General features: G+C 32.1%; 1 protein-coding gene across 1 annotated transcript; it reads left to right on the plus strand.

The window, feature by feature from the left end:
* Positions 1–26046: 26046 nt before the first annotated feature.
* Positions 26047–172891, plus strand: LOC124370227 (uncharacterized protein DDB_G0290685-like). The gene is made up of 15 exons (XM_046828517.1): positions 26047–26125; positions 29501–29650; positions 32830–32979; positions 36164–36313; positions 42830–42979; positions 46166–46222; positions 49497–49553; positions 52835–52984; positions 54580–54729; positions 56327–56476; positions 58071–58220; positions 59822–59971; positions 63134–63283; positions 171809–171915; positions 172832–172891. The coding sequence occupies exons 1-15, from the start codon at positions 26047–26049 to the stop codon at positions 172889–172891; spliced, it is 1860 nt and encodes a 619-aa protein (XP_046684473.1).
* The last annotated feature ends 63397 nt before the right edge of the window (positions 172892–236288 follow it).

Consider the following 236288-nt stretch of genomic DNA (forward strand, 5'->3'; position numbering starts at 1 on the left):
TTAACACCTAATATGCTAATACACAGTTAGTTTATAAATTTATTTACTCTGTTATTTTATCATTTGCCATCATGGTTTCCATAAAACCACATCAGATATCTTCGCTACAGCTCAGGAAAATCCAAACTGAAGATAAAGAATGTTTTTTGTTGATTGTAGATATCTAAACATTACGTGTTAATATTTCTTGCATCATTGCACGGTTACATATGATAAAAAGTCCTGTCTAACTTCATTATTAAGTGGATTTACAATATATCTAAATGCTGAAAATGGAAAACGTACTTATTAATGTTAAGCCGTTGAAAGGTAGAGAAGAATTTGTCTGCATTCAATTCAATCGGTGACAGCAGTGCAGTAGAAGGGTATTAAATGAAGTTGCTGAACTCCTCTCAGAGACGTCTCTTTTAATATCTTTGATGTTCAAACTGTCAAGTTAGAGTTCGTTGCAATGAATTTATAGTGCTGAATTCTTTTAGTACTCGTCACAGTGTTAGGAATATTTGCACTTGAAAAGTATACCGATAAGAACAACATAAAAAGTTTTTCTCACACACTTTTAAGCAGTAATATGTGGTCGTAGGTTATGGGAAAAGTTTCAGTTCAGAGATATAACAAATTCGCATATAAAAATACTTTTATTGCAAATGTTATGCTGTTTAAATATGTAGACAGTCAATTACAACATTTTAAAAATTTATTTGATTTTCTGAACAATTAATATTAAAATGTAGAAACTAAAAAGCATTTTAATACCTTAAAAATTTGACATTATCCGTCTTTCTAACGGTTGAAAATAAGGGCATAAAGGTGTTGAAGGTTTAATGTTGTTTTTATGGGGTTAAAAACCAAGATGACTGCCAGTAAATGACAGCTCTTAAATAGAAAGACCTGATTTTGCTAAAGTATTTTACACTCAAGACACTTTTAACACTCACTCTCACATGAGTATTGTGGGTCAGGATAATTATGCTTGCTGCATATTTGTACCGTTAATTAAATTTTATATAATGTAAAATTCACAACCTAGTCAGCCAGTATAATTTAATATTATTTTTATCCAATGTTCCGGAACTAAATTACCGGCGTAGTAACTACCTAATTGGCACGCGTATTGAATATCTTCTTCTAACCCTTTGTAGCAGCCCCAACTATGTGACCGAGCTGACCTCTGCGCGCTTTGTCCGCGGGTTTACGTGTCCCACGTGGTCTCATGGCTCACAAGGCACATATTATTTGAGTAGATGGCTACCAGTTTCTTAACTTCCTACTCATCGTCTAGTAACCACCAACTAGAAATAACCCTTCTTAGACTACAGCTTCATTGTCTCGTGCCAAGACGCCGACACCCGGGTTGTGAGTCTAACACATTAATCTTAATGGAAGTAAAATCTTAATGTCTTATAAAGTAAAAGCATCGTAGGCATAATTCCAGAGAACATTGGATATTTTACGCCCACCTATAAGATATACATTTTTAGTTCTTATATTCTAATTGGCAGCAAACGTATATATTTAATTTACCATCTAAGAGTGGTGCTTGTAAGTTTTAGAAAATTAAATTGAACTTATGAGTAAACTTTGCAATTCGAGTATTTATTACTACGACCTCAGAAGTCACCACCCCCGTGTGTTATCGTCATTTCGGTACAATATTAATATTAATAATTGGTCGTGAAAATCTTATGGATTCTAAACATGTAACCAAAATTAAGGTGCTATAATAACATTTTTGTTTCTTTTTATGCCATCTTATTCATACGATAGTGGTTAAACATCTCGAACTATAAGTTATGTAAGGATGGCACTTGACAAATTTTCAGTCTTATAAATTCTAAGAAAATGTCATCGCTTGGGATAACATATATTAAAATCATGTTACAAGCTGAATGTAAAAATTTCGAGGTAGTTGTTGTCCATTCGATGGTAGGCTTCTTCTTTTTCTATGGGCCTATTGCCATGCACTTAAGCCTTAGGGGTCCTTTGCGCACACGGAAGCACACCATGAGACCGTCCAGTGTATGGTTCCAGCAGTTCTACAAACCGCCGAAAACAACCATCAGGCCCTTCTGGGGAAATCCGCCACGCCTCTTCAGGCTACCAAAGATGGCGTACCGTTCCCTAGCTATTGCAGGACGGTCACAGAGCAGATTGTCCGCAGTTGTTTCCAGCTCGTCACGCATTCTACAGAAGCGTATCCTCCCGAAGTATACCGACTCTATAAAGATGCTTCCTCACGTGACCATGTCCCGCTGTCTTCATGCCCTCAGAATACTGATATAAAGGCAGAGATCCATTTTTAGGTAAAGATTCTCAATGTTTTTATTGTATAGATATGAATCTTTCTATCTACCGTTCACCCATAGGCAGTCCCAACAGATATTGCGCGGGGGAATCCTAATATTGTTTTACTCCATAAAGATTATATAAACTATGCTGTATTGGAGTTTAAATGGAAAACATTACTTACTTTTCAGTGGACACTTAAAAAATGTTCCTGATAAAAATATAGAGTTTTACCATCATGTTCCAATACAGTGGTTAACTTTAAGATTCCGTACGTGAACATACGCACTAATTTTCCTGCAATTCCAATGGAAAAATGTTCAGAAATTTTGCATTGTTTACTAAAATATTGTAAAAAAAAAACATCGTCCAACCCTTCCTGAATAATTCCATGAAATTAAATACAAATGTACAAGTCGCATAATGTGGTAGCGTGTATTTGATGAGCAAAGATTTGCTTCTAGAAGTCGAGCAATTAAAAAAAGTTTTCATAAAACCTTTTCAGTAGAATAACCAATCTAGACCAAATTAAAAAAAAAAAAATAGAATATTTTGTATCAATAATTATAAATTAAACCTCTATGCAACTGGTGAAAGTGTTAAAGACACTATATATGAAACAGCAATTGCTATGTTTGGAAAATTTTATTTTGTAAAATATAATATAATGTTATGTTTGATATGGAAAATTGTGAAAGATATAAATTAGCTAAAAATAGACTAACTTTTGTTAAAAAAAAAAAAAACAATTACACACTTTCAAGAAAATTTAATTATAATTATTTTGTGAATAATATATATACACTTTATATAAGGCTTTATTATACTTTACATATTTTCACTTTTATTGAAATACATTTTTAGCAAAACTATAAAATAGTAAAATTATTTGTAGTACAAACCATAAAATAGTCCGAAAAATTTTCGTATAAGCTTCTCGATGTAGAGTGATTGATTTCGCGTTTTAATTATTAGTCAGAATATTAATCTGCAGCCCCAAAAGAAAAATCAAATAACTCAAGAAAATATTCTTATTTGTAAAAAAAACTAAGTTGTTCTTAAAATATTTTCTTTATCTTTTACAATAAATGTAGTTTTATCCATTTGTACTCTTTAAAAAAAAAATTGTGAATATGAACATATAATAAAGTTAGTTTTGTTATATATAATTACATGTATTTAGTATATTTACGATAATTAGGAGGATGTTGAGTAAGTTAATCTAAATTTCACACTTACCACAGCATTAACGACTGAGAAGCAAGATACAATGCAGTCCTAGAAAAATTTCGTGGTCAGTGTCAGTCTCAACCTGTCATTAAAATACCGCCAACTTGTCATGCTGTTGTATGTAATGTAATACAGACTTGTAATTTCAAACATAATTTATCATTGTGGCGTGACATTTACATTATGAAAATATTTTAAACTCCCAATAACTGTACACGTCCTCCGATGGATTAGGTCTGGTTAGATTAAATAGTTTCGTTTATCATTTCAATTAGACAATTCTGGCGTAACCTCAACATTATCAGAATATCAAAGCTCTTATTAACACTACACATCTCTGATGGATGAAATCGGGTGAGATCAAAACCGGTCGTTGAACATTGCAATTCGACACTTGTGGCATAAACTTTACATTTTGAGAATATTCACTTCTTGAGAAAACTCTATGGTTGTTACACGTCTCATCTGATGAGAGGCCCGGTCAGGTCAAAAACGGTCGTTGAACATTGCAATTCGACACTTCTGGCATAAACTTTATAACATTTGAGAATATTCTCTTCTTGAGAAACACTTGACTATGGTTGTACACGTCCCCTCATCTGATGAGAGGCCCGGTCAGGTCAAAAACGGTCGTTGAACATTGAAAATCGACACTTCTGGCATAAACTTTACATTTTGAGAATATTCCCTTCTTGAGACACACTCTATGGTTGTACACTTCTTATCTGATGAGAGGCCCGACCGGTCAGGTCAACAAAAAAACGGTCGTTTGAACATTGCAATTCGACACTTCTGGCATAAACTTTACATTTTGAGAATATTCTCTTCTTGAGAAAACACTCTATGGTTGTTACACGTCTCATCTGATGAGAGGCCCGGGTCAGGTCAAAACCGGTCGTTGAACATTACAATTCGACACTTCTGGTATAAACTTTACATTTTGAGATATATTCTCTTCTTGAGACACACTCTATGGTTTGTACACGTCTCATCTGATGAGAGGCCCGGTCAGGTCAAAACCGGTCGTTGTATATTGTAATTGCGCAGTGCTTGGTCGTAAATTCTCAAATATTTTTAAGGTTGTTTTATTTGTCACCAATCATTTAATTGCGAAGCGGTGGTTAAATTCTGTACTATTTAATAAAACTAAAATGAGTCACTTGTTTCAGTATTTTTTTCGATTAAATTCGGTTTACTATCATTGTCCTAGGACGGGATTAGAATTTATATGTTTACACGCCAAAGTTTGTTTATATTAATCTAAAATATGTAAACAACATCCCTTTTACAAAGTTTTCATATTGTTAATTTGTGATATTTATTGAATTTTGTATAATTATTAAAGTAAAAATTGTAATTACAAGCGCAAGTATGTTTCATCAATTAATTCAGTTATCATCTCAGTGATCTTGTACCTAATTAGTCATCCACCTCAACTATGCCCCACTCCCATCGCCTCTTGTCCACACCCTTCTCTACGTCTTGGATATTAATTAGCTAATTTTCAGGCTAATGTATTTTCAAAGTTAAGGCTATTTACAAAAGGTGGGAGGTAAGAGATTTTATGGAACATAGTTTGTTTGACATTTTATTTTATTTCGTCACATTTTGTTCACATTATGCGATTTTAGCTCAAGGAAATATATGACGTGTCTATGTGTTATTTAGTCTAACATTAAACAATCATAATAAATAAAAATATTGTATATAATAAAAAATATAAGTTCCAATAAAAACCTCTCCAAAGTCTTAGATAATAAGACTTTTATATAGTCAAGGTTAAGTTGAAGTATAGGGTAAGTTATTCTAAACTGGTCCCTAGATCCGCAGCCATGGATACTTGGTATCCAATGCAGAGAAAAGGAAGTGAACTTCTTCGGTATCGGGCGATAACCTTGAATCTTTCACTTAATACGGGATTTGGAAAGCAGTTACTGATAAGTAGTCCGTTTTAAAGTACAATTTAAGTACTGTTCAGGTTATTGACATTGTGACCCGTACTTATCTGACCACTCGCTCTTCGAACACGCTGGAAAGAAATGTGGAAGTAATTTTATGTAGAAAATGTATTTAATAATAGAGTTCTTTAATCTTTTTACAAAAAGTTTACTCATAATTCTAGTAAAACTATACATTTTATTCATACAACCTTCTACACATTAGCGAATGATTCGTTCAGTTTTAGATAATGATAACCTAAGTGTTGTTTGCTGTGTTGTACTCTGTAAGGTAGGGTAAACAATGTTGTAAAATATAGTAAAACAGGTCAGTATTATACTAGGCCACCATGACATGAAGGTAGTTTAGAGATACTTAAACTGACAAGGAGACTTCACCTTTATATCATCCGTCGAGTTATTGTCAAGACTATGGTAAGTGTAGATTAAGAGTAACAGCATCCAAACATCCTCCTTATTATCGAAAGTTATACTAATTATACCTGAAAAATTACCGTAATTGTATGTTTACATTCAGCATTTAAAAAACAGTAAAACTGAATAAACTTTCATTGATTATAACATATCTTTTATGATATTAAGTGAATATTTTACAAATAGGATTTTATTTTTTATGGTTGCAAAATATTAATATTCTGACTAATAATTAAACATAAAATAAAGCACTCTATATAGAATAGGTTGAAAGGAATTTTTTCTAAACACTATACGTATCCTGTATAAACTATGATTATTTTATTTATTGCCAATGTTTTTCAGTTAAACAATATGCATAAGTTCACCTCAATAATATTCACACTCGTATAACATTAAAATGTGTAAGCTTTGAATGTAATAAATTTGCAACGAATGCGTTGTCTTGTGTGTAACATTGTATTGAATCAGTAATCTCATATAAAGATACATAAAAGAGATATTCTTACAACAAAATTTTAATTTATTTAATTTAAGACAGAAAAAACATGACAAGATAAGCAACGTAAGAGTTTCAAGTCTGGGCAGACCACAATTGGATTAACTCATAGCATTAAGCGGAGCTTATGCGAGTTCCCGGCTTAGTGGTGGTTACCAGGATCGTCAGCATTGCCTTCCTACATTAGTCCTTGCTCTATGGTTTTTATGTCAGTTTCATGCAGACCCCCAGGACCCCTTAAAGCCAATAACCAAGAATGTGACTTATCCTATGAATAATAGAAAATATAATATTATCAGCCAATAAACCTTCCTACAAAATAACAGCTACACAATATATATGTGGGAAAATATTTTAAGATGATCACCAGAATCGAATAAATAAAGTCCAGAAAATTTAATTATTTTAAGTACTCAAGACAGTTTCTCCGCATTAAAAGTCAAAATGAAACCTAATCTGTTATTTACAAATACAATTATCATTTGACTGTAACGTGAATAAAAAAAATATTGAACGTGAATATGAAAGATTTTGCAATTATTATTTTGATCGGTAGGTGTTTTAATTTTTCAGATTGATTTTTTAATTCAGCACATTTGAAAGAGAATCTTTCCTTTCATTAAAAACCTAGTAAGGAACTAAAGTTATCTTGTCTATGAAAGACTTTATGTATGTCTATATAGACTTTATGACTTTATAGACAAGATCTTATGCATAAAATCCGGAAAAAAGTTTAAGAATAATTTGTGAAACTGAGAGGATTAGATGGTTAGGGGATTTTGCCAGCCTTCACTAATTACCAATGAGTGCTAGATTATATTATGTTTTAAAATGGTTCAATAATTTACACTGGTGACTGAAATGTGCTTGTATTGTTGATCTCATATTGGGGATCTGAACATTCTCGGACTCTCTGACTACAGAGATAGATGATGTAATTACTCAGGTTAAAACAGAAGATTTAAATATAATTGAAATAGTTTAAATAAGCTATAAAAACTTCCACAAAGAGATAAGGACAATGATTTCCAGGTCATAAATTGAAAGTGCTAACTTTGGGACAAGTGAAAATTTCTCATGAAGCCTTAGTTTATAGGTAAGACGAAATGTTTTATAGTGCTTTATAAGTTTTCTTCTACTATACTTATTATTTATAATGAGCAAATATATTCAAATATCGTTTATATGTAATATCTGTATTTCATCACTATATTTGTGTTCAATTATAAATAGGAATTTATATACATGGTCTTCCTCTCTAATAATTCCGTATTTTATTTAATTTTTTATTCCACATTTAATTAATATTCAGTCAGGAATGTAAAGATTAGAAATATATGAGATTTCTAAGTTCCGATGCATACTTCAACCAAAGGAGGGGCTGTGAATAGGCCGTGAAGACGAGGAATGTGCACTCGTGTTGAAAGGAAACACGTCTCCAATAACGGATTGACAAAAGGCTGCAATAGCCTGACCCTTTCTCTGAATTCTACGCGTACCTGAGCTAGACTCAGGACAATGGCTTTCTTCCAATATGCATTAGAACGATGGTTTTGGCCAACTCCTTTTATTGCGAAATTATGTCGTTTGTTAATGAGATTATGCGTTTTTCTTATCAAATGTTTCTTTGTAATAATCCATATAAAACATTCGTCTGTAATCCTTTTACTTGGTAACGGTGTATACTAAAAAAGTACAGTGTAAAATATTTCATCGTCAACTCAAACATCATTGAAGAATTAATTTTATCATGGAAAATAATTGACGAGATCAAGGGATAAAAAAAAAGCAGCTCGCTTCATCTATCGAGCCATGACGTTTTCGGCGCTTGACAAGTTGCAGCAAGCACGCTCACACGCGGAATCACACAATGCACTGTAGTTTTGCTTAACAGTTATACCAAGTGACAGAATGAAAAAAAAGATACAATAATAGTGAAATACTTTTTAATGATAATAAACTAACAGTTTTTTGAGCGAATACAAAACAAATACTGGGTACTTCTATCAACGCAGAGCGTGATAATTCTACCCAAAGAAATACCTGGCACCACTGGTATTAAAAATTTAAATCTTTTAAGAAGATACGATAGACATAAGTACGAGATACTAAAGTTGGAAAATAAGGCCGAAGATTTTGAAGTAAAATGGCCTCTGTCTCTTGTAAATGAAATATTGGGTATCATAATTTCAACTAGAGGTAGGTATAAAACTAAACGACTGAAAAGAAACAAGTCTGTTACGACCCTCAAGCGATAGGAGAATCCATGAACCAATAGTAGTCGCTGAGATATTGAACAGCATTCAAAGAATTAAAATAGGTGTAAACCCCTAAGCTTTATATCTAATCAAATTCTGTAATACAAACATAAAGAGACATTATAATGTGTTTTAAACCGGTTAAAAGTAAGACTCCGTTCTGAAAATGACAACCCTAAAGAATAACAAAAGTGAGTATTATAGTGAAAAATACAGTTTTATTGTTGAAAAAATTTGAATTGTTTTCAATATAATTGGCTTGGGTTGTATATTCACTTAAAACACGGATTTTATACAGTAGTTAGATTTCAATTATTACTTAGTACAAATTTATTACGTATAACCTGTCAACGTGATTGTCTGCATCGCTTTTGGACACTTGTCCAATATTCCATTTAACCTCTGCTCAACAAAGGTTACACCAAAGTAAGCAAAATAAACAATACTTTGAAAAAAACATCCTTATTTCTTTTATTATTACGCTGGTTGCCATGCATTTAAAGTGTATTTCCTACACTACACTTTACACTATCCTTTGACGCCAGGAGAACGAAGCAGAAATTGTTTGATTCTGTGGTTATACAAAATCTCTGTATGAACCATTAAAATAAATCATTATTTTCAACAATGCATATGATATATGTAGGTTATTTGTAGAAAAGATACATTTTAAATTTAATAGTACCTTTCCGTAACGGATAACCCTACAACCAAATAACTAGAATAAATATGCAATAAATATCCAATAATGGTTAAAAAATACAGTGTAGTATAGTAACTGCATTATAATACGTGATATCATCTTACTATATACTGTACAGTATAACTTATTAAACATTATAATACCTGCGAAAGTGCATGTCTTTTTAACACTAGTCTAGAGCAATACTCACACTGCCAACACATTTCCAAAACTTAGCCAAATGTCATTTAATTATATGCCACAAAGTTTTGCCTGTATTGGAATAAAACTTAAAGCAAAATCTGAAGTCTTTATTTCAGTTCGCTTTCCAGATGTCATGCGGACAGACTGAAATGAAATTTTTCGAGCCTCTCGTGTGATAGGTTTTATTCAAGTTCATAAATTTATAATCTATCCTAACGTTGTAATAATGTAATATCTTACAATGTACAGTACAAGTTTGAATCCTTACAGGACAGTTTTCAGTTTATGTTACCTATTTCTGGTCTGCAGTATTCCTGACCTTTTTATTGTTTGAACTATACCCAACACCAGAGGTGCAAAACGTGTAAAAATCACTTTAAACAAACTGTTTCATTTATATCAGTAGTAGATAATAATTCAGAATAATGTATAGCATACTTTTATTTGCAGCTGTTGTAGAAATTTTACCGTTTCAATCCTATTTCACCAAAATCTAGCCATTTTTCATTTTAGGACTTTTAAAGAATCCGGGAAATAAATAATAGTTAAAAAATTTAAATTTACTAGAGAAGTATACATGTAGTAGTGGCAGTATATAGTGAGTTAGTAACAAAATGCTACTTTCCACAGTCAAGATGATGTATATAAATAGATTCTTGCTATTAAAGTGGTAACCATTACTAGTGCTAGCTAGTTTAACTATCTAAGAATTAGTCACATATTGATATATTCATAACTAACATTCCTTTATATTAATGTAAAAAACTGTATTCTTTTATGAGAACCAGACTCGTGATTAGAACGAGATATTTTGATATCTTATAAGTGCATTGCACTATATAGATGAAGTAGGAGCTTTATATGTGAAAGGCTTAAACTTTATTTTAAGATTTTATTATTAGTTACATTACTTACGGGTGGCGCTTAGCAATAAATAAGTTTCAGTTTCCAACATTTGACACTGTAGTGCGTGACTAAGAACTCGCGATGTACAGTTGTATCAGTAAATAGCAACTTTGTTCGTAGTGCCAATGCCACCTGGAATGGAAAAGTTATGTAGCCAAGTTGAGAATATTGGAAAGCGATATAGTAGAAGTGCAGTGGAGGCGAGCAGCTGTTGCTGGAGACATGCTGCTGTTGGTCATTCACACCCAGAGTTCTGTACTTCGGAACTGATCTTATTTCTCAGAAGGCTTAACTCTTCTATACTTTGTTGAATTTTTGTACTCAAGTTTCGGATGTTTCTAATATTAAATTCTAACAACTCATTACTTTTTCTCAATACAATGTTGAAGATTCGTACGGACCAAATCTACGTATTTAGTTTTACAGTGAATTTTGAGGTACAAATATTCTAATGCAGTCATTGGAAATTCTTAAGTTTCGCAACAAGTTGTAATGATTCAATGCTCTAATGTTATAAGGAAATAAAGCTAGAAATACTTCACATAAACACTATCTGAAGGTGCACGTAATCTGCAGTCGTTGAAGAATCAGATATTTCATGGTTAACAAGATAAAGTTTCTAATAAAAAAAAAACTCTTTTAGTAGTTTTAATATGTGTCTTCCATTATTTATTAAAAACTGCTTTTATGTTTGAATATGCATTATTAGATCTGAGCTAAGCTTTTCTGTACAATTATGCACTGTGCATGAACAATAATACTAAGGGATTATGAGTTAGAAACACTAAAGCATTACATTTTAAATCATTACCTGATCTATCTTTAGTTTTAAAAATCCTATGGTTTCATACTAGAGATCTCATGGAAAAGTATTTTTAATGAATAAGCCGTAAAATGCAACCTTGGTAATTAAAATTATTGTCAATCGTAGCGCTCAAAAATATGCCTGATAGTCTTAACATCTTTAAATCTGTGTACCTGAATCAATTAAAATTAATTGGATTTCAACATAGAAATTATGGCCATTATGAGGATTAGAGATGAGTTCGTAATGAAAGAATATGAAACTTCCTATATCATTTATTGCACTAATTAAACTGATATTCCTAGTCTATGTAGTGTATAATATGGATTACAAAAACAAATCTTGTCATGAGTTTTAAGTATAGGATATAGTAGTTATATACTTTATTTACCTACTACTTCGTTTCACAGCTTCTATTCAACTGCAAGGGAAGCGTTTAGGAAGGTGAGATGCACTAAACAACCGAGTGCTTTAAATGAGGTGGAAATATAACTTGGATTGCTTGAATTAGTTCAGTCCTATATTTTTATCTGTGCATTACAAATTTTAAGGGTGCTCAACAAACGATAAACATGAGAAATCTCATTGCTCGTTTTATTGACAGAGTATGCCACACCATTCGCGAATCAGGTTTCTCTGAGGCTGCGGAAAAACATTTTAGTTTATAGCTACATGTATAAATATGTTACATGTTAAAATTTCATATCATGATTACTGAAAAGACCAAATGTAACAAGGTCACTAACGCTCAGCCAATAACCCAACAGTGATCACTTCTGGCTGGTTTATACCTTCCAGTTGAACCCACCACTGGCTACAGAAAAACCGATTTGTCATTTTAAATCTGGGAAACCCTATGGATGTCCAGGAGCGGCACATCACTAACCCCAAAATTCGAGATTCTGGGGGCTCATGGGCAATTCGATAGGTCTAGTCTACTGTGGAAGATGACTGTTGGAGATGGTGAGGTTTGTTCCCGAACCTCAGAGGTTCTTGCTAACCTCAAAAAGGGTGTGCCACCCCCTGGTTTACTTTCACTGGAGAGGCTGGTTCAGAGCTGGCCTCCCCTTCTTCCGGGGAGACATGACTTTGAGATGTAGTGCCTTAATTCTTCCTCATGGATCTCGATAAAAGGCGGTCCCTACTCTCTAAAACCTTGCCCATCCTGAATATCCTGTCACTCCGGAAGCAGCGCAAAGGTTCTTACAGGACTAAGTGCAATTTATAAGCGTCTTGTTCTAAGAGAACAAAAACACGCTTAGCTAAAACCAATTCAGTTTGTTCTCAAGGTAAAGCAAGGAAAGATGAACAGTCACATTGACAGACTGTCGTATTGACATTTTTCTTGCAACATAGATAAGCTTCGCAAACTCTAAGCCAAACGCACGCTAGTAAAAATGATCAATATTAAAAACAACTAAACATGTTTTAGTTGATAGCTTATTGACCAACAAACATTTGAATTTCTCATTTTGCTTTGACAGATCATTTAAATATATTTTATAACCAGCACGTTATATCGATACTCTCTTTAACAACGAAACCATTTATTTATTCACTAAAATTTTTTATAATTAACCAACAGTTACCCGCCTCTCCACAGGCATTTTTAAAACTTAAAGGCCATATACAAAAATCAGAATTTCTCATTTTGCTTTTACAGATGTCTTTTTAAGATATAACCTGCACATTATATCGATGCTCCTCTCAACAATGAAAACACTAGTTTATAAAGTAAATATTTTTGATAATTAACTGGCAGATACTCGCGGCTATTTTTAAAATGAAAGGCTATAGCTTTATTAGTAAAAGCATTTATGATGTAATATGATGGAGCCCTACAATTTTTGAAACATAATTAGACACATCGGATACATGATGTTTAAATATCCATATTTGAGAGATATCCACACACACAACACACACACACACACACACACACACACACACACACACACACACACACACACACACACACACACACACACACACACACACACACACACACACACACACACACACACACACACACACACACACACACACACACACACACACACACACACACACACACACACACACACACACACACACACACACACACACACACACACACACACACACACACACACACAAACACACACACACACACACACAATTTAATGATAGGAATATGGGATTTTTTAGGGCAAATTTGTTTTTGTTTTTCAACTTATGTGACTTATTCTCTTTACATGTTCGTGGTTCTAGTCAAAGTTGTTGCATTGTTCGAGTTGTTCACTTTGCCCTTGTTATTTGTTATGCTGTTATTTATTATAGATATATTTATGGAGTATATAATATTTATTTTTGTGTAGGCTACTTGAGGAAGTTTATTGTTGTTGTTGTTATTTGTTGCACTGTTGATAAATATATATTTGTTGTTAAACCTTATTGTTATTTGTTATCGATTATGAAGTTTTATAAAATTGCTGTTACCATGTTATATATCATATAATAATTATTTGTATATCTTGCTATAGCTGTTATAAATCACGTAATTACTGTCGTAAGGACATTGTATAAAATTATTAGTTTATATAGTACATGTATAATAATTACTTCAATCCCACGCGCAACCTATGAGTTGCATGGGAACAATAGAAAAATGTATTGCATGTTATTCCTGAATAAAGATGATTTGAACTTGAACTTGAACTTGAACACACACACACACACACACCTAGCAAACTTAGTTTTGGTCAATATATATATATATATATATATATATATATATATATATACATTTGTATATACATACATATGAGTGAGATAGACGATGTTTAGTATATATTTAGCCAAATTAAGTCTTTGTAGAGTCTGGAGAAATTGTAACAGCAGCAAAAGAAGCCTTATTTGTGAATATCTTTTGATGCCATAACCACATATCTCGTGTTCGTTTACATGACACCTACAGTATACGCTTCAGGCCTTTTTGTCTCTGTAATGTCTGAACTAATTAATTAACACTTCACGTTGTTTTAAATTTAATTATTGGGGGTTGAGGCAAATATGATAACTGAATTGACCCAATGCCAGGCCTGCAATCACTGCTCGAGAAAGGTAACAGTCCAGATTGTGGTTTACATTCTCACTTACCACTATGACCACTACGGGGAGTGATCAGTTTAAAACTGCCCCTGCTTGTTTCCGGAGTAAAAATAACGCAAATTAGATTGGAGATATAAGTATTAACTTCAGTAGAGTTATGTTTCCAATGTCATGTAAGGGTCGTAGATGACGAAGCGTTCTGTAACAAGTTAAGTACTTTATAAACTATCGTAAACATTTACCCCTGATATCATACTTTTACACGTTACGTACATAGATATGTCTACCATAGTGAAACTTAATTTTGTTATAGTACAACACAAAAAGTTTAATTCTTTAAACCTGACATTTTTGTTGGGATGCTGCTGTAGAAATGCACATTTAAGTGTAGTAAACTTGACAGATAAATTATCAATTTACTGGACAAGATATGAGGATCTGCTCAATACCAATCTTAAGATATATATCCCGTGCAAATTTTGAATGTGATTTACGGTTAGCAAGAAGTCGGTTGTTCATGTTTCTTCTCAGGGGTGACCAACCTTGTAAGACATATGTATTATTAGTAAAATAAAATTCATAGAATAGATGTACAGATAGTTGCTGGAAAGGAAGTCTCGTATTGCAATTCGAGACAAACATCCTCCGGATGTAAGTAGATACACACATCCGCCCAGACGCCGATGGTGAACAAACAGGAAATGCTTATTTGTAAAAACCGTGCGACAATGTAAGGGACAGCCATGCTGATATGGAAAATTGTTACTCACCAATTATGATGGAGAGATTTGGCAGAGGCGTGGTCAATGAGCTGGCGGGAGAAGAACATCAAAACTGAAGAACAAGGAGGAGAGGTGGAAGTGGAGGCCGGGAATTCGAAAAGTGAAGTTCGGGAGTGTTTGTGTTCGTGTGCGGAAAAATATCTCTAGGCGTAATAAGTGTGATGTGAAATAAAAATGTAAGTAATTTTAAGAACTTAGTATATTTTAGGGTTCATTAATCATTTTCAATTCCATATCTATTTAAATGTTCACAATTTCGAAAATATAAATTCATGTAAATGTTTAGCTATTTTAAAGAAAGTTTCTCATGTTAGTCCATGAACTCATTATTATTGCAACACTACAAAATTACTAGTAAATGTTATAATGAATTAAATTCAAAATAAATTGTAATGAATAATTTAATATTAAATATGTCTTCAAAGTATTAAGACATTAAGTTTTGTGCTTAATATGTCGATTGACGCAATCAATTAATCAATTTAATGAAATGTTGTCACAAATAAATGTGTTGGTTCATTTGAGGGTATTTGTACTGCCAATCTAACCTATTATTAAATCCTCTCACAGCAACCCTTGCTCAAAATATGTCACAACCTTAATCTTAAACTAAACCAACCCTACAAAACCTTACATGGTGGAGGCGCTAAAACTCGATTGGCATTCAAATTCCTCACATGGGCGAGCACATAGTTTCATAGGCTAGGTATAAATTAGAACTAAATAATATTTATAAGAAAGTATTTAACTAAAATAGCCTACTTCAGTGACAAACCACTCATTTACCTAAAAGATAAATTAAATTTCCAATAACTCAAAAATATTTTCAAACCCGTAATTAGAGTAACGCCAAGTAAACTAACGAGGTACGTCAATGGACATGTATAATTAAATGGAAACCATACTACATGAAGATTTAATACCATTAGACACATATAGGACTTCCAAAAGTGACATAATAAAAATATTAAATGAAAATGGAATTCTATCTAGAGACACAGACACTGTAGCAGACCTCAGACCTATCCTAGCGGCACTTAAGAACTTAACACGTATAAGCGCAAGTCACCCTAATATTAAAACCATATTTAATTATTTAACTACACGAAAAACTCACCTAAGTGAAGAGGACAGGGAAAACTATAAGGATCTAGCTACAATCGAGGATTTTCTAGTGCAGAGAACAAATTTATACGACATAGTACATAACCCTGAGGCGGACATCAAGACACAAGCACCCCCAACCTTAGCACAACATTACGAGCCACTCACACTACCTGACAGAACGAACACAGCAACCATGGGGGAAAACATACCGCTAATATCAGCTGGGACTTACACAGGTCTCCAGAGCGAAAATCCACAAGATTTTTTAGACAAATTCTTAGTTGCAGCAACTTCAAACAGATGGACAGATAACACTAAAGTTAATTTATTCCCAGCGCATTTATCAGGCACAGCACTAACTTGGTTCAAACACTACAGGCAAAAACAACGAGGGGAAGCCATACAATGGGATCAACTTGCTAAAAGTTTCATAGAGGCTTTCACTCCATTAGCACAAACCCAGAGTCTACAAATGATTTTAGAACACAAAATACAGGGAGAGAACGAGCCAACACTAAACTATTTTTTAGATATATTAACAACATGCCGAAGATATGACCCTACAATACAGGACAAGCAAATTATACATTTTATCATACAGGGACTAAAACCAGAAATCTGTGAACGAGTTATAGGACTGAAAAACGACACCTTAAGTGATCTAGAGACTAATTTAAAAATTACAGAACAGCTAGTTCTAACACAAATGAAAAACAAAGAAAGATACAATAGGGTTGCAGCAAACAGACCCTATAGTACACCCTTATATGAACAAAACATCATCCATAAACTACAAGCAGAAGTTAACACCCTAACCAATTTAGTAGCTACCCTAACTACAAACCAAATTTCAAATCATAACCACAGGTACGAAAGGTCTCCATCCCCGTATGAAAACTCAAAATATAAGCCAAGATATGATAGAACACCTAGTCCTCACCAGAATAGACATATGGAAAGCCCAAACTACCCCAAACAAACCCAAAGGCCACCTATGATTAAACACGTTACTTTCAGTGATAGGAGAAGACAAAACCATTCCCAAATACAACCTGCTAGACAAAATAGGTATTGCACTATTTGCCGTAAAGACAACCATAATACTGAACAATGTTGGTTCAAGCAACGTTCATTAACTTCTCAACCCCAAAGTAACCGCTTAGCACCTAAAACCAACAATACACAAGAGCTGTTCTGCAGGTACTGCAAGCGAACAAACCACAATATCGAATCATGTTACAAGTCTAATTATTATAAACAGAATCAACAAAAAAACGGGAAATAGGGGGAGGTTATACTAACCCTTACCGAACTTCCCCCTTACTAAAAGCGAAAACATATAACACTATAGATTTTAACCAAAGGAATCGACAAACTTACAAATGTATAAAGTCTATGACATTTACTCCAACTAACCCCAAAGTAATACCACTATCAACCCCTGGAAAGACCAGTTCAGAAGTGATATTTAAAGCCATAGATTATAATCAAGAATTCCCACCCTTAAAGAAGATGGAAGAAATTGAACAACCTATTATGCAAAAGCCTATACACACCATAAAACTTCAATCTGTCTTCAATCCAACACCAACCCTAAGCGAACCAAACCCCTCGGGGACAACAAATATAAATAAACCCAGCTTTACAAGAAACCTTGCAGTCTCAGAAAATTTCACACGACAGATAAAACCTAGTGTATTAAAGGGGGTAGCGCACGTAAAACAGGACCCAGATTGTAGTATGGGGGAGGTAAACACACATACTGGATTGGAAGAAACCATTGAGATAGACACTATACAGATTTTAAATCACATAGAGCAACAGAAGAAACAGAATATGATAGATTGTACTAACTTGCAAGAAATAACGCAAGACAGGATACACAGACCGAGGAAAAATAAAACATTATTATTAGAGGATATTTATGAACTCATATTTAATTGCGAAAATAAAACCAAGAAGAAGATACCTGTCCTAACAATAGACGTAGCCTTGACCACAAACCCTCGACATCCAGTACCCTGCATTATAGATACAGGATGTAACATAAACATTATTAGAGCAGACCTAGTTTTGTGCAACAAAATTAAATACTAGCAACATACCCTCGTTGATATCGGCTAACGGTATACCATTAACAGTTTTGGGTTCAACAAAGATCGCCATAAAAATTGGCAAAGTAATACTTGAAGACACGTTTTATGTGACACCTGATCTAAACAGCCCTATATTGGTAGGAAACATATTCCTATTTCAGAACTGCGTGGAGTTAAACTATAAAAATAAAACAATAAAAATTACCAAATATCAGATTGAACATATAATACCTATGAATGAACAGTGGCAGTTAGACATCAAGAATTTTAAAAACACACAGGAATTAGAAGAACAGCAAATAACAGATGTAACAGCCCCACAAGACATAATTATAGCACCACATCAGCATATTAGGATTAGCTCCTTAAAAGGCATAGAGTCTCGAACAGCCATCGAAACAGATAGGAATCTAAGAATAAAAAAGAAATGTCATGCATATCTTTCAGAAGGGGAAGATGGTACAGATACAATTGTAAATATTTATAATGCATCAAATTTCCCAAAAAGGATACCCGCACATACTACGATAGGACATATACATTACCCAACTCTTGAAGCACAGCCTACCCTGGAACACCATCTCACTACAAGTGACACAGGAAAAACAATATTGACAGATAAGGACGGCATAGTATTTGATATCTCACCACATTTAACCCTCCAAGAACACAAAAAAGTCCTTGACGTTTTACAGAAATACAGACACATATTTACAACAAAGGTAATCGATTTAACTCCTGCAAACATACCTCCTGTTAAACTCGAATTAAAAACCGAATACGAAACCTGTAAACTCACCACCGTATAGGCAGAGTAAAACAGAAAGGGAAAAATTAAACATATTATTGGACGATTTAGTACAAGCAAAAATATTAGAGGAATGTCAGGATTACACAGAATATGCAAGCCCAGTATTTTTAGTGAAAAATAAAGATGGAAGCGACAGAATGGTAGCTGATCTCAGGAAGGTTAATGCACAGTTGAAAACAGATGCCCACCCCATTCCTTCAGTAAACCTGGTTTTAAGCTCTTTGAACAAAGCGCACACATTTACAAAATTAGACCTTAAAAATGCATTTTATTCCATGGAGGTTAGGAAAGAAGATAGGCACATCCTAGCCATAAAAACACCTGATAGACTTCTACAGTTTTGCCGACTGCCGATGGGACTTTCAACTTCAACCACATTATTTAGTAAAGCCTTGAATGCGATATTAAACCGTCACCTTTATAATAAAGTCATCTGTTACGTGGATGACCTAATTTGTTATGGTGACTCATTTGAAAATGACTTACATAATCTAGAAACTATATTAGAAGAACTAGAAAAAGCTAATTTGAAACTAAATACAAAAAAGTGTAAATTTCTCTACAAAAGTGTAAACATTTTAGGACACGAGGTATCACGGGAAGGCATTTTACCCCAAAAACAGTCAGTAGAAGCTATCACCGAATTTAAAAGACCAACTTGTGTAAGGCAAGTGAGACAATTTTTAGGATGCTCAGGATTCTTCCGCAGATTCATCCAAAATTATGCCAAAATAGCACAACCCCTTACTGAGATAATAAAAGATTCAAATAAAAACATGGCATTTAAATGGACGGATCTATGTGAACAGGCTTTTATAAAAATCAAACAAATTTTGACAAACCCACCATTACTATCACATTGGAAGGACAACAGGGAAGCACACATTTATGTAGATAGCAGTTTGATTGGATGCGGAGCAGCGTTAGTACAGTTAGATGAAGAAAATAATAGAATGTACCCAATTTATTACATGTCAAAAAAATATTCAAATACCCAAATGCGTTACAGTAATGCTGAACGTGAAATGCTAGCACTAACCTATGCTGTGAACTACTTCAGAGAATTCACGCTTGGTAGACAAACAACAGTTTATACGGACTGTGCCGCATTACAGTTTTATAAAAATTTTAAGCACACTTCCACTAGATTAAACAGATTAGCACTGTCATTAACAGACTACGACATTGTAGTAAAACATAAACGTGGCGCTACAAACGTGTTAGCAGACGCCTTAAGCAGAAATCCTTTAGAACAACCTTTGGATGAAGAATTTACGGACGTGTGTTTAACTGTCAATACTTTAATACAGACAAATCTACCCCTACTACAAGCTCAAGACAGTTATTTAAAACAAATACGCCTTGCGATGACCTCACCTGAGGCGGTAAATAAAAAAATCAGACGGGCTTCAAGACATTACGAAGAAATAGATGGATTGTTATATTTCAAAACCTTCAAACGGACAAGAAACTAGAAACTTATTGGCTATACCCCAAAAACAAACACAAGAAATATTAAAAATATTCCATGACAACCCCTACACGGGTGGACACTTATCACATTACAAAACAGCTTCAAAAATAAAATTACGATATCACTGGCCGAATATGTACCGTGATATCCTCCAATATACAAAATCTTGTGAAGAATGTCAACTACGTAGGCCAAAAACGAACAAAAATTACGGCCTACTACAACCTATTCCACCCTCCATAAAACCCTTTGACAGAATAACAATAGACTTTGTAGGTAATATTACACAAAGTAATGGTTACAAATATATCCTAGTTGCAACCGATGCCTGCACTAGAATGGCATTTGCAACCCCTTGTAGAAATGCAGATGCGAACACAGTAGCGCAAAAATTATTAAATCTATTCTGCACATTTGGATTTCCTAGAATTATTAATCATGACAGAGGAACGCACTTTATGAATTCTGTAATTTCACAGTTACTAAATGCACTCGGGATTGAACAAAGGCCAGGCGCTGCTTATATGTCACAAGTACAAGGTGCGGTTTGAAAAATACAACCACACACTAATCAAGGCAATATCTCATTACGTTGTGGAAAAACCCCAAACTTGGTCAAAATACGTACAAATAGTTACCTTTGCCTACAACACGTCTGTAAACATTTCAACAGGCTACACACCGCACTACCTCATGTTTGGTTACGAAGCTAACTTACCGTCTGATTGTATATATTTACAGGTTAATCCCGAAAAAATGGTGTTGGAAAATATAGAAATTTTAGAGCAAATACGCAAAGATATGCCGAAAATCATGAAAAAAGCCCAGGAAGCGCAAAAGAAATACTTTGACCGTGACAAAACTCATTTGGATTTAAACCCCGGCGATGAAGTCTTGGTCCATTTCCCGAAAGACCACACAAAAAAAATATAGTAAATTTCAAACACCATTTAGAGGTCCTTTCGTTGTCAAGAAAAAAGTTAACGAAGTGACATATGCAGTAGAAATTTACCACAGGGGAAGGTTAACAGAACAACCAATACATGTTGCTAGAATGAAATTATTCTATAAGAGAATATAAAACAAATATGAAGGGACTTGAGCAATAATAAAATATTCAAGAATAATATATGCAATATTTCTCATGAACATCACTATGCACTCACTGCCTTGTAGAAAAATTTGAAGAGAGTGAAAAGTATGTTCGCAATAATTTCATAATATATGAGGTTAAAAAGCTACCACATAGTCACGCAAGAATCGCTTTAAAGAATAGGTATTATACTCCAGGAGTTGAGAGACCGGTTAACTTGATTACGGTTTGAATGATTCACTATAACGTTATATAACCTTGAGAGTCACTGAAGTAAGTCTAACAGAAATAAAAATGTATATTAAAATCTCGATGTTGTGTCGGAAAACGATAGAGAATAAAGACATAAAAGTTTTAGAAAATTAAAACGCCTAACTTTGTATTTTAATGTGAGGTTTACTGTAATTTAGTGATTAAGTGATAGGTTACACGTACCAAAGATATTGGTATAGATAATCCCAATACACAGGACACTAACACAGCACACACGACACGACACGAGCAGAGCCTGTAACCCACGGTAACCGTACTTAGACTGGCTAGTAAGACTTGACCGTGACTCTGGTATGTCTCCCAGGCAGATAAGTTTTCTGCTAACTCAACTAACTTCCCACGCTATACTACACCGACTATGTTGTGACTATGACTAGGGGGCATTGCCTTGTACCAGCGGTCTGGGTCGCCAAGGGCCCTGGTGGTTCAGACAGCTTAGTATGCAAGTAATGTTTCCCACGTACTCGTTTACTACAATAACATAGCGTACTCTAACTTGACACAACGTACATATTATACTTACCTGAGGGATACGTGTATACATAGCCTAGTAATAAAGAATATAAAATATGATAAAAGTGTACTACATATATCATATTTATTTAAGTTAGTAGATAGCAGTGTTAACATAATATACCCTACAAGGACTCAATTTTCCTGAGATGCATCTCAAAGAAAGAGACATACATGTTTTATATTAGATAATCCTAGGATAAACAAATACTTCAATATATGACATGTAAATGACTTATATAACATGTTTAATTATTACATAGCTAATCTAACATTGAAGGAAAGTAACATATATCTAAATAGCATGTATTAGCATGGCAATATTGCTCATAAACAGACTATACAGCCTTCATTTGGCAACATATATTATGATCATAATAATGACTATGGACAATAAGCACAAAGAAGGGACATTACATATTCCTCAAAAACAAAAGTGCGTAGTATCGTTAAAATTAACATAATATCGAACCTTATTTAAGAACACTAGAGACCAAGATGCTTAGTAAATATTATTAAATAGACCTATGGAAATACGACACACCATCGAGAGGTCATTAAAAGATTTCTGTAAATAAAAACCTTAGGCATAAATGTGTATTAATTATAAAATATTAACCTGAAATGTATATGTAACCTGTAGATATTTAGTTTTAGAATTTCGACACGACACCAAAAAGCCAACTACAACCTGAGACACCAGTCTACAAGACACCAATCTACAAGACACCAGTCTACAGCACTCTAACCGATCCCGACCACCCACGAGACAAATGAAGTCTTCACAGCACTTCCTTCTACTACTCACAGCACTTGCCATGCCCCTCTCGACCACCTCTGCCAGCACATCAACCCCCAACATAGGAGAACCCAATAAGCCTCTAGTACAAATCTTCACAGGAGCGTACTTTACTCCAATGCCTCAGACACTACCTTATATCAGTTCCATACCTATCATATACAAAATTCCTTTCAACACACAGCAAAATTTACCTAAAAACGAACCCTCTTTAAATTTCTGCCCTAAAAACCTCAACAACTCACAAACCTATTGCAAGATACAGAATAACCTTTCCACATTACAAACCCTCATACATCAACAAATGGTAGCAGAACACCTCCCATTCATCCAAAGACAACAACCTGATAGAAACAGAAGATCGCTCACGTTCGTCGGAGATTTCTTCGAATGGTGTTGTGACATTGCGACAGAACACCAAATACATGACTTGGTAGACAACGAGAAAGAGATTACACAGCACACGAATGCACTTATAGATACAGTGGACACCGACCATCAAGACCTCCTACTTACTACAAACAATATAAAGAATTTCAGTGACGGAGTATCTATCCTAGCAGACAAGGTTCATAGCAGTTTAAAAATCATGGAAGAACAGATAGAGCTAATATCAAAAAACTCCACACCAAACAATCTCAAACAAACCTACGCCTTAGCACAGCAAACATGGAGTTATATATATTACAACTATTATCACGACAATATGAGGGAAATTCGCAGAAGTTGCCTTGCTAACACATTACCAGAATTCCTAATACCCAAAAGTAACCTCACTAGTGACCTAAAAAACTTAACCATCCTCACACAACCACGAAACCTAACCCTAGCTATTCCAATTACAAAGTTATCCTTATACTACACCTTAAAAATCACTACCTGCACTATCACGCAACAATATATCCTTATAAAAATCAAAGTTCCCTTAAAACAGTCCACCCTCACATATAAGGTATTTCAGAACATACCCATCCCTCTCCATTGGCAAGACAAACTATGTTACATCACACATGAAAAATCCATCGTAATACGCACACAAGAATTCACCACAGCCATCCATCCAGAAGACAAGGGTTGTAACCAAAATACACTCCCACTTTGCTTGATTCCCAGGGCAACAGTCAACGGTGATCAGTCCTTAAGATGTCTACACAGCATTCTCAACACATCAACACTACCTACTCTCCGAGCTACCTGCGTATTCACCTGCTTCAACGAAACCCCGATGCCTTTAGTAACACAAGTCTCACCGAACAAATTTCTGGTAACAAACATCCAAACAAACCTGAAAGTAGTATGCTCACATCAGAAGACCCATCACTACATCCAAAAACCGAATAACACAGGAACTCTAGAAATCATCCTACCCTGTGAATGTTCTCTATACCAAGAAAATTTAACACTTATAAACACTGTAATACCATGTGGTTCCAAAAACCCTGACAACTATAAAATAACACATCTTCTTCCCATTTCTTGGTCAAAATTTCAATCTATAACTATATTACCACCCCTCGAATCAGAAACAAGACAAGAATTCCAACACCTGCATGAAATCTTAGATGAAAACTGGACCTTATCGACACCCACCTACTTCGTTCACAATCTACAAAGACAACACCACTTCCAGCTAAAACACGACGACAAAAACATAGTAAACAACACGGAACTCATTTTGTACATTTTATTAGCCTGGACTTCTATAATAACACTACTTTTTTTTATAGCCCTCTACTTCATCCACATTAATAACATCAAAATAAAATTTCTGAAGCCTACAGTACATGAACGTGACTACCCAATGGATAACCTTAATTAGACTATAAGTACGATTCGTAGGTAGAATCGTCATTAAGCCAGGGGAATGTAAGACATATGTATTATTAGTAAAATAAAATTCATAGAATAGATGTACAGATAGTTGCTGGAAAGGAAGTCTCGTATTGCAATTCGAGACAAACATCCTCCGGATGTAAGTAGATACACACATCCGCCCAGACGCCGATGGTGAACAAACAGGAAATGCTTATTTGTAAAAAACCGTGCGACAATGTAAGGGACAGCCATGCTGATATGGAAAATTGTTTACTCACCAATTATGATGGAGAGATTTGGCAGAGGCGTGGTCAATGAGCTGGCGGGAGAAGAACATCAAAACTGAAGAACAAGGAGGAGAGGTGGAAGTGGAGGCCGGGAATTCGAAAAGTGAAGTTCGGGAGTGTTTGTGTTCGTGTGCGGAAAAATATCTCTAGGCGTAATAAGTGTGATGTGAAATAAAATGTAAGTAATTTTAAGAACTTAGTATATTTTAGGGTTCATTAATCATTTTCAATTCCATATCTATTTAAATGTTTCACAATTTCGAAAATATAAATTCATGTAAATGTTTAGCTATTTTAAAGAAAGTTTCTCATGTTAGTCCATGAACTCATTATTATTGCAACACTACAAAATTACTAGTAAATGTTATAATGAATTAAATTCAAAATAAATTGTAATGAATAATTTAATATTAAATATGTCTTCAAAGTATTAAGACATTAAGTTTTGTGCTTAATATGTCGATTGACGCAATCAATTAATCAATTTAATGAAATGTTGTCACAAATAAATGTGTTGGTTCATTTGAGGGTATTTGTACTGCCAATCTAACCTATTATTAAATCCTCTCACAGCAACCCTTGCTCAAAATATGTCACAACCTTAATCTTAAACTAAACCAACCCTACAAAACCTTACAACCTGCATGAAGAGATAAAATGAGGGATGAGGACCTCGTTGCACCCTGAGGAAGAGTTGAGGGAGCCTTTGTATGGGGCGTTGTGGAGCGGTAGTCTTGAGGATAGTAAAATAAACATAAAATAACTATAATATATATTAAAGAAAATTTCACCGGGACAGTGAATGTGCCAAAATCCGGGTTAGGCGAAGGACTTTTCAAAATGTAAAAGAAGCCAAAATTCGGTATTATGTTTACATGGCATTAAAAGTTTCGCGTCTGGCATGGTTTGTGAGGTATCAGATTACGGATTTGACTGTACATTCTGGCCCCACGTACAAGTAAAACAGAGTCGTCGTGAGTTTATAACCAATCAGATATCAGTGTTTCAATCAGTAAAATTCCTTCCTCGACTCAAATGCAACACGATTATGTAAAACTGTTGAAAACCCGTTCTCCAGACAGTGAGACATTCACAGTATAAATTCTGCACTAAACACTCATCTTCCGCAAAGATTTAAAAGTTATAGATTCCGGAAGTATTATATTTTAGGAAATTTCTTACATAGAACTTTTCATTCTTCTAACAAACAGACAGACTAGAGATCAGCTTTGTGTACAAAATATTAAGACTTTTATCTCCGTCACTCGGGAGTCTTGTCTGTAACTATACTTGTTCTGATAGTTTCAAATTAAGAATCGGATGCAATTTAAGTATTTTCTAGTGGAGGGATGTTTTTTGTTTCTAAAACGTTACTCTTCACAAACTGACAGGTTAAGTAAACGTTTCATATAGTTTTGTAAGTTTAAACTAAATAAAGTCAGTCTTGAGTAAAAAGTTTTAGGTTTATATTATGAAATTCTGTAATCCGTTTTCTTAATCTACTTCCCGTAAGGAAGTTGCATTTGAAAGACAGAAAAGGTTTTACTTCATCTATATATATATATATATATATATATATATATATATATATATATATATATATATATGTAGAAAAAAGGCCAACATATTAATATTAATTAACTATATTTAGCTTTTCGCGTCTTCAGGTCAAAACAACATAACAAAAACACATAAAATAATTAAAAACATACATGTAAACAGATAAATAAATGAATAAGCATAATATTCTTGAAATGATAAACATATGTTCAAACTGTGGGTGTAAAGATGTGATGAGTGTTCAGATGATTTAAATTTATCGAAGATTTAATCCATAGGGAAATTTAGATTTTGTGACAATTTGACATGCTTGTTCTAAATTTCTAAATTTTGATGTATTTGAATTATTTTTTATTGATCGTATTGGTTTTACTGTATATAAATTTTCAAAAGATTCTTTGTGTATTTTACTATGAATGACTAATGGTTTTGATTCATCATTATGCTTAAAATCATAACGGTGACCTGTCATTCTTATTCTTAAATTATTTGTTGTAGAGCCAATGCAGTCTTTAGGACATTTTTTACACTGAATTTGGTATACTACATTTTTTGTATCACATGTCAAATTTCCAATAATTTTGTATACTTTTTTAGTTGAACTACTTTCGAATTTTGATGACTCTTGTATTTGATTGCACACCATGCATCTTGATTTATTACATGGATGTGCTCCTTTTAAATTTATTTTCATTTTCCACATCAGAATCAGCTGGTAATTTTGGTTTAGATATAATGTCCTTTAAGATAGGAGGTCTTTTAAAAACAATACGTGGAATACATTTTAGAAATGAGTCTCTCAGTGGAGAATTTTGAAGAATTTTGTAAGCTACTTTAAAAATGTTATTAATTTTGTAAAGACCAGGATGATATTGTGTTATTAATTTAGGCTCATCATAATATTTCTTTTTGACATAATTGTTATTAAGATTACTTTCATTGAGCTGTAGCTTCTCATTCAATAGCTTCTCAGGATATCCTCGTTTTAAAAAAGCATCATATATGTTACTAAAATAATTTTTAAGATCTTCACTCTCACTGCATAATTTAGTTGCTCGTGTAGCCAAGCTTTTGGGAATTGATCTTTTTACATATACAGGGTGACAACTGTTGTAGTTTAGATATTGAAAAGTGTTGGTAGGTTTTACATTAATTTTGTGTTTCAAGTAACCTTTCTTGATGTAAACGTCAATATCCAGAAATGTAACTGACTCTGTTGAAATTTTCCAAGTAAATTTTAAATTGTTATCGAAGGAGTTCAATGCGTTTAAGAAATCTAAAAGTTTTTCATTACTCTCTGTCCATAACATAAAAATGTCATCTATGTATCTAGTCCAGAATAAAGGTTTAAATGTTTGAGAATGTAGAAACTCTTGTTCAAATTTTGCCATAAAAAGATTTGCGTATGATGGGGCCATTCGGGTACCCATGGCTGTTCCTTTCTTTTGTAAATAAAATTTGTTTTGAAATCGAAAACAATTGGAAGATAATATAAAATTTATGAGAGTAATGATGAAGTTAGTGCTTGGTTTTGAATTTCCAGGTCTTTTTATTTAGAAAGTGTTTCACAGCTTCTATACCTTTATTGTGGTCAATATTAGTATATAAGGAAGTTACATCAATCGTAACTAACGTCACATTTGTTGCAATAGGTTGGGGTATTTCTTTTAATCTTTCAATAAAATGATCAGTGTTTTTCAAGTAGGATGGTAAATTTTTGACAAACTCCTGTAGGTGTACATCTACAAACCCTGATATTCTTTCTGTGGGAGATGATATTGAGGCGACTATGGGACGGCCAGGTGGTGATATCTTTGTTTTGTGTACTTTCGGTAACAGGTAGAAAAACGGGTGTTTGAGGATTTGTGTTTATTAAAATATCAATTAGCTCTTTTGGCAATCCCTCTTTAATATAATTTTCTTTCAAATATTTCGTTATTTCTTTATTAAAGTGGTTTGTCATATCAGATTTTAATAACTGATAAGTGTCTTCATGTTCTAATTGACGGTTGGCTTCTCTAATATAGTCTGAAATGTTCATGATTACTGTTACATCACCTTTGTCAGCAGGCAAAATTACAATATTTTTGTTATTTTTCAGTGAAGAAATGGCTTTAGATTCTTCCTTAGAGAGATTTGATGACGTTGGCAAATCATCAGAAAAATTTGGGTTAGCAATGTTAGATAAAATAACGTTCAAAAAATTGTTCGATAGGGTGGTCTGGACTTAATGGTGGTGGTTCCCAACTTGATGTATCTTTAAAGTGTTCAGTGAACGTTTTCATTTCAACAGTCATGCAATGTAAATTGTTAATATTTTTTTGTGTTCATTTGAGAGTCATTGTTGTTATCAAAAAAATATTTTAATCTCACATTTCGGGCAAATTGAATAGTATCCATCACTAATTGAATGTGGTCAAAAATTGGAGTTGGAGCAAAGTTAAGTCCCTTAGACAACAGAGAAATTTCATTTAGTTGCAGATTATAATCTGATAAGTTAATTAAATTCATCTCGTCACATTGCATTGAAAATTGTGTAAGGTTATTGTTTTGTCGAGATGGGGAAGTTAGCGATGAGAATGGGGTGGGAGATGAAGACGGAGGTGGTGGTGGAGGTAATCTGAAGCTATTCAATAGAGACGAGTCTATGGATATGGTTTTGGTGTTTGAAGTGGGCTGTAATTCACATGTTACTGAGGATTGCAAGGGTAAAGGAGTTTCTTCTTGTTGTTGCGTATGCAATATATTTTGTGTCACTACTGAGTAATTTTGGAACTGTGGTATAAATTCTCTCGAACATAGAATATTATTCATATAATCAGAGTGTTGTATGTACACATTTTGGGCAATGTTAAAACCATATGTTTGATAATAAAGATTGGTAAACTTTCGCTGATGAATTTTGCATTTTGTAGAAATTAAATTCATGGCATGTTGTCTAATTTCATCAATAAATGGTAGCGTGCATGGAAAGCTATAATACAAAAACTGTTGAAATCTGTATGCTTGATGATAGTGGAATGACAGTTGTCTTCTGTACAGATCATAAACTGTATTTCTAAGAATTGTGCTAGTGTTAACTGCTAAACTGTTAATATTTTGGTGCATAAAAACTGGTAAACCAGATATAGGAAATTTCACAGTAAGACCTTTTGGTAAAAGCCCAAATTGTATGCAAGCCGAAAGAAATATAACGTGACAATAACATTTTACTGATTTAACCATGTGAAATTCAAAGTAGCTTTTGAGTTCATTCCTGTTATTCATTAGTGTATTTATGTTGGAATAAGTAAAAAGAAAAGTATATAACAAAAATCGGAAAGGGCCAAACGTCAAGAGACTTACTTGGATAATCAATTGAATGTCATTCGACTAATACATGTAGAAAAAGGCCAACATATTAATATTAATTAACTATATTTAGCTTTTCGCGTCTTCAGGTCAAAACAACATAACAAAACACATAAAATAATTAAAAACATACATGTAAACAGATAAATAAATGAATAAGCATAATATTCTTGAAATGATAAACATATGTTCAAACTGTGGGTGTAAAGATGTGATGAGTGTTCAGATGATTTAAATTTATCGAAGATTTAATCCATAGGGAAATTTAGATTTTGTGACAATTTGACATGCTTGTTCTAAATTTCTTAATTTTGATGTATTTGAATTATTTTTTTATTGATCGTATTGGTTTTACTGTATATAAATTTTCAAAAGATTCTTTGTGTATTTTACTATGAATGACTAATGGTTTTGATTCATCATTATGCTTAAAATCATAACGGTGACCTGTCATTCTTATTCTTAAATTATTTGTTGTAGAGCCAATGCAGTCTTTAGGACATTTTTTACACTGAATTTGGTATACTACATTTTTTGTATCACATGTCAAATTTCCAATAATTTTGTATACTTTTTTAGTTGAACTACTTTCGAATTTTGATGACTCTTGTATTTGATTGCACACCATGCATCTTGATTTATTACATGGATGTGCTCCTTTAAATTTATTTTCATTTTCCACATCAGAATCAGCTGGTAATTTTGGTTTAGATATAATGTCCTTTAAGATAGGAGGTCTTTTAAAAACAATACGTGGAATACATTTTAGAAATGAGTCTCTCAGTGGAGAATTTTGAAGAATTTTGTAAGCTACTTTAAAAATGTTATTAATTTTGTAAAGACCAGGATGATATTGTGTTATTAATTTAGGCTCATCATAATATTTCTTTTTGACATAATTGTTATTAAGATTACTTTCATTGAGCTGTAGCTTCTCATTCAATAGCTTCTCAGGATATCCTCGTTTTAAAAAAGCATCATATATGTTACTAAAATAATTTTTAAGATCTTCACTCTCACTGCATAATTTAGTTGCTCGTGTAGCCAAGCTTTTGGGAATTGATCTTTTTACATATACAGGGTGACAACTGTTGTAGTTTAGATATTGAAAAGTGTTGGTAGGTTTTACATTAATTTTGTGTTTCAAGTAACCTTTCTTGATGTAAACGTCAATATCCAGAAATGTAACTGACTCTGTTGAAATTTTCCAAGTAAATTTTAAATTGTTATCGAAGGAGTTCAATGCGTTTAAGAAATCTAAAAGTTTTTCATTACTCTCTGTCCATAACATAAAAATGTCATCTATGTATCTAGTCCAGAATAAAGGTTTAAATGTTTGAGAATGTAGAAACTCTTGTTCAAATTTTGCCATAAAAAGATTTGCGTATGATGGGGCCATTCGGGTACCCATGGCTGTTTCCTTTCTTTTGTAAATAAAATTTGTTTTGAAATCGAAAACAATTGGAAGATAATATAAAATTTATGAGAGTAATGATGAAGTTAGTGCTTGGTTTTGAATTTCCAGGTCTTTTATTTAGAAAGTGTTTCACAGCTTCTATACCTTTATTGTGGTCAATATTAGTATATAAGGAAGTTACATCAATCGTAACTAACGTCACATTTGTTGCAATAGGTTGGGGTATTTCTTTTAATCTTTCAATAAAATGATCAGTGTTTTTCAAGTAGGATGGTAAATTTTTGACAAACTCCTGTAGGTGTACATCTACAAACCCTGATATTCTTTCTGTGGGAGATGATATTGAGGCGACTATGGGACGGCCAGGTGGTGATATCTTTGTTTTGTGTACTTTCGGTAACAGGTAGAAAACGGGTGTTTGAGGATTTGTGTTTATTAAAATATCAATTAGCTCTTTTGGCAATCCCTCTTTAATATAATTTTCTTTCAAATATTTCGTTATTTCTTTATTAAAGTGGTTTGTCATATCAGATTTTAATAACTGATAAGTGTCTTCATGTTCTAATTGACGGTTGGCTTCTCTAATATAGTCTGAAATGTTCATGATTACTGTTACATCACCTTTGTCAGCAGGCAAAATTACAATATTTTTGTTATTTTTCAGTGAAGAAATGGCTTTAGATTCTTCCTTAGAGAGATTTGATGACGTTGGCAAATCATCAGAAAAATTTGGGTTAGCAATGTTAGATAAAATAACGTTCAAAAATTGTTCGATAGGGTGGTCTGGACTTAATGGTGGTGGTTCCCAACTTGATGTATCTTTAAAGTGTTCAGTGAACGTTTTCATTTCAACAGTCATGCAATGTAAATTGTTAATATTTTTTGTGTTCATTTGAGAGTCATTGTTGTTATCAAAAAAATATTTTAATCTCACATTTCGGGCAAATTGAATAGTATCCATCACTAATTGAATGTGGTCAAAAATTGGAGTTGGAGCAAAGTTAAGTCCCTTAGACAACAGAGAAATTTCATTTAGTTGCAGATTATAATCTGATAAGTTAATTAAATTCATCTCGTCACATTGCATTGAAAATTGTGTAAGGTTATTGTTTTGTCGAGATGGGGAAGTTAGCGATGAGAATGGGGTGGGAGATGAAGACGGAGGTGGTGGTGGAGGTAATCTGAAGCTATTCAATAGAGACGAGTCTATGGATATGGTTTTGGTGTTTGAAGTGGGCTGTAATTCACATGTTACTGAGGATTGCAAGGGTAAAGGAGTTTCTTCTTGTTGTTGCGTATGCAATATATTTTGTGTCACTACTGAGTAATTTTGGAACTGTGGTATATAAATTCTCTCGAACATAGAATATTATTCATATAATCAGAGTGTTGTATGTACACATTTTGGGCAATGTTTAAAACCATATGTTTGATAATAAAGATTGGTAAACTTTCGCTGATGAATTTTGCATTTTGTAGAAATTAAATTCATGGCATGTTGTCTAATTTCATCAATAAATGGTAGCGTGCATGGAAAGCTATAATACAAAAACTGTTGAAATCTGTATGCTTGATGATAGTGGAATGACAGTTGTCTTCTGTACAGATCATAAACTGTATTTCTAAGAATTGTGCTAGTGTTAACTGCTAAACTGTTAATATTTTGGTGCATAAAAACTGGTAAACCAGATATAGGAAATTTCACAGTAAGACCTTTTGGTAAAAGCCCAAATTGTATGCAAGCCGAAAGAAATATAACGTGACAATAACATTTTACTGATTTAACCATGTGAAATTCAAAGTAGCTTTTGAGTTCATTCCTGTTATTCATTAGTGTATTTATGTTGGAATAAGTAAAAAGAAAAGTATATAACAAAAATCGGAAAGGGCCAAACGTCAAGAGACTTACTTGGATAATCAATTGAATGTCATTCGACTAATACATGTAGAAAAAGGCCAACATATTAATATTAATTAACTATATTTAGCTTTTCGCGTCTTCAGGTCAAAACAACATAACAAAACACATAAAATAATTAAAAACATACATGTAAACAGATAAATAAATGAATAAGCATAATATTCTTGAAATGATAAACATATGTTCAAACTGTGGGTGTAAAGATGTGATGAGTGTTCAGATGATTTAAATTTATCGAAGATTTAATCCATAGGGAAATTTAGATTTTGTGACAATTTGACATGCTTGTTCTAAATTTCTAAATTTTGATGTATTTGAATTATTTTTTATTGATCGTATTGGTTTTACTGTATATAAATTTTCAAAAGATTCTTTGTGTATTTTACTATGAATGACTAATGGTTTTGATTCATCATTATGCTTAAAATCATAACGGTGACCTGTCATTCTTATTCTTAAATTATTTGTTGTAGAGCCAATGTAGTCTTTAGGACATTTTTTTACACTGAATTTGGTATACTACATTTTTTGTATCACATGTCAAATTTCCAATAATTTTGTATACTTTTTTAGTTGAACTACTTTCGAATTTTGATGACTCTTGTATTTGATTGCACACCATGCATCTTGATTTATTACATGGATGTGCTCCTTTAAATTTATTTTCATTTTCCACATCAGAATCAGCTGGTAATTTTGGTTTCGATATAATGTCCTTTAAGATAGGAGGTCTTTTAAAAACAATACGTGGAATACATTTTAGAAATGAGTCTCTCAGTGGAGAATTTTGAAGAATTTTGTAAGCTACTTTAAAAATGTTATTAATTTTGTAAAGACCAGGATGATATTGTGTTATTAATTTAGGCTCATCATAATATTTCTTTTTGACATAATTGTTATTAAGGTTACTTTCATTGAGCTGTAGCTTCTCATTCAATAGCTTCTCAGGATATCCTCGTTTTAAAAAAGCATCATATATGTTACTAAAATAAACTTTTAAGATCTTCACTCTCACTGCATAATTTAGTTGCTCGTGTAGCCAAGCTTTTTGGGAATTGATCTTTTTACATATACAGGGTGACAACTGTTGTAGTTTAGATATTGAAAAGTGTTGGTAGGTTTTACATTAATTTTGTGTTTCAAGTAACCTTTCTTGATGTAAACGTCAATATCCAGAAATGTAACTGACTCTGTTGAAATTTTCCAAGTAAATTTTAAATTGTTATCGAAGGAGTTCAATGCGTTTAAGAAATCTAAAAGTTTTTCATTACTCTCTGTCCATAACATAAAAATGTCATCTATGTATCTAGTCCAGAATAAAGGTTTAAATGTTTGAGAATGTAGAAACTCTTGTTCAAATTTTGCCATAAAAAGATTTGCGTATGATGGGGCCATTCGGGTACCCATGGCTGTTCCTTTCTTTTGTAAATAAAATTTGTTTTGAAATCGAAAACAATTGGAAGATAATATAAAATTTATGAGAGTAATGATGAAGTTAGTGCTTGGTTTTGAATTTCCAGGTCTTTTATTTAGAAAGTGTTTCACAGCTTCTATACCTTTATTGTGGTCAATATTAGTATATAAGGAAGTTACATCAATCGTAACTAACGTCACATTTGTTGCAATAGGTTGGGGTATTTCTTTTAATCTTTCAATAAAATGATCAGTGTTTTTCAAGTAGGATGGTAAATTTTTGACAAACTCCTGTAGGTGTACATCTACAAACCCTGATATTCTTTCTGTGGGAGATGATATTGAGGCGACTATGGGACGGCCAGGTGGTGATATCTTTGTTTTGTGTACTTTCGGTAACAGGTAGAAAACGGGTGTTTGAGGATTTGTGTTTATTAAAATATCAATTAGCTCTTTTGGCAATCCCTCTTTAATATAATTTTTCTTTCAAATATTTCGTTATTTCTTTATTAAAGTGGTTTGTCATATCAGATTTTAATAACTGATAAGTGTCTTCATGTTCTAATTGACGGTTGGCTTCTCTAATATAGTCTGAAATGTTCATGATTACTGTTACATCACCTTTGTCAGCAGGCAAAATTACAATATTTTTGTTATTTTTCAGTGAAGAAATGGCTTTAGATTCTTCCTTAGAGAGATTTGATGACGTTGGCAAATCATCAGAAAAATTTGGGTTAGCAATGTTAGATAAAATAACGTTCAAAAATTGTTCGATAGGGTGGTCTGGACTTAATGGTGGTGGTTCCCAACTTGATGTATCTTTAAAGTGTTCAGTGAACGTTTTCATTTCAACAGTCATGCAATGTAAATTGTTAATATTTTTTGTGTTCATTTGAGAGTCATTGTTGTTATCAAAAAAATATTTTAATCTCACATTTCGGGCAAATTGAATAGTATCCATCACTAATTGAATGTGGTCAAAAATTGGAGTTGGAGCAAAGTTAAGTCCCTTAGACAACAGAGAAATTTCATTTAGTTGCAGATTATAATCTGATAAGTTAATTAAATTCATCTCGTCACATTGCATTGAAAATTGTGTAAGGTTATTGTTTTGTCGAGATGGGGAAGTTAGCGATGAGAATGGGGTGGGAGATGAAGACGGAGGTGGTGGTGGAGGTAATCTGAAGCTATTCAATAGAGACGAGTCTATGGATATGGTTTTGGTGTTTGAAGTGGGCTGTAATTCACATGTTACTGAGGATTGCAAGGGTAAAGGAGTTTCTTCTTGTTGTTGCGTATGCAATATATTTTGTGTCACTACTGAGTAATTTTGGAACTGTGGTATAAATTCTCTCGAACATAGAATATTATTCATATAATCAGAGTGTTGTATGTACACATTTTGGGCAATGTTTAAAACCATATGTTTGATAATAAAGATTGGTAAACTTTCGCTGATGAATTTTGCATTTTGTAGAAATTAAATTCATGGCATGTTGTCTAATTTCATCAATAAATGGTAGCGTGCATGGAAAGCTATAATACAAAAACTGTTGAAATCTGTATGCTTGATGATAGTGGAATGACAGTTGTCTTCTGTACAGATCATAAACTGTATTTCTAAGAATTGTGCTAGTGTTAACTGCTAAACTGTTAATATTTTGGTGCATAAAAACTGGTAAACCAGATATAGGAAATTTCACAGTAAGACCTTTTGGTAAAAGCCCAAATTGTATGCAAGCCGAAAGAAATATAACGTGACAATAACATTTTACTGATTTAACCATGTGAAATTCAAAGTAGCTTTTGAGTTCATTCCTGTTATTCATTAGTGTATTTATGTTGGAATAAGTAAAAAGAAAAGTATATAACAAAAATCGGAAAGGGCCAAACGTCAAGAGACTTACTTGGATAATCAATTGAATGTCATTCGACTAATACATGTAGAAAAAGGCCAACATATTAATATTAATTAACTATATTTAGCTTTTCGCGTCTTCAGGTCAAAACAACATAACAAAACACATAAAATAATTAAAAACATACATGTAAACAGATAAATAAATGAATAAGCATAATATTCTTGAAATGATAAACATATGTTCAAACTGTGGGTGTAAAGATGTGATGAGTGTTCAGATGATTTAAATTTATCGAAGATTTAATCCATAGGGAAATTTAGATTTTGTGACAATTTGACATGCTTGTTCTAAATTTCTAAATTTTGATGTATTTGAATTATTTTTTATTGATCGTATTGGTTTTACTGTATATAAATTTTCAAAAGATTCTTTGTGTATTTTACTATGAATGACTAATGGTTTTGATTCATCATTATGCTTAAAATCATAACGGTGACCTGTCATTCTTATTCTTAAATTATTTGTTGTAGAGCCAATGCAGTCTTTAGGACATTTTTTACACTGAATTTGGTATACTACATTTTTTGTATCACATGTCAAATTTCCAATAATTTTGTATACTTTTTTAGTTGAACTACTTTCGAATTTTGATGACTCTTGTATTTGATTGCACACCATGCATCTTGATTTATTACATGGATGTGCTCCTTTAAATTTATTTTCATTTTCCACATCAGAATCAGCTGGTAATTTTGGTTTAGATATAATGTCCTTTAAGATAGGAGGTCTTTTAAAAACAATACGTGGAATACATTTTAGAAATGAGTCTCTCAGTGGAGAATTTTGAAGAATTTTGTAAGCTACTTTAAAAATGTTATTAATTTTGTAAAGACCAGGATGATATTGTGTTATTAATTTAGGCTCATCATAATATTTCTTTTTGACATAATTGTTATTAAGGTTACTTTCATTGAGCTGTAGCTTCTCATTCAATAGCTTCTCAGGATATCCTCGTTTTAAAAAAGCATCATATATGTTACTAAAATAATTTTTAAGATCTTCACTCTCACTGCATAATTTAGTTGCTCGTGTAGCCAAGCTTTTGGGAATTGATCTTTTTACATATACAGGGTGACAACTGTTGTAGTGTAGATATTGAAAAGTGTTGGTAGGTTTTACATTAATTTTGTGTTTCAAGTAACCTTTCTTGATGTAAACGTCAATATCCAGAAATGTAACTGACTCTGTTGAAATTTTCCAAGTAAATTTTAAATTGTTATCGAAGGAGTTCAATGCGTTTAAGAAATCTAAAAGTTTTTCATTACTCTCTGTCCATAACATAAAAATGTCATCTATGTATCTAGTCCAGAATAAAGGTTTAAATGTTTGAGAATGTAGAAACTCTTGTTCAAATTTTGCCATAAAAAGATTTGCGTATGATGGGGCCATTCGGGTACCCATGGCTGTTCCTTTCTTTTGTAAATAAAATTTGTTTTGAAATCGAAAACAATTGGAAGATAATATAAAATTTATGAGAGTAATGATGAAGTTAGTGCTTGGTTTTGAATTTCCAGGTCTTTTATTTAGAAAGTGTTTCACAGCTTCTATACCTTTATTGTGGTCAATATTAGTATATAAGGAAGTTACATCAATCGTAACTAACGTCACATTTGTTGCAATAGGTTGGGGTATTTCTTTTAATCTTTCAATAAAATGATCAGTGTTTTTCAAGTAGGATGGTAAATTTTTGACAAACTCCTGTAGGTGTACATCTACAAACCCTGATATTCTTTCTGTGGGAGATGATATTGAGGCGACTATGGGACGGCCAGGTGGTGATATCTTTGTTTTGTGTACTTTCGGTAACAGGTAGAAAACGGGTGTTTGAGGATTTGTGTTTATTAAAATATCAATTAGCTCTTTTGGCAATCCCTCTTTAATATAATTTTCTTTCAAATATTTCGTTATTTCTTTATTAAAGTGGTTTGTCATATCAGATTTTAATAACTGATAAGTGTCTTCATGTTCTAATTGACGGTTGGCTTCTCTAATATAGTCTGAAATGTTCATGATTACTGTTACATCACCTTTGTCAGCAGGCAAAATTACAATATTTTTGTTATTTTTTCAGTGAAGAAATGGCTTTAGATTCTTCCTTAGAGAGATTTGATGACGTTGGCAAATCATCAGAAAAATTTGGGTTAGCAATGTTAGATAAAATAACGTTCAAAAATTGTTCGATAGGGTGGTCTGGACTTAATGGTGGTGGTTCCCAACTTGATGTATCTTTAAAGTGTTCAGTGAACGTTTTCATTTCAACAGTCATGCAATGTAAATTGTTAATATTTTTTGTGTTCATTTGAGAGTCATTGTTGTTATCAAAAAAATATTTTAATCTCACATTTCGGGCAAATTGAATAGTATCCATCACTAATTGAATGTGGTCAAAAATTGGAGTTGGAGCAAAGTTAAGTCCCTTAGACAACAGAGAAATTTCATTTAGTTGCAGATTATAATCTGATAAGTTAATTAAATTCATCTCGTCACATTGCATTGAAAATTGTGTAAGGTTATTGTTTTGTCGAGATGGGGAAGTTAGCGATGAGAATGGGTGGGAGATGAAGACGGAGGTGGTGGTGGAGGTAATCTGAAGCTATTCAATAGAGACGAGTCTATGGATATGGTTTTGGTGTTTGAAGTGGGCTGTAATTCACATGTTACTGAGGATTGCAAGGGTAAAGGAGTTTCTTCTTGTTGTTGCGTATGCAATATATTTTGTGTCACTACTGAGTAATTTTGGAACTGTGGTATAAATTCTCTCGAACATAGAATATTATTCATATAATCAGAGTGTTGTATGTACACATTTTGGGCAATGTTTAAAAACCATATGTTTGATAATAAAGATTGGTAAACTTTCGCTGATGAATTTTGCATTTTGTAGAAATTAAATTCATGGCATGTTGTCTAATTTCATCAATAAATGGTAGCGTGCATGGAAAGCTATAATACAAAAACTGTTGAAATCTGTATGCTTGATGATAGTGGAATGACAGTTGTCTTCTGTACAGATCATAAACTGTATTTCTAAGAATTGTGCTAGTGTTAACTGCTAAACTGTTAATATTTTGGTGCATAAAAACTGGTAAACCAGATATAGGAAATTTCACAGTAAGACCTTTTTGGTAAAAAGCCCAAATTGTATGCAAGCCGAAAGAAATATAACGTGACAATAACATTTTACTGATTTAAACCATGTGAAATTCAAAGTAGCTTTTGAGTTCATTCCTGTTATTCATTAGTGTATTTATGTTGGAATAAGTAAAAAGAAAAGTATATAACAAAAATCGGAAAGGGCCAAACGTCAAGAGACTTACTTGGATAATCAATTGAATGTCATTCGACTAATACATGTAGAAAAAGGCCAACATATTAATATTAATTAACTATATTTCGCTTTTCGCGTCTTCAGGTCAAAACAACATAACAAAACACATAAAATAATTAAAAACATACATGTAAACAGATAAATAAATGAATAAGCATAATATTCTTGAAATGATAAACATATGTTCAAACTGTGGGTGTAAAGATGTGATGAGTGTTCAGATGATTTAAATTTATCGAAGATTTAATCCATAGGGAAATTTAGATTTTGTGACAATTTGACATGCTTGTTCTAAATTTCTAAATTTTGATGTATTTGAATTATTTTTTATTGATCGTATTGGTTTTACTGTATATAAATTTTCAAAAGATTCTTTGTGTATTTTACTATGAATGACTAATGGTTTTGATTCATCATTATGCTTAAAATCATAACGGTGACCTGTCATTCTTATTCTTAAATTATTTGTTGTAGAGCCAATGCAGTCTTTAGGACATTTTTTACACTGAATTTGGTATACTACATTTTTTGTATCACATGTCAAATTTCCAATAATTTTGTATACTTTTTTAGTTGAACTACTTTCGAATTTTGATGACTCTTGTATTTGATTGCACACCATGCATCTTGATTTATTACATGGATGTGCTCCTTTAAATTTATTTTCATTTTCCACATCAGAATCAGCTGGTAATTTTGGTTTAGATATAATGTCCTTTAAGATAGGAGGTCTTTTAAAAACAATACGTGGAATACATTTTAGAAATGAGTCTCTCAGTGGAGAATTTTGAAGAATTTTGTAAGCTACTTTAAAAATGTTATTAATTTTGTAAAGACCAGGATGATATTGTGTTATTAATTTAGGCTCATCATAATATTTCTTTTTGACATAATTGTTATTAAGGTTACTTTCATTGAGCTGTAGCTTCTCATTCAATAGCTTCTCAGGATATCCTCGTTTTAAAAAAAAAAGCATCATATATGTTACTAAAATAATTTTTAAGATCTTCACTCTCACTGCATAATTTAGTTGCTCGTGTAGCCAAGCTTTTTGGGAATTGATCTTTTTACATATACAGGGTGACAACTGTTGTAGTTTAGATATTGAAAAGTGTTGGTAGGTTTTACATTAATTTTGTGTTTCAAGTAACCTTTCTTGATGTAAACGTCAATATCCAGAAATGTAACTGACTCTGTTGAAATTTTCCAAGTAAATTTTAAATTGTTATCGAAGGAGTTCAATGCGTTTAAGAAATCTAAAAGTTTTTCATTACTCTCTGTCCATAACATAAAAATGTCATCTATGTATCTAGTCCAGAATAAAGGTTTAAATGTTTGAGAATGTAGAAACTCTTGTTCAAATTTTGCCATAAAAAGATTTGCGTATGATGGGGCCATTCGGGTACCCATGGCTGTTCCTTTCTTTTGTAAATAAAATTTGTTTTGAAATCGAAAACAATTGGAAGATAATATAAAATTTATGAGAGTAATGATGAAGTTAGTGCTTGGTTTTGAATTTCCAGGTCTTTTATTTAGAAAGTGTTTCACAGCTTCTATACCTTTATTGTGGTCAATATTAGTATATAAGGAAGTTACATCAATCGTAACTAACGTCACATTTGTTGCAATAGGTTGGGGTATTTCTTTTAATCTTTCAATAAAATGATCAGTGTTTTTCAAGTAGGATGGTAAATTTTTGACAAACTCCTGTAGGTGTACATCTACAAACCCTGATATTCTTTCTGTGGGAGATGATATTGAGGCGACTATGGGACGGCCAGGTGGTGATATCTTTGTTTTGTGTACTTTCGGTAACAGGTAGAAAACGGGTGTTTGAGGATTTGTGTTTATTAAAATATCAATTAGCTCTTTTGGCAATCCCTCTTTAATATAATTTTCTTTCAAATATTTCGTTATTTCTTTATTAAAGTGGTTTGTCATATCAGATTTTAATAACTGATAAGTGTCTTCATGTTCTAATTGACGGTTGGCTTCTCTAATATAGTCTGAAATGTTCATGATTACTGTTACATCACCTTTGTCAGCAGGCAAAATTACAATATTTTTGTTATTTTTCAGTGAAGAAATGGCTTTTAGATTCTTCCTTAGAGAGATTTGATGACGTTGGCAAATCATCAGAAAAATTTGGGTTAGCAATGTTAGATAAAATAACGTTCAAAAATTGTTCGATAGGGTGGTCTGGACTTAATGGTGGTGGTTCCCAACTTGATGTATCTTTAAAGTGTTCAGTGAACGTTTTCATTTCAACAGTCATGCAATGTAAATTGTTAATATTTTTTGTGTTCATTTGAGAGTCATTGTTGTTATCAAAAAAATATTTTAATCTCACATTTCGGGCAAATTGAATAGTATCCATCACTAATTGAATGTGGTCAAAAATTGGAGTTGGAGCAAAGTTAAGTCCCTTAGACAACAGAGAAATTTCATTTAGTTGCAGATTATAATCTGATAAGTTAATTAAATTCATCTCGTCACATTGCATTGAAAATTGTGTAAGGTTATTGTTTTGTCGAGATGGGGAAGTTAGCGATGAGAATGGGGTGGGAGATGAAGACGGAGGTGGTGGTGGAGGTAATCTGAAGCTATTCAATAGAGACGAGTCTATGGATATGGTTTTGGTGTTTGAAGTGGGCTGTAATTCACATGTTACTGAGGATTGCAAGGGTAAAGGAGTTTCTTCTTGTTGTTGCGTATGCAATATATTTTGTGTCACTACTGAGTAATTTTGGAACTGTGGTATAAATTCTCTCGAACATAGAATATTATTCATATAATCAGAGTGTTGTATGTACACATTTTTGGGCAATGTTAAAACCATATGTTTGATAATAAAGATTGGTAAACTTTCGCTGATGAATTTTGCATTTTGTAGAAAATTAAATTCATGGCATGTTGTCTAATTTCATCAATAAATGGTAGCGTGCATGGAAAGCTATAATACAAAAACTGTTGAAATCTGTATGCTTGATGATAGTGGAATGACAGTTGTCTTCTGTACAGATCATAAACTGTATTTCTAAGAATTGTGCTAGTGTTAACTGCTAAACTGTTAATATTTTGGTGCATAAAAACTGGTAAACCAGATATAGGAAAATTTCACAGTAAGACCTTTTGGTAAAAGCCCAAATTGTATGCAAGCCGAAAGAAAATATAACGTGACAATAACATTTTACTGATTTAAACCATGTGAAATTCAAAGTAGCTTTTGAGTTCATTCCTGTTATTCATTAGTGTATTTATGTTGGAATAAGTAAAAAGAAAAGTATATAACAAAAATCGGAAAGGGCCAAACGTCAAGAGACTTACTTGGATAATCAATTGAATGTCATTCGACTAATACATGTAGAAAAAGGCCAACATATTAATATTAATTAACTATATTTCGCTTTTCGCGTCTTCAGGTCAAAACAACATAACAAAACACATAAAATAATTAAAAACATACATGTAAACAGATAAATAAATGAATAAGCATAATATTCTTGAAATGATAAACATATGTTCAAACTGTGGGTGTAAAGATGTGATGAGTGTTCAGATGATTTAAATTTATCGAAGATTTAATCCATAGGGAAATTTAGATTTTGTGACAATTTGACATGCTTGTTCTAAATTTCTAAATTTTGATGTATTTGAATTATTTTTTATTGATCGTATTGGTTTTACTGTATATAAATTTTCAAAAGATTCTTTGTGTATTTTACTATGAATGACTAATGGTTTTGATTCATCATTATGCTTAAAATCATAACGGTGACCTGTCATTCTTATTCTTAAATTATTTGTTGTAGAGCCAATGTAGTCTTTAGGACATTTTTTTACACTGAATTTGGTATACTACATTTTTTGTATCACATGTCAAATTTCCAATAATTTTGTATACTTTTTTAGTTGAACTACTTTCGAATTTTGATGACTCTTGTATTTGATTGCACACCATGCATCTTGATTTATTACATGGATGTGCTCCTTTAAATTTATTTTCATTTTCCACATCAGAATCAGCTGGTAATTTTGGTTTAGATATAATGTCCTTTAAGATAGGAGGTCTTTTAAAAACAATACGTGGAATACATTTTAGAAATGAGTCTCTCAGTGGAGAATTTTGAAGAATTTTGTAAGCTACTTTAAAAATGTTATTAATTTTGTAAAGACCAGGATGATATTGTGTTATTAATTTAGGCTCATCATAATATTTCTTTTTGACATAATTGTTATTAAGGTTACTTTCATTGAGCTGTAGCTTCTCATTCAATAGCTTCTCAGGATATCCTCGTTTTAAAAAAGCATCATATATGTTACTAAAATAATTTTTAAGATCTTCACTCTCACTGCATAATTTAGTTGCTCGTGTAGCCAAGCTTTTGGGAATTGATCTTTTTACATATACAGGGTGACAACTGTTGTAGTTTAGATATTGAAAAGTGTTGGTAGGTTTTACATTAATTTTGTGTTTCAAGTAACCTTTCTTGATGTAAACGTCAATATCCAGAAATGTAACTGACTCTGTTGAAATTTTCCAAGTAAATTTTAAATTGTTATCGAAGGAGTTCAATGCGTTTAAGAAATCTAAAAGTTTTTCATTACTCTCTGTCCATAACATAAAAATGTCATCTATGTATCTAGTCCAGAATAAAGGTTTAAATGTTTGAGAATGTAGAAACTCTTGTTCAAATTTTGCCATAAAAAGATTTGCGTATGATGGGGCCATTCGGGTACCCATGGCTGTTCCTTTCTTTTGTAAATAAAATTTGTTTTGAAATCGAAAACAATTGGAAGATAATATAAAATTTATGAGAGTAATGATGAAGTTAGTGCTTGGTTTTGAATTTCCAGGTCTTTTATTTAGAAAGTGTTTCACAGCTTCTATACCTTTATTGTGGTCAATATTAGTATATAAGGAAGTTACATCAATCGTAACTAACGTCACATTTGTTGCAATAGGTTGGGGTATTTCTTTTAATCTTTCAATAAAATGATCAGTGTTTTTCAAGTAGGATGGTAAATTTTTGACAAACTCCTGTAGGTGTACATCTACAAAACCCTGATATTCTTTCTGTGGGAGATGATATTGAGGCGACTATGGGACGGCCAGGTGGTGATATCTTTGTTTTGTGTACTTTCGGTAACAGGTAGAAAACGGGTGTTTGAGGATTTGTGTTTATTAAAATATCAATTAGCTCTTTTGGCAATCCCTCTTTAATATAATTTTCTTTCAAATATTTCGTTATTTCTTTATTAAAGTGGTTTTGTCATATCAGATTTTAATAACTGATAAGTGTCTTCATGTTCTAATTGACGGTTGGCTTCTCTAATATAGTCTGAAATGTTCATGATTACTGTTACATCACCTTTGTCAGCAGGCAAAATTACAATATTTTTGTTATTTTTCAGTGAAGAAATGGCTTTAGATTCTTCCTTAGAGAGATTTGATGACGTTGGCAAATCATCAGAAAAATTTGGGTTAGCAATGTTAGATAAAATAACGTTCAAAAATTGTTCGATAGGGTGGTCTGGACTTAATGGTGGTGGTTCCCAACTTGATGTATCTTTAAAGTGTTCAGTGAACGTTTTCATTTCAACAGTCATGCAATGTAAATTGTTAATATTTTTTGTGTTCATTTGAGAGTCATTGTTGTTATCAAAAAATTATTTTAATCTCACATTTCGGGCAAATTGAATAGTATCCATCACTAATTGAATGTGGTCAAAAATTGGAGTTGGAGCAAAGTTAAGTCCCTTAGACAACAGAGAAATTTCATTTAGTTGCAGATTATAATCTGATAAGTTAATTAAATTCATCTCGTCCACATTGCATTGAAAATTGTGTAAGGTTATTGTTTTGTCGAGATGGGGAAGTTAGCGATGAGAATGGGGTGGGAGATGAAGACGGAGGTGGTGGTGGAGGTAATCTGAAGCTATTCAATAGAGACGAGTCTATGGATATGGTTTTTGGTGTTTGAAGTGGGCTGTAATTCACATGTTACTGAGGATTGCAAGGGTAAAGGAGTTTCTTCTTGTTGTTGCGTATGCAATATACTTTGTGTCACTACTGAGTAATTTTGGAACTGTGGTATAAATTCTCTCGAACATAGAATATTATTCATATAATCAGAGTGTTGTATGTACACATTTTGGGCAATGTTAAAACCATATGTTTGATAATAAAGATTAGTAAACTTTCGCTGATGAATTTTGCATTTTGTAGAAATTAAATTCATGGCATGTTGTCTAATTTCATCAATAAATGGTAGCGTGCATGGAAAGCTATAATACAAAAACTGTTGAAATCTGTATGCTTGATGATAGTGCAATGACAGTTGTCTTCTGTACAGATCATAAACTGTATTTCTAAGAATTGTGCTAGTGTTAACTGCTAAACTGTTAATATTTTGGTGCATAAAAACTGGTAAACCAGATATAGGAAATTTCACAGTAAGACCTTTTGGTAAAAGCCCAAATTGTATGCAAGCCGAAAGAAATATAACGCGACAATAACATTTTACTGATTTAACCATGTGAAATTCAAAGTAGCTTTTGAGTTCATTCCTGTTATTCATTAGTGTATTTATGTTGGAATAAGTAAAAAGAAAAGTATATAACAAAAATCGGAAAGGGCCAAACGTCAAGAGACTTACTTGGATAATCAATTGAATGTCATTCGACTAATACATGTAGAAAAAGGCCAACATATTAATATTAATTAACTATATTTCGCTTTTCGCGTCTTCAGGTCAAAACAACATAACAAAACACATAAAATAATTAAAAACATACATGTAAACAGATAAATAAATGAATAAGCATAATATTCTTGAAATGATAAACATATGTTCAAACTGTGGGTGTAAAGATGTGATGAGTGTTCAGATGATTTAAATTTATCGAAGATTTAATCCATAGGGAAATTTAGATTTTGTGACAATTTGACATGCTTGTTCTAAATTTCTAAATTTTGATGTATTTGAATTATTTTTTATTGATCGTATTGGTTTTACTGTATATAAATTTTCAAAAGATTCTTTGTGTATTTTACTATGAATGACTAATGGTTTTGATTCATCATTATGCTTAAAATCATAACGGTGACCTGTCATTCTTATTCTTAAATTATTTGTTGTAGAGCCAATGTAGTCTTTAGGACATTTTTTTACACTGAATTTGGTATACTACATTTTTTGTATCACATGTCAAATTTCCAATAATTTTGTATACTTTTTTAGTTGAACTACTTTCGAATTTTGATGACTCTTGTATTTGATTGCACACCATGCATCTTGATTTATTACATGGATGTGCTCCTTTAAATTTATTTTCATTTTCCACATCAGAATCAGCTGGTAATTTTGGTTTAGATATAATGTCCTTTAAGATAGGAGGTCTTTTAAAAACAATACGTGGAATACATTTTAGAAATGAGTCTCTCAGTGGAGAATTTTGAAGAATTTTGTAAGCTACTTTAAAAATGTTATTAATTTTGTAAAGACCAGGATGATATTGTGTTATTAATTTAGGCTCATCATAATATTTCTTTTTGACATAATTGTTATTAAGGTTACTTTCATTGAGCTGTAGCTTCTCATTCAATAGCTTCTCAGGATATCCTCGTTTTAAAAAAGCATCATATATGTTACTAAAATAATTTTTAAGATCTTCACTCTCACTGCATAATTTAGTTGCTCGTGTAGCCAAGCTTTTGGGAATTGATCTTTTTACATATACAGGGTGACAACTGTTGTAGTGTAGATATTGAAAAGTGTTGGTAGGTTTTACATTAATTTTGTGTTTCAAGTAACCTTTCTTGATGTAAACGTCAATATCCAGAAATGTAACTGACTCTGTTGAAATTTTCCAAGTAAATTTTAAATTGTTATCGAAGGAGTTCAATGCGTTTAAGAAATCTAAAAGTTTTTCATTACTCTCTGTCCATAACATAAAAATGTCATCTATGTATCTAGTCCAGAATAAAGGTTTAAATGTTTGAGAATGTAGAAACTCTTGTTCAAATTTTGCCATAAAAAGATTTGCGTATGATGGGGCCATTCGGGTACCCATGGCTGTTCCTTTCTTTTGTAAATAAAATTTGTTTTGAAATCGAAAACAATTGGAAGATAATATAAAATTTATGAGAGTAATGATGAAGTTAGTGCTTGGTTTTGAATTTCCAGGTCTTTTATTTAGAAAGTGTTTCACAGCTTCTATACCTTTATTGTGGTCAATATTAGTATATAAGGAAGTTACATCAATCGTAACTAACGTCACATTTGTTGCAATAGGTTGGGGTATTTCTTTTAATCTTTCAATAAAATGATCAGTGTTTTTCAAGTAGGATGGTAAATTTTTGACAAACTCCTGTAGGTGTACATCTACAAACCCTGATATTCTTTCTGTGGGAGATGATATTGAGGCGACTATGGGACGGCCAGGTGGTGATATCTTTGTTTTGTGTACTTTCGGTAACAGGTAGAAAACGGGTGTTTGAGGATTTTGTGTTTATTAAAATATCAATTAGCTCTTTTGGCAATCCCTCTTTAATATAATTTTCTTTCAAAATATTTCGTTATTTCTTTATTAAAGTGGTTTGTCATATCAGATTTTAATAACTGATAAGTGTCTTCATGTTCTAATTGACGGTTGGCTTCTCTAATATAGTCTGAAATGTTCATGATTACTGTTACATCACCTTTGTCAGCAGGCAAAATTACAATATTTTTGTTATTTTTCAGTGAAGAAATGGCTTTAGATTCTTCCTTAGAGAGATTTGATGACGTTGGCAAATCATCAGAAAAATTTGGGTTAGCAATGTTAGATAAAATAACGTTCAAAAATTGTTCGATAGGGTGGTCTGGACTTAATGGTGGTGGTTCCCAACTTGATGTATCTTTAAAGTGTTCAGTGAACGTTTTCATTTCAACAGTCATGCAATGTAAATTGTTAATATTTTTTGTGTTCATTTGAGAGTCATTGTTGTTATCAAAAAAATATTTTAATCTCACATTTCGGGCAAATTGAATAGTATCCATCACTAATTGAATGTGGTCAAAAATTGGAGTTGGAGCAAAGTTAAGTCCCTTAGACAACAGAGAAATTTCATTTAGTTGCAGATTATAATCTGATAAGTTAATTAAATTCATCTCGTCACATTGCATTGAAAATTGTGTAAGGTTATTGTTTTGTCGAGATGGGGAAGTTAGCGATGAGAATGGGGTGGGAGATGAAGACGGAGGTGGTGGTGGAGGTAATCTGAAAGCTATTCAATAGAGACGAGTCTATGGATATGGTTTTGGTGTTTGAAGTGGGCTGTAATTCACATGTTACTGAGGATTGCAAGGGTAAAGGAGTTTCTTCTTGTTGTTGCGTATGCAATATATTTTGTGTCACTACTGAGTAATTTTGGAACTGTGGTATAAATTCTCTCGAACATAGAATATTATTCATATAATCAGAGTGTTGTATGTACACATTTTGGGCAATGTTAAAACCATATGTTTTGATAATAAAGATTGGTAAACTTTCGCTGATGAATTTTGCATTTTGTAGAAATTAAATTCATGGCATGTTGTCTAATTTCATCAATAAATGGTAGCGTGCATGGAAAGCTATAATACAAAAACTGTTGAAATCTGTATGCTTGATGATAGTGGAATGACAGTTGTCTTCTGTACAGATCATAAACTGTATTTCTAAGAATTGTGCTAGTGTTAACTGCTAAACTGTTAATATTTTGGTGCATAAAAACTGGTAAACCAGATATAGGAAATTTCACAGTAAGACCTTTTGGTAAAAGCCCAAATTGTATGCAAGCCGAAAGAAATATTACGTGACAATAACATTTTACTGATTTAACCATGTGAAATTCAAAGTAGCTTTTGAGTTCATTCCTGTTATTCATTAGTGTATTTATGTTGGAATAAGTAAAAAGAAAAGTATATAACAAAAATCGGAAAGGGCCAAACGTCAAGAGACTTACTTGGATAATCAATTGAATGTCATTCGACTAATACATGTAGAAAAAGGCCAACATATTAATATTAATTAACTATATTTCGCTTTTTCGCGTCTTCAGGTCAAAACAACATAACAAAACACATAAAATAATTAAAAACATACATGTAAACAGATAAATAAATGAATAAGCATAATATTCTTGAAATGATAAACATATGTTCAAACTGTGGGTGTAAAGATGTGATGAGTGTTCAGATGATTTAAATTTATCGAAGATTTAATCCATAGGGAAATTTAGATTTTGTGACAATTTGACATGCTTGTTCTAAATTTCTAAATTTTGATGTATTTGAATTATTTTTTATTGATCGTATTGGTTTTACTGTATATAAATTTTCAAAAGATTCTTTGTGTATTTTACTATGAATGACTAATGGTTTTGATTCATCATTATGCTTAAAATCATAACGGTGACCTGTCATTCTTATTCTTAAATTATTTGTTGTAGAGCCAATGTAGTCTTTAGGACATTTTTTACACTGAATTTGGTATACTACATTTTTTGTATCACATGTCAAATTTCCAATAATTTTGTATACTTTTTTAGTTGAACTACTTTCGAATTTTGATGACTCTTGTATTTGATTGCACACCATGCATCTTGATTTATTACATGGATGTGCTCCTTTAAATTTATTTTCATTTTCCACATCAGAATCAGCTGGTAATTTTGGTTTAGATATAATGTCCTTTAAGATAGGAGGTCTTTTAAAAACAATACGTGGAATACATTTTAGAAATGAGTCTCTCAGTGGAGAATTTTGAAGAATTTTGTAAGCTACTTTAAAAATGTTATTAATTTTGTAAAGACCAGGATGATATTGTGTTATTAATTTAGGCTCATCATAAATATTTCTTTTTGACATAATTGTTATTAAGGTTACTTTCATTGAGCTGTAGCTTCTCATTTCAATAGCTTCTCAGGATATCCTCGTTTTAAAAGAGCATCATATATGTTACTAAAATAATTTTTAAGATCTTCACTCTCACTGCATAATTTAGTTGCTCGTGTAGCCAAGCTTTTGGGAATTGATCTTTTTACATATACAGGGTGACAACTGTTGTAGTTTAGATATTGAAAAGTGTTGGTAGGTTTTACATTAATTTTGTGTTTCAAGTAACCTTTCTTGATGTAAACGTCAATATCCAGAAATGTAACTGACTCTGTTGAAATTTTCCAAGTAAATTTTAAATTGTTATCGAAGGGGTTCAATGCGTTTAAGAAATCTAAAAGTTTTTCATTACTCTCTGTCCATAACATAAAAATGTCATCTATGTATCTAGTCCAGAATAAAGGTTTAAATGTTTGAGAATGTAGAAACTCTTGTTCAAATTTTGCCATAAAAAGATTTGCGTATGATGGGGCCATTCGGGTACCCATGGCTGTTCCTTTCTTTTGTAAATAAAAATTTGTTTTGAAATCGAAAACAATTGGAAGATAATATAAAATTTATGAGAGTAATGATGAAGTTAGTGCTTGGTTTTGAATTTCCAGGTCTTTTATTTAGAAAGTGCTTCACAGCTTCTATACCTTTATTGTGGTCAATATTAGTATATAAGGAAGTTACATCAATCGTAACTAACGTCACATTTGTTGCAATAGGTTGGGGTATTTCTTTTAATCTTTCAATAAAATGATCAGTGTTTTTCAAGTAGGATGGTAAATTTTTGACAAACTCCTGTAGGTGTACATCTACAAACCCTGATATTCTTTCTGTGGGAGATGATATTGAGGCGGACTATGGGACGCGGCCAGGTGGTGATATCTTTGTTTTGTGTACTTTCGGTAACAGGTAGAAAACGGGTGTTTGAGGATTTGTGTTTATTAAAATATCAATTAGCTCTTTTGGCAATCCCTCTTTAATATAATTTTCTTTCAAATATTTCGTTATTTCTTTATTAAAGTGGTTTGTCATATCAGATTTTAATAACTGATAAGTGTCTTCATGTTCTAATTGACGGTTGGCTTCTCTAATATAGTCTGAAATGTTCATGATTACTGTTACATCACCTTTGTCAGCAGGCAAAATTACAATATTTTTGTTATTTTTCAGTGAAGAAATGGCTTTAGATTCTTCCTTAGAGAGATTTGATGACGTTGGCAAATCATCAGAAAAATTTGGGTTAGCAATGTTAGATAAAATAACGTTCAAAAATTGTTCGATAGGGTGGTCTGGACTTAATGGTGGTGGTTCCCAACTTGATGTATCTTTAAAGTGTTCAGTGAACGTTTTCATTTCAACAGTCATGCAATGTAAATTGTTAATATTTTTTGTGTTCATTTGAGAGTCATTGTTTGTTATCAAAAAAATATTTTAATCTCACATTTCGGGCAAATTGAATAGTATCCATCACTAATTGAATGTGGTCAAAAAATTGGAGTTGGAGCAAAGTTAAGTCCCTTAGACAACAGAGAAATTTCATTTAGTTGCAGATTATAATCTGATAAGTTAATTAAATTCATCTCGTCACATTGCATTGAAAATTGTGTAAGGTTATTGTTTTGTCGAGATGGGGAAGTTAGCGATGAGAATGGGGTGGGAGATGAAGACGGAGGTGGTGGTGGAGGTAATCTGAAGCTATTCAATAGAGACGAGTCTATGGATATGGTTTTGGTGTTTGAAGTGGGCTGTAATTCACATGTTACTGAGGATTGCAAGGGTAAAGGAGTTTCTTCTTGTTGTTGCGTATGCAATATATTTTGTGTCACTACTGAGTAATTTTGGAACTGTGGTATAAATTCTCTCGAACATAGAATATTATTCATATAATCAGAGTGTTGTATGTACACATTTTGGGCAATGTTAAAACCATATGTTTGATAATAAAGATTGGTAAACTTTCGCTGATGAATTTTGCATTTTGTAGAAATTAAATTCATGGCATGTTGTCTAATTTCATCAATAAATGGTAGCGTGCATGGAAAGCTATAATACAAAAACTGTTTGAAATCTGTATGCTTGATGATAGTGGAATGACAGTTGTCTTCTGTACAGATCATAAACTGTATTTCTAAGAATTGTGCTAGTGTTAACTGCTAAACTGTTAATATTTTGGTGCATAAAAACTGGTAAACCAGATATAGGAAATTTCACAGTAAGACCTTTTGGTAAAAGCCCAAATTGTATGCAAGCCGAAAGAAATATAACGTGACAATAACATTTTACTGATTTAACCATGTGAAATTCAAAGTAGCTTTTGAGTTCATTCCTGTTATTCATTAGTGTATTTATGTTGGAATAAGTAAAAAAGAAAAGTATATAACAAAAATCGGAAAGGGCCAAACGTCAAGAGACTTACTTGGATAATCAATTGAATGTCATTCGACTAATACATGTAGAAAAAGGCCAACATATTAATATTAATTAACTATATTTCGCTTTTCGCGTCTTCAGTCAAAACAACATAACAAAACACATAAAATAATTAAAAACATACATGTAAACAGATAAATAAATGAATAAGCATAATATTCTTGAAATGATAAACATATGTTCAAACTGTGGGTGTAAAGATGTGATGAGTGTTCAGATGATTTAAATTTATCGAAGATTTAATCCATAGGGAAATTTAGATTTTGTGACAATTTGACATGCTTGTTCTAAATTTCTAAATTTTGATGTATTTGAATTATTTTTTATTGATCGTATTGGTTTTACTGTATATAAATTTTCAAAAGATTCTTTGTGTATTTTACTATGAATGACTAATGGTTTTGATTCATCATTATGCTTAAAATCATAACGGTGACCTGTCATTCTTATTCTTAAATTATTTGTTGTAGAGCCAATGTAGTCTTTAGGACATTTTTTACACTGAATTTGGTATACTACATTTTTTGTATCACATGTCAAATTTCCAATAATTTTGTATACTTTTTTTAGTTGAACTACTTTCGAATTTTGATGACTCTTGTATTTGATTGCACACCATGCATCTTGATTTATTACATGGATGTGCTCCTTTAAATTTATTTTCATTTTCCACATCAGAATCAGCTGGTAATTTTGGTTTCGATATAATGTCCTTTAAGATAGGAGGTCTTTTAAAAACAATACGTGGAATACATTTTAGAAATGAGTCTCTCAGTGGAGAATTTTGAAGAATTTTGTAAGCTACTTTAAAAATGTTATTAATTTTGTAAAGACCAGATGATATTGTGTTATTAATTTATAATTATTTATAATCTGATAAGTTAATTAAATTCATCTCGTCACATTGCATTGAAAATTGTGTAAGGTTATTGTTTTGTCGAGATGGGGAAGTTAGCGATGAGAATGGGGTGGGAGATGAAGACGGAGGTGGTGGTGGAGGTAATCTGAAGCTATTCAATAGAGACGAGTCTATGGATATGGTTTTGGTGTTTGAAGTGGGCTGTAATTCACATGTTACTGAGGATTGCAAGGGTAAAGGAGTTTCTTCTTGTTGTTGCGTATGCAATATATTTTGTGTCACTACTGAGTAATTTTGGAACTGTGGTATAAATTCTCTCGAACATAGAATATTATTCATATAATCAGAGTGTTGTATGTACACATTTTGGGCAATGTTAAAACCATATGTTTGATAATAAAGATTGGTAAACTTTCGCTGATGAATTTTGCATTTTGTAGAAATTAAATTCATGGCATGTTGTCTAATTTCATCAATAAATGGTAGCGTGCATGGAAAGCTATAATACAAAAACTGTTGAAATCTGTATGCTTGATGATAGTGGAATGACAGTTGTCTTCTGTACAGATCATAAACTGTATTTCTAAGAATTGTGCTAGTGTTAACTGCTAAAACTGTTAATATTTTGGTGCATAAAAACTGGTAAACCAGATATAGGAAATTTCACAGTAAGACCTTTTGGTAAAAGCCCAAATTGTATGCAAGCCGAAAGAAATATTACGTGACAATAACATTTTACTGATTTAACCATGTGAAATTCAAAGTAGCTTTTGAGTTCATTCCTGTTATTCATTAGTGTATTTATGTTGGAATAAGTAAAAAGAAAAGTATATAACAAAAATCGGAAAGGGCCAAACGTCAAGAGACTTACTTGGATAATCAATTGAATGTCATTCGACTAATACATGTAGAAAAAGGCCAACATATTAATATTAATTAACTATATTTCGCTTTTCGCGTCTTCAGGTCAAAACAACATAACAAAACACATAAAATAATTAAAAACATACATGTAAACAGATAAATAAATGAATAAGCATAATATTCTTGAAATGATAAACATATGTTCAAACTGTGGGTGTAAAGATGTGATGAGTGTTCAGATGATTTAAATTTATCGAAGATTTAATCCATAGGGAAATTTAGATTTTGTGACAATTTGACATGCTTGTTCTAAATTTCTAAATTTTGATGTATTTGAATTATTTTTTATTGATCGTATTGGTTTTACTGTATATAAATTTTCAAAAGATTCTTTGTGTATTTTACTATGAATGACTAATGGTTTTGATTCATCATTATGCTTAAAATCATAACGGTGACCTGTCATTCTTATTTCTTAAATTATTTGTTGTAGAGCCAATGTAGTCTTTAGGACATTTTTTACACTGAATTTGGTATACTACATTTTTTGTATCACATGTCAAATTTCCAATAATTTTGTATACTTTTTTAGTTGAACTACTTTCGAATTTTGATGACTCTTGTATTTGATTGCACACCATGCATCTTGATTTATTACATGGATGTGCTCCTTTAAATTTATTTTCATTTTCCACATCAGAATCAGCTGGTAATTTTGGTTTCGATATAATGTCCTTTAAGATAGGAGGTCTTTTTAAAAACAATACGTGGAATACATTTTAGAAATGAGTCTCTCAGTGGAGAATTTTGAAGAATTTTGTAAGCTACTTTAAAAATGTTATTAATTTTGTAAAGACCAGGATGATATTGTGTTATTAATTTATAATTATTTATAATCTGATAAGTTAATTAAATTCATCTCGTCACATTGCATTGAAAATTGTGTAAGGTTATTGTTTTGTCGAGATGGGGAAGTTAGCGATGAGAATGGGGTGGGAGATGAAGACGGAGGTGGTGGTGGAGGTAATCTGAAGCTATTCAATAGAGACGAGTCTATGGATATGGTTTTGGTGTTTGAAGTGGGCTGTAATTCACATGTTACTGAGGATTGCAAGGGTAAAGGAGTTTCTTCTTGTTGTTGCGTATGCAATATATTTTGTGTCACTACTGAGTAATTTTGGAACTGTGGTATAAATTCTCTCGAACATAGAATATTATTCATATAATCAGAGTGTTGTATGTACACATTTTGGGCAATGTTAAAACCATATGTTTGATAATAAAGATTGGTAAACTTTCGCTGATGAATTTTGCATTTTGTAGAAATTAAATTCATGGCATGTTGTCTAATTTCATCAATAAATGGTAGCGTGCATGGAAAGCTATAATACAAAAACTGTTGAAATCTGTATGCTTGATGATAGTGGAATGACAGTTGTCTTCTGTACAGATCATAAACTGTATTTCTAAGAATTGTGCTAGTGTTAACTGCTAAACTGTTAATATTTTGGTGCATAAAAACTGGTAAACCAGATATAGGAAATTTCACAGTAAGACCTTTTGGTAAAAGCCCAAATTGTATGCAAGCCGAAAGAAATATAACGTGACAATAACATTTTACTGATTTAACCATGTGAAATTCAAAGTAGCTTTTGAGTTCATTCCTGTTATTCATTAGTGTATTTATGTTGGAATAAGTAAAAAGAAAAGTATATAACAAAAATCGGAAAGGGCCAAACGTCAAGAGACTTACTTGGATAATCAATTGAATGTCATTCGACTAATACATGTAGAAAAAGGCCAACATATTAATATTAATTAACTATATTTCGCTTTTCGCGTCTTCAGGTCAAAACAACATAACAAAACACATAAAATAATTAAAAACATACATGTAAACAGATAAATAAATGAATAAGCATAATATTCTTGAAATGATAAACATATGTTCAAACTGTGGGTGTAAAGATGTGATGAGTGTTCAGATGATTTAAATTTATCGAAGATTTAATCCATAGGGAAATTTAGATTTTGTGACAATTTGACATGCTTGTTCTAAATTTCTAAATTTTGATGTATTTGAATTATTTTTTATTGATCGTATTGGTTTTACTGTATATAAATTTTCAAAAGATTCTTTGTGTATTTTACTATGAATGACTAATGGTTTTGATTCATCATTATGCTTAAAATCATAACGGTGACCTGTCATTCTTATTCTTAAATTATTTGTTGTAGAGCCAATGTAGTCTTTAGGACATTTTTTACACTGAATTTGGTATACTACATTTTTTGTATCACATGTCAAATTTCCAATAATTTTGTATACTTTTTTAGTTGAACTACTTTCGAATTTTGATGACTCTTGTATTTGATTGCACACCATGCATCTTGATTTATTACATGGATGTGCTCCTTTAAATTTATTTTCATTTTCCACATCAGAATCAGCTGGTAATTTTGGTTTCGATATAATGTCCTTTAAGATAGGAGGTCTTTTAAAAACAATACGTGGAATACATTTTAGAAATGAGTCTCTCAGTGGAGAATTTTGAAGAATTTTGTAAGCTACTTTAAAAATGTTATTAATTTTGTAAAGACCAGGATGATATTGTGTTATTAATTTATAATTATTTATAATCTGATAAGTTAATTAAATTCATCTCGTCACATTGCATTGAAAATTGTGTAAGGTTATTGTTTTGTCGAGATGGGGAAGTTAGCGATGAGAATGGGGTGGGAGATGAAGACGGAGGTGGTGGTGGAGGTAATCTGAAGCTATTCAATAGAGACGAGTCTATGGATATGGTTTTGGTGTTTGAAGTGGGCTGTAATTCACATGTTACTGAGGATTGCAAGGGTAAAGGAGTTTCTTCTTGTTGTTGCGTATGCAATATATTTTGTGTCACTACTGAGTAATTTTGGAACTGTGGTATAAATTCTCTCGAACATAGAATATTATTCATATAATCAGAGTGTTGTATGTACACATTTTGGGCAATGTTAAAACCATATGTTTGATAATAAAGATTGGTAAACTTTCGCTGATGAATTTTGCATTTTGTAGAAATTAAATTCATGGCATGTTGTCTAATTTCATCAATAAATGGTAGCGTGCATGGAAAGCTATAATACAAAAAACTGTTGAAATCTGTATGCTTGATGATAGTGGAATGACAGTTGTCTTCTGTACAGATCATAAACTGTATTTCTAAGAATTGTGCTAGTGTTAACTGCTAAAAACTGTTAATATTTTGGTGCATAAAAACTGGTAAACCAGATATAGGAAATTTCACAGTAAGACCTTTTGGTAAAAGCCCAAATTGTATGCAAGCCGAAAGAAATATAACGTGACAATAACATTTTACTGATTTAACCATGTGAAATTCAAAGTAGCTTTTGAGTTCATTCCTGTTATTCATTAGTGTATTTATGTTGGAATAAGTAAAAAGAAAAGTATATAACAAAAATCGGAAAGGGCCAAACGTGAAGAGACTTATTTGGATAATCAATTGAATGTCATTCGAATAATACATGTAGAAAAAGGCCAACATATTAATATTAATTAACTATATTTCGCTTTTCGCGTCTTCACGTCAAAACAACATAACAAAACACATAAAATAATTAAAAACATACATGTAAACAGATAAATAAATGAATAAGCATAATATTCTTGAAATGATAAACATATGTTCAAACTGTGGGTGTAAAGATGTGATGAGTGTTCAGATGATTTAAATTTATCGAAGATTTAATCCATAGGGAAATTTAGATTTTGTGACAATTTGACATGCTTGTTCTAAATTTCTTAATTTTGATGTATTTGAATTATTTTTTATTGATCGTATTGGTTTTACTGTATATAAATTTTCAAAAGATTCTTTGTGTATTTTACTATGAATGACTAATGGTTTTGATTCATCATTATGCTTAAAATCATAACGGTGACCTGTCATTCTTATTCTTAAATTATTTGTTGTAGAGCCAATGTAGTCTTTAGGACATTTTTTACACTGAATTTGGTATACTACATTTTTTGTATCACATGTCAAATTTCCAATAATTTTGTATACTTTTTTAGTTGAACTACTTTCGAATTTTGATGACTCTTGTATTTGATTGCACACCATGCATCTTGATTTATTACATGGATGTGCTCCTTTAAATTTATTTTCATTTTCCACATCAGAATCAGCTGGTAATTTTGGTTTCGATATAATGTCCTTTAAGATAGGAGGTCTTTTAAAAACAATACGTGGAATACATTATTTTTAGAAATGAGTCTCTCAGTGGAGAATTTTGAAGAATTTTGTAAGCTACTTTAAAAATGTTATTAATTTTGTAAAGACCAGGATGATATTGTGTTATTAATTTATAATTATTTATAATCTGATAAGTTAATTAAATTCATCTCGTCACATTGCATTGAAAATTGTGTAAGGTTATTGTTTTGTCGAGATGGGGAAGTTAGCGATGAGAATGGGGTGGGAGATGAAGACGGAGGTGGTGGTGGAGGTAATCTGAAGCTATTCAATAGAGACGAGTCTATGGATATGGTTTTGGTGTTTGAAGTGGGCTGTAATTCACATGTTACTGAGGATTGCAAGGGTAAAGGAGTTTCTTCTTGTTGTTGCGTATGCAATATATTTTGTGTCACTACTGAGTAATTTTGGAACTGTGGTATAAATTCTCTCGAACATAGAATATTATTCATATAATCAGAGTGTTGTATGTACACATTTTGGGCAATGTTAAAACCATATGTTTGATAATAAAGATTGGTAAACTTTCGCTGATGAATTTTGCATTTTGTAGAAATTAAATTCATGGCATGTTGTCTAATTTCATCAATAAATGGTAGCGTGCATGGAAAGCTATAATACAAAAACTGTTGAAATCTGTATGCTTGATGATAGTGGAATGACAGTTGTCTTCTGTACAGATCATAAACTGTATTTCTAAGAATTGTGCTAGTGTTAACTGCTAAAAACTGTTAATATTTTGGTGCATAAAAACTGGTAAACCAGATATAGGAAATTTCACAGTAAGACCTTTTGGTAAAAGCCCAAATTGTATGCAAGCCGAAAGAAATATAACGTGACAATAACATTTTACTGATTTAACCATGTGAAATTCAAAGTAGCTTTTGAGTTCATTCCTGTTATTCATTAGTGTATTTATGTTGGAATAAGTAAAAAGAAAAGTATATAACAAAAATCGGAAAGGGCCAAACGTGAAGAGACTTATTTGGATAATCAATTGAATGTCATTCGAATAATACATGTAGAAAAAGGCCAACATATTAATATTAATTAACTATATTTCGCTTTTCGCGTCTTCACGTCAAAACAACATAACAAAACACATAAAATAATTAAAAACATACATGTAAACAGATAAATAAATGAATAAGCATAATATTCTTGAAATGATAAACATATGTTCAAACTGTGGGTGTAAAGATGTGATGAGTGTTCAGATGATTTAAATTTATCGAAGATTTAATCCATAGGGAAATTTAGATTTTGTGACAATTTGACATGCTTGTTCTAAATTTCTTAATTTTGATGTATTTGAATTATTTTTTATTGATCGTATTGGTTTTACTGTATATAAATTTTCAAAAGATTCTTTGTGTATTTTACTATGAATGACTAATGGTTTTGATTCATCATTATGCTTAAAATCATAACGGTGACCTGTCATTCTTATTCTTAAATTATTTGTTGTAGAGCCAATGTAGTCTTTAGGACATTTTTTACACTGAATTTGGTATACTACATTTTTTGTATCACATGTCAAATTTCCAATAATTTTGTATACTTTTTTAGTTGAACTACTTTCGAATTTTGATGACTCTTGTATTTGATTGCACACCATGCATCTTGATTTATTACATGGATGTGCTCCTTTAAATTTATTTTCATTTTCCACATCAGAATCAGCTGGTAATTTTGGTTTAGATATAATGTCCTTTAAGATAGGAGGTCTTTTAAAAACAATACGTGGAATACATTTTAGAAATGAGTCTCTCAGTGGAGAATTTTGAAGAATTTTTGTAAGCTACTTTAAAAATGTTATTAATTTTGTAAAGACCAGGATGATATTGTGTTATTAATTTAGGCTCATCATAATATTTCTTTTTGACATAATTGTTATTAAGGTTACTTTCATTGAGCTGTAGCTTCTCATTCAATAGCTTCTCAGGATATCCTCGTTTTAAAAAAGCATCATATATGTTACTAAAATAATTTTTAAGATCTTCACTCTCACTGCATAATTTAGTTGCTCGTGTAGCCAAGCTTTTGGGAATTGATCTTTTTACATATACAGGGTGACAACTGTTGTAGTGTAGATATTGAAAAGTGTTGGTAGGTTTTACATTAATTTTGTGTTTCAAGTAAACCTTTCTTGATGTAAACGTCAATATCCAGAAATGTAACTGACTCTGTTGAAATTTTCCAAGTAAATTTTAAATTGTTATCGAAGGAGTTCAATGCGTTTAAGAAATCTAAAAGTTTTTCATTACTCTCTGTCCATAACATAAAAATGTCATCTATGTATCTAGTCCAGAATAAAGGTTTAAATGTTTGAGAATGTAGAAACTCTTGTTCAAATTTTGCCATAAAAAGATTTGCGTATGATGGGGCCATTCGGGTACCCATGGCTGTTCCTTTCTTTTGTAAATAAAATTTGTTTTGAAATCGAAAACAATTGGAAGATAATATAAAATTTATGAGAGTAATGATGAAGTTAGTGCTTGGTTTTGAATTTCCAGGTCTTTTATTTAGAAAGTGTTTCACAGCTTCTATACCTTTATTGTGGTCAATATTAGTATATAAGGAAGTTACATCAATCGTAACTAACGTCACATTTGTTGCAATAGGTTGGGGTATTTCTTTTAATCTTTCAATAAAATGATCAGTGTTTTTCAAGTAGGATGGTAAATTTTTGACAAACTCCTGTAGGTGTACATCTACAAACCCTGATATTCTTTCTGTGGGAGATGATATTGAGGCGACTATGGGACGGCCAGGTGGTGATATCTTTGTTTTGTGTACTTTCGGTAACAGGTAGAAAACGGGTGTTTGAGGATTTGTGTTTATTAAAATATCAATTAGCTCTTTTGGCAATCCCTCTTTAATATAATTTTCTTTCAAATATTTCGTTATTTCTTTATTAAAGTGGTTTGTCATATCAGATTTTAATAACTGATAAGTGTCTTCATGTTCTAATTGAAGGTTGGGTTCTCTAATATAGTCTGAAATGTTCATGATTACTGTTACATCACCTTTGTCAGCAGGCAAAATTACAATATTTTTGTTATTTTTCAGTGAAGAAATGGCTTTAGATTCTTCCTTAGAGAGATTTGATGACGTTGGCAAATCATCAGAAAAATTTGGGTTAGCAATGTTAGATAAAATAACGTTCAAAAATTGTTCGATAGGGTGGTCTGGACTTAATGGTGGTGGTTCCCAACTTGATGTATCTTTAAAGTGTTCAGTGAACGTTTTCATTTCAACAGTCATGCAATGTAAATTGTTAATATTTTTTGTGTTCATTTGAGAGTCATTGTTGTTATCAAAAAAATATTTTAATCTCACATTTCGGGCAAATTGAATAGTATCCATCACTAATTGAATGGAGCAAAGTTAAGTCCCTTAGACAACAGAGAAATTTCATTTAGTTGCAGATTATAATCTGATAAGTTAATTAAATTCATCTCGTCACATTGCATTGAAAATTGTGTAAGGTTATTGTTTTGTCGAGATGGGGAAGTTAGCGATGAGAATGGGGTGGGAGATGAAGACGGAGGTGGTGGTGGAGGTAATCTGAAGCTATTCAATAGAGACGAGTCTATGGATATGGTTTTGGTGTTTGAAGTGGGCTGTAATTCACATGTTACTGAGGATTGCAAGGGTAAAGGAGTTTCTTCTTGTTGTTGCGTATGCAATATATTTTGTGTCACTACTGAGTAATTTTGGAACTGTGGTATAAATTCTCTCGAACATAGAATATTATTCATATAATCAGAGTGTTGTATGTACACATTTTGGGCAATGTTAAAACCATATGTTTGATAATAAAGATTGGTAAACTTTCGCTGATGAATTTTGCATTTTGTAGAAATTAAATTCATGGCATGTTGTCTAATTTCATCAATAAATGGTAGCGTGCATGGAAAGCTATAATACAAAAACTGTTGAAATCTGTATGCTTGATGATAGTGGAATGACAGTTGTCTTCTGTACAGATCATAAACTGTATTTCTAAGAATTGTGCTAGTGTTAACTGCTAAACTGTTAATATTTTGGTGCATAAAAACTGGTAAACCAGATATAGGAAATTTCACAGTAAGACCTTTTGGTAAAAGCCCAAATTGTATGCAAGCCGAAAGAAATATAACGTGACAATAACATTTTACTGATTTAACCATGTGAAATTCAAAGTAGCTTTTGAGTTCATTCCTGTTATTCATTAGTGTATTTATGTTGAAATAAGTAAAAAGAAAAGTATATAACAAAAATCGGAAAGGGCCAAACGTCAAGAGACTTACTTGGATAATCAATTGAATGTCATTCGACTAATACATGTAGAAAAAGGCCAACATATTAATATTAATTAACTATATTTCGCTTTTCGCGTCTTCAGGTCAAAACAACATAACAAAACACATAAAATAATTAAAAACATACATGTAAACAGATAAATAAATGAATAAGCATAATATTCTTGAAATGATAAACATATGTTCAAACTGTGGGTGTAAAGATGTGATGAGTGTTCAGATGATTTAAATTTATCGAAGATTTAATCCATAGGGAAATTTAGATTTTGTGACAATTTGACATGCTTGTTCTAAATTTCTTAATTTTGATGTATTTGAATTATTTTTTATTGATCGTATTGGTCATTTATATATATATAAATGAATGTTTTTTGTGTTTGTCCTTTGTGGAATCGTAAACTATTTGACCGATCATTATGAAAATTTGTATATTAATGTATTTTTCGACGGAGAAGATTTATATGCTATGCCTATTTATTTATCTCGCCACCAGGCGGCAATGCAAAAGTTAAAAGTTTTTGAAGTGCCTCTACACTATAAACTGCGATTACGAGACAGTTAAGTATGTTAAATAGCGAAAAAAATATTTAAAGGCGCTAAGCTTTGATGTATATTTGTCTTCAAAATACATTTCTGGTTGAACTTAAAGCTTGCGTGTTAGACCACTTTATAATAAAGTACATGTACGTAGACAATTTAAGACCATGAAATCGTTGTGTCTATTTCAAGCATTCATAATAATTGTGGAGCTTCCAGTGTTATTTAGTGCCTTGTTATTGATTCCAGTCTCATTTCCGTATTCCTTCAGTCTTATCAGCCCAAATCATAAAAAGAATATTTAAAAATGCAGCTTTGATGTGTAATTATGTTATTGACATGAAGAAAACAACACCATGAAAAACCAAATTCTTGCTCAAAAGTATTCAGATTTTTGGTTTAGAAGAATACAAATTCTTCCAGGCTAAGAAGACAACAAGAAAGTTTCTGTTCGTATAATTCAGTAACCTTTGATGACGCACCTCAATCATCCTCTCGCTGGTTTACATGTAATATTTAAACATGAGCTCTCGTTTCGGATACATCCCGGAATCTACCCCGCTATTGGAAAATATCAACATGTTCATCGATCTTCAACCTGGTGTTATCAAACATGCAGATTGTCAATAAAAATTTCTTTGCTATATATACATACGAAATTGCGTTGTAAATGAAATATCACTATAAGATTCCTAACTAGAATTGTAACTCATGAAATATCTCACCATGGTTCAAAACTAATAATTTCACTAACCCATCTATGACGACTAATTGTGCTTTTAATTACATATTGATAACAGAAATTAATACTAATTTGAGAGCAACATAGTTTTGTAAGTTTTAGGAACCTTGAAAATGTCAGTTGACACATAAACTTAATTTTTTATCTGCTTGTGGAAGACCTCGTTATAATCTCCTCTCGTTACATTGTATCACTTGCTCAACACCGTATGTCATTATTGTTCCCAAGAACACGCCTTGTCGTCTTGAAGTTCCCTTAGATGTCTACAGGGAGTATTTAAAGGGATTGATCGGTAAAGCATTTCTTTCCCATTATCTCCATTTATTAAATTGGTCATTTAGATTCCAGTGATTTGGAGCTCTTTTGTAATTTTAAATGTTAAATAGACATGAATCGCACTCAGTTTTTTATACTGGAACTATTCAAACTAACTAACTAATTGAAGACTAATTGTGCTTTTAATTACATATTGATAACAGAAATTAATACTAATTTGAGAGCAACATAGTTTTGTAAGTTTTAGGAACCTTGAAAATGTCAGTTGACACATAAACTTAATTTTTTATCTGCTTGTGGAAGACCTCGTTATAATCTCCTCTCGTTACATTGTATCACTTGCTCAACACCGTATGTCATTATTGTTCCCAAGAACACGCCTTGTCGTCTTGAAGTTCCCTTAGATGTCTACAGGGAGTATTTAAAGGGATTGATCGGTAAAGCATTTCTTTCCCATTATCTCCATTTATTTAAATTGGTCATTTAGATTCCAGTGATTTGGAGCTCTTTTGTAATTTTAAATGTTAAATAGACATGAATCGCACTCAGTTTTTTATACTGGAACTATTCAAACTAACTGACTAATTGAAGTATATCTTAAACATATGTCATGAATATAAAAAGGACAACATACAGCTAGAAGGAGTTTTATATTAACATTGAAGTAAGTTTTATATTTGTATGCCAATGAGAAAAAAACACTATATATGTTTAAAATTAACGATTTTATTATAAAAGTAAGATTTCAGGCAACATTACAACTAGTGGTAATGTTAATATATAGTTAATTATGATAATTTGAAATTAATTCATATTCATTGCTCAAAACCCCTATACAAATATATTGTATATCGGACTCTCCAGGTAGTTCTGATAACACAATTACCCCTTCTCCGTCTCTTCCCGCCTGTATCCCCCCCGACGCTGTTGCCAAATTAAGAGAACCGCGGCACCAAGATATCGTTAACTTCCAGTTTACGGCAGAGAAAGGGAAGAGAGAAAAATACTTTAAGTCAAATGATTTTTAATATAACGATTTCACAAAAATATCCCTGGCATTCAACAAAAAATTTACTGTTTAATAAATTTGTTGTTTACATTTAAATTTTTTTGAAATTTAATTCGAAACCATCACAAAGGTTTTATATGTCCAACGTTCGTAATGTGATAAACTTAGCATTTCCATTATGATAAATTTAGCAGTGTTATTCAAAGTATAGTTTTTACGGGTTTAAGAGAAATGCCCTGCAAAAAAGGAAGTTTATTTTTATATAAATACGAAATAATACCTACAAATAGTTTATTTTAGACAGAAATAAAATTTAAAATCTAGAAAACATCAGAATATAACATACTATTATTATAAAGAAGGATAGCTCTTCAAAGTTATACTGTACATTGATCTTTTTGTATATATTCGTGTTTTTTCTTATATGCAAAAAATCATTCCTCAGCTGGATGACTACAATATTTTTCTTCCTCAAGGCACTTTAAAACACTCCATTCCAATCAATATAGCCCGATAGCTGAGCGCTAAAAAAACCTCGAGAATCTGGAAAAAATGTGTCAGTCTGTTTATCCGAATGATATCTGGAGTAAAAACTTATATATATACTTGAAATGTTACGTGAAGATTGATTTCTTCAAGAAAAATTTTAGTTTGATGATGGTGCGTATATTTTCATTGGGATTTGGCTGAAACGTCATCGAAAGCATATACCTTGATTTGATAGATAACTATAATAAGAATGGGAAAATTTATTGTGCTATTTCATTTTCCTACTTTGTATTAGAGAAGTGGTACTAATTTTATGCAATTAATATAGAATATCAATAACTAAAATAGAAAAAGTAATTTAATTAGGTAATTACTCACTAATCCAAGTCTATAATTAATAATATGAATATTATAATCATAGCAACAAATCCGTAAAAGCATTAAAGAACGATTTAGCATTTTGCTGGCGTTCATTTTGTATCGATAAATAGTAATTGATTAACTATTTGAATTACATCGAAACAATCCAATAATCCGATATTACTTCTTCACTCGTGCATGTTATGGCTATTGGTTTTCCACCACACGACTTCCATTGTCATGAGTATAAATTGGTGAAAACAATACTCAAAATAATTACTTATTGCGTATATACTATATAATATTTATCTCAATATTATTGTTTATTTATGTCAATACATTGTTCTCATATAAATAATATTATAAAATAAATATACTAAAAATTACAATAGGTGCACTAATTCTTCAATTCAAAATACAACGTTACTGTTATTTTAATCAATAACATCCGATCTTATTTTTAGTAAATTTACTAGTATTATTGTGCCATTTATATACATAATAACACTGTTTATAATACAGGTAAAGCAGCTGTAATCACATAATTGCGCGATTGTTGTACCCGTGTATAACTGGGCTTTGAAGTCTCGCCCCTTTGTAGAGCGGTTCCCTGTTGAGTAGAAGGTGAGGTTAACGCTGTCGTTAGAAGTCTCGAGGGCGTCAATCATGTATGTAATAGGAGATTGGGCATCTTATCTCGGTTTGGCTGCGTTGAGTGCTCAAATCTTGAGTCTATAATAGGCGAAATACCACTGCAGAAGTGCTGTATAACTAGAAGGTTTTCATGGTGAAAAGAGTCGCCTGGAAGAAATGTAGCACTGATGTTGACAGTGTACTATACAAGTCTATAGTAGGTACTTCCACAAGACCTTACTTCACCACTTGATTGTCTGTCGTTATGTCAAAGATGAACCGATAATTCAAATACAGTTCTGATCCAGAATTAGTATTGAATCTACTGATCCTCACTTTTATAATAAAATGTAGGGAAAACCTGCAAAGCATGCCAATCACAAATAGTGGAAATTAAAACACACCGGTTGTGACACGCATAAACTAAATCCAGAACTAAAGGACGATATATTTTAGTTATAAACCGGAAAATTAGCCAACTTCACCACGAAATAAGGTAAGTGTTCCTAAACAGCCTTTCACGGTAATTGTAAAGCGTATATTTCAAGGATTTGCAGGTTTGGTGCCTCATCAGGTAACAGGATACCATGTGAGCTAGTGGTTAAGTAACATTTGGTAACCTTCCTAAGGAGAGATCTGTTATAATTAAGACTAAAACTAATCAGCTTGGGTAGTAAAAGCGGTAACATATAATAATATTAAATGTAATGATAAAGAAAAAACCATTTATAGCTGTTATTAATACTGAAAATATTAATAACACCGCCACATCACGTGTAGTTTAACAGGCTTCACTGAGAGGTTCCAAGGAAATAAAAATACAGCTCATTTCATTCTCGAGTTGTCCTGCAACAAGATATACTTGCAGACAATCGTAAAGAAAGAGTTATTTAAATTCTGAGACTGCACATCCCCGTTCGCACACCCAAAGTGGGCAATTAGGAAGCGAGCACTCATGGCGGCGAATGGGATGGTGGAACAGAACTCAACCTAGAAGGGAAAAAAAAGAAAACACCGTGGATAGCGTGTTTAGAATCATTTACTAGTTTGGAAGTCACCAACACAGAGTACAAAAAAAAAAATCTTTAACCAAGATACGAATCTTTCTTTCGAAATAAAAATATTGGCCTGACAAAAACACATTACTACAGTTAAAATAATATTTATGTCATATGTCTCAGGTGCATCTGGATAAATTAAAAAAAAAAAATAGGAACAACCACAATTTAAAAAAAGAACTGCCAATTCCACCCAGTATCCTTCGGCAAAGGGCGGGCTCCTCATGAAATCCAACAAACAAAACTAAATAGCATTTAAACTAAACTTAAAAACTAAATAACAAAATATAAACTATAATAACTGGCAACAATAACAAAATAAATAAATAAAACAAATAGCAGGGTATCACAGATGTTGACTAGAGGTATTTCCATCTCTCATCATGGAAGGCCAGTTTTCTAGCAGAGCAGAAAAATCCTGGAAAACTGATGTCTGCGACCACCCATGATGAGAAAGCAGCAGGAGGCAAGAGTTCCTCTCCTGGACCTCGTCAGTGCGAAACGTAGAACTTACGCCAGTATGTTATTGGGAAATTTCAAAATGAAAAAACACAAATTGCATGAAAAGGCAAAATTTACTATAAGTACTTCCACTAACGTGCAAGAATTTAGAAGTTCCTTGCCACTCTGAAGAGGATATGCAGAACGCTCTGAAACAGTACAGTCAGTGCCTTCTGCAGCCACAGCGAACAACACTTACATATACTATATAGAGACACATACATGAGCCGGGGAGATAACTGGGCTCAAGACTTTAAACCGGCTCAATTCACTCTGCAGAAAAAAAACTGTACCAACCTACTGAGTGATAACCTCCAAAGACACTCAACCAAATTCCATAGTTGGATCATGTGTCTCATAAAAAAACTAGTTATTGGGTATATAGAAATGAAGTCATGCAAAATTGAACGTCTACAGAGAAAATCTTTCTCGAGTTATCTTGACACAATTTTGTCTGTTAAGGTGGGTTTTATAGCAGGGTAAAATATAAACGTTTTTTATTCTATACTCCACAGAAATTCACCAAAAGATTATAATGTATATATTAGCCAGGCTTCATATGTCACACGTTAAAATCTAATATCCTATTTTTTTCTTAAGTTTGTTTACAAATCGATTTTCTCGTCACCATAATGGTTACCCATACTATCAATGTAGACATTGTTACTAACTCTCAACCAAATTGCATATACCATACTCAAGCTCAGTGTTCCCTTCTTTGAAATACAGCTTGATGCAAAATTTCAAAATTTACTCCATTTAATTTTCGATATATTTTACGGATAGACATGCTGACAGAAATGAAATTATTCCAATCCTCCAGTGACAGGCTTAGCTAACTCTCAGCCAATAAATAATTAGCCTTGTAAAATATAATCTTAAAGGTCTTGGTTCTCTACACGAAATGGCGGCCCCAAACGTAAATGAGCATTATTGTGATTCATTACGTAGACTCTAGTACCTAATTTAACAAATAATTAAAAATCAATTATACAAAACTTATTTGGGCAATTGCAGATAAGTATTGTCGTATTAGGGAGGGAGTAGTTGGGAAAACTAATACTCTTTTGTTTATCTTATCCTTCACTTATGCAATGCTTTTATCCAATCAGTTTCCCAATTTTCTAACAGTTCGCTTGATAGATCTGATTTATTCAGTTACAAAATACTGAGTTCCAAATGAGTTTAGTTGTAGTTTTTAATTTACAGTATGACGTTATTATTACGATTACTCCCCAAACTTAATGTTGTAATGTGTAATTCAGTAACCTGTGTTCTAGAACGAATCGAGGTAGATATATAAACATTTGATGGTTATCTGAGTGTATGTTGACAGAATTGATATATATATATATATATATATATATATATATATATTATAAACAAATGAGAATTATTGGGCAGCTGTACGCATGGTTTCAGAATCGAGATAGATATATAAACAGCTAAACATTGTTAGACAGCTGAGCGTATGTTTGAGCTTCGTTCGATTGCAATCTTTTGTAATGTCGTGTTGTGTTTCGAAGTTTTATTGAATAAATGTAGTTACCAATTGATATTCTGGTTTATTGAAGTCTTTGTTTAGTAACCTCTAAAATTATGTGTTACAAGACTATAAATGCTATCTTCAAATAGTATTTACCCCCCACCCCTTTAACCCAAGTTTAAAAACTATCATTAATAAGGTAAACCTTGGTAACTAGTAGGAGTGCTGTAAACAGATTTAAGATACCTAAAATAATAAACAATTTAAGGAGGGTGCAACTTACTTTTCAACAGTATACGTTTGGGCTGTCATTTCTTGTAGAGTGGTCCGATATAAATTCTTTAAGTGTATTTGTTATTGACTAACCAAGAGCTTTAAAATGATACGTTACAAGACTATAAGAGCTGTTTGAAAATTTTGAGTTGCCTCCAATCCCTCTGTCACTTAATGGTCAAAAATATGAAACCTATCATTATTAATGTATTCCTCCTATTTATAGTGAGAGTGCCGCAAACAGATTTGATATATCTAAAATAACAAAAAAGTTAAGAGGAGGTGAAACTTACTTTTCAATCACCCTGTATATATATATATATATATATATATATATATATATATATATATATACACACACACACACACACATATATATATAAAACGTTTTACCTTTTCAGTAAACTGCCCTTTAATAGCTTAAAAACCATGAAATTGGTTTCGTTGGAATAATTTCAAAACCATGTTTGTAAACATGTTCTTTAATAACGGTTCGATACAATACAAAGATATATCTGGGGCAGCTATACTGAAGACAATTGCGATGTACGAATATGTGACTAAAAAATATGAAGTTAGGTGAAAGAGAACTCTAAAACGAATGTTTACTCTAAGACGCCAATTACTGTTTTCAAAATATAACTTAAAAATCTGCCATCTTGAAACCTTTAAGGAAATTGGTAAATGTGTATTTTTCTTTTATAAGTTGTTCACACATCATCACGTGAAGAGCACTTTTACATAAAGTAATGCAAATTTTGGATAGAGATGATTTATTAAAGACGGAGGAAAAGGTATTGGTGTATAACGGAGTAACTTGAGGATTAAAAGCAACCAATGTGGCATTGAGAAAGGACCAAAAGAGATGATGAGTAACAATCAGTGAACGAGTACAGCGAGCGATTCTCACTCCGAGTCTTTCAACTTCTTCCACTTTTTGTGGACGGCCCAAATTAATGATCAAACCCTTGATTGAATCACGAGCTTTTAATCCCCATTGGTGCTTGTTTAAGAGCCTTTCATTGTTGTCGAGACGAGAAAAGCAATTTCAATTCAGCGCTAAAATTTAATTACATCAGGATTCTTACTACCGCTCCATTTATCATCCTTATGATACTTTATTAACTTTTTTGAAAATATTTATTCCATGTTAGAGATGTAGCCTCGAAAAGTGTTTTGTAAATATTTATTACACAATCATATTGTGTTATAAATATTTATTCCTTAATTTCTTGTCTCGATAGGGACTGATGGACCTAGTATAATAATATTGGTACTTAGGGATGGTATTTTGACTATGGTTTGAGCCAATTTTGTATTAAGGGTAGTTTAAGGCTACGATTTATTAGGGTCGAATTGGGACTAGAGTGTATTGAGGCTAGTTAGAGACCAGAGTGTGTTGGAGTGGTTTGGCACTTGGGTGTATAGGAGGTGGTTGATACCCGAGGATTGTCTTGAGGATGTCTTCTTCAGATGGTTAAAACTTAATGAATACGGAAGCAAACACAAAACAGTATAAACCAGTGGACTTAAAAAGGTCAAAAATAATCTTTATAGGCATTAATAATGGATCATGTTTCATCCTAAATAAAACAATCACTTAAAGTACTTAAATCATTCTTAGATAATTTAGAAATACACTTAGAGGGGTATTCGGTGATATAGCCACATGATCTACCAGATTTAAAAGCCGTATTTTTTATAGATTTTGAAGAGACTTAGGCAAATGTCATTAGGGACGATGCTTTTTAAAAGAATAAGCAAAGATCAGTTCCAGAACCCTGGACTTGATGTACTATCTGCCTTATTTCTGTAGCATATAACCTGGGAAGTGACCAAACAGTGAAGAACTGTCTACTCTCGTACTTATATGGAAGTTGAATAATTTTACTGAAACACTAGTAGAGTTTCTGCATAAAAATCAGTAAAAATTTGAGTTGACAATATTAAATTCCTTATTTTTATATACTTCAAATTACAACAAATAAAAAAAGCTCGTAATGGATAGTCAAAAGCCTCAATTGGATTTTTATAGGTAATAAAGAACGCATAGAACAATTTTATTGAATTTTCAAAAGTAAATTAACAATATTGCAAAAGTATTATATATGTAAAATAATTTTTAATTTTACGTTTACATTCAATCTTTTCGCAAAGAAGCGAAATTTACTAATATATACATATTTCCATTAGATAACTTACACAATTAATTTAAAGAATTTTAGGATATCTGTCTAATGTATAATACAGCAAAAGAGAAAAAGTTTTTAAATATTAAAAGCAGTTAAAATAGAGAGTAAACGGTTTCTTAAGTGTTTGTAGTTGAGAGTTAAAAGCCTCGTCTCCCTCCATCCCTCCGTCCTCTCTCCAGTGCTTCTTGGAACAAGGTTAAAGGTACTTAATTATAAATGTATTTAGGTAAAGATGTTTATTTTACAAAAACGCAACTAGAATTGAATAATACTAGTCTTTCAAAGAATAATATTAATTTTAAACCAATTATTGTACGGAGCTCAAGAATTATTGTCTAATAATTTTTATATTTATACCCGGTCGCAGTCTTAATGTTATACCGTGCATAAGAATAAGAACAATGAAACAGTAAATGACCTTACCGGTGGCGCAGCCTGGTGGGGCGGGAGTTACGCAAAGAACAAAGTAGAATGTAGTCAGTCTAATATACGGTAGGCCATGTACTCCAAGTGACCATTCCTAAGTTTTGAAAAAGTACTTATCACAGTCGTGAATTTTTAACGGAGTCGCAAGATTTCAATTCGTTAGAAAGCAACATTTGTGCGGAATTAATCTCGATAAGTATTGTGCAAAAATACGTAATTTAAGTAATTCATATTCTACACGTGGTTCAAACTAAAAAGTATTGAAAACCCGTACGTATGACTTTCATTTGATAATTGGGCATCATTATTTAATAATAATAAAGTATTAAATAGAACACTGGATCAGTTGAAAGGCCGTTTTTATCATCGTAATATTTTAATATAGTTCATCACTTTGTAGAAACAATGCCAAGCTAATTTATTTTATATCATAAGGAAAACCGGGTTTTAATTATGATCTTAATCAGGCAGTGCTAAAATGGCTGTTTCATCGACAGTTAAATCGTTTCACATATACAGTTTTATATTACAATTATCTTGTAATATCCCCCGTTTGCTCTCCTGGCATTATATAACAAAGAATTAATGTGTAGTTTGATTGAACTGTCACAATTTTAGCTAATGTCTCAATGTATAATAGCGTAATTTTAAACCTAAATCTTTACTTCATCTCCCCTATGTCAAAGAGGTAAAAATATGAAATCCAGAAAACGTTTCAAGATTTTCTGTGGGCTGCCCTTCATAAGTGAAAGATCTTCTTTACCTGTCACGAGGGTACTCTCTTTGTCATGTGAATAGAGATATAGAGTCTTTCTGTGTAGTGTTTCATCCAGTAAATATATTTAGTGCATCACCAGCTCGACTTTTGCAACCCTGATATTGATTATGTAACCAAACATGAAAAATAACTGTAAATCATATTGAGTTTGTGTTTGTAAACTAAAAATTGTTATAATTCAAAGTGATGCAATATCTATTAATTATAATATTAAATATTACCATGAAACAATCATGATTTACGCTTCTACTGTTAGTGGCTGAGTTAAACATCTACTTCCGATATATGTGTTGTTCATCCGTTAGGTAAATTGACCTGTCTCAGCCACGAAGACAAAATCCCGTGCGCTCTATCCATGAGTTCGTGGTGCAACATTTCGTAGTGGTAAACTCTACGTGGTTATCAGAGTTCGTAGTCAGCAATTTTGTGGTCGTCAAGATTTTTGATCGTCCAGTTAAAGAAGACATGTTAAAAAAAAACTGTTTTGGCAACTTTGCGATGTCAGAAAAAAGTGACCAGGATTTTCTAATTCTAATCATTAGTACTATGTTTACCAAAATCAGGCTACATCTGTTAGAATGCCAATCAGCAATATTTCTTCTATACGCTTCCTCCCGCCAGGAGCAACAAACAACTGATACCTCTCAACTGGGACATGTTTGGTGCTCTCGGCTTATGGAAGCATATCTTTAAAGTGGCCTTGCTCTCTTATGCATTGCCGGATTTTCTTGCTAACGGTACCGTTGGAATTGTCATTAAAACGTAAAAATAGTTGCTATCTTTGAAAATTTGTATAACCTATTTAAAGCAGCTGATGCCTATTAAAAGACAAAATATTAGTTGCTCCCGGCTTGTGCAAGCATACCTATGAAATAGTTCTCGTTTACGCGTTGACGAATTTCTTTGAAAAAGAAACCGTTGGAATTACTATAAAAATGAATAAGTAGTTGGTATTCTATGTCTTTTTTATAACTATAACTGTTATTTTGTGTTTGACTTAAACAATTTTAAACAAATGGTATTTTGAAACGGATCAAAGGATTTTGTTAATATTATAATTTTAAAAATGTCTATTAAAGGTTATTACAATTCTATAGTTTCATAACTTTACCTTTGTTTCAAAACATATAATTTTTTTATAAAAACACATACATACAGGTAGTCGGAAAACTAAAGGTTCACTGCTGCGTATGAACTTTGAAGCTCAATTTTATGTGTATAACAAAACCCTGAAGTATTGGAACACTTTTACTGAACACCCTAGATATTTACACACACACACAAACACACACACACACACACACACGCACACACACACGCACGCACGCACGCACACACGCACACACACACACACGCACACACACACACGAGGATGACTTGATCATCATAAAAATTAAAAATCAAAACCATTTTCGTAAGGATGAACCATCTATAGGGATATAATGCGGTTGCTACCCCTAGAAGAACTATATGCTGGTTTTAAATTTGTCCGATGGCCTAGATCGATGAACTTTGAAACACCTTTTTTGTGCTATCAACATAAAAAATAGGAATTTTAATGCAAGGCAGGATTAGGGTAGGTAGGGGTTAGTGTAGAGACAGACTCTACAAAATATCTTTAAATAATTTTTGGATTACTTTATCAACACTTGTTTCCAGTTTAAAACAAACCAACAAGTTGTGTTGTGTTGCGTGTGTCAGTGTTGTTTGTTTCTGAGTTTGTTGTTTGTTTAAAATTATTTCATAATGGTTATTGGTGAAGATAGACAGGAGAATACTTTGAATTTTTTAAAAAGTGTTAATTAAACAACAGTTCATTAAAACTTCGAAATTTAAAATTGGCATGCAATGCAATAATTGTTATAATAATCCTAATATTTTCATTTAATCAGCAATTGCTTATAGGACCACTTCTATAGTAAAATTTTGTTGTGTATTATATGTACATATTTTCACAACCCTGATACTCGTTGCTAGTTAATTTAAGTTGTATCTGATGTTCTTGGAAATACATTTTTGGCGGATTAATAACCTAATTGGCACGTGTATTATTTTTTTCTCTCGTGAAATTTGTAGCTGCCGTTCCTGCTGCTGAGCAACACCTCGAGCAATTTGTCAGTAAGTAAAATTTACATGTACGTATAAATGAGCCCTTTCGTGCAAGAAATCTAATTTTGAATTTAATATAAAGTAAAGTTGTAAATAATAAAGTGGGTTACCTTGATTGATGTTTTATTCGGCAGATCATATGGACAATAGTGTGGTGATGTCCTTCTGACGAGACCAAGTTGTCATGTATCTTAAGTTGTCTCGATAAATGGCTAATACCGTGGTGATTTTGTTCTAGGCGAGTTTAACTTCGAGTCTCTGTAATTTCAACTATGACTAGAACTTTCATGGTTCCAGCATTCATGTTTTAGACTTCTAGTCTACTAATCTTCACTTTTTATGGCTACAGCTTGCAATATCGAGCCAAGATGCTGACGCCCACGCTTGTGAGTCAACACCAATGTGAAGGGAAGTAAATTTTACAGTTTTAATAATTATTAAGTTCGTATACAGCATTCCCAGAACATTGGAACAATTAGGCCCACCCCATGACATCATTTAGGTCATTCTCAACAACCCCACGTGTTTCGTTCATTCGGTAGAAACTTACTAACTCAAAATTAAAACTGAACTAAAAATAAAACTTATAAACATTTTTTATATTTAATTCAAAATTAATAGTTATTTTTCTCTATTAAACGCGAAGCTAAAAAAAACTTAAATAAAACTTTGGTGAAAACTTGAGGTTAATGCAAATACGTCATTGTTTTTGTTATTAAGTTCGGTTGTGAAGAGGAATTATATGGATAAATATCCAATATCGAGAGAAAAATCGCGATTAGTTGTGGAAAGAACTGATAGTTAGGAGAGGTAAGGACTGATAGGGTACAAATACAATGTGAAAGGAATAATGTTAATACCCATTATCGGGAGAACACAGAACGTACTTGCAAAGAGAATCGTGAGACCATGGGGGGAAGAACCCATGAAAATAAATTTTTGTGTGATAGGAATAGTGTTAATATCCAATATCGACAGAATAATGAGGGTCCATTGAGAAATAACCGTGAGACGAATGGAGGAAAGACTGATGAGAATCAATTTCAGAGTGGGATGAATGGTCTTATTATCCGATATCGAGAGAATATTCTGGGTAGTTTTAGAAAGAACCGTGATGAGATGGATGAGTGATGGACTGATGAGATTCAATTTAACTGAGAGAGGAAGTAAATTTGGCGTTGACCAAGCACAGTTGGGTTTTTATAATCATGTTGAATCGTAATATCAGACTGAATAATTAATTTTATACGGTAATTCATCATATCATAAAATTATATTATAGACTAAACCAATTACTTTATAATACCCATAACTGCTTTCAGCTTTGCTCATTAGATGGATGGTAAAATGTAATACATTGATTTAACATAAATCCCTTAAACATGAATGACTGAGTACAAATCTGATTCCAACCACTTTAGAACTCTAATAAATAATACAATGGCCAATTATGTATCTTTTTATCTAAAATTTGAGATTGGTTATGACTTACGATTTATACTTGACTATTATTCTGCTGTGATAACATGCCTCCCTATTCTCCTCTGGAAAGATCAAACACCCGTAACTGACGAGTAAATATTTTAAAATTGTGAACTGCAGTAAAAATTGCCAGAGTTACTCATGTATGGCTGCATCCTGTAACAACTTTACGGTTATTTCACGTTATCAGTTCAGTACGGTGCTATCAGTTGGTTAATAATTATGAACCCTGGCTGTCTACAGACATGTAATTTGCTCGGATTCGTTTACTCAGTACTCAGCTATTTAAACACCTAACTTCTGAGTTTGTTCTTTATATTTTTTCGTTTGGGAATTAGAGATCTAACGTATGCATGCAAAGAATAGAACTAATTAACATTGGGTTGATGTTTTGCAGTTTCCTAATTGCACACAATAATATATTTAAGGGGACGCCGAATGCTTATTTAATAATTAAGGTTGATTTTTTTATTATATCAACATTAAAAAATTATATATCCTGATTGACCGAAAGATCAATCAACATCCAACAAAAGCAATGAAATTTAGAGACATGGAATTTGGGACATAAGTTTATCTTGTGGCTTAGAGGAGCACCAAGAAAGAATCTCTCTCTCTCTCTCTCTCTCTCTCTCTCTCTCTCTCTCTCTCTCTCTCTCCATCATCAGGACTCCCCCCAACTCTGGCCACTATAGTTACGAAAATGCACATACTTTGCTGCAAATACATGTTATTAATTGAAAGAGTAGATATGTATTTGCCGATTCTAGCGCACTTTTGGGGCCACTAGTAAATCAATGTAAACTATTGCCCATATTGCTACTTCACATTACTAGTTGCATTGCCATTGATAAGTAAATAAATAATACAAACCCACGTCAAATTAGATTTAATACTTCAATTTCTAAAAGAATCATCCTACATTGAATAGAATCTAATATATAATACTATATAATGATAAATCACTTAATAAATAGCTCTTTATAATATAATTTAATCCTGAGAATATACTGTGACAGTTAGGATACTGTTAGACGCCTCAATATGAAGATTGAATAAGTTAATATTTGTACATGAGTATTTAATTTTTAGTATTACGTCGTATATATATATATATATATATACGACGTAATACTAAACATTTTTTCTTTCTTAATTTTTTAATTTTTTAATTTTCTTAATTTTAATTTTCTGTGTTGATGTTTTGTTTTATTTTTATTATGTTCTCATAGCCCTATTTATATGTTTGCAATTTCCTGAAGACGGCTTAAGCCGAAATATAGAAACTGTTACTGTAATACATTTGAAGATTTCTTATTGAAGATTTATATATATATATATATATATATATATATATATATATAATATATATATATATATATTGCAAAAAAATTCAGTTTATGTAAATAGATATTTAAAGAACTAATAGAGAACTGTAAAATGTTAGTCATATTAAATTTTTCTACAACTTGTTTACAGTTTGATATTAAAGAGATATTGCTTATTTTTTTCTTAAATAAATTTGTTATGGTTATATTTTATATGATCGTATATCCATAGAAAATATACATAAACCAATGTTTGAATAAATATTATTTTTGTTGTACAGATTTCAGAAATTTTCGTATTAATATTTTAACTCATATATGCATCAGCCTTAAGGGGTACATAAGCAATAATCTATTTTACGTCGGTGTTTATTACTACTATTGTTACTACTAATGGTCCGTCTCCCTCATTTATCAAAGTGCTATAAACCTTAATCAGTCCTCATATAGTAATAAATTCCAGCCTTTCCCATTGCATTAAATATACTGTACCTTAGAGTCTCCTTTAGAAATCAAACGGGAGATAGATATTTTGAAAAAAAAACAAACTGCATTATTCTGTCAACCAACTATCTTGAGGTACTTATAAGGTTGTACCGTTATTACAGCACATATTTTGTAATTTATATGGAGCTAATACTTTATAAATTAAACAACTTTTCGGAAATACTTGGTTTATTCCGAAATTCAAGTTCACCCAAAAGTTTACAAACTTTTGATTCAATTTTATTCAAAAAATCACTCAATCAATCAAATCTAATTAAGAGTCTGATCAAAAGGTACTGAAATTAAAATTAAACTAAAAATGTATACTTCTCCAAAAATGGTTTAAATTAACAAAACAAAATAAAAGTTCTCTTCTCAAAATCCTCAAAATTAATATAACACAAAACTTGATATTTACTTTATCACCAAAATTTAATTCACAAAACTTCAAAAATTTGAATTAAATTTTCAGACTCTGAAAGATGGGAAACTTTAGAAATTTTTAATACAGTATTATAAAATAAAAGATATTAACTATACGCTGGTACGGGACTTACTACTTTGAAGATTACGGAGGCAGATCGGATCTTAAAACGCACTAAAAATTTTAAATACTTCAAATTGACTTTACCCACGAAAAATAAATTACTCTAAATCCCAACTATTGGGTTAGAGAAAGAACTTCAGCTACTAACTCGACCGCTACACGTACTCCTCAATCGCCAAGACTAGACTGACCGCTCCTCCAGCGAGCCGGGAGGAACGCATCACCCGATACGTCACTGACCGATCAGCTGATTGCCGGTCCAACTGAACAAACAATGTCCCCGCACCGCGTCTAGTTAATAAGAGCCTACTTCCTACCGCGATTCAGCATAAATGAATTTGAACTATGGTACAAGGTTTACATCGCCATACAATTACACCAATAATTTTACGCACTGTATTAGTTTATATCAATGAATGAAAAAGTAGGGGACGATCACCATCAGCTTCCAACAAATTAAAGTCCAGGGCAGCAAATGAAATTACTTGCCGGAGTCAAGACGGGTCCTGAGATTAAAAATATAAACTTATTTAAACCTGTCCAAGCTAACCTGTTAACTTTAAGCCAATGTCATTAGCTATCTAGATTAAACTGAATTGAACTCCAGTATCTGTCCTTTTTATTACCTAAGCTAAATATAAAACTCACTTTATAAGTTTATATTTAACTATTTTGAGACCTAACTCATAATATGTTTGGTCACTACATCATTTAATTCTATAATTTTTTTATTGATTATATTAGTGTCATTATTACTGTTATAAAATGTAAAACTTTATATAAATTTTATAATTTTAGAATAAAATTTATGGTCTCATAAACTATTTACGAGTTATTTAGATGATTGAAGGAAAAGCCCTAAAAGACAAATATGATAAAAAATGCAGGCTTTGTATAAATGACAAATTATTATTATTTTCATTTATTTTGCTTTTACTTAAGTTTCAGAAACTCAGCACCTGATTACTTTGCATATAAAATAATAAAAATAGAATTTTTTTGTAGGTTAAGCTCCTACAGTCAAGGGAAACGGTGAGGAGAAAATTCAATAAAGGACGTATTGCTAACCCCTTCCAGGTGGGGGATCTTTTCTTTTGTAAGGCCCATCCGGTCAGTTCGGCCGTGGATAAACGGGCAGCCAAACTTTGCTATCGGTGGACAGGTCCCCACCGGATTCTTCGTTTTCTCTCCCCAGTTACTGCTGAGTTGGTTGATCCCGTATCGGGGAGGTTGTGGCGGAAGGCCCACGTTTCTCATCTGAAGGCCTTCCGCGGTGACACCTCTGGTCATGCTCTGGATACTGGTGCGGCTGCGGGGGTGTCCGGGGACTGATCACCCCTGGTTTTCCCTGTGGCGTCGTTTTACTCTCTTTCTGTTTTCTTCCTTCTCCAAGAGAGGCGCCTCTCAAAATTTCAGGAGGATCGTGTTTTGTCTGCCTCCTGCTCATGACTTCGTTTCCTGTTAGGGTTCTCGACTTCCCGTATCCTGTACCGGAGCTTTTTGGTTCTTCTTTCAGTGGGGGAGAGGTTTTGTTTGGGGTTGCACCCTTTTTAGTGGGGGAGGTTGAGCCGGGGCTCAGTTTGGATTATTTTTGTCTATTATTTTTCCCACCTCGGCCACTTTTGTCGGTCGGTGGTGGGGGGGGGGGTGATTCCGTCACCGTATTGATTATTTTCTGCCTGGATGGACTGATTGGTCGAGGTCAGGTGGTTGACCTTGACTGATTACCGACCAGCTGATTACCGGCAGCGGCTACTGATCGGAGCGGTCGGACACGTTCGGCAGAGGCGACGTGAATCTCGTGCTGTCTACTGGTCGTCCTGATGCCCATGGTTGGCTAGTTCTCCGACTTTCGGCAGGTAATTGTTTTTTCTTTTTCACTCTCTTAACTTAGTTGGTGGTTTTCTCTCCCACGCAGACATATATTTTCGTTGATGAGTTAAAAGTAGTTTATTTTTATTTTGTATTTTGTGTTCCTTGTGTACGTTTTCTTGTCACAAAGTGTTCTATCCTGTCATTGGTTACTTTATAAATTGTTGATTTATTAACTATGCCAGTTAAATTATTATATTTTGCGCTAGTGCTTTCTAATTGATCCTTTCGCCGAACGGAAATTATTTATTTAGTAATCATTTTGATCTTATTTAGTGTAAGCGAGACGGTACAGACTTTGCAAATTTTGTTTCCTCGTGTGTTGTGTTGCGTGCAAAAATTGGGTGGCAACATTCATGATTTCTATTTTATTGTTTAATTAATTATTTGCTTTATAGTAGCGTGAACGGCTTAGTTTTGGATTATAATTTAATTATTGTTATTTGGGAAATAATGTACTGTTATTATTTGTAAATTACATAATTTAAATTACAATTAATATTAAAGAATGAATAAAATACAGTGAATTATTTTTACAAGTAAATGTTACCAAGCTGAATAATTTAGTATGGCTGTTCTAGCCTATAAGTAAATGTTTATATATTTGAAAATTTGTTTTGTATGTAATATTTAAAATTGTCACCAAGTAGTGTATCTTATAATACTTGGTGTCTTGAGTTATTTTCGGGAAACAGTTTTTTCGATACTTAAAAGGTACTGTTAGCTACAGATTGTTATTTTTAATTGTTAAATTTAAATATTTTATATATACTTTGTGCCAAACATAATTAAGTTTTTATTATTTCTCGGGTTATAGTGAAACTTTTCTGAATATCTACTAGTTATGTTGGGATTTAATAGGGTCCCCGTGAGTGCCGTCAACATGACCGGTGCGGCGAGTCTGCCCAATGGGAACAGCACTGGTAAACTAAACTTGAATGCCCGCGCCCAGCCAGCGCTACTGTACCGTCATTCAACTGGACTGTCTGTGCTTCAATTCATCTTGAACAAGGTTGGAGCTAAAATGTTTTTTTCTTCTTCTTTTACTGGACTTGAGAGGATTGGGTTTTATGGAGCGCTGCCAGATATTATATCTGGAGGAGGGCCAATGTTAAATTACCTAGTATTTATTTAGTTTAGTGACATGATCTGTAGGAGAGGATTTCATCTTTAATTCGGATTCGTGGAGGCAACTAAGCCCCCGCCTCCTTCGAAAATCGGCTTTAAATATTTTTTTTATTTTTGGCTACAAACTTGAAACAAAATTACTTTTTAAATATAGTGGGCCTAGAAATTCTACAACCTTTTCCCTCCCCTCAGTTCATAATAATTACCAGTTCAAAATTTTATATTTACTACATGCCGTACCTGAAACTATGTTATTTTTATGTCAAATTTTTATTTATTATGTTATTGTCAATATTGGAATTCTATTTATTTTTGTTATTTAGTTTGTAAGTTACTCGGTGCACCGTGGTGCTGCAGTTAATTGTATTTTGTGTGAAAATGTTTGCCATCGAATTAATTATATTATGTACTGGAAATTTTGTCTCTCTTTGTCTCTCTTCCCACTAGTGGCATGTTGTTTTTTTTTATGCTTTGCTCCGAGTTTGGGAGGGGCGCGCTTCCGAGACCTCCTGTTGCGGTTGAGGGACTTCCGGTGAAGTCTAGTTTCGCTAACTCGGGACAGCAGTATCAAGATTACATGCTCCAGTTACTAAGTTGAACGTGTAATTTAGGGAAGCATTTGCCACTTAAACTTTAAAAACAATAAGATTATGGAGACTTTCACTTGGTTCAAAATAACATTGAACAATCTGTCACCTCATAGCTACGTTTCTAAAGAGCCACAGTCCAGAAAATTTAGGTATGGATTTGGCTAAGTCTATTAAATAGAGGGCTCTTATAAACATTGGTATATTAAGGAAAATTGGACATTCCAGGGCTAGCTTAGACAGAATTGCAGTGAATAGCAGTGGGGAGGAGGGATTACCTCTATTGATAAAACGGCTTAGATATACGACAATGGAATTACCGTATATTTTGAAATCAACAGCAGAGAAAAAAAATTGTACGTGTGGTTGTCACACAATCTAATCACTTTCCAACATTTAGTATATCACTAAATGCAGTCGTAGCTCTAGTTGGTGGCAGCAATTATTGGTAACACTGTTACAAATAGTAAACTATCTATTTCTATTGAACGCATAGCTGAAGACGAAGGAATTAAATCAAATACACTATAAAAAAGTATATACCTTGAGTATAAAAAGTAGGGATCATAATTGCGTTGTTCCATTTAGTACTGAGTTTTAAATCAGATTGCTTTTAAATTGCGTTCATGTTAAAAGTCATGAAATTGAAAGTTTATAATAATAACAACATAACCAGTAGTTAAAAAGACAACTTTGATAGCTTGTGAAGGAAGTTATTCAACTTTGTCAATAAAAAACTTCATAAAAAATTGCTAGTTAAATGTAGAGAAACATTATATTACTAACCTCAAAAACATATTTTCAAAATTACAATTGAAAATTAATATTGTAATTCTTTGCAGTTAGGTCCTTACAGATTGAGAAACGTTGATAATTATTGGTTAGTTGGGTGGTGTAGTTACTTTAGTAGAAATTACACGGCCCACTGCCAACAGTCTCTCTCTCTCTCTAACTGAGGAACACGACTGTCACCACTGGTAATAGAGTATTGAATTGCACTGTCAGTGATTGCCAGCTGGTTCTTCTCTACCCTAACAAGGATCGAACTGTTCTCATATCACTTCCAGGCACAAACATTTCAAATAGTTAAAATTAAATGATCATCAATAGATCATATATTTATCAGTATCTTTAATAATAATTTAAAATGTAATTCTTTTTGCAAGTTATCACTTATTACGGGTAATTATTATTTAATGAGCGCAGTTATTTAGTAACTAGTCAGCGGTACCTGTAGAACTCTTGAAGTGAAATCTCTCAAAACAGCTTCAAAGCCCAAGCATGCAAATTTAGACCATCGTTAAACAAGCTGCATGCTACGTCATATAATTATTTTATTTTGGACATAACGTTGCCATGGTTGGAAGGGATGCCTCAATGCGAATCCTGAGTTTAGCTCCCTTCACCTTCCACTTAGAGCAGCCTCTGACACTCTCCCTTCCCACCAGAGTAACGTTATTATTGTAGAAAACTCGGTTACATCGCCGGGTTTTGGGATCGTATCTAGATCACCGTAGTGAACTAAATTGTGCTCTTGATGAGACAATGATAACACCTCTTCATCTAGATTATACTGGATGGTTGCTAGGAAACCAGACAGACTCTTTTATAGTATGTGTATCTAATGTAGAAGCAATGCAAAAAAATCTTTTGAACTTCTACTTTACAGACATTTTGTATCTCTTTAGTCATTGACTTTAGTTTCGAGGTCTGCATGTAGTTTTCAAATCTATATATTTGAAATATGTTCTAGATACGAATAAATATACAGTATTATTAAAAATATATATTAAAATTAAGTTACTAATTAAGTTAAAAATTAAGTAAAAAAGGTTATTTGCTTACCTTATTACCTATCCTCTATTTTTAATTATAAATGATTAAGTGTAGTTGTAAGTTTTATAAGCATGTAAAAGTAGAATGGGTGATAAATTTCAATCATTTTGAAGGGACTTAATGGGTATTTACTTCTTTTAATACAGTTAGTTTTCATGCATTAATCCTTGAAGTAAAAACATTTTTGATGGATTAACTATAAATATTAGAATATTTATTTATAGTTTTTTAGAGAGAACATTTCTAACGGTTTAGAGAAAAGAGTATTTGTGCTTTTCTTATTGCAAACATTATTTTAATTTATCAACATCTTAGTTAAATTGTAAATTAATTTTTAATTGATTTATTTAATCACCTTATTAAGGTTTAAACATACATACATTAGTTAACATTCAGATGCAGTAAATGCTACACTTCAGATGATACATCATAGCGAATTCTCGTTTATCTTCCGGAAATAAAACATCATCTGATGAAAAACAAAACCTGTTATTATTATCTTTTCTTCCCACAATAACAGCTCACCTCGGTCTAACAAGGAATTACCGGAGTAACCAGTATTTCTGTCTGAAAATAGAGGTTAGTTAAAAAAAATTCCTGCTTTGGTTTGGAAATAATTTTTAATTCAGACTTTTGTGGTTATACTTAATTGATATAATCAATGGTCACGTTTTTCAGTATTATCTGTAATTGCGGTATAAGTCTGTAATTGTACAGGAGGTACCCAACAATAGGACTATGACAATTGCATTACTTAAGGGGTTGTACCTAAATCTATCTCAGAATAGGAAATTATTTCAATATATTTTGAGTGCTAGGGCTAGACTTCCAATGTCGACAATGTCTAGAATTTGTTTAAAAATTATTTGAGAAACAAGTAGACTGATGTAACAAAAAAAGATAATCATAAATTACAGTTTTTTTTTTAATTTTAAAAGTACAAAAAGGCACATAGTACTATTAATTACAAGAATTTTGTAAAACGGAATCAGATATCACCAAGTATCTTGCGGAGAGCAAGGTACCACCTGAGAGTATAGGAGTTCCACCAATCATAAGGAATATCTCAAGGAAGATTCTTCATTTTCAAAATCTTTCTCCACAAACCACTGTTATCTTATTTAGATTATAAATATGAAAGTTTATGAGGACGTGTTGATGTTTGATACTCAATCACGCAATACCTAATGAACAGATTTAGACAAAATTTGGCATGTAAAATAATTAGATATCAATACCAAAAATAGGCATATTTTTATAACCCATAAATACATACTAATAAGATAAATTTAAGTGTATTTACTGTAAAAATACATCATATTTTTGACAACCGATTGTGTCACGAAACGTATTGTATCTTGCAGTGACTGAATCTTTTGTATTTGTATTGATAAATATCAGCTGTCGTAGTTTGATAAAAATATATTAAAAACAAGTTTTACTATCTAATTTTTATAATAGATGGCAGCAATGATGAATTATTACCAATTAGTTAGTTCTTGTCATTTACTTAATGAAATAAACGGCGAATGTATAAATATAGGGCACGAGAAATATATTTTCATTAGACATTGTTGAACTGAATTTTGAAGAAACTGAAAGAACGAAAACAGAAGGACGGGGCACCAACATGAATCAATGAACCATACTCCATACTAGAATTTGCAGATACAAGCGACTGAAAATAATAAGACCGTGACTATAGATAAGGAATCACAAAACAACACACGAGATACCACATGAAAGACCAGTGCACTTAAATATCACAATAAAAAATGAGATATTGTTTGTATACGACATAAAATTTAAAAAATACTAGCATCTCCCGTCACTACCGAATTTAGGTGTCATCAAGAGACTTCCGAGGGGAAAAATTTATTTTTCTGCCGAATCTTTAAGTATGGCAGATGTGTTGGTATTAACAAAGGTATTAAATAATGCCACTTCAATGTTTCTTACTCGCCATCTAAATCCATACATATAATTTTCATTCCGGTGTTAATGATATCTGAGATGGACATAGCATAAAAAACTATGAGTGCACAAGCCAAGTTCATTTATATTTCTTAGTAATTTACTATTACATAATTCAGTATACTAAAATATGTTATCTTATTACATCGTACAAAATACAAGCTCATAACTTTAAAGTGATAAATAACAGCACCTCATTCCGAGCTCATCACGAACACAATCTCACCGGTGATATCTTGGGTTATTAACTTTAAAGTTTCGCTTGAAACATAGTTTTATTCATCAAGTACTTTAATTGCCATAATCCATCTACGCGAAAAGTTAATACTAAATGTAAACTATAACTGTTCTAAATATTTTACTAACAACCCTTTGTTATTTTTAACGAGTTCTTTTTCATAAATAAATAATTTCAATTTCAATATTGTTCTTTCTGTTGTGTTGCATAACTGTTGTGATAATCTCTAAACTAATCTGACGTAACGAGGAGTTTAAGATTAAATATAACAACATTTGAATAACAAAATATTTTCATGATTCTATGTATGTATAAACTGTTTTGTCGAGATGAAAATAACACTTATCTATGTTTAAAGAATTCAAAGTAACAATTGATGGTTTCACCTCAAGCATACCCGGTCTAGTTTGAATGTTATATATGAATACGAGCTATCTAATTTCTCTGATACTAAAATACAAGGTACACAGAAAAAAGCGTCGCGTAGCTTGTTTCGCTAAGTATTGGGGCACTAAGCATTATATCAACGATATTATGGCAAGATCAAGTAACCAACGACAAAATTATTAAATTTTACCCATAATCATACCAGCTTTACTTCTCTTCTTCTAGACCCTATCTCCTGTTAGAGGTTTAATCCTTGACAGCGGCTTTGCCGCCTGTTGTGAAAGTGACATAGATCGTGCCTATTTAGAAATATATTCATCTAAATTTCAAGACCATAGTTAAATCGTTCTCGAAATGCATTTAAAATAATTAATATGATGCATATTTAATTGAGTGATCCTAATGTCAATAAATTGTTAGTTGTTTTAACAAAAGAGGTTTTATTCATCCCTGGCTTCAGTATAAACACACAAACCTGATGCATTGACATCACCTGAACGGTCAACTAATCAGCAGGATTAACCGCCAGCTAATTACAGAAGCCATAATTGGTCACGTCGTTTAATTTGTATATAATCCTTTGTTATCACGCTTGCTACGTGCTTGTTGATAATTCTGAAACCGTTATTGGTTGTTGCATATATAGATTATATGATGAACTCGATGAATTATTTTTATTATTGAATAAAATAATACATATCTTTAACTAAACAAGATCAACCACTGTCATGCTAAGGCAAGAGAGTCTGTACTATTAATCCCAACTAACAATAAACATGACTGCAAAGAGTTTTGTTAAAAAAGTAATATGAATATATGTTTATTGAAATATAAATTTGTATGAATATTAGTAACTGTTATATTACTCGGGACAACATGTATCTATTTACGTACATAGTAAAAGAATACATTCAAATGTTTACAGCAGGCTATAGTGAAACGATCTTGAGTTTTACGCCATATGAATAATGTTAAACTTCAGACATTTGAATACTCTTATTTTTATACCTTGAATAATGGCCATTATTTCATTTTAAAGAGTTAATTAATACGCATTATACCCATTTTTAGTTTTTTTTTTGGTGAAATGTATACTATGTAGATAAACAATGATACACACATATATGAGATTTGTTTTCTACACAACTCATAAATAAATTTAATTGTGTACGGACGTGAATTAATTATATATTTAAAATGACACATTTTCCATTATCGTGTGACTAAAACTGAAGGTGTAAAAGTGTCTGAGGTTTAACATATTTCTTATGAGGCAAAACAAATGATCGCCCGTTCACATCACAAATGGATTATTTGGATTTTTTTATGGATTCGGATTATGGTTAAGTCGTGTTATTATGTAAATAAAGCATTTGATGAGACGGGATTAAAAAAGCATTTTTGCTACAAAATGATTTGTTCTCATTTGCAGCTCAGACTGTTACCGTTTCGCTGGCATTGTACTAGATTATCCCAATAACTTATTGAGGTAAAATAACGGAAAATCATTTACCAATACAGAACATTGAACACAGAAGTTTAATAAACAAGTCTGTGTGTCAGACGCGGTGACACTATCGACATTCATTCGTGATTAATTCATTGTTGATTATTCATGTCGCTATCGACTAGTTCTCTTGCAGCGACGCGATGTACAATCAAATCATTTGGAAGTATCGTCATTATTATTGAGAGTGAAATTCATATTTGAGATCGTGTTATGTACAGTTACAATACTGTAACTATTATAGATTTTGTCCAATCGGTTCATCGCCACATTAAACTTCTGCAGCAATTCAAGATTTGTATTAAAACTTAATTCGTTTAAAATGTACCTGTGTATTTATCTATTACATTACCTTACCGAACAACATTCTTTGTTGTTCCAATCATAAGTATTTTAACCTGGCCTGTATCAATTTACGCAGATTTGATAAAATTACAATATTAATAGTTTGTACCTTTTTGGAATTCACAGTTCTAGATATAATCAATCTTGTTAAAAGTACTAAAGTGATAGGTTGATTCTTTATAACAACATACAACTATTTATAATTATATAAAAATGGTTACACTATAGTAGCGATAAATTAGTTACTCATTCGTAATAATAATCAATAAATAGTAACTCTATAAGACACAAAGCTTCGTATGCACCTAACATCGTATTTCTCCATTCCATAGAATATTGGAAATTCTAGATTAAGGTTAACTCCAAAAGTGTAGGCCTTGAATTAATATGTTTCATATGTTCTATGTAGTATATAACCTTTTCAAGTGCTATAAAATATCGAAATATCAATTAATATTTAGCATCTGATTTTTACACTTTGATTTTAGAGCACTAGCCTGAAATCCAATTACGTAATTGTGTTAAAGTTAGACATACTGTTTCAATAAAACGACTTGATGTAAGAAAAATAGATCTCTAGAATATCTAGCAATTGGACTAATTCTAAATCTAAAATTTAAAATTTAACCATAAAAGGAGACAACGAATATCATAAATGATGACTATTAATTAAATGACATTTTACGTATACATTAAAATTTAATCCTTTTCAACTTTAAAATTTTTTTTTGAAATATGTATATTTTATATATATATATATATATATATATATATATATATATATATATTGGTTGTGAAAACTAAATATGTTAATCTCTCTAAAATTTGAAGATGTTGTAATATTTATTATATAACACCTATTTTTTTATAAAAATGTATATGGCTGAAGATTTACATATTAACAATCGTACGAATTAGAAAATGTTCATAGAACTACTATTTAGACTGTTGGTCTCAAGTCGATTTTAACGAAAACTAGAAATGTTTTAGACCATCATAAAATTTTACTTTATTTTAAAGGAGAAGAGAATAAAACATAAACAACAAAGTTTATTATGTGAAAGATAATTCAAACTTTACAGAATGTTTCTGATAATTCTATCAAAATATTGTTCTGTGGAAAGTACGACAAACACAGCACTTATTTGTTTTAATAAATTGTAAAATACAATTTAACGACTTATTATATGAATTTAATTACTCTATGAATATCTTGTAAATAGATCCATACAAGAGAGTGATAAACTACTAGACAATCATGCTTAGCATGCTCAATTTATTAGCTTGGAGAATTAATATCAGCAACATTACATTACTTAAATAAGTAGATATCTGTAAAACGGAAGTTCAAGAAGAAATAGTGAAACAGCGAATATCTTTCAAAGCTCCGATTTGCCTTATAGTTAACGAAAAAAGGAAATATGAAGGGGCATGACACAAATTCCTCTCAACTTTGCTGAAACAAATCAACTATTGCTGAAACAAATCAAACAAGTCCATCCTGGCAGCTTGTGCTGTAAAACATATAGAGAGGGTGTTCTTAGTTCATACACTGACATGGTGTGTGTCATAACAACATCAATGTCTTTACTTTTCACACCGCATCGAAGGAACATTGATCTTGTTAGAGAATATGACATTTCTTTTTGAATTTTAATCCCTGGTTGAAATATTTTTATTTATAAAATGGCCCGCAAAGTACTTTAATTATCTCTTTTATCATACGATGGGAAGGCACGAATCCGATTTCAGAGGGTTGTGTTTACTTTTGAAACGTAGCTCCATTTTAAATTAAGAATATGGCAAGAATGGATATTGTAGTACAGGACCCAAGGGACAATTATCATTGCAACCTGAAGTAGATAGAAAAATTTCCCCTAAAAAGAAATTGGTCGACAGCCGCGCCAGTTTTGGTTGGATTAAAACGATAGGGCATCAAAAGTTTAAATTATAAAATCACACATCACCAATCATATTTTTTTGGTTTGATACACTCAAATCAGCTATCACATAGATAAATTTTAAATCAGCATCAGCTATAAATATACTGAGCAATGTACTCGAATTGCACAAATCAGTTTTGATCTCTTGTCTGACGGTGATATACATATACAGACTCATTGTACGAATCAAAGAGGCGGTGTTCAGTCTCTTTATCTAGTTTGCCTGACGGTGATATACATATACAGACTCATTGTACGAATCAAAGAGGCGGTGTTCAGTCTCTTTATCTAGTTGCCTGACGGTGATATACATATACAGACTCATTGTACGAATCAAAGAGGCGGTGTTCAGTCCCTTTATCTAATTGCCTGACGGTGATATACATATACAGACTCATTGTACGAATCAAAGAGGCGGTGTTCAGTCCCTTTATCTAGTTGCCTGACGTGATATACATATACAGACCCATTGTACGCACCAAAGAGGCGGTGTTCAGTCCCTTTATCTAGTTGCCTGACGGTGATATAACATATACAGACCCATTGTACGAATCAAAGTGGCGGTGTTCAGTCCCTTTATCTATATGCCTGATGGTGATATACATGTACAGACTCATTGTACGAATCAAAGTGGCGGTGTTCAGTCCCCTTTATCTATTTTGCCTGATGGTGATATACATGTACAGACTCATTGTAACGAATCAAAGAGGCGGTGTCCAGTCCCTTTATCTAGTTGCCTGATGGTGATATACATGTACAGACTCATTGTACGAATCTAAGAGGCGGTGTTCAGTCCCTTTATCTAGTTGCCTGACGGTGATATACATATACAGACTCATTGTACGCACCAAAGAGGCGTGTTCAGTCCCTTTATCTAGTTGCCTGACGGTGATATACATATACAGACCCATTGTACGAATCAAAGTGGCGGTGTTCAGTCCCTTTATCTATTTGCCTGATGGTTGATATACATGTACAGACTCATTGTACGAATCAAAGAGGCGGTGTCCAGTCCCTTTATCTAGTTGCCTGATGGTGATATACATGTACAGACTCATTGTACGAATCTAAGAGGCGGTGGTTCAGTCCCTTTATCTAGTTGCCTGATGTGATATAAATATACAGACTCATTGTACGAATCAAAGAGGCGGTGTTCAGTCCCTTTATCTAGTTGCCTGACGGTGATAGGGTAAACTATACAGTCATTGGCACTTTAAGATGCTATTCCTTACGTCTGTTCAATATTTTGTTCTCAGACACATGAAAACATAAATTTTGTTAATATTGATTGGTTTTTGGCTTTATACTGTCTTTTTACATTCACAATAAATTTAAAAAGTAAATATTTATGTTATGTGGAAGTGGAAATATTTATTTTGTTATTATGTTACATAATTATAGTGATTGGCACCTAATTCACAGTTATTGGCATTCTGTTTGACAGTCATTGGCACACTTTCATATTTTGCTAAAATAAGAGTGAGGCAATGAAATCATGCACACAACTTACTCTAAAATGTATAATGTGTAAATACAACTATTGAATACAATAATTATGATTGCATAAGTAGAAAAGTTTTAAAAAAAATATTACTTCTATAGCCTATATTGTGACGTTAAAATTCAAATAAACTAGACAATAATAGTTTGCCCTTCTACAACATCTTAATAAAACCATTAAATGTTTAATTCGTTGGCAATTTCATTTCCAAAGTCCAAACAGATGTTGCATACAAACACAGGATCATGTTGATCAAGGTCCTCTCTGTTTTGTATACATTTTATATGATACAGTCTATCACACATGTCACATTCAACAGGTTGGGAGACTTCTTCGTCTTTGAAGTTAGTCCCACAACTGTAGCACAATCCATTTTTTTGTTACAGGAAACAACTTTTTCCCCACAGACCTTAGGCTTATGTGAATACAGACGGTCCGTTATCAACATCAATTGACTTTTCAACTTTGACTTTCCCACATAATTGATCTTCATAATTTTTCTTCTTAACAGAAATCTTACTATGTTGTTTAGTAGAGTTTCCTTTCTGGGCTTTACTTAACTTCTTTTCTTCTCGTAGTCTTTTCCTTTCTGCCTTGGCTCTTTCTTCTTTTGCCTTTTTTCTTCCTTTTCTTCATAAATTATTTTCCATTTCTTCGAAGAAACAACGTAAGGTACTCTTTCTGTTTTTCTTTGCCTTTTCTGGTTGGAGTTTCGGGCCACACGAGAACATCAGCCAAGCTGGACCACTGCTTCCAGATGCTTGGGCAATGCCTTGTGAAGCATGTAGCGCAACACGTGAACCTTCACTTAACTTTTCTCGGGTGTTGTATAGTTATGGTCAAGTTTTACATTTACATTGTTGTACATTGTTTCACATTTTGATTGTTGAAGATATGTGGTGTCATTTTTTAATGCATTGGCACTGACATCTGGTGCAGGTAAATTAATTTCAGGATCATAGTTTTGTTGTTTTTGTAACATCATTTGTGTGGCATCTTTGACAATAGGCCTATCTGGCACACATACATCAGTGACAGTTTTTGGAGAGTGTGGATTTAGTTCCATGACAGCATGTGGCGAACCAAATTTTTTAGGTTTGCTTATTTCTGGAAAACTCCTCCCACACTCGATATAGTGTGAAAAACAGTGGAGGTTCATTATTTTTCCGACACAACTTCTCTATATTGCGGAATTTTTCTATCATTTTCGTCTCCTACAATCCCTTCGAATTGATCCAAGGTAACTACATCTTTACCGCTTAATGGTACAATTTTCATTTGGGTTTTTACCAAGACACTTTTGTATAGTCAATTGAGTTGCAGTTCCAAGGAAAACAAGCCACAGGCTCTAAATCCGTTAGTAAGTGTTTGAGGCTTGACCTCGTCCACTACATGTTTCAGGATTGGTGCAACATTCTCCTTAGTTAAAGCGTCTGTCGGGTGGTTACTACGCCAATTAAACACTGCCTTTTTCCAGCCTGACTTGATTGGTCTAAATGCAGCAACATCTGCTGGCTGCATTATTCTGGTAGCGTTTGGGTATAGGGCTATCAGTATTATTTGCAACTCAGAACACAGTTGGCTTAGCTGATAGGAAAGATGGCTCTTATGCCCATCTACAAAAAGGATAACTGGCCGTGTGATATTGTTTTTTTTCAAGGTGTGCATTAAAAACATTACCGATGTACTCATAAAAGACTTCGGATTTCATCCATCCAGTGTTCGAATGACCAATACCCCAAGAGTCTGGTACAGAATTTTACAATTGTTGATGGTAATCTATGGTACGGATAGATTAACATCGGTGGAACAATTCGCCCACAAGCAGAAAAAGAAAACATCACAGTAATGGCGGCTTTTGAATTTCCCTTGTCAATTTCATAAACATTTTTTGATCCTGTGGGAGCTAAAACTTTAGAACCCTTTGGACACAGTAGGAAAATTTGTCTCATCGCCATTAAAAACACGAGTCGGGTCTTTCAAAACGTCCACCGCATTTTCTTCTTTCAAAATGTCTTCTATAGTTTTTTAAACCAATTTTTAATATCGTTTTCCGCTGACGCATGAGCTTGCAGAAGTTACTCCTTCGGGAGTCCTTAAGGATAGGTTAGGGTGCCTTTTTAAAAATGCTTGATACCAACCGAGGCCTGGAAGATTGTTTTTAAAAGGATTAGGTCTTTCATTTTGTATTAAGAATTCTTGAACGCTCAGTTGCAAATCTTCTTTCCGTCGTGGGAAACCTTTCCGACAGCAGTCATTGATCCATTTTTCAAGTGTATCCTCTTCTTCCTTCGTCAGTAACAGGTGGAGGACCAAGTTGTGTTTTTTGAAAACTTGTCACTAAGCCGAAACTGAATAGTTGACCGAGGAACACCATGCTTTTTTTTGCTGCAGCCTTTTTGGTCATTCCATTTCTAACATCTTGTAAAGCTGCCTCAAGAGAATCGGCTTTGTAAGAGAATTTAGGCATAATTTGAAACTCCGTTGGTGATCTGAAAAGAAAAAAGTTATTTATTGGCATGCCAATATCTATACATTGACATAGTGCCAATCACTGCTAGTTTACAGTGATTGGCATGCCAACGAGAAATATATATGTGTGCCAATGACTGTTTCAAATTGAGTTTGTTAAACAATAACAATATTCATAAAAAGCCCATTGTTTTTATACTTCGAAAGATGTTATTTTGGCTTAAAATAAACAATCTCTTAAATACATAGTCATTGGCACTCCCCTGCCGATGACTATATTTCATAATTTTTAAACATACAGTCATTGGCACCCCCTTTGCAGGTTTGATTTTTGAGGTTATTTAACTTAAAACCTATCAAAAATGGTTTCAACTCCTTCTACATTACAGCTATCATTGTCTTAGTTGCAAAGATTTATCTTATCAAAGGGAAAATAACATAGTACAGAGAAGCAACTCTAAAGGAATTCACAAGAAGATCAACAGAAAAAGCTTACCTATACTAAAAATAATTTTTCCAGACACCACGTGCAGTCTATCTGCAAACATCACAATACCAATTGGGGAGAACTGTTAAGAGTATCTAATGAACTATGTTGGCATTCAATGCTGCCAACCTAAATCTTGTAATGAACAAAATAATTACAAAGTGCCAATGACTGTACTAGTGCCAATGACTGTATGGTTTACCCTATACATATACAGACTCATTGTACGAATCAAAGAGGCGGTGTTCAGTCTCTTTATCTAGTTGCCTGATGGTGATATACATATACAGACTCATTGTACGAATCAAAGAGGCGGTGTTCAGTCTCTTTATCTAGTTGCCTGACGGCGATATACATATACAGACTCATTGTACGAATCTAAGAGGCGGTGTTCAGTCCCTTTATCTAGTTGCCTGACGGTGATATACATATACAGACTCATTGTACGCACCAAAGAGGCGGTGTTCAGTCCCTTTATCTAGTTGCCTGACGGTGATATACATATACAGACCCATTGTACGAATCAAAGTGGCGGTGTTCAGTCCCTTTATCTATTTGCCTGATGGTGATATAAATATACAGACCCATTGTACGAATCAAAGTGGCGGTGTTCAGTCCCTTTATCTATTTGCCTGATGGTGATATACATGTACAGACTCATTGTACGAATCAAAGAGGCGGTGTTCAGTCCCTTTATCTATTTGCCTGATGGTGATATACATATACAGACCCATTGTACGAATCAAAGTGGCGGTGTTCAGTCCCTTTATCTATTTGCCTGATGGTGATATACATGTACAGACTCATTGTACGAATCAAAGAGGCGGTGTCCAGTCCCTTTATCTAGTTGCCTGATGGTGATATACATGTACAGACCCATTGTACGCACCAAAGAGGCGGTGTTCAGTCCCTTTATCTAGTTGCCTGACGGTGATATACATATACAGACTCATTGTACGCACCAAAGAGGCGGTGTTCAGTCCCTTTATCTAGTTGCCTGACGGTGATATACATATACAGACCCATTGTACGAATCAAAGTGGCGGTGTTCAGTCCCTTTATCTATTTGCCTGATGGTGATATACATGTACAGACTCATTGTACGAATCAAAGAGGCGGTGTCCAGTCCCTTTATCTAGTTGCCTGATGGTGATATACATGTACAGACTCATTGTACGAATCTAAGAGGCGGTGTTCAGTCCCTTTATCTAGTTGCCTGATGGTGATATAAATATACAGACTCATTGTACGAATCAAAGAGGCGGTGTTCAGTCCCTTTATCTAGTTGCCTGACGGTGATATACATATACAGACTCATTGTACGAATCAAAGAGGCGGTGTTCAGTCCCTTTATCTAGTTGCCTGACGGTGATATACATATAAAGACTCATTGTACGAATCAAAGAGGCGGTGTTCAGTCTCTTTATCTAGTTGCCTGACGGTGATATACATATACAGACTCATTGTACGAATCAAAGAGGCGGTGTTCAGTCTCTTTATCTAGTTGCCTGACGGTGATATACATATACAGACTCATTGTACGGATCTCACAAAACTCACGAATTTAATAGTGTGAAGTTTAAAATCTCGTCACAATTCTATTTTGATATGAAAAAAATTTTATGAGAGGATATGAAATTATTTGTTTTAAAAATCATCTAGACTTCATGATTAAGGTAGAATTACGCGTCAACACGTATTTTACCGGGCGTTGTTTAAGGTGTGTTCCAAATTTCTAATCTATAGAATTGGTTAAATATAAAATGATGAACCAAGAAACTTGTTTTTATCGAAATTAAGTTTCATGCAAAATTAAATTGCTAAAGTTAATTGCAAAGTCTACATATGATATTTTTTTTTACCTTGCCACATAATACATTCCATATTGCTTCATAAAATTGGGTTTAATATAAGTTTTTTTTAATAATAAACGCATGAGAAAGTACTATAAAATTACGCTTGTTTAGGGTTAGTTAGACTATACGATTTAATGTGTCATATGTTTTATTCGCTATGTATTGAGTTTGTTTACACATGTATTTTCTTGTTTCTATCATGGTCACTCATAAGAAAAATGACAAAAATATTTGCTAATGCTCAGCCAATTCCATGGAGTGAATGAACTATCATCGAAGTCAGCATTACTTAAATACAAATAAAACTTTATGCACTATTTCAAGTCTGTTTTTTAGGTTCTGTTCGAGATATCGAGCAGACAGACAGAAAAAAATGAAATTGTTACAATTGTATTATTACTATTTGGACGTAATATTTTAATATTTAATACAAACTTTAAAAAATGAAAATAGATTAGACAAAAGGTTTAACATTGTTCTTATAGGCTAAAAATCAATGTCGTTTTACTACAGTTGGCTCTTAAGATATCACTAGAAGACAAATGTCCTTGTGGTCAACTAAGAAACGAGGTGACCGTGGCTGGAGAGGCGCCAAGCACCAGGCAGGGCTGCCAACATAAATTTTGTTAGTTACTAACTAATGGTTACAGAACCGCTCCAAACAAAGTACCACGAGACAAGCTGATTTATATTGAGCGTTTGCATTTTCAACTGTTCAAAATATATGATTATATTCAGAATGCAACTTTTAATCCGTAATGAGAAAGTAGTCAGGCTAAAGTGTCCTTAAAAAGCAAATAACAAGCGTATTTCTGTTTTTTTTTTGGCGTCTGAGACTCGTAGTATTATGTGTATTATATTCACTAGATTAAATATGGTTACAGAACAATTAGACTACCGGTTAGAGTTGAGCGGTTAAATATATTAAATTATTTTAATATTCGAGTTCTATCAAACGATATGAGTATTAACTACATTAATACAAACGTTATTCAGAAATAGTACAATAACAGTGTAAAAACTATGTTGATTTTGATGCACCACATGATGAAGATTCACATTTTTCTAAAAAATAATTTTGTGCATGGTATTTATTTAGAGAATGCACGTATCGATTGTTATAGATACTTTTAAATGTACGGGCGTAAAAATCATATTTCACACTAAATTTTAATTTTATTGACTATTTAATTCCCAAAAGAATATCAATGTATGTAAAATAATGACTATTGAAGTATTTTAATGACATCTTTAAAGTAGGTGACCTTTTTAATTTTTGTGTCTACTATAATCAAACAAACTTCAGCACACAAATTGATAGTATATTATTGTATATTTGATGGAATATTAACAGTGGTTTCATTTTATTTTTAGAGTATGATACTAAGGAAAATCGTTTTTTCTCTCCGAGCGCTTTTTCTCTAGAAAGTGGATTCTGCTCAGTTAGCGTGCCCCAAAAAGACCTGTCAACACCAGAGTGTGTCGGCTCTTGGGCTGGAACATCGCCAGTCACCACTGTTGCCAACATAAAACTTGGTGGTAAAATTGGCACTAGATGAACACAAAAGTATGTTTATTAAAAGGTTGAATTGAATGCAAACAAATAAATAAATATATATATATATATATATATATATATATATAATATATATAACAGTTTATATATATATATATATATATATATATATATATATATCTAAACTGTTAATCTTTACTATGAACGTTACTGTTTAACGTTATTCGCACCATAGTATTTGAAACATTTTTGGAACAATAGACGTGTAATTTATACATTGAATAATGTAACCCTTAATAGCTCAGATTTTAAAGTTTAAATACTACATTGTAATCTAAGTATACTGCATACTACTGTGGCCATATGAATACACAGGATTGTTAGGGGTTTTGGGAAGATTTATATTTAACACAAAGTCAGTTAGTGCTGTTCTCTTTTGCTAATCTTACAGTTTAACGAAAATGTAACCTATTACTTATAAAAATTGCTCTTTCATCCCTTTATCTAATTTCCTTGCAGTTAAATATTAATACATCTTATCAGCGAAGTGATAATCCTATTTAATTCTTACATAGTACGAACTTAAAATCCTAAAAACAAATATTAATATGGAATTCTATGTGTAGGTCAGGCATTATTAAAATTCCGTTATATTATTCAAACTCTGATTTTCATATTAAAACTGTTGATTATAATAACTATATTTTATTTAGCATTCATGTGGCAAGTTGTACTTATCTTAAAAGTAATCTATTTGGATTATTCTTAAGTGGTCTCATTAAAATTATCTCATAACTGACTTCAGAAAGACTTTTGTACCTATTTATGGATTTCTGATTTGTGCAACAATATGAGCTTTCATAATATTTCAAACTGCACGGATTGTAGTAATTCTGACATTTCTCATACTTATTTGGTACTAAGATATATCGGTGACAATTCACTGTGGCTGGGTTAACAGTTCATGCTTCGGTATTTCAGGCAAGATTAAGTGTCTCGATGACTACCAAATGGATTCCTCGATATTGCAGTACACAGATCCTCGATACATATCTACTATCGATACATATTATACATACCTATATAACGTCCATAACGATAGCTAAGCCGTTTGTTTCAAGTATTTTATATTAAGTACCTCTATGTTTGTTTAAAAAATATTTATATTAATAGTAATGTCTTTCATTATTCATATTTAAATAATAACTTTTCTTAGTACACTCGTATATTTAATTAGGGCGCATTTCACTATACAAATCTTTTTAAATGTTAACGAGGGTGACCACAGTAGCTGATGTTTAATATTAGAATGATTTATACTGTGTATTAAGTAATCGGCAGTAAGTTGGTTAGTTGATTGAGAGTAACTGACTGAGCAACATACGCGTATGTGGTCTAGTAAACTACTTTCATAAATAGCTTTCAAATTTTAAATACAACAAAAACTTTAGAAAGATTAACAATGGAACTTAAGAAGCCCCTGGGGCAAAGCCTGAAGATTATTAATTGGTTATTAATAGTATATGAGAACCTATAACAACCATTGTTGTGCTGTTATATGTTAATACTTTTAACGTTGTGGTTTCCCGTTATCTACTATAACGTATAATCGGGTCAGGGATATTTTATAGAAATATATAACCCTAAGACACCGGATAGAACAGTCGAGAGGGGTAAAATCCAGGGTTCGAGAGGGAGAGGTAGTTTCGAAGTTCAGCTCAGACCCGAATTTATGTATAACCAAAAGCCGAAGCAAATACAGCACCGATGATCAGCGGATCAACAGGCTTTCATCATCGCAGACTCGGAAACGAAAGGAAATAAATGGAAGGCGTAGGCATTTGTTTTAGGATGACTGTTCCACTACCTAAACGTTCCCTAATACGACAGTTGCTAGTTCAACTGAAGCTCGAAAACGAGGAACGCTGGTGTCAACGTACGTCAAGCGACCCAGCGGCCTCGAAACGAAACTATAAGCTAAATAAAGATTAAATGCGAACACTAGTTCACTCGTATTCACGCCTAGCTCGACTCGAGCTCGAAATTAAGGAACGCTGGTGCTAACGTCCGTCAAGCGACCCAGCGACCTCGAAAAGAAACGAGAAACTAAATAAAACTAAATTAAATCACGCCTAGCCCGCAGCTCAGGAACGCTGGTGCCAACGTACGTCAAGCGACCCAGCGGCCTCAAAAAGAAACGATAACCAAATAAAAACTAAATGCGAACACTAGTTCTCTAGTATTCACGCCTAGCTCGACTCGAGCTCGAAAGTAAGGAACGCTGGTGCCAACGTACGTCAAGCGACCCAGCGGCCTCGAAAAGAAACGATAAACTAAATAAAACTAAATTAAATCACGCCTAGCCCAAACTAAGGAACGCTAGTGCCAACGTACGTCAAGCGACCCAGCGGCCTCGAAAAGAAACGATAAACTAAATAAAACTAAATTAAATCACGCCTAGCCCAAACTAAGGAACGCTAGTGCCAACGTACGTCAAGCAACCCAGCGGCCTCGAAACGAAACGATAAACTAAATAAAAACTAAATGCGAACACTAGTTCTCTAGTATTCACGCCTAGCTCGACTCGAGCTCGAAAGTAAGGAACGCTGGTGCTAACGTCCGTCAAGCGACCCAGCGGCCTCGAAAAGAAACGATAAACTAAATAAAACTAAATTAAATCACGCCTAGCCCGCAGCTCAGGAACGCTGGTGCCAACGTACGTCAAGCAACCCAGCGGCCTCGAAACGAAACGATAAACTAAATAAAACTAAATTAAATCACGCCTAGCCCAAACTAAGGAACGCTAGTGCCAACGTACGTCAAGCGACCCAGCGGCCTCGAAAAGAAACGATAAACTAAATAAAACTAAATTAAATCACGCCTAGCCCAAACTAAGGAACGCTAGTGCCAACGTACGTCAAGCAACCCAGCGGCCTCGAAACGAAACGATAAACTAAATAAAAACTAAAATGCGAACACTAGTTCTCTAGTATTCACGCCTAGCTCGACTCGAGCTCGAAAGTAAGGAACGCTGGTGCTAACGTCCGTCAAGCGACCCAGCGGCCTCGAAAAGAAACGATAAACTAAATAAAACTAAATTAAATCACGCCTAGCCCGCAGCTCAGGAACGCTGGTGCCAACGTACGTCAAGCAACCCAGCGGCCTCGAAACGAAACGATAAACTAAATAAAACTAAATTAAATCACGCCTAGCCCAAACTAAGGAACGCTAGTGCCAACGTACGTCAAGCGACCCAGCGGCCTCGAAAAGAAACGATAAACTAAATAAAACTAAATTAAATCACGCCTAGCCCAAACTAAGGAACGCTAGTGCCAACGTACGTCAAGCAACCCAGCGGCCTCGAAAGGAAACGATAAACTAAATAAAACTAAATTTAAACTAAATTCAAACTCCTCGTTACTAGTAATAGAATCTAATTCTATTCGTACTGATTTATTATCTTGCTATACTTTATATCTTAAATAATATTCTATTAGCAGCTTAAGTACGTAATGTCATGTACTTATCATATCGTTAGTGACTGGGCAAGTGCAGGTAAAAACGTGTTTTGGCAGGTAAATAAGTACCTACTACGGCTAGGACTTACTTGCACCTTATCGTGTCGTATCTGGGGGCGGCGACTCCGACTCGACGACGACTCCGACTGAGAGACACCGACCGAGAGAGCGAGGCAGCCAGGCACAGCGTACTTACGTACTGTAGTACCTGAGCCGTCCGCTGTAAGGCGCTTCAGCCCTTGAAGCGAACTCCGGCGGATTTATCCTGAAACTCTGGGTCTTACCCGGTCGAGCCGGACCCCGCCAGCTGACGTCTCCCACGATGGTGTTGAGCTACTGGACTATAATTATTGTAGGTGGAAGAAATAAAAATCATAACATGTCATTAAAAAATAAAAATATTCTTATCTCAAAAAAATGAAAAATGCCTTATTTAAGCCCCTTGAAAAAATGAAATGTTACACTACATAGAAATATAACAAACACTATAAATGATGATTATAAATAGATCATAAAAAATTATTAATTATGCTGTGAAAGAGTAAACCTTTACACTAATACATCATACCCAATAATACTAAAAGGATTTATTTAATAAATTTTAAGATTTAAATGGATTACAATTCCAATTTAAAGATTTACCATTGTAACGCTATATGTGATTTACGTAACGAAATTAGCTTTACCGAACAAAATTTCTGCCACAAAAAACCCATATGGATGCATGGTCTATTATCTGGTCCTATAATGCGTGGGCCGGAGAAATTTCTCTTTGACCCTCCACACAGTATTTGTCCCTACAGAAAGCCTGAAAACATAGACTTGAAATTTTTCATGAAGCTTCATTTCTATACAAGGAACATCAATTTTAATGATGGTATGTTTTCTCATTGCGTGGAACTTGACTGAGCGTTAGTGAATATTTTTACATCGTTCTTATGAGTAACCATCATGATAACTTCAAAATCATAGAACAACCAAATTTGTAAACAGACTGAGCTCGTTCATGATGACATTGTGACATGTGATATTTGGTGGATTTATCACGTAAAGACTTTAGTGTCATTTATCAAATGTATTAGTTTATTTACATGTAGATGATAATGGTACATGCCCTTCATGGGCCATAGGCGAGCGTTATCAAAGTCTATAATTCAGAGTGATTTCGATGATTTGAGCACTAAACTGAACGTCTGTCTACTTTGTCCCTTAATTCTTAACAGGCTAAATAATTCCTCCCTTGTCTCTTTGTTTTTTTGCAAGGTACATCAATAAAGAATAAACAATGGACTGGGAATGTTGCATGTTACGTCGTTTATACATAGGTGAATTCGCGCTTAATGAAGGATATGTGGTTGAATTATCACGTAGTCTAGATATCCCCAGAATATATCTAGAAACATTTCATCTGCAGACTTCAAATTATGAATTTAAATTCATTTCTATATAAACAAGAATTACTTTGACGAAAGTCATATATATCTATGTGATTTGACTGAGTGTATAAGTGTCACTCGACAGGCCTGCAGATTTTTTCACCTGTCTGCCTGCATGCTGTAACTTCTTTTTTCTGTTTACCTGTCACGCTTCTCTCGACAGAACATTTCACGAATAAAGAGATTTGAGCGAAGTTTCTTATTATAGATATAATCTATCTAGATGTGAAATATATCTAGTAACTGTGGAGGAACATTATATTAAACTGTTCAATTCCAATTACACCATACTGATCCTCTAGACACCTAAAACCGACATTGTAATTCAAGCAATCAGACGTCGCTTGTCATCCAAATCAAGCTTTGCTATGGAACCAATTATTAACATGTAACTGTATTCTGTTGTAGGTAAGAACATTGCTACCAAATTTTATCCTGTTATAATTAGGCGCCGGTTTAATGAAGAAAACATATTTATTTATGTCTGTCTGTAAGACATTGGAATTAGAAAAATAAAAAAAATAAAGAAAACAATTCTAAATGTAGTACTTTTGGCGCGGTCTATCACCTTTCACGGATGATCCTATATAAATGGTAGCTGCTCTATAACGTCTCATTCATATCCCACCCTTAATAAATACACTAGTTATTTGATAAAATGTATTATAAATCCATTAATATACGATAGTAATATATGTGGAATAATAAATTCAATATCCCTATTTATAATGTAAGTATATAATATAGTAATACAAGTTATAATGTTATATTAAAATTATATGTTTTATAATATCTTATCATTCCTAAGACGCCTTATTTTACCTGATATCAAAAATACTAAAAAGCCCAATATTAATTGAATCTTGATTAAACTAAGGTTACTATTTTCCAAAACACCACCCCTTACCAACAATAGTTAAAGGAAGTTCAAAGTGACCTGAGAAAACCATTATGCGATAAACCAGCGCCTTCCCATTGTGGAGAAAATTAAATAATTAAATATTTCCTGACTTCCACTAGCAGTGGCAGAGGATGATAAAAGTAAAGAAGGATGTTTAAAGTAAAAAACTGGTTAAAAAGTGTGGGTCGTGATTATATGGAAAGGATTATAACATGTCCAAAATTGGATTACAGGATGGGAGCGTGCTTTTATAATTGTGATCGCATGGTAATAGTTGTGTGTGTGTGTGTGTGTGTGTGTGTGTGTGTGTGTGTGTGTGTGTGTGTGTGTGTGTGTGTTGTGTGTGTGTGGGGGGTGTTATGTGGGTTTGTGCGTGTGAGTGTGAGCGTGTGGTGTTGGTGGCCAGCGTGGTAGATAGAGGTACGGGGTAAGATTAGTTGGGGTAGGCTAATTGAAAGGAGGGGCAGAGGCCTCTAGCATTGTCCTGACTGAGGAGTCCGTTTGTCTGTCGCTCCTATGATTTCTAAATTTTTTGTACCATAATGGAAATAAAGATGTTTTTGATTGATTGATTGATTGATTTGTGTTAGCTCATTGTGTGGGTATTATTCTCAAGAAATGTCCTTAATAACAGAAACTAGAATAAGATAAATTTGTGTTCTTACTTATCTACAGTACCTTTGTTACCACTTTCCAACATCAAGACATGTTATGGCAATAATGATATTATTAATGAGACCGGTTCTTCACCAATAAACTTTTAAATTTATGACTAAAATATTCAAATTGTATAAAGTGAACATTATAGTGTTATACATTATAACATTATAACTTTATTTTATCGGCATTATTGCAGACTTAAAAATCTTTTCTCTAAATACATTTAAATTCTTAAATTGAATTAGAATTTTTACAATGAACTTAATTTAAATGTATTCTTGTGATGGACTTTAGTCTTAATTCCAGCTTGATAGACAACAGCCTGAACATTTCTCGGTCTTTTTTATTAATAAAATTTATTAATAAATTAGACCGCACATTTCTGTAGTCCCGTATTCACTTAATCTCTTCATTTATTTAAACATTTTGAACGTTTAAATGACAATGAAAAATGACTGTATTTTTAACATAGTGTCAAAAAGAGCGAGTCTACAATTAATAACCCTAACATAGTAATGAAATTTCTTAATTCTTGTAAAACTACTAGATATTTAGAAAATATTAAAATGAGTATGTACTCGTAAGAGAGAACTTTTATCATAAAAAAATTTATATCAATAACTCATTCATACAAAAATTTATTACCTATTCGTTATTCTCCAAGATCTACCACAACCAACTATAATATTTTGTAACCTTAAGAAATAAATTAGCCCTTTACTCACTCTAACCAGAATCTAACTGGTGGCTTCTTTAATCTTAAGTTACAATAATTTAGCAATAACCCTTTTTAATTGTATCCTGTACAAAATTAAAAGCAACATTCAGCCAATTTAAAGTGTAAATATGGTGCTTACATTGTATAACACCAATCTTGAGTTGAAAGTAGTTCTAATGCTTTACTGTTGGCATTTAATCTTCGACCTTTATACCGATCATTCCTGGACATATTAAAGTGATATGAACGCATATTTTTGAATAGCTTAATGACCCAGGATGCTTTTTTTCTTTACAGATAATAATAATAATAATAATAATACTGAGGGTGTTCAGTTTCAATAATGAGATTTTTTCTGATCTTTGTTTGAGCACAAACGTTTTGCTCTGTGAGAACATTCAACTATTTTTGTCACTTTTTATGGTTGGATTGAACATTGAGTTATTGTCATGTTTATGTAATGTTCAGAGTAGGCTGGCAAGAGGGAGCTCATGTATGGTTCACAGTTCACAAATAATTGTTTGACCTTTCAGGATTTTAATACTTATAATAACACAGTTCATAGATAAGATAATTTTATTTTTTATTAGGTTTCACCAAGAAAAAGGTATTAAAATTGTCTTTCAAATGTGCCAAAGTAAATTAAACCAGAATAATTTGAACTCTTCGCCAGCAAAATAATAAAATCCAAAATCCTTGATACTTAAGTTCAATATATTTTATAATTTTAGATCGCAGACATACAAAAACGGGATTTACTATAAAAGATTAGATTGCGCAGGTTAAAAAATTTGTCTACTGTTAATCTGGAGAATGTCTTTAGTGGTGAAAGTAATTGCATTTGCTGCTTCAGACTTTATTTATTCAATTCTATTATATATAAATAATGGAAAGACTGATCACCTTTTTATTCTTTATTCTGTCCTTCCTCATGGGTCACTGGTGTGTGCAAGAATCTTATCAAACAGAATAAGGAGAGAGTCGATCAGTACAAGGTCGATGATACTGATAAGAAGTCCAACAGTCTCAGACAGGATTTGAATCTGCGCTATCTCCTACTCAGACCCAAAGCCCAACGTCTTAGACTTTTTAAAATATTGTGCGCAGTATAATATTCTTTCATTATTATATACTTAATAATAATAATAATTTAATTGGAAACACAAATTATTTTTTATGACAGTTAAAAGTTGCGATTTTTAGTATTTTGCCATCATGTTCCAATATGGTGGCTAACTGTAAGAATTCTTATGGGACATTCCATTATTTTGCAACGTCAATAAAAAAATACAGTATTTTAAACTACATAACTAGAATTAAATTGTTTTCATATTATATAGCCCTGAACTGAGCACAAATAATAACATTAACCTTCGTCAAACAGTGATCATGTTCAATATTCATGTGTAATAGGCCTATACAATGTTGTTTTCTCGTATTATTTGTTTATGTATTGTGTTTGTACTGTGTTCGTCAATCTTGATCTATAACGACTCTATAACAGTCGCAACTATAGTAGTGTATAACTACAGTTTGAACTGAGAGAAATGTAGAAATGTCATTGTTGTTTATATATAATATATATATATATATATATATATATATATATATACAAATTATATATATAAATTAAATCAAATTAAAATAGTCGAACCCTTATTATATAATACCTTCAAAATAAATACAATGTACTATGTAATTACATAAGAAGTAGTTGTAATCTGTATTTTGAAGTAGAGGGATATGCTGCTATTAGTTAAAACATTGCATACATTTTTCATTAACCCATTTAGTAGAATAACCAACCTAGACCAAATTTTTGAAAATTAAAACATTTTATATAAATAATTGTAACAAAAACGCGAAGCAGCTAGTGAACGTGTTTTAGAGACTGGATCTGATTGAGCAAATTTGTTATATAAATTATTGTTATATTATTGCAAAGCTTGTTTTGACTGATGAGATAAATCTTGTAATGTTCCACAGTATGGTTTATCGGATTGTAGGATCTCTGGGGATCTGCGTGAAACTGACATAAAAGCTATAAAGCGAGGTCTAACACGTAGTAGGAAGGCAATGCTGACAATCGTGGTAACCACAACAAAGCCTGGAACTCGCATCAGTTTGGCCTAATGCTTTGTGATAATCCATGCGGTATGCTCGGAGTTCAAACTCTTACACAGTTTATCTTGCCGTGTTTGTTCTATTTTAAATAAAATAAAATAAGCAATTTTGAAAAGAATGTCTCATTTTATATATCTATACCTGTATACCAATAATAATTTGTATACCAATCAAGTAAAATATTACGTTATATATGGAGATTCTTAAAAAAAGGAAAAATTTACTAAAGATTTATTGTAGTATTGTAAAATAATAACACATGTTTATGTAAATTCATCGCGACAATGGTGAATTCTAGCTGGTATAAAAATAAGCTATTATTTTTTATTAAAAAATAAAAACCCACTTATGTTTATTAAGTGCAGTGAACTACAAATGGTTAATATATTTTTTTTAGAACCACAGTTTTAGAAACTATCTGGGGTAAACTGATTTATTTACTGTTTAAACACTAGTGAGAATATAGATTTTCTTCAAATATAAAGAATAAACAAATGAATGTTCCTGTTTGTAAAAATTAAATTTCATTTAAAATTGTACAAAGTTAAATTTTAAAATCAGTGTAGTTTTATCAAGTTAAAAAAAGTTTTAATTGTAAATATACAGTAAAATAGTTCTGTTAGTTATAATTACCTGTACTTAGTTTACTTGCGGTAATAAGCAGGATGTTAGGATGCCACTCAGGATGTTACTCTTAATATCTCAAGACACATCATCTTAACGACTTGTATGCTGAAGAGGTAATTGTGAGGAACAACAACAACAGCGACGGATGTTATAAAGGTGAAGTCTCGCTGTCAGTGTCAGCCTCAGCTAAATACACTGACAACTTGTCATACTGTCCTAATATAATACTCACTTGTAGTTTTAATAAAATTTATGTTTAACTTATAGAAGTATTTATATAGGTAAATTTGCAATAACTGAAGGAGTAAAATCAAACGAACTTGGCACTATCATGAATCAACAAACCTTTATATGTACTTCATTGGCAAAAACACTGGGTTATCATTATCTCATAAAAAAATTCACTAATGTAAGGAAATATCTGTGAGAAATACCATATAATGTACAGATTGATATGCTTAAGATCCGGTGGGGTCGAAAATGGTCGTTGATCATTTTAATTCGTTAATTCTGGCCGTGACATCAACATATCGGAGTATTATACCTCTCAATTGACACACATCATAAAGATTTTTTTGGAATGACCGTCTTTATAGCAGGATTTACATATTTACTCATTGTGTATCAATCTATAATATGTTACAATATCCCTTGTGCCATGGTTTGCAATTAATAAATTAGCTCTTTCCTTGGGGTTAACGTACAATTTTAAATATTGAAGTCCTTATACTGCTTATGGAAATCACTCTGATGTTATATGATTGAGTCCTAGGAATTTTACCAAACATAAGTAGGCGTATATGATATACATATAATTTCAAAGTTGATGGTTAAGTGGTTTATAGTGTAACCTAACTTAATTGATCTTGTTTTCAAAAATGCCTTGTTGTAATAAATTACATTTTTCACACCACATGTAAGTATTCCCTTTTTTCTTGGTAAAAAACTACAAATAAATAGATCTATTTTGGACAAAAAGAGTTTAATTTTAGCCCTTATCATACACCTCTAGTCTAAGATATTACCAGTGCCATAGCATAGCACATGTTGTGGCATGCACTTAAAATCTAGACCGAGCAAATGTTCCAGATATTGCTTTACTTGAGTTTAAAATGAAGCGCTGCTGTCTAGCCATTGACAGAATTTTAGGTTCTGCTTGAAGATGTTTAAGTACTATACCTTCCGTTGACTTGGTTTCTTACAAAAATATTTGGGTATAAGCATCTTCCTTCAGTCTAAAAGAGATAAAGAAGACCTTGGAAAATATTTCAATAATATACAATCAGTTTTAGATTAACTATATATAAAGAGGATGATTTAAAGGTCTTTTGTCATATTATAAGAAAATTGCATGTCACTGATTCAAACGATACCAATTGTATTTCGGAGAATTGACAAGGAAAAGAAAATTCAAAAAATACTTTAATTGTAAGAAAGGACGAGAAAAATATTTCATACGAGAAGAGACGTCTCTCTTTCTCTAAGAGAAAATAAGATATTTCTGTTAAGTATATGAAACTTGATATACAGGCTTGGTAGTACACTGAACAGAGTCGAAAAACCATTTCAGGCTAAAAATTACCAAAAAATTACTGGCTAGTTGATAATTGTCTGAGCAATGGGTCACTGTGTTAAGAAGCACGTCTAGCGCTCAAAATGTAACATTTCCTATCAATAATAAGGACACATATAATATAAAAATAAAAATACGAAAAATTATATAGCATCGAACCAAATGAGTTAGGTCTCAAATTAGTTTCACATAAACTTACAAAGCGAGTTTTTATTTAATTTATGTAATAAAATAAAAACGGGTGGATAATGGAATTCAATACAGTTTAATTTATGTCAATAAAGAAATTGGTTAAAGTTAACAGGTTAGCTTGGACAGGTTTAAGTAAGTTTGTATTTTTAATCTCACGACCCGTCTTGACTCCGGCAAGTAATTTCATTTGTTGCTCCGGACCTTAATTTCTTGGAAACTGTTGGCAATCTTCCCCTATCTTTTCATTAAACGAATAGCTTGCGTAAAAATTGGTATAATTTTATATCGGTGTAATACACAAAGCACTTATCAAGCGAAAAATACAGAAGGTTTTGGAGTAAAAATAATACTTATTCAGAGATTGGTTTATGTATATTTTGTGTGGAGATACAGCCATATAAAATATTACCAGACTAAATTTTCACCCTTTTTTGAAAATAATAAACAACATATTTCTAATACAACATTCTACTCAAGTCGTACATAAAGAAAATATGACTGCAATTTTACAGTAATTCTTTATAGTATTTAGGTGTAGTGTTCTTTATAGGTGTATTGTACAAGCACGAGTGTGTGTCATCACTACTTTAAATATTTTTCTATATAAATTGAAATTTTCTATATTAAACGACGAATAATATATTATATATATATATATATATATATATATATATATATATATATATATATATATACACACGACGTAATATTAGTATTTATCTACTCATATAAGGATATTAACTTTTCCAACGTTCATTTTGAGCCGTCTATCAATATCGTCATTAAGAGAATTCATAGTTTTAAACTATGAAACATAGAATGAGAATTGGATTCTATACAATACAGGACGAATATAATTTGTCGCGAGTTTGCATTATTTCATTTACATGACAATGGCAATGCAACTTTTAATGTGAAGTGACAGGTAACAAATAAATAATTTTGTATTCATCATACTTTTTTTGAAGAAGACAAGTATTTTTTCTACATATCGTTTAGTGACGTTTTGGAAATAAATCAGTAACGCTAAGTTTTGGGAGAAATAAAAACCAGTGATGTAATACTAATACTAAACTAATTAATGATGATAAATTAGTACAAATAAATAAAAAACAACTATTAAACAGATTTTGTAGAGCAATCATTGTTTGAATTTACGACCGAATTAGTAATTTTAGGCCTACCGGAAGGACTAGAATCTCCGGAAGACCCACTAAGACCAAATTAGTCTTCGTTATGTAGGTGGGCATTAAAATGGTTTCACATAATGTGATGATAAAAGTAATTTCATCTCATTTAATTATTTCGTTGATTTTTAAAAGTATGATACGATCTTTAATTCACCCAACTAGACAGAACACAGATCAGTTCTCCCTTGTGACGTCATGGCATTCGGTTTATTAGTTAATAATTGCGTTTCACTGGTTAGTTCACTATATCAATTATAGCTTTTCATAGGACAACAGTACGGAGTTTAGCTATTGGTTTGACATCTACATTACACTGTTTCAGTGATTAAGGTTCTGTAATTTTACGTTGAAATATCAACCACGCCACAAAATGCTACATTAACGAACCAAAGTTGACATAAATTGTAATTTTGTTTCCCCTACTTCGAAAATCGATGCAGTCTTTATTTATTATAAGTTGATATATTTAAACTATTGTTTTTGGATTTGTTATTAATTAAAAAACTTTATTTAACATTATTTCATATTTACAGCCGCCAATAATACTGTTATACTAGTGACAGGATATAACCCATACAATGTTATAAACTGAGTCTTGGCAAAAGTGACAGCTCGGATGTTTTCTGTGTGTGAAAGGCGATACTGTGCTATGCCCAGGCTCCCGTGGAGTGAACTCACGTCTCTCTCACTCGCTCCGTTGAGGTCCCAAATGATGAGTTTATGCTCATATTTAAGGTTCACTAGAATCCCAAATACCATTTTTCAAGCGCAGCGCTGCTGACAGTGGACGTGAAATATAGAACAATGGCAAAGCTATACCTGTCACTCAATATGACAATTAATTTACTGTTATCAGATATTGTGGTTGTTTTTCTTGAAACCTTGCTAATATCATGGAAAGAGACCTAAACCTCGCACGCAGTGATGGTGGCGCAGCCCTAGCGTTGTACCTGAGAACTAACTGAACTAGCCCTACACTTCTTCTAGTTCATACTAATTATTTATTTCCTATAATAATAATTCAGTCAACTGATTTATCTAAATAAGCACTTTTGTCTCACTAGCTTTGCAATCTACAGGCACTTGTCCATTAAAGCTTCTAATCTCTCAATGCATATCACACAAAATGTGGCCATAGGACTGAGATAGGGATTCAGTTGAGTTTTAGAATCAAATGTCTACGGTTTCCATCGTATCCTATGAATGATCAATTTCTGAGATGTTCCAAAACTTTTGTTAAGCCGTCTTTAAACTTGTACTGGCCTTAAATAAATACTTTTTATATAAACAAATTAACTCTACTTATTGACTCCCGTTTGCGTCTTATAATTTTCCATACATATAAAATATTTTAACAGTGTAATTGTATGTTTTATTAAATTGGGTTGGGTTTTAAGTCTGTGTTAAGATCTTATTCAAGATTATTCATGGACTAAGAAGAAGAAGCGATTAAGGAATGTTAAGTGAATACGTATTCTGGTTATACAAAGGTTTTCTCGTATATATATATATATATATATATAAAAATTATAATGTAGCCTTTATTACAACAAATATTTCTAACGCTATAGAATTTCGCCTGTAGAAGAAGGGAAATTATATACATATATATATATATATATATATATATATATATATATGTATATAATATATGTATATATATGTATATAATTTCCCTTCTTCCACAGGCGAAATTCTATAGCGTTAGAAATATTTGTTGTAATAAAGGCTACATTATAATTTTAGCCAAAATTAAGGAATTAAATTTAATGTGATTACTTCAAGGTAGGCATTACAAACAAAATTAATTACTTTTGCAGATTTTAATTAAAACTTTGTTTGACTTCTATACTTGACGGTAATGTTGAGTCCAAACGAGTTACAACTCTCCAAATAAGGTATTCTTTAAAGTTTTGAATAAGTATTACTTTGATAAATTATGAATTGAACTTTTTAATGCGCCATTAATTTATACTTTGTTTAGAATATTTTACTTAATTGCTTGTTACTAATTTTATCGTATAAACAGCTGGTAATTTTAATTATTCAATAATTAAGCTTAATTAATCTTTTAATTAAACTACGCATTTTTATTTAATAAGACAGCATGAAATTGATTTTTAGGTATTGCTATTTGTGAATATCTACAAATAATAGTAATCGAACCGTATTCAAATACACATAAAATAATAAATATAATAAATTTATTGTTCAATAAATAGCTAATACTGGAGGAATATTGTGGATAGATATGGAAAGAGCTTATAGTTATACTCTTATCAGGGAGGGACTGAGGAGATTCAGTCTCACTTACTGACATCAATTTTACAATAAAAGCAATGACAGATAGAGACATGAAATTTCGTACACACGTTTATCTTGCACCCTAGAGGAGAACTAAGGAAACATTTTTATCTCCGACATCAGGTCTCCAATATACCGGCCTTAAAGTTACGAAAATTGACATACGAAATGCTTTCATTTTATTAATTGAAAGAGCTTGATAATGTAACCAACTATTCGAAATAAATATTAATATACCAACACAACCATGTGTATAAAATTAATTTAACTTCCATTTTAAATCTTTATGAGTTAATAGTCTTGAAATCATAGTGTAGGCTTGATAGTAAAAACCCTTCTTACAACCTTTTCTGCAAAATCTGCTCAGATCAGAGTTAATCTAAATAAGGAAATTAATTTTACAGGTATTAAAACTGTGCATTACTTTACATATAATTTTATCTGCACATTTTACAAAATATAAGTAAGCAGCGCTTGATAAATACTGTAATGCTAGTGTCAAAGGCAAAAGTTATAACTAACTTTTACTACGGATTTAACGTGCATACTTCCTGCTGCTACAATATGACGTCACAATTTCATATTTAAAACCAACATGGTTGCTTTAAGTGTACACATGTTATTATTTAACTGAAGGTTGAGTAAGTAAAGTCCCATTACTATTCTCTTAATTGATTGTAGAGGCATTACGATAGATAGCTTAAATGTACTAGCGGATACGTTGTTGACATTGAGTGTCATATTTTGGGCAACACATTCGTCTTTAAATAGAATTTTTCTCGATGTTTGAAGTTATATTTCTTAAAATAATATATTATGTATGTGTATTTATTAAAAATTATTTAAATAAAGCCACAATCAAAAGCTTCCGTAGCACGTGTTCCATTACATTACATTTGTTCACAAATTTATTTATTCTGCTATTTTCTCATTGCTATTATGTTTACTGATAAGACTGAATATAAAACTATTCACTACGATCAGCTAAATATCATATAGTGACATGGACCTTAATCAAACTCAGTCAGTATTCGTTATATAGAAATTAAGTTTCATAAATAATTTCAAGTCTATAAGTCAGTTCATTTTCATGATATTATAAGGACAGAAAAAACAGAAAGACGGGTAGAATTAAATTTTTCCAGCCCCGTGAGTGACAGGCTTCGGTAAAGCTTCGGCAATACAGTATTTATGTCTGAAGATAAATGCCTAAAATCCTCACATTCTTATTTAGGTATAGAAGAATATGAAAAAACAAACATGCCTTAATGCAGTGGAAGAGAAACGGAGGGCTCAAATGGAGAACGAGAAAGCTGTTGAAAATTTATTTACCACTGCAATTTATCAGTGAATTTACTTTGACTTTGTATCATGGATTTGATATAACTTTAAAAATAAGTTGGATATTATTTTCCAGATGTTAGGACAAAGAACTGGAAAATTGACAAGAGATCTGTTTAAAATCGAATTGGGTGTATTTTCTGACCACACTCAGGAACAGGCAATCGACATAAAATGCAGTTCTCATGCAAAGACGGAATTAAAAAACATGGGTGTTAAATATTTTTGGTTGAGTTATCTTCTTGTTTACCCGCAAGCAGTTTTGGGAACCGCAAAGCTGTTAATACAATTCTCACCCACACGCCCTCTGTAAGTCTGGATTTTCAACATAGGTGAAAATATTTTAAACCTATACAGCCAAAAATCGAGCAAAATTAAATTTCAAAAGTGATTTGCGATGTGCTTTGTCGCTAGTAAATCGAAGTATTTAAAAACTTTTAAAAGACAAACAGTGCTAACCTTCTCACAAACTTAGAAAGTGCCTGATGTAGTGGCGTTATTTAACTTTTTTAGATTTGCTAAGAAAAATTAATTTTGTTCTATGTTTCATTGTTTTATTAAAATTAACTTACTGGTGGTAAAAAGCTCAAGCAAAGACTACTCAAAAAGGTAATTGAGATAATATTAAACGTTTTATTGAAAAATCATCAAATATTTACTCTTGAAAACTTGCAACTCTAAAATATACCCTAACCTACAAGTACAAATTTTTCTTGTTTTGAGCGCATAAGGTGATAATGTTTAAAGGAGAGGTGTGACCAAATTTCAATGTTTCTGAGGGAGGCACAAAGCCTGAAAGAATTGATATCCCCTGCTATAATGGATCCTTCATTTTTATTAGTACTCTTTAAATCAGATAATAAGGCGCTGCTTAGCATTAAAATGTGACACAACATTACGCCACAAAAAACTACAGATAGTTAATGCTACAGTTTTGTGCATCGCTTATGTTCATATAAACATTTAGATGTATTGTGATTTTTAAGATATATCTAGATGTAAGAAATTTACCAGTTTTGGTCTACAGGAGGGGTGTGATATGGCTTTCTTATTCGGAATGGGTAGAAAGAAGAAGTTCCTAAGCACCCCTGAAGTAAATTATCCTCATCCTTACAGCCCCGTTTTGTCCGTAATATGTCTGGAATGTTTAATCGGGAACTTCAGACTTATACTCATGGTCATGGTTATGTGTTCCAAGCATTTGATCAATAGCCCTTTTAATACTTCTACTTGTGTCTGTGGTGGTTTAATCAGAAGTAGGAATGTAGAAAACTGAGCATACCACAATGAATTGGTCCTTTATTATTGTACTTTCAAACTCAGACAATCAGGCGTCGCTTGTCATGCAAATGAAGCCACTGTTACAGATCCAATTATAAACTGCAACGGTTTCACAGCGTTGAGTGACATTCATTGAGTTTAATTAATTCAAATTTCTCACAAAACTTAATATACGTTCCGTCACAATGTAAAGTTGTGTGTTTGAACGAATATGTAATTTAACTACCGATCACGTGAGAAGGATTTAGATAGCAGAGAAGAGGATTTAAGTATTGTTAGTATTTAACTATTTCTGATCCCTATGAGCGGTTGGTCTACATGAAAAGGCCTTATTTTGTATGTTGAGAGTACAAAGGAAGTGTGTTTGAAATATTTTTGATTTAGGCCATCGGGAAAATAAAAAAGAAGCATATAATTTTTTATAGGGGTTGCAACCTCATTGAAATCCCTAAAGATAGTCCATCCTCTAGAATACGGATTTTTTCAATTTGTGATGAGCAAAGCGCGCGCGCGCGTGTGTATTGGGTGCGCGCGTGTGTGAAATGTTATCATTACAGGATATGAAGAAATTAGAAAACAAAAATTTACTTCTCTGATGTTGTAACCTTAACTAAATCACTTTGTGTAATTGATCTTCATAAAATTCTTTGTGTTTTTCAATGTACGTTATACAGAACGTGTGTAAGGTATGAAACCTCTATGAATGTTCAAAATGCTTTAGGTTTTATAATTAAGTCATCCGTATACGTGTGCCAAATTTCAAATTCATGAGATTTCAGGAAGTTGTAGAATTAGTGATGAGCTGGTGAGAGTGTGATGGAGGCCCTTTATATATAGAGATTTGTTGACACCTCGAACCAAAGGTGGTTTACAACTAGCCTTTAAGGGCTGATAGTAATGATCAGTACACTCTGGCACTGCCATCACCTTGATTTTATAATACTTTAGTGTATAAATACAAAATTTAATCATGATTTATAGTTAATTTTCTTGTTTGATAACCAGTATCAGGGTTGCCAATGTTGAGGGGATAATGCACTAAATATATTTACTGGATGAAACACTACACAGAAAGACTCTATGTCTCTATACACATGACAAAGAGAGTTCCCTCGTGATAGCTGAAGATAGATCTTTCACTTATGAAGGAAAGCCCACAGGAAGTCATCAAACGTTTTCTGGATTTCATATTTTACTTCTTTGACATAGGGAAGATGAAGTAAAGATTTAGGTTTAAAATGCATTGAACTGTGTTATGTTATCGTATAAATTAAGATGATACCAAGAATTCTGAACGTTATACCGTTGTAATGCAATGTCAGGGGAGCAAACGGGGTATATGAAAAGAGAATGTCAATAAATAAAATTTATGGGGTGAAAGTTTAATTGGTGATGCAGCACATATTTTGAAAATATTGTTAAATGCACAAGTAAAAGGTCTGTTCTCTTTATAAAACAAATAAATCAGATTAGCGTTGTATCTACAAAGTGATGAACTATATTGAATTATATATGATGATTAAAATGTCCTCACAAACTGATTCGGGGTTCTATTTAATACCCTATTATTAAATAATGATGCCTAATTATTGCATGGAAGTTGTACTTAAGGATTTAAAATACTGTTCCAGTTGCACCACGTGTTTATTCACAAAAAATCATCGACATTTCTTCCAGATTGATATTGTTTTATAACGTATTCAAACCTTGGACTCTGTTAAATATCCAATAATAACCACTTGTTCAAAACTTAGGAAAGATCTCCAGGAGTATGTGGCTTACCGTATATTAGACTGACTACGTACTACTTTGTTCATTGCGCAACTCCGCCCCACCAGGTTGCACACCAGTAAGGATATTTACACATATACTGTTTTATTATTCTTATCCTATAGACGGGATAACAATAAATATTGTTGGTCGTACTGTAATTTGTTTTAAAAATACATAATAAAATATATTATTCTTTAAAATATTTATTATAAGTAGTCTTGATAACCTCCAATTAGAGCTGTTAAATAGCCGTTAGAAACTTTTTTTATGTTTTATAATTTGATGTAAATATAAAAAATAAAATATCGTTAACTTAAAATTTTACTGATTTTTAGCGTCGAAATGCTGATATTTCGGCAATAATATTTAACTTGCACTTTAATAATCAAAACTCATTAAATATTCCATAACTAAGAGGTTAATATGTAATAACATTAACGTGGAATCTGACTGACGTAATGTTAAGTCCAGTCTAAGTCGATTCAGTAAACATTTGTTAAATTTAATATTTTAACTGAGGAAAGGAAATGTTAAAGTCTGCGTGCAAAAGTTCTTTAAGCACGGCTTGATCTAATCTAACGAAGAAGAAGACTACAATTTAACGGTGCCAAATATCTGATATGCTGTTAATTCTTTAAAGCCAAACTTTGCCAATAGTAAAGTTAGCTTATATACGTTCTGAAAACGCTAGTACTTCAGATCTGGTAGTAATTATTTGGTTCTAGCAATTTCGACTTTCATTGAGGCTGGCTGTAATAAACTTATAAAATAAGTTGCCTTTGTGGATATTTTAGAAAGACACGATAGCATAAAGGGAAAAGGACTTCTAGTGTATCTTAACAACGTAATTCATTATTAATAATAAATGTAAACCGTGTCCATTGTGGATTAAAAGTTTCTAGGAAATAAGAAGTTTTGGTATTACTTAGTATTAGTTTTGGTGTAAACTTCATAATAGTCTTATCCAGGGTTTAGCCCTTGATCCTATTCCCTTTCCTTAATGTTATAATACGCTGTAAAATAGTCTATTATATTTCCTTAATATCAAAAATTCTTCTTAATTTCAAATAATGCAGCCCCATAGAGTGCCAACGTGAGAGAAGTAAACTAAAAAGGAAGGTACAGATAACCAATACCATTATGGCTATTTGACTTAAGTGGTTTCTATATAAGGCATTATCAGAGTGTGATGAAGGAGATTTATAAGATATTGTCCGCTGCCAGTAAATTTTACAAAATATTCCAATCACGGTAAGCTGGTTATATTCTTGTGAACCGCTGCCAATATAAAAAAAAATAGAACTCAAGTGTATATAAAAGCTACAAGCCAGCCTCATTTCTTACTGGCATCCAATGAGAAATTCCTCACCTCATCCTTTTAAACTGTTATTTTAGTTACATAAACTTTTGTTTATATATTTTATAGACGAAAGTTAATTGAAAAAAGTACCTACTGGTCCTATTTACCCCTGTAAATAAATATATTAGTAGGCACTTTATTAATTCATACATATAAAGACATTTGTGATATAACGATTTTACAAGGGTTTCCGACTTACGAACGCCCTCTTTGTTGTTCGACTCAACAACACCTTACTACTCATCCTCAATAGATATTAGCTTTAAACAATAAAATTGTAAATAAATCATTGTTTCAACTTGTACTCAATACACTGTAGTGTATATCATTAAATATAAATTAAATTACCCTCAATGCTTTCTAATCTAAAATCATCCTCGTATAATACATTCTCAAATCTTCCTCAATAAAACATAAGATTGTCCTCAGTTTGTTTTGTAAACACACACACACACACACACACACACACACACACACACACACACACACACACACACACACACACACACACACACACAAAGCGATATTTACCGATCGATTAAGCTCCATCTGCAAGATATCCTCAATAAAGTCTAGCCTCAACCAACTCCATTAGACCCAAGTGTTAAACCACTTTCACACACCCTGATCTAGAGCTAGGCCCAATACATTCCAGTCTCAAACCATCCTGGTCTCAACCACCTACTAAGTCAAACCACCCTACACACTCTGGTGTCTAGCCTCAATACACTTTATTCTTAAGCTATTACTATTAGACTACCAAGCAGTCCCGCCAATACGGGAAATGTCACTTACTCTAAATCAATAAAGCATTATACCGATGATAAATGAAGCGGTACAAGGAATATTGCTGTAATTAAGTTTTTGCGATGAATTGAAAATACTTCTCTCGGCTCGACAACAATGAAGGGCCCTCAAACAGGCTTCAATGGGGATTAAAAGCCCGTGATTCAATCAAGGGTTCGATAATTAATTGGGACCGTCAACAAAAAGTAGATGGTAAAAGACTCGGAGTGAGAATCGCTGGCTGTACTCGTTCACTGATTGTTACTCATCATCTCTTTTGGTCTCTTCTCAATACCACATTGGTTGTTTTTCATCTTCAAGCTACTCCGTTATACACAAATCCTTTTCCCCTGTCTTTAATGAATCATATCTATCCAAAGGTGCATTACTTAATACTTACATTACATTATGTAATACTTGCATAATACTCTTCACGTGGTGATTTATGAACGACTGATTACACATTTTTCGATTTATTTAAAGGTTTCAAGATGGCTGTGGTTGAAAGTTGTATTTTAAAAACAACAATTGGCGTCTTAGAGTTACAATTTCTTGTTTTAAAAATCTACTTCACCTAACTTCATGTTTTTGTCACTTACTTTTACACCGAAAAAGCTTTAATATAGCAAAATCTCCCTTATTTCCAAAATTGAAAATGTTTACAAACATGGTTTTGAATTGATTGGTACAAAACCGGGTCCAAGTTTTTTTTTAAAACTATTATAAGGCTGTTTATTAAAAATGTAAAACGTGTAAAATTCAAAAATAGAATTTGGGATATTATATATACACTATTTATTGGCTATGAGTTAGTGAAGCCTATGACTCAAGGGTTGGAAAAAACGTTTTAGCTCTGTTTGTTTATCTGTACGATATACCAAAAATGAAGTGACCTAAAGATTTAAAAGCTTCATTTCAACATAGGCAACACTGAGTTCGATGATGGTGAATGTTACTTCACATGTTTTGTCTGAGGGTTATTGCCAATTTCTACATAGGACTTATGGGTAACCATTATGGCAACGAAATGAAGAAAATTTGTAAACAAACTAAAAATATGAGATATAATTTGTTACATATGTAATTCAACCAACTGAATATATATATATATATATAACATAAACTTTTGTGAATTTCTGTGTAGCATAGAATAAAAAAAAGTGTGTAGACTTTTATTATTGAAACCCTGCTATAAAACCCAACTTCATAGACAAAATTATGGCAAGATAAGTTGAGAAAATGTCATCTGTAGGCGTAAAATTTTGCACGACTCTTCATTTATACGTAGCCAATATAATGAGACACATGGTCAAAATAGGGAATAGAGCGGAGTGTCTGTGAAGTTCACTGAGTAGGTTGATACAATTTTGTCTTTTCTGGGGGGTGAATTCAAACATTTATCTCCGGAGGATATCTTGAGATTGAAATGAAATGACTTGTTTGCATAAAAATTTCCTTGGAACCTCAGTCCAGTTTGTCACGCAACACGCGGTGTGGCCTATACCTAAATTTGTTATAATATAACTTATGTACATATCTCTTATTTTCAGTATGTACTAATAATAGTTATAAACGTCATTGTTTTAAACTTTACGTATAATATTTGTATAATATATTTTGTATAATAATAGTATGTAACACATTAGACTGTCAGAACTAACTAAGTGTTTGTATTGTAAAGCTGATAAATAACGATGTTTTACATTGCATAAAGAACACATTAATCACCTTTTATTACCCAAAAAGATTAGTTTAGTCTTAAGTTTAACAGATCCTTTCTTTGGAAGGCTACCAAATCTAACTTGGCACTAGCCCACATGGTACGTCTTATATGGTGAAGAACTTAGAACTTATAAATGCTTTAAATTTACACCTATTACGAAAGGCTGGTGGGTAAATTATACTTCATTAAATTTTACTTCGAGGTAAAGGGGAAAAATATCCGGTTTATGGCTAAAACGAATCCTCTAGTTCTGCTAATTATTAGTTACAGGCTTTTGGTATTAATTTGCTTATTGATGCATTAATTGAAATTCTTCAGTTAAAATTAAAATTAGTAATCAGTTGTTTACATTTCGCGTATCCTTTTTAAGTGTAAAAAATGCAAATGCATACTAAAAACTTAAAATTAACTAAATATTGTTGCTGAAAAATTATCAGCTTCATACTTACCCTTGATTTTTGCTCTTTAGTTTTAGAATAAATCTTTAGTTTTTTAGAATTCGCTGCATTTTTGCAAGGCATATTTATTATATCTGGAAAAGCTATACTTAAAATAGATTTAATATTTTTTAACGTTTAGTATACTTTGGTTGTTTCAAATTAAATTAAAGAGCATGTAAATAGTAAATTTATTAAAAAGTTCCTTTTCGGTTGTATATAAGGGATATTTTTGTGAAATCCTTACATAGTAAAATCAATTGACTTCAAGTATGTTTATACCTCTCTCTATCATTACTGTAAACGTGATCTCTTGTTGCCGTGTTCTCTTAATTTGACAACAGCGACGGGTTGGGAAAAGCGCGAAAACACGGAATTGGGGTAATTGTGTTATCAGAACAACTTGCAATGTCCGTTATACAATATATTTACGGTATTTAGGCGTATTGAGCAATGAATTAGAATTAATTCTAAATTATTGTAATTAACTTGAGATTACATTACCATCCAGTTCTAATGTGGCCTGCAATCATGGGTTTTAAACATATTTATTCGTTGTAACTGACAGATAAATGTGAAACGTACTTTTAAACGTACTGTTTGTTTTTTAAACTATTAACACTTTTTCCTTATGTTTTGAGTACAAAAAAGTAATGTAACTACTTTTATTAAATTTTTAAATATATAATTATAAGTAAAATTTAGGGTACTTGAATAGTTGGGCATTAGTCACCATGCAAAAATTAAACCGACAGAGTTGGTTTGAATGATCGCACCATAAAATCCAGAATACTATACACGCCTATTTAATATTTGTGATTAAAAAAGAGCTCCAATTTACTTGCAAATGTCCAATTTAAAATGATGGAGAAAATGCGAAAGCAGCGGTGTATTGGTTCAAACCCTTAAATCACCTCCTGTAGACATCTGAGAGAACTTTAAGACGACAAGGACTGTTCTTGTAAACGTAACTGATATTCGATGTTGAGTGGGCGTTTCAATATAACTTGAATATAAGACTCAATCGACAGGTCTTGTCCTCCTACAGAGCAAAACATTTAAAGTTTGTGTCAATTGACATTTTCAAGGTTTCTGAAACGGAAAAAAATGTTTGTTCTCTCAAATTAGTTCCGTGCAGTTCTACTTCGTTTTATTAATCTGTAATAAAGGGAATAAATTAGTCGTCATAGATGGGTTTAGCAGTCATTCACTTTGTAACATGTTTATAAATATCATGAGTTAAATTGTAATTGAGAGCCTCCTAGTTTTATTTCATTTATAAAGCGATTTCGAATGTGTTTAAGAAAATTATTGAAAATCTCATATTTGAAAACATCAGTTAGAGAATATAGGAATGTCTATTTGTTATTTTTCAATAGCGGGGTAGACCGGATTGGATCCAGAATCGAGAGAGCTTTTTTTTAAATATTACATGTAAACCAGCGAGAGAATGAGGTGCGTCATCAAATCATCAAAGGTTACTCTAAATATAATAATAATAACAATAAAAATAATAATAATAGTTATTATTTATTTATTCCATCGGTATTTTACAATTGTATGTACATTTTATATTCTTAGGAAGTAATGCTAACCATTTTTCCAGTTGTGTAGTTAGCACAACATAAACAAAAAGGTAAGAGTTTAGTTACAAATAAATTATTCATACAGCCAATAATGCTGCCTTATGTTGTATCTGTCCCAAAAAGGTACAAAATGTATCTAATACGCAATTTATATAAATGTACATTCCTTAATTATTACTACACAACACTAACATTGAAAACCACACCAACAAAACAAGCATCCTTCACTGCCTTCTATCAACACACTAATTAACCTACATACATATTTACAAATATCTATCTACAAAATATACAGGAATACATACTACCGTACACCCATATATATACAAGAGATACAATTATAAATACATCAATAGTATTTATATAAGATATGCATTCTATAAGAACTGTAAAATTGAGTTTCCAAATATCCACACTTTTACTTTATAATAAAAAAGTTTCAGATTGTTGCAGTTTTTAATTTCAAAAGGAAGATTATTGAAAACATTTCGACCTGTATAATCATAGGATCGTCTAAAATCTTCTTTATTAACTTTAGGCAAACGAAAATGTATATTTGCTGCATAACTTGCACTGCTCATAAGATCATCTATATAATAATTTCTACTTCTAATATAAAAAATTCGTAACACTTTAAATACGTATAGATGTTGCACAGGCAGTAATTTTAAAACAGAGTACAGCGGGAATGAAGTTCTTCTTCAATTTTGTTCCAATATTATTAATACGTATAATGTGATTCTGCGTTACTCTTAACCTGTTAATTACATATTTGGGAGAACTTCCATAGCACCCAATACCATATTGGATTTTTGACTGAATTAATGCTAAATATAATGTTTTTAAAAGAGACTGTTCGCAAAAATTAAAAAAAAAATTTCATATGGAAAGTTGTGTAAATCCGAAATATGTTCTTTCCAGTTAAATTGAACTAACTCCAAAGTTCTTATTGTAATTTTGGTAGTTTTGTCTGGAAGCATCATTAACGAAAGATCTGCGTGTTCTTGAGCCTGTACTAACTGGATTTATATTTCTATGGTATTGTTTTTCACCATGTTAATAACATAATTAAATATCAAATTGTATTTGTTACAATTAGTTTTATGATTTAGGATATTTTTATTTCTGGGAAATTTATTTCTCATTGGTATTTGTATTTTTTGTTTGGAAGTATCTTTGTTTGGATATATTTTTAAGTATAAATTATTCTGTTAAGACTGAAGGAATACGAATAGAGATTAGAACCAATAACAAGGAGCCAGTTAACACTGGGAAATGCACAATTAGTATGAATGCTTAAAAAAAAGATTTAATGGTCCTAAATTAATGATACGTTTCCTACAGTTAAATTCTTTTTCAATGAATGCCCTGCATCATTAATAAAGCCTAATTATCAGATCTAAAGAGGCGTATATTACACCATGTGTCGCGTAGCCTGTTTTTGTTTATCGGTTTTGTTGCATAGAAAATGTCAAGTCTAAAGAGGATTCCATTCTCCAAATATCCTGTAGACAGACTTTTTATAGATCATGCACAAAAGAAACGTTACTGCCACCTCGCAGACAAAACGAAATTGTACCAGTATACAATTTGTTTCACAAAATTTTAAAATTGTTCCCGAAATTACGGCACTGGTGACCTATAAGTTTTAATGATATATTTGTACTTATTCCAGGGAAATATTTAAATTCAAAACTTTTGTGTCAGAATGGTAGAGGAACATAAATTATAACAGATATATTGGTACTACAGTTAGGTAAGTATTACACCAGCACAATAACAATGAGAGGAGGCAATAGCAATATGTAAGGCAATGCACTTCCGGTATATATTTTTCATTTTGCGAATTCATTGCAAAGCCTACACTTTATCAGCTTTAAAGTGTAGGCTAGTAAATGTTGAACAACAGTTAGCTAAAAAACTTGCTACCTACATGAACCTAGAACAGCTTAAAGTGTTAGAAGCCAGTTTAAAGGAATCATTAGAACAAGATGAGGCTATGGAACAGGCAATGAAAGAACAAATAGGCCCTATTTCTGTACAACCACCAACTATATCACAGCCTACTGCCAGTACCCTCTTTGCCTGTAATGCCTAATGATAATGCAAACTATGATTGTATTAGTCAACCTATGTCTAGATTAAATATGTTTAATAAGTTAAACAACCCTGTAGAATGTTATTTACAAAATTTTATAGTAACAAATGGCTTAGTAGTACCTGAGCTAATAAACTTTTTGAAAACTTTGTTAAAACTAAAATGTGAAACTAGCCTATCAGAAAATGAAATTTTAGCATTGTTACCATGTTATGCAAAAGGTCCACTTTTAGCCAAAATAATACAGTGTAAGTCTGTCATGCCAAATGTCAACTATCTACACAGGGAATTAATTAGTGCTTTTATCCCTGTAGGCCTAATTGAAAGACTGAGATTAGATTTAGTTTATAGGCCACAAAGGTTTGATGAGCCACTGTATGAATACATCTATGACATCAAAGAGCTCAGTCAAGTTTTATTGTGTAACATAAGTGAACAGGACTTGGTAACTTGTATAAAAAGAGGTATTAAGCCTACAGATAGAAATAAGTTAATTTTTGAAAACAATCCCATTTGTTTTACAGATTTGGAAAATGTGTGTATAGCTAGTAACAATATAACCTTTAATGATAACTTAAGGGACAATTTAAGTCAGACATATGTTAACAACATGTATCCACCACATGTTGAACTTAGAAAAAGTAGGCCTACTGTCAAAAACCCAAAGTTATGTTTCAATTGTAATAGGCCTGGTCACTTAGCAAAAAATTGTTTTAGGAATCCAAAAAACTAGTTGACAGGGGAGTGGTATTACACACAATACCTAATAATATCCCTCCCCGGTTTCATAAGTTTAAGAATAATAATTTTATAAATAGTAATACAGTAAGAAAAGAAAAAACACTATTTTATGAGAGTCTATGGTAAGGTAATTAAAAATTGGAGTAAATTAAACTATAGAAAACCTAATTTAAGACTAAATGTTAGACAGTGTAACAATATGCCTTTAATTGAAGCTATAGTGGGTAAAAATGTAAAAACAAACTGCTTATTAGATACTGGTGCTACAAGAGATATAATGAGTAAAGAATTTTATGATAGCCTATTGTTGAATAAAAATGTTTCTAAATTAATGAAGTCAGATGATAAAATGTTTGCTGCAAATAACACTGAAATAAAATGTTCTGGTTACTGTTATGCTAAAATAAAAATTTCTAAATTTTGTTGGAAAGTAAAATTTACTATATTGGATAACTTAAAATGGGACATTGTATTGGGAAACCCATTTATATCAAATAGCAAATTAATTTTAGATCTTGATGGAGATTCATGTTATTTTAAATTCAATTGTAATGAGAAAATAACTATTGTCAGACAATAGCCTTTTGAACATGAAGTAAACAGCATTGATGTAAAAATAGGGTGCACTAGAGCTGAGGCTGAGATACAAAACCTTATAGGGGATTTTCCAAATGTTTTTAATCCAAAATTAGGAGAGGCTCTAGATTTGGAAGTGAGATTAGTTCTAAATGACCCCACACCTGTAAATATTAGGCCTTATTTTATGAGCCCTCCTACTGTAAATAAGATGAAAACAATAATACAGGATTGGTTGGACCAAGGAATAATTGAACCCAGTACTTCAGCCTACTCCAGTCCAGCCTTTTTAACCAAAAAGGACAGACTTGTAGTCAATTATACCGAATTAAATAAAAAGTTACAGAAAATTGATTTTCCCATTGGTGATTTAAATAATTATTATCAACATCTTAGTGGAGCCAAATATTTTTCAATAATAGATTTAAGAAAAAGTTTTTTGCAATGTCCATTATCACCTGATAGTCAAGATCTTACCTCATTTAGCACTATATTTGGTAAATATAAATTTAAACGAGTACCCTTCGGTTTACATGTTGGTAGTGCTGTATTGTCCGCCTATCTGGATAAAGTCCTAGACAATATAAAATTTAAATATGTGATAAATGTTTGTGATGATATCTTAGTGTACAGTAAAGACCTTGATTCGCATTTAGTACATGTCAGAGAGATTGTAAATAGACTAAGCAAACATGGCTTAACGGCAAACCTAGAGAAAGCAAAGTTTTGTTTTGAGGAAATCTCATTTTTTGGGGAACTTAATAAAAAATAATACAGTAACTATAGATCCCGAGCGAACAAGGAGTATAAGAGAATTTATGCCGCCTAAGAACGCCAAGCAAATTTCACAGTTTTTAGGTATGATCAATTTCTTTTCAAAATTTATAAATAATTAGGCTATGCCGAATTATGTAATCCGTTAAATCGTTTAAGAAGGAAAAACGCTAAATTTGTTTGGACAAGTGAATGTCAAGATTCGTTTGTAAAGTTAAAAGAGGCTATAATGAATCCTCCTGTACTCCAGTTAGCCGATTTTTCAAAGCAATTTATAGTAATGACAGATGCTAGTGGAATAGCCGCAGGTGGTTGTTTGTTACAGGAAAGCGACCAAAATGAATTAATGCCAATAGCCTATTACTCTAGGAAATTTACTGATGCCGAATTAAAATATACTGTTTATGAAAAAGAAGCTTTGAGTGCACTAATTTGCATAGAAAAATGGCACGAATTTTTAGAAGTAAGAACCTTTAAATTAATAACTGATAACCAAGCTTTATCCTATGTCCTCAATCACAAAAGGAAGGTAGGAAGACTTGCCCGGTGGATCGAGAGGATTTTGAATTTGCCATTTGAGGTGGAATTTAAAAGTTCCACCGATAATGCGCTGGCAGATGCCCTATCACGTATGTTTGAGGGCGAGTCGACGGGAACAGCTGATCCGAGCCTCAGTGACTGCCGGAACGTTCCAGACCAGGATAAAAATAGATTATAGATTTCCTTCTGCCATTCAAACTCCTCCCGAAGGCAAACATATAAACGAACATCTAATGTAAAGCCTAAAATGCAGATAAATAATAAGTGCAATAACAAGGATAATTTGTGGTTGTTAATTAATGATTTGCCATTAGCGTTTAAAGATTTAGAAAAATATCAACTTCAAGATAAAGATACTCAGCAAATCATTCAATCTGTAAAAAGCAATAGTAACAATTTATGTTATTTAAAAAAAAAACAATTCCGATGTACAAAAGGAATGTAAAAAGTAAGAGTAAGATATTTTTGCCTGTACAGTTAATTGATTTAGTATATGAATTCTTCCACGGTTCTTTAATAGGAGGTCATTTAGGCATTGCTAGAACGCAAAGAAAAATTAATCAGTATTTTTATAGACCTGATTTAGACGAAATTATAAAGGCAAAAGTCAAAGAATGTAATGTTTGTAAAATGAGTAAAGTGTGCCATAGAAAATATGAAGGCGAATTAGTATCTGTGCCATTTAAGAACAATATGGATTGTTTATTCATAGATCTTTTGGGTCCCTTAGTGAGAACTAGAAACAGTAATGTATATTTACTTGTAGTTGAAGATGCCGCCAGTAAATTTCTATGGCTAATCCCTTTGAGGGAATGTAAGAGTGCTGAAATATGTAATAAATTAGACTGCATTATTTTTAACAAATTTTCTGTACCTAAAATAATAGTGTCAGACAATGCCGCATATTTTACATCACTGCATTTTAAGAAGTTCTTATTTAAGAATTTTATTGAACACCGTAGACTAGCGCCTTACAGCGCTAATGGAAATCAATCAGAAAGGCATATTAGAAACATATCTACATTATTACGTAGTTTCTATCACAACTGTCATAGTAATTGGGATAATGACCTAGGCTATATACAATTAAGTTTAAACACCGCCCATAATGAAAGCACTGGTTTTGCTGCCTTTGATTTAATGTTTAATCATTCCTGTAATAATGCTTGATCTAATTTATGGAAACTAAATGATCTAATTGGTGAGAATTTGTCCAAGGAAACTGTTGTAAGCAATTTAAAGAGAGCTGTGGTCAATGTAAAAAGGAGTATAGCACATAACAGTAATAGACAAAAGTACTCAGAGCAAAATGTAAAAACATCCCTTTAAGTTGCATTCCTTAGTATGGATAAGAACCCACTATTTAAGCAATAAGGTAGAAAAGTTTTGTGCAAAATTAGCACCAAAATATGTAGGAATTTATAGAATTTTATATTTTTTAAGCCCTGAAACTTGTATTGTACAACACACTGAAAATGTTTTGAATGTAAAAAAAGTTCATATTGTAGATCTAAAACCAAATTAAGACCTGTTCTGTATAAAAAAAACAAACTTTGTAGCATCCCTAGCTTAAGGAACCACTTGCTGCCAAATTTAAAAGATAAGATAAAATCCAGGAAGTTAATTGTTTGGTGAATTCTTAACGAATGTTTCAATGGAAATAAAATATAGAAAAAGAGTTTGTAGATAGACTTTATATAAAGAAATGAGACAGAGTTGATACTGTTTGTAATATAGGAAACAAATATGAAAAGTTGTGTCTGTCTTTTGTATGTATGTCAAAATATTGAAGTTTGGATTTTGTAGATATATTTGAAGTGTTAAAATTCATGTAGATGTAAGATGTATAGGATGTTGTATGTAAATATGTATATTAAGAGTGATGAGTATTAATAAGGAAAGTGAAACTTAGCTTCTCGTGAGGGGACGTTTCATTCCAAAGTATTCGATCCATATTGGTAACTTGTCCGCAAGTCTCAGGGTATTTAATGGCAAAGCATTATACACAAAACACTGGTATGAATGCAGAAAAGAAGTATGAATGTGGCGCCTATATAACAAAACACTACACTACATTTGCTCACGATTAAATCGCCTTAAATGCCCTTATTCTTGCAACGACCCGCAAATTCTAAAACGCTGCAACGTGCACTGCATGAAAATAGTTTGCCTATATTGATTTTCTATTTTTGGTCCCTAAGCGAGCAGTCATAGAACTGCATTGGCATGCGATCTAGCGGATTTCATAGGAAACTTTTGAAACCCCGCGCTATCGTATTGTTATGGTTGAATTTGAATTTATGTAATGAATAAAAGGTTGAATTAAGTTTGTTATTTAGAATGTGTTTAAAGTAAAGCGACTAATTAGGTTGCGAAATCAAAACAGGGGGGATATTCTGTACCATAAATTAGTTAATTAAATTTCATACAATGTAAATTTCGCAACCTAATCAGCCAGTATAATATAATATTATTTTACATCCAATGTTCCGGAACTAAATTATTGGGCGGAGTAACTACCTAATTGGCACGCGTATGAATTTTTTTTCTTCTAACCCTTTGTAGCAGCCCAACCACGTAACCGATCAGACCTCGCGCGCTTTGTCCGTAAGTAAAATTTATCTTTTCGTATTATTAAATTAGCCCTATGATGCCAAACGTATAAAATGAATGTAACGTAAAGTAAAGATGTGAATAGTAAAGTAACTTACCCTTGAAGATCTTTTATTTGCTTGATGGAGATAGATAAAAGGTTGTGACGTCGTCCTTATGGCGACGAGCACGTTGTTATAAATAGTAATTTGTATCATTAAATGGCTAATACCGTCGCGAATTTGTTTTAGGCGAGTTTACGTAGCTGATGTACCTTACGTGTTGTTTGAATAGATGGCTACCACTTCCCAACTCTACTCCTCTTCTAGAAATAACCGTTTTTAGACTACAGCTTCAATGTCTCGTGCCAAGACGCCGATACCCGGGTTGTGAGTCTACCTATTGTGAAGGGAAGTGAAATATTATTGTTTTGTAAAGTAAAACGTCGTACGCATAATTCAATAGAACATTGGATATTTTAGGCCCACCTAGAAGATATACTTTTAGTTATTATATTCTAATTGGCAGCAACGTGGCAGTACATAACTTTTCCTTTACCATCTAAAAGTGGTGCTTTTAAGTTTTCGTAATTAAACTGAACTTATAAGTAAACTTTGTATTTCTAGTATTTATTACTACGACCTCAGAAGTCACCACCCCCATGTGTTATCGTCATACGGTACAAGTAGGTGACCTTTTTAATTTTTGTGTCTACTATAATCAAACAAACTTCAGCACACAAATTGATAGTATATTATTGTATATTTGATGGAATATTAACAGCGGTTTCATTTTCTTTTTAGAGTATGATACTAAGGAAAAATCGTGTTTTCTCTCCGAGCGCTTTTTCTCTAGAAAGTGGATTCTGCTCAGTTAGCGTGCCCCAAAAAGACCTGTCAACACCAGAGTGTGTCGGCTCTTGGGCTGGAACATCGCCAGTCACCACTGTTGCCAACATAAAACTTGGTGGTAAAATTGACACTAGATGAACACAAAAGTATGTTTATTAAAAGGTTGAATTGAATGCAAACAAATAAATAAATAAATAAATAAATAAATAAATAAATATATATATATATATATATATATAAACTGTTAATCTTTACTATGAACGTTACTGTTTAACGTTATTCGCACCATAGTATTTGAAACATTTTTGGAACAATAGACGTGTAATTTATACATTGAATAATGTAACCCTTAATAGATCAGATTTTAAAGTTTAAATACAGACTACATTGTAATCTAAGTATACTGCATACTACTGTGGCCATATGAATACACAGGGTTGTTAGGGGTTTTGGGAAGATTTATATTTAACACAAAGTCAGTTAGTGCTGTTCTCTTTTGCTAATCTTACAGTTTAACGAAAATGTAACCTATTACTTATAAAAATTGCTCTTTCATCCCTTTATCTAATTTCCTTGCAGTTAAATATTAATACATCTTATCAGCGAAGTGATAATCCTATTTATTTCTTACATAGTACGAACTTAAAATCCTAAAAACAAATATTAATATGGAATTCTATGTGTAGGTCAGGTATTATTAAAATTCCGTTATATTATTCACACTCTGATTTTCATATTAAAACTGTTGATTATAATAACTATATTTTATTTAGCATTCATGTGGCAAGTTGTACTTATCTTAAAAGTAATCTATTTGGATTATTCTTAAGTGGTCTCATTACAAATTTCTATCACTGACTTCAGAAAGACTTTTGTACCTTTTTAAGAATTTCCGATTTGTGCAACAATATGAGATTTCATAATATTTCAAACTGCACGGATTGTAGTAATTCTGACATTTCTCATACTTATTTGGTACTAAGATATATCGGTGACAATTCACTGTGGCTGGGTTAACAGTTCATGCTTCGGTATTTTCAGGCAAGATTAAGTGTCTCGATGACTACCAAATGGATTCCTCGATATTGCAGTACACAGATCCTCGATACATATCTACTATCGATACATATTATACATACCTATATAACGTCCATGACGATAGCTAAGCCGTTTGTTTCAAGTATTTTATATTAAGTACCTCTATGTTTGTTTAAAAAATATTTATATTGATAGTAATGTCTTTCATTATTCATATTTAAATAATAACTTTTCTTAGTACACTCGTATATTTAATTAGGGCGCATTTCACTATACAAATCTTTTAAAATGTTAACGAGGGTGACCACAGTAGCTGATGTTTAATATTAGAATGATTTATACTGTGTATTAAGTAATCGGCAGTAAGTTGGTTAGTTGATTGAGAGTAACTGACTGAGCAACATACGCGTATGTGGTCTAGTAAACTACTTTCATAAATAGCTTTCAAATTTTAAATACAACAAAAACTTTAGAAAGATTAACAATGGAACTTTAGAAGCCCCTGGGGCAAAGCCTGAAGATTATTAGTTGGTTATTAATAGTATCTGAGAACCTATAACATCCATTGTTGTGCTGTTATATGTTAATACTTTTAACGTTGTGGTTTCCAGTTATCTACTATAACGTATGATCGGGTCAGGGATATTTTATAGAAATATATAACCCTAAGACACCGGATAGAACAGTCGAGAGGGGTAAAATTCAGGGTTCGAGAGGGAGAGGTAGTTTCGAAGTTCAGCTCAGACCCGAATTTATGTAAAACCAAAAGCCGAAGCAAATACAGCACCGATGATCAGCGGATCAACATGCTTTCATCATCGCAGACTCGGAAACGAAAGGGAATAAAGGCAAGGCGTAGGCATTTGTTTTAGGATGACTGTTCCACTACCTAAACGTTCCCTAATACGACAGTTGCTAGTTCAACTGAAGCTCGAAAACGAGGAACGCTGGTGTCAACGTACGTCAAGCGACCCAGCGGCCTCGAAAAGAAACTATAACCAAATAAAAACTAAGTGCGAACACTAGTTCTCTAGTATTCACGCCTAGCTCGACTCGAGCTCGAAAGTAAGGAACGCTGGTGCCAACGTACGTCAAGCGACCCAGCGGCCTCGAAACGAAACGATAAGCTAAATAAAGATTAAATGCGAACACTAGTTCGCTCGTATTCACGCCTAGCTCGACTCGAGCTCGAAAGTAAGGAACGCTGGTGCCAACGTACGTCAAGCGACCCAGCGGCCTCAAAAAGAAACGATAACCAAATAAAAACTAAATGCGAACACTAGTTCTCTAGTATTCACGCCTAGCTCGACTCGAGCTCGAAAGTAAGGAACGCTGGTGCCAACGTACGTCAAGCGACCCAGCGGCCTCGAAAAGAAACGATAAACTAAATAAAACTAAATTAAATCACGCCTAGCCCGAAGCTCAGGAACGCTGGTGCCAACGTACGTCAAGCAACCCAGCGGCCTCGAAACGAAAAGATAAACTAAATTAAATCACGCCTAGCCCAAACTAAGGAACGCTAGTGCCAACGTACGTCAAGCAACCCAGCGGCCTCGAAAGGAAACGATAAACTAAATAAAACTAAATTTAAATTAAATTCAAACTCCTCGTTACTAGTAATAGAATCTAATTCTATTCGTACTGATTTATTATCTTGCTATACTTTATATCTTAAATAATATTCTATTAGCAGCTTAAGTACGTAATGTCATGTACTTATCATATCGTTAGTGACTGGGCAAGTGCAGGTAAAAACGTGTTTTGGCAGATAAATAAGTACCTACTACGGCTAGGACTTAGTTGCACCTTATCGTGTCGTATATGGGGGCGGCGACTCCGACTCGGCGACGACTCCGACTGAGAGACACCGACCGAGAGAGCGAGGCAGCCAGGCACAGCGTACTTACGTACTGTAGTACCTGAGCCGTCCGCTGTAAGGCGCTTCAGCCCTTGGAGCGAACTCCGGCGGATTTATCCTGAAACTCCGGGTCTTACCTGGTCGAGCCGGACACCGCCAGCTGACGTCTCCCACGATGGTGTTGAGCTACTGGACTATAATTATTGTAGGTGGAAGAAATAAATATCATAACATGTCATAAAAAATAAAAGTATTCTCCTCTCCAAAAATGAAAAAATGCCTTATTTAAGCCCCCTGAAAAAAATGACATGTTACACTACATAGAAATATAACGAAAACTATAAATGAGTATTATAAATAGATCATAAAAAATTATTAAATATGCTGTGAAAGAGTAAACCTTTACACTAATACATCATACCCAATAATACTAAAAGGATTTATTTAATAAATGTTAAGATTTAAATGGATTACAATTCTAATTTAAAGATTTACCATTGTAACGCTATATGTGATTTACTATATGTAACGAAATTAGCTTTACCGAACAAAATTTCTGCCACAAAAAACCCATATGGATGCATGGTCTATTATCTGGTCCTATAATGCGTGGGCCGGAGAAATTTCTCTTTGACCCTCCACACAGTATTTGACCCTACAGAAAGCCTGAAAACATAGACTAGAAATTTTGCATGAAGCTTCATTCTATACAAGGAACATCGATTTTAATGATGGTACATCTCATTACGTGGAACTTGACTGAGCGTTAGTGAATATTTTTACATCGTTCTTATGAGTAACCATCATGATAACTTCAAAAATCATAGAACAAACAAAATTTGTAAACAGACTGAGCTCGTTCATGATGACATTGTGACATGTGATATTTGGTGGATTTATCACGTAAAGACTTTAGTGTCATTTATCAAATGTATTAGTTTATTTACATGTAGATGATAATGGTACATGCCCCGTTCATGGGCCATTGGCGAGCGTTATCAAAGTCTATAATTCAGAGTGATTTCGATGATTTGAGCACTAAACTGAACGTCTGTCTACTTTGTCCCTTAATTCTTAACAGGCTAAATAATTCCTCCCTTGTCTCTTTGTTTTTTTGCAAGATACATCAATAAAGAATAAACAATGGACTGGGAATTTTGCATTTTACGTCATTTATACATAGGTAAATTCGCGCTTAATGAAGGATATGTGGTTGAACTATTACGTAGTATAGATATCCCCAGAATATATCTAGAAAAATTTTCATCTGCAGACTTCAAATTATGAATTTAACTTCATTTCTATATAAACAAGAATTACTTTGACGAAAGTCATATATATCTATGTGATTTGACTGAGTGTATAAGTGTCACTCGACAGGCCTGCAGATTTTTTCACCTGTCTGCCTGCATTTTGTAACTTCTTTTTTCTGTTTACCTGTCACGCTTCTCTCCACAGAACATTTCACGAATAAAGAGACTTGAGCGAAGTTTCTTATTATAGATATAATCTATCTAGATGTGAAATATATCTAGTAACTGTGGAGGAACATTATATTAAACTGTTCAATTCCAATTACACCATACTGATCCTCTAGACACCTAAAACCGACATTGTAATTCAAGCAATCAGACGTCGCTTGTCATCCAAATCAAGCTTTGCTATGGAACCAATTATTAACATGTAACTAACTGTATTCTGTTGTAGGTAAGAACATTGCTACCAAATTTTATCCTGTTATAATTAGGCGCCGGTTTAATGAAGAAAACATATTTATTTATGTCTGTCTGTAAGACATTGGAATTAGAAAAATAAAAAAATAAAGAAAACAATTCTAAATGTAGTACTTTTGGCGCGGTCTATCACCTTTCACGGATGATCCTATATAAATGGTAGCTGCTCTATAACGTCTCATTCATATCCCACCCTTAATAAATACACTAGTTATTTGATAAAATGTATTATAAATCCATTAATATACGATAGTAATATATGTGGAATAATAAATTCAATATCCCTATTTATATTGTAAGTATATAATATAGTAATACAAGTTATAATGTTATATTTAAATTATATGTTTTATAATATCTTATCATTCCTAAGACGCCTTATTTTACCTGATATCAAAAAATACTAAAAAGCCCAATATTAATTGAATCTTGATTAAACTAAGGTTACTATTTTCCAAAACACCACCCCTTACCAACAATAGTTAAAGGAAGTTCAAAGTGACCTGAGAAAACCATTATGCGATAAACCAGCGCCTTCCCATTGTGGAGGAAAATTAAATAATTAAATATTTCCTGATTTCCACTAGCAGTGGCAGAGGATGATTTGTGTTAGCTCCATTGTGTAGGTATTATTCTCAAGAAATTTCCTTAATAACAGAAACTAGAATAAGATAAATTTGTGTTCTTACTTATCTACAGTACCTTTGTTACCACTTTCCAACATCAAGACATGTTTATGGCAATAATGATATTATTAATGAGACCGGTTATTCACCAATCAAACTTTTAAATTTATGACTAAAATATTCAAATTGTATAAAGTGAACATTATAGTGTTATACATTATAACATTATAACTTTATTTTATCGGCATTATTGCAGACTTAAAAATCTTTTCTCTAAATACATTTAAATTCTTAAATTGAATTAGAATTTTTACAATGAACTTAATTTAAATGTATTCTTGTGATGGACTTTAGTCTTAATTCCAGCTTGATAGACAACAGCCTGAACATTTCTCGGTCTTTTTTATTCATAAAATTTATTAAGAAATTAGACCGCACATTTCTGTAGTCCCGTATTCACTTAATCTCTTCATTTATTTAAACATTTTGAACGTTTAAATGACAATGAAAAATGACTGTATTTTTAACATAGTGTCAAAAAGAGCGAGTCTACAATTAATAACCCTAACATAGTAATGAAATTTCTTAATTCTTGTAAAACTACTAGATATTTAGAAAATATTAAAATGAGTATGTACTCGTAAGAGAGAACTTTTATCATAAAAATATTTATAAAAATAACTCATTCATACACAAATTTATTACCTATTCGTTATTCTCCAAGATCTACCACAACCAACTATAATATTTTGTAACCTTAAGAAATAAATTAGCCCTTTACTCACTCTAACCAGAATCTAACTGGTGGCTTCTTTAATCTTAAGTTACAATAATTTAGCAATAACCCTTGCTTAATTGTATCCTGTACAAAATTAAAAGCAACATTCAGCCAATTTAAAGTGTAAATATGGTGCTTACATTGTATAACACCAATCTTGAGTTGAAAGTAGTTCTAATGCTTTACTGTTGGCATTTAATCTTCGACCTTTATACCGATCATTCCTGGACATATTAAAGTGATATGAACGCATATTTTTGAATAGCTTAATGACCCAGGATGCTTTTTTCTTTACAGATAATAATAATAATAATACTGAGGGTGTTCAGTTTCAATAATGAGATTTTTTCTGATCTTTGTTTGAGCCCAAAGTTTTGCTCTGTGAGAACATTCAACTCTTTTTGTCACTTTTTATGGTTGGATTGAACATTGAGTTATTGTCATGTTTATGTAATGTTCAGAGAAGGCTTTTCAAGAGGGAGTTCATGTATTAACAGTTCACAAATTTAATAATTGTTTGACCTTTCAGGATTTTAATACTTATAATAACACAGTTCATAGATAAGATAATTTTATTTTTTATTAGGTTTCACAAAGAAAAAGGTATTAAAATTGTCTTTCAAATGTGCCAAAGTAAATTAAACCAGAATAATTTGAACTCTTCGCCAGCAAAATAATAAAATCCAAAATCCTTGATACTTAAGTTCAATATATTTTATAATTTTAGATCGCAGACATACAAAAACGGGATTTACTATAAAAGATTAGATTGCGCAGGTTAAAAAATTTGTCTACTGTTAATCTGGAGAATGTCTTTAGTGGTGAAAGTAATTGCATTTGCTGCTTCAGACTTTATTTATTCAATTCTATTATATATATAAATATATAAATAATGGAAAGACTGATCACCTTTTTTTTTTTTTTTTTTTATTCTGTCCTTCCTCATGGGTCACTGGTGTGTGCAAGAATCTTATCAAACAGAATAAGGAGAGAGTCGATCAGTACAAGGTCGATGATACTGATAAGAAGTCCAACAGTCTCAGACAGGATTTGAATCTGCGCTATCTCCTACTCAGACCCAAAGCCCAACGTCTTAGACTTTTTAAAATATTGTGCGCAGTATAATATTCTTTCATTATTATATACTTAATAATAATAATAATTTAATTGGAAACACAAATTATTTTTTATGACAGTTAAAAGTTGCGATTTTTAGTATTTTGCCATCATGTTCCAATATGGTGGCTAACTGTAAGAATTCTTATGGGACATTCCATTATTTTGCAACGTCAATAAAAAAATACAGTATTTTGAAACTACATAACTAGAATTAAATTGTTTTCATATTATATAGCCCTGAACTGAGCACAAATAATAACATTAACCTTCGTCAAACAGTGATCATGTTCAATATTCATGTGTAATAGGCCTATACAATGTTGTTTTCTCGTATTATTTGTTTATGTATTGTGTTTGTACTGTGTTCGTCAATCTTGATCTATAACCACTCCAGATAGATAATACTCACTTTTAACATCTATTGACACCGATACCAGAAAATGACTTATTAACAGTCGCAACTATAGTAGTTTATAATTGCGACTACAGTTTGAACTGGAAAAAATGTAGGTCATTATTGTTTATATATATATATATATATATATATATATATATATATATATATATATATATATATATATAAATTAAATCAAATTAAAATAGTCGAACCCTTATTATATAATACCTTCAAAATAAATACAATGTACTATGTAATGACATAAGAAGTATTGTTGTAATCTGTATTTTGAAGTAGAGGGATATGCTGCTATTAGTTAAAACATTGCATACATTTTTCATTAACCCATTTAGTAGAATAACCAACCTAGACCAAATTTTTGAAAATTAAAATTTTATATAAATAATTGTAACAAAAACGCGAAGCAGCTAGTGAACGTGTTTTAGAGACTGGATCTGATTGAGCAAATTTGTTATATAAATAATTGTTATATTATTGCAAAGCTTGTTTTGACTGATGAGATAAATCTTGTAATGTTCCACAGTATGGTTTATATCGGATTGTAGGATCTCTGGGGATCTGCGTGAAACTGACATAAAAGCTATAAAGCGAGGTCTAACACGTAGTAGGAAGGCAATGCTGACAATCGTGGTAACCACAACAAAGCCTGGAACTCGCATCAGTTTGGCCTAATGCTTTGTGATAATCCATGCGGTATGCTCGGAGTTCAAACTCTTACACAGTTTATCTTGCCGTGTTTATTCTATTTTAAATAAAATAAAATAAGCAATTTTGAAAAGAATGTCTCATTTTATATATCTATACCTGTATACCAATAATAATTTGTATACCAATCAAGTAAAATATTACGTTATATATGGAGATTCTTAAAAAAAGGAAAAATTTACTAAAGATTTATTGTAGTATTGTAAAATAATAACACATGTTTATGTAAATTCATTGTGTCAATATTTTTGTGGTGAATTCTAGCTTATTTTTCATAAAAACCCACTTATGTTTATTAAGTGCAGTGAACTACAAATGGTTAATATATTTTTTTTAGAACCACAGTTTTAGAAACTATCTGGGGTAAACTGATTTATTTACTGTTTAAAACACTAGTGAGAATATAGATTTTCTTCAAATATAAAGAATAAACAAATGAATGTTCCTGTTTGTAAAAATTAAATTTCATTTAAAATTGTACAAAGTTAAATTTTAAAATCAGTGTAGTTTTATCAAGTTAAAAAAAGTTTTAATTGTAAATATACAGTAAAATAGTTCTGTTAGTTATAATTACCTGTACTTAGTTTACTTGCGGTAATAAGCAGGATGTTAGGATGCCACTCAGGATGTTACTCTTAATATCTCAAGACACATCATCTTAACGACTTGTATGCTGAAGAGGTAATTGTGAGGAACAACAACAACAGCGACGGATGTTATAAAGGTGAAGTCTCGCTGTCAGTGTCAGCCTCAGCTAAATACACTGACAACTTGTCATACTGTCCTAATATAATACTCACTTGTAGTTTTAATAAAATTTATGTTTAACTTATAGAAGTATTTATATAGGTAAATTTGCAATAACTGAAGGAGTAAAATCAAACGAACTTGGCACTATCATGAATCAACAAACCTTTATATGTACTTCATTGGCAAAAACACTGGGTTATCATTATCTCATAAAAAAATTCACTAATGTAAGGAAATATCTGTGAGAAATACCATATAATGTACAGATTGATATGCTTAAGATCCGGTGGGGTCGAAAATGGTCGTTGATCATTTTAATTCGTTAATTCTGGCCGTGACATCAACATATCGGAGTATTATACCTCTCAATTGACACACATCATAAAGATTTTTTTTGGAATGACCGTCTTTATAGCAGGATTTACATATTTACTCATTGTGTATCAATCTATAATATGTTACAATATCCCTTGTGCCATGGTTTGCAATTAATAAATTAGCTCTTTCCTTGGGGTTAACGTACAATTTTAAATATTGAAGTCCTTATACTGCTTATGGAAATCACTCTGATGTTATATGATTGAGTCCTAGGAATTTTACCAAACATAAGTAGGCGTATATGATATACATATAATTTCAAAGTTGATGGTTAAGTGGTTTATAGTGTAACCTAACTTATTGATCTTGTTTTCAAAAATGCCTTGTTGTAATAAATTACATTTTTTACACCACATGTAAGTATTCCCTTTTTTCTTGGTAAAAAAACTACAAATAAATAGATTCTATTTTGGACAAAAAGAGTTTAATTTTAGCCCTTATCATACACCTCTAGTCTAAGATATTACCAGTGCCATAGCATAGCACATGTTGTGGCATGCACTTAAAATCTAGACCGAGCAAATGTTCCAGATATTGCTTTACTTGAGTCTAAAATGAAGCGCTGCTGTCTAGCCATTGACAGAATTTTAGGTTCTGCTTGAAGATGTTTAAGTACTATACCTTCCGTTGACTTGGTTTCTTACAAAAATATTTGGGTATAAGCATCTTCCTTCAGTCTAAAAGAGATAAAGAAGACCTTGGAAAATATTTCAATAATATACAATCAGTTTTAGATTAACTATATATAAAGAGGATGATTTAAAGGTCTTTTGTCATATTATAAGAAAATTGCATGTCACTGATTCAAACGATACCAATTGTATTTCGGAGAATTGACAAGGAAAAGAAAATTCAAAAAATACTTTAATTGTAAGAAAGGACGAGAAAAATATTTCATACGAGAAGAGACGTCTCTCTTTCTCTAAGAGAAAATAAGATATTTCTGTTAAGTATATAAAACTTGATACACAGGCTTGGTAGTACACTGAACAGAGTCGAAAAAACCATTTCAGGCTAAAAATTACCAAAAAATTACTGGCTAGTTGATAATTGTCTGAGCAATGGGTCACTGTGTTAAGAAGCACGTCTAGCGCTCAAAATGTAACATTTCCTATCAATAATAAGGACACATATAATATAAAAATAAAAATACGAAAAAATTATATAGCATCGAACCATATGAGTTAGGTCTCAAATTAGTTTCACATAAACTTACAAAGCGAGTTTTTATTTAATTTATGTAATAAAATAAAAACGGGTGGATAATGGATTTCAATACAGTTTAATTTATGTCAATAAAGAAATTGGTTAAAGTTAACAGGTTAGCTTGGACAGGTTTAAGTAAGTTTGTATTTTTAATCTCACGACCCGTCTTGACTCCGGCAAGTAATTTCATTTGTTGCTCCGGACCTTAATTTCTTGGAAACTGTTGGCAATCTTCCCCTATCTTTTCATTAAACGAATAGCTTGCGTAAAAATAGGTATAATTTTATATCGGTGTAATACGCAAAGCACTATCAAGCGAAAAATACAGAAGGTTTTGGAGTAAAAATAATACTTATTCAGAGATTGGTTTATGTATGTTTTGTGTAGAGATACAGCCATATAAAATATTACCAGACTAAATTTTCACCCATTTTTAGAAAATAATAAACAACATATTTCTAATACAACACTCTACACAAGTCGTACATCAAAAAAATATGACTGCAATTTTACAGTAATTCTTTATAGTATTTAGGTGTAGTGTTCTTTATAGGTGTATTGTACAAGCACGAGTGTGTGTCATCACTACTTTAAATATTTTTCTATATAAATTGAAACTTTCTATATTAAACGACGAATAAAATATATATAATACGATTTCTTTATATATATATATATATATATATATATATATATATATATAAAGAATATATATATATATATATATACACACACACACGACGTAATATTAAAAGTTATCTACTCATATAAAGATATTAACTTTTCCAACGTTCATTTTGAGACGTCTATCAATATCGTCATTAAGAGAATTCATAGTTTTAAACTATGAAACATAGAATGAGAATTGGATTCTATACAATACAGGACGAATATAATTTGTCGCGAGTTTGCATTATTTCATTTACATGACAATGGCAATGCAACTTTTAATGTGAAGTGACAGGTAACAAATAAATAATTTTGTATTCATCATACTTTTTGGTTGAAGAAGACAAGTATTTTTTCTACATATCGTTTAGTGACGTTTTGGAAATAAATCAGTAACGATAAGTTTTGGGTAATTACTGGTTTGTAATTAGTAATACAAACCAGTGATGTAATACTAATACTAATTAATGATGATAAATTAGTACAAATAAATTAAAACAACTATTAAACAGATTTGTAGAGCAATCATTGTTTGAATTTACGACCGAATTAGTAATTGTAGGCGGAAGGACTAGAATCTCCGAAGGACCCAATAAGGCCAAATTAGTCTTCGTTATGTAGGTGGGCATTAAAACGGTTTCACATATGTGATGATAAAAGTAATTTCATCTCATTTAATTATTTCGTTGATTTTTAAAAGTATGATACGATCTTTAATTCACCCAACTAGACAGAACACAGATCAGTTCTCCCTTGTGACGTCATGGCATTCGGTTTATTAGTTAATAATTGCGTTTCACTGGTTAGTTCACTATATCAATTATAGCTTTTCGTAGGACAACAGTACAGAGTTTAGCTATTGGTTTGATATCTACATTACACTGTTTCAGTGATTAAGGTTCTGTAATTTTACGTTGAAATATCAACCACGCCACAAAATGCTACATTAACGAACCAAAGTTGACATAAATTGTAATTTTGTTTCCCCTACTTCGAAAATCGATGCAGTCTTTATATATATAAATTATATATATAAATTTAAAAAACTTTATTTAACATTATTTCATATTTACAGCCGCCAATAATACTGTTATACTAGTGACAGGATATAACCCATACAATGTTATAAACTGAGTCTTGGCAAAAGTGACAGCTCGGATGTTTTCTGTGTGTGAAAGGCGGTACTGTGCTATGCCCAGGCTCCCGTGGAGTGAACTCACGTCTCTCTCACTCGCTCCTTTGAGGTCCAAAATGATGAGTTTAAGCTCATATTTAAGGTTCACTAGAATCCCAAATACCATTTTTTCAAGCGCAGCGCTGCTGACAGTGGACGTGAAATATAGAACAATAGCAAAGCTATACCTGTCACTCAATATGCAAATTAATGTACTATTATCAGATATTGTGGTTGTTTTTCTTGAAACCTTGCTAATATCATGGAAAGAGACCTAAACCTCGCACGCAGTGGTGGTGGCGCAGCCCTAGCGTTGTACCTGAGAACTAACTGAACTAACCCTACACTTCTTCTAGTTCATACTAATTATTTATTTCCTATAATAATAATTCAGTCAACTGATTTCTCTAAATAAGCACTTTTGTCTCACTAGCTTTGCAATCTACAGGCACTTGTCCATTAAAGCTTCTAATCTCTCAATGCATATCACACAAAATGTGGCCATAGGACTGAGATAGGGATTCAGTTGATTTTTATAATCAAATGTCTACGGTTTCCATCGTATCCTATGAATGATCAATTTCTGAGATGTTCCAAAACTTTTGTCAAGGTGTCTTTACACTTGTACTGGCCTTCAATAAATACTTTTTATATAAACAACTTAACTCTACTTATTGTCTCCCGTTTGCGTCTTATAATTGTCCATACATATAAAATATTTTAACAGTGTAATTGTATGTTTTATTAAATTGGGTTGGGTTTTAAGTCTGTGTTAAGATCTTATTCAAGATTATTCATGGACTAAGAAGAAGAAGCGATTAAGGAATGTTAAGTGAATACGTATTCTGGTTATACAAAGGTTTTCTCGTGTATATATATATATATATATATATATATATATATATATATATATATATATATATATATACATACAGGGTGACAATTAAGTCTGGAACCTCTTTTTTAATTTTTGAACCACAATAGAAAGAAATACCAAAGTTCACAGGTGCTTACTGGTGATAGTAACGCACACATCTGCGCAATTACCGACCAGATAATCCCTTTGGGGGATGGTCCACAAGGAGTCAGACAAAATTCTTAAATAGCAGCATAGGTCTAGTTTGGTATCAAATTAAAGGTCTTACTTAGCAGAGTTCAATGCCGCAAACCGGACTTTAAAAGGTGGATTCATTCAGTAGTTATAGCTATTTGAATTTTAAAACAATTGAACAATGTAAATTATTAAGTATTAATTTACATTGTGTGGCATATGTGTGCGTTACTATCACCAGTAAGCACCTGTGAACTTTGGTATTTCTTTCTATTGTGGTTCAAAAATTAAAAAAGAGTTTCCAGACATAATTGTCACCCTGTATAATTTCCCTTCTTCCACAGGCGAAATTCTATAGCGTTAGAAATATTTGTTGTAATAAAGGCTACATTATAATTTTAGCCAAAATTAAGGAATAAAATTTAATGTGATTACTTCAAGGTAGGCATTATAAACAAAATTAATTACTTTTCCAGATTTTAATTAAAACTTTGTTTGACTTCTATACTTGACGGTAATGTTGAGTCCAAACGAGTTACAACTCTCCAAATAAAGTATTCTTTAAAGTTTTGAATAAGTATTACTTTGATAAATTATAAATTGAACTTTTTAATGCGCCATTAAATTATACTTTGTTTAGAATATTTTACTTAATTGCTTGTTACTAATTTTATCGTATAAACAGCTGGTAATTTTAATTATTCAATAATTAAGCTTAATTAATCTTTTAATTAAACTACGCATTTTTATTTAATAAGACAGCATGAACTTGATTTTTAGGTATTGCTATTTGTGAATGTCTACATATGGTAGTAATCGAACCGTATTAAAATACACATAAAAATAATAAATATAAAGAATTTCTTGTTCAATAAATAGCTAATACTGGAGGAATATTGTGGATAGATATGGAAAGAGCTTATAGTTATACTCTTATCAGGGAGGGACTGAGGAGATTCAGTCTCACTTACTGACATCAATTTTACAACAAAAGCAATGACAGATAGAGACATGAAATTTCGTACACACGTTTATCTTGCAACCTAGAGGAGAACTAAGGAAACATTTTTATCTCCGACATCAGGTCTCCAATATACCGGCCTTAAAGTTACGAAAATTGACATACGAAATGCTTTCATTTTATTACTTGAAAGATCTTGATAATGTAACCAACCATTCGAAATAAATATTAATGTACCAACACAACCATGTGTATAAAATTAATTTAACTTCCATTTTAAATCTTTATGAGTCAATAGTCTTGAAATCATAGTGTAAGCTTGATAGTAAAAACCCTTCTTACAACCTTTTCTGCAAAATCTGCTCAGATCAGAGTTAATGTAAATAAGAAAATTAATTTTACAGGTATTAAAACTGTGCATTACTTTACATATAATTTGATCTGCACATTTTACAAAATATAAGTAAGCAGCGCTTGATAAATACTGTAATGCTAGTGTCAAAGGCAAAAGTTATAACTAACTTTTACTACGGATTTAACGTGCATACTTCCTGCTGCTACAATATGACGTTAAAATTTCATATTTCAAACCAACATGGTTGCTTTAAGTGTACACATGTTATTATTTAACTGAAGGTTGAGTTAGTAAAGTCCCATTACTATTCTCTTGATTGATTGTAGAGGCATTACGATAGATAGCCTAAATGTACTAGCGGATACGTTGTTGACATTGAGTGTCATATTTTGGGCAACACATTCGTCTTTAAATAGAATTTTTCTCGATGTTTGAAGTTATACTTCTTAAAATAATATATTATATATGTGTATCTATTAAAAATTATTTAAATAAAGCCACAATCAAAAGCTTCCGTAGCACGTGTTCCATTACATTACATTTGTTCACAAATTTATTTATTCTGCTATTTTCTCATTGCTATTATGTTTACTGATAAGACTGAATATAAAACTATTCACTACGATCAGCTAAATATCATATAGTGACATGGACCTTAATCAAACTCAGTATTCGTTATATAGAAATGAAGTTTCATGAATAATTTCAAGTCTTTAAGTCAGTTCATTTTCGTAATATTATATGGACAGGCAAACAGAAGGACGGGTAGAATTAAATATTTCCAGCCCCGTGAGTGACAGGCTTCGGTAAAGCTTCGGCAATACAGTATTTATGTCTGAAGATAAATGCCTAAAATCCTCACACTCTTATTTAGGTATAGAAGAATATGAAAAAACAAACATGCCTTAATGCAGTGGAAGGAAACGGAGGGCTCAAATGGAGAACGAGAAATCTGTTGAAAATTTATTTAACACTGCAATTTATCAGTGAATTTACTTTGACTTTGTATCATGGATTTGATATAACTTTAAAAATAAGTTGCATATTATTTTCCAGATGTTAGGACAGAGAACTGGCAAATTGACAAGAGATCTGTTTAAAATCGAATTGGGTGTATTTTCTGACCACATTCAGGAACAGGCAATCGACATAAAATGCAGTTCTCATGCAAAGACGGAATTAAAAAACATGGGTGTTAAATATTTTTGGTTGAGTTATCTTCTTGTTTACCCGCAAGCTGTTTTGGGAACTGCAAAGCTGTTAATACAATTCTCACCCACACGCCCTCTGTAAGTCTGGATTTTCAACATAGGTGAAAATATTTTAAACCTATACAGCCAAAAATCGAGCAAAATTAAATTTCAAAAGTGATTTGCGATGTGCTTTGTCGCTAGTAAATCCAAGTATTTAAAAACTTTTAAAAGACAAACAGTGCTAACCTTCTCACAAACTTAGAAAGTGCCTGATGTAGTGGCGATATTTAACTTTTGTAGATTTGCTAAGAAAAATTAATTTTGTTCTATGTTTCATTGTTTTATTAAAATTAACTTACTGGTGGTAACAAGCTCAAGCAAAGACTACTCAAAAAGGTAATTGAGATAATATTAAACGTTTTATTGAAAAATCATCAAATATTTACTCTTGAAACTTGCAACTCTAAAATATACCCTAACCTACAAGTACAAATTTTAATATTACTTCTTGTTTTGAGCGCATAAGGTGATAATGTTAAAGGAGAGGTGTGACCAAATTTCAATGTTTCTGAGGGAGGCACAAAGCCTGAAAGAATTGATATCCCCTGCTATAATGGATCCTTCATTTTTATTAGTACTCTTTAACTCAGATAATAATGCGCTGCTTAGCATTAAAATGTGACACAACATTACGCCACAACAAACTACAGATAGTTAATGCTACAGTTTTATGCATCGCTTATGTTCATATAAACATTTAGATGTCTTTTGATTTTTAAGATATATCTAGATGTAAGAAATTTACCAGTTTTGGTCTACAGGAGGGGTGTGATGTGGCTTTCTTATTCGGAATGGGTAGAAAGAAGAAGTTCCTAAGCACCCCTGAAGTAAATTATCCTCATCCTTACAGCCCCGTTTTGTCCGTAATATGTCTGGAATGTTTAATCGGGAACTTCAGACTTATACTCATGGTCATGGTTATGTGTTCCAAGCATTTGATCAATAGCCCTTTTAATACCTCTACTTGTGTCTGTGGTGGTTTAATCAGAAGTAGGAATATAGAAAACTAAATATACCACAATGAATTATTCCTTTATTATTGTACTTTCAAACTCAGACAATCAGGCGTCGCTTGTCATGCAAATGAAGCCACTGTTACAGATCCAATTATAAACTGCAACGGTTTCACAGCGTTGAGTGACATTCATTGAGTTTAATTAATTTAAATTTCCTCACAAAACTTAATATACGTTCCGTTAGAATGTAAAGTTGTTCAGTATTTGAACGAATATGTAATTTAACTACCGATCACGTGAGAAGGATTTAGATTTAGTAGAGAAGAGGATTTAAGTATTGTTAGTATTTAAATATTTCTGATCCCTATGAGCGGTTGGTCTACATGAAAAGGCCTTATTTTGTATGTTGAGAGTACAAAGCAAGTGTGTTTTAAATATTTTTGATTTAGGCCATCGGAAAAAAATTAAAAAGAAGCATATAATTTTTTATAAGGGTTGCAACCTCATTGAAATCCCTAAAGATAGTCCATCCTCTAGAAAACGGATTTTTTCAATTTGTGATGAGCAAAGCGCGCGCGCGCGTGTGTATTGGGTGCGCGCGTGTGTGAAATGTTATCATTACAGGATATGAAGAAAATAGAAAACAAAAATTTACTTCTCTGGTGTTGTAACCTTAACTAAATCACTTTGTGTAATTGATCTTCATAAAATTCTTTGTGTTTTTCAATGTACGTTATACAGAACGTGTGTAAGGTATGAAACCTCTATGAATGTTCGAAATGCTTTAGGTTTTCTAATTAAGTCATCCGTATACGTGTTCAAAATTTCAAATTCATGAGATTTCAGGAAGTTGTAGAATTAGTGATGAGCTGGTGAGAGTGTGAGGGAGGCCCTTTATATATAGAGATTTGTTGACACCTCGACCAAAAGTGGTTTACAACTAGCCTTTAAGGGCTGATAGTAATGATTTATTATCAGTACACTCTGGCACTGCCATCACCTTGATTTTATAATACTTTAGTGTATAAATACAAAATTTAATGATGATTTATAGTTAATTTTCTTGTTTAATTACATAACCAGTATCAGGGTTGCCAATGTCGAGGGGATAATGCACTAAATATATTTACTGGATGAAAACACTACACAGAAAGACTCTATGTCTCTATTCACATGACAAAGAGAGTTCCCTCGTGACAGCTGAAGATAGATCTTTCACTTATGAAGGAAAGCCCACAGAAAATCTTCAAACGTTTTCTGGATTTCATATTTTACCTCTTTGACATAGGGAAGATGAAATAAAGATTTAGGTTTAAAATGCATTGAACTGTGTTATGTTATCGTATAAATTAAGATGATACCAAGAATTCTGAACGTTATACCGTTGTAATGCAATGTCAGGGGAGCAAACGGGGTATATGAAAAGAGAATGTCAATAAATAAAATTTATGGCGTGAAAGTTTAATTGGTGATGCAGCACATATTTTGAAAATATTATTAAATGCACAAGTAAAAGGTCTGTTCTCTTTATAAAACAAATAAATCAGATTAGCGTTGTATCTACAAAGTGATGAACTATATTGAATTATATATGATGATTAAAATGTCCTCACAAACTGATTCGGTGTTCTATTTAATACCCTATTATTAAATAATGATGCCTAATTATTGCATGGAAGTTGTACGTAAGGATTTAAAATACTGTTCCAGTTGCACCACGTGTTTATTCACAAAAAATCATCGACATTTCTTCCAGATTGATATTGCTTTATAACGTATTCAAACCTTGGACTTTGTTAAATATCCAATCATAAACCACTTGTTCAAAACTTAGGAAAGATCTCCAGGAGTATGTGGCTTACCGTATATTAGACTGACTACGTACTACTTTGTTCATTGCGCAACTCCGCCCCACCAGGTTGCACACCAGTAAGGATATTTACACATATACTGTTTTATTATTCTTATCCTATAGACGGGATAACAATAAATATTGTTGGTCGTACTGTAATTTGTTTTAAAAATATATAATAAAATATATTATTCTTTAAAATATTTATTATAAGTAGTCTTAATAACCTCCAATTAGAGCTGTTAAATAGCCATTAGAAGCTTTTTTTATGTTTTATAATTTGATGTAAATATATGTAATAAAATATCGTTAACTTAAAATTTTACTGATTTTTAGCGTCGAAATGCTGATATTTCGGCAATACTATTTAACTTGCACTTTAATAATTAAAACTCATTAAATATTCCATAACTAAGAGGTTAATATGTAATAACATTAACGTAGAATCTGGCTAACGTAATGTTAAGTCCAGTCTAAGTCGATTCAGTAAACATTTGTTAAATTTAATATTTTAACTGAGGAAAGGAAATGTTAAAGTCTGCGTGCAAAAGTTCGTTAAGCACGGCTTGATCTAATCTAACGAAGAAGAAGACTAAAATTTAACGGTGCCAAATATCTGATATGCTGTTAATTCTTTAAAGTCAAACTTTGCCAATAGTAAAGTTAGCTTATATCCGTCCTGAAAACGCTAGTACTTCAGATCTGGTAGTAATTATTTGGTTCTAGCAATTTCGACTTTCATTGAGGCTGGCTATAATAAACTTATAAAATAAGTTGCCTTTGTGGATATTTTAGAAAGATACGATAACATAAAGGGAAAAGGACTTCTAGTGTATCTTAACAACGTAATTCATTATTAATAATAAATGTAAACCGTGTCCATTGTGGATTAAAAGTTTCTAGGAATATAAGAAGTTTTGGTATTACTTAGTATTAGTTTTGGTGTAAACTTCATAATAGTCTTATCCAGGGTTTGGCCCTTGATCCTATTCAATTCGTTAAAGTTATAATACGATGTAAAATAGTCTATTATATTTCCATAATATCAAAAATTCTTCTTAATTTCAAATAATGCAGCCCCATAGAGTGCCAACGTGAGAGAAGTAAACTAAAAAGGAAGGTACAGATAACCAATACCATTATGGCTATTTGACTTAAGTGGTTTCTATATAAGGCATTATCAGAGTGTGATGAAGGAGATTTATAAGATATTGTCCGCTGCCAGTAAATTTTACAAAATATTCCAACCACGGTAAGCTGGTTAAATTCTTGTGAACCGCTGCCAATAGAAAAAAGTAGAACTCAAGTATATATAAAAGCTACAAGCCTGCCTCATTTCTTACTGGCATCCAATGAGAAATTCCTCACCTCATCCTTTTAAACTGTTATTTTAGTTACATAAACTTTTGTTTATATATTTTATAGACGAAGGTTAATTTAAAAAGTACCTACTGGTCCTATTTTCCCCTGTAAATAAATATATTAGTAGGTACTTTATTAATTCATACCTATAAAGACATTTGTGATATAAACGATTTTACAAGGGTTTCCGACTTACGAACGCCCTCTTTGTTGTTCGACTCAACAACACCTTACTACTCATACTCAATAGATATTAGCTTTAAACAATAAAATTGTAAATAAATAATTGTTTCAACTTGTCCTCAATACACTGTAGTGTATATCATTAAATATAAATTAAATTACCCTCAATGCTTTCTAATCTAAAATCATCCTCGTACAATATATTCTCAAATCTTCCTCAATAAAATAAGTATAAGATTGTCCTCAGTTTGTTTTGTAAACACACACACACACACACACACACACACACACACACACACACACACACACACACACACACACACACACACACACACACACACACACACTAAGCGATATTTACCGATCGATTAAGCTCCATCTGCAAGATATCCTCAATAAAGTCTAGCCTCAACCAACTCCATTAAACCCAAGTGTTAAACCACTTTCACACACCCTGATCTAGAGCTAGGCCCAATACATTCCAGTCTCAAACCATCCTGGTCTCAACCACCTACTAAGTCAAACCACCCTACACACTCTGGTGTCTAGCCTCAATACACTTTATTCTTAAACTATTACTATTAGACTACCAAGCAGTCCCGCCAATACGGGAAATGTCACTTACTCGAAAAAATCAATAAAGCATTATACCGATGATAAATGAAGCGGTACAAGGAATCTTGCTGTAATTACATTTTTGCGCTGAATTGAAAATACTTTTCTCGGCTCGACAACAATGAAGGGCTCTCAAACAGGCTTCAATGGGGATTAAAAGCCCGTGATTCAATCAAGGGTTCGATAATTAATTGGGACCGACTACAAAAAGTAGATGGTAAAAGACTCGGAGTGAGAATCGCTGGCTGTACTCGTTCACTGATTGTTACTCATCATCTCTTTTGGTCTCTTCTCAATACCACATTGGTTGTTTTTCATCTTCAAGCTACTCCATTATACACAAATCCTTTTCCTCTGTCTTTAATGAATCATCTCTATCCAAAGGTGCATTACTTAATACTTACATTACATTATGTAATACTTGCATAATACTCTTCACGTGGTGATTTGTGAACGACTGATTACACATTTTTCGATTTCTTTAAAGGTTTCAATATGGCTGTGGTTGAAAGTTGTATTTTAAAAACAACAATTGGCGTCTTAGAGTTACAAGTTCTTGTTTTAAAAATCTACTTCACCTAACTTCATGTTTTTGTCACTTACTTTGACACCGAAAAAGCTTTAATATAGCAAGCAAGATCTCCCTAATGTCCAAAATTGAAAATGTTTACAAACATGGTTTTGAATTGATTGGTACAAAACCGGGTCCAAGTTTTTTTTTAAACTATTATAGGGCTGTTTATTAAAAAAGTAAAACGTGTAAAATTCAAAAATTAAAATACTATCTTGAATTTGGGATATTATATATACACTATTTATTGGCTATGAGTTAGTGAAGCCTATGACTCAAGGGTTGGAAAAATGTTTTAGCTCTGTTTGTTTATCTGTACGATATACCAAAAATGAAGTGACTTAAAGATTTAAAAGCTTCATTTTAACATAGGCAACAATGAGTTCGATGATGGTGAATGTTACTTCACATGTTTTGTCTGAGGGTTATTGCCAATTTCTACATAGGACTTATGGGTAACCATTATGGCAACGAAATGAAGAAAATTTGTAAACAAACTAAAGAATATGAGAACTAATTTGTTACATATGTAATTCAACCAACTGAATATATATATATATAATATATATATATATATATATATATACAGGGTTATTCATGAAGTTCTCCCCCCACTTCTACAGCACATTGTACTAGTAAAAATAATGAAAAAATGTTATATAAACATAGGTCCGAAAACGCTTCGTTAGCGAGTTACAGCTAGCGAAAGATTTCGCCTGAATTCCCTGGGTAAAGAGTAAAATAAAGCCATACTGAACTTTTGGAAAGGTTAATTAAGTAAGAAATATCGTGGATTATTATGTATTTTTACCTGATAAAGCTAATAAAATAGGTTTCAGAACTGTACCTGTAGTAGTTTTTGAGGGTTCAGGGTTAAATGCAAAAAATTGGGGCACGAAACAATGTTTTTTTAAGTTTGATGTACAATAACTTTGTTAAATTGGTAATAAATACATAAAATCAACAAACATTTAATTGTAGAGAATTTAATTCTGAGAAAATTGATATAATCAAAGTCTAAAATAAAACAGAAATAAGTACCAAAAAATCGATTTTATTCAGTATAATACATTACTACTTTTAAGCAAAATTTATCAGGTTGGGCCAACCGTACGCACCTTTTTATAATAGATGTTCGAAAATGAGGCCATCATTATCAAATACAATTTTGCAGCACGTTTGCGTTTCCTTAATTTTTCAGGACTTCCCTGTAACTGCACAGCCGAATCCATAATACGGGCAATTAATTCATCACGAGAATTCACTTTTGTCTTGTATACAATGTCCTTTCATCCATCCCCAGATGCAATAATCCAATGGAGATAGATCTGGTGATCTTGGTGGCCAAGGGTGAGGCCCTCCACGACCAATCCAGTGTCCAGGAAAGTGATGATTTAAGTAAGCAGAAACGGCACGTGAAAAGTGGGGGAGGTGCTCCGTCATGCTGGAAGTACAAATTTTGTCTGAGATGTAAAGGAACATTCTCTAACAGCTGCGGCAACTCTTCTTGAAGGGAATGCAAATAGAACTCAGCATTTAGGTGTCCAGGTAATATGAAAGGTTCCAATCAGCCGATTGTGCAAAAGGCCACACCAGACATTGACGCTTAAATCGGTGTTGAAAGTTCTGTTCCACTACCTCATGTGGATTTTCTTCTGCCCATGAGTGTTCATTGTGCAAGTTATTGGACACCATACCGAGTGAATTGTGCCTCATCCGTAAACAAAATACGCTTGTAGAGAGTTGATTATTAATATTCAAAAAGTTGCAAAACTCCAAGCGAAGCGGACCATCCCCTAGCTGTAGATGTTGAACCTTTTGTTTATGAAACGGATAAAATTTGATTCGATTAAGTGACCTCCACACCGTTGACTGCGAAACTCCTATCCGCCTAGAAAATACGTCGTGTACTTACACCTGGACTGCAATGAACAGCATTAATAACAATATCATCATCAAGTTGGACAGCTCGTTCATAAATTGGTTCTAGTACTTGGTAGTGATTCCTGTTTCCCGAAGAGTACGAAAAAGTTCCTGAAATTGTTTTTGGTATCTGGAATCCTCCTATTAAGGGTAACGTAGTTCATATTCTTCTACAGCAGCTCTAGCATTACCATTACAGTAACCCAAAATAAAAACCATATCATCGTATTCCTCTGATGTAAATAAGTAAGGCATTTTTTCGCTGAATAAACAATCGAATTATAACTCACAGAAAAATTGCATTTAATAACACGATTCACAGAACCCGATCTCCTGCTGTAGCTTGCAAAAAAACCACTAATACACAGTTCTAACGTAACAGTACAGAATACCCATTGTTGATCAGCTGTTATTCGTGCGTTACCAACTTAGAAATTAATAAAACAAAAAACTGCATTTCGATGATTAGTAAACAATAATGGGAAAATGTTTGCTTCATTTACTTTCGAACATTTGATGTAAATTTTTATTAAAAAAAAATACAACGTAATAAAACATGATATTTTTATTTACAAACAAATTTATTTAACAGTTAATCTTGTTTTCTCAATTTATCTCATCATTAAGGAACAAACACTTTGTTTTTGTTTTATTTTTAACTAAATACCGTACGGTATTTCTTTACAGCTAGTAATGTATTATACTGAATAAAATCGATTTTTTTGGTACTTATTTCTGTTTTATTTAGACTTTGATTATATCAATTTTCTCAGAATTAAATTCTCTACAATTAATGTTTGTTGATTTTATGTATTTATTACCAATTTAACAAAGTTATTGTACATCAAACTTAAAAAAAACATTGTTTCGTGCCCCAATTTTTTGCATTTAACCCTGAAATCCCTCAAAAACTACTACAGGTACAGTTCTGAAACCTATTTTATTAGCTTTAATCAGGTAAAAAATACATAATAATCCACGATATTTTCTTACTTAATTAACCTTTCCAAAAGTTCAGTATGCTTTATTTTACTCTTTACCCAGGAATTCAGGCGAAATATTTTCGCTAGCTGTAACTCGCTAACGAAGCGTTTTCGGACCTATGTTTATATAACATTTTTTCATTATTTTTACTAGTAAAATGTGCTGTAGAAGTGGGGGGGAGATCTTCATGAATCACCCTGTATATATATATATATATATATATATATATATATATATATATATATATATATAAAACATAAACTTTTGTGAATTTCTGTGTAGCATAGAATAGAAAAGTGTGTAGACTTTTATTATTGAAACCCTGCTATAAAACCCAACTTCATAGACAAAATTATGGCAAGATAAGTTGAGAAAAATGTCATCTGTAGGCGTAAAAGTTTGCATGACTCTTCATTTATACGTAGCCAATATAATGAGACACATGGTCAAAATAGGGAATAGAGCGGAGTGTCTGTGAAGTTCACTGAGTAGGTTGATACAATTTTGTCTTTTCTGCGGGGTGAATTCAAACATTTATCTCCGGAGGATATCTTGAGATTGAAATGAAATGTATACTTGTTTGTATACAAATTTCCTTGGAACCTCAGCCCAGTTTGTTACGCAACACGCGGTGTGGCATATACCTAAATTTGTTATAATATAACTTATGTACATATCTCTTATTTTCAGTATGTACTAATAATAGTTATAAATGCTATTGTTTTAAACCTTACGTAGGTATAATATTTGTATAATATAATTTGTATAATAATTGTATGTAACAACACATTAGACTGTCAGAACTAAATAAGTGTTTGTCTTGTAAAGCTGATAAATAACGATGTTTTACATTGCATAAAGAACACATTAATCACCTTTTATTACCCAAAAAGATTAGTTTAGTCTTAAGTTTAACAGATCCTTCCTTTGGAAGGCTACCAAATCTAACTTGGCACTAGCCCACATGGTACGTCTTATATGGTGAAGCACTTAGAACTTATAAATGCTTTAAATTTACACCTATTACGAAAGGCTGATGGGTAAATTATACTTCATTAAATTTTACTTCGAGGTAAAGGGGAAAAATATCCGGTTTATGGCTAAAACGAATCCTCTAGTTCTGCTAATTATTAGTTACAGGCTTTTGGTATTAATTTGCTTATTGATGCATTAATTGAAATTCTTCAGTTAAAATTAAAATTAGTAATCAGTTGTTACATTTCGCGTATCCTTTTTAAGTATTAAAAATGCAAATGCATACTAAAAACTTAAAATTAACTAAATATTGTTGCTGAAAAATTATCAGCTTCATACTTACCCTTGATTTTTGCTCTTTAGTTTTAGAATAAATCTTTAGTTTTTTAGAATTCACTGCATTTTTGCAAGGCATATTTCTTATATCTGGAAAAGCTATACTTAAAATAGCTTTAATATTTTTTAACGTTTGGTATACTTTGGTTGTTTCAAATTAAATTAAAGAGCATGTAAATAGTAAATTTATTAAAAAGTTCATTTTCGGTTGTATATAAGGGATATTTTTGTGAAATCCTTACATAGTAAAATCACTTGACTTCAAGTATGTTTATACCTCTCTCTATCATTACTGTAAACGTGATCTCTTGTTGCCGTGTTCTCTTAATTTGACAACAGCGACGGGTTGGGAAAAGCGCGAAGACACGGAATTGGGGTAATTGTGTTATCAGAACAACTTGCAACGTCCGTTATACAATATATTTACGGTATTTAGGCGTTTTGAGCAATGAATTAGAATTAATTCTAAATTATTGTAATTAACTTGAGATTACATTACCATCCAGTTCTAATGTGGCCTGCAATCATGGGTTTTAAACATATTTATTCGTTGTAACTGACAGATAAATGTGAAACGTACTTTAATGTTAATATAAACAATTATAGTTGTATGTTGTTCTTTGCACATTCATGATAGATGTTTTGAGACATAGTTCAAATTGGTGTGTAATTGTACACACCCAAAGTTTGTTTTTTAATTATTAACACTTTTTCTTTATGTTTTGAGTACAAAAAAGTAATGTAACTACTTTTATTAAATTTTTAAATATATAATTATAAGTAAAATTTAGGGTACTTGAATAGTTGGGCATTAGTCACCATGCAAACATTAAACCGACAGAGTTAGTTTGAATGATCGCACCATAAAATCCAGAATACTATACACGCCTATTTAATATTTGTAATTAAAAAAGAGCTCCAATTTACTTGCAAATGTCCAATTTAAATAGATGGAGAAAATGCGAAAGCAGCGGTGTATTGGTTCAAACCCTTAAATCACCTCCTGTAGACATCTGAGTGAACTTTAAGACGACAAGGACTGTTCTTGTAAACGTAACTGATATTCGATGTTGAGTGGGCGTTTCAATATAACTTGAATATAAGACTCAATCGACAGGTCTTGTCCTCCTACAGAGCAAAACATTTAAAGTTTGTGTCAATTGACATTTTCAAGGTTTCTGAAACGGAAAAAAATATTTGTTCTCAAATTAGTTCCGTGTAGTTCTACTTCGTTTTATTAATCTGTAATAAAGAGGATAAATTAGTCGTCATAGATGGGTTTCAGCAGTCATTCACTTTGTAAAATGTTTATAAATATCATGAGTTAAATTGTAATTGAGAGTCTCCTAGTTTTATTTCATTTATAAAGCGATTTCGAATGTGTTTAACAAAGAAAATTATTGAAAATCTCATATTTGAAAAAATCAGTTAGAGAATATAGGAATGTCTAGTTGTTATTTTCCAATAGCGGGGTAGACCGGATTGGATCCAGAATCGAGAGAGCTTTTTTTTAAATATTACATGTAAACCAGCGAGAGAATGATTGAGGTGCGTCATCAAATCATCAAAGGTTACTCTAAATATAATAATAATAACAATAAAAATAATAATAATAATTATTATTTATTTATTCCATCGGTATTTTACAATTGTATGTACATTTTATATTCTTAGGAAGTAATGCTAACCATTTTCCAGTTGTGTAGTTAGCACAACATAAACAAAAAGGTAAGAGTTTAGTTACAAATAAATTATTCATACAGCCAATAATGCTGCCTTATGTTGTATCTGTCCCAAAAAGGTACAAAATGTATCTAATACGCAATTTATATAAATGTACATTCCTTAATTATTACTACACAACACTAACATTGAAAACCACACCAACAAAACAAGCATCCTTCACTGCCTTCTATCAACACACTAATTAACCTACATACATATTTACAAATATCTATCTACAAAATATACAGGAATACATACTACCGTACACCCATATATATATACAAGAGATACAATTATAAATACATCAATAGTATTTATATAAGATATACATTCTATAAGAACTGTAAAATTGAGTTTCCAAACTTCCATACTTTTACTTTATAATACAAAAGTTTCAGATTGTTGCAGTTTTTAATTTTAAAAGGAAGATTATTGAAACAATTTTGACCTGTATAATCATAGGATCGTCTAAAATCTTCTTTATTAACTTTAGGCAAACGGAAATGTACATATATTTGCAGCGTATCCTGCACTGCTCATAAGATCATCTATATAATTATTTCTACTTCTAATATAAAAAATTCGTAACACTTTAAATACGTATAGATGTTGCACAGGCAGTAGTTTTAAAACAGTGTACAGCGGGGATGAAGTTGTTCTTCTATTTTGTTCCAATATTATACGTATAAAGTGATTCTGCGTTACTCTTAACCAGTTATTAAATATTTGGGAGAACTTCCATAGCACCCAATACCATATTGGATTTTTGACTGAATTAATGCTAAATATAATGTTTTTAAAAGAGACTGTTCGCAAAATAAAAAAAAAAAAAAAATTCATATGGAAAGTTGTGTAAATCCGAAATATGTTCTTTCCAGTTAAATTGAACTAACTCCAAAGTTCTTATTGTAATTTTGGTAGTTTTGTCTGGAAGCATCATTAACGAAAGATCTGCGTGTTCTTGAGCCTGTACTAACTGGATTTATATTTCTATGGTATTGTTTTTCACCATGTTAATAACATAATTAAATATCAAATTGTATTTGTTACAATTAGTTTTATGATTTAGGATATTTTTATTTCTGGGAAATTTATTTCTCATTGGTATTTGTATTTTTTGTTTGGAAGTATCTTTGTTTGGATATATTTTTAAGTATAAATTATTCTGTTAAGACTGAAGGAATACGAAATAGAGATTAGAACCAATAACAAGGAGCCAGTTAACACTGGGAAATGCACAATTAGTATGAATGCTTAAAAAAAAGATTTAATGGTCCTAAATTAATGATACGTTTCCTACAGTTAAATTCTTTTTCAATGAATGCCCTGCATCATTAATAAAGCCTAATTATCAGATCTAAAGAGGAGTATATTACACCATGTGTCGCGTAGCCTGTTTTTGTTTATCGGTTTTGTTGCATAGAAAATGTCAAGTCTAAAGAAGATTCCATTCTCCAAATATCCTGTAGACAGACTTTTTATAGATCATGCACAAAAGAAATGTTACTGCCACCTCGCAGACAAAACAAAATTGTACCAGTATACAATTTGTTTCACAAAAGTTTAAAATTGTTCCCGAAATTACGGCACTGGTGACCTATAAGTTTTAATGATACATTTGTACTTATTCCAGGGAAATATTTAAATTCAAAACTTTTGTGTCAGTTAGAATGGTAGAGGAACATAAATTATAACAGATATATTGGTTACTACAGTTAGGTAAGTAATACACCAGCACAATACAAATGAGAGGAGGCAATAGCAATATGTAAGGCAATGCACTTCCGGTATATATTTTTCATTTTGCAAATTCATAGCAATGTATTGAAATGTGCCTTTTTCAACACTATATCTTTTATTTGTAACATAGCATTTCAAATATTATAGTCATGTTATAGTTTGAAATCAGCGATCCCCAATAGTAAATTTTAAACTAAGGGCTAAAAAAAGTCACACCTTAATTATTATATTCAAAATAATTTATACAGAGTTTTTGTTCCATCTAAACGGAGGGTATAGTCTTACTATTTTTCTTAGCGCAGGGAGAAAAAAGGAAATATTTTCTCTCTTTTTCTGTCTGGTTAGTCTGCAGGATGTAGAAAAGGAGAGAAATGTAATTTATGGTCTCCCAGATCGAACTGTTTTTCTACCACTGGTTATTTCTACAAATAAATATAGATACATATAAATATTATGTGTAAAATGTATGAAATAATAAAGCAACACCTTTTTTGCCTTAAAATTATAACTGTCCTTGCGGGAATTAGGTTCACAAAAACTAATTAAGTTATTATAACGTAAACCTAACACCTTATTTACGCAAGGTAGAATTGTTATTCAGCGTAGACACACAAAACTAAAATAAAAGTTTACTTTATCTGTCAATTCGTAAAGAGTAATATATTAAAAACATAAAAATATTTCTCTGCTATAAAATACTTAAACTGCATGTGTTTCTTATTTTTAAATGATCAGATAGAGTATGATAACAGACAGGACTTTAAATTCCGAGTGACGAAGTTAAAGTCTTTAGATTTTTTACACAAAGTTGATCTCTAGTCTGTCTGGATAGCTTATCAAGTTATCTAGACTATTTGATGTTTGAACTGTCATACTAAATCAGCGTCTTCAAGGTCTGCTTTGTTGTATTCACAAAAATTGTGTTTCTCCACAGCGTTGTGTTTTCTCAGAAACGTTGAAAGCGTTCATACGATATTTGTCAGAAGAATCAACCTCCAATCTGAAAATGTATTATTTAATATAAAATCCTTTTACAAGTGTTTAGTTCAGATTTTATATCGTACACGTAACACGTATTGTAACTGCTTGGATAACAGGTTTTGACAGTCTTAACAAATCGAGTCAAAGGTATTTTTCTGATTAAAGCATTGAAATCTGATTGGTTATACATTAATGACGCCATCGTCTTGTTTTTTCATGTTTGGCGAGAACGTGCAGTCTTTTCCGTAACCTGATACCGTGCGAACAAAGCCAGTATCTGCAATGTTGTATCCATCGCGAACACGTCATATTGAAAAAAAACAGTTTCTTTTAAAATCTGAATAGGCCCTCGCCTCGGCCCAAAATTAGACACATTGTCTGCCTCGGTATCCGTAAAATTCTGTTAAATATTTTACAACAGAAGTGATTTCATTTAGTTCAAGGCTTGTTAGCACAAACGCATTGCACGTTTACTACAAGTTTAGTAACAGTGTACAGTTTTTATTGACGGTGACAAATTTGTGCGAAAGTATTCGCGATTTTTTTCTTTTTCTGTTAATCTTAAGACTGATGTCTCCACGATGTCCCATACGAACCCCTCGGACGCCCAGCTTTTCTCTTCTACGGGATGCAACGAGGCCCTTATCCCTCACCCCCTGAGAAGCAACATCAACAAACAACTTCTTGATAACCTTGAAGTAATTTATTAATAATCACAATTTGTTTGGGATTTACATTTCCATATTGAAATTGGGCATATTTCCACATCTTGCTCGGTAAATAATGGTTTATTTGTCCATATATGGAGCTATATGGCCAAGGCACCATATACCTCTAACTACTACAGTGGCTCGTGACAGTCAAGGCACCATACACCTTGAGCCATTATAGTGACCCGCTATGGTCAAAGCACCATATACCTCTAACTACTACAGTGGCTCGTGACGGTCAAGACACCATACACCTTGAGCCACTATAGTGGCCCGTTATTGTCAAAGCACCATATACCTCTAACTACTACAGTGGCTAGTGGCGGTCAAGAAATTATGGACATTGGAAGAAATGTCCTTCCCTTCACTATATTAAGTATATTTACTTCAAAACGAAAACCACTTGGCCTCCAAGAGGAGATTACCTAGAACCATGATCCCTTGACTTGGTGATGGATGTTAGAAGACAATTCTTCTTCACTCTATCATTTCTGGTTGGTGTCTTTCGGGTACACTTAATCTGCAACCAAAGAGACTGAAGTGAGAGCTATAAATGATACATATATGTATTTTGGGAAACATCTATTTGACTATTCAATTCAACACCGAAGCTCTTGGATGGATTATTCTTGGCTAAAACAGTGAAGTCAACTAGAATAATAGTACAAAAGCGAAATTTTCCCAAACAACTCTGGGGAAGTAATGGATAGTGGAGAATTATCTTTTCTTTGTACTAGCTCTTGTATTCAAGATGGAACACACTAGTGACCATCCCATGACAATAAAATATTCTTCATAATTCCTGGGCAAGGTGATCTGCTGGATATTATGAAGTACACTTAGCCTCTAACTCAAAACTGGCTACAGAAAGATATAAAATATATTAATCAAATTAATTTGTAGATGAGATCTTAAAGAGGAACCCCTTTTATATGCGTAATGTACCAATGATCGTGGTTCATGCGCAATTATTTGTTATTATTTGTAAGCATTATTTGTTAAGCATTACTTGTTATAATTCTTAAAGAAGGTGATATACATTGGAACTCCCCCATATCTGTAGATTACGTATCTCTCTGTTTATGGCATAATACAATTGACCTCCGAAAGGAAAACATGTAGACCATAATATATAAAGCAAGTATTTCATAACATCTGCGAGGTAAAGGAAGGACATTTTGAGAAAATTCTCTTAATTCATACTATTTAATCTCTCTGCCTCGGAACGTATAATAGTTGAACTCTAATGAGTATGTAGATAATCAGTCCCTATAATCTCTGTTTAATTCATGAAATATCATTGAAAATTAAATTTCTGTGAAATAAGACAATTGTTATTGTATAATGTGGTATTATATCTAATAAATTACATTTTTGTGTGAAGAATAAATTTCGTATGTACAATAGTACTTCCTAAATACTAAGCAAAATAAGGTGTAGAGTTTTTGTCTTTTATATTGTTCTATTGTTTGAGTTAAACTTCCAATCAAGACTTCTACTATATCTGTCGATAGCAGCACGAGTAATTAACCCTTAGTGACGAATGAATGTCGATAGCAACAGGACTGTCAGTCAAAGAGATAGACTTTGTGATTAAATTCTGGCTATTAAAAGTGTACAAGTTGAGTAATTAATAGCGTTTTAAAGTAATAGTTCCTACATTTTATTCGATATAATTTTAATTTTGTTCAAGTTACAATTAATAACCAAATAAGTGTGCTTAACAATATTAATAATACATTTTCATAATACATAACGAGAGTTCAAAAAAACTATAGCACACCTCATTTTTGGTATAAAGGATAATACGTGCATGTTGTGTGTGTGTGTGTGTGTTTTTTTTTATCATTAATTATATATATTATTTATTAATATGTCCGCGAAATTTTAAGCTAAGTTAAGTTTGACGATGGCGATTGTTAGATTTAGCTGAGCGTTAGTAAACATTCTTACATTGGTCTGAAGGGGAACCATGATGAAAATAAAAATCGCTGTTTAATTAAATTTTTACACAAACAATATAACTATATAAAATTTTAACATGTGATATACTAACGCATGCAGCTATTAAATTAAAATATTCCACGTACTCTTAGCAAGCCAGTTACGCTAATAATAGTGTGGCATACTTTGCCAATTAAACAGGCCATGATACTTTTTAATATTATTAAATGTTGAGCATCCATATTATTTGTAATGCACAGATACAAATGTCGCCTATGTTCTAGGAACTCAGAAAAAACTGTTATAGTTGAAGTATTACAAAAAATCACTGTACTATGTAAAGCAATTCAAGTTTCAATTCAACCTCATTAAGTACTTAGTTGATTAGACCATATATCTTCTTAATCTCTTCTCCCGTGGTGAAATAGGAGCTATTAAACGACTTGGTGGGTGAGTAAAGTATACAACCACTGTATCCTTAGTTTAAAACTCATTATTAAAGATGAGAATTTAAAAGAATAACTGAATGAGTATTTTGAAATTTGGATTCGTTACATTTCAACTAACGCAAGACAAGATTTGTTTTCGCCACCCGTATTATAAACTATTTAGAATAGTAACACCAAATAAATTAGTGCTATAAATGATATATCCTGAGGCAAGGAGTTTTTTACTCTTCATGAGGAACTCAACTCTCATCCTCTTAACGATCATTTATTCCAAAACGTCCTATATTGAAATTGAAGTAACTTGATTTGTTCCAGAAGCGGTGAATTATAGAGCCAAGAACTAACAAGCTCTTAATATGTCTTAAAAGTTACAGTTGAGAGTAATTTTAATTTTCAATTGATGTATTCTACGGCTTATTTATTGAAAATATTCTTCCGAGAAAATTCGCGCACTCTTTTATTTGATTTAAATTTTAACCTAAATTTCTGCACTCCTCAGAGATGTAAACGCACTGCCAGAAGTATTTGAACAATACCTGAGTATCTTCTTAGATGCTGCTAAATTTGGTGCACAGCCACTTATATTTCATTTTAAAATTTGATTCATACGCATACCATAGAAGTTTTATGATAGTTATATCCAAATATAAAAGATTTATAAATTTCAAAAAATATATTTCAGAAGGTTTACAAGGAAATATAATTATACAGATTAAGAACTGATTTGAAAATCAAAGCAAACTAAAGTTTTACAGTAACAATTTCTTACTTAAACGCAAAGCGCACTTATACATTTTTGCTCATTATTATTATTTCAGGAAAGGGGGATTAAAGTGCAAATCGCAGGTGTCAAAACTTACTCCAAGGGATAATATATGAGATAAAAACTTCTGCAACATAGTTTCACCGACTGTACTCGATAAAGCTTGACGATAAAAAAGATCCCAGTTGAAATATACTGTAATACTATACGCCTGTACAACCGCAAATTGACATAGATTCGCAGGGTTCAGCACACCGTTCATAGCTGTGAAGTGACAGAAGAGTAATTTTTCATCTGCCTTAGACATGGTTACCTATTTATGGTCATATCCAGCGATATGACTAGCTCGTTTGAATATGGTTGGGGTGAAGTTACTGAAAAATAATAAATGTGTATCAGTTTGTGACAAAACTCTTTCTAAGGCAGACACCATTTTATGGACTGTCCATTAACCCTTTAAGGAGTGCGTTTAAACTCTACATAATGATTAAGGAAGTCATATGACGTTTAGCCTCTGTATTTTTGTATTGTCGTAAGTGCATTGCTATTACTGATTGCCTTTAAGTAGATTTGTCTGTAAAGTGGTTCCATCTATCGGCAATATACTTCTTCCATGTTTGTGCTCGCATTAACTTGTAATCTGATTTTACCACCAGATTACAGTAGACACCCTGTAGAAGCCCCTGACTCAAGGTCACGTCGCGCGCGCATCCCTTTGCTCTCAGAATATGCCGCCACATTATACTGGCTATTCCTTGTATACTGTGGTCATATTTATCTTGTTAGAGAAGGACATATTTTTTGAGCAACTATCTAGTTTGTTACTGTTGTCAAATGGCAAGCAATATTGATTGAGTCTGCCGTAGTGAGGAAATAAGACATTTGATTTTGAAAAGTAATGAAATATTGACTTGTAGAACACGTAGTCCTTTTTTATTAAGCTTTAAAATGCAAGTACAAATTTTTTAAGAGATTTTAATTTTTTACTCCTTTTCGTACTTTTTTGGATTTCATCCATTACTCATTGTAGCCTATGAAAAGAAGACGTCATATGACGTCCATACTCCTTGAAGGGTTCAATTATGATTAACACCAGACTTTCTCCCGAATAATTCCCATTTCCCCACGCGGTAACAATGCCCATTTACCGATTGAATTTCCTATTAAGTTGTTGACAAAAGTGCATCATTTGAACGAGCTTTTCATGTTAAGCTAGCTATAGTACTATTGTCTAATCTAATTTCTCTGCCATACTCTTATAAGAGAATAACATAAAAAAATAAATTTTACCTGTTATGGTACATTAAGAACCACTTCACTGAGACAAAAACACTTATACACGTTATATATATATCTATTCATATTAATATCATAGTTATATTTTTGCTTAGAAATGATTATTCAAAAAGCGTTATGAAAAATGTGTACTATGATAAATCTTTATATTATTTTAATCTATTTTACATATGCTATGACAGATTTGATACAACTCTTAATTAATCATTCGATTTTACGACGTACACAACATTGAATCATTATTACTTGTTTGCGCAATTCAACTTCAATTTCTAATTACTCCAGTAGAATAATTGTGCCTCGAGGTCATAGTAAAACTCGTACATAGTAGATTTGGTCCCAACGAATCTGCAACATTGTATGGTGACTAAGTACTGAGTTGTTAGATTTTAATATTAGAAACATAAGGAGTTGGAGAACAAGAATTCAAAAAAGTATAGACGAGTTAAAGTTTCTGAGAAATAGGTTCAGTTCTGAACTACGTACAGAACTCTGGGTGTGAATGACCAACAGCAACATGTCTCCCAGCAACAGCTGCTCGCCTCTACTGTACTTCTACTATATCGTTTTCCAATATTCTCAACTTGGCTACATAACTTTTCCATTCCAGGTGGCATTGAAACTAAGATCAAAGTTGCTATACACTGATACAACTGTTTATAGCGAGTTCTTAGTCAGACAATGTACAGCTAAATGTTTGAAGCTGAAAACATGTCTCCAGCTGCCCGCCTCCACTCAACTTTTACTATATCGATTTGCAATATTCTCAACTTGGCTACATAACTTTTCTATTTCGGGTAGCATTTAACTACGATCAAAGCTGCTATCTACTGATACAACTGTATATTGTTCTTCCCCAGACATTAAAGTAATTTTAAACTGAAATTTATTTATTGGAAAAGTGTTTTAAAAAAATAAGGATAAATTAACAAAGAGGACATTCTCAGGTTTCAATCTATTCTGTTAACATTCAGTTTAAGTCCTTCTTTACGTACTGTTTTCTTATAGTGCACCTTTATAGGATAATTTACTAATAAGGCGGAAAATGTACCTATTCTATTTACATATTTTGTTCTTATAAATTGTTTACATTTATATCCAGGATGCAGGTTATGAATATATCAATATGTAATTAATTTTCAGTTAGTTACACTATTTAGCATTATTAATGGCTAACCCTCATTCGTGTACTCACCCACTATATATTTCCATGAAAAGTGTAAAAGATATTCCGTAATACAAAATTAGTTTAAATTATATTTTATCTAATACTCACTATAAACAGTTTTATCGGTAAATAACAACTTGGTTAGTAGTGTCAATGCCACCTGGAATAGAGAAGTTATGTAGCCAAGTTGAGAATATTGGAAAGCGATAAAGTAGAATTGCAGTGATGGCGGGCAGCTGGAGATACGTTTCGATTTCAAACATTAGCTCTAAAGTGTCTCGCTATAAACAGTTGTATCAGTAAATAACAACTTGGTCCGTAGCGTCAATGCCACCTGGAATAGAAGAATTGTGTAGCCAAGTTGATAATATTCGAAAGCGATATAGTAGAAATGCAGTGGAGACGGGCAGCTAGAGACATGTTTCAGTTTCAAACATTAGCTCTACAGAGTGTGAAGAACTCGCTATCAACAGTTGTATCAGTAAATAACAACTTGGTTCGTAGTGTCAATGCCACCTGGAAAAGAAGAATTGTGTAGCCAAGTTGAGAATATTGGAAAGCGATAAAGTAGAATTGCAGTGATGGCGGGCAGCTGGAGATACGTTTCGATTTCAAACATTAGCTCTAAAGTGTCTCGCTATAAACAGTTGTATCAGTAAATAACAACTTGGTTAGTAGTGTCAATGCCACCTGGAATAGAGAAGTTATGTAGCCAAGTTGAGAATATTGGAAAGCGATAAAGTAGAATTGCAGTGATGGCGGGCAGCTGGAGATACGTTTCGATTTCAAACATTAGCTCTAAAGTGTCTCGCTATAAACAGTTGTATCAGTAAATAACAACTTGGTTAGTAGTGTCAATGCCACCTGGAATAGAGAAGTTATGTAGCCAAGTTGAGAATATTGGAAAGCGATAAAGTAGAATTGCAGTGATGGCGGGCAGCTGGAGATACGTTTCGATTTCAAACATTAGCTCTAAAGTGTCTCGCTATAAACAGTTGTATCAGTAAATAACAACTTGGTCCGTAGCGTCAATGCCACCTGGAATAGAAGAATTGTGTAGCCAAGTTGATAATATTCGAAAGCGATATAGTAGAAATGCAGTGGAGACGGGCAGCTAGAGACATGTTTCAGTTTCAAACATTAGCTCTACAGAGTGTGAAGAACTCGCTATCAACAGTTGTATCAGTAAATAACAACTTGGTTCGTAGTGTCAATGCCACCTGGAAAAGAAGAATTGTGTAGCCAAGTTGAGAATATTGGAAAGCGATATAGAAGAAGTGCAGTGGAGGCGGGCAGCTGGATACTTGGCCTCACTGTGAGAACCCATCTTCACTCAACAGATGTTACATCGGAAACTGATTTTTAGCTGATATGTCAGACGGCCGTGTACTCATAAAGCAATAAGAGACGATTTAAATACAAACGTGTGCGCGCAAGTGTAGAAAGTGTGCAGGTAGCGTCATGATGGAAGGAAACAAGAGTGTACTCTTGCGCATGTGAGAGTAACAACTGGCGGCGAGGTGACGTCAGCCAGTCAGCAGACAATAACAATGAGCCGTGAGGGACAATCCCATTCGACGCATATTCTATTTAATACCTATTTAAACAGCTTAATTATTTCATTTCAGTGCCATTCCTTATACTACTTTTAATTTAAAACAAAATATACTTACATTTATAATTAGTAAATATTCAATGTTAAGCTATACTAATTTCTACATTTATACAAAAGAGACTGTTTAAAAATATTACAGTATTCCAAAAAAATGAAAACTAAGGAGAATGATTGATAAAACTTGTCACAGAGAATAGAAGAAAGATTTAAAAGAGGGCCATGATTTTTTCCAATTCATTTACAACATTCTTTCTAGTCAATGCAATAAACGTTATTGAAATAAGCACTCACGATTTTTAATATGTTAATCTGGCTCGGTAACAAATATCTGCTGAGTACTGAAAAAATAAAATGTAGTTAGCTGTTATACTAAGTCAAATAATAAAGCACAATACTAGTTATTGCCGGCGGCTTTGCTCGCAATTTTCAAAATCGAAGGGTCTAGACTTTTTTAGTGTAAGAAAACTCTCTGATCCATCGCCAATTATTGCATCCACCTGCTCCACTATCTTCGATTAAAAGTTAACATCTTGAACAAGGTGTAGTGTGTCATTGTTCACACTAAAAACACCTGTCGTGTCTGTGAGATTTAGATAACAAGTGTTTGTTGTTACAGGAGATGGCTTCTCTTCTCTCACTCCTGCCTTGTGTTCGTGCTTGGTTGCAGTTGAACTGACCATAGAGCTGGTCTCATCATTTTATATTTGGGGTTCTATTTTATGTCATGGAATAAGCCTTGAGTAGATAAGTTATGGGATCTATAATCTAATATATGGTACTTATTCTTGCATAAAAAGTAACATAAGTTAAGAAATTAACATCGTTGGAGTGCGGAATTTGCCCCTTGTGGTATGCGCTATCCAGGCGGTGGCCGTGGTTATTTCACAAAATTAAAAAAATGAAATACGTGTTGAGAACTCAAAGTTATTAATAGTGATTTAAAAACTTACTCGGTCAAGATAATGGTTATGAAAGCTCCATAATGAGACCAACACAGAATTTGTCAAACCACCCGATTAAAAAGAAGTTTAAAATGGCAATTTAATAAAAAGTTTGTTTCCGCAATTATAAAAATGAATACTCAAACACTTTGACAAGCCACTCTCGATATGACACATGCAATCGGCTGCAGCTAACCTCAATTTACTTATTGACACTAAACGTGGTAAAACTCACGAGATCACAAGAATAGATGGCTTTGATTTCGAATGCATGTATTTCATAGCATGAGTTCATACTAATATAACTAGATTACTAATTAAAATATCAACAATAAGGCTTATAACAACGGAACTGGCATTTCACTTTCAAAATCAAGTATAATATTAAATTTATTTCTTTGCAGCGGCCCATCATGAACTCTTCAACGGAGCAAAACACTTTTGACACCAGGAGGTGTTTTAATCAAGATTTTAATTGTTTGGGGTATATATCGATATATATTTAATATTTAGATGTTTAATACTCCGAGGGAGATTATTGGATAGTCTGACGCCACTTTGAGACTGCACGGGTTGACACGCTGTCGTTCTGTGTTACTCATTTCTACAGTTGTCACTCTCTGTCATCTCGTGTTGGTGAACGCCTCTGCCTTAGACTATTTCGCATTTTAAAACAACTGTACAGAGCGACCTCGAGAATATAGAGACAGGATAAAGTCTGTAAACTCCATGAAGATTATGACTCTATGCAATTTTAAAAGATTTTGATATCTTTATTTTATGCTATAAATACTCTTTCAATTTTATATTTACAACAGCTGCCCCAAATTGATAAGTCGTAAGGTAAATATGGATGTATCAAACCACAATAGTCCGTTTGTAATAAACCCATGAAATAAAGTTTGCGCAGGACATAAATGTCAGAAGCAACCTTTAAACAGATGCTTTCGATATTATAGTTCTATGTTAACCCTTGATCAAGGTATAGACCAGGAAAATTGGTGGATTCAGCTTCTTCCAAGAGAACGTTATCCACCAAAGCAGCTAGATATTTTTGCTTCAGTTGTCAGGCATTAATGCATCTTGTTTTATTTTGAATTGATGTATTCTTAAAAAATCCTCAATGCAAGATCATGTTTTGTTTCAATATAATACAGTCGTGTCGTCAGCATATTGGATCATCTTTCCATTCTGGATTAAAGAAATTAACCCGTTGACATAAATGACAAAAATGGACTATCCCCATGTTTATGTCTCATGTAATCTTAAAAGAAATTAATTCACAATTAACTCTTAGCGGGTCCGTATTTTATTTCTTTGTTGAAGTTCTAACAGTTCTCCTAATATATATGTTAACACATCTTATCTGACTCACCCTTTATATAATTCCTTTTTTAATTTGAGCAGTAATACATTGAAACACAATAATCAATAATAATAAGTTAAAAGCCGAGCGTAGTGATGATTATTTTATATAATAGGCTTCCAATGTATAAGAAGGTTATTGCTATTATAACATTTGGGGACATTAAAATAATATTTATCAGATGCCCCTTCAGCGCAGATAACTGTAGATATGACAAACTTGGTCACCATCAAAGGCATTATAGGATCGCAAAGCCAACTTCAGCTGTTATTGTTTGCCTTTAGATTGTACAGGAAACTATGTCGACCAACGTAAACCAATTAAAACAAGTCTTGAACTTTGTAATAGTTTCAAGACTTAGTTTAGTTGCGATGGGGGTAAATAAAGAAGTCAATATTATTACAGATTACAAGAAAGGAGAATTTGGTTTTGTGTATTTAATATTTGTATACCTTGGCACCTTACGAGATTCTTGATTGCTTAACTACGAATTTGTCTTTAAAGTACTCAAAATTTCATAGTGAAATGTGGCCTTAAGAATAAATTTCATTGACACACAATGATTGCACAGGAAATATAATATTGTATTACTGTTTTCTTATCATGGTCAATACTAATAAAACGATTTAATCATAAACCTTCGTAGAAAAATTCGCGTAATTTACCTTGTACAAATTTGAATACATTGTAACATAGTACAGCAGTCTAAGATTGGGGTAAAACTACGTTTCTGCAGATTACAGGAAAGGAGAGTTTGTTTTGTATATTTAATTTTTCCTGCAACATACCTTATTCATGAGATTCTCTAATTGTAAAAAAATTAATTTGTATGAAATAGGCACCTTTATAATAAAACATAATATTAAAACTACAATTGTAGCTCTACTCAATTATATATTATTTTAAATAATAAATAAGTACATAACGTCTTTATTTGAAACGATTTTCTACGTTACATTGTTGTTTTTCAAAATAACTCAAGTCATACACTTTCAATCAAGGCGCATACAAATCTATCTATCACCATCCGAGAAATACAAAATTAAACTAATCAAACCGATAATACATTACATTAAACAGCTATTTAGGGGTGAAACACTCCACCTCCAAAGCCAGTCTGAGATTGTTTTTAAACGAGGAATATCCATAAGCCTTTAGACTGTGAGGGACGCTGTTGTATCTAAATCCATTCCTCCCCATCTCCAGCCTGACCCTGGGCACCTCCAGCATGGCGTCCTGCCGAGTGTGACAGTCCCTAATCTCAGCCCAGGTCTGTAGCATCCCCCTGAGGTAAGAGGGCTTTCCCGTCAGCAACACCTTGTGAACAAGGCAACCCACCTGAAGTTTGAAAATGCACTTTATCGGAAGGATCCTTGCTGTACGGCGATACTGGCTAACGTGATCACATTTTCTTCAGGCCGTACACAAATCTTACAGCAGAGTTCTGTATCTGTAACCTATCAGTCAGGACCGTACCCTCAAGGGTCAATCTTCCCCCAAATTACAGGAATAACATAAAAAATATCTGGGAAAACCACAGCTGCAAAGGAACACCTCCCAAGGAATTTTAGAATTAATAATTGAGGTTTATATTTTTGTATCAATAAAAATTAAAAAAAATTATTTCGCAATATTTGTGGGAATAAAACTTGGTATTTTTTACTTATACAAATACAAATTTTCCTAATGCAAATTTTTGGAAATACTTTTGTAGTTTTATTTACCTGCAAGATAAATTCCTCATGTATGCGCTTCAGTTATTAAAGTTGAAAACAAAGTACATACTGTACGTCTCATTTTCAAGTTTGTAAAGAACTTCGAATTATAGACTTGTTTAGTTACGTAGGAAACCTTAAGCAGTAAGTCAGTGGTGCCTTCTGTTTTGCTATAGGACCAGCAGTACAGCCACATCTGACAGGCAAATGAAAATTTGGATAAAAGTGGAATTAGCCTACACAGTTTTAAACATTTATTAATAAATAAGGCACACTTTTTGTCTATCTATATATTTTGTATATATATATATATATATATATATATATATATATATATATATATATATAAACGAACTATTTAACATATGAAGCATATGCTCAATGTAGTTACAGGTTTTTAGAAAATACCCATATCAGTAATATTCGATCAGAGTTGAAAATAAACGTGGATACGATATAAAAGTAAATATTTTCAACGAAATAACATGTCAACCGAAATGATACGCAAACAGAGAATAAACCGATACTTAATTACGGCGACTACACTGCGGATCTACACATAGATTAAAACCTGTAGCGCGACATGCCCAGTGCAATAGTAATATCAGGGTAACAGTCAGCAATCATTGATACTGCATAGTTTATCACCACATACGACATAGGTTTGGTTTACCTGTGGACAAGCTGTTTCCTACTGCCAAGGCCAACTGTTTCTAATAGCGGAGTATTGCCTTGATACGAATACAAAATTAATCTTATACCTTCGTTGGCCATTTACTTCATATCTTTTCAATACATCTCTATTCTGTTCCAATTATCTTCCATTAGATTTCTCTACAGTGTTCCACTTTTCTCCTAAATTAAAATTGTTATTTCCATGCTAATTGTGGTAATCTGTTTTGAGGCTACTCATGTATATGAAAATTAATTATTTCCTTTGTATGGATTCAGTAAGGGTTTGAATGCACATCGTCTGCCTTACATCACCCTGTTCAATATGGAAACTTAGCAAGATATATTTAAAAGTTTGAATTCCTTGTACTTTCTATACAAATGGAAATATTGCTTTTCTAGAACTGTCCTTGTTACCTAATTTTATATAGTATGTTTTAAATTATGTGCAGATTTTTGTATATTAGTAGATAATATTTGAAATATAATTTCTGAGGTTGTTACATAGGGTATATGTCACATATGCAAAAGGCCACTGCTAGATAGAAAGTAATATCTGGAGAAAGCGCCATTGATATGGAAAATTTAAATAGAACTATTTTTATCTCACAAAAAATATATTAAACTATGTACAAATATTATTGAAAAGTGTTAAAACTATAGTAAAGTACAGCAAAGTTAGCTTTTTATGTTACCTATAAAAATTCCATAAACCTATTTTAATTTGCGTTAGAAATTTGAAAAAGCGATGTGTATAAGGAAAGCCTACATGGGCTAAGAGCCTATGTGTAGCTTCTAGTAATAAAAAGAGTGCCTTCACATGATTAAAAGGCAAAAATTGTATAATTAATAATACAAGTTTTTGAAAATAACTATTTATGAAGTTTAAATTTATATATTGTGAAGTCTTTACTAGTCGGAGGGCAACAATAACGGCAACCTCTACAACCATAACGAACAAAATTATCAAACATTTGTAATTGTATGAAAAATATGTATACATTTACTATTTATATGCCGTAGTTCATTAAAAACCACTCATTAAACCCCATTAATGTTCTGTAGTTGGATAAAATCCCCATTTTTTAATATTATGTCAATAGTCACAATTATGTCTGTAGTGAAATTAAAAGAGATTTATTGCTATTATTGCTTTTAACAATGTTAAAAGGGCGCATTTTTACCAGTAAAATGTTTTTTCCTCGATTTTCTATATTCTGTTTATACTTTATGTCATATTTTAAAATCTTCTAATTTAACTATGAATAAATTATTATTTAATTCGTTTTCAATAATAGTATGCTCTATTTTACAGCAGTGCATTACAGCAATATTATAAATACTAGGACAAAGTTAAAAAACAACTAAATAAAAAATGTATTTACAGCCTAAATGAGATTATTGTTAAAAGTTATAATAATTATAAAGGTAGATTTCAATAAAATTGGTTGATTAGTTACGGTAAAATTTGTGAACATACCTTAATAAGCTACATGGAAACAAATCAAAATTGTATAATATTCTCATTTTTAATCAAGAAAAAAGTAAAATCTACAGTAAAACTTCAAATAAGGATAATTTTTAGAAAATACTTAACTAAAGTTTTCTCATACATTTGTCTTTATAAAATTATACAAGGCACCGTAGTTAAATTTGTAGATAAATATATGATTTTAAGAAAAAAAATAACTTATTATGTATTCACATATACATTAAAACAGCAAACTAGCAAACTAATGCTAGATAATATGAAAGAGTGAGTTGAAAGTAATAGGTTTAACATTTTGGTGAAAACAATTACACGAAACACAATCAGCTTAGTTGTATTGCACGACAAAATAAAACATTTAATTTTAATCTTGTTTTTACTTAAATGATACCAATACTAGCAACGTATTTTATTGGCGCTTGATACATTTGTACACTTACCTAATATAAATTTCAATAATAATTATATTATTATGTATTAAAATCTAAATTAATTAATTAATTAACATAATATATAATATGATGTAATGATTTCTCTTCTAACTGTAATGTAATAAAAATTATCTGGATATTTACTCGACTTAGGCGGACTTTTTCATGTTTAAGAGAAAATATAGTTTACAATACGAATAAGTTTAAACAAAACAGCTTATTGCAAGAAAGAAATCATTAAACGCTCTCACAGATAATTAAATTAATTTCTGAACTTGAACATAAAATATAATTAATTGACAGCGTTATGTATTCAGGTGAATTAGTAGTATTGCCTTTTGAATATTGTAAAATCAATATTTAAATAGATTTTTGTTGAGAATTACACCATTCCTTTATCCTAATTAAAATATAATTTAAAATTAGAATATTAATCGGAGTATCTTTGTGATATGAATATTAAAAATGTTTTTACTATGGTACGAAATGATTCTGAAAAAATAGTTCTGAAAATACAGATTACTTTTAAGTGTTATATTTTGAGATAGAACAATAATTAAAATATGTCAATTAGAATCGTTTAATGTCAATAAATTAATATTAAACATTTCATAGACTAGAATTTTTGATTTTTAATTAGTGTACTGTTTTTGTGATAATAAATGGACGGATGCTCGAAATGCGTTGTATTGTTGCCAATACCAATTCTATAAGGGAAGGTGTTAAAATGAACAATAAGGTTGTACATGCAAAGTAAGAACTCACGTTATTCAATACCTAAGTTATTTTGTAAACACTCTTGGGCCAAGTGTATACTATTACACCAACAAGTGAGAACATAACCAAGAATTACACCCAACAAGGTTTCCACCACTAGTTAATTACAACAACAACCCTGCGGATCTAGATTAAAGCCTGTATCAAACGACACACCCTGTACAACAGTAATACCAGGGGACGGCCAGCAATCATTGATACTGCATAGTTTATCACCGACCTCAACATTGATTTGGTTTCCCTAAGGAAAGACTTATTCCTTGCAGTTCCTGCCTAGGATGGTTGTTTCTCATAAATATACATTAATATAGTTGCAAAATATTAAAGTACATTTGTTATTATTGAATTAATATTAATAATAATAGTATGCTTATATATAATGTTAAAATGTTTATAGATGTTAATAAATATTTTAGGGCAATATATGACTATAATTAAGTTTAATTACTCTCAACTTAATCGAATTCCCAGTTATAAAATATATATATATATATATATATATATATGTAAAAGTTTGCATGACTCTTCATTTATACGTAGCCAATATAATAAGACACATGGCGAATTCAAACATTTATCTCCGGAGGATATCTTGAGATTGAAATGAAATGTATACTTGTTTGTATAAAAATGTTTCTTGGAAACTCAGTCCGCAACAGTAACGCAACACGCGGTGTGGCCTATACCTAAATTTGTTATAATATAACTTATGTACATATCTCTTATTTTCAGTATGTATTAATAATAGTTATAAATGCTAGTTTTAAAACTTTACGTATAATAATTGTATGTAACACATTAGACCGTCAGAACTAAATAAGTGTTTGTATTGTAAAGCTGATAAATAACGATGTTTTACATTGCATAATGAACACATTAATCACCTTTTATTACCCAAAAAGATTAGTTTAGTCTTAAGTTTAACAGATCTCTCCTTTGGAAGGCTACCAAATCTAACTTGGCACTAGCCCACACGGTACCTCGTATATGGTGAAGCACAAAGTTATAAATCCTTTAAATTTACAAATATTACGAAAGGCTGATGGGTAAAATATACTTTATTAAATTTTAGTTCGAGGTAAAGGGGAAAAATATCCGGTTTATGGCTAAAACGAATCCTTTAGTTCTGCTAATTATTAGTTACAGGATTTTGTTATTAGCTTTTCTTATTGATGCATTAATTGAAGTTCTTCAGTTAAAATTAAAATTATTAATCAGTTTTTACATGTCGCGTACCGTATCCTTTTTAAATATTAAAAAGGTAAATGCATACTAAAAACTTAAAATTAACGAAATATTGTTGCTGAAAAATTATCAGCTTCATACTTACCCTTGATTTTTGCTCTTTAGTTTGTCCCGAGTTAGCGAAAATAGACAGGAGGTCTCGGAAGCGCGCCCCTCCCAAACTCGGAGCAAACAAAAAAAAAAAAAAAAAAAAAAAAAAAAAAACAATCACATGCCACTAGTGGGAAGAGACAAAAAACGAGACAAGATTTCGAGTACATAATATAATTAGTAGGTGGCAAACATTTCCATGCAAAATACAATTACTTCAGCACCACGGTGCACCGCGTAACTTAAAAACTAAATAACAAAAGATAAAATTCCAATATAGACAATAACACAATAAATAGAAATAATAACATAATAAATAAATAATATAATATAGAGATTTGATATATAAATAACAATTTCAGGTACGGCAGTAGTAAATCTAAAATTTTTAACAGGTACATTTTTTATGAACTGAGGGGAGGAAAAAGGTTGTAGAATTTCTAGGCCCACTAATTTTAAAAGGTAATTTGGTTTCAAGTTTGTAGCCGAAAATTAAAAAAAAAAAAAAAAAATATTTAAAGCCAATTTTCGAAGGAGGCGGGGGCTTAGTTGCCTCCACGAATCCGAATTAAAGATGAAATCCTCCCCTTCAGTTCATGTAACTAAACTAAATAAACACTGGCTAATATTACTGGCCCTCCTCCAGATCTAACATCTGGCAGCGCTCCATGCAAGCCAATCCTCTCAAGTGGTATAAGAAGAAGAAAAAAAAAACATTTTTGATCCATCCTTGTTCAAGATGAATACAGGCGCTACGGTTGGATGCCGGTACAGTAGCGCTGGCAGGGCGCGGGCATTCCATTTTGGTTTCAGTATGTTACCATTGGGCAGACTCGCCGCACCATTCCGTTGACGGCACTCACGGGGACCCTATAGAATCCCAACATAACCAGTAGATATTCAGAACAACTTTACTACAACCCGAGAAATAATAAAAACTTAATTATGTTTGCCACAAAGTATAATAAAATATTTAAATTTAAACAATTAAAAAAAATAACAATCTGTAACTAACAGTACCTTTTAAGTATCAGAAGACTATTTCCCAAAAATACCTCAAGACACCAAGTATTAAAAGATACACTACTTGGTGACAATATTAAATATTACAAACAAAACAAATTTTCAAATATATAAACATTTACTTATAGGCTAGAACAGCCATACTAAATGATTAAGCGTGATAAAAATTACTTGTAACTATAATTCGCTGGATTTTAATCATTCTATTATAATATTATAATAATTTACATTTTGCTATTAAATATTAATTGTAAGGTAGGCCTAATAATAATTATATAAATTACAAATAATAACAATACATTATTTCCCAAATAACAATAATTAAATTCTAATCAGTTCACGATACTATAAAGGCAATAATTAAATAATAAAATTGAAATCATGAATGTTGCCACCCAATTTTGCACGCAACCCAAAACACGAGGTAACAAAAATTTACAAAGTCTGTAACCGTCTCGGTTACACTAAAAAAGACAAAGTGTGTACACGGAATGAATAATTTCCGTTCGCCGAACGGATCAGTTAGAAAGCACTAGAGCAAAAATAAAAAAATTAACTTGCATAGTAAATAAATTAACAAATTTAGAACGTACGAAAGACAGGATAGAACACTTTGCGACACGAACACGTACACGAGGAACACAAGTTACAAAATAATATATATATATAAACTACTTATAACTAATCTACGATAATATATGTCTGGGTGGGAGAGAAAAACCGCCAACTAATTAAGTAAAGAGAGTGAAAAAGACAATTACCTGCCGAAAGTCGGTGAATTAGCCAGCCATGTGGAACGGGACGAGCAGTGAACAGACAGAAACACAGTAGCTTCTCCGAAAGTGTCTGACCGTTCCGAACAGTAGCCGGTGCCGGTGCCGGTGCGGTAAACAGCTGGTCGGTAAACTAGTCAAGGTCAACCAGCTGACCTCAACCAATCAGTCCAACCAGGCAGAAAATCAATACTCTGACGGAGTGACTCCCCCACCGACTGACAAGAGTGGCCGAGGTGGGAAAAATAATAGACAAAAATAAATTGTCCAAACTGAGCCCCGGCTCAAGTTTTTGAATAAATCTTTAGTTTTTTAGAATTCACTGCATTTTTGCAAGGCATATTTCTTATATCTGTAAAATTTCAATAAACATTGAATCACAAAAAATACTTGCTCCGCCGGGACTCGAACCCGGATCTCTCACTTGCCGGGTGAATGTGCTTCCATTACACCACAGAGCCCTTAAATTTTACGATTAACTTATATTGTATTTGCCCGTATCTGTCATATATGCGTTTAAATAACCAAACTAACACATTGCCACTTATACAAATTTAATAAATATAAAAAAAGTCCTTTGACAGGTATTTGGTCTTCCGATCATATGTTAGTTTGTCTATTTAAACGCATATGTGACAGATACGGCCAAATACAATATAATTGAATGGTAAAAAGTAAGGGCTCTGTGGTGTAGTGGTAGTCCCGGCGGAGCAAGTATTTTTTGTGATTCAATGTTTATTGAAATTATATCTGTAAAAAGCTATACTTCAAATAGCTTTACCGTGTTTTAACGTTTGGTATACTTTGGTTGTTTCGAATTAAATTACAGAACGTAGGCTATAAATAATAAATTTATTAAAAAGTTCATTTTCGGTTGTATGTCAGAGATATTTTTGTGAAATCCTTACATGGTAAAATCACTAGACTTGAAGTATTTTTCTATCTCTCTATCATTACCGTAAACGTGATCTCTTGGTGCCGCGGTCTCTTATTTGACAACAGCGACGGGTTGGGGAAAAGAGGGAAGACACGGAGAAGGGGTAATTGTGTTATCAGAACAACTTGCAACGTCCGTTATATAATACATTTAGGCGTTTTGAGCAATGAATTAGAATTAATCCTAAATTATTGTAATTAACTTGAGATTACCTTACCATCCAGTTCTAATGTGGCCTGCAATCATTAGTTTTAAACATATTTATTTGTTGTAACTGACAGATAAATGTGAAACGTACTTTAATGTTAATATAAACAATTATAGTTGTATGTTGTTCTTTGCACATTCATGATAGATGTTTGAGACATAGTTCAAATTGGTGTGTAATTGTACACATCCAAAGTTTGTTTTTTAATTATTAACACTTTTTCTTTATGTTTTGAGTACAAAAAAAGTAATGTAACTACTTTTATTAAATTTTTAAATATATAATTATAAGTAAAATTTAGGGTACTTGAATAGTTGGGCATTAGTCACCATGCAAACATTAAACCGACAGAGTTAGTTTGAATGATCGCACCATAAAATCCAGAATACTATACACGCCTATTTAATATTTGTAATTAAAAAAGAGCTCCAATTTACTTGTAAATGTCCAATTTAAATAGATGGAGAAAATGCGAAAGCAATTCCTTAAATTACCTCCTGTAGACATCTTAGAGAACTTTAAGACGACAAGGACTGTTCTTGTAAACGTAACTGATATTCGATGTTGAGTGGGCGTTTCAATATAACTTGAATATAAGATTCAATCTACAGGTCTTGTCCTCCTACAGAGCAAAACATTTAGCGTTTGTGTCAATTGACATTTTCAAGGTTTCTGAAACGGAAAAAAAATATTTGTTCTCAAATTAGTTCCGTGTACTTCTACTTCGTTTTATTAATCTGTAATAAAGGGGATGAACTAGTCGTCATAGATGGGTTCAGCAGTCATTCACTTTGTAAAATGTTTATAAAAATCATGAGTTAAATTGTAATTGAGAGTCTCCTAGTTTTATTTCATTTATAAAGCGATTTCGAATGTGTTTAACAAAGAAAATTATTGAAAATCTCATATTTGAAAAAATCAGTTAGAGAATATAGGAATATCTAGTTGTTATTTTCCAATAGCGGGGAGACCGGATTGGATCCAGAATCGAGAGAGCTTTTTTTAAATATTACATGTAAACCAGCGAGAGAATGATTGAGGTGCGTCATCAAAGGTTACTCTAAATATAATAATATAGTATTTATATAAGATATACATTCTATTAGAACTGTAAAATTGAGTTTCCAAACTTCCATACTTTTACTTTATAATACAAAAGTTTCAGATTGTTGCAGTTTTTAATTTTAAAAGGAAGATTATTGAAACAATTTTGACCTGTATAATCATAGGATCGTCTAAAATCTTCTTTATTAACTTTAGGCAAACGGAAATGTACATATATTTGCAGCGTATCCTGCACTGCTAATAAGATCATCTATATAATTATTTCTAATCTATATCTATAAAAATGAATGTTTGTATGTTTGTCCTTTATGGAATCGTGAACTATTGGACCGATCATGATGAAAATTTGTACGTATATGTATTTTTCCACGGAGAAGGTTTATAAGCTATGCCCATCCCTTTCCCGATTCAGGATTCCGCCCCACTGGTTACAGAAATACCCATAAGAAATGCATTGCAGCAAACATATGTTAACGTCTTTTCAAATTTTTAATCAGCTGTTCTTTGTAAACATATATTACACTTATAGTTTTAAAGCATAGAGTAAGCTTAAGAGAAACGACAAATTTTGTTTAAACTGTTTTTGCAATCACTGTTAAACATAGACTTTACTATCCAGATAATACAATTCAAATTTGACGTAAAAATTCACCTTTAACTGCAATATTTATTTAATATAAACCATGCTCATGCTTGATCAGAAGAGTAATGCAGATATCATAATTACTATCTTACGTTGGCTACAAGTATAAAGAATGTTATAAAATCAACCTTAGTTGTTTTTTTTGACAGAAGTATGGTTCTCAAAACTCCGTGTGTACATATTCTCTCGATCGAGACAACAAAGCAAGCTCAATCGTGGCATCGGAGATATAACTAATTTAATCTAAAATTTATTATAGTAAAAAAAATTTACTAAGTAATATAAGGACTTCGGTTCTTAAGATTTGCGTGCGAAGCCGTGGGTAACAGCTAGATAGAGGCAGGAATATGGTACATACCTTCATAATACGCCCAAGAGGCTCACGATGGAACGACTATCAATTATCTCAGCAATGTTTAGAATGTGATAGAAAAAGAATAAGTGAATATAGTGTACTGTTTTCAACGGGAAATTGCGTGCGAAGCCGCGGGCAACTTTTGCAAAAAATTATTGAAATGCGCAGCAAAGCGCGCCGGGCCCGCTAGTTCTTATATAAAAAATTCGTAACACTACATATAGATGTTGCACAGGCAGTAGTTTTAAAACAGTGTACAGCGGGAATGAAGTTTTTCTTCTATTTTGTTCCAATATTATACGTATAAAGTGATTCTGCGTTACTCTTAACCAGTTAATTAAATATTTGGGAGAACTTCCATAGCACCCAATACCATATTGAATTTTTGACTGAATTAATGCTAAATATAATGTTTTTAAAAGAGACTGTTCGGAAAATAAAAAAAAAAATAAAGTTTTCGTATGAGTTGTGTAAATCCGAAATATTTTCTTTCCAGTTAAATTGAACTAACTCCAAAGTTTTTATTGTAATTTTGGTAGTTTTGTCTGGAAGCATATCTTAACGAAAGATCTGCGTGTTCTTGAGCCTGTAATAACTGGATTTATATTTATATGGTATTGTTTTTCTCCATGTTAATAACATAATTAAATATCAAATTTTATTTGTTACAATTCGTTTTCTGATTTAGGATATTTTTATTTCTGGGAAATTTATTTCTCATTGGTAGTTGTATTTTTTTTTGGAAGTATCTACGTTTGGATACATTTTTAAGTATAAATCATTCTGTTAAGACTGAAGGAATACGAAAGTGAGATTAGAACCAATAACAAGGAGTCAGCTAACACTGGGAACTGCACAATTAGTATAAATGCTACAGTTTTTCCTACAGTTAAATTCTTTTTCAATGAATGCCCTGCATCATTAATAAAACCCACTTATCAGATCTAAAGAGGAGTATATTACACCATGTGTCGCGTAGCCTGTTTTTGTTTATCGGTTTTGTTGCATAGAAAATGTCAAGTCTAAAGAAGATTCCATTCTTCAAATATCCTGTAGGCAGACTTTTTATAGATCATGCACAAAAGAAATGTTACTGCCACCTCGCAGACAAAACGAAATTGTACCAGTATACAATTTGTTTCACAAAATTTTAAAATTGTTCCAGAAATTACGGCACTGGTGACCTATAAGTTTTAATGATATATTTGTACTTATTCCAGGGAACTATTTAAATTCAAAACTTTTGTGTCAGTTAGAATGGTAGAGGAACATAAATTTTAACAGATATATTGGTACTACAGTTAGGTAAGTATTACACCAGCACAATACAAATGAGAGGAGGCAATAGCAATATGTAAGGCAATGCACTTCCGGTATATATTTTTCATTTTGAAAATTCATTGCAAAGTAAGAAAAGTGCCAATTAATGTAACCAATTAAGAAATGTGCCTTGTTCAACACTATATCTATTATTTGTAACATAAAACGAGATAAAATATTCCAAGTCATGTTATAATATCAAATCAGCAATCCTCAAAAATATATTTTAAACTAAGGGCTAAAAAAGTCACACCTTAATTATTATATTCAAAATAATTTATATAGAGTTTTTGTTCCATCTAAGCGGAGGGTATAGTCTTCTTAGCGCAAAGAGAAAAAAGGAAATATTTTCTCTCTTTTTCTGTCTGGTTAATCTGCAGGATGTAGAAAAGGAGAGAAATGTAATTTATGGTCTCCCAGATCGAACTGTTTTTCTACCACTGGTTATTTATACAAATAAATATGGATAAATATAAATATTATGTGTCAAATCTATTTAAAATGTATGAAATAATAAAGTAACACCTTTTTTGCCTTTAAATTATATCTGTCTTGCAGGAATTAGGTTCACAAAAACTAATTAAGTTATTATAACGTAAACCTAACACCTTATTTACGCAAGGTAGAATTGCTATTCAGCGTAGACACACAAAACTAAAAGAAAAGTTTACTTTGTCTGTCAATTCGTAAATATATTAAAAACATAACAATATTTCTCTGCTATAAAATACTTAAACTACATGTGTTCCTTATGTTTAAATGATCAGATCGAGTATGATAACAGACAGGACTTTAAATATTAAATCAGCGTCTTCAAGGTCTGACTTGTTGTATTCACAAAAATTGTGTTTCTCTACAGCTTTTCATGTTTTCTTAGAAACGTTGAAAGCGTTCATACGATATTTGTCAGAGGAATCAACCTCCAATCTGAAAATGTATTATTTAATATAAAATCCTTTTACAAGTGTTTAGTTCAGATTTTATATTGTACACGTAACACGTATTGTAACTGCTTGGATAACAGGTTTTGACAGTCTTAACAAATCGAGTCGCAGGTATTTTTCTGATTAAAGCATTGAAATCTGATTGGTTAATCATTTATAACGCCACCGTCTTGTTTTTTCATGTTTGGCGAGAACGTGCAGTCTTTTCGTAACCTGATACCGTGCGTAAAGCCAGTATCCGAAATGTTGTATCCACCGCGAACACATATTGAAAACAATCAGTTTCTTTTAAAATTTGAATAGGCCCTCGCCTCGGCCCAAAATTCGACACATTGTCTGCATCGGTATCCGTAAAATTCTGTTAAATATTTTACAACAGAAGTGATTTAATTTAGTTCAAGGCTTGTTAGCACAAACGCATTGCACGTTTACAAGATTAGTAACAGTTTACAGTTTTTATTTACGGTGACAAATTTGTGCGAAAGTATTCGCGATTTTTTCTTTTTCTGTTAATCTTAAGACTGATGTCTCCACGATGTCCCATACGAACCCCTCGGACGCCCAGCTTTTCTCTTCTACGGGATGCAACGAGGCCCTTATCCCTCACCCCCTGAGAAGCAACATCAACAAACAACTTCTTGATAACCTTGAAGTAATTTATTAATAATCACAATTTGTTTGGGATTTATATTTCCATATTGAATTTGGGCATATTTCCACATCTTGCTCGGTAAATAATAGTTTATTTGTCCATATATGGAGCTATATGGCCAAGGCACCATATACCTCTACCTGCTAGTGGCTCGTGACAGTCAAGGCACCATATACCTCTACCTGCTAGTGGCTCGTGACAGTCAAGGCACCATACACCTAGAGTCACTATAGTGGCCCGTTATGGCCAAAGCACCATATACCTCTAACTACTACAGTGGCTCGTGACGGTTAAGGCACCATACACCTTGAGCCACTATAGTGGCCCGTTATGGTCAAAGCACCATATACCTCTAACTACTACAGTGGCTCGTGACGGTTAAGGCACCATACACCTTGAGCCACTATAGTGGCCCGTTATGGTCAAAGCACCATATACCTCTAACTACTACAGTGGCTCGTGACGGTTAAGGCACCATACACCTTGAGCCACTATAGTGGCCCGTTATGGTCAAAGCACCATATACCTCTAACTACTACAGTGGCTCGTGACGGTTAAGGCACCATACACCTTGAGCCACTATAGTGGCCCGTTATGGTCAAAGCACCATATACCTCTAATTACTACAGTGGCTCGTGACGGTTAAGGCACCATACACCTTGAGCCACTATAGTGGCCCGTTATGGTCAAAGCACCATATACCTCTAACTACTACAGTGGCTCGTGACGGTTAAGGCACCATACACCTTGAGCCACTATAGTGGCCCGTTATGGTCAAAGCACCATATACCTCTAACTACTACAGTGGCTCGTGACGGTTAAGGCACCATACACCTTGAGCCACTATAGTGGCCCGCTATGGTCAAAGCACCATATACCTCTAACTACTACAGTGGCTCGTGACGGTCAAGGTACCATAGGCCTTGAGCCACTATAGTGGCCCGTTTCGGTCAAAGCACCATATACCTCTAACTACTACAGTGGCTCGTGACGGCCACGCACCATACACCTTGAGCTAATATAGTGGCCCGTTTCGGTCAAAGCACCATATACCTCTAACTACTACAGTGGCTAGTGGCGGTCAAGAAATTACGGACATTGGAAGAAATGTCCTTCCCTTCACTAGATTTACGTATATTTACTTAAAAAAGAAAACCACTTGGCCTCCAAGAGATTACCTAGAACCATGATCCCTTGACTTGGTGATAGATGTTAGAAGACAATTCTTCTTCACTCTATCATTTCTGGTTGTTGTCTTTCGGGTACACTTAATCTGCAACCAAAGAGACTGACATGAGAGCTATAAATGATACATATATGTATTTTGGGAAACATCTATTTGACTATTCAATTCAACACCGAAGCTCTTGGATGGATTATTCTTGGCTAAAACAGTGAAGTCAACTAGAATAATAGTACAAAAGCGAAATTTTCCCAAACAACCCTTGGGAAGTAATGGATAGTGGAAAATTATCTTTTCTTTGTACTAGCTCTTGTATTCAAGATGGAAACACACTAGTGGACCATCCCATGACAATAAAATATTCTTCATAATCCCTGGACAAGGTGATCTGCTGGATATTATGAAGTACATTTAGCCTCTAACTCAAAACTGGCTACAGAAAGATATAAAATATATTAATCGAATTACTTTGTAGATGAGATCTTAAAGAGGAACCCCTTTTATATGCGTAATGTACCAATGATCGTGGTTCATGCGCATTTATTTGTTATTATTTGTAAGCATTATTTGTTAAGCATTACTTGTTATAATTCTTAAAGAAGGTGATATACATTGGAACTCCCCCATATCTGTAGATTACTTATCTCTCTGTTTATGGCATAATACAATTGACCTCCAAAAGGAAAACATGTAGACTATAATATACAAAGAAAGTATTTCATAACATCTGCGAGGTAAAGGAACGACATTTTGAGAAAATTCTCTTAGTTCATACTATTTAATCTCTCTGCCCCACAACGTATAATAGTTGAACTCTAATGAGTATGTAGATAATCAGTCCCTATAATCTCTGTTTTATTCACTAAATATCATAGAAATTCTAATTTCTGTGAAATATGACAAATGATATTGTATAATGTGGTATTATATCTAATAAATTACATTTTTGTGTGAAGAATAAATTTCATATGTACAATAGTAATTCTTAAATAATCAGTCCCTATAATCTCTGTTTTATTCACTAAATATCATAGAAATTCTAATTTCTGTGAAATATGACAAATGATATTGTATAATGTGGTATTATATCTAATAAATTACATTTTTGTGTGAAGAATAAATTTCGTATGTACAATAGTAATTCTTAAATAATCAGTCCCTATAATCTCTGTTTTATTCACTAAATATCATAGAAATTCTAATTTCTGTGAAATATGACAAATGATATTGTATAATGTGGTATTATATCTAATAAATTACATTTTTGTGTGAAGAATAAATTTCGTATGTACAATAGTAATTCTTAAATAATCAGTCCCTATAATCTCTGTTTTATTCACTAAATATCATAGAAATTCTAATTTCTGTGAAATATGACAAATGATATTGTATAATGTGGTATTATATCTAATAAATTACATTTTTGTGTGAAGAATAAATTTCGTATGTACAATAGTAATTCTTAAATAATCAGTCCCTATAATCTCTGTTTTATTCACTAAATATCATAGAAATTCTAATTTCTGTGAAATATGACAAATGATATTGTATAATGTGGTATTATATCTAATAAATTACATTTTTGTGTGAAGAATAAATTTCGTATGTACAATAGTAATTCTTAAATAATCAGTCCCTATAATCTCTGTTTTATTCACTAAATATCATAGAAATTCTAATTTCTGTGAAATATGACAAATGATATTGTATAATGTGGTATTATATCTAATAAATTACATTTTTGTGTGAAGAATAAATTTCGTATGTACAATAGTAATTCTTAAATAATCAGTCCCTATAATCTCTGTTTTATTCACTAAATATCATAGAAATTCTAATTTCTGTGAAATATGACAAATGATATTGTATAATGTGGTATTATATCTAATAAATTACATTTTTGTGTGAAGAATAAATTTCGTATGTACAATAGTAATTCTTAAATAATCAGTCCCTATAATCTCTGTTTTATTCACTAAATATCATAGAAATTCTAATTTCTGTGAAATATGACAAATGATGTTGTATAATGTGGTATTATATCTAATAAATTACATTTTTGTGTGAAGAATAAATTTCGTATGTACAATAGTAATTCTTAAATAATCAGTCCCTATAATCTCTGTTTTATTCACTAAATATCATAGAAATTCTAATTTCTGTGAAATATGACAAATGATATTGTATAATGTGGTATTATATCTAATAAATTACATTTTTGTGTGAAGAATAAATTTCGTATGTACAATAGTAATTCTTAAATACTAAACAAATGATGGTGCAGAGTTTTTGTCTTTTATATTGTTTTATTGTTTGAGTTAAACTTCCAATCAAGACTTCTACTATACCTGTCGATAGGAGCACGAGTAATTAACCCTTAGTGACGAATGAATGTCGATAGCAACAGGACTGTCAGTCAAAGAGATAGACTTTGTGATTAAATTCTGGCTATTAAAAGTGTACAAGTTGAGTAATTAATAGCGTTTTAAAGTAATAGTTCCTACATTTCATTCGATATAATTTTAATTTTGTTCAAGTTACAATTAATAACCAAATAAGTGTGCTCATCAATATTAATAATACATTTTCATAATACATAACGAGAGTTCAAAAAAACTATAGTACACCTCATTTTTCGTATAAAGGATAATACGTGCATGTTGTGTGTGTGTTTGTGTGTGTGTGTGTTATCATTAATTATATATACAGGGTGGAAAAAAAGTATGGAAACGCTTTCACTAATTTTGTATGGCTTCACTTATACAAATTAAATTTTGTACATCACCACTTGTATTAAGAACCTAGTTTTTGAGACCAGTGGGGACATTTTATCTTTTCAGGGGGACGGCCCGTAAGGAGTCGGACGAAAATCTTAAATATAAGGCCGAGTTTGGTATCAAATTAAAGGTCTAGTAAAGAGAAACTCATTACCGCAAACCGCACTTAAAAAGGTTAACCCTATCCAAAGTACGGGCCGTATGAATTTCTTGACAAAGAAATTTAGTAATTTTGTCTTGTGAAGTAACTAATTTACTTTCAGTAGTATGTTTTATGTCGGTTATGTAAATTTCAAAAACAATTTCCAAATAAAATTCAATTTTTTTTACCTCTACATTTGTTGGATAACAGTAAATAGGGGTTTTCCTGTCTTGTCTTCAAGAAACTGAGATTATTCAATAATACCACCGTAACTCCTATCAACATGAGGTCAAGGTCCAGTCCCTCCAGCCCTTTTATCTCAGGCAAACATAAACTGGTTTAGGCAATACAAACAGTACTGTCACAGCAAAACTCCACAGTTTTGTATTTTTAATATCAGCTTGGTTTTTAGTCTACGTTATAATTTCGTCCATGTAAGATAAAGTTGAAAGTCTTCACTAGAAGGTACTGCGATAGTTATAAATGTTTTACTTAAGTGTTTACATTTTATTCTACTAGTTTTAAAAGCAATGTCACTTAGTGAGTTTGAGAGAATCACGCTGCTTATGATGCGTGGGTATGGATATCTATGTTCCTATGAAGAAACAGCGCATTTGTTTAGTGACACTTTTCTTGATAGACCCCCAATTAGTAAGTCAACAGTGTTTAAGACAGTAAAAAGATTTGAAGAAACTAGAACAGTCAAAGATCGCGAAAGAAGTGGCAGGCCTAAATCGGCAACAAATGAACAAAAATCTTTTGATGTACTCCAAACATTTGTTGAAAATCCCAGCACCTCGGCCAGAGTGGCTGCAGAAGATCTTGATATGAGCCATACCTCAGTGTTGAATGTTTTACACAAAAACAAGTATCACCCTTTTAAAGTAACCCTAACCCAAGAACTTGCAGAGGATGATTTTGATCGAAGGACTGAATTTTTCGAAATAATGATGAGAAAGTGTGACGAAATTAAAATTTTTTTAAGTTCGATATTGTTTTCAGATGAAGCTACATTCTTTGTTAATGGACAAGTTAATAGGCATAATTGCCGTTACTGGGCCGACCATAATCCACACTGGATGATCGAAGGCCACACACAAAGGCCTCAGAAAGTGAATATGTGGGCTGGAATAATAAACAATAACGTTGTAAGACCGTTTGTGATAGATGGAAATATAACAGGCGAAATTTATTTCAATATGTTGACAAATAACATTTTGCCAGCAGTGCGTGCTCTTCTTTGGGCCAATTTTAATGCAGTATGGTTTCAGCAAGATGGAGCACCGCTCCATTACTATTTGCGGGTGTGCAATCTGTTAGATGAAGTGTTTCCTAACCGTTGGATTGGTTGCAGGGGTACCGTTGAGTGGCCGGCTAGGTCACCGGATCTTAATCCTCTAGATTTCTTTTTGTGGGGCTTCTTAAAAGATAATGTGTATAAAACTAAACCAGCCAACATTGAGGAGCTGACAAATCGTTTATTAGAAGAAGCAAGAAGAATTACACCCGAGATGCTTCAAAATGTGACTGCAGTAGTTTTTTATAATAGACTAGCTCATTGTCAACAAGTGTTCGGAGAGCAGTTTGAGCACCTCATTTAAAAGGTATGGTTATTTTTTGTAATACATAGATAATTTTTAATTTAATTGTTTTGGATAATTGTGTTCCATAAAGTGTCATTTTCAGTCAGAACAGTTTACTTGAGACTGTGAAATTGCGGAGAAATAATAATTAATCAAACGTTACTTATGAAATTCAAACGGCCCGTACTCTGGATAGGGTCAACCTTTTTAAGTGCGGTTTGCGGTAATGAGTTTCTCTTTACTAGACCTTTAATTTGATACCAAACTCGGCCTATGCTTACATTTAAGATTTTCGTCCGACTCCTCACGGGCCGTCCCCCTGAAAAGATAAAATGTCCCCACTGGTCTCAAAAACTAGGTTCTTAATACAAGTGGTGATGTACAAAATTTAATTTGTATAAGTGAAGCCATACAAAATTAGTGAAAGCGTTTCCATACTTTTTTTCCACCCTGTATATATATATATATATATATATATATATATATATATATATATTATTTATTAATATGTCCACGAAATTTTAAGCTAAGTTAAGTTTGATGATGGCGATTGTTAGATTTAGCTGAGCGTTAGTAAACATTCTTACATTGGTCTGAAGGGAAACCATGATGAAAATAAAAATCGCTGTTTAATTAAATTTTTACACAAACAATATAACTATATGAAATTTTAACATGTGATATACTAACGCATGCAGCTATTAAATTAAAATATTCCACGTACTCTTAGCAAGCCAGTTACGCTAATAATAGTGTGGCATCTTTGCCAATTAAGAATTGAGCATCCATATTATTTGTAATGCACAGATACAAATGTCGCCTATGTTCTAGGAACTCAGAAAAAACTGTTATAGTTGAAGTATTACAAAAAAATCACTGTACTATGTAAAGCAATTCAAGTTTCAATTCAACCTCATTAAGCACTTAGTTGATTAGACCATATATCTTCCTAATCTCTTCTCCCGTGGTGAAATAGGAGCTATTAAACGACTTGGTGGGTGAGTAAAGTATACATCCACTGTATCCTTAGTTTAAAACTCATTATTAAAGATGAGAATTTAAAAGAATAACTGAATGAGTATTTTGAAATTTGGATTCGTTACATTTCAATTAACGCAAGACAAGATTTGTTTTCGCCACCCGTATTATAAACTATTTAGAACAGTAACACCAAATAAATTAGTGCTATAAGTGATATATCCTGAGGCAAGGAGTTTTTTACTCTTCATGAGGAACTCAACTCTCATCCTCTTAACGATAATTTATTCAAAAACGTCCTATATGAAATTCAAGTAAATTTAATTGTTCTAGAAGCGGTGAATTACAGATCCAAGAACTAACAAGCTCTTAATATGTCTTAAAAGTTACAGTTGAGAATAATTTTAATTTTCAGCTGATGTATTCTACGGCTTGTTCATTGCAAATATTCTTCCGAGAAAATTCGCGCACTCTTTTATTTGGTTTTTTAACCTAAATTTATCTACTCCTGAGAGATTTAAAAGCACTGCCAGAAGTATTTGAACAATGCGGGAGTATCTTCATAGATGCTACTAAATTTGGTGCACAGCCACTTAAATTTTATTTTAAAATTTGGTCATACGCATACAATAAACGTTTTATGGTAGTTATATTCAAATATAAAAAGATTTCGGAATTTCCAAAGATATAAGGTTCTGAAGGTTCACAAGGAAATATATAGATTAAAAACGGATTTGAAAATCAAAGCAAACTAAAGTTTACAGTAACATTTTCTTACTTAGACGCAAAGCGGAGTTATACATTTTTGCTGAGTATTAATTTTTCAGGAAAGGGGGATTAAAGTGCAAATCGCAGGTGTAAAAACTTACTCCAAGGGATAATATATGAGATAAAAGCTTCTGAAACATAGTTCACCGACTGTAGTCGATAAAGCTTGACGATAAAACATATCCCAGTTGAAATATACTGTAATACTATACGCCTGTACAACCGCAAATTGACATAGATTCGCAGGGTTCAGCACACCGTTCATAGCTGTGAAGTGACAGAAGAGTAATTTTTCATCTGCCTTAGACATGGTTACCTATTTATGGTCATATCCAGCGATATGACTAGCTCGTTTGAATATGGTTGGGGTGAAGTTACTGAAAAATAATAAATGTGTTTCAGTTTGTGACAAAACTGTTTGTAAGGCAGACACCATTTTATGGACTGTCCTTTAACCCTTTAAGGAGTGCGTGTAAACTCTACATAATGATTAAGGACGTCATATGACGTTTAGCCTCTGTATTTTTGTATTGTCGTAAGTGCATTGCTATTACTGGTTGCCTTTAAGTAGATTTGTCTGTAAAGTGGTTCCATCTATCGGCAATATACTTCTTCCATGTTTGTGCTCGCATTAACTTGTAATCTGATTTTACCACCAGATTGCAGTAGACACCCTGTAGAAGCCCCTGACTCAAGGTCACGTCGCGCGCGCATCCCTTTGCTGTCAGAATATGCCGCCACATTATACTGGCTATTCCTTGTATACTGTGGTCATATTTATCTTGTTAGAGAAGGACATATTTTTTGAGCAACTATCTAGTTTGTTACTGTTGCCAAATGGCAGGCAATATTGATTGAGTCTGCCGTAGTGAGGAAATACGACATTTGATTTTGAAAAGTAATGAAATATTGACATGTAGAACACGTAGTCCTTTTTTATTAAGCTTTAAAATGCAAGTACACATTTTTTAAGAGATTAATTTTTTACTCCTTTTCGCACTTTTTTGGATTTCATCCATTACTCATTGTAGCCTATGAAAAGAGGATGTCATATGACGTCCATACTCCTTGAAGGGTTAAATTATGATTAACACCAGACTTTCTCCCGAATAATTCCCATTTCCCCACCCGGTAACAATGCCAATTTACCGATTGAATTTCCTATTACGTTGTTGACAAAAGTGCATCATTTGAACGAGCTTTTAATGTTAAGCTAGCTATAGTACTATTGTCTAATCTAATTTCTCTGCCATACTCTTATAAGAGAATAACATAAAAAATAAATTTTACCTGTTATGGTACATTAAAACCCACTTCACTGAGACAAAAACACTTATACACGTTATATATATATATATATATATATATATATCCATTCATATTAATATCATAGTTATATTTTTGCTTAGAAATGATTATTCAAAAAGCGTTATGAAAAATGTGTACTATGATAAATCTTTATATTATTTTAATCTATTTTACATATGCTACGACAGATTTGATATAACTCTTTATTAATTATTCGGTTTTACGACGTACACACAACATTGAATCATTATTAATTGTTTGCGCAATTCAACTTCAATTTCTAATTACTCCAGTAGAATAATTGTGCCTCGAAGTCATAGTAAAACTCGTACATAGTAGATTTGGTCCGAAACGAATCTACATCATTGTATGGTGACTAAGTACTGAGTTGTTAGATTTTAATATTAGAAACATAAGGAGTTGGAGAACAAGAATTCAAAAAAGTATAGACGAGTTAAAGTTTCTGAGAAATAGGTTCAGTTCTGAACTACAGAACTCTGGGTGTGAATGACCAACAGCAAACATGTCTCCAGCAACAGCTGCTCGCCTCTACTGTACTTCTACTATATCGTTTTCCAATATTCTCAACTTGGCTACATAACTTTTCCATTCCAGGTGGCATTGAAACTAAGATCAAAGTTGCAATACACTGATACAACTGATACACTAAGTTAGACAATGTACTGCTAAATGTTTGAAACAGAAACATGTCTCCAGCTGCCCGCCTCCACTGCACTTTTACTATATCGATTTGCAATATTCTCAACTTGGCTGCATAACTTTTCTATTTCGGGTAGCATTTAACTACGATCAAAGTTGCTATCTACTGGTACAACTGTATATTGTTTTTTCCCCCAGACATTAAAGTAGTTTTAAGTGAAATTTATTTATTGGTAAGGTGTTTAAAAAAATATAAAAATAAGGATACATTAACAAAGAGGACATTCTCAGGTTTCAATCTGTTCTGTTAAAATTCGGTTTAAGCATTTCTTTACGTACTGTTTTCTTATAGTGCGCCTTTATAGGATAATTTACTAATAAGGCGGAAAATGTACCTATTCTATTTAAATATTTTGTTCTTATAAATTGTTTACATTTATATCCAGGATTGCAGGTTATGAATATATCAATATGTAATTAATTTTCAGTTAGTTACACTATTTAGCATTATTAATGGCTAACCCTCATTTGTGTATTCACTCACTATATATTTTCTCGAAAACTGTAAAAAATATTCTGTAATAAAAATTAGTTTAAATTATATTTGATCTAATACTCACTATAAACAGTTTTATCGGTAAATAAAAACTTGGTTCGTAGTGTCAATGCCACCTGGAATAGAAAAGTTATGTAGCCAAGTTGAGAATATTGGAAAGCGATATAGTAGAAGTGCAGTGGAGGCGGGCAGCTGGAGACACGTTTCAGTTTCAATCATTAGCTCTTCAGTGTGTGAAGAACTCGCTATCAACAGTTGTATCAGTAAATAACAACTTGGTTCGTAGTGTCAATGCCACCTGGAATAGAAAAGTTATGTAGCCAAGTTGAGAATATTGGAAAGCGATATAGTAGAAGTGCAGTGGAGACGGACAGCTGGAGACACGTTTCAGTTTCAAAACATTAGCTCTACAGTGTGTGAAGAACTCGCTATCAACAGTTGTATCAGTAAATAACAACTTGGTTCGTAGTGTCAATGCCACCTGAAATAGAAGAATTATGTAGCCAAGTTGAGAATATTGGAAAGCGATATAGTAGAAGTGTAGTGGAGGCGGGCAGCTGGAGACACGTTTCAGTTTCAAACATTAGCTGTACAGTGTGTGAAGAACTCGCTATCAACAGTTGTATCAGTAAATAACAACTTGGTTCGTAGTGTCAATGCCACCTGAAATAGAAGAATTATGTAGCCAAGTTGAGAATATTGGAAAGCGATATAGTAGAAGTGTAGTGGAGGCGGGCAGCTGGAGACACGTTTCAGTTTCAAACATTAGCTCTACAGTGTGTGAAGAACTCGCTATCAACAGTTGTATCAGTAAATAACAACTTGGTTCGTAGTGTCAATGCCACCTGGAATAGAAGAATTGTGTAACCAAGTTGAGAATATTGGAAAGCGATATAGTAGAAGTGCAGTGGAGGCGGGCAGCTGGAGACACGTTTCAGTTTCAAACATTAGCTCTACAGTGTGTGAAGAACTCGCTATCAACAGTTGTATCAGTAAATAACAACTTGGTTCGTAGTGTCAATGCCACCTGGAATAGAAGAATTGTGTAGCCAAGTTGAGAATATTGGAAAGCGATATAGTAGAAGTGCAGTGGAGGCGGGCAGCTGGATACTTGGCCTCACTGTGACAACCAATATTCACTCAACAGATGTTACATCGGAACTGATTTTTAGCTGATGTGTCAGCCGGCCGTGTAATCATAAGCAATAAGAGACAATTTAAATACAAACGTGTGCGCGCAAGTGTAGAAAGTGTGCAGGTAGCGTCATGATGGAAGGAAACAAGAGTGTTCTCTTGCGCATGTAAGAGTAACCACTGGCGGCGAGTTGACGTCAGCCAGTCAGCAGACATTAACAATGAGTAGTGAGGGACAATCCAATTCGACGCATTTAAACAGCTTAATTATTTCATTTCAGTGCCATTCCTTATACTACTTTTAATTTAAAACAAAATATTCTTACATTTATAATTAGTAAATATTCAATGTTAAGCTATAATAATTTCTAAATTTATACAAAAGAGACTGTTTAACAATATTGCAGTATTCAAAAAAATGAAAACTTAGGAGAATGATTAATAAGGCTTGCCACAGGGAATAGAAGAAAGATTTAAAAAAAGGGCCATGACTTTTTTCCAATTCATTTACAACATTCTTTCTAGTCAATGCAATAAACGTTATTGAAATAAGCACTCATGACTGTTAATCTGGGCCGGTAACAAATATCTGCTGAGTACTGATAAAATAAAATGAAGTTAGCTGTTATACTAAGTCAAATAATAAAGCACAATACTAGTTATTGCCTGCGGCTTTGCACGTAATTTTCAAAATCGAAGGGTCTAGACTTTTTAGTGTAAGAAAACTCTCTGATCCATCGCCAATTATTGCATCCACCTGCTACACTATCTTCAATTAAAAGTAACCATATTAAGCAAGGTGTAGTGTTGTCAGTATTGACACTAAAAACACCGTCGTGTCTGTGAGATTTAGATAACAAGTGTTTGTTGTTACAGGAGATGGCTTCTCTTCTCTCACCCCTGCCTTGTGTTCGTGCTTGGTTGCAGTTGAACTGACCATAGAGTTGGTCTCATCATTTTATATTTGGGGTTATATTTTATGTCATTGAATAAACCTTGAGTAGATAAGTTATGGGATCTATAATCTAATATATGGTACTTATTCTTGCATAAAAAGTAACATAAGTTAAGAAATTAACATCGTTGGAGTGCGGAATTTGCCCCTTGCGGTATGCGCTATCAAGGCGGTGGCCGTGGTTATTTAACAAAATTAAAAAAATTAAATATGTGTTGAGAACTCAAAGTTATTAATGGTGATTTACAAACTTACTCGGTCAAGATAATGGTTATGAAAGCTCCATGATGAGACCAACACAGAATTTCAAAATTTGTCAAACCATCCGATTAAAAAAGAAGTTTAAAATGGCAATTTAATAAAAAATTTTGTTTCCGCAATTCTAAAAATGCATACTCAAAACACTTTTACAAGCCACTCTCGAGATGACACATGCAATCAGCTGCAGCTAACCTCAATTTACTTATTGACACTAAACGTGGTAAAACTCACGAGATCACAAGAATAGATGGCTTTGATTTCGAATGCATGTATTTCATAGCATGACTTCATACTAATATAACTAGATTACTAATTAAAATGTCAACAAGAAGGCTTATGACAACGGAACTGGCATTTCACTTTCAAAATAATAAGTATAATATTAAAATATTTTCTTCGCAGCGGCCCCATCATGAACTCTTCAACGGAGCAAAACGCTTTTGACACAAGGAGGTGTTTTAATCGAGATTTGAATTGTTTGGGGTATATTTTGATATATATTTAATATTTAGATGTTTCATACTCCGAGGGAGATTATTGATTAGTCTGACGCCACTTTGAGACTGCACGGGTTGACACGCTGTCGTTCTGTGTTACTCATTTCTGCAGTTGTCACTCTCTGTCATCTCGTGTTAGTGAACGTCTCTCCCTTAGACTATTTCGCATTTGATACAACTGAACAGAGCGACATCGAGAATATAGAGACAGGATAAAGTCTGTAAACTCCATGAAGATTATGACTCTATGCAATTTTAAAAGATTTTGATATCTTTATTTTATGCTGTAAATACTCTTTCAATTTTATATTTAAAACAGCTGCCCCAAATTGATAAGTCGTAAGGTAAATATGGATGTATCAAACCACAATAGTCAGTTTTTAATAAACCCATGAAATAAAGTTTTTTTGCGCAGGACACAAATCTCAGAAGCAACCTTTAAGCAGATGCTTTCGATATTATAGTTCTATGTTAACCCTTGATCAAGGTATAGACTAGGAAACTTGGTGGATTCAGCTTCTTTCAAGAGAACGTTATCCACCAACGCAGCTAGATATTTTTTGCTTCAGTTAGGAGGCATTAATGCATCTTGTTTTATCTTGAATTGACGTATTCTTAAAAAATGCTCAATGCAAGATCATGTTTTGTTTCGATATAATACAGTCGTGTCGTCAGCATATTGGATCATCTTTCGATTCTGGATTAAAGAAATTAACCCGTTGACATAAATGACAGAATGGACTATCCCTATGTTTATGTCTCATGTAATCTTAAAAGAAATTAATTGAAAATTAACTCTTAGCGGGTCCGTATTTTATTTCTTTGTTGAAGTTCTAACAGTTCTCCTAATATATATGTTAACACATCTTATCTGACTCACCCTTTATATAATACCTTTTTTAATTTGAGCAGTAATACATTGAAACACAATAATCAATAATAATAAGTTAAAAGCCGAGCTTAGTGATGATTATTTTATATAATAGGCTTCCAATGTATAACAAGGTTATTGCTTTTATAACATTTGGGGACATTAAAACAATATTTATCAGATGCCCCTTTAGGGCAGATAATTTTAGACATGACAAACTTGGTCACCATCTAAGCCATTATAGGATCGCAAAGCCAACTTCAGCTGTTATTGTTTGCCTTTAGATTGTACAGGAAACTATGTCGACCAACGTAAACCAATTAAAACAAGTCTTGAACTTTGTAATAGTTTCAAGACTTAGTTTAGTTGCGATGGGGGTAAATAAAGAAGTCAATATTACTATAGATTACAAGAAAGGAGAATTGGGTTTTGTGTATTTAATATTTGTATACCTTGGCACTTTATGAGATTCTTGATTGCTTAACTACTAATTTGTCTTTAAAGTACTCAAAATTTCATAGTGAAACGTGGCCTTAAGAATAAATTTCATTGATACACAATGATTGCAAAGGAAATATAATATAATATTATTGTTTTCTTATCATGTTCAACACTAATAAAACGATTTAATCATCAACTTTCGAAGAAAAATCGCGCGTAATTTACCTTGTACGAATTTGAATACACTATAACATAGTATAGTAGTCTAAGATTGGGGTAAAAACTACGTTTCTGCAGACTACAGGAAAGGAGAGTATGTTTTGTATATTTAATTTTTCCTGCAACGTACCATATTCATGAGATTCTCTATGTGTAAAAAAATTAATTTGTATGAAATAGGCACCTTTATAATAAAACATAATATTAAAACTAAAATTGTAGCTCTTCTCAATTATATATTATTTTAAATAATAAATAAAATAATAAATAAGTAAATAACGTCTTTATTTGAAGCGATTTTCAACATTACATTGTTGTTTTTTCAAAATAACTCAAGTCATACATTTTCAATCAAGTCACATACAAATCTATCTATCATCATCGGAGAAACACAAAATTAAACTAATCAAACCGATAATACATTACATTAAACAGCTATTTAGGGGTGAAACACTCCTCCTCCAAAGCCAGTCTGAGATTGTTTTTAAACGAGGAATATCCATAAGCCTTTTGACTGTGAGGGACGCTGTTGTATATCTGGGAGCCAAAGTATCTAAATCCATTCCTCCTCATCTCCAGCCTGACCCTGGGCACCTCCAGCATGGCGTCCTGCCGAGTGTGACAGTCCCTAATCTCAGCCCGGGTCTGTAGCATCCCCCTGAGGTAAGAGGGCTTTCCCGTCAGCAACACCTTGTGAACAAGGCAAGCCACCTTGCTGTATGGCGATACTGGCTAACGTGATCAAATTTTCTCAAGCTGTACACAAATCTTACAGCAGAGTTCTGTAACCTATCAATCAGGACCGTACCCTCAAGGGTCAATCTTCCCCCAAATACAGGAAGAGCATAACAAATAACTGGGAAAACCACAGCTTTGACAATCTTAAGTTTCACTTCCTCCTGGAGTAACCCCTTAAACCTAAACAATACTCTTAACCTATTCATTACACCACGATTGATATTTTGAACATGGTTTTAGAAGGTTAACTGCTTGTCAAAAGTAACGCCAAGGATTTTTACTGTGTCCAAAACCTGCAAAGGAACGCCTCCCAAGGAATTTTAGAATTAATAACTGAGGTTTATATTTTTGTATCAATAAAAATAAAACAATTTATTTCACAATATTTGTTGGAATAAAAATGGGTATTTTTTACTTATACAAATACAAATTTTCCTAATGAAAATTTTTGGAAATACTTTTGTAGTTTTATTTACCTGCAAGATAAATTCCTCATGTATGCGCTTCAGTTATTAAAGTCGAAAACAAAGTACGTACTGTACGTCTCATTTTCAAGTTTGTAAAGAACTTCGAATTATAGACTTGTTTAGTTACGTAGAAAACCTTAAGCAGTAAGTCAGTAGTGCCTTCTGTTTTGCTATAGAACCAGCAGTACAGCCACATCTGACAGGCAAATGAAAAATTTGGATAAAAGTGGAATTAGCCTACACAGTTTTAAAAAACATGTATTAATAAATAAGGCACACTTTTTGTCTATCGATTTAACGTCGGTTACAGGGAGATACTAAAAATGTGCTGGATTTCATATTAATACAGTCTGAAATTAGATTAAAATTTGTATATGTAAACGAATTATTTAACATATGAAGCATATGCTCAATGTAGTTACACCTTTATAGAAGATACCCACATCCGTAATATTCGATCAGAGTTGAAAATAAACCTGGATACGATATAAAAGTAAATATTTTCAACGAAATAACATGTCAACCAAAATGATACGCAAACAGAGAATAAACCGATACTTAATTACGGCGACTACACTGTGGATCTACACGTAGATTGAAACCTGTAGCGCGACATGACCAGTGCAATAGTAATATCAGGGGAACAGTCAGCAATCATTGATACTGCATAGTTTATAACCACATACGACATTGGTTTGGTTTACCTCTGGACAAGCTGTTTCCTACTGCCAAGAATACCTGTTTCTAATAACGAGGAGTATTGCCTTGATACGAATACAAAATTAATCTTATACCTTCGTTGGCCATTTACTTCATATCTTTTCAATACATCTCTATTCTGTTCCATTTATCTTCCATTAGATTTCTCTACAGTGTTCCACTTTTCTCCTAAATTAAAATTGTTATTTCCATGCTAATTGTGGTAATCTGTTTTGAGGCTTTTCATGTATATGAAATTAATTATTTCCTTTGTATGGATTCAGTAAGGGTTTGAATGCACATCGTCTGCCTTACATCACCCTGTTCAATATGGAAACTTAACAAGATATCTTTTAAAAATTTGAATTCCTTGTAATTTACTTTTTTATTCTTTTAAAGTCCTAGATTCAAATCTATGTACTTTCTATACAAATAGAAATATTGCTTTTCTAGAACTGTCCTTGTTACCTAATTTTATATAGTATGTTTTAAATAATGTGCAGATTTTTGTATAGTAGTAGATAATATTTGAAATATAATTTCTGAGGTTTGTAACATAGGGTATATGTCATATGCAAAAGGCCACTGCTAGATATAAATTAATACTTCGAGAAAGCGCCATTGCTATGGAAATTTAAATAGAACAATTTTTTATGTCACAAAGATATATTAAAAAACGTACAAATATTATTGAAAAGTGAAAACTATAGTAAAGTACCTACAGCAAAGTTAGCTTTTTATGTAACCTATAAAAATTCCATAAACCTATTTAAATTGCGTTAGACATTTTTAAAAGCGATATGTACAAGGAAAGCCTATGTGTAGCTTCTAGTAATAAAAAATGTGCCTTCAAATTATTAAAAGACAAAAATTGTATAATTAATAATAGAATTTTTTAAAAATAACTATTTGAAAAGTTTAAATTTATAGATTATGAAGTCTTTACTAGTTGGAGGGCAACAATAACGGTATACTCTACAACAATAACTAAGAATTATAAAACATTGATAATTGTATGAAAAATATTTATACATTTACTATTTATATGCCGTAGTTCATTAAAAACCACTCATCAAACACCATTAATGTTCTATAGTTGGATAAAATCCCCATTTTTTAATATTATGTCAATAGTCACAATTATGTCTGTAGTGGAATTAAAAGAGATTTATTTATACACAATGTTAAAAGAACGCATTTTTACCAGTAAAATGTTTTTCCTCCATTTTATATATTCTGTAATTTTATATTCTGTTTATACTTTATGTGATATTTTTTAAATCTTCTAATTTAACTATTAATAAATTATTATTTATTTCGTTTTCAATAATAGTATGCTATATTTTACTGCAGTACATTATAGCAATATTATAAATACTAGGACAAAGTTAAAAACAACTAAATAAAAAATGTATTTACAGCCTAAATGAGATTATTGTTAAAAGTTATAATAATTATAAAGGTAGTTTTAAATAAAATTGGTTGATTAGTTACGATAAAATTTGTGAACATACCTTAATAAGCTACATGGAAACAAATCAAATTGTATAATATTCTCATTTTTAATCAAGAAAAAAGTAAAATCTACAGTAACACTTCAAATAAGGATAATTTTTAGAAAATACTTAACTAAAGTTTTCTCATACATTTGTCTTTATAAAATTATACAAGGCACCGTAGTTAAATTTGTAGATAAATATATGATTTTAAGAAAAAAAAAAAAACTTATTATGTATTCAAATATACATTAAAACAGTAGCAAACTAAAACTAGATAATATGAAAGAGTGAGTTGAAAGTAATAGGTTTAACATTTTGGTGAAAACAATTACACGAAACTCAATCAGCTTAGTTTTATTGCACGACAAATAAAACATTTAATTTTAATCTTTTTTTTACTTAAATGATACCAATACTAGCAACGTATTTTATTGGCGCTTGATAAAAATATATAAATTTCAATAATAATTATATTATTATGTATTAAAATCTAAATTAATTAACATAATATATAATATGATGTAATGATTTCTCTTCTAACTGTAATGTAATAAAAATTATCTGATTTTTTTCATGTTTAAGAGAAAATATAGTTTACAATACGAATAAGTTAAGAAAAAACAGCTTATTGCAAGAAAGAAATCATTAAACGCTCTCACAGATAATTAAATTAACTTCTGAACTTGAACATCAAATATAAATAATTGACAGCGTTATGAATTCAGGTGAATTAGTATTGCCTTTGGAATATTGTAAATCAATATTTAAATAGATTTTTGTTGGGAATTACACCATTCCTTCAGCCTAAATTAAAATATAATTTTAAAATAAGAATATAAACAGAATATCTTCGTGATATGAATATTAAAAATGTTTTTACTATGGTACGAAATGATTCTGAAAAAAATAGTTCTGAAAATACAGATTACTTTTAAGTATTATATTTTAGAATCGTCTAATGTCAATAAATAATTATTTAATTAGAGTGTTATTGGAAGTTACTTTTTTCCTAAAACTTAACTAAAAAAAGGAATATTAAAGTAAATACTATCTTGATTTACAAAATAATTTTTCTTGAAAAATAATTGTTTTTAAAAATCCAGTAAAATTCATAGAAGATTATTGGTGCTAAATCATATTTAAAATACATATATGAAATTGGATAATTTTTAAATTGTATTATATAATTAAAGCAAAGTTATTAGGTTAATATAATAAAATAAATACTAAGCGTCTCATAAACTACTATTAGTGATTTTTAATTAGTGTACTGTTTTTGTGATAATAAATGGACGGACGCTGGAAATGCGTTGTATTGTTGCCAATACCAATTCTATAAAGGCAGGTGTTAAAATGAACAATAAGGTTGTACATGCAAAGTGAGAACTCACGTCATTCAATACCTAAATTATTTTGTAAGCACTCTTGGGCCAAGTGTATACTACTACACCAACAAGTGAGAACATAAAAAAGAATTACACCCAACAAGGTTTCCACCACTAGTTAATTACATCAACAACCCTGCGGATTTAAAGCGGATCACACGACACACCCTGTACAACAGTAATACCAGGGGACGGTCAGCAATCATTGATACTGCATAGTTTATCACCGACCTCAACATTGATTTGGTTTCCCTAAGGAAATACTTATTCCTTGCAGTTCCTGCCTAGGATGGTTGTTTCTCATAATTATACATTAATATAGTTGCAAAACATTACAGTATGTACAATTGTTATTATTGAATTAATATTAATAATAATAATATGCTTATATATAATGATAAAATGTTTATAGATGTTAATAAATATTTTAGGGCAATATATAACTATAATGAAGTTTAATTACTCTCAACTTAATCGACTTCAGAGTTATATTTAAAAAAAATATACTAAGCATCTGTGTACAGCACAATCCTCGCTCACTGACCTTTTAAAAAGGGCTGTAGAAATGTAAAAGGGGATCGGTTTCTCAATAAAAAAATGTAAAAATTCTATAAAGTGAAATATTGATTTGAAGTTTACATCTCTCTCTAAATGAATCAATTTAACTGATCTATTTCTTGTTGATGCACGTGGTTGTTCTGAGTACCGAAGGACAATAGAACTAGGTTTAGTTTGAGTTGCCTATGGTGTTCCCAATAGCAGCTGAATAATTGAAAAGTAACAGCCGTGTACTGCAAAAAAAACTTACAGGTCACAAGGTGTTTTGGTGACAAGGGTTTTCTAGACATTGTTCTAATAAGTGTGTAAGCGAATATATTTTACCAGCTGCAAAAAGAGAAAGATGTTTAAAAAATAAAGATGACTCAAGAGTTGTAAAAAACACACTGAGGGTGTTCGTGATGACTTGCGAATAAGAGCAGGTTTTCTGAATGAGTACATTTTAAGACTAGATTATAAAATAAATCATGAACTAAAATATTATTTACTTTCATGTTGATATTATTGTATCCCTGAGGACATACCATATATTTTCCAAAGCCGAAATACCTCAGTTTTAATTTTGAATCCGACTTGTAGTATTTACTTAAAAACTTACTCGTATAAACGATAAACACGTGTAACATTAGATATATTTGACTGCATTTGATTTAAGAATATTTGATGTATCATGGTTTGGATCTACAGTGGGATATGGACTTATTTACTAGGAAAGTATTTGTCATATTGTGACAAAATCAATTGCTATTGCAAAACATTTGACTATGTATCATTGTAAACCGAATGGGAAATCCCTAAATAAATCGTCAACTCCATCGTTTGAATAATTGAATATTATGGGTATTGGTATGTTTAAAATCCAGTATTTAAAGTGATAAAAGTAAAAATGAAACATGTTTAGTGGGTGCCAGAATAACTTTTCCTTCTACTATTAATAAAATAAACAAGCAAGATGCAATGTTTTTGAGATGTACAAAAATGTATAATGAACCTCATAAATCCGTAATTATGACAGAGAAATAGCTAAAATATAAAAAGTATGTAAAACAACTATTAAACCTGTAAACATATGGCATAATGTTTTGTTCATGTAAAAAAAAATAAAATAAAAATACCAATGTCTTTGTTTGTTTGTTTTTCTTTCACACGTAAAGTATTCAACAGATTGTACTGAAGTTTTATATGGATCTTTTTAGGGTCTCTAGTATGAATATAGACCTATTATTATTTATAAAAACAAATGTTTACACTAACATGCTTCAACAAGCCATTCCTTCCCAGACTAAAGTTTAAAAAAAGACTTCTACAACTCAAAACTTATCATAAATTGTTTACTGAAATGTTGTATGAACTTCTTAAGGTTTTCTCCCTTATACTGGGAGTGCATGTTTTTTGATCGAAGTAGACTTTTAAGTAGTCAGTAAGCCTATATATGTATATTTTTCCTCGTCGTAACAACAAGGGACACTCGTATATGGTACTGGAAACGAAGAAAGAAAGCAGATTGTAAGATACGTAAGTAGATCCTTGTTGAGGCTTACACATGTATACATTTTCGTCGGGACAGTAAAACAAACTCAAATTTGACACAGTAAATACAGGAGACCGAAAGTAGACCAGAAGAGCTGGAAATACGCGGTTTATTTAACCGAAGTAGGTTTTTTTAAACCTATATAAATACTTTTGTGATCGGGGCAACAAGATAAAGATGTAAGATCGGCAATACAGTTCATTTCAATCAATTTGCGCAAAATGTGATATAAGAGCTAGTCCCTTATAACCTCTGATCTTCTAACAACAAACACTGAAATAATATGTATCTGATTGTATGCCTATTGATTTTTGAAATGTATTATAGGGAACCTAAAAATCACATCATAAGTGCTTTGTCTAGGTAAGCTACGGACTTTGATTTTAACAATTGTGTGCGAGCATTTAAAGCTAGAATAGTTTCACTTGCCTAGTGGAAATATTTCTGCCATTGGGACACTTAGTAAGGAAGTGAGAGTGATTTTCCTACATTCGATACAGGAAAACTCGATATTGGAGCGCAGTAAGCCAGGAACCGAGCCCCTTTTTTATCTCACCCACTCGTGATCTTTGCCCTTAATTTACTATCTCGACAGATGTTTTTCTTTTTCGTCAGAAGAGCGGGTCACTGAATCCCGTCCTGATGACCAGGGTTGTTTTTAATTTGTACTTTCTTGTGATCAATCTCGTTCTGTAATTTGAAACGGAAACGTAGCGATCACAAATACCCCTGGAACGGTTGGGCAATAGTTCCAACAGAGTGGGTTACATCATATGGTCCAGCTATTGCTTAGGTTAGCATTATTTTACATTGATTTGGCATATATCTTGTCTCATACACTGTACGTACATTGGTTTGCGCTGTAAAGAGTGCTTAAGAGCCTTAACTCCAAATCTTAATAAAGGCATTTTTTCATTTCAGTTCTATATCAGCAAGATTATACTGTTTAATTTCGCAAATTAACCATATTATATTATTTAAAACACATTAAATGTTTGGTAAAACTCCCCTCCCCATCACAGGAATGCTTGTGGGCAATTGGTAGTCAATATAGTATTAAAGAAGGCATCATATTGTATACCAAAATATCAAACTAACCAAACCAAACATAGGTGTTTGCATATAAATTGGAGTAATGCAGATAAATAGGCAACAACTAATGATAAAATAGTATTCTGGATTAGACATAATTAATTAAAATACTTTGTGATTTCCATAGTTAAAATGAATTTAAAGAGAGGAAGTTCATAGTGATTATATTCTTTTTAATTAGTCTTACAAACAAAACAAAGTACACAATGTAAAAGTTTGTAGTCCGGGTAGACCGCACTTGGATTAACACATATCTAAGCCAGGCTTATGTGGGGACCGGGCTTCGTGTTAGTTACCGAGATTGCAATCAGTGTCACTTCGACATTTAAGTTGTTGCTTTTTAGTTTTTATATTTGATTGGCGCATATTGAACGTCCTTCACAACGATACGCTTGGAATGTCTGCAGTCGTCCAGATATTGCGACCAATCTTTACACAATATTCAACACCGAACTCAAAATTTTATTTATACTATTTGGTTAATATCCACAAAGTTACAGTATATAGGAGTATAGAATAATCCAGTAGGCTATAATCCATAGAAATCTGTGTATTAAAATCATTCTCAAAATCAAATTTTCAGGGTTTGTTACAGAGGCAGTGTTTGCACAAAGTTTGAGCGAGTTCATTAACCAGTCATTAATTAAAACTAGACCCCTGATTATAAAATAATACACTTTATTTGAGTACCTTAGTTGTATAACTACTTCGAAGACTTCTTGATTACCAATATTAAAAAATCCCCTTATATCTTCCTTTCTCTGCACCAATTTCGAATTGGTTGACCCAACACAGACTATCACATACAAACTTACCATAGATCGTTAAGACATTTCCAGTTATATTACCTTATTCCTTTTTGTCTGCATTTATTAATGTGGCTGCCATTTATAGAACGTAAAATAATAAACCGCCATGGAGTAAAAGCTCCAAAGCCTACTGCTTTGAAAGGAATTGCATGAATTGCCACGGGCTCTTGAAGTATGCATTAGCGTTGAAAGGGACACGTTTTCAATAAAGCATTGAGAAAAGACGACAATGCCACGAGCGTCTTCCCCGAATATCTCTGCTAAACCGTGCAAAACCAAAATAAGGGTAAAAGTCGCCTACCTTATAGCTTTTCTAACAGTTCATGATTGCAAATTTGTGTCTGAAACATGATAACTTCCTCTACATACAAAATTAAAATGGTAAACATAATTCCATGGCATTTGGAGTCAGCCAGGACATTGTCTGCTGTGGAATATCCGACGCTAACCTAAACACATTTTAATGATAAAGTCTGTCTAACTTCAATGAAATTACGTAATGCTATTTTAGGTACCTGATCAAAAGGCAAAGTGTAAAAATCAAGCTCTAGGGATAATAATCAATTGAGCTTTCGACATTTATAGCCCTTGAAATGGTTATACGTGACATAACATAAAAGCAATATAACTCCAAGGTCTACTCATTGTTACTAACATTAAATTTTGATGTTAAAGTTCTGTGCAAGACAATACAAAAAATATCTCTATCCAGAAACTTCAGAATACAATGATGTTATCATTATAGACGAGACCGAGCTAAGATAAGAGATGGGCATTGGTAATTAACAACCTTTACTTAACTACATAGGTTTTAGGAAGAATAACACACCATACATCATAATCGCATCGCTTTGAGTGCTTGCAAAAAGAACATTTTAAAATGCCTCTAACAGCTTCTAACTTACACACTACTTGAATATTCAACAGATTAAGGGCACGTCTCGGAGAAGAGTTCAGAAGCTTTTCGTTGAGTACCCTTCTCTAGAGGCGCTGCTGTCACTGATTGAGATATTTATTCTTCAAGCTAATAAATTAAGCATGCTAAGGACGACTATCTAATAATTTATCACTTGCTTGTATGTATCTTGTAAATATGAGACATTATTTGAGTAATTAAAACTGCATTTTATTATTGAATAAAGTAAACAAGTGTTGCATTTGTTTTATTGTTCATAGAATAGTATTTTGATAGAATTATCAGTAGGCAGTTTTTAAATCCAGAATTTTCTTTCATCTTTAAAACGAGGTTGTTTGTGTTTGATTCTGTATTCAACGAAAGCGAAATTATTATAATGGTGACAAGTTTCTAGTTTTCATCAAAACTGTAAATGTTAATAAGATTGTCTCAAAAGTGGTTTTATGAAAACATTTCTATAAGTATGGTTCCTAATTTCTAATTTTGTAGTTATATTATTTTTATAAACATGTTTCAAAATTTCAAGTGTACTAACATAGTTAGTTTCAATAGCCAAATAGATGCTTCACACAATTAGTGAAACTACATATGTATGTATTATTGAGCAATAGCTAAAAAGAATTCAATTTCTTTTTATATAAAATGTAATTGGAATAATGATGATGATACGAATTTCTCCTTTTTATAATGAAATTTAACATGATTTGGATTAGATTCAAAGTTAGCCTAATTAGTACATATCTCTAGAAACCTACGTTTCTTACATAAAATCATTTTAATGATAAAGTGTATCTAACTTTAATGAGAGTACGTAATGTTATTTCAGGTACCTGCTCGAAAGGCAAAGTGTAAAAGTCAGGCTTTAGAGACAATAATTTGATTTAGGTTACGCCATTTATAGTCCTCGAAATGCTTATACATGAAATAAAACATATAAAAAATATAACTCTAAGGTCTACTCATTGTTTTTGGACTTATTCCTAATCTTAATCTAGAAATTCTAAATCTATTTTTGAATTCGGAAGTACGATTTCAAGAACGTGCAGGGTGTAGTTTGTGTCTTATAGAATTACTTTTTTTATATTAATATTACGAAAAAGTAACCAATATATCACTATCATAATGTTACCATTTTTATACAGTTATAAATTGTGTGTGTTTTTATAAACATCAACTAATCACTTTAGTACTTTGAGCATCATTTATTATATCTAGAACTCTGACATATAAAATGATAGTTTGGTACTGTTATTATTGTTACAATAATTCTACAAGAGTCTACATAATTTAATACGATCCAGATTCAAAATACTTCTTATTGGGACAACAAAGCATGCTGTCCAGTATGGAAATATAAAAAATAAATAGGTACACATTTTAAACGAGGGAAAGTTTTATACAAATATTTGGAATTGGTAGAATTGTTGCGGGAGCTTAATTTGACTTTAACATTTTTATGATTTTCACACTCTGCAATAAATATGTGACCTGCCGCAAATGGTTTGTTTTACATCGCCTCGCTGCAAGAGAACTAGTCGATAGTGACATGAATAATCAACAATGCATTAATCACGAATGAATGTCGATAGTGTCACCGCTCCTGACAGGCAGACAGACTTGTTGATTAAACTTCTGTGTTGAATGCTCTGTGTTGTAAAGTGATTGTTTGTTATTTTTACCACAATAACTTATCGACATAATAACTAAAATGGTAAAGGTCTTCCATAAATCATTACAATAATTCATATACTTTAACCAACTTTATGATTCCACTACTATGATTCTTGTTTATGAGGATGTACATTATACATTACCAAGTTAATACAACAAAATCACCGTTAAGGGTCATTTTGTATTTGGCAGCCATATTGAATTTAGCTCTATGAGAACAATGTGAAACTTCAAACAATTAGTTTTAGACGTAGAAACTATGAAATGTGGTTTCTTGTGTATTTATTATTTATTGAGAAATCGATGTCATACTGGTTTGTACTTCATTGTTAATATATATAGTGTACTGTATATTCCACCAAAAAACCTAAACTAAATTGGTGTAAAACTCAAGATCATTTCACCATAGCCGGCTCTCAACATCTGGATCTATTCCTTTACTAATTGCAACAATCTCAAATGTTGTTCCGAATAATAATACAGTTATTAATAATAATAATAATAATTTATTTCCCCAAAATAACCAACTGAATAACACAAACAAATATTATTGCCAGTGCTTAAAAATAAATAATACTACGACATAACGTATTTACAATAGCAGTAAATAACAAATACAAAAAAATGTTCTACTTATTTAATTTTTAATTTATGTACTTAGAGTAATAAAATATCAAAAGTAGGTTACATCCTTTTAGAGTTTACTTTATTTTTTTTTTAACTAATAAATGTACACAATAAGGGAAATTTAGGTACCCCATAAGGCTGTGCCTGTGTTGGGAGTACTATATACAAAAAGATTAAAAATAAAAAATAGCGGAAACCAGTAGTTATTATAATTCTACTTCTTGTAAATATTTGTCAATAAACAAATACTTATATTTCTAGCAATCCTATTTGCATTCACGTATACAGTTAACTAAGATTAGTAGTAGAGAACGCTCTTGTCTTTAAATGGTATGGAGCTTTTCAATTTTAAAATATTGATCTTGTTTAGTTAAAGATGTATATTATTTTATACAACAGTAAAAAATCCACTTTATATCGAGTTCGTAATTTATTTATGTAAAGAATAATTTATATGGGCGGTTTCAGAATTATCGAAGCATAATGACAAAGGATTATATACAAATTAAACGACGACGTGACCAATTATGGCTCCTGTAATTAGCTGGCGGTTAATCCTGCTGATTGGTTGAGCGCTCAGGTGATGTCACTGCATTTGTTCTGGTCCTTTATACTGTATTCTGAGATTAATAAAACCCTCTATTATTACACAATAAACAATTTACTGAAATGGTTATCACTCGATTAATTATGAATTAAATTAATAATTCCCCATACCTGGATATCAATTTCGGATTTTGTTTTGGAATACTTAGGGAATGAATACTGTCTTTCTGATTCTTATTTCGTGTAGTTTTATTTAAAAAAAAACAAATGAATCTATCGGTTATAAACTGTATAAATTAGATTACTGCATTCATAATTGAAGATTGTTTTGTGAGTTACTATATTACTATGGTGTTAAAATAAATAATATGTTAAAAAAATACTGACTAGAAAATATTTTAAGACATCGCCCAGTATAAGACAAAACGTTTGATAACGTATTATAACAATATACTTCATGTGGAATGTTATAGTGAAAGAAATGTATGGATTGCTGAATAAATGTGAAACACGAGTTCCACGCGTTAATGAAGCTTATTCCTTAAATGGTATCTAGAGGTCCCTACAGGCTTGAAATTAAGTGAAGTATAAAAAGGTAAATAGGCAAAATTCATCGAATGGTAAAGGTCTAGTTCGATGATGATGTCTGTCCCTTCAAGGGATTTGGCTGAGAGTTAGCAAAGTCACAAGTAGGGAGATATATGGAAAAAAGGATGAAATATGGCCTTTAAGTTTAGATGAAACTGTTTCCAAATAGGCACGAACTACGTACGTATTGGCATTCATATGTAACAACAAATTAAAATACAACAAACTTTATAAACAAGAATATGGAAAACTGAACATACCACAATGAATTGGTCCTTTATTATTGTATTATCAAACTCAGACAATCAAGCGTCGCTTGTCATGCAAATGAAAACCACTGTTACAGATCAAATTATAAAAGGAAACTGTTTCACAGCGTTGAGTGACATTCATTGAATTTAATTAATTCAAGTTTCTCACGAAACTCATTATACGTTCAGTTATAATGTAAAGTTGTTCGGAGTTTGCACGAAATCTTTGGACATTTAAAATACCAACTTTGCGAGAGCTTTAGGGATATAATTTTGTGAATTTTCGTATGAAAGGAGCTTTCTTATAACTTAGGAAAACATGGTTCACATTACAATTTGTACGTTATTTCACTTAAAAGATACAAAATATATGTAATGCAAACATCTTTTTGAGTGAATTTCCCAAAAATATAATAAAGTACCTATATAAAAAAATTTATGTGATTTTTTATTTTTTGAATGCATACACAGTATGTGTATTATAAACAAAGTTTATTTTCAATCACATTCGTATAATGTAAGACAGTTGTTACCTTTATAATTTTATACATTGTGTTTAGGTGCATTGCATGTTAAGTATGAAATTAAATGGAATTAATGCAATGTAATGAAAATATTATTGTTATCAATATTATAATATCTTGTGGTAATGTTATTACAAAACTATACAGACCTACTGTAAACTAAGTTTATCTACTAAAAAGGTTTGAGTATATTACTGATAAAAAGGTTTGATCGCACAGGACTGAGTCCAAGTAAATCGGTGTTTCACTTCCCGATTTAAATAAAATGATTGTATCGAGCGAAAAAAGTAAGAAGTTCATGTTAGAATTCAGCACGATAACGAAAGTTAGGAGCTCTTTAACAGACATCAAATAACATGTGTGATCTGTTAACGCTCACATCCTGAAACTTGTATTCATATATGTTTAAATAATAAACGACTACACACCAAGTCACTATAAAATGATGTATGAGTTGAGATAGTTGGGTACATGTGTTAATATGCCACATGTTTGAATCTGTTATTTTGTGGATTGGGTTTGTTTGTAATATTATTTATTCTGCTATTTTATAGTTGTAATAATGGTACTCCAAAAGACTAATTTAAAAATATTTACTAACGCTCGGCTAAATTCTATGCGGTAACATACACGATCACTGAACTCAGTATTCCTTATGTACAAAAGAAACTTTAAGACTAATTTCAAATCCATAGGTCACTTCATTTTCGAGATATCGTGCGGACAGACAGACAGACTGACAAAAAGAAATGAACTTTTCCAGCCCCGGAACTGAGACACAGGCTTTGCTGAAGCTCAGCCAAAGTATTTTTATACTTTACTCTCTCTCCCTGATGGAAAAGCATTTCCAAGATATCCTTGCAGGCTTAAGACCCGTATGAGTAAAATTTCTTCGTTGTAGGACATGGGAGATTTGAAAACGTTGCTTTATGGGAATTGAACCCATGTGATCTTAATCTTCACGAAGCACCTACCTGTCTGCTGATCTCTCAGAATGCAGATTTATTTCAAATTTCATCGTTATAGGACATTTCGGAAAGTTCAGAAGTGTGTTGTTTTATAATAGTTGTTCTAGCGGTTGCAACCCGATTTCAACCCCTATGGAAAATAAAGCGTAAGGGTTTATAACTTTGTAACTCAACTGTAACAAAACCATTATAAGAAAATATGTAGTAGAAATATAAAAAAAACTAAATATGCAACAATGAATTATTCCTTCATTGTATTCTCAAACTCAGACAATCAGGCGTCGCTTGTCATGCAAATGAAGCCACTGTTACAGATCCAATTATAAACTGAAAACGGTTTCCTAGCGTTGAGTGACATTCATTGAGTTTAATTAATTCAAGTTTCTCACAAAACTTATTGTACGTTCCACTAGAATGTAAAGTTATTCAAAGTTTATCCGAAATTCTTAGACATTAAACTACAGTTTTAAGAGAACTTTACGGGTTTAAATTGTACATTTTTCTAGAGAAAATAAAACTCTATTATAACTTGGTTAAAACCATAATCACATTACTATTTGTCCACAACTTAACTTTACTGTGCAATATGAACTGCTAAAAATCTATTTAAATACAAATTTAAGGCCGTAAGAAAAATTAACTATACCAAACCAAAAAATGCTATGACATGTTTTTTATTCTTGAGATACACATATGTAGACATTGGTTCCAAAAGTGTATTATAATTTACTCAAGCACGATAATAGGCAATTGCAATTTTTATCCCTTTTTTACCATAGCAAATACATTTTTTAGGTACATGCATTGTACTTATGGTCAAACTTAATTAATTTATAGTAAAAAAAAATATTATTTTTCTGAGTATTATAACGCTATATTTAAATAAATATAATAAAAATTAATACAGGCTTTCAGTACAACTCTGTTTCAAAATTATTTGTCGAATTAAAGGAATTTAAGAAAACTTTTATTTTTTGAAGTTTATCGCATATTGAACATCTCCAATTTGTTATACCTAGAAATGTTATCTCTATTATGTTTCATTGTATTGCTGACGTCACGAAGAGTTGCTTTTTAAAAACGTGTTAGGTGGACTCATATTAATTGTTTGAGCCGAGATTATTTTGTTTATTCAATTTACTCTAACTAAAATTACTGGCAGCTGAGATTAGTGTTTATTCCTTGGTAAAAAGATTGTTTATTGCAAAATGCTTTTATCAAAAAGAATAAATATAATTTTCTTCATCTTTCTCATTATTTAACTAGATTCTTTAGTTGATAGATCCAAACCAATTGAGAAGAATTCAATAGAGTTAAGTACAATTTGGAATGTACCTAATGAAATATTAATATTTTTTTCAAACGTGCTGGTAAAATATTACTATTTATATTATATTGCATAGTTAATGAACAGTGATAGGAAATTCGGAGTATTGTTGCAAAAGCGTTTTATATTTTTAAATTTTTAAACGAATCTTTTAGTGAAATTTTCAGATTTTCGATTATTACAGAGTTCCAGTGGTTAGGTAGGTACTCGTGCTAGAATAGTGGCATGTTAAATTTATAGATAATATACCTTATACAAAATAGGCTAGAATAATAATCGTAATTTAAAAATTATTAAAATTATTATTTAAGTTGTTATAGTATTTTTCTCTACATTTGGAAATTTTGATGGAATGTCACTACTCAATGTTATTGAAAAAAAAAATGCTTTTAAAACTCTTGAGACATTAAAAAGTTTACACAGTTTTCATAGGTATATTTTACGACTACCATAATTGCTAATAGAAGCAATTTAAATGTGATATGAAAACAATCTTTCCATGTCTTACATACATTTTTTAACCAGCTTTACTTCCGAAAAAAATAGTTCAATATGTCCAGATTTTATGGACATCATATCATTCGCACTCATATTTTGTTAAACGTCCCATCACCAAGGATGGCTCTTCAAATCTAGACGTGTGTTATGGTAATAGGTGGCTTAGGTTTTGTTTTGAGAAATTAAATGTTTTTAGTAATTTTTAATACAGGCACTTGGCGATTTACGACAGTAGCATTTGTAGACCCAGGAAATATTTAAAATTTACGTAGATATGGGTTACCCAACATAGCGTAAAATTAAAACGTTTAAAAACGCTACAGTTTTATAAATCGCTTATGTTCATAAAAAAAAATAGGAATTAGTAGGAAATATACCAGTGTTGGTCTGTAGGAAAGGATGATGTGGCTTTCTTATCCGGATGGGTAAAAAGATCCCAGAAAGGTAGAATTTCCTAATCACCCCTGTAATGAATTATATTCATACTTACAATCCCGGTTTATCTGTACTATATCTGGAATGGAATGGGGAACTTCATTCCTCAGGGTCGCGGTTATGTCTCCCAAGCATTTGATAAATAACTAAGCCTTGTTTAACAGGGACAATCAAAAATTTTGGTTCTACAAAACTTGACAAAGACGAACGTGCCATGAAGATTCTACCAACATGAAATGTTGCTACTACGAATTCGCGGATATAGCTCGAAGGATATTTTATTAGTGGCTGAGGCAGGCCAATTTGTTTAACGAATATACAACACTTATACCGAAAGTAGATGTTTCACTCAGCCAAGTAAAAGATTTAGAAGTATACATGATGATTGTTTTACCAGTATTATAATTTAATAGATGTGGTTTAAACTTTTTTTTTAATACTTTTTAGTTTATAAATACAAATTTAATATTATTTACAGTTCATTTTCGTGTTTGGTCAAATACCAATATCAAGGTTGTAAAATTTGAGACAATGGTGATGCACTAAATGTTTTTACTGGTTTTGAAAACACTACACAGAAAGGACTCTATATATCTATTCACATGACAAAGGGAGTTCCCTCGTGACAGCTGAAGGTAAATATTTCACTTATGAAGGAAAGCCCACAGAAGATCCTTAAATGTTTTCTGCAATCGTACTTCCACCTCCTTAATATAGGAAGAAATTCAGATTTATGTTTAACCTACATTGAACTGAGGTACCGATAATAATTAAGATGGTAACGAGAATTCTGGAAGTTATACCGCCGTGAAAGAGTGTCAGGACTGCACAAGGGGGATCTGGCAGGAGAATGTTAATACAAATTTTGGGTTGAATAATTTAATTTTTGATGCACACCTAGTTTTACAATGCCTGGTTAAGTGCACAATTACAAAACCTGTTCTCCTTATGAGATAAAATAAATTAGCTTGGTGTTCCTTAAATGATTTATTATAACTAATATTATTCAATTATTGTTGTGCTTGTAAAAAAATCATTTTTAACAGACTGATAATTAAGTACCTTTAACCGTGTTCCAGTAAGTAGTGAAGAGAGCTCAGATAGATGGAGGAAGAGGAGACTGTCAACACTATACTACAAACAGTTAAGAAACTTTTGCACTGTATTTGAACTACTTTAAGTATTTCAAGATTTTTTAAAATTTTCTAAATAATATAAATTGGGTACACTTCCTTAATTATGTAAGTTATCTCATTGAAATACATATTTTTGGAAATATCAATATAATCATACAATTTCACATGATTACTTATATGACACTGGTATACTATTTATTTTAATTTTAAATTCCTTTAAATATCATTTGATTTTTTATGGTATTTCAATTCCTATAAAATCTATAATTGGAATTGCTTAATTTATATTACGAGCCTTAAACAAAATTTGATGTTCAAAATAAATACCGAATTAAATAACTATTTATTAATTAATTATTAATACTGATTAAAATACTTCAATTTTAAAGATTTTAATCTTACAATGCTTTTAGTAATTCGGAAATACTCATCAACTTGCACCTTAGTAATTATTAAAGCCGTATTAAATATTCCATTCCTAAGAGAATGTAATATTGATGTTAATATGTAATTAAATAAACGTAAAATCTGGCTAATGCTATATTTAACCCAGCATAAGTTAGATATAGTAAACATATGTTTCTGTTAAATTTAATATTTTAACTTAGGATAGGGTATGTTTTACGTCTGCATTAAAGAGACTTTTAGTATTACTAGGTATTTATTTTGGTCTAAACTTCATAATGATCTCCCCTAAATTTGGCTCTTGATCCAATTACATTTCTTAACGAAATAATAGGCTGCAACATAGTCTAACGTTTATATATTTTTGTTATGTCGCAAAATCCTTCCACATTGAAATAGCCTAGACTGTATGGCTATGAACTGAAAATCTGATTTAAGTTAACGGTAGTAAAAGATGTCAAATTTTCGTTCTCTTACTTTCAAAAAGCATTTTAAAATACATCATGCAAGGTTAATTTTCTGGAACAAATAGTAGAATAAATAGTAGAGAGCAAAAGAAAAACATCATACATTTTATATTTATTAATAGTTTACCCCATACATTGTCTACGTGAGAGAAGTTAAATAAACACGAAACCGATGATAATTAGTACCATTAAGGCTCTCACTATAATGGTTCAGAAAAAAGGCATTATCAGAGTTTGATAGAGGAGATATGCAAGATGTTGCCTCTTTTCTTACTGAAACCTAATTCCAAATTTTTTCACCTCGCCCTTTTAAGTTTTATTTTAGTTACAAATAATTAGGGACGTACTGGTCCTATTTTTTCATATGAATGAAGAGTTTAGTCGTTCCTACATTCATTCATTCCGATAGAGGTATTTGTGATATGAACGACTTTCCAAGATTTTTTTCCAACTTTAAGAATGTATTCTTTCTTGTTCTACTGTACAAAATCTTAGTCTCAACTTATTATAAATAGATACTAGCTTTAAACAATAAAGTTCTTAATAAATCCTCATTTCAAATCTTCCTCAATACACTGTAGAATAAACTACCGTCGATATACTCTAATCTCAAACTATCCTTAGTACACCCTATTCTGAAATCCTATTAAATATAAAAAGTATAAGATTATCCTCCATAAGTTTTGTAAATATCTACAAATTTCACTAAAAAGTCAGAATTAGCTAAACTCAATACTTTTTTATTTTATGAAGTCTAAGTCTCAACCAACCCCAATACACCGAAGTGTCAAACACCTTAACACATTCTGACCTCTAAATAGCCTCAATAAATTCCAGTTTCAAACTATTCTAAAATACACTATACAATCAAACCAACGTAATGCACACTATACTGAAAATAGGCTCAATACACTCTAGTCTCAAACCATTCTTAATAGACTCAACTTTTAACCTGACTCCCATAAACGCTAGCCTTAAACTACCCTTCATACACTATAGGCTCAAACCATAGTAAAAATACAATCCAAAATTGCCTATATTATTGGAATGATGTGTCAAAGAATTTAGACTGAATGCTAGCAGTTATTGAGTGGGAAATATTTGGAAAAAAATCAATGAAGTGTCATAAGGGTGACAAATTTAACTGCACAAAGAATTATGATGTAGTTACATTTTAGCGCTGAATTGAAATTGCTTTTCTCGGCTCGTCAACAATGAAGAGCTCTCAAAACAGGCTTCAATGAGAAGTAAAAGCCCGTGATTCAATCAAGGGTTCGATAATTAATTGAGACCGCCTACAAAAAGTGGAAGAAGTTGAGAGACTCAGAGTGAGAATTGCTGGCAGTACTCGTTCACTCATCATCTCATTTGGTCCCTTCTCAATTCCGGTAATACAAAAATTCCTTTTTTCTCTTTCCTTATAGAATCACCTATATCCAAAATTCGCATTACTTTATGTAATACGCGAGTATTGTGCTGCTTGATGTGCTGATTTTGTGAACGACTGATAAGGGAAAATTACTTATTCTTAATTTCTATAAAGTTTTCAAGATAAAAGTTGTAAGTTTTATTTTTAAAACAAATGGCGTCTTGTTGTAGAATTCCACTTCACTTTTTGTTTTTTTAGTCGCAATATTTTTACATCGCAAACATTTTCATTAAAGTTGTTGTCAAGATATACATATTTGTTACGTATCAAATAATTCCTAGAGATCGTGTTTACAAACATGATTTTAAATTGATTGCTACAAAACCAAAAAGTTAAAAGTGTGCAGTTGAAATACCATCTTAGATGGTTGCGATATTGTATATATACAAATAAAGTATATTGTATATACATACACATACAATATATATATCTTCAATAAAAACATAAAAATGAAAACATAGAAATTCTCTATATTTCGTCTAAAACAAGGCATTTTCAAGTTATATAAGTTTGAATTAGGTGCTAAGTAATTTTGCATTATACAAGAAATATTAATTTATTAAATGTGAGACACACACACACACACACACATACACACACATAAAACATAATTTATTGACTGAAGGATATCGGAGCCTATAACTAGAGGATTGAAAACATTTTATTTCTGTCAGTCTGTCCATCCGCTTGATATAGATCGAAAATTAAACGATCTAACACTTGAAATTTTGCATGAAGCTTCCTTTCAATGTAGCCATCAGTTTGTTTTATGATGATATATGTTATTTGGCTGAGTGTTTTTGACAATGTCTACATTTGTCGTTTGGTTGCTCATTATAACGACGAGAAAATAAATTTGTAAACAAACTTAAGATAAACATATTATATTTTTACGTGTGACTTATGTACGCCAACTTTACATTTCTGTGCACTGTAAAAATGTGTTGCAGACATTTATTATTTAAATCCTGCTAAAACATTGAACTTAATAGAAAGAATTGTGATAAGGATAACTAGAGAAAGACGCATAATATACCATTGATTAATATAATAATTGTAAAAAATTACATTTTAATAACCAATTCACCCTGTGGAGTAACAAGGTTGCAAGGTGCATGGATAAATGTTATAAAATATGAGAGGAGCTGCAGAGTTATTGATTGATATCTTCATCTACCCACACAGGACGGCACTGGAGTCTCACCATTAATCAACGAAAGGGTTGTTTCAATAAGGGGTAGAAGACTCAATACAGTTGTTTACACAGGTAGATAGAACAGTTAAATAACCTATATGGTAACTATGCAGCTTTTGAGAATAGGGGTAAAGTGGAGTTTTTGTATCTCCTATTGAATTACTGACGAGAGTAAAGTTTGTCTTTAGACTAAATGCTCACCTTTTGGAGACAGTAAAAAAAGTACCAGCCCAATGCGGTGGAATATTTCTTCACTCAAAGCTGACATAACGAGATAAGGAGCTACATCTCCTACTACATACATGACTGACGCCCCCGAGACTTTCTAACGACAGAGTTAACCTCATTGCCTGCTCAACCGGTTGTACCCTTAAATTAGTTAATTTAAATTTCATACAATGTAAATTTCGCAACCTAATCAGCCAGTATAATATAATATTATTTTACATCCAATGTTCCGGAACTAAATTATTGGGCGAAGTAACTACCTAATTGGCACGCGTATGAATTTTTTCTTCTAACTCTTTGTAGCAGCCCAATTACGTAACCGATCAGGACCTCGCGCGCCTTGTCCGTAAGTAAAATTTATCTTTTCGTATTATTAAATTAGCCCTTTGATGCCAAAACGTATAAAATGAATGTAAACGTAAAGTAAAGATGTGAATAGTAAAGTAACTTACCCTTGAAGATCTTTTTATTTGCTTGATGGAGATAGATAAAGGTTGTGGCGTCGTCCTTATGGCGACGAGCACGTTGTTATAAATAGTTAATTTGTATCATTTAAATGGCTAATACCGTCGCGAATTTGTTTTAGGCGAGTTTACGTAGCTGATGTATCTCACGTGTTGTTTGAATAGATGGCTACCACTTCCCAACTCTACTCCTCTTCTAGAAATAACCGTTCTTAGACTACAGCTTCAATGTCTCGGGCCAAGACGCCAACACCCGGGTTTGTGAGTCTACCTATTGTGAAGGGAAGTGAAATATTATTGTTTTGTAAAGTAAAACGTCGTACGCATAATTTCAATAGAACATTGGATATTTTAGGCCCACCTAGAAGATATTACTTTTGTTGTTATATTCTAATTGGCAGCAGCAAACGTGGCAGTACATAACTTTTCCTTTACCATCTAAAAGTGGTGCTTTTAAGTTTTCGTAATTAAACTGAACTTATAAGTAAACTTTGTATTTCTAGTATATTTATTTACTACGACCTCAGAAGTCACCACCCCCATGTGTTTATCGTCATACGGTACACAATTTTATTGCGCCAATCTGCTATTGATGTGCCTACTCTGCCATCAAACTGGGTGAAAACTGAGGGAAAACGCCACAATGCCTGCCATTAAAAATAGAATATTTGTCTAAAGATGAGTTGGTATTTGAACTGATATCTAGAGGTATTAAATTAAATAGTGACAGTACAGTAAATGAACTCAGAAAGTCCTTAAGACAGTGTTTGAGAAAACAATATTTTACCTACTCCTAGTAGCCTATTAAAAATAGACCACAATCAGGAAGTAAAACTTCTCAGTGAAAAAAGTGATTATTATTAGAACATGGGTGCAGTGAATTGAACAGTGCTAGTTCACCTTTAGAAAATCACCAAATTCCAAGAAAAGTGTAAACATTTAATAAACCGTTTATTTTTAGAACAACCAGCTAGAACTAAGTTCTGTACATAGTGAAACTTTTATCAGCTTTTAAAGTGTAGGCTAGTAAATGTTGAACAACAGTTAGCTAAAAACTTGCTACCTACAGTGTGAACCTAGAACAGCTTAAAGTGTTAGAAGCCAATTTAAATGAATCATTAGAACGAGATGAGGCTATGGAACAGGCAGTGAAAGAACAAATAGGCCCTATTTCTGTACAAACCACCAACAATATCACATCCTACTGCCAGTACCCCCACTTTGCCTATAATGCCTATTTATAATGCAAACAATGATTGTATTAGTCAACCTATGTCTGGTTTAAATATGTTTAATAAGTTAAACAACCCTGTAGAATGTTATTTACCAAAATTTTACAGTAAACAAATGGCTTAGTAGTACCTGAGCTAATAAACTTTTTGAAAACTTTTGTTAAAACTAAAATGTGAAACTAGCCTATCAGAAAATGAAATTTTAGCATTGTTACCATGTTATGCAAAAGGTCCACTTTTAGCCAAAATAATACAGTGTAAGTCTGTCATGCCAAAATGTCAACTATCTACACAGGGAATTAATTAGTGCTTTTATCCCTGTAGGCCTAATTGAAAGACTGAGACTAGATTTAGTTTATAGGCCAACAAAGGTTTGATGAGCCACTGTATGAATACATCTATGACATCAAAGAGCTCAGTCAAGTTTTATTGTGTAACATAATGTGAACAGGACTTGGTAACTTTGTTATAAAAAGAGGTATTAAGCCTACAGATAGAAATAAGTTAATTTTTGAAAACAATCCCATTTGTTTTACAGATTTGGAAAATGTGTGTATAGCTAGTAAACAATATAACCTTTAATGATAACTTAAGGGACAATTTAAGTAAGACATATGTTAACAACATGTATCCACCACATGTTGAACTTAGAAAAAGTAGGCCTACTGTCAAAAACCCAAAGTTATGTTTCAATTGTAATAGGCCTGGCCACTTAGCAAAAAACTGTTTTAGGAATCCAAAAAACTAGTTGGTAGGGGAGTGGTATTACACACAACACCTAAAAATATCCCTCCCCGGTTTCATAAGTTTTAAGAATAATAATTTTATAAATAGTAATACAGTAAGAAAAGAAAAACACTATTTTATGAGAGTCTATGGTAAGGTAATTAAAAAATTGGAGTAAAATTAAACTATAGAAAACCTAATTTAAGACTAAATGTTAGACAGTGTAACAATATGCCTTTACTTGAAGCTATAGTGGGGTAAAAATGTAAAAACAAAACTGCCTTATTAGATACTGGTGCTACAAGAGATTATAATTAGTAAAGAATTTTATGATAGCCATATTACTCTAGGAAATTTACTGATGCCGAATTAAAATATACTGTTTATGAAAAAGAAGCTTTGAGTGCACTAATTTGCATAGAAAAATGGCACGAATTTTTAGAAGTAAGAACCTTTAAATTAATAACTGATAACCAAGCTTTATCCTATGTCCTCAATCACAAAAGGAAGGTAGGAAGACTTGCCCGGTGGATCGAGAGGATTTTGAATTTGCCATTTGAGGTTGAATTTTAAAAGTTCCACCGATAATGCACTGGCAGATGCCCTATCACGTATGTTTGAGGGCGAGTCGACGGGAACAGCTGATCCGAGCCCCAGTGACTGCCGGAACGTTCCAGACCAGGACAAAAATAGATTATCGATTTCCTTCTGCCATTCAAACTCCTCCCGAAGGCAAACATGTAAACGAACATCTAATGTAAAGCCTAAAATGCAGATAAATAATAAGTGCAATAACAAGGATAATTTGTGGTTGTTAATTAATGATTTGCCATTAGCGTTTTAAAGATTTAGAAAAATATCAACTTCAAGATAAAGAAACTCAGCAAATCAGTTCAATCTGTAAAAAGCAAATAGTAACAATTTATGTTATTTTATAAAAAAACAATTTACTGATGTACAAAAGGAATGTAAAAAAAGTAAGAGTAAGATATTTTTGCCTGTACAATTAATTGATTTAGTATATGAATTCTTCCACAGTTCTTTAATAGGAGGTCATTTAGGCATTTGCTAGAACACAAAAGAAAAATTAATCAGTATTTTTATAGACCTGATTTAGACGAAATTATAAAGGCAAAAGTGAAAGCATGTAATGTTTGTAAAATGAGTAAAGTGTGCCAAAGAAAATATGAAGGCGAATTAGTATCTGTGCCATTTAAGAACAATATGGATTGTTTATTCATAGATCTTTTAGGTCCCTTAGTGAGAACTAGAAACAGCAATGTATATTTACTTGTAGTTGTAGATGCTGCCAGTAAATTTCTATGGCTAATCCCTTTTGAGGGAATGTAAGAGTGCTGAAATATGTAATAAAATTAGACCGCATAATTTTTAACAACTTTTTCTGTACCTAAAATAATAGTGTCAGACAATGCCGCATATTTTACATCACTGTATTTTAAGAAGTTCTTATTTAAGAATTTTATTGAACACCGTAGACTAGCGCCTTACAGGGGCTAATGGAAATCAATCAGAAAGGCATATTAGAAACATATCTACATTATTACGTAGTTTCTATCACAACTGTCATAGTAATTGGGATAATGACCTAGGCTATATACAATTAAGTTTAAACACCGCCCATAATGAAAGCACAGGTTTTGCTGCCTTTGATTTAATGTTTAATCATTCCTGTAATAATGCTTTATCTAATTTATGGAAGCTAAATGATCTAATTGGTGAGAATTTGTCCAAGGAAACTGTTGTAAACAATTTAAAGAGAGCTGTGGTCAATGTAAAAAGGAGTATAGCACATAACAGTAATAGACAAAAGTACTCAGAGCAAAATGTAAAACATCCCTTTAAGTTGCATTCCTTAGTATGGATAAGAACCCACTATTTAAGCAATAAGGTAGAAAAGTTTTGTGCAAAATTAGCACAAAATATGTAGGAATTTATAGAATTCTATATTTTTTAAGCCCTGTAACTTGTATTGTACAACACACTGAAAATGTTTTGAATGTAAAAAAGGTTCATATTGTAGATTTTAAAATTAAATTAAGACCTGTTTTGTATAAAAAAAACTTTGTAGCATCCCTAGCTTAAGGAACCACTTGCTGCCAAATTTAAAAGATAAGATAAAATCCAGGAAGTTAAGTGTTTGGTGAATTCTTAACGAATGTGTCAATGGAAATAAAATATAGAAAAAGAATTTGTAAATAGACTTAGTGTAAAGAAATGAGACAAAGTTGATCCTGACTGTTTGTAATGAGGGAACCAAATATGAAAAAAATTGTCTGTCTTTTGTATGTATGTCCAAAATATTGAAGTTTGAATTTTGTGGATATATTTGAAGTGTTTAAAAGTCATGTAGATGTAAGATGTATAGGATGTTGTATGTAAATATGTATATTAAGAGTGATGAGTATTAATAAGGAAAGTGAGACTTAGCTTCTCGTGAGGGGACGTTTCATTCCAAAGTATTCGATCCATATTGGTAACTTGTCCGCAAGTCTCAGGGTATTTTAATGGCACAACACTATACACAAAACACTGGTATGAATGCAAAAAAGAAGTATGAATGTGGCGCCTATATAACAAAACACTACACTACACTTGTTTACGATTTAATCGCCTTAAATGCCCTTATTCTTGCAACGACCCGCAAATTCTAAAACGCCGTGCAACGTGCACTGCATGAAAATAATTTGCCTAAATTGATTTTCTATTTTTGGTCCCTAAGCGAGCAGTCAGTCATAGAAACTGCATTGGCATGCGATCTAGCGGATTTCATAGGAAACTTTTGAAACCCCGCGCTATCGTATTGTTATGGTTGAATTTGAATTTATGTAATAAATAAAAGGTTGAATTAAGTTTGTTATTTAGAATATGTTTAAAGTAAAGCGGCTAACTAGGTTGCGAAATCAAAAACAGGGGGGATATTCTGTACCCTAAATTAGTTAATTAAATTTCATACAATGTAAATTTCGCAACCTAATCAGCCAGTATAATATAATATTATTTTACATCCAATGTTCCGGAACTAAATTATTGGGCGAAGTAACTACCTAATTGGCACGCGTATGAATTTTTTTCTTCTAACTCTTTGTAGCAGCCCAACTACGTAACCGATCAGACCTCGCGCGCCTTGTCCGTAAGTAAAATTTATCTTTTCGTATTATTAAATTAGCCCTTTGATGCCAAACGTTATAAAATGAATTGTAACGTAAAGTAAAGATGTGAATAGTAAAGTAACTTTACCTTGAAGATCTTTTATTTGCTTGATGGAGATAGATAAAGGTTTGTGGCGTCGTCCTTATGGCGACGAGCACGTTGTTATAAATAGTAATTTGTATCATTAAATGGCTAATACCGTCGCGAATTTGTTTTAGGCGAGTTTACGTAGCTGATGTATCTCACGTGTTGTTTGAATAGATGGCTACCACTTCCCAACTCTACTCCTCTTCTAGAAATAACCGTTCTTAGACTACAGCTTCAATGTCTCGGGCCAAGACGCCAACACCCGGGTTGTGAGTCTACCTATTGTGAAGGGAAGTGAAATATTATTGTTTTGTAAAGTAAAACGTCGTACGCATAATTCAATAGAACATTGGATATTTTAGGCCCACCTAGAAGATATACTTTTGTTGTTATATTCTAATTGGCAGCAAACGTGGCAGTACATAACTTTTCCTTTACCATCTAAAAGTGGTGCTTTTAAGTTTTCGTAATTAAACTGAACTTATAAGTAAACTTTGTATTTCTAGTATTTATTACTACGACCTCAGAAGTCACCACCCCCATGTGTTATCGTCATACGGTACACCGGGGACCCCTCTACAATATGCCGTAACTACGAAGCTCAGACGTACAAGTGTGCAATAATCGCGTGATTATATGATTACAGTTTACTTCACCTGTATTATAAACAGAGATGCAATGCACAAAATGGCTTTTATAACATTAGTAAAATAATAATAATAGTTAGTGAAATTATCTATTAAAATTAATAATAATAAGCCTAGTATAAATCAGTATTTTTAATGAGAGAATTCTTTGTATAGAAACACTTAGTATAGTTCAATTATAATATTAGTGAAAAAAATTACACCATATATTGACTTTATTTCGGATGAATATTATATAATATATACGCAATAAATAATTATTTTCAGTACTATTTCCACCAATTTTTGCTCATGACAAGTCGTGTGGTGGAAAACCAATAGCCATGACATGCACGAGTGAAAGAAGTAATATCGGATTATTGGATTGTTTCGATGTAATCCAAATAGTAAATCAATGACCATTTATCGATACAAAGTGAACGCCAGCAAAATGCTAAATCGTTGTTTAATGCCTTTACGGATTTGTTGCTATAATTACAATGTGCATATGATTTATGATAGACTTGGATTAGGTAGCAATTATGTAACTAAAATTAATCTTTTTCGTGTTTAGTTAACAATATTCTATAGTAATTTAAAATAATTAAAAATACTACTGCAATACAAAGTAGGAGAATGCCACAGATGATGAATGTTCCTATGATGGTTACCCCTTGGACAAATGTATAAATGTTCGATAACGATCAGCCAAATCCCATGCCAGTTCATTTCAACATTTCAAGTCTATAGGTAAGTTCGATATCGACATATCATTCTGACAGACAGCAGACATACAGGCATTTTTCAAGACTCTCGAGTGATTGGTTTCACTAACTCTCAGCTAGCTAGTTATATTAAACGGAAGGCAGCGTTAAAAAATGTCTTCAAAACTCGTCAAATAAGTCGTTAAGCAGAATAACTCCTAATTCCTAAGATACTCACAGGAAAATTAAAACTCTATAACCGGTCACGTTCCAATTACTAATTGTAGTAAAAAATTTCACTCATTACAACTGAGCAAATATTCTGCGATGAAGATTAAACTTTCAAGAACTGTAAGTCCTTGTCAACTTCACTTCTAAAAGAATACTCATCGTTATACTTATATGTTTTATAGATTAGATTATGCTTTGATTTTTATTATTGTCCGTTGAGAAAATAAATAGTGTTTCATTATAAATTATTTTGGTTTTTTATAAAAAAAACTGATCTATTTGTTTTCGTTGTGTGTCCAAAGGATTATTTTTTTTGAAACTCCGTTTATTGTTAGTAAAAAAATAATTTGACTTTAAAAGTATTTATCTTTCTTTATGTCTATAACGTTAAACTGAAAGTTATTAGGTATCTCTTAATTTGGGTGTGTTCACTTTTACCAAGCGACCCGACGGGGTTTGGGGGTTAACTTGCATCGTTCCCACTATTGCAGTATATATGTAATAGGCGTGTTTCTTCTCCGTCCGGTTGCGTGTTCGTGTTGTGTTTAGATTTAGAAGTGAAATACTGAAAATTCCATTTCCTTAATTATCGTAATTATAATCTAATATTGAGATAAACATTCTATTCGTCCGGAGTAGTTAAATTCGTTTGCTGGCTCTGAACTTTTCTATTTTTTTTATACTTATAATCCTTGATTTTTAAACATATTTATTTATTGTTCATTGGGGAGGAATTGCAAATTTTTAATCGTTTACTTTAATGTTGATATAAAATACAACCTTATTGTTTTATACGTATAGTTCATTCATGGTTGCATGTTTTGAGGAAACACTGAAGGGAAAAAAAGTCAGCATGCAATTTAGTATTATGTAAAATACCAAATTGATTAGGAGTTTTTTTTTGATATTAAACTTAGTTTATTATGTTTTGATAACAAAATTAATAATATTTACTTTTACTTAAAATTATTAAATTGTTAAATAAAGATGAGTAGATAATAAAAATTTCTTTAGGAATATATTTGAATAAATGGGAATGCGTGTTTAGTCATCACGTAAAGGATAAAACTGATATAGATTTTAATATTTGAATTGATCTTAGCTTGAAAAATACGCTGGAATATAAAAATACTGGTCATATTTCAACTTTTTTTTTAAATTACAGCAATAAGCTCCCCAAAACTCACTGGTTTGTTATGTTTTAATTCCAAATTCAGGAGGAGATTATAATGAAAAAAGCAATGCTCCATTAATATCAACCCCTTTCTTAAAAATATCCGTGTAGGCATCTAAGAAACACTTTAAAACGCCACAGACAAGATATTTTTTGAAAATAAATACTGAGCATAAGAGGATTAGTTGAGCAAAGTCGTTTTCAACATCGCTACGAATATATATAAAGATTATAACCGCCCGATGTCTCGTCCCACAGAGCAGGAGCAAAATTTAGTGTATTGTGTCGGTAACTGGAACATTCTTTTTTGTAAGGTTTCTGAAAATGGACACACAAATTAATTTTATTCCCACCTTCAAATTAATTCCGTGTTAGTTCTACTACTGTCATTTTACAATTCCTGGTAATTAAGGGTCCATATATAGCCATTATAGACTTTGCTTAGTGAAGTATAGGACCCATTATGAGCAAATTTCCATGAGATAAATTGGTTTAATTATTGGGAAATATGCTTAGTTTTATTATAATTGTTATTAACGCACATTTCGGATTATTTATATACGACCAAGAAAGATTCTTATTGATAATCTGCATATTTTGGGAAAATAGACCAGGTTTGGGATTGGGAGAGGAATATGTTATTGATTTTTTGCAATAGGCGGAGTTATCTAGACTCCGGGTTTGGATTGAGATACAATACCTCATTGTTTAATATATAAACATGTAAACCACAGCAAGAGGAAAATCGATAGAAAGGTGTGTAGACGAGGTGGCGTCATCAAAGGTTACTTTGAATCTGTTTATTATATTAAACACAAACATTCTTGTTGTTGGGAAATCATTAACATGATTTTGTCTGCGATAGAGTTTTCCTAACCTTTATTCTTAGCACATAAGATTTGCGTGATTTTAAACCCATCCAATACTGCATTTTAATTATTTTAAACGGTAATTTGTTTTTCTCCATGTCCAATAATATTAATCACATTTTCAAACTACAAATATAAAGCATTATCGGTTCTCTGGTTTATAGAGTTTTCTCTTTTATTTAAAACAGTTTATCCTTGGGTAATACTTCGTTTGGTATGGAAATGATTTGATGCCTCAATAAACTTTTAAGTACAACACACCGCGATTTAATAGTACACGATAAGAAGAAAAATACAGAGCTTAAGAGCTTAAAACAACATACCTCATTCTATTTTGTAACGGCAACAACTCTTATTTTTAACCTCTGTAAATGACTGTATGGAGACAAAGAGGTTATCCAGATAGTAATCATAGCACGTTGTATTACAAAATATTTTTTATTCACATTACAAAGGTTATCTATACAGGCGTGAGTCGGCTCTTCTGGTGTCTGTGGACCAAAATTTTTTGACCGGTTTGTAATGCAATGTTAAAATTGCTGATACAATGGCGGTTTGTTAGAAAAAAAAGGTCTAACTCCAAAAATTAGGCCTGGAAATGAATTATCTTTTCAGTTTTTTTCTTAAAAAAACCCGTGTTTTTGTACGTAAAATCTGATATTTCTCATAGCCAACGATAATAGACATATGTAGAGCAAATCTATATAATTTTTTAGATTCTCCGTTAAATTGTTACAATTTGAAAAAGTTATCGGTTTCAAACGGTGTTAAGAAAAATGTAAAATTTAAGCTTCAGGTCGATTCAAATGGCAAAGTTTGCTTAATAGTTTCAGAATAAACTGAAATACCTCATTGAACCCCATCTTTTTTACCACATCCTGTACACAAGAATTGGGGTGCAAGTGATTATTTTTTTAATATTTCAAACACCGATATAAAAAGGTAGGATAACCGAATACTCAAATATGGGTCATATGGCATAACCATTTTTAAAGCCTATTAAAATATGGCAACTAAAAGTTTTTAATATCTACTTTGACACAGATTTACGTACAAAAACACAGGTTTTTTTTTTTAGAAAAAAACTGAAAATAATTTCATTTCACGGCCTAATTTTTGGACGTTCAGACCTTTTTTTATAAACCGCCATTGGAATCACATTTATTATTACATTATAATTAAAAAAAAAAATTGTCACAACAAGAGAGCCATTCACCCTGTATGAGAACCAATTGCTATAAATTAATAAACCGTTAAGAAATAACTTCATAGATTGTTTCTTCGACCTGAAATAGGCCTTCTTTAGTCAAAACTTAAAGTATAGGCACCAGAAGAATAACCTTAGATCGAAATAAACTTACAATGACCATAGCCTATACAGTTTTTAACACAAAACTTGCTTCTCAGAACTGAGTAACGTTTGATATAAATTAAATCTAATCCAGGGCATCAACGTAAAATCAACTTCTATATGGAAAGCTAAGGATACTTATTCGAACCCTTAGAATTTTTCCAACTCTGGCCTAAAATAGTTCACATTGTTTACGGAGGAACCCCCGGGGGGGGGGGGGGACCGAGTTTATGATATAATATTTGGGAGAGAATTTTCGAGATATTTCATGGGTACTTAAAAAATGTTTCACTTGTCACGAACTTAATACAGTGACTTCACTCTCTAAACATTAAAAATACAATGGGATCAGGAAGATTGGTAATATCTTACAAAGTGATTATCAACATAACTCAGGAGAGTATTTAGAATGTAATTTAAAAAAGATATAATGCCGCACAATTTACCTGTTTTTTATTATGAAATGGTGT

This window comes from Homalodisca vitripennis, unplaced genomic scaffold, assembly GCF_021130785.1.
Source record: "Homalodisca vitripennis isolate AUS2020 unplaced genomic scaffold, UT_GWSS_2.1 ScUCBcl_59;HRSCAF=872, whole genome shotgun sequence".
Classification (NCBI taxonomy): domain Eukaryota; kingdom Metazoa; phylum Arthropoda; class Insecta; order Hemiptera; family Cicadellidae; genus Homalodisca; species Homalodisca vitripennis.

Excerpts from the sequence above, each read along its gene's own strand:
- LOC124370227 (XM_046828517.1), top strand. The coding sequence starts at position 26,047 with ATGAGGACCTCGTTGCACCCTGAGGAAGAGTTGAGGGAGCCTTTGTAT. Across the intron at positions 59,972-63,133 it reads TGTTACTGAGGATTGCAAGG|ATGGGGAAGTTAGCGATGAG; the intron begins GTAAAGGAGTTT and ends TGTTTTGTCGAG. Across the intron at positions 63,284-171,808 it reads TGTTACTGAGGATTGCAAGG|TGTCAATGCCACCTGGAAAA; the intron begins GTAAAGGAGTTT and ends CTTGGTTCGTAG.